Source organism: Microcaecilia unicolor, chromosome 2, assembly GCF_901765095.1.
Source record: "Microcaecilia unicolor chromosome 2, aMicUni1.1, whole genome shotgun sequence".
NCBI lineage: Eukaryota > Metazoa > Chordata > Amphibia > Gymnophiona > Siphonopidae > Microcaecilia > Microcaecilia unicolor.
This window is the reverse complement of record NC_044032.1, coordinates 258074745-258363102: the sequence shown is the minus strand read 5'-3', so window position 1 is coordinate 258363102 and position 288358 is coordinate 258074745. Positions and strand designations below refer to the sequence as shown.

The 288358-nt window shown below is 44.9% G+C and overlaps 2 protein-coding genes across 3 annotated transcripts; both read right to left on the bottom strand.

Annotated features, from left to right (window-relative positions):
- Nucleotides 1-96444: 96444 nt before the first annotated feature.
- Nucleotides 96445-230244, bottom strand: SLC35A2 (solute carrier family 35 member A2). Of its 2 annotated transcripts, none has more exons than XM_030194013.1 (5): nt 230128-230244; nt 188196-188378; nt 163362-163513; nt 131088-131734; nt 96445-96951 (listed from the first exon to the last, which is right to left on the bottom strand). In XM_030194013.1, the coding sequence occupies exons 1-5, from the start codon at nt 230228-230230 to the stop codon at nt 96840-96842; spliced, it is 1197 nt and encodes a 398-aa protein (XP_030049873.1). In that variant the 5' UTR covers nt 230231-230244; the 3' UTR covers nt 96445-96839. The 2 variants fall into 2 exon arrangements, with proteins under 2 accessions (XP_030049873.1, XP_030049874.1); XM_030194014.1 differs by lacking the exon at nt 96445-96951 and adding an exon at nt 101771-101896.
- Nucleotides 230245-268792: 38548 nt separating this feature from the next.
- PIM2 (Pim-2 proto-oncogene, serine/threonine kinase) lies at nt 268793-281107 on the bottom strand. The gene is made up of 6 exons (XM_030194012.1): nt 280698-281107; nt 279101-279207; nt 278303-278353; nt 277303-277675; nt 275503-275679; nt 268793-269009 (listed from the first exon to the last, which is right to left on the bottom strand). The coding sequence occupies exons 1-6, from the start codon at nt 280735-280737 to the stop codon at nt 268855-268857; spliced, it is 903 nt and encodes a 300-aa protein (XP_030049872.1). The 5' UTR covers nt 280738-281107; the 3' UTR covers nt 268793-268854.
- Nucleotides 281108-288358: the final 7251 nt, after the last annotated feature.

The window sequence follows — 288358 nt, the reverse complement described above, 5'->3', positions numbered from 1 at the left end:
AGTGTTGAGCAATCCTTTGCTTGATTTTACGTGTGGTCAATCCGATGTACCAGAGACCACACGGTCATACCACACCATAAACACAGTTCTCCGTGTTGCGGTCAGTGCTAGTCTGTAAACGGTAAGTTCTAGTCGAATGAGGAATACTAATTTCTTTCACCTCCAAAACATACTGACAGTAGACGCAATGATTACATTTGCGATGATCACAATCCAACCAATTGGTTCTGTTCTTTTTTCCTGACACCAGTTGTTCACCTAAATTCATACCTCTGGAAAATGCAAAACGAGGAGTATTTTTGAACACTGAATGGATTCCTAACAAAGGCCAATGACGCTGTATAATCTGAATAATTTTATCAGAAGACCACGTATACGGTAGCACACATGTCAAATACATCAATTAAGCGTTAAGGCATTTAGGAGATCAAACCTTCTATACAGTTTTGACACAGACCCTACTGTCCATTATCAGGATCAAGTATATCAGTTGTTACATACAGCTGTAGAGGAGGGAGTGATCTCCATACAAGAATTTCGTTATCTGTTTAGACAATATCCCAAGATACCAGTAATTTACTTTACCCCTAAAATTCATAAGGATCTGATTAATCCCCCCGGACGTCCCATCGTTTCGGGCTGTCAATCCCTGTTTGAAACCTTATCACAATATCTTGATTTTCATTTGCGTCCCTGCATGAAAACCATTGCATCTTATGTGAGAGACTCAGGTTATCTTCTTGAAATACTGGAACAGATTAGATTACCGGATAATCAACATATAGGTTTAGTGACTTTAGATGTCACAGCACTTTACACGAATATTCCACAAAATGAGGCAGTTGATTTGATTGACGGTTTATTAAATACATTGCCATTGTCGGTTTCTAAAATTCGATTGCTAGGGAATATGGCAAGGTTGATTATATACCATAATTATTTTAAGTTTCAAGACATTTTTTTTTCTCCAGATAAAGGGTGTAGCGATGGGGGCCACAGTTGCCCGCACCGTAGCATGCCTCTACATGGATCAGCTGGAAAAACAGTTTATTTACACATCCTGATATTTTGCGGGTGTGGTCAAATGGTTGAGGTACATCGATGATGTACTACTTATATGGAGTGGTACCGAAGCTGATTTATCAAAGTTTTTGAAAGATGTGAATTCATTTAGCCCCCATATTAAGTTTGTACATCAGATTGGGGTTCATGATGTTAATTTTTTAGACATCAATATTAAATGGGAATCTCATAAGTTTATTACTAAGATGTACCGTAAAACCACCGATAGAAATACCATCCTGCATTACCGCAGTCATCACCCCAGGGCGCTCAAGAATGGTATCCCTGTGATTCAGCTACTGTGGGCACGTAGGTTGTGTAGTTCATGTGAGGAGTTTTGTACTCAAGCGGACAGGATGGTTATGAGATTTAGTAAAAGAGGCTACCCCCGCAGAATATTGAAGAAAGCAACTAAAAGAGCTTATAATTACCATTTGGAATGGGAACAGAAGAGTAAAGAACAGAAAGAAACACCCCTGACGTGTGCTACGCGGTCTTCTGATAAAATTATTCAGATTATACGGCGTCATTGGCCGTTGTTGGGAATGCATTCAGTGTTCAAAAATACTCCTCATTTTGCGTTTTCCAGAGGTATGAATTTAGGTGAACAACTGGTGTCAGGAAAAAAGAACAGAACCAATTGGTTGGATTGTGGTCATCGCAAATGTAATCATTGCGTGTACTGTCAGTATGTTTTGGAGGTGAAAGAAATTAGTATTCCTCATTCGACTAGAACTTACTGTTTACAGACTAGCACTGACTGCAACACGGAGAACTGTGTTTACGGTGTGGTATGTCCGTGTGGTCTCTGGTACATTGGATTGACCACACGTAAAATCAAGCAAAGGATTGCTCAACACTTGAGTAATATTTGTACTGCTTGTTTGAGGCCCCTATAGTATCTCACTGGCTTGAATTGAAACATGGAGTGCAAGATCTTCGCTTTGTTGTTCTGGATACTGTAATATCAGAAAGAGGAAGTAATATTCCTTCATTATTATTAAGGAAGGAACAACGCCTTATATTTTATTGGAATATGGTGGCCCCTGGGGGTCTAAATAGAGAAATCGAGTGGCTGAATATGTAAACAAGTATTTAAGTTCCAGAAGCCAGTTATACGCATGAGTGAGTGTCCTTTTGGCCGTTTTTCACCTGCACATCACTGGAGTATTTAAACCCCTGGGATCCCATAGCTAGCTATGCGCATGAGTGAGCGTCCTAGCGACAGTTTCACTTAGGCATCGCTGGAGTTGAGTACCCAACCACCTGCAGGAGCTGGTAAGGTAGATTTGGATTAGTTTTTCAAATAATTTGAATGAATGTTGTGGGTAGGTTGTATGATATAATTCATTGTCATTTTGTTTAGAACAAAACCTCTGAAGATGCTGAGTTCAGCGAAACATGATCATGTCGGGTCCAGGTTCCATGGTGTGTCAACTTCTTGTTATGAGATAAAGCCATAAGGCAGAGCATTTTTTAGTAGTAGCAGACTGTATTACTAACCTGGAAGTGTTGAATCCAGTTATGTGTGGAGACAATCATCTATTAAAAGCTGATGATTTAAAGCACATTCAACTTCACCAACTTTAAAAGAGAATATCTGTGTTAACTCCCACAAGAACAGGAGAGTAGACAGATACGGATTAGATTTTTATTGTGGAAAAGATTTATATATTTGGATGAACAATCAATAGCCATGATAAGTATACAACAAGACCCTTGAAGACTGGTGAAGATTGGTGAAGTTGTAAAGGAATGGAAGCAATGATATAGACTTGTCCTAGTACATGGATCTTTTTCTCAATGAAAACTGATTTCATTTTCGAATTCAGCACCCATGACTTAGCTAAGAACACCATTCACATTCTTTGTAACAAAAATGCCGTTTACCAGTGTTACTTGTCCTAGTACATGGATCTTTTTCTCAATGAAAATCTAGTCCAAGTAATCAACGGTGGTGGAAGCCCGTTGTGAATCACTAGTCCTTGTTTAGTAACAGTCAGATCTTAATTGTATTAGGTAGCAAATGGTTGTAGTAAATGGTGTGTAGTTAAGTGTAGATGAGAGAGAATGATAGAGTATGGGTGTAAGTAGGAAATGTTAATGACTATGAGTTAAGATTTTTCTAAATAAAGATTAAAGTTTTTTGGCATTTTCAACGGTTGTTGTTATAAATATATACACTTTTTAAAATGGTATTAACTTTATGCATTAACTTTATGTAATCCAGAGGTGGCCGGTTCAAACCCCACTGCTGCTCCTTGTGACCTTGGGCAAGTCACTTAACCCTCCATTGCCTCAGGTACAAAGTTAGATTTTGAGCCCTCCTGGGACAGAAAAATATCCAATTTACCTGAATGTAACTCATCTTGAGCTACTACTGAAAAAGGTGTGAGCAAAATCTAAATAAATAAATAAAATAAAATAAATATTGTTTCTGTTCATATCCGCATTCCCTATTTTGGTTTCTTTGTCTTCATATTTTTAAGTATTCATATTAATACCTGTTAATCTTATACTGTATGTTAAATATTTTTGTTTTAGAAAGACCCCTGAAGAAGGCTCTCATGCCGAAACACGGCCCATGTTGGGTCTTTTTCTATGTATTGGATAGTGGATCTACTAACTGTGGGTGAATAAGTTTTGTGAGCACTGTCTTTTTTGGACTGTTTATGTTTATTTATGGTCTTGAACATTTATATTTTGGCCACTTCCACTTTTGTTTTGTGTGCTATTCTGTAAGAACATGCATGAGCAGCACAGTGTATAAATGCAAGGCTGGTATTCACATGGGTGAAGCATGGGCGGGACTCCCATTTATCCACATAACTTACACTGTAGGTTATGTGCATCCCTGACACCTTTACATGTCTGCAGTTATGCCAGCTCTATGGCTGGTGTGACTGGGGGCACATCTGTAAGACATGCCAGATACGGGGTTATGCTATTATTCTATAATGCAATCTGGGCAATAGATGCCAGTTATAGAAGAGGCTCTCATCACATGTCCTTGGCGTGCCTAAAATAAATGTGCCCAGTTCAGGAATTGTACTGTTCTACTTAACAGAGGACTTTTACATACTGGGGGCTTTGTCCACCTATCCTCAACAATCCTAGTTTAAAGCCCTTTTCAGTAGGTAGCCAGACTGATGCAGTGAGTACAAACTTAACCACTGAGTCTTATTCAAAATACACAATTCACAGTTCAGGAAATATTGGTGAAAACTGGGGCAAATGTTGCTGTCACTGAAGAGCTGAAAAACAGTTCTGTACCACACTCTGCAGACGCAGCGGTAAACAACTATATGCAGATCACTTGTTCTGGTTGCATTTATGAAACCTCTGCAGAGGCTAAACTTGTAATTGCCCTTGTGACACATGAATTTAGCAGTCCTTTTCATATTTACACAATAATTTCTCATTCTGTAAATGTTTGATGTAAAAAAGGGGAGATGCAGCATTGTGCTGGACACAAGGTGTCACTATAGATATCTCTGCTGGCTACTGTTGAGTTGAAAGACTTGGTAGTATGGAGAAGCAAAGAACCATTTTGTCTTCTGTGGTTTCAGTCGCCACATAACCTGTTATCAGTAAGTGTGTCTCCTGAATTGTCCTTGACAGTTATTACTCCATAGCCTTACACACAAAACAAGCAAAACATCACTTGCACATTGATTTTGTGCGGTATCTTTAGCCACAGTGCAATTCGTGCAAGAAGCAGGATTGATCCAATCGTTCTTCCTGCTAACCTCCCATATCCTAAGCGGTGGCAGACCTCAGACTGGCACTTGGAAGCCCCCCTGGCTCTCCCTAGTCACACCATTATTCTAAACCCTTTCTTTGATGACTTCCTGAGCTCTCCTCTGGGATCTGTAGAGATGCAAATCCCCATCTTCAACAACAAAAATAATGGACCTCCTTTCCTCTTAAGGGGGGAAAGGGAATGGGACTTATATACCACCTTTCTGTGGTTTTCCCAACTACATTCAAAGTGGTTTACATATTATATACAGGTACTTATTTGTACCTGGGACAATGGAGGGTTAAATGATTTGCCCAGAGTCACAAGGAGCTGCAGTGGGAACTGAACCCAGTTCCCCAGGCTCAGAGTCTGTTGCACTAACCACTAGGCTACTCCTCCACCCAAGGCCTCTTGGCCCTTGGTACCATCTTCTGGGCACCAGCACTTCCAAGGAAGTACAGAAAGGAAGGATCCAGTCACTACTTTGCAAAAGGCTTCATAGAAACACTCCTAGAAACATCTCCCTCAAGATGGTGTCATCAGAATATCCTCCAGCCACAGTCAGTCTCTGCTAGTAGAACATGTTAATCCTCTAAAGCCAATGCTAATAAAGGGAATTTATTACCTCTTATAAATATGCATGAGTTTATAATGGAGATAATGTATGTGAATGTAACTCATGAATATTCAGTGTGGATATCTAATAAAGTCAACTGGCTTGCAGGAATTGAGGATCAGAGTTACCACAAAATATTTGCAACTTGTAAGAAAACAGCTTTTAGGAGATAATTCAATTGCATAGAAGCTAATATTTACACATCCATTATACATATAAATGTTTGGAATAATGGCATAAGAGCATAAGAATAGCCATACTGGGTCAGACCAATGGTCTATCTAGCCCAGCATCCTGCTTCACAAGTACCTAGAAACCCAATTAGTAGCAACATTCCCTGCTATCAATCCCGGGGTAAGCAGTGGTTTCCCCCATGTCCATCTCAATAACAGTCTATGGACTTTTCCTCCAGGAACTTGTCTAAATCTTGTTTAAACCCACATATGCTAACCACAGTTACCACATCCTCCAGCAACGAGTTCCAAAGCTTAACCACTCTTTGTAGGAAAAAATATTTCCTCCTATTTGTTTTAAAAGTATTACCATGTAATTTCATTGAGTGTCCCCTGGTCTTTATATTTTTTGAAAGTGTGAAAAATCAATTCACTTTACCCTGTTCTGCACCACTCAGGATTTTGTAGACCTCAATCATATCATCATCATTTATCATTTATTTATTTTATATACCGTTTCTTATTGCTATTGCAAAACAGAGCGGTTTACATTAAAAAAAATATATATATATATATAACTCATACAAACAAACAAGCTGAAGAGCCCTAACCTCTTTAGCCTTTCCTCACACGGGAGAAGTTCCATCCCATTTACCATTTTGGTCGCTCTTCTTTGACCTTTTCTAATTCCGCTATATCTTTTTTGAGATACAGCGACCAGAAGTGAATGCAATACTCAAGGTGAGGTTGTTCCATGGAGCAATACAGAGGCATACAGACAGTAGGGTTAAATGGTCAGTATTCTCAATGAGGAAAGGTAGATAGTGGTGTTCCCTAGGGGTCTGTACTGGGACCTCTGCTTTTTAACATATTTATAAATGATCTAGAGATTGGAGTAACTAGTGAGGTAATTAAATTTGCTGACAACACAAAGTTATTCAAAGTTGTTAAATCGCAAGAGGATTGTGAAAAATTACAAGAGGATCTTACGAGACTGGGTGTCTAAATGGCAGATGACGTTTAATGTGAGCAAGTGCAGAGTGATGCATGTGGGAAAAGGAATCCGAATTATAGCTACATAATACAAGGTTCCACGTTAGGAGTCACTGACCAGGAAGGGGATCTAGGCGTCGTTGCTGATGATACGTTGAAACCCTCTGCTCAGTGTGCGGTGACGGCTAAGAAAGCAAATAGAATGTTAGATATTATTAGCAAAGGAATTGAAAACAAAAATGAGGACGTTATAATGCCTTTGTATTGCCCCATGGTGTGACCGCACCTCGAATATTGTGTTCAATTCTGGTCGCTACATCTCAAAAAAAAATATAGTGGAATTAGAAAAGGTACAGAGAAGGGCGATGAAAATAATAAAGGGGATGAGATGACTTCCCTATGAAGAATGGCTGAAGTGGCTAGGGCTCTTCAGCTTGGAGAAAAGACAGCTGAGGGGAGATATGATAGAGGTCTATAAAATAATGAGTGGAGTGGAATGGGTAGACGTGAATTGCTTGTTTACTCTTTCCAACGGTACTAGGACTAGGGGGCATGCAACGAAGCTGCAAAGTAGTAAATTTAAAACGAATTGGAGAAACATTTTCTTCACTCAATGTGTAATTAAACTCTGGAATTCGTTGCCAGAGAATGTAGTAAAAGCAGTTAGCTTAGCGGGGTTTAAAAAAGGTTTGGATTACTTCCTAAAGGAAAAGTCCATAGACCATTATTAAAATGGACTTGGGGAAAATCCATAGCTTATTTCTAGGATAAGCAGCATAAAATGTAGTGTACTTTTTGGGGATCTTGCCAGGTACTTGTGATATGAATTGGCCACTGTTGGAATCAGGATGCTGGGCTTGATGGACCTTTGGTCTGTCCCAGTATGGCAATACTCATGTAATAACTCCCAGCATACTATTTGCTTTTTTGGCCACCGCTGCACAATAGGCAGAAGAGTTCAGTGTATTGTCTACAATGATACCTAGATCCTCTTCTTGAGTGCTGACTCCGAAGGTGGACCCTACAGGTGGCTATGATTTGGATTATTCTTCCCAATGTGCATCACTTTGCATTTGTCCACATTAAATTTCATCTGCTATTTGGATGTCCAGTCTTCCAGATTCCTAAGGTCTTCCTGCAATTTTTCACAATCCACATATATTTTGACAACTTTGAATAGTTTTGTGTCATCTGCAAATTTAATCACTTCACTCATTATTATGATTTACAGATCATTTATAAATATGATAAATAGCACCAGTCCAGTACAGATCCCTGTGGCACTCCACTATTCACCCTCCTCAATTGAGGAAAATGTCCATTTAACCCTACCCTCTGTTTTCTGTCCAATAGCCAATTCCTAATCCACAGAAGGACATTGCCTCTTATCCCATGACTTTAATTTTCTCAGGAGTCTCTCATGAGGAACTTTGTCAAAAGCTTTCTTTAAATCTAGATACACTAGATCAACCGGCTTACCTTTATCCACATGTTTATTCATGCCTTCACAGAAATTAAGCAAGTTGTTGAGGCGAGACTTCCCTTGGCTGCTCATGCTGACTCTGTCCCATTAAACCATGTTTATCTATGTGTTCATTGATTTTACTCTTTCTAATAGTTTCCACTATTTTGCCCAGCAGTGAAATCAGGCTTACTGGTCTGTAATTTTCTGGATCACCTCTGAAATCTTTTTAAAAAATCAGTGTTACGTTGGCCACCCTCCAGTCTCCAGTTATTATGGATGATTGAAAGCAGATCACTAACAGCAGAACAGCAATTTCATGTTTGAGTTCTTTCATTACCCTGATGTGTATACCATCTGGTCCAGGTGATTTATCACTCTTTAACTTGTCGATTTGGCTCAGTATATCGTGCAGGTTCATATGTGATAACATAACAAAATTCAGCCTAAGTGCTATTCCATAAATATTCATTTAATATACATAGGGGCCAATGCACTAAGCAGTGCTAAAAAGTGGCCTCCGCTAGCCCCAGTGTGGGTCTTTCCCATGCGCTAGGGCAATTTTTAGCACTGCCGGTAAATAGCTGAATTTCCTATTTCTGCAATAATGGCCACGTGCTTATTTTTCCATTAGCACATGGCCATTTCTGCATGAGCACCTACCCATACCTATTTTGTAGGCAACAAGGACTCACGCACTATTCCTGCACTAATCGGTTAGCACGTGGCAATACCCATGCGCTAACCAATTAGCATAGCCATGTCTACTCTCTGCTCCCAAGCATGCCCCCAGCTGGGGTGGCATCTGTGGTTTCAATACATAAAGTCTTCCATGATCATCAGCCTAGGGAAACTCAAGGACACTTTTAAAATCAGAGTAAGGAGTTCTTGCACAGATGATGTATTGTTATAAGGTGATTGGTATACCTTGAGCAGCCAGATGAATTTCTGTTCTTCTAAATGGATTAATAGGCATCTCTGAGACCCGGTGGAAGGAGGATAACCAGTGGGACACTGCCATACCGGGGTATAAATTATATCGTAGTGATAGGGTGGACCTGATTGGGGGAGGAGTAGCACTGTATATTAACGAGATCCTTGAATCAAATAGATTGAAAATTCTGCAGGAAACAAAAGATCCCTTGGAATCATTGTACCTCGAAATTCCAAGTGTTAAGGGGAAAAGGACTGTAATAGGGGTGTACTACCGTCTGCCCGACCAGGATGAGCAGACGGACGCAGTCATGTTAAAGGAAATTAGTGATGCTAATAAAGTAGGCAACACAATAATAATGGGTGATTTTAAATACCACTAATATATGTTGACGGACTAGTAGAATATATATCAAAATATCCTAACCAATTCTACTAAATGAAACCCTGTATTGCAGGTGTGCATTCATATATAAATTATGAAAATATGTGGAGAAAAAAAGAAACCACGGAGATATCTCTTTAAAGGAACATCTTTCAAAGTTAAGAGAACTCCTCTTCAATCACTAGTCTTCACAAAAAAAACTCCACTCTTCTTATTCATAAAATACTTGTGCACACACCTTAAACAATACAATAAAGTAGAGGCTGATAATTACGCCACACTTGCGGAAAAATTCACTTTCAATTATTACTTAGGTTGAATCATCTTAATGTCGACAGTCCATGGTCGCTTCCTCAATGTCCAGTAATCATAAGCCCCTGATAAATGCACGCATCGCTGGAGGTCAGCGCTCGTCGGCATGTATTAGCTCTAGAATTACCACAGTTATCCAAGTAACAGATGGAGCGATCAAAGGAACCATAACTGATTTAATGAGCCATTCGCAGTTTCACTGTACCGGCCGTGCGTACTTACATGTGCATGGTTTAATCTTTGAGACAAGTATATGCTACTGGCAGGATCAACCAGATGATTTTAAATACCCCCATATAGACTGGGTTAATGTAACATCAAGGCACGCTAGGGAGGTAAACTTCCTTGATGAAATAAAGGACAGCTTTATGGAGCAGCTGGTACATGAGCCGATGAGAGAAGGAAAAATTCTAGACTTAGTCATTTGTGGAGCGCATGATCTGGTACAGGAGGTAATGGTCCGGGGGCCGCTTGACAACAGTGATCATAACATGATCGCCTTTGAAATTTGCTTTCAAAAAGGTAAACATAGGAAGTCAAATATGTTAGCGTTTAACTTTAAAAAAGGAAGCTATGATAAAATGAGAAGAACGGTAAAAAAAAAAACTTAGAGGAGCGACTGAGAGGGTTAGAAACCTACAATAGGCGTGGATGCTGTTCAAAAACACTGTCCTGGAGGCCCAGGTCAAACATATTGCACGTATCAGAAAAGGAGGACGGAAAACTAAACGACAGCCGGCATGGTTAAAAAATGAGGTAAATGAGGTAAAGGAGGCTATTGGAGCTAAAAAGGAATCCTTCAAAAAATGGAAGAAGGAACCGAATGAAGAAAATAAGAAGCAGCATAAGGAATGTCAAGTCAGATGCAAAGCGCTGATAAGAAAGGCAAAGAGGGATTTTGAAAGAAAGATAGTGTTAGAGGCAAAAACTGATAGTAAAAATTTTTTTAGATACATTAAAAGCAGAAAGCCGGCAAAAGAATCAGTTGGCCCACTGGATGACCAGGGTGTAAAAGGGGCGATCAAGGAAGACAAAGAAATAGCAGAAAAACTAAATGAGTTCTTTGCCTCGGTCTTCACTGAGGAAGATTTGGGAGGGATACCGGTGCCGGACAGGGTATTCGAGGCTGACGAGTCGGAAAAACTTAATGAAATATCTGTAAACCTGGAAGACGTAATGGAGCAGTTCTGCAAACTGAAGAGTAGCAAATCTCCTGGACCGGATGGTATTCATCCCAGGGTACTGATAGAACTAAAAAAATGAGCTGGCAGAGCTACTTTTAGTGATTTGTAATTTATCCTTAAAATCGAGCGTGGTACCGGAAGATTGGAGGGTGGCCAATGTAATGCCGATATTTAAAGAAGGTTCGAGAGGAGATCCAGGAAATTATAGATCGGTGAGTCTGACGTCAGTGCCGGGCAAAATGGTAGAGACTATTATCAAGAACAAAATTACAGAGCACATTCAAAAGCATGGACTAATGGGACAAAGTCAACATGGATTTAGTGAAGGGAAGTCTTGCCTCACCAATCTGCTCCATTTCTTTGAAGGGGTAAACAAGCATGTTGTGAGAAGGAAGAGGCTGTCCTACCCTGGTTAGGCCCCTAGAGGGCGCTGTTCCCCCTAAAATGTCCATGGAGAAGGGCTGGGTGAGTCACTAAAGGGAGCCAGTAAGGGGAGGTATAGCTGGAGGTCACTAGGACCGGGGAGAGTCCTGGAGGTGGAAACAGGTGCAGCAGGTTATGGGCTGGGTCCTGTTTGGCCCTTAACCACTTAAGACCCCACCTGAGTTGTGAGGGAGAGGGGAGAGCTAGCAGCAGAAGAAGAGGGCTGGTAACTGAAGCAGAGGGATCCCCATGAGAGGTACTGGCTGTGCCCTTTGGACTGGGGGTAGAACTGTGTGTTCCCAAGAAGGAAGCTGGCTGGGGTAAGAAGGCCCTGGAGTATCAAGAATAAGAACTATGTGTTCAAGGAGGGACTGTGTGTCCAGGGACTGAGTAAAAGACTGTGTGTCTAGAACAGTAAAGAGGTACTGGGTGTCCCAGCTGAAAAGACTGTGTGTCTAGGGCAGTGAAGAGGTACTGTGTGTCCCAGAGGAAAAGAGTGTGTGTCTAGAACAGTGAAGAGGGACTGTGTGTCCAAGATGAAGAGACTGTGTGTCTAGAGCTGTGTGCTACAAGGAGGGACTGTGTGTCCAGGGACTGAGTTAGTACTGAGCCCAAATGCCTGCGTGAGAGGGCTCAGGAGGAAGAAATCTATGGATATTGAACTGTGCAAGAAGAAATGTTTAAAATGGAAGATTGCACTGAGTAGGAAGAAATGAAATGGTTAAGCTGGAAGAACTGTTTAAGCTTGTGAAAGTGTTTTAAGCTAAAAGAAGTGTGCCCCAGAGGCTGGAATAAAGATGTGTATGAAAATAGCCTGATTGGTGAGACCTGACTGTTTGCCTTTTGAGAAGCAGGTCACCCTGAGCATAAAAGGGTAGTAGATTAATTTGCATAAAATCTGCATACTGAGAACCAGCTCACCCTGAGTGAAAGAGGGACCTGGGATCCTGAGGTGGGAGCTTCATCATCACAAGCAGTGTTGCCAGGTGGGCGGTTTTACCGCCCAATTGGGCGGTTTTCCGCGACCCGCCGCGGGAAATTTTTGCCCGCGGCGGGTTGCGGTTTTTTGGGCTGCTTTTGGGTCATTTGGGCGTTTTTTTGGGTGGCTTTTTGCCTTTTTTTCGGCCGTGGGGGGCGGGGTTAGTGATGTTTTGGGCGGGCCGATGACGTCGGAGGTGGGGCTGGAGGCGGGGTTGATGAAGCGGGGGTGGGGGTGTCAGGGGCGGGGTTTGTGTTTGGGCGGGTTTTGGGCTGGATTGGGCTGGAAAAAAAATTTCCACCTGGTAACCCTGATCACAAGCCTCCTCATCTTCACAATTGGTGGCAGTGGTGGGATCTGCACTGAACATCCACGTGGGAGCAGTTGGATTCCAGATCAGACCAGATGAGGGGTTGGCGTGAGATGGAGGTGCCCTTGGAGGTTCCAGAGGTCGTGGTTCCAGAAGCCCGTCGAGGGGGCCAACACTAGCAAAGGCGCTTTACTCGCCTACCCAGGTAAAGGGTACCTAGGGGGGAGGCGAGGGAGGATCCAGTAAGCTGAGAGAACAGCAGTTCATGTAAATGATAGGCTTGTTCTTGTGGAAATTCTGGTACGAGTTTAAGAAGTAGAGTAAGTGTAGGACCAGGGAAAAAGACAGTCCGCACTTGGATATCTCTCTTGTGTTGCAGGCTACATCCCAGCAGATGGTCGAGAAGGACGTCGGAGCCATGGGAGGGCGGAGACGGTTCAGACCGAAGAGAAGTCCAGAGGCCCGAGGAGCCGGAGCCCAAGTCACCAGCAGAAGGAATGGACATGGCAGAGTTGGACACCATGATCCAGGTTCTGGGACTTGGAGGGGGACTGTGTTCAGAGACTGTTGGGACATTGTTTAAGCCTGAAGGGGTGTCTGGGGAAGACAGGACCCTGAGAAAAAGAGAAGTGATTGAGCCAGAGTATGACCAATGTGGGGAAATGGGCCATGTTGGAGAGTGGTGTCTGGCAGTAGGCAGTTCAGAGGATGAACTGGGAGACTGGGAGGAAATAGGAAATCCTACAGTCAGTTGGTTGGGGTTAAGTGACATGGCAGGCAAGAGGAAGCCCAAAGGCCATGGGAGTTGGGAGGTAACCCATTCCTCAGGGGCAGACTGCATGGGTAGGCCGGGAACCCAAGGGGAAAGAGGTGTCTGCAGGGAAGAGGGTCACGAGGAACCCGCTGCAGGGAAAGCGCCCAATGTTCCAGGGAGAGGGGTGGCCACAAACCTGAAAAGTGCCAGGAGGGAGGATGGGTGCCTGGACAAGGAAGGAAAGCCCCAGGTGCAGGATAGTGAAAGTCCTGGTAAGAAGGGTAAACCCTCTAGGAAAGGGAAAGGGGGTGTAGGCCCAGGTGAGAACTTCCCAGGTGACAGGATAAAGAGTAGTCCTGATTGTGGAGGGGAAGTCAATGTACACTGTGAGCAGGGGAGTGAGACAGCTGAAGATAAAGTAGGCTGCCCATGCTACAGTGAGGACCGGGCAGTATTTCCATGGGGTGGGGAACCAGGGTGTGTTGCCCCAAGGAAGAAATACTGGGAGGCCCGGGAAAAGAATGAGAACCCGCTGTTAAAATCCCTTACAGAGAATGTCTGGCAGTTAGAAGGGGAATTACAGGCCCTAGGTAAACCGGGGGAAGTCAATAGGCACCCGGAGCAATGTCTGAGGGAGGTCCTGGAACTAAACAAAGGACTAATGGTAACTTTAGTGGGCCATATACAGCAGCAGCAGGAGGCGTCTCAGAAGGTGATGGAGAATAGTCTGAGGGAGAATGAACAGAGGTGGGTCCTATTCGAGTCAGCTTGTAAAGAAGAGTTGGCTGCTTCAAGGCATGCCTTAGAGGCCAAACTGGCAGAGTCCCTTAGGCAGAAGGAAGGTGGTGAGGCACTGCTAGCCACGGTTAGGGCTGAGCTGCGCACAGAAGTTAAGCTAAGGGAGGAAAGGGAAGCAGAAGTAGCCCAGCTTACAACTACCCTGAAAGAGACCCAAGCCTTGAGGGAGACCCAATTAGCTAAGCTGCAGTCCACACATGAACAGGAGATAAGGGACCTCACAGACAAATTGCAACAAGACCAGGAGCAGAAGTTATCCCTAATTAAAGCTGAGTTCCAGAATGCTCGCCAGGAGTGGCATAAAGAGCAGGAGGCCCTGAGGGAAACTATTAGGGAGATGGGTAAACTACAGCACACAGCTATAAGAGAGCTGAGGGGGAGTTTAACCCAGGTAAAGGCTTGGCTGGGAGAATTAAAGAGCCAACAGGAAAGCCAGCTGAGGGAAGTACAGCAGGGGTATGATAGAGCTGTGGTAGAGTTAATGGTGGCCTTGCAGCAGACCCAAGTTGAGTGGGCTGCAGAGAGACAGCAAGCCAAAGAGACCACAGAAAGGGCAGAAAGATACAGGGAGGCCATGGAAGAGAAGTGCAGAGTGCTGACCCTAGCAGTTGATGTGCTCTTCCAGGATGGGCAAGGGAGGTTAAGAGAGCTTCAGGAAGCCCACTCCTGCATTGTAGCCCTACAGGAAAAGCTCAAGGGGAAGGAGCGACCAGGAGGGGTCAGTCAACTCCTACCCATGAGTAAGGGTCAGGATAGGGAGAGTCAGAATGACCCAGGAGGTGTTAAATTAAGTAAACTCCTGTCCATGAGTAGGGGCCAGGATAGGGAGAGTCCGAAGGGCCCTGTTAAACCCACATGGAGGGGTGGGGTGAAATTTAAGGAGTGTGAGAAACCCCAGAAGGGCAAGCAGAAAAGGGAAGAGGCTGCCCAGGGGAGGGAAAGGTTCAGGTCCCAGAAGAAAGGGTTGATCCTAGGGCCCAGATACCGCACCATAGAGTTGGGGGATGAAAGAGCTCCTAGGCAGGGGACCCCGGCTCAGGAAGGGTGCCAGGAGGAGGCTACATCACCCAGAGGCTGGGGGGAGTCTTGTGCTAAAAATGGTTTTCCTAGTCCAAAAGGGAGGAATAGGAAACACTTAAGTCTCAGGGAAAAGGAGACTTGGAACCCTACACAAAACCCACAGAGGTCAGTCAGGGCCTAGGGGTCGACGAAGTACAGCCCAGGGTTGTAGAAAGGAAAAGGGTTTGATTAAAAGTTTCCCTGAAGTGCTAGGGGCACTAGGCCTGAGGAAAGTGCACCCAAAACCAAGAGTGAAGAAAGGGGTGTACTCATGGGCTAGGAAAGTAGGGGAAGAGATTAGACGCCGAGGCTTAGGAAGGCGGAGAAAGAAAAGATTAGGGATCTTTGAGTTTCTAGGGGTTACAGAGGAAGGTCCCCTAGAGCAAAGCAGAGCCTTTGTGGTAAGGCGGACCACTGGGTACAAAGCCTTCCTGAGGATCCCTCCTAAGTAACAGGGGAGAGAAGGAACCTGACCCCGAGATGAGTTAGGGGAGTCAGGAATTGCTGCTCCTCAAAGAAGAAATTTGAGGGAGCAGCAATATCTTAAGGGTGGGGGTATGTGAGAAGGAAGAGGCTGTCCTACCCTGGTTAGGCCCCTAGAGGGCGCTGTTCCCCCTAAAATGTCCATGGAGAAGGGCTGGGTGAGTCACTAAAGGGAGCCAGTAAGGGGAGGTATAGCTGGAGGTCACTAGGACCGGGGAGAGTCCTGGAGGTGGAAACAGGTGCAGCAGGTTATGGGCTGGGTCCTGTTTGGCCCTTAACCACTTAAGACCCCACCTGAGTTGTGAGGGAGAGGGGAGAGCTAGCAGCAGAAGAAGAGGGCTGGTAACTGAAGCAGAGGGATCCCCATGAGAGGTACTGGCTGTGCCCTTTGGACTGGGGGTAGAACTGTGTGTTCCCAAGAAGGAAGCTGGCTGGGGTAAGAAGGCCCTGGAGTATCAAGAATAAGAACTGTGTTCAAGGAGGGACTGTGTGTCCAGGGACTGAGTAAAAGACTGTGTGTCTAGAACAGTGAAGAGGTACTGTGTGTCCCAGCTGAAAAGACTGTGTGTCTAGGGCAGTGAAGAGGTACTGTGTGTCCCAGAGGAAAAGAGTGTGTGTCTAGAACAGTGAAGAGGGACTGTGTGTCCAAGATGAAGAGACTGTGTGTCTAGAGCTGTGTGCTACAAGCAGGGACTGTGTGTCCAGGGACTGAGTTAGTACTGAGCCCAAATGCCTGCTTGAGAGGGCTCAGGGGGAAGAAATCTATGGATATTGAACTGTGCAAGAAGAAATGTTTAAAATGGAAGATTGCACTGAGTAGGAAGAAATGAAATGGTTAAGCTGGAAGAACTGTTTAAGCTTGTGAAAGTGTTTTAAGCTAAAAGTGTGCCCCAGAGGCTGGAATAAAGATGTGTATGAAAATAGCCTGATTGGTGAGACCTGACTATGTTTGCCTTTTGAGAAGCAGGTCACCCTGAGTAGAAAAGGGTAGTAGATTAATTTGCATAAACTCTGCATACTGAGAACCAGCTCACCCTGAGTGAAAGAGGGACAAAGGTGAGCCAGTTGATATTGTGTATCTAGATTTTCAGAAGACGTTTGATAAAGTCCCTCATGAAAGCCTACAAAGGAAATTAGAGGGATATGGGATCGGAGGTAGTGTCTTACTGTGGATTAAAAACTGGTTGAAAGATAGGAAACAGAGAGTAGGGTTAAAAGGTCAATATTCGCAATGGAGAAGGGTAGTTAGGGGGGTCCCTCAGGGATCTGTGCTGGGACCTCTGCTTTTTAACATATTCATAAATGACCTGGAGATGGGGGTAACTAGTGATGTAATCAAATTTGCTGATGACACAAAGTTATCAAAGTTGTCAAATCGCGGGAAGATTGTGAAAAATTACAAGAGGACCTTATGAGACTGGGAGACTGGGCGTCTAAATGGCAAATGACGTTTAATGTGAACAAGTGCAAAGTGATGCATGTGGGAAAGAGGAACCCAAACTATAACTACGTCATGCAGGGTTCAGCATTAGGAGTCACAGACCAAGAAAGGGATCTAGGTGTCAATGTTGATGATAGAAACCTTCTGCTCAATGTGCTGCTGCGGCTAGGAAAGCAAATAGAATGTTGGGTATTATTAGGAAAGGGATGGAAAATAAAAATGAGGATATTATTCTGCCATTGTATCACTCCATGGTGCGACCGCACCTCGAGTATTGTGTGCAATTCTGATCGCCACACCTCAAAAAAGATATAGTGGAATTAGAAAAGGTGCAGAGAAGGGCATCAAAGATGATACAGGGGATGGGATAACTTCCCTAAGAGGAAAAGCTGAAGAGGCTGGGGCTCTTCAGCTTGGAGAAAAGGCAGCTGAGGGGAGACATAATAGAGGTTTATAAGATAATGAGTGGAATGGAATGGGTCGATGTGGAGCATCTGTTTACGCTTTCCAAAAATACTAGGACAAGGGGGCATGCGATGAAGCTGCAGTGTAGTAAATTTAAAATGAATTGGAGGAAATGTTTCTTCACTCAACGCGTAGTTAGACTCTGGAATTCGTTGCCGGAAAAAGTGGTTAAGGCGGATGACTTAGCAGACTTTAAAAAAGGGTTGGACGGCTTCCTGGAGGAAAAGGCCATAGAATGTTATTAAATGGATGTGGGGAAAATCCACTATTTCTGGGATGGGCGGGACAAATTATTTGTTCTTTTGGCCACTGTTGGAGACAGGGTGCTGGGCTCGATGGACCCTTGGTCTGTCCCAGCATGGCGATGCTTATGTACTTATGATAATAGGGATTCAGATTCAGTTAGGTGGAAGATGTCAGTTTTGCACAGTTTGAAGTGGCCCAAGTCAGGACTGCTACACCTCCACTTCATCACCATAGGTGTTGCCATTGGGGTGCAAATGTAACCCCCCCACACACAAATTTTTGTTGCACCCCCTTTGCACCTCCAGTGAAAGCCACAAGCGAAAGCCCCAAGTCCCCGAACAGTTCAAGTAGGTCCAGGGACTCAGGGCTTTCCCCAATTCGTGGAGGGGGCTTTTGTGTTGGTCAGGCAGCAGCGATCCCCCAATTGCTGCTTCCTGTGCCAGCTCTGCAGTTCTAAATGGTGGCTGCGAACTTTCACAAGACTACTGCAAGAGGTTGCAGCTGCCATTTTGATACTTGGAGCTGACATGGACAGCAGAGACTGGGGATCGCTGCTGCCCAAGGGAGAGAGGTGCTCCATCAGGGGCAAGGAGAAAGAGGTGCTATATGGTAGGAAGGGAGAAGGGAAAAGGCTGCACTTGGATAGGAGGGAAGGGAAAGAGGGAAAGACTGCATATGAAGGGAAGGGAGAGGAATAGAATGGAAGGGGTGGGGGGGAAATACTGCACTTGGAGAGGGGGAAAGGCTACATATGAATGGAAGGGAAAGAAGAGAAATGCACATGGATGGGAGGGAAGGGAAAGAAGGGGGGAAGGCTGGACATGAATGGAATGGAAGGGAGGGAGGGAGAAAGGCTGCATAGGAATGAAAGGGAAGGGAGGAGGAAAGGTTGAACATGAATGGAATGGAAGGAAGAGGAAGACAACACACATGGATGGAAGGCAAGGGAGAGGGGAAAATGCTGCACTTGGATAGGAGGCAGTGGCGTTCCTAGGGGGACTGACACCCGGGGCGGATCGCTGATGCGCCCCGCCCCCCGGGTGCAAGATCCCGGGTGCAAGACCCCCCCCCCCCCCGGAACAGCGCGATGTCTCCCCTGGCTGAAGAACCCCCGATACCCCTGGCGAAAGAACCCCCCCGGGTGCACGCCGCTGGGGGGGGGGGTGGTGCGCGCTGCTGGCTCTTCATTTTCATGCTCCCTCTGCCCCGGAACAGGAAGTAACCTGTTCCGGGGCAGAGGGAGCATGAAAACGAAGAGCTGACAGGCGCACGGCACCCCCCCAGCGGCGTGCACCCAGGGCGGACCGCCCCCACCGCCCCTCCCCTTGGTACTCCACTGATAGGAGGGAAGGGAGAGTGAGAAATGCTTCACATGAAGGGAAGGGAGGGGGATTAGGGAAATGCTGCACTTGGATAGGAGGGAAGGGAGGGGGGAAATGCTGCACTTGGATAGGAGGGCAGGAGAGGGGGATATGCACATGGAATGGACGGGAAGGGAGAGGATGAAAGGCTGCTTAAGATGGGAAGAGGGGAGACATGCTACATATGAAGGAAAGGGAAGAGGGAAGACAAGCTGCACATGAAGGGAATGGAAGAGGGAAAGCTAGATAGATTTGAGAAGGAGAGAGAAAAATTGAAGAAAGCTAAATGTGAAAGCCAAACAGAAAGAAGGCAGGAAGTGAAGAAGAAAGGAGGTGAGAAAAGAAATTACAAATGAAATGGAAAGGAGGCCCTGGAAACAGTTAAGAGCACAGACAGAGGAAAGCAGAACCAGAGACTGGGAACAAGATGATTAGAATAATAAAATCACCAGAAGCAAAGTAGGAAAAATTAATTTATTTTCAGTTTAGTGATTGAATTGTGTCAGTGTTGAGAGTTTACACTATTGGTTTTATTTTGCACTGTACAGGAGGACATGCATTTCTTCCTCCTTCTTGCACAGATTTATCTCATGCATTTTCATTGAAGAGTCACCATACAAACAAAAACCTATGTACTTTAAACAAATTACCTGGCACTAGAAGGAGCGTATGCTGTTCCTGAGTTGATTGTCATAATTTGAATAGGTTTTGTGTGGCCAGTTGTCATTTTGGTGAATATGAGTTTGTGATACAGAACTGGAGCTTCAAGGTTTATATTAAAATTCCCACCAATCCTGTAGAGAATCCAGACTTCACACACACAGAAGAATTTGTTGAATGATGCTATCAATCATATAATGATGATTTTACCAGGTAGTTTAAACAGGATGGGGGAGGGGGGGAGGGTTTCTTTTATGTACAGAAGATTGCTAATTTAAAAGTGAAGGGGGTTATGTATAGAAATGTCACTTTGACTCCCCCTGTTGCCACCCCAAATATTTATGTTTAGAGATATCACTGCCCATCTACTTTGTCTTGGTTGATGTTTTATTTTTTGTTACATTTGTACCCTGTGCTTTCCCACTCATGGCAGGCTCAATGCAGCTTACATGGGGCAATGGAGGGTTAAGTGACTTGCACAGAGTCACAAGGAGCTGCCTGTGCCGGGAATTGAACTCAGTTCCTCAGGATCAAAGTCCACCACCCTAACCACTAGGCCACTCCTCTTGGATGTTGAAACCTGTTGACATAGTTCAGAGAGTGGTAGTTCCCCAGTGTCATCTAGCCAGGTTTCAGTTATTCCTAAGATATCTAGATGCTGTTCACAGATGACACCATGGATCACTGGGGATATTTTTGTGGCTAATTTAACATTCAAAGAGTGATCAAGGTTAGCTTGGGTATGGTAGTGAGGTGTTCATTTGGGTACTGTTAGGCAGGTTTTTGCCCTTTAGTACTTTTAGTCTTTGGTTGCTGAGAATTATAATTTCTTTTTCCACACAACACTGGTATTCCTCAGGCCTCTTGGTTGGTCTACTGGGCCAAGACACATTCCTGATATTGTTTTCTTGGTATATGATGCTATTTAACCAAAATTCACTAGATGGCAATAGAGGCCTAAAACTTCTGTGGATCAGTAACCTTTCAGTGGGTTGGGTGCTGTTAAGCAAATTTTACCAGGTGGTACTACAGGACTAAAGACTCTATAGGTCCATAGATCTGAGAGAACAAAAAGACCTTTGTGTGTCTTATGTCAAACCCTGACTACAAAATTGAAGGCTTTCTGTACTGTAAATCAAGCGACTACTTTACACTCCTGTGTGAATTTCCTCTGGAAGTTTAATGCAATGGGGTTCAGGAATTCTCAGTTTCAGTAGTATATCAGAATTGTAAAGATACTGAGTAGTTAAAGATATAAAACTTCAACTCACACTTTGCAGTTTCTGCTGTCCATGGACCGGTCCGGTTGATACAGGTCATTGGAGGCTTTTTCTTTTGTTGTCTAGGAGGGAAGCTAGACATTGATTCAGGTTAGATCACAAGAGAAGAGAAGGTGCTGGCTTGTAATGCTGCCTTTTTCCAAATAAAAGAAATTAATAAAATTAAATGAAGGAAGGAAAATAAGACAGACTGAGCAGAACTATGTGAAAATTAGATCCATAAATAAAAACATACCGGCCGATATTCAAAGCAGTTTAAGTGGGCAGGAGCCTTTTCTGCCAGCTTATTCAGTGGCACTTAACCGAACAGTGTCGCTGATTATTACCACAGACCACCCAACAAAAAAGTGGGCAGATCAGAGGCGGCACTGAGGGCAGTGTTAGTGAAGAGCCAGGGATTATGCAGGTGCTAGCAATATTCAGTGCTGTGCCCCGACACTGAATATTGACTGGGAACCACATAACTATTTTTTAAATTGAACCACCCCATCCCCCTTCCCAGCCTCCCACATAGCCCCACTCCCTCCTACCCCTCCCCTCAGCCCGTGAGAATCGAAGGTTCTTCCTTCCCCCTGGAATGAGCCCCCATCAGCTCTAGGAAGGCCCCCCTCGATCCTACCTGATGTCTCTGGTGGTCCATTGGGGTCATTTGGGGCAAGAGCGAAGAGCACTCGCTCCTTCGCCTTGTAGCTTTTAAAAGAAAATGGCTGCCGTCACTTCTAGCGATAGGTACTACACAATGACCCTCATGGACCACCAGGGACATCAGGTAGGCCTAGGGTGCCTACCTAGAGCTTGGGGAGGTTGGGAGTAGTGGGGCTTATTCTGGGGGGAGGGTCTTTGATTCTAGCAGGCTGGAGGGGGGGGGGGGTTATGTAAAAAATAGTTATGATATTCAGCCGGTGCCACATAACTGTTTTATGTGGGATCTTGCTCAGACCCACATGGGCTCCAGCGGCCATCCCCACCAAATTTAGCCCCCAGTATTCTGTGCCAGTGCCCAGTCATGGCCCAGTACTGAATACTAGGGGCTAATCTAGCCAGTGACAGTAAGTATTTAAAAAAAATGCTGGCCACCACCAGCTGAATATCAGGGGGAATATTATTTAACCTAAGTTGTAGGATCCTGATAAGAACACAGCCTCTTCCTCTGCTGCTTTGCATTATCTATGAACCTGAAAGTTATACATTTATAATTCATTTCTTCCATGCCAAAGATAAAATTGTTTTAAATGCTTTAAACTATTATTGAAAGCATATTTAACAATTCATAAATGCATTGCTGCTAACCACTATGTCTTAAACTGCCTCCCAAGGTTTAAATCTAGTATACACATGAATATATTTTATTTATACTTTTATTATTAAAAAATTGCATTATTTTTTAAAGACTGCTAACATTTGTGTTTATGGGGATATAAAGTTATAAATCATACCAATTATTGTATCAAAGTCATAATCTGCCACTAGTGTAACTGTCTTGTATGCAGATCAGTGTGCTCATAGCTGTTCTATTAAGAATTCATATTACAAGAGAGGAGAGTCTCTTGCATATCATTTTTATGGGTGAGGGTTTTTGGCTAAGAGTAACCTGAATTAAAAGAAGTGGGTTAAATAAAATACACTGTTCTGACCCTGAGTTCTTGTGTTCTTTGACCTAAAAATGGAATGATGACTACATTTTCTTTAATGAACAGTACAGGGTGCCTTGTTTTGGAAACTGGAAAAGTAGTTTTTCGCAGTGATATGCTGGCCTAGATCAAAATAAACATATTGTGCAGGGTATACAGCTGTTAGAACGTAAATATCAAGTTGCAAAACGCAGCTATATTAGCTGCCCAACCCAGACCCTAAAAAAAAAAAAAACAGTGGTGGCTACCCAGTGTCACAAACCTGAAGTGTCAAGTGCGGAGCCAGACGCATGCGCCCACGACACTGTTGATCCCTTTCCTCCAGAGCACTTACAGTCAGGGTGTGTTTACACTCCGACCGCGTCTACAATCGGTGCGCTTACAGTCTGAATGTGTCTACAGTGACGTCAGACACCTTCAGCTTAAAACCAGGAACCTTGCACTACTTCTTTGCCTCGGCTACTACCTTATTGTTTGTACTGGTGCGTTCTCTCCTGTTGCTTATATAAATATAAAGGTTGCCTTTTTGCGGATGACACCAAGATTTCCAACAGAGTGGACACCCCGGAGGGTGTGGAAAACATGAAAAAAGATCTGAAGAAGCTAGAAGAATGGTCTAACGTTTGGCAATTAAAATTCAATGCGAAGAAATGCAAAGTGATGCACTTAGGGCAGTGATGGGCAACCTTTTGAGCTTGGTGTGTCAAAATTCGCCAAAAAACCGAGCATAACTCGGGTGGTGTGTCACTTCGAGAAAAAAACCATAATTTCGCGATATTTATAGTTTAAATAACAAAAATGTATAATTGTAATATAAAACTGTATTTAATAAACCAAAAACTAATTATTTAACTTACCTACTTAGTGACTTCTTTGTTCATCTGTCAGTCGGTTTCTTTTGTTGGTCTTGATATTATTTAACTTGTGTGGGGTGCCATGAACTAAGATAAGTGAGGGGGAGGGAGAATTCTTTAACTAATCTGCCTATTAGTGACTTTTTTGTTGCTGAATTTCATTGGCTAAATCTTCAATTGAAGGTTGGTATTTTGTACACTTCAAGCCCAAGCAAGCGCTACTAACTTCATCTGTCAATCTGTTTCTTTTGTTGGTTTTGATATTATTTAACGCTGAGAATAAGGTTTCACAAAAGTACGTAGAGGGAAAAATTGTGAGTAAAGCCATTGCTATATTTTTCAGGGTGCTAAAAGTGTCTGGTAATCGGATCCAGGCACTCCAAATTTCCTGGTAACTCAGATATTCTCTTAATAATTGCATCTTTATTCTGCATATCGTGAAATAGAACTGGTGCACATCTTAGGAGAGTTTCTTTAATAAATTCTCCCTCACTGAGTGCTTTTCCATGCTGAGCTATGGAGTGAGCAATGCTCAAACTTGCAGATGTTAAATTTGTAGAACCTTTTACAAATTTAAGGATGGACTTAGATTGGCTCTTATAAAAGTGTAGCTGCCTGGAAATGTATTCCTTCCGTTCATCCTCACTTTTTTTCAAGAGCTGGGAATGATTAGTTTCAAAATGTCTATTTATATTCCACGTTCTGCTTACTACCGTTTCAGTACATAGAACGCAAAATGGTTTGCCATTTTTTTCTATAATGCCATACATCTCGGTCCATGTCTCTTGAAAGGGTCGGCTACTGCTACTACCACTTCCTTTACTTAACCTTGGTTTTTTATTTTTTGAGTTCTCCATCAGGGGGGCAGAGACAGAAGATAGAATTATAGATAGCCTGTTAGCCCTGCAGGCAATTAAGGGTTAACTAGCCTAACTGACCACCTTATGTAAATTAAGATGGCTGCCGCTATTTCTAATGGCGGGAAACGGCACCCATAGCACATGCCCTCGCCTCTCCCAGCCTCCCCCTCACCTATCTCAGTAATGGTGGTCAATTACAAATCCACGACACCCCAGAACAGTAGATTGGATGATGGTTGCTGGTAATGGTGATCACAGGGCCCTCAGAGATGCGTCCCCCACGGCATTCCGCTGCTCTCTGCTCCGCCGGCCGGAAGTGAGGAGCCGGGGCAGAGGGAGCAGCAGGGAGGGAGCCAATAGGAGCGCACACGGCACACCCCCAGCGGGTAAACATGCACCGGGTGATTTCGCCGGGGGGGGGGAGGTCGCGCTGCACCGGGGGGGAGGGGGGGCGCATCGGCGATCCGCCCCGGGTGTCAGCAAGGAACTCCGCTGCTTCTCTGTATGCGGCCACATGCGGCCGCGTGTCACTGAAAATGGCTACGCGTGTCAGTACTGACACGCGTGTCATAGGTTCGCCATCAGGGACTTAGGGAGTAGAAATCCAAGGGAGATGTATGTGTTAGGCGGGGAGAGTCTGATAGGCACGGATGGGGAGAGGGATCTTGGGGTGATAGTATCTGAGGACCTGAAGGCGACGAAACAGTGCGACAAGGCGGTGGCAGTAGCTAGAAGATTGCTAGGCTGTATAGAGAGAGGAGTGACCAGCAGAAGAAAGGAGGTTTTATTGCCCCTGTATAAGACGTTGGTGAGGCCCCACCTGGAGTATTGTGTTCAGTTTTGGAGGCCGTATCTTGCGAAGGATGTTAAAAAAATGGAAGCGGTGCAAAGAAAAGCTACGAGGATGGTATGGGATTTACATTCCAAGACGTATGAAGAGAGGCTTGCTGACCTGAACATGTACACCCTGGAGGAAAGGAGGAACAGGGGTGATATGATACAGACGTTCAAATATTTGAAAGGTATTAATCCGCAAACGAATCTTTTCCGGAGATGGGAAGGCGGTAGAATGAGAGGACATGAAATGAGATTGAAGGGGGGCAGACTCAGGAAAGATATCAGGAAGTATTTTTTCACGGAGAGGGTGGTGGACGCTTGGAATGCCCTCCCGCGGGAGGTGGTGGAGATGAAAACGGTAACGGAGTTCAAACATGCGTGGGATATGCATAGAGGAATCCTGTGCAGAAGGAATGGATCCTCAGAAGCTTAGCTGAAATTGGGTGGCGGAGCAGTTGGGGGGAAGAGGGGGTGGTGGTTGGGAGGCGAGGATAGGGGAGGGCAGACTTATACGGTCTGTACCAGAGCCGGTGATGGGAGGCAGGACTGGTGGTTGGGAGGCAGGAAATACTGCTGGGCAGACTTATATGGTCTGTGCCCTGAAAACGACAGGTACAAATTCAAGGTAAGGTATACACATATGAGTTTGTCTTGGGCAGACTGGATGGATCATGCAGGTCTTTTTCTGCCGTCATCTACTATGTTACTATGTTACTATGTTCTGCCTGCCTAGATTTCTGCCTAGACCTGACCACCGCTGGAATCCCGCCTGCTCTGACTTCTGCCTGGACCTGACCACTTCTAGAAAGCCGCCTGCCCTGACTTCTGCCTAGGTCTGACCTCGCCTCCTCCTGTCTGATCCTGAGCCCTATTTCTCTTGCCCGATTTGTTAAGTCCTGTTGGTCGCCCAAACCCAGGGGCTCAACCGCTGGGGAATGGTGGTCGCTGCAGGTGAAGCGTTGGGTTTGCTGACCACTGGTCTTCAGACCAGCTCAAGGGCTCACTTACTTTTCCTGATATCTGTGACACCCAGGCAGTGTTAAATTCCCTTATCCATGAATGCACTCAAAAATGCTGTTCTATAGAAAATATAACTACCATCATTTTGGTAATCGGTCAGGTAAATGCTGGCACAGATTATCAAGGTATGGCAGGGTTCAAGATATGTTTCCCAACTGCAGACACCAGATGGACAGGTCCAGTGGCGTACCGAGGGGGGGGGGGGGCGGTCCGCCCCGGGTGCACGCCGCTGGGGGGGTGCCGCGGCACGCCTGTTGCCCTGTTTCAGTCCGATTTCGCAATTCGCATGTGTTCACTGCTCTCTCTGAGTCTGCCCCGGAACAGGCAGACTCAGATAAATGCCCCCATAAAAGCAAAAGAAATACAAAAGGCTTTATGGATGGGCTGTAATTGTTCTGCTCCTGGCCTGGATGGATATACTCCAGAGTTTTATAAAATCATGGCCCATCACTTATGTGGCCCACTGGAAGCTTATTATGCTGCCACTTTGGACCAAGGCTGTTTCCCTCCTAGGGCTAACGAAGCATTGATCACTTTACTTTCTAAACCTGGAAAGCTGGATCTCCACCCTGAATCATATAGAGCTATCTCTCTTCTCAATGTAGATATCAAAATATTCTCCTGCACATTGACAAACTGTCCTCCTGCCCAGGTTGATTGGGGATCATCACGTTGGTTTTGTGAAGGGCAGGCAGTTTAATCTGAACGTACGTAAAATTGTACTGGCTATGTCTTCTTGTCAACGGGCATACTAGTGGGGCTTGATGAGGCTAAAGCTTTTGGCCAGGTGGCCGTATCTCTTTTGTTTTGCAATATGTTGGAATATGAGGGTGGTTTTACCAGGCAGTGAAAGTCTTTTATAATAACCCCACTGCGCATTTGCTGGTCAATGGGGTTACGACAGAGACATTCCATGTTCAAAGGGGGACGCGCCACGGGTGCCACTTCTCCCTCCTTCTATTTCTTTGATACCTTGAGCCTTTTCTGCATACAATTATTAAAGATGATGACATTTATGGGGTTGGTGTGGGTAATGCTGAAGTTAAAGTGGTGGCTTATGTGGATGATCTGCTAGCCCTGATGCACCCTCAGGCATCCTTAACCAAGTTGCTGAGTATTGTTGATGAATTTGGGTATTATTTGAGATTAGCGTTGAATCTACAGAAGTCAGTGGCTTTGCCCTTACAGGACTCTATTGTATGAAATTGGATGGGTGCATGTCCGTTGACTTGGGCAGGGGAGTCTCTAAAACACTTGGGAGTTGTAATGCCCCAGGATCTTGCCACTCTTGATGCCTGTAATGTTACTACCCTGCTCAACTCAACTCTCAAAAATTTGCAGATGTGGTGGGGTTATTCACTGTCCCTGCTGGACAAAATTGCATTGTATAACAGGATGATTATTCTATCTTGGTTGTACGTTTTCCAAATGTTACCTCTTTTGTTAAAAACACAGCATAAAAGACACCTTGCCAGGGCAGAAACTTGCTTTCTATGGAATAGGAAAAAGGCATGCCTCCCTTATCTGCCTCAGGACAGGAGTGGATTGGGTATGTTAGACCTCCAGCTGTTTTCTTTGGCCTGCTAAATGGGGCACATAAATGATTGGTTTAGAGCTAGGGAACACCTTTCATTGGAAAGGAATCTCACACTGATATGGCATATTAGCTATTTGCTGTATGCCGGCTGTACAAAGTTAGAAGAAAAATTTGAGCATGTTCTGATTTACAAACTAATGTGTCACACATGGAGATGGCTGTGTAAGCGCTTGGGTTATCAACCTGGTCAAACCCCACCCCCCCTCACATACACACACACACACACACACACTGGCGCTCCAGGCTAATGGGGACTTTATACCTGGACTCTCTTCCAGCACCTTTTGGCGTTGGTTTTCTAAAAGTATGGTGTACATTTCGCAGACGCTCACAGAGGATGGTAAGCTGAAAACTTTGAACTCCTGCTCTGTGGATTTGTCTCTCATCCCTAAAGACATATTTGCATATCTTCAGTTACGTCATTATATTTCCACTGTACCAGCAGTCAATTTGGATAATTCGTGCCTGGAATTCTTCAAGCAGGACCTTAGCTTAGAGGTGCAAGTGCAGATCATCATATATCTTTGCTGGACCAGATTCCCCACTTGGATTACTTGCCTTGCATGCCATACTGGGTAACAGACTTACACACTTCCATCACGGAGGCACAATTCAAGCGAAGTTGTACACTATATAAAAAAACACCTTACAGTATCTTACGCTGAGAAACTCTATACAAATTTTTGATATGCATGCATATCTCCCCGTACAGAGCACATAGTATGACCCTCACTCCTGATGCTACCTGTTTGAAGTGTCGACACTCTGAAGCGACACTAGGGCATTTGTTTTGGTATTGTCCCTATGTACATAATTTTTATTTATTTATTTTATTTTATTTGTGACATTTATATCCCACATTATCCCAAACAAGTCTGAGTTCAATGTGGCTTACAATAAACAGTATAGGATCCATAACACAGAATCAGGAATAACGGAAGTAATTTGTTAATTGTTAAATAAGGCTCATCGTGGGAAAGTTTGCATTCAACATCAGAAGGAGCCTCTGCAAATAAAAACTGCCTTCTGGTCTTTCCAAACTGGGAGGAATGACTTGGCTTCTCCTTCAGGATATGTGTAGGATCCATAACAAAGAATAACACACCACTCCTCCACATATATTCAGAACTGCTCTACAATTTCTACTTGCTATATTACTAACATGTTTTATCATTACCATGTTACCCAAGATTCTTCTGTAACATTAATAGTCTAATTTCTAATGCTTATCCACCATTCTTGATATATTGTAAGCCATTATCATGTTACCCAAGATCCTCTGTAACACAAAATGTCTATCTTCTAATGTAATTCCACCATTCATGAAGTATTGTAAGCCACATTGAGCCTGCAAAGAGATGGGAAAATGTGGGATACAAATGCAATAAATAAATAAATAAATAAATAAGGAATAAGGAAGTAATTTGTTAATTGTTAAATAAGGCTCATCGTAGGAAAGTTTGCATTCAACATCAGAAGGAGCCTCTGCAAATAAAAACTGCCTTCTGGTCTTTCCAAACTGGGAGGAATGACTTGGCTTCTCCTTCAGGATATGTGTAGGATCCATAACAAAGAATAACACACCACTCCTCCACATATATTCAGAACTGCTCTACAATTTCTACTTGCTATATTACTAACATGTTTTATCATTACCATGTTACCCAAGATTCTTCTGTAACATTAATAGTCTAATTTCTAATGCTTATCCACCATTCTTGATATATTGTAAGCCATTATCATGTTACCCAAGATCCTCTGTAACACAAAATGTCTATCTTCTAATGTTATTCCATCATTCATGAAGTATTGTAAGCCACATTGAGCCTGCAAAGAGATGGGAAAATGTGGGATACAAATGCAATAAATAAATAAATAAGGAATAAGGAAGTAATTTGTTAATTGTTAAATAAGGCTCATCGTGGGAAAGTTTGCATTCAACATCAGAAGGAGCCTCTGCAAATAAAAACTGCCTTCTGGTCTTTCCAAACTGGGAGGAATGACTTGGCTTCTCCTTCAGGATATGTGTAACAACCCCAAAGGCTTTTTCACCTGGCCACTCCTTTTTTGGGTTGCTCTTTGTGCCAATGTCTTTGCATTATGGACTGTTCACTGGCTGCCCAAGCCTACGATCCTTTATGACTCTTATGTGGTGGCTGCACCGCTGCCAGTGAGCCTTAAAGCTTTCTTGTGCAGATCAGTATTATTTGGGGAAAAAAGTGTATTCTTTTAAGTTGGATGCTATCTACAGCACTATTGCTCGCTATGATAGAACAAGCAATGATGGAATGGTGTTATTTTGCAGATTTGGATTCCGCACCCGGGGAGAGGTTCCATTTGACATGGGAGCCGTTTTATAAGTCCCTCAAGCACGCGGCTGGCAGCAGACTGCTTAATATGTAATGTTTCTTCTATTATCCCATCTGTTATATTCACAGACCCGCATCATTTCCAACCAATTAAAAATGTTTTTGTCTTGTAAAATGGGAAGGGGGTATTATTTTGAAAAGGGGTCTCATCTTGGTTATGGACTTGTTCTTACAGCAATTGGTGTGGTTAGCTTGACTGCTTGTATATTATTGCATGTACTGTTGTTGTTTAACTGTTTATTGTATGCTAAGTTTGGGTATCTAATAAAGTTAATTTTAAAAAAATACGCTGAACTCTCACAAACATAGTAACATAGCAAATGACGGCAGATAAAGACCTGTATGGTCCATCCAGTCTGCCCAACAAGATAAACTCATTTTACATGGTATGTGACACTTTATATGTATACCTGAGTTTGATTTGTCTTTGCCTTTCTCAGGGCACAGACAATGGAAGTCTGCCCAGTACTGTTCTTATACTAAGTTCTGAAGCTAACATCGAAGCCCCTTAAAATTTACACTCCAGCCTATCCCTATCTATTCAGTCATAATCAATGGAGTGGAGGAAGTAGCTTAATGTTTAGAGCAGTGGGCTGAGAACTAGGGGAACCTGGATCAAATCCCACTGCAGCTCCATGTGATCTTGGGGAAATCACTTAATCCTCCATTGCCTCAGGTTCAAACTGAGGGATCCTTTTACAAAGCTGCAAGAAAGGCTGGCCTTAGCCTGCCCTTCTGTGGGTTTTTGCCATGCTAAGGCCATTTTTCCTGCAGCTGGAAAATGGCTGATTTTGCATTTTTCAAATGAACGGCCATGCACTAATGTTGCCATTAGCTCATATCCATTTCAAAGCATGTGAGCACTTTCCGCCACCATTTTATCTTAATAATACATTGCACCACTTGCTGGCTGATCCAGGTTAAGGCGTGGATGGATTCAGTTTTTGGACAATCTGGTGCAAATAGGTGCAGACATCAAGCCGACCTAGGATTTCACTTCCACACCTTCCCGGGGGTCTGCACCTTAATAGCAACAATTCTGAAATTCTTCTCCATTAATATGACTGCCATAATATTCCTGTACACCTTATCTGTTATATATACTCTGATTTTCTATTCCATCAATGTAATTGTAGTTGTATTATATTGTAAGCCACATTGAGCCTGCAAATAGGTGGGAAAATGTGGGATATAAATGCAGCAAAATAAATAAATAAATACATTTTTGTAGGCAGTGAGGGCTCATGTGCTAATCCTGTGCTAATCAGTTAGTGCGCAGCAATGTAAATGCGCTGACTAGCGCGGAAACACCCACTCTCTGCCCCCGACAGGCCCCCTCCGTGAAGAAAATAAAAGAATTATTTTGTGTGCGGTTTGCATGTGCTGATGCCCAAACATACGGCAGGAAGCGTAAGCACATCCTGCGGTGAACCCTTTTAAGGTGTGTTAGGCACAAGTTAACACCTAGAATGGCTTAGTAAAAGGGCCCTTAGACAGAGAAAATTGTTACTGTGACTGAATGTAACTTGCCTTGAGAAAAGACATGAGATAAATGTTCAATTAACCTTTGTCTTCCAAAAAGGCATATCCTACTGATCCAATTTAAATGCCCGATCTCAGCTACACAACAAAACTAAAGAACGTAATGGACGTGACACAACTCTTCCGGTGTGCGATTCCCTAATGTGGCTGTGCCACATGAACTTTATCTTACCACAACATCACTTTGTATTTGTTCACATGGGAGTCCACAAATGCCTCTCCGGTACTACTACTACTACTACTATTAGCATTTATATAGCGCTACCAGACGCACGCAGCGCTGAACAATTGACATAGAGAGACAGTCCCTGCTCAAAGAGCTTACAATCTAGGTAAAACAGACAGACAAGACATTAAGGGCAAGGGAATTACAGGGTAAAGAGGAACAGGGAGGAGGACAAATGGGTAGTGGCTAGGAGCCAAAGGCAGCAGTGAAAAGGTGAGCCTTCAGCATAGATTTAAAAACAGGCAGAGATGGAGCTAGACGTATGGGCTCGGGAAGGCGGTTCCAGGCATAAGGTGCAGCAAGATAAAAGGAGCGAAGTCTGGAGTTAGCGGTGGAGGAGAAGGGGGACGACAAGAGAGACTTGCTCAGAGAGCGGAGTTCAGGGGGAGGAATGTAGGGAGAAATGAGAGAGGAGAGGTAATGAGGGGTCATAGAGTGGATGCATTTAAAGGTCAGTAAGAGAAGTTTGAACTGTATACGGAAGCGGACAGGGAGCCAGTGAAGTGAACTGAGAAGTGGGCTAGTGTGGGCATAACGATTCTGACGGAAAATAAGTCTCCGGTACTATGTAAGCCACATTGAGCCTACAAATAGGTGGGAAAATGTGGGATACAAATGTAACAAATAAATAAATAAAAACTGCTTCATAACAAGCCATTGACTTCTACCTTCTAGTATCATCCATTATCCTTTCCTATAATGTTTTTGGTCTCATGCATTACGCCAGTGGTCTGTAATTGTACTCATACCTTATACTAACATTATCAGCTTTTGTCTCACCTAGAATGTAAATCGCACTGAACCCTGGAAAGTAGATATTAGCGGTATACAAGAATTGATTTGATTATAGGTCGTGACCCATTTCATAAAAATACTTTTAAATCCAGCTCTTCATTTAGTCCATATGTTCAAAGTGCTGTGTTCAAAAATACAAATTCTGTTCCATATGCAATAGTTTATTCTGAAAATCTCTTTCTCTCTGTGACATTTTTCCCACATGTTGTGCACAACATTTGAAATCTTCAAATATATGATCTTTTTCTTTAATACAGTGTTCTATTAATGGCTTGTCTTCAATTCCTCTCCTAAGACAGTTTTTGTGCTCCAAATCCCTGATTTTACATTTTTTTCTCATTTTCCCCACATAGCACTATAGCCATGTAAATTAATCTTTGTAAATGCATCAGCAGTATTACAGTCTGAGCATGCAGTTAAGCTGTAGTGCTACTGGGAAATGAATGCAGAAAGGACTGTAAAGGCAGTTCTAGAAACTGGAGCCTCCGTCCAGGTGCCGCAATGCCATGTGCTTGACGTTATAGAATACAAGCATCAGGTCAGCACTGGTGCACTCTCTTACCCCTTGTAATTGGCAGACGTAAGTTGGTGTGTCTAGATGCACCAAGTGATGCACTTAATTTGGCACACGGACAAAATAGCCCTTCTCAAAAACAAGAAGTATAGTAAAAATTTGTCTCCCTCTCTCTGGAGGGGTCCAGCATCTCTTTTCTCCCCTCTATCCCCCACTCCCTCATCTGAGCTCTCTCTTCCTTCAACTCCATCTCCAGTGCAGCATCTTTCTCTCCCCACTACCCCTTTACCTGCATTCTGGCATCTCTCTCTTTTCCTCCCCTTCCTTTATCTGGAAATGCATTTCTTACCCTTCCTTCCCATTCACCTCCTATCATGGTCCAGCATGTTTCCTTCTTTCTCCTGCATATCCTCCACGGTACGGTATCTGTCCCACCCTTCCCCTCCGGCAATCCAGTAGCATCAGCAAGGAAAACAAATGGCTTCGACTGGTCCCTGAAGCATTCTCTCCGTTGTGTCCTGCATGCGTGGACATAGGAAGTTGTGTCAGAAGCAGGGCCTCTGAGAGACTGAGCTGGCCCGGGGCGGGGCAGGGCTGCCCCCCCCCCCCCCGCTCGTCACCGCTGCTGCCCCTCCCCTACCTTGGCTGGTGGGGATCCTCAGGGCCATGCCGACATGGTAAGCCAGGTAAGCAACGCAGGGGGGCGCCGACCTCTAGAGGGCGCCACTCACTTGCAAAATCTTTTACCTGAAGTTGTGATTCTCCTCTCTCCCCTGCCCTGCCCGCATCAAGAAGTGAAGGTAGCCCAGCAGTGCTGAGACAGACATGCTGCTCTGCTAAAGCTGCTTCAAAGAGTACAACCAGCAGCTATTTATGGCTTTGGTGTGTGAACAACTTTCATTCAGGGTGAGCTGGAACAACATCTGGAACAACATTCAAATTAAAGAGAACAGGTTTGGAGGCAGGTGTGCAAGTGAGACTGGGGAGAAATAAAAAATAAATAGTGTAATTGTTATCTGTAAGTGGTTCAAAGTTTTTGTTTTTTGAGCATGTACACTGAGAGGAGGGCATGACTGCAATGATGTGTACATAATTATCATAGCTACAGCTAAAATCCATTTAATTGGCTGAGGTTCAAAGAGGAAGTTTAGCTGACGTATAGTGTAGAATAGCTGGTAAGTAAAAATCTGATTGCTTTTTTTGTGTGTTTGTTTTTATATAAAACATTCTGCTTGGATAGGGAGAGTTTGTGATATTTGAAAATACATTTTGCTTTAATGAAATTGCTAAACTTTAGAGTCAGAGACTTATCAATGAGGGATACATACAGTGGAAAGGAAGCCCTGGAAACAGAATTAAGAGGACAGATACCAGCAACAGAATCAGATACTGGGCCAGCATGATCAGAACAAGAAAGTCACCAGCCAACAAAGGTAGAAAAAATAGTTTTATTTTCATTTTAGTGTTTGGAATATGTCCACTTTGAGAATTTACATCTGCTATCTTATTTTGCAATGTATAGCAGTCTCCAAGAGACTGGGCTCCCAGTGAGCCAGGGAGGTCAGACTGTGTAAATGAGATGAAGAGACACCCCCCCCCCCCTACTGTAACAAAGACAGGAACATGCATAATCAAAGCTTAGGTCTCTGCAGTTACAAGGGCTGGCCATTCCTAATTATGCTAATAGTTTTTAATGGCTAAGTCCCATTGAAAAGCCTCTTTATAAAGGCAGTGCTTTCTCTGGAGAGCAGTGTTAAGAAACAGCAGGAATTGTGTTTATTTTTTTAAACTGCTTTCCTGTGTAAGCTAATTTACAGTTTTCTAGTATATGCTTGACATTGAAGGGTGTGGTAGACCCTTTTTTGTCAGGTCTGGCTGGGCCTGTAGTTTTCAGTCTCAAGGAAAGACAGGTAGCAATGGAGAAACATCTAATGAAGAAGCGAGATGGGGGGGGGGCACCAACTGATAGTCTGCAGGGGGGCTCCAGAGACCCTTGGCATGGCCCTGGGGATCCTGAGGCCCTGCCAGCAGAAGTCTTCCTCCAGTGCTGCAATTGCCTGCCCTGCTCTTGTGGCTGATTTTTCTCTCACGTCGCGCATGCTCGATTTCAAAAAAACAGAGCATGCATGGCCTGAGGGGAAAAGCAGTCGCTTGGCAGGTAATGTGGCAGAGTGAAGAGCAGTGCTGGAGGAAGACCTCTTCTGCTGGCAGGGCCTGGGGGGGACCCCTGAAATCCAAACCAGAGGCTCTGGCCCGAAGCCCTGCTATGTCCGCTCCTCCCCAGCATCCAAGGGGGGGGGGGGGGCCCAGCACTGGAGTTTTCTTCAGGAGCAGGAGAGATTCCCCTTGGAGGCCGGGCCTGGGAAATTTGGCCCCCCTACCCTCTCTTGGCGGCCCTGTTCAGAAGAGGCGGGACAAAATAGAAGGAACACTTCTGGAGCCAGCCAAAGCAGTTTGTTTTCCTTGCTGATGTTACTGGCAGCCCACAGGAATGCTGGGGGATAACTGGGGGGGGGGGGGATCAGGGAAGGTCAGAGATACCGGATCGTGCAGGCCGCAGGGCAGGCAGGAGGAAGAGGGAGACATTCCAGACAGTGAGCACTGAAACTGGGGTGGTAAAGGGGAGACATATCTTGGCTGAAAGCAGCAACAGCAGGACTCAGAAAGACACACAGTTGCAGGAGCAGAACAGTTAAAATACTCGGAGGTGGGCCCTTTTGTCAGGGGGCTCATTTGTCAGGGGCCAAATTGTGGGCAGGTCCTTTTGTCAGGGACTGATTTGTTGGGGGCTATTTTGTCGGGGACTTTTTTTTCTGTTTTTTTTTTTTTTTGGTCAGGGCTATTTTGTGTTTGGGCCATTTCGTTGGGGCTATTTTGACCAGGCAATGCATAGTTTATATATTCTATAAACCAAGTGCAAAACTGGGAGCCATGGCCATGCTCTGCCCATGCAGTTAGGCACTATAACACTCAGGGCTCTGTTTACTAAGCCACGTTATAGGCGCATTAACATTTTTAATGCACGTTAACCATGTATGCGCGTTAACTGTGTACAATATCCCTTTAGGTGCTTACACTATTAGTGCACACGCTAATTGTAGGTGTGTTAAAAATGCTAACGCGCCTTAGTAAACAGGACCCATAGGGACTACCTTGTAAAATAGTGCTTAGTAGAGGCGTAGCTAGAAATTTTTTTACAGGGGTTGCATCTCTTGCATGCCCCCCACATTCCTTAAAATCATCTTTGCTACAGTCCACCCGGGCAGTGGCACTCATAGACTGCCTGCAGCCTGCACCGGGACTTCCTCTCTGAAGCGCCCCAAGTTTTGGAAAGGAAGTCTTGGTGCAGGCCGCAGATAGCCTATGAGTGCCACTGCTGCTACCCGGGCAAAAACTGCAGCAGAGATGATTTTAAGGTACAGGGGTAGGGGGCAGGAGCTAGAGGGTCGGGTCTGACAGGGGGTGCATACGCAACACTTGCATCTTGTATAAATATGCCAATGGCACCTAGTGCATATAGGTGCCTACTTGTCAATTTAATGGTGCCTCTTGGTGCCACCTTTTATGTATTTTTATTTGTTACATTTGTATCCCAATGGTAAAACAAAATGAGCGAGTCCAAATTCTAGATGTATTGAACACCCCTCAAATCACAATGTGAAAGAAAAGAAAACAGGGGGGGGGGGGGGGGACCTCATAACTTGCTGCTGCAAGTCTAGAGCAATCCGACCATCTCGGTCATATATATGCAATTCTTAATCATTGGTCAAAAAACCTCCAACCAACCAAAGAGGTTGTCAGAATTACTCTGTTCTTTTTTTAATTTTATCGTTAAAAAAAATTTTTTTGTAAATTTTATCAATTGCAAAATGAGACAATGCAAAATTGCAACATCAATAACTATAGCGTTGTTGTCACTGCTAATAAATCAAGAAAAAGTGATAGTCCGAATTGACTTAACTTGCTGGCTTAACCGTAAGCATTTCTCCTGAACGGAGTCCGAGCCCTACGGACCCGTTTCACCCAAAAGGGCTTCCTCAGGGGATGCAGGATCACCAGTTCAGGCTCAGCACTCAGCAATATGGCTGGACAGATATGCAATGCAGTGATGCTGAAAAAACAAAAAGAAAAAAGAAATATCTAATATATGTGTATAAAACAACCAACGGACTCTCTAAGGTGTAACTAACACATCACAAAAAGGAAAACTAAAGAGCAACCGGAATGAACACTGACCTGCACAAATGCTTAATCCGTTAGAGCTTCTACGCTGGGCCGGCCACATTTTCCCACCTATTTGCAGTCTCAATGTGGCTTACATAGTACTGGAGAGGCATTTGCACACTCCGGTGTGAACAAATACACAGTGATGTTGTGGTAAGATAAAGTTCATGTGGCACAGCCACATTAGGGAATCGTATAGCGGAAGAGTTGTGTCATGTCCATTACGTTCTTTAGTTTGTTGTGTTGCGGAGATCAGGCCTTTAAGTTGGATCAGTAGAATATGCCTTTTTAAACAGGTTGGTTTTTAGTGTTTTACGGAAGTTTAGATGGTCGTACGTCATTTTCAAGGCTTTTGGTAATGTGTTCCACAGTTGTGTGCTTAAGTAGGAGAAACTGGATGCGTAAGTTGATTTGTATTTAAGACCTTTGCAGCTTGGGTAGTGCAGATTTAGGTAGGTTCGTGCTGATTCGGATGTGTTCCTAGTTGGTAAGTCGATCAAGTCTGTCATGCATCCCAGGGCTTCACCGTAGATAATTTTGTGAACCAGGGTGCAGATTTTGAAAGCAATGCGTTCTTTGACTGGGAGCCAGTGTAGTTTTTTGCGGAGGGGTTTTGCGCTTTCAAATCGCGTTTTTCCAAATATAAGCCTGGCTGCCGTGTTTTGAGCGGTCTGAAGTTTCTTTAAGGTTTGTTCTTTGCATCCCGCATAAATTCCATTGTAGTAGTCTACATGGCTTAGTACCATTGATTGTATCAGGTTAAAATCGCCTCCTTTGTTTGCATGGTCCACATTTAAAATAGCCAACCAATTTTGATTTACTTATTAATAGATGATAAAGCTGATAGATCCTTTAAGTTTCTTTCTTTTCTATATGCTACTATAAAATCTCTTACAAAGAAACAATCCAAACTTTGTACTATATACTAGTGATTTTTGTGAATTGTACTGGTGGCATTTGTTAAAAGGTATATACCTTTTTCTTTTTCTTTTTTTGTTTAGTAGCTCAAGATGAGCTACATTCAGGTACACTAGGAACTTAAAAAGTCGTATCCCCCCCCCCCCCCTTTCATATCCTCTCTCTCTTTCTCTTTTTTAACTGTCTTTATTGAACAAACTAGCGATAAAAGAAAATAAGCATAACAATGGGAGTTCAAAGACCACAAAATGACTCTGTATGTCATTTTGTGGTCTTTGAACTCCCATTGTTATGCTTATTTTCTTTTATGTTTGTTTCCAACAGTGGCATGCTCCACATGCCTGTATACATTTTTGACTTTGGTGTATATCTCTCTTTAAAATAAATAGGAGAAAATTTTCTTCACTCAACGTGTAATTAAACTCTGGAATTTGTTGCCAGAGAATGTGGTAAAGGCGGTTAGCTTAGCGGGGTTTAAAAAAGGTTTGGATGGCTTCCTAAAGGAAAATGGACGAGGAAAATCCACTGCTTATTTCTGGGATAAGCAGCATAAAATATATTGAGCTTTTTGGGGATCCTGCCAGGGATTTGTGACCTGGATTGGCCACTGTTGGAAACAAGCATAAAAGAAACAAATTCCAGAGTTTAATTACACATTGAGTGAAGAAAATTTTCTCCTAGTCATTTATAGAAATCAAACAAAATAAAACATGGAAAAGAAAATAAGATGATACCTTTTTTATTGGACATAACTTAATACATTTCTTGATGAGCTTTCAAAGGTTGCCCTTCTTCGTCAGATCGGAAATAAGCAAATGTGCTAGCTGACAGTGTATATAAGTGAAAACATTCAAGCATTACTATGACAGTCTGACAGGGTGGGAGGATGGGGGTAGGTAGGAGGTATGCATGGGGACATCAAAGCATATCATTGATATTCTAACAGGATAGGTGTGGATAGGTGAGGGGAGGGTGATCAACAGAGAAATACAGCTTTATGGTTTATAATGGGCTAGGAACCCCAGATCCTTGTTAAGTCCTTTCTGTTGGGTGTTAAAATATTCAATCATTCTGACTTCAAAGGTCTTACGTTCTTGTATGGTTTTAAAGTTACCTTTCAGGATTCTCACTGTGAAGTCACTGGTACAGTGTCCTGGTCCTGTAAAATGCTGACCAACAGGGGTGGGAGCCCTACTGGCACCAGTATTGTTCATGTGATGTCTATGTAAATTGAATCTTGTCTTAAGCATCTGGCCTGTTTCTCCAATATAGCTTCCTTCGTTACATTTTTTACACTGAATGATATATACCACATTGGAAGATGAGCAAGTGAAAGATTCCTTTATGTTGAATATCTTTCCTTTGTGGATGACTGTGGGGTCCTGTGAAATGTTTTGGCATAGTTTGCAACTGGATAACTTACAGGGAAGTGTGCCCTTCTGTTCCTTTTCAGTCTGTGATGGAAGTTTACTTCTGATTAGCTTGTGTTTTAAGTTGGGTGGCTGTCGGAAGGCCAGTACTGGTGGGGATGGGAATATCTCTTTCAGTAATTCATCCTCCTGGAGTATAGGTTGTAGATCTCTTATGATTTTCCTCAGTTTTTCCAGCTCTGGATTGTATGTCACTACAAGGGGGATTCTGTCTGTAGCTTTTTTCTCCTTGTACTGTAGCAGATTCTCCCTGGGTGTTTTGAGGGAGGAGGCAATATTCTTGGAGATTATTTTGGGGTTGTAGCCTTTCTGTTTGAAGGATGCAGTCAGGCTTTTAAGGTGTCTGTCTCTGTCCCCTGGGTCAGAGCAGATACGATGGTATCTTGTGGCTTGGCTGTAAATGATGGATCTTTTTGTATGTGAAGGATGGAAGTTGGAGTTGTGGAGGTAGCTGCATCTGTCTGTGGGTTTCTTGTATATAGATGTTTGTATACAGCCATCACTGATTGAGACCGTGGTGTCCAAAAAATTGACTTTTTCTGAGGAGTAGTCAATTTTGAATCTGATTGTAGGATGGTATGTATTGAAGGAAGAATAAAATTGTTTCAGAGTTTCTTCACCCTCCGTCCAAATCATAAAAATGTCATTGATGTACCGGTAGTATTTTAGAGGTTTGGTCTGGTGTGTATTCAGAAATGTTTCTTCCAGCTCAGCCATAAAAAGGTTAGCATATTGGGGTGCTGTCCTGGTGCCCATCACAGTGCCCATTATTTGTAGATAGATATCATTGTTAAAGCGGAAGTAGTTGTGAATTAAAATGAATTTGATTAATTTTGTAATAGTTTCTGGTGAGTATTGATGGTCCAGTGTGGATTTTTTTAGGAGTCTTCCACATGCAGCTATGCCATCCGCATGTGGAATGTTGCTGTATAGTGATTCTACATCCATCATGACCAGAAGGGTGTTAGGTGGTAGTTGCTTGATATTTTTCAATTTATTCAGAACGTCTGTGGTGTCTTGTATGAAGCTGTTATTTTTGTGTACGAGAGGTTTCAGAATTCCCTCTATGAATCCAGATATTTCTTCCGTGAGTGTGCCAATACCTGTTATGATTGGTCTGCCAGGGTTTCCCGGTTTGTGGATCTTGGGTAGCATGTAGAATGTGCCCACAGCAGGCTGGTTTGGTATGAGTTTCTTCAGGTGAGGTTGCGCTTGTGTAGAAAATGTTTTGATAAGGTCTTTCAGCTGTTTTGTGTAATCCTGTGTGGGGTCCTCAGTTAGTTTCCTGTAGTATTTATTGTCTGAGAGCTGTCTGTGCCCCTCTTCAATGTATTTTTGTATGTCCATAATTACCACTGCGCCTCCTTTGTCTGCGGGTTTGATGATAATGCGTTCGTTAGTTTGTAGGGTTCTTATGGCCGCTCTTTCTGGTGGGGTAAGATTGTACAGGATTCTCTTTTGTTTGTTGGAAAGTTGGGATTTCACCCTATGTCATTTTAAATTTACTACTTTGTAGCTTCATTGCATGCCCCCTTGTCCTAGTATTTTTGGAAAGAGTAAACAAATGATTCACATCTACCCGTTCTACTCCACTCATTATTTTATAGACCTCTATCATATCTCCCCTCAGCCATCTTTTCTCCAAGCTGAAGAGCCCTAGCTGCTTCAGCCTTTCCTTATAGGGAAGTCGTCCCATCCCCTTTATCAGTTCTCCTCTCCTTTGTTCCACAAACCACAGCACACTGATAAAGGGTCCTTGGTGAGTGCTAAGGCCATTGTTTCATTTACCTTTAGGTCTATACAGACCTCCAATGCACATAGGAAACCAGAACAGTTTGTATAAAAACACCCATTTATTGGGCATTCCCCAACGAAACAAAAAGATATATAATAGCAAACTAATAAAATGTGGAGCGGAGTATTAGAAAGGATGTCCAACATAGAATATGGCCAGTGGTATTCCTAGGGGGGCTGACACCCAGGGCGGATCGCTGATGCACCCCCCCCCCCCCCGGAACAGCGTGATGCCCCCCCCCCCCCGGTGAAATAACCCCCGATCCCCCGGTGAAAGAACCCCCCCGGGTGCACACTGCTGGGGGGGGGGGGTGCCGCGCGCCTGCCGGCTCTTAGTTTTCATGCTCCCTCTGCCCCGGAAGTAACCTGTTCTAGGGCAAAGGGAGCATGAAAACAAAGAGCCAACAGGCATGCGGCACCCCCCCAGCGGCGTGCACCTGGGGCGGACCGCCCCCACCGCCCCCCCTTGGTACGCCACTGAATATGGCTGTCTATTTCTCACGTATTTTAGAAAAGGATCTGCTGACATACAACCTGTTCTAAAATACATGAGAAAAGGACATCCAAGTGCTGGCTACATCCAACATGAACATCCATTTTACAAACTAAAATATATGAATGGGCAAAACAAGGGACACTGACAACTTTGTGGCAGCATAGGAACATCTGTATTATAAAATGACCAGGCAAACATCTATGTGGATGGGTAGATTAATGGTTAGAACAGCCAGTTAAGAGCCAGAGTAGAAATCTGACTATGGCTGATTGTAACTTTATTTTGAAAAATATATACTGTGATTTTCTTTACTCCATCCAGTGAAAAGCTGCTCAATCAAAATACCTTTCTGTCACCTAGATGTGCCAAGTACCAGATCTAAATATAGACGTCCATCTTTTTTTGACTTGGACATCCCTTCCCCTTCTGCAGTTGGAGTTCGATGTCCAATTTTAGCCCCTCCCTAGGCTCATCCAAAACACACTCAAAATACAGCAGTTTTAGATGTCCATATCCTGGCTTTATAAAATCGGGATTTGAACATCCACACCATATGGATGTCTAAATGCTGATTTTCAGACATCCGAAACATGAATAGAGCTTCTAAAATAACGGCCATTGTCCATCTTTCTTCTATGCTGCTCATGGGCGATTTCAGTTTGCTACCTTGGAGGAAGGAGGTCTCCTAGAAGGAGAGCATCACCCTGGTGAAGTAGGAAGTACTCCTGTAGCCAGGACCTGCCCACCAGGGGATGTACTATCCTTTCGCACCGAGGATATATCTCCAAATATTGCCCGGGAGGGAAAGGTTAGGACAGCTGTTGTACTTGGTGATTCGATCATTAGGCATATAGATAGCTGGGTGGCTGGTGGACGTGAGGATCGCCTGGTGACTTGCCTGCCTGGTGCGAAGGTGGCGGACCTCACGCGTCACCTAGATAGGATTTTATATAGTGCTGGGGAGGAGACGGCTGTCTTGGTACATGTGGGTACTAATGACATAGGAAAATGTGGGAGAGAGGTTCTGGAAGCAAAATTTAGGCTCTTAGGTAGAAAGCTGAAATCCAGATCCTCCAGGGTAGCATTTTCTGAAATGCTACCTGTGCCACGCGCAGGGCCCAAGAGACAGGCAGAGCTCCAGAGTCTCAATGCGTGGATGAGACGATGGTGCAGGGAGGAGGGCTTTAGATTTGTTAGGAACTGGGCAACATTCTGGGGAAGGGGGAGCCTATTCCGAAAGGATGGGCTCCATCTTAACCAGAGTGGGACCAGGCTGCTGGCATCGGCGTTTAAGAAGGAGATAGAGCAGCTTTTAAACTAGAAATGGGGGGAAGGCCGACAGTCGCTCAAAAGAGCATGGTTCGGGATAAGGTATCTTTCAAAGATATCACCATAACAGGGAAGATAGAGTATCCTGATAGTGAGGTTGCAAAAGAGATTGTAGTAGATCGGGTATCCTTAAATAACAATAAAAATCAGACAAAAGATTGCCAATTAATACTGTCAAGTACTAAGCATGATGTACTTAGGAACAACAAACATAGTTTGAAATGTCTATATGCGAATGCCAGGAGCCTAAGAAATAAGATGGGGGAGTTAGAATATATTGCACTAAATGAAAAATTAGATATAATAGGCATCTCTGAGACCTGGTGGAAGGAGGATAACCAGTGGGACACTGTCATACCGGGGTACAAATTATATCGTAGTGATAGGGTGAATCGGATTGGTGGAGGGGTAGCATTGTATATTAACGAGAGCCTTGAATCAAATAGATTGAAAATTCTGCAGGAAACAAAACACTCCTTGGAATCACTGTGGATTGAAATTCCATGTGCAAAGGGGAAAAGGATAGTGATAGGAGTGTACTACCGTCCGCCTGGCCAGGACGAACAGACGGATGCGGAAATGTTAAAGGAAATCAGGGACGCAAACAAACTGGGCAACACAATAATAATGGGGGATTTCAATTACCCGCATATAGACTGGGTTAATGTAACATCTGTACACGCAAGGGACATAAGATTTCTTGATGAAATCAAGGACAGCTTCATGGAACAGCTAGTTCAGGAGCCGACAAGAGAAGGAAAAATACTAGACTTAGTCCTTAGTGGCAGGGGGTAACGGTACGAGGGCCGCTTGATAATAGTGATCATAATATGATCGGTTTTGATATTGGCATTGAAGGAAGTGAAACTAGGAAATCAAGTACGCTAGCGTTTAACTATAGAAAAGGTGATTACGACAAAATGAGAAAAATGGTGAAAAAAAGACTGAAAGGAGCAGCTCGCAGAGTAAAAAACTTGCGTCAGGCGTGGATGCTGTTTAAAAACACCATCCTGGAGGTTCAGGACAAATATATTCCACGTATTAGAAAAAAGGGAAAAAAGACTAAACGTCAGCCGGCGTGGCTAAACAGTAAGATAAAGGAAGTCATTAGAGCCAAAAAACAATCCTTCAGAAAGTGGAGAAGAGAACCAACTGAAAGTAACAGGATAGATCATAAGGAATGCCAAGCCAAATGCAAAGCGGAGATAAGGAGGGCAAAAAAGGACTTTGAGAAGAAATTAGCGTTGGAAGCAAAAATACATAGTAAAATTTTTTTTAGATACATTAAAAGCAGGAAACCGGCCAAAGAGTCGGTTGGGCCGCTGGACGAAAATGGTGTTAAAGGGGCGATCAGGGAGGACAAAGCCATAGCGGAGAAATTAAATGAATTCTTTGCTTCGGTCTTCACCGAGGAGGATTTGGGGGGGACACCGGTGCCGGAAAGAATATTTGAAGCGGGGGAGTCGGAGAAACTAAACGAATTCTCTGTAACCTTGGAGGATGTAATGGGTCAGTTCAGCAAGCTGAAGAGTAGTAAATCACCGGGACCTGATGGTATTCATCCCAGAGTATTAATAGAACTAAAAAATGAACTTGCGGAGCTACTGTTAGAAATATGCAATCTGTCCCTAAAATCGAGTGTAGTACCGGAAGACTGGAGGGTAGCCAATGTTACTCCGATTTTTAAGAAGGGTTCCAGAGGAGATCCGGGAAATTATAGACCGGTGAGTCTGACGTCGGTGCCGGGCAAGATGGTGGAGGCTATTATTAAGAATAAAATTGCAGAGCATATACAAAAACATGGACTGATGAGACAAAGTCAGCACGGATTTAGTGAAGGGAAGTCTTGCCTCACCAATCTAATGCATTTTTTTGAGGGGGTAAGCAAACATGTGGACAATGGGGAGCCGGTTGATATTGTATATCTGGATTTTCAGAAGGCGTTTGACAAAGTGCCGCACGAAAGACTCCTGAAGAAATTGCAGAGTCATGGAATCGGAGGTAGCGTATTATTATGGATTAAGAACTGGTTGAAAGATAGGAAGCAGAGAGTAGGATTGCGTGGCCAGTATTCTCAGTGGAGGAGGGTAGTTAGTGGGGTCCCGCAGGGGTCTGTGCTGGGTCCGTTGCTTTTTAATGTATTTATAAATGACCTAGAGATGGGAATAACTAGTGAGGTAATTAAATTCGCCGATGACACAAAATTATTCAGGGTCGTCAAGTCGCAGGAGGAATGTGAACGATTACAGGAGGACCTTGCGAGACTGGGAGATTGGGCGTGCAAGTGGCAGATGAAGTTCAATGTTGACAAGTGCAAAGTGATGCATGTGGGTAAGAGGAACCCGAATTATAGCTACGTCTTGCAAGGTTCCGCGTTAGGAGTTACGGATCAAGAAAGGGATCTGGGTGTCGTCGTCGATGATACGCTGAAACCTTCTGCTCAGTGTGCTGCTGCGGCTAGGAAAGCGAATAGAATGTTGGGTGTTATTAGGAAGGGTATGGAGTCCAGGTGTGCGGATGTTATAATGCCGTTGTATCGCTCCATGGTGCGACCGCACCTGGAGTATTGTGTTCAGTACTGGTCTCCGTATCTCAAAAAAGATATAGTAGAATTGGAAAAGGTACAGCGAAGGGCGACGAAAATGATAGTGGGGATGGGACGACTTTCCTATGAAGAGAGGCTGAGAAGGCTAGGGCTTTTTAGCTTGGAGAAGAGACGGCTGAGGGGAGATATGATAGAAGTGTATAAAATAATGAGTGGAATGGATCAGGTGGATGTGAAGCGACTGTTCACGCTATCCAAAAATACTAGGACTAGAGGGCATGAGTTGAAGCTACAGTGTGGTAAATTTAAAACGAATCGGAGAAAATTTTTCTTCACCCAACGTGTAATTAGACTCTGGAATTCGTTGCCGGAGAACGTGGTACGGGCGGTTAGCTTGACGGAGTTTAAAAAGGGGTTAGATAGATTCCTAAAGGACAAGTCCATAGACCGCTATTAAATGGACTTGGAAAAATTCCGCATTTTTAGGTATAACTTGTCTGGAATGTTTTTACGTTTGGGGAGCGTGCCAGGTGCCCTTGACCTGGATTGGCCACTGTCGGTGACAGGATGCTGGGCTAGATGGACCTTTGGTCTTTCCCAGTATGGCACTACTTATGTACTTATGTACATTTTGATGATTTTGATTTGACAGATTAGCCCATGGTTTAATAACTGTATGACAATATTCGGTTTCATTCAATTGATAATCCACTCACATTAAAAGACACATTAATGGCCCTTTTTTCCCCAGAAAAATCAGAGTTGTTGAGTTGCAGCAACATTAATGACACTCTACTACCATGGAACATAGACTGACCATCATTTAATTTCATACGAATAAACTGTACCTTAGTGAGGGTGGATGCTGTTCCTAGACATACATACCAGTATGTGATCTTTGATATCAATGAATTCAAGTAAAATGTCCATATAAGACATCACTTCCCAATACTAGCATTTGGCTTGAGGAAACAAAAAATATATACTAAGGTTAATTATCTCATTGTGCTCCTTGGTCAGCTAAAGAAATTTGGATGTTGAAACAAGATTTATGCAGATCAGAAAAGAAATAGTAGAAAGATAAAGATGATGTTAAAAACCATATTTATCTGGAAAAAATGGTTAGAAGACCACTGTGAAACAAACAAAAAAAGATTTTGTTTTTCTAGCAGGATACATAAAACTATATCTAAGCAATCAAATGATTTAGTTATGTATTTATTTTAGATTTTGCTCACACCTTTTTCAGTAGTAGCTCAAGGTGAGTTACATTCAGGTACACTGGATATTTCTCTGTCCCAGGAAGGCTCACAATCTAAGTCTGTACCTGAGGCAATGGAGGGTTAAGTGACTTGCTCAAGATCACAAGGAGCAGCAGCAGGATTTGAACCAGTCATCTCTGGATTGCAAGAGTGGTGCTCTAACCACAAGGCCACTCCTCCACCATGTCTATTAAGTTAAAAACAAGTGTCAATGCTTCCTGTTTTCTGACTCCTTGCCTCTCTCAAATAAAAAATATTCACTACATTAATTGAATCAATGGTTAGACAATTAAGGGGCCCTTTTACTAAGCTGTGTAAGCGTCTACGCATGCCCAACGCATGCCAAAATGGAGTTACCGCTCGGCTACACGTGGCTCTTGAGGTAATTTCACGTTTGGCACGCGTCCGATATGCACATCTGGAAAGTAATTTTTCTTTTCGGCCGTGCACTGTGGCATTTGGCGTGCATAGGTCATTACAGCCTGGTTACCGCATAAGGCTTTACCGCTAGGTCAATGGCTGGCGGTAAGGTCTCAGACCCAAAATGGACACGTGTCAATTTTCATTTTGCCACACGTCCATTTTTGGCAAAAATTTTAAAAGGCATTTTTTTGTAGGTGCGCTGAAAAATGATTCTGCGCACACCCAAAACCCACATCTACACTATCACATGCCATTTTTCAGTGCACCTTTTTAAAAGGACCCCTAGATGATTTCTAGATGTGAATGGCAGTATGACTCATAAATCCCGTAGTTCTGAGACCTTAGTTTTTACTTTTCTGGACTTCCTAGTGTATGGTTTAGAGAAGAAATTTACTACATCCTTATATCTGTAGACTTAACAGCTGCATTTAATAGTCTGACCTCAAATGCTGCTGCAGCCATTAGTCAGCCTTAGAATAGGAGATACTGTACTTGAGTGGGTCGTGTCTTATTTGGCTGGTAGTCAACAAGTAAGAGTGAAGAATGAAGCATTGTAATGGTATGAGGTGAATTGAGAATACCACAAGGCTTGGCTCTATCTTCCTCTTTGTTTAATATATGCATGGTTTCACTTTGCCAGAAATTTTGAAGCTCGAACATCATGTTTCAATCATATGCTGACAATATTTTATTCTCTCCATTTTTCACAACACATATGCGGTCCTTGAAACTGGTTACTGATTTTTACCATATCATTGATTGATGCTTAGAAAATGGGTTTACCTGTTAATTAAAAAAAAAAAATGACTGAAGCATTGGTTATCTTTTTGGAAATACATATGTTCCTCCAATGAAAATTAATTTTGCTGGTTATGACATTTCAGTTCAAGATGAAATTTCTTACTTGGAAATGGAAATAGACTCTAGTCTGTCTTTTAAATCTCAGGCCTTAAGGAAGATTCGTAGTGTATTTTTCAAACTTTGCATGGTTCATAAAACCATGCTATATTCTCGATTTAAATGATTTTCATACTTTGCTCAACTTTTAGGCTGTTCTAATGGACTACTGCAATTTGATTTATATTGGGCTTCCTGAGCGAGCAGTAAAGCCCTACAATCAATTCAGAATGCTGCAGGTCTAAGGAGAAATAATTAGAAAAATTTTAAGTATTTGTTATCTTCCTATTAAATTCCAAACTCAGTTTACACTTTGGACTTAAGGATTCTTCATTCATGGAGGAATATGAAGCTTCAATTTGTGATTAAAATGTATGTCCCTACCAGAAGACTGTGTACTAGTCAACAAGGATTTTTATGTATTCCCCCTTTGGAAGTACAACAAGCAGTTCATAGAACTGTGAGCTGTTACATTTGCAGGATTTAAAAAATGTGGAATTCTTTCCCTCTGTCCCTACGTCCGATTATCTCTTGTTTCATAAGAGGTTGAAGATCTGCCTGTTTGTTAAAGCTTTGTACTGAACAACTGGAATGAAGATGGTTTAATTGGGTTTATATGTTACTTGCATTATTTTATTTAATGTAATTCTGACTAAGGGCCCTGTTTACTAAGGTGCGCTAGCGTTGTTTTAGCACGTGCACAAAATTAGTGGGCACTCATAGCACTAACACGCCTCGAGCGCAGCTTAGTATGTGCAAATTATTATTAATTCTGTATGTTCATTTTGTAAGCCACCCAGTAATAAGGTGGTAGGCAGGTTACAATCCCAATGAAATTAAATAACTTAGAAATTGAGAAAAATTGTCCTGCTTGCTCACACTTTGGGCGTTTTCACTCTGTTTCCCCTGCATATCTTGTCCGGCATATTCTTTGGTATACAGATCCCTCCTTGGGCACTATTCCTTGGACCAGTACTGGTACCTCTCAGAAGCTCCTCCTCAGTGCAGTTCAGTAGCTGGGGACCCCTGTCACCTCTCCTCCTCAGCACACAGGGAAATGCTCAGATCTGCCCAACATGAGCGGAGTACAAGTCTAATAAAAAAAAATGATCCTTTTCTTTCCCCATTAGGATACATTCACCTCTCAGACTAAGTCACACCAGGCTCTTTCTTGGGCAAGGCTAGTAGGATTTACCCAGGGCTCAACTTTCTACCTCTTTTTCTACACTGGGTCAGGCGTCTGGACTCTTCAGTTCCACCTCCACTCCTCACTGCACCTTACTCCTCTCTTCTTTCTGAGATCTCCCTACTGATCCCTGTTGTACTCTTGGGGTTTGGTTAAGCTGTAGCTGGTTTAGTTCATCTAACTCCTCAGTGTTTCTCTTGTAGGAGGAAAACCCCATTATGAGGTATCTTCCTTTCCTCTCTAACACTCCTGTAGAGGAGGCCACCAAGCCCCTCCGACCAGTCTATCACTTTTAAAATTTGCGCTCTGGTGCATAAAATCATCTATGGTGAAGCCCCTGCATACATGGACACCCTAATCAACTTGCCACCAAGGAACTCCCACAGATCCACACGAACGTACTTAAACCTCCATTACCCAGTATATAATGGACTTAAATACAAAAGCACCTACGCATCAACTTTCTCCTACACTAGCGCTCATCTCTGGAGTGATCTGCCTAAACTGGTGAAACTTACTACTGATCACCCTACTTTCAAAAAGCGCCTCAAGACCTTTCTATTTGGCAAAGCGTACGCACCACTCCCGCCAGGCATCTCTACCTTCTGATCTGTCTTTACCCCGGTGTCACATTACTCACCGCTGCTCTTTCTCTTTTACTTTACCTCGCTTTTGCCTTTTCCCATAGGCGTAGACTGGGGGGGCGAGGGGGGGCAATGCCCCCCCAAACGACGCGAGGCGCCGCTGCGCCATTAGTTTAAAAAAAAAAAAACCACATGCAGGCATGCGCTCCTCTCCATCCGCTTGGCTTCCCTGCCCTCTCTGTCTGCATCCCGCCTTCCTCTGATGTCAGAGGAAGGTGGGACGCAGACAGAGAGGGCAGGGAAGCCAAGCGGACGGAGAGGAGCTGTTGTCCGTCTACCCCTCTCTCTTCCTCCCTCCCTCCGCGGCACAGGCAGCAGTCTTTTCCAGCGTTCCTGGCAGCGGTAGCATTGTACATGCTGCCTTTGGCTCTGCCCCGAAGCCTTCTCTTCAAGTTCCTGTTCCCGCATAGGTGGGAACAGGAACTTGAAGAGAAGGCTTCCGGGGCAGACCGAAGGCAGCATGTACATCGCTACCGCTGCCAGGAACGCTGAAAAAGCTGAAGACTGTTGCCTGCACCGGAGGGAGGGAGGGAGGAAGAGAGGGGGTAAATGGAGTCACCATCTTGGACCTCGCGGGGGGGGGGGGGGAGCAGAGGGAAGATGGATGGGACTGGGAGGGGTGGGGAGCAGAGGGAAGGAGCAAGAGATGGTTGGGACTGGGAGGGGTGGGGAGCAGAGGGAAGGAGCAAGAGATGGATGGGACTGCGAGGGGTGGGGAGCAGAGGGATGGACCAGGAGATGGATGGGATTGGGAGAGGTCAGGCACAGCAGAAAGGAAGGAGCAGAAGATGGATGGGACGGAGGGATGGTGAGCAGAGGGAAGGAACAGAAGATGGATGGAACTGGGAGGGGTGGGGAGCAGAGGGAAGGAGCAAGAGATGGATGGGACTGGGAGGGTGGGGAGCAGAGGGAAGCCTACTGGAAAGAAGACACTGCATAAAACAGAAGACACTGGGATCAAAGCGAATAGAAAAACTAAATGATCAGACAACAAAGGTAAATAAAAGTATTTTATTCATAATTTATTAATTGAAATGTGTCAGCTTTTTGAAATGTGCATCTGTGATATTTTGCCTGTAAATTTCATTTCCTTCCTCCATATTAGCATATTCATTTGCATATGTATATATGCAAATGATATGCTAATAAGCTCCGCCCATTCTTTGCCCCCCCCAAATGAAACAGTCAAACTACACCTATGCCTTTTCCCCATTATACTTCTAGGACATTAATTGTTTGACCCCTGACATGCTGCGTTTTTATGTAGATTGTTGTAAGCCACATTGGGCCTGCCCATGGGTGGGAAACTGTGGGATATAAATGCTGTAAATAAATAAATATTTCCTTTAAAAAATAAGGAGCACCTACTGCCGTGGACTACCAGACTAGCTCACTCCCTAATTACATTTGAGTGGCACTACTCTAGAACAGAGACCCAGAATGTTCCTCCTGTATATCCAAGGAAGGTATATCTTGGCATTCTGCTACACTTTGATTCCGTCTTCTCGCTATACACTACCCAATACTTTCTTCTCTTCAGTGTCCAGTCCCTGCCCAGCCCACTAGTTCCCACTTATTCTCAGTGGCTGAAACACAGCTCCACTGCCGCTTCTACTTCCATCTGTATTCGGACATAGGATCTTGCTGCCAAGGCTTTTTTTTTTTAAGAGATTCCAATTTGTTCACATTTTCATCCGCTCTGAGAAGATTATATGCATCAATGGGACATTTATGTACAGGCGAATTAAAAATGTAATAAATGAAATCAGCTACTGATACATCAGCTTACACATTTATCATCATAGATCTTTCTGGATCAAAGTGAAAATGCTTACAGGCACCATATGCCACTTTTTGGTGTTTCTCCATATTGTCTCTCAGGCTGTCACTGGAGAGTCTGATAAGGGAAAATTTAGAAGCCAATTTAAATATTATAATTTCAGTCCCTGTTGTCAAGGCACCATTTTGCAACCTACAGTTCAATGAAAGGGACTAAGCTTACATTTCTCTGCTCCCTTGTCAGTATGAAGCAAATAAACAAACCTTTTTACAATAAGAAAAATGTAGAATGTGTTTGCTTGTTGAAAAGAAAGATGCTTGTCTCTTGTATATTTTATGAATTAGAATTTCTAAACAGAATGCATTGAGCCTGCCATGAGTGGGAAAGCGCGGGGTACAAATGTAACAAAAAAAATATACAAACTGCAATGATGAGAATTCCAGAAAAATTTCTCAAACACTATCTTCCTTCTCAAAGTACCTGATGTATAGTTCTCTTGACTTCCCTTCAAAATCTAATCTTTCCCCTCCTCCTCAAACCACTGCTAGCTTAGTTGTGCCTAAACTTCTGTTGTCCTCATCTGGAATGGAAATGGTTAAAAAAATGAATCCTCTGAGGTTTTTGTTACATCATAGGTACCTGCTCTCAGGTCTGGAAGAAAGCACCACCTCTTGGTAAACAATGAGCAGACACCACAGATTTGCACAGTACACATGCAATATTTCCCTTATTATTTATTTATTTATTGCATTTGTATCCCACATTTTCCCACCTATTTGCAGACTCAATGTGGCTTACAGAGTTTGTAGCACTATGAGGTGTAGGTAGCACAGGAGCCAACCTTTCAAAATGATTGGTACTCAGTCATCTGGACTATTGTAACTCACTCTACACCGGCTGCAAAGAGCAAATACTTAAAAACTCCAAACAGCCCAGAACACGGCAGCCAGACTAATATTGGGCAAATCAAAATACGAAAGCGCAAAACCCCTACGAGAAAAACTACACTGGCTCCCACTCAAAGAACGCATCACGTTCAAACTTTGTACCCTAGTCCATAAAATCATCCATGGCGAAGCCCCAGCCTACATGTCAGACCTAATAGAACTACCACCCAGAAATGCAAAAAAATCTTCTCGCACATTCCTCAATCTTCATCCCCCCAAGTGTAAAGGACTGAAATACAAATTAATGCACGCATCTACCTTTTCCTTTATGAGCATGCAGCTCTGGAACGCGCTGCCACGCAACCTGAAATCGGCCCATGAATCGACTAACTTCCGCAAACTATTGAAAACCTATCTCTTCGACAAGATATATCACAAAGATCAACATGTGTAACTGTACAATCTTTAACATATCCAGAAATGTTCTATAATGTCTTTTGCTCTAACACCATCATGTATTTCACTACCATGTAACCCAACACCCTCTGTAAAACCTAATGTATATTCTCTTCTATTTCCATCATCCATAATGAATTGTAAGCCACATTACGCCTGCAAAGAGGTGGGATACAAATGCAATAAATAATAATAATTGGGGGTGCTAAATCCAATAGAAATCGCTCCTCCGTGGACACAGTCAAAGAGTTTGCTCACTATTAGAGGTGCTCAAGCAACCATAGCACCCACAGAACAGGCTCTCTGAGACCTGGTGGAAGGAGGATAACCAGTGGGACACTGTCATACCGGGGTACAAATTATATCGTAGTGATAGGGTGAATCGGATTGGTGGAGGGGTAGCATTGTATATTAACGAGAGCCTTGAATCAAATAGATTGAAAATTCTGCAGGAAACAAAACACTCCTTGGAATCACTGTGGATTGAAATTCCATGTGCAAAGGGGAAAAGGATAGTGATAGGAGTGTACTACCGTCCGCCTGGCCAGGACGAACAGACGGATGCGGAAATGTTAAAGGAAATCAGGGACGCAAACAAACTGGGCAACACAATAATAATGGGGGATTTCAATTACCCGCATATAGACTGGGTTAATGTAACATCTGTACACGCAAGGGACATACGATTTCTTGATGAAATCAAGGACAGCTTCATGGAACAGCTAGTTCAGGAGCCGACAAGAGAAGGAAAAATACTAGACTTAGTCCTTAGTGGTGCTCATGATCTAGTGCAGGGGGTAACGATACGAGGGCCGCTTGATAACAGTGATCATAATATGATCGGTTTTGATATTGGCATTGAAGGAAGTGAAACTAGGAAATCAAGTACGCTAGCGTTTAACTATAGAAAAGGTGATTACGACAAAATGAGAAAAATGGTGAAAAAAAGACTGAAAGGAGCAGCTCGCAGAGTAAAAAACTTGCATCAGGCGTGTATGCTGTTTAAAAACACCATCCTGGAGGTTCAGGACAAATATATTCCACGTATTAGAAAAAAGGGAAAAAAGACTAAACGTCAGCCGGCGTGGCTAAACAGTAAGATAAAGGAAATCATTAGAGCCAAAAAACAATCCTTCAGAAAGTGGAGAAGAGAACCAACTGAAAGTAACAGGATAGATCATAAGGAATGCCAAGCCAAATGTAAAGCGGAGATAAGGAGGGCAAAAAAGGACTTTGAGAAGAAATTAGCGTTGGAAGCAAAAATACATAGTAAAAATTTTTTTAGATACATTAAAAGCAGGAAACCGGCCAAAGAGTCGGTTGGGCCGCTGGACGAAAATGGTGTTAAAGGGGCGATCAAGGAGGACAAAGCCGTAGCGGAGAAATTAAATGAATTCTTTGCTTCGGTCTTCACCGAGGAGGATTTGGGGGGGACACCGGTGCCGGAAAGAATATTTGAAGCGGGGGAGTCGGAGAAACTAAACAAATTCTCTGTAACCTTGGAGGATGTAATGGGTCAGTTCAGCAAGCTGAAGAGTAGTAAATCACCGGGACCTGATGGTATTCATCCCAGAGTATTAATAGAACTAAAAAATGAACTTGCGGAGCTACTGTTAGAAATATGCAATCTGTCCCTAAAATCGAGTGTAGTACCGGAAGACTGGAGGGTAGCCAATGTTACTCCGATTTTTAAGAAGGGTTCCAGAGGAGATCCGGGAAATTATAGACCGGTGAGTCTGACGTCGGTGCCGGGCAAGATGGTGGAGGCTATTATTAAGAATAAAATTGCAGAGCATATACAAAAACATGGACTGATGAGACAAAGTCAGCACGGATTTAGTGAAGGGAAGTCTTGCCTCACCAATCTAATGCATTTTTTTGAGGGGGTAAGCAAACATGTGGACAATGGGGAGCCGGTTGATATTGTATATCTGGATTTTCAGAAGGCGTTTGACAAAGTGCCGCACGAAAGACTCCTGAAGAAATTGCAGAGTCATGGAATCGGAGGTAGGGTATTATTATGGATTAAGAACTGGTTGAAAGATAGGAAGCAGAGAGTAGGATTGCGTGGCCAGTATTCTCAGTGGAGGAGGGTAGTTAGTGGGGTCCCGCAGGGGTCTGTGCTGGGTCCGTTGCTTTTTAATGTATTTATAAATGACCTAGAGATGGGAATAACTAGTGAGGTAATTAAATTCGCCGATGACACAAAATTATTCAGGGTCGTCAAGTCGCAGGAGGAATGTGAACGATTACAGGAGGACCTTGCGAGACTGGGAGAATGGGCGTGCAAGTGGCAGATGAAGTTCAATGTTGACAAGTGCAAAGTGATGCATGTGGGTAAGAGGAACCCGAATTATAGCTACGTCTTGCAAGGTTCCGCGTTAGGAGTTACGGATCAAGAAAGGGATCTGGGTGTCGTCGTCGATGATACGCTGAAACCTTCTGCTCAGTGTGCTGCTGCGGCTAGGAAAGCGAATAGAATGTTGGGTGTTATTAGGAAGGGTATGGAGTCCAGGTGTGCGGATGTTATAATGCCGTTGTATCGCTCCATGGTGCGACCGCACCTGGAGTATTGTGTTCAGTACTGGTCTCCGTATCTCAAAAAAGATATAGTAGAATTGGAAAAGGTACAGCGAAGGGCGACGAAAATGATAGTGGGGATGGGACGACTTTCCTATGAAGAGAGGCTGAGAAGGCTAGGGCTTTTCAGCTTGGAGAAGAGACGGCTGAGGGGAGATATGATAGAAGTGTATAAAATAATGAGTGGAATGGATCGGGTGGATGTGAAGCGACTGTTCACGCTATCCAAAAATACCAGGACTAGAGGGCATGAGTTGAAGCTACAGTGTGGTAAATTTAAAACGAATCGGAGAAAATTTTTCTTCACCCAACGTGTAATTAGACTCTGGAATTCGTTGCCGGAGAACGTGGTACGGGCGGTTAGCTTGACGGAGTTTAAAAAGGGGTTAGATAGATTCCTAAAGGACAAGTCCATAGTCCGCTATTAAATGGACTTGGAAAAATTCCGCATTTTTAGGTATAACTTGTCTGGATTGTTTTTACGTTTGGGGAGCGTGCCAGGTGCCCTTGACCTGGATTGGCCACTGTCGGTGACAGGATGCTGGGCTAGATGGACCTTTGGTCTTTCCCAGTATGGCACTACTTATGTACTTATGTACTTATGTAATCAGCACTTCCAGACACAAATGGTAGACGGCAAACTGAGTAAAAGTAGTAAAAATTGGTGAAATTCTTACTTTGGTACAAGTTAAACTAACAAATGTTTCCTGTACTTCTTTCACAAGTAAAAGTAACAAAAACCTTTTATTTAATTACAATAACTAGTTACATTTACATAGGGGCTCATTTCTGAAAGAGAAAAACATCCAAAAAGTGTCATAAAAGACCATTTGGACGGATTTCTTCTCAAAACGTCCAAATCGGTACTTTCAAAATCTGTTTTGCAGACAGACGTATCTATGCATTTCATCTGCAGTCATCTGAATCACAAGGGGGATGTCGGGGGAGTTTCAAAGGCGGGATTAGGGTGCGCCTAACATCAGTGGCGTTCCGAGGGGCGCTGACACCCGGGGTAGATCGCTGATGCGCCCTGCCCCCCCGGGTGCAGCGCGACCCCCCAAGGCGAAGGGACACCCCCCACCCGGTGAAAGAACCCCCCGTGTGCACGCCACTGGGGGGGTGCCACGCGCCAGTCAGCGTAGTTCGTTTCCATGCTCCTTCTGCCCCGGAAACGAACGACGCTGACCGGCTTGCGGCATGCACCCGGGGCGGACCGCCCCCACCACCACCCCCCCTCTGGTACGCCAGTGCCTAACACTTGGACATTTTACAGCTGTAACTTAACGAAACAAAAATGTCTAGGGCGAAAACGTCTAATGAATAAGATACAAAAAGGTGCCCTAAATGATCACTGGAGGGATTCAGGGATGACTCCCCCTTACTCCTCCAGTGGTCACCGTCCCACTCCCACCCCCAAAATGTGAATAAAATAGTACTCACCATCCTCTATGACAGCCTCAGATGTTATAGCCAGGTCCATTAGAGCAGCATGCAGAACCCTAGAGTAGTGTAGTGGTGGTGGCAGTGCACTGTAGACAGATGGACCCAGGCCCATACCTCCCCCTACCTGTTACACTTGTCCTCCAAAACTCACTAAAAATCCACTGTACACACATATAGGTGCCCCCTTCACCCTTAAAGGCTATTGTAGGGGTGTACAGTTGGGAGTAGTGGATTTTGGGTAGGTTTTGGAGGGCTCAGCAGCCAAGATAAAGGAGCAAGGGTGAAGTGTGTACCTGGGAGCATTTATATGAAGCCCACTGCAGTGCTCCCTAAGGTACCCCATTGCTGTCCTGGGATGTCTGGAGGACCAGTCTGCTAAAAATGCTGGCTCCTCCTACATCCCAATGGCTTGATTTTTGTGCATTTTTAACCATTGGTCTGACCCAGTGTGGCTACTCTGATGTTCTTCACTGGGTCAGGCCAATGGTCCATTTAGCCCAATATTCTGTTTCTAACAGTGGCCAAGTCACAAGTAGCTGGCAGAAACCCAAATCATGGTAACCATTATCATTATCTTGTTGCCCAAGATCTTTCTGTAACACTAACCTGCTTATAATCAAAAGAGAAAAACGCCTATATTTCGACCCAAATCGGGAGATGGGCGTCTTTCTCCCGTGGGCACCCAAATCGATATAATCGAAAGCCAATTTTGGGCGTTTCCAACTGCAATCTGTCGCGGAAACGGGTAAAGTTGATGGGGGCATGTCGGAGGCGTGATGAAGGCGGAACTGGGGCGTGGTTATCGGCCGAGGAGAGATGGGCATCTTTAGCTGATAATCGAACAAAAAAAGGCGTTTTTACCGCGATTTTGGGTCACTTTTTGTGGACCCTTTTTTTCACGAACAAGTCCCAAAAAAGTGCCCCAACTGACCAGATGACCACTGGAGGGAATTGGGGATGACCTCCACGGACTCCCCCAGTGGTCACTAACCCCCTCCCACCCAAAAAAACCCCACTTTAAAAACTTTTTTTCCAGCCTGTATGCCAGCCTCAAATGCCGTACCCACCTCCATGACAGCAGAATGTGTTCTATCCTGTGACAGCCTTTCCCTGGTTCTGATGTGGCTCTCTGGTGAGTGTGACACCTTTTCTGTTATGCGCACTGCAGAGTCACATCAGCAATGCATTGTGGTGGGCGTAGGGTATTGGGCTCCGTGATTCCACTAGCTTGTGGCAAATGCTCACGATGTTGGTAGTTGGTAGGCTCTACTCCCATGGTGCTTTTCCCCCTGCTTACTGGGTCAGAGTGTGCCCTGTTTTGTTTCCGGTAGTCCATGAGGTAGTGGCCATTTTTGTTCGCTAGTTTTAGATCCCTTTCACGTGTTAGCCACGTTACAGAACTTAGTTCTTACCTTGAATGTGGCTGAAAGAGAGCATTGTACACCATTCTGCCAGCTCTGACCTACTGCTAATCTCAGTACCAGGGAAACTCGTTGCCAGTGGGGCACAACCTCTGATCTGCAGTTAACTGTGAGTAAGCGTGCTTATTCCAATAAAGGACGTTTTCGGAGAGATTAGTCTTCAGGTGTCAACTGGTATGCCAATGTTATATAGCAGCAACAAGTCCTAGAGGCCTGCGTGTATGCAGGTCCCTGGAGCACTTTTAGTGGGTACCGCAGTGCACTTCAGCCAGGTGGACCCAGGCCCATCCCCCCCTACCTGTAACACTTGTGCTGGTAAATGGGAGGTCTCCAAAACCCATTGTACCCACATGTAGGTGCCCCCTTCACCCCTAAGAGCTATGGTAGTGTTGTACATTTGTGGGTGTTGGGTTTTGGGGGGGGGGGGGGTTGGGTGCTCAGCACCCGTGGTAAGGGAGTTATGCATGTGGGAGCGTTGTCTGAAGTCCACCGCACTGACCTCTAGGGTGCCCAGTTGGTGTCCTGGCATGTCAGGGGGGCGAGTGTACTACGAATCGTGGCCCCTCCCACGACCAAATGGCTCGGATTAGGACGTTTTTGAGCTGGGCATTTTTAGTTTCCATTATCGCTAAAAAAAAACAAATGCCCAGCTGAAAAATGTCCATTTTTTCAAAAATACGGTCTGTCCCACCTCTTCACGTACCCGTTTTCGGGACATAGACGCCCATGGAGATAGGCGTTCGCGTTCGATTATGCCCCTCCATGTGTCTATTGTCTTATATATTTCCATCACTCATGATGTATTGTAAGCCACATTGAGCCTGAAAAGAGGTGGGAAAATGTGGGATACAAATGCAATAAATAAATAAATAAACGCAACACTCAAGGTTCGGTCGTACCATGGGGAAATAGAGAAGCATTATAGTATTTTTGCTCTTACTCACCATCCATTTCTTAATAATTCCTAGCATCCTGTTTGGTGTTTTTGGCCACCGCCACAAACTAAGCACAAGATTTCAGTATATTATCTACAACGACACCAGGTAACTATGATTCAGATTATTCTTTCCAATGTGCAACACCTTGCATTCCTCCACATTAAATTTCATCTGGTTTACCGGTCTGTAATTTCCCAGATCACCCCTGGAACCCTTTTAAAAAATCGGAGTCACACTGGCCACCCTCCAATCTTCAGATACTACGGATAATTTTAACAACAGGTTACAAATTACTAACAGTAGATCAGTAATTTCATGCTTGAGTTCTTTGATTACCCTTGGATGTATGCCATCTGGTCCAGGTGATTTACTACTCTTTAACTTTTCAAATTGGCTCAGTACATTTTTTAGGTTCACCAAGATTTCTTTCAGTTCCTCCACATCATCACCCATGAAAACCATTTCCAGTACAGGCAGATCTCTTATGTCTTCTGTAAAGACTGAAGCAAGGAATTCATTCAGTTTCTCCACTATGGCTTTGTCCTCTCTGAGTGCCCCTTTTGCTCCTTCATGATCTAACGGTCCCATGGATTCCCTCACAGACTTTCTGCTTTTGATGTACTTGAAAAAGTTGTTAATGTGAGTTTTAGCCTCTGTGACATATTCATATTCTGTTTTAGCCTTCTTTATGAATGCTTTGCATCTGACTTGCCAGTGCTTATGTTGTTTCTTATTTTCTTCATTTGGGTCCTTTTTCCATTCTTTGAAGGACACTCTTTTGACTGTAATAGCCTCTTTTACTTCACCTTTTAACCATGCTGGCTGTCATTTTCTGTGCTTTTTTTTTTCTTTTTTTGAAAATGGGCTAAAAAGATAAACACACAAAGCATAAAACATTGTTTGAAAACGTATTTTTTTAAAAATAAAAAAGATGTCTTTCTTTTTTTGAAAATGGATATATTTCCTATTCGGATATGGTATGTTTAGCGCAAAGCATCCAAAGTCTGATTTAGATGCACTATCAAATATGCCCCTCTTACTTACTATACAACATTGCAGTTAGATAGGGCTACTACTGCTACTACAGTCGAATCAACAGTCATGCACCCCTGCCCTAGTCCACCCATAAGCTCCCATTCTCTTCCCTACCCCTCACTCCCCAGGTGTCCAGCATCTCCCCTACACTCTAAAATCTCTAGCACGTGTCTCTTTCCTCCCCCACTTCTAGTGCCTGTACCACCACCATCCTTCCTCCATAGGACACGATCTTGCAGGGAACAGAAAAATGCCACATGACAATGGGCATTTGAGCTGAGGACCTGCTGTGTCTCCTCTCTCCAATGTCCTTTTGGAGAGGGTGGGATTTGGCAGGCTTTGAGCACGCATGGGCCTGCTGCTAACAGAGGCCTTAAAGCGCTGCCAGTGTACACCGCTGACCTTAAAGGTTGCCATTTTAATCTGCCTAGTGGTAGGGCCAGCCCTGAAATTAGGGCAATCAGCAAGAAAACCTTTGTACAAGAAACAATCTATGTTCAGTGTCCAGACAATGAATGCTTAGATAGACTTATGGAGCCTAGACCTGTTGTATAATTTAAGATAAAAAGTCACCTCTATTAAGTTAACTCCGTTGGTGCTGCACACCCCCAATATTGAGCTAGCTCCACCAGTGTGTCCAGGGAGGGGTAAATTGGAATGTGTTTGGCACCCCAACTATTTTGAAATGGTCACAGCTAGGGTTGGCTTAACCATCGGACCAGGTGTGGTACTGTCTCAGGGTTCCAATGATTAAAGGTGCCAAATAAATACCCTGGATCTGACCTCACCTGGTCTAAAGGTTATGCCTTTTCTTCCCTCCCCTGTCCGGTCTCTTTCCTTCTCTTACCCCCCACCCCCTGTCTGGTCTCTCTGTCCCCCCTCTCCGTAGGTCTGGCACTGCTCTCTCTCCTCTCTCACTCTCCTGTGGTCCTGTAAAGTTTATGTCGGTTGCTAGCATTCGCAGCAATAGCATGACAAGCTGCCTTTGGCCAGCCCCTGTGTCTTCTCTCTGCCACAGTCCACCCACAGGAAATTGCATCAAAGGAGGCAGGACATGGCAGAGGGAAGACCCAGGGACAGGCTGAAGACAGCCTGTCATGCTGCTGCTGCCGGCAACCAACATAAACTTTATAGGACTGGGGGGGGAGTGAGAGAGGAGAAGGTGCAGGGAAGGGGGACAGAGGAGGGGGAAAGAGAGACTGCACCAGAGGGCGAGTGGGGAGAGACAGTGGCCCAAGGGAGAGGATAGATGCTGGATCTGCGGTGGGGGGCAGGGGGGAGGCACTAGAATTGATCCAATGTGGGCAGGTGATGTCAACGCAAGTTGGCTCGGGGTGCCACTATCCCTTTAGCCAGCCTTGTTGGCAGTTATGATAAAACTCATCAGCAGGGCTGACTACAGGGGATAATTTAATGCTGATTCATGCACTATTGCTCTAATTTTGGTTTCAGACTCAAATTGCTGGAAATATGTACAGCTAAAATAAATATAATTGATGGTCAGCATTTTTTAAAAATGCTAGACACCACAGGCTAATTGAGACCCTGATAGTCAGTGCCAGACCACAACTAGCTACTGTCACTGAAGATCCAGGTCTTGGGCAGCTGCTGAAGGATATCCAGATATGCGTACATCTAGTAGCGCTATAGAAATGATAAGTAGTAGTAGTAGATATAAGAGATAGTTATCCAGGCAGCTGGAAGTTATCCAGGTGTGGCTGAAGTTTTCCAGGTATGGCCAGACGTTATCCATAAGAATAGCCATACTGGGTCAGACCAGTGGTCCATTTAGCTCAGTATCCTGCTTCCAATAGTGGTCAATCCAGGTCACAAGTACCTGCAGAAACCCAAGTAGTAGCAACATTAAAAAGGGGGGGGGGGGTATGTGACAGGGTGTATGTCCCATCCCATCATGAGGTAGTGGGGACCCACAACCCAGAGGATGTACCAAAACTAGATTTTAAAGAAGGTTTGGGCTTCAGCCTATAAGTGAGCTCTGCAGCTTCCCCTAGACTACAGACTCCAGCAGACCAATGAAACGCAAAGTATTATGCTGGCTTTGATTCTCTAAATCGTCAACCTTGTCTTCTAAGACCTGGCACATTTTGGTAAGTCTCTGATTCTCCTAAGTCGAACAGCCACTAACAGTCTCCAAGGTGTCCAGGTGTTGTGCCACCAAATGAAAGTCCTGGGTAAGATTTTCTAGTCTGTAATCCATGCTTTCTAGTTTGTCCATAATCCATTGTAATTTACAATCAAGTGAGGCTTTCCCAATTGCAGTGATCTCCGCCATTATTTCAGCCATCCATGTAGTTCCGGCTTTGGGCGAAGGAAGGTCCCACTGGATCCACCATCCTGTGTTTGTCTCCACGAACATGGTACTTCTCCCTTCTCTGTGGTTTGGTAACCATCTAACAATTTTTTATGACTGAGCTCAACTGCTGACAGTAGTCCAACACTTCAGCTCAATTTTATAAAAAGCACCCTGGAGCCTATATGTCATTTGGGCTGGAGGGCTATGGAGCCAAGAGCACTAGCATCTGCTTATCACCATAGCATCCCCTCAGGATGTATTTAATAGATCCTTGAAGATAGGCTGTTTGGACCCTCCTCACAAAAGTAGTAACAGAGAAAAAGTGGAAAACTATGGGCTAGTAAGCCTTGCCTCAGTGGTGAGAAAACTAATGGAGATGCTGCTGAAGGAAAGGATAGTGAACTTTCTAGAATCAAATAGGTTACAAGAACCAATGTAGCATGGTTTATCCCAAAGGAAGATTGCGCCAAATGAATCTGATTGGTTTATTCGTCTGGGTGACCAGAGTAACTAGATTGAAGGCTTTTGCGAGATTATGGTTTACTTTGAATTCAGCAAAGCTTTTGATACTGTTCTTTGGCTTATGAATAAATTGAAAAGCCTGGGGATGAGGGCCAAGTAGATGAACTGGATCAGAATTTGACTGACAGAAGACAGAGGTTGATGGTAAATGGAATTCATTCAGAAAAAAGAAAGATGAGTAAGATGTCACTTCACTGGCTCCCTGTCCACTTCCGCATACGATTCAAACTTCTCTTACTGACCTTTAAATGCATCTATTCTGCAGCTCCCCATTACCTCTCCACTCTCATCTCTCCCTACATTCCTCCCTGTGAACTCCGCTCACTGGACAAATCTCTCTTGTCGTCCCCCTTCTCCTCCACTGCTAACTCCAGACTTCGTTCCTTTTCTCTCGTGGCATCTTATGCCTGGAATAGACTTCCTGAGCCTGTACATCTAGCTCCATCTCTACCTGTTTTCAAATCTATGCTGAAAACCCACCTTTTCACCACTGCTTTTGGCTCCTAGCTACTCATAGGCGGTCGGTGGCCCAACTGTTTGGGGAGGCTAAAGGGGCGGGGTTAGGGGTGGGGCCAGGGGTGGAGCTTAAATCCATAATTGTCTGATAACACACAGAAAAAATAAATAAAAATAAAGTCACAATTAATACCTTTTATTAAATTTAGATATTACATATGTATCATATGTCAAAGAATAAAGTGGTTGCTCAAAGCATATACTAACCACAATCGCTCAACTGCAGAACACTATGCACAACTTCTCATGTAGAGCTACAAAACACCCTAATTCATGTTTAATGTGGGATAAAATGCCATAAATATGTAAATAAATATAAACTTTTAATATTGAGCACCTGATTCTCAAAGTGGACATATGTCAAACACTATAATGAAAATAAAATGATCTTTTCTACCTTTGTTGTCTGGTGACTTTTTCTGATCATGCTGGCCCAGTATCCGTTCTGCTGCTATCTGTCCTCAGTGCAGGTCAGGAAGTCATCCTCATTGAATATCTCCCTGGCAACCCAGGACACCTCCAGCCAACCCCCCCCTGCTTTCCCAGCAGTAAGGTAAACAAACCATAAACCAATTTCTACAACTGCTAGAGGGCTTTCACTGCAGCTCCTGCTGTGAGGATGAAGGTAAATCAACAATTTAATCCCCTCAGAGCAGCTGGACTCCACAGCTGATCCATTCTGCTGCAACAGGGGGGAGGCTTAGCCTCTCCAAGCCTCTTATACTGGGCACCTATGTAGCTACTACTCATTTGCCTCCCCTTGTTCCTTCTCACCCAGTACTTCCCTCGCCCTTAATTGTCTTGTCTTAATTGACTTAATTCTCTTGTCTTAATAAACTTAATTGACATCGCCCTTAATTGTCTTGTCTGTATTACTTTTAGATTGTAAGCTCTATTGAGCAGGGACTGTCTCTCTATGTCAGGTGTTCAGCGCTGCGTGCGTCTGGTAGCGCTATACAAATGTTAATAATAATAATAATACGTGATGGCCAAAGCCATAAAAATGCTACGCTGCACAGAGAGGCATAATCAGCAGAGGGGACTTGGTCATAATGCCCCTGTACAAATCATTGGTGGGAAATAAAGACTTGAATTGGTTTAGAAAAAAGATGACAAAACTGATACGAGGTCTGTGCCAGAAGATGTATCAGAAGAGATTTGAAGACCTAAATATGTATACCCTAGAGGAGAGGAGAGGAGAGGAGGGACAGGGGAGATATGATCCAGATGGTTAAATACTTGAAAGGTATTAATGAGCAAACAAATCTTTTTCAAAGACAGGGAAGCTATAGAGCTAGAGAACATGAACTGAAGCTGCAAGGAGGTAAAATTAAAAGCAACATCATCAGAGCATAAGAGTAGCTATACTGGGTCAAACCAATGGTCCATCTAGCCCAGTATCCCCGTCTCATCTGCCCGCAACCTCGGAGTCATCTTCGACTCCTCCCTCTCCTTCTCCGCGCATATCCAGCAGATAGCCAAGACCTTCTTTCTCTACAACATCAGCAAAATTCGCCCTTTCCTCTCTGAGCACACCACCCGAACTCTCGTCCACTCTCTTATTACCTCTCGCCTTGACTATTGCAACCTACTGCTCACTGGCCTCCCACTTAGCCACCTATCCCCCCCTTCAATCCGTTCAGAACTCTGCTGCACGTCTTATCTTCCGTCTGGACCGATATGCTCATATCACCCCTCTCCTCAAGTCACTTCACTGGCTTCCAATCAGGTACCGCATACAGTTCAAACTTCTCCTACTACCCTACAAATGCACTCAATCTGCAGCCCCTCACTACCTCTCTACCCTTATCTCCCCATACGCTCCTACCCGAAACCTCCGCTCACAGGACAAATCCCTCCTCTCTGCTCCCTTCTCCACCATCGCCAACTCCAGGCTCCGCCCTTTCTGCCTTGTCTCTCCCTATGCTTGGAACAAACTCTCTGAGCCCATACGGAGCCCTGCCCATCTTCAAATCCTTACTCAAAGCCCATCTCTTCAATGTCACCTTCGGCACCTAATCATTTTACCTCTATCCAGAAAATCTAGACTGCCCCAATTGACTGTCTGCACATGTTGTCCATTAGATTGTAAGCTGACTGCACATGTTGTCCTTTAGATTGTAAGCTCCTTTGAGCAGGGACTGTCCTTCTTTGTTAAACTGTACAGCACTGCGTAACCCTAGTAGCGCTTTAGAAATGTTAAGTAGTAGTAGTAGTACCTGTTTTCCAAACAGTGGCCAACCCAGGTCATAAGTACCTGGCCGAAACGCAAATCATGGCAACACTCCATACTACAATTCCCAGGGCAAGCAGTTGCTTCCCATGTCTGTCTTAATAGCAGTCTGTGGACTTTTCCTCCAGGAATTTGCCCAAACCTTTTTTTTAAACCCAGATACGCTAACCACTGTTACCATATCCTCCAGCAAAGAGTTCCAGAGCATAACTAATTGTTGAGTGAAAAAATATTTCCTCCTATTTGTTTTAAATTATTTCCATGGAACTGCCTTGAATGTTTTGTTCTTTTATTATTTGTAATATATGGTTTTATTTTTGTAATACGTGGAGAGGCATTTTCGACCCGACTTTGAAATCTAAATAAGGAAGAAGGTCATTTTTGAAAAAGAAAAACGAGCATTTTTTTTCGAAAATACTGTGGACGTTTTGTTTTTTGGACTTTTTTTTTTTTTGTTCCATTTTTGAAAAAATAAACGTCCAAGTGCAAAACGCACAAAATCAAGCCATTGGGATGTAGGAGGAGCCAGCATTTTAGTAGACTGGTCCCCCAGACATCCCAGGAAAGCAGTAGGGCACCCTAGGGGGCACTGCAGTGCACTTCAATTTATGAAATTGCTCCCAGGTACACATCTCACCATTGCTCCCTTACCTTGTGTGCTGAGCCCCCCAAAACCCACTACCCCCAACTGTACACCACTACCATAGCCCTTACGGGTGAAGGCAGCACCTATATATGGATACAGTTGGTTTCTGGTGAGTTTTGGAGGGCTCACAGTTTCCTTCAAAAGTGTAATAGATAGGGGGAGGTAGGAACTTGGATACACCTGACTGCAGTGTACTGCACCCAACACTAGACTACTCCAGGGACCTGCATTTTGTTCTAATGGACCTGAGTATCATCTGAGGCTGGCATAGAGATTGGTAAGTAATGTTTTTCATCACATTTTGGGGTGGGGGGGGGGGGTTGGAGGGGGTTAGTGACCACGGGGGGAATAAGGGAAGGTCATTCCTGATTCCCTCCAGTGGTCATCTGGCTATTTAGGACACCTTCTTATTCGTAATAAAAATAGATCTAGCTCAAAACGTCTAAGTTTTAGTGCTGGACATTTTTGTTTTGTTCCATTATGGCTGAAAAATGTCTAAGTCTTAAGAACACCCAAGTTCCGCCCTGAACACACCCCTGGCACTCCCCCTTGAGATTTGGATGCACTTCTGACGGACTTCAGAGAAAAACGTCTAAAAATAGGTTTTGAAAATACTGATTTGGACTTTTTTTGTGAGAAAAATGTCCATATGCAGGCTTATGCTACTTTTTGGACATTTTTCTCTTTTGAAAATGAGCCCAATAGATTTATATTGTTTGGATTGCATATTATTTATTATTGTTTATTAATGTTTATGTATTTGATTATTTATGTTCAAAAGGACTCCTGATTAAGTCTTAGGCCGAAACATGGACCTAGTATATCTTCAAGAAAATGTGTTTAAGCAGGTGATTACATATACGCATATTAAAGATTTGTACTTTTAACCTGGGTTTTCACTTGTAGAAGAACTTTCTTTGAATTGGAACCTGAAAATGATGAATTGGAAGAAAGTTGAAAAGTAGACTTGGTGCCTGCTTTAGCCATTAGCTCCCCAGACTCAAATCTTTTTGACTAACATTGCAGCTCATAGAAGGAGACATCCAGCTTCATCAGGCAAGAAGTCACTGACCAAACACCTTTCCATCTAGGAGAAGCTGTGAATTAACAATGCCGTCCCTAAGATCTTCTTCACCTGGAACATTTTGGAAGGTCCTTCTATTCCCAAGCCTTTAATATAAGGCTGGGTTCTGCTTTTAGGATGTCTGTCAACAGCAACAATGTTTCTGGAAAGGATCTGCTACCTGACCAAAATAAATATCTACATCAACGGTAGATTTTTTTTTTTTTTAACATTTCACTACCTCTGCTAGTTGGACTGCCAAAAGAGCATTGCTAACAGAGTGGAACTGCATGGTACTCTCATATGGAATTCTATGAACTTGGGGAAAGCTGTCTAGCAGGGTTTTAGCAGCTCTTTTTTGGGATATTTTGCTAACCAGGGTGCCATCTGTTCCTTCTTAATTGTGGATGGGCTTTTCTGGGAGAACTGCTAGCTATTTGGCATATGCTGTTATCTGTTGACTATTTGGGACACCAGATGGCAGGTGGAAAGTCTCTGCATACTGAGCAGGCATGCCTGAATTTTCTGTCTGGTACATTTATTGATTTTTGACAAACTTTAACTGCCAATCCAGCAGAGCTCAAGGTAGTGTACATAACATATATAAAGATTCCCTAAGGTTCTGCTTTAGAGACCTCTAGTGGTTCTACTAAAGTACTGGGCTGCTGACTTCTTTCCTACTGAGGCAGCACTGGGGCAGTTATGGCAGCGGATCACATCAGCTGGCGAGGATTGGGCATCCCCTCTGTCCAGTCAAAGGGCACTCCAGTTATGGAAGGGGCCTGAGCCAAAAGTGTGGCTATGCCTGATTTCGAGCCCTGTTTTGATCTTTCTTGACCAACATCTCTCTGCCCCTCTCCCCACCATTTCAACTCCACATTTTATTCTTCTGTTCATCTGATCTTTGTGTTTTGAAAAGAGTTTGGAACTCCTTCCCAGATCTAAGAGAAGCTACTCAGGAGTGCTGACTTCTTGGTTTATCATTACTTGCACAGCTAGGCTGCTAGAGGCATTTGCTTTTAGATGAGTAGTCAGGAGTGGAGAAATAAATTGTTAGAGCTGTCCTTGCAATGTCAAATGCCCACACTTGACCTAGTCTATCGGACATGAAGTTAGATCCCTGAACGGTTAGCAAAATAACTTGATCAACTTGGATGCTATCACAGGGTCGCCCAAATTGGCATAATCAAAAGCCGATTTTGGGCGTCCCCAACTGCTTTCCATCGCGAGAACGACCAAAGTTCATGGGGCGTGTCGGAGGCATAGTGAAGGCGGGACTTGGGTGTGCCTAACACATGGGCGTCCTCGACCTATAATGGAAAAAAAAGGGCGTCCCTGAAGAGCACTTGGATGACTTTACCTGGTCCTGTTTTTCTTATGACCAAGCCACAAAAAGGTACCCGAACTGACCAGATGACCACCGGAGAGAATCGGGGATCACTCCCCTTACTCCCCCAGTAATCACTAACCCCTTCCCACCTTCAAAAACCATCTTTAAAAATATTTTGTGCCAGCCTCTAATGTCATACTCAGGTCTATCACAGCAGTATGCAGGTCCTTGGAGCAGTTTTAGTGGGTGCAGTGTACTTCAGGCAGGCGGACCCAGGCCCATCCCCCCCTACCCATTACACTTGTGGTGGTAAATGTGAGCCCTCCAAAACCCACCATAAACCCTCTGTACCCACATCTAGGTGTGTCCCCCTTCACCCGTAAGGGCTATGGTAGTGGTGTACATTTGTGTGTAGTGGGTTTTTTGGGGGGGGGGGTTGGGGGGGGGCTCAGCACACAAAGTAAGGGAGCTATGTACCTGGGAGCAATTTATGAAGTCCACTGCAGTGCCCTCTAGGGCGCCCAGTTGGTGTCCTGACATGTCAGGGGGACCAGTGCACTAAGAGTGCTGGCTCCTCCCACAACCAAAGGGCTTGCATTTGGTTGTTTCTGAGATGGGCGTCCTTGGTTTCCATTATCGCTGAAAATCAGAAACGACCAAGTCTAGGGACGACCATCTCTAAGGATGACCTAAATGTCAAGATTTGGGCATCCCCGACCATATTATCGAAATGAAAGATGGACGTCCATCTTGTTTCGATAATACGGGTTTCCCCGCCCCTCCACTGGGACGTTTTATGAGGACGTCCTCAGCAAAACTTGGGTGTCCCTTTTGATTATACCCCTCTGTGTGTCTGTATGACAATGTTGTCCATGTTGTATGACTATGTATGTCTGTTTGTCTAAGTTTTATAATAGCTAAGTGTGTACTTAAACGTGTCTGTGTGACTGTTCTAGAATGCCTTTTTGCATGTCTGTGTGTATCAATATAAGCTCTAGAATGCCTGTTTGCATTTGTCTCTATGTTCTAGAATACTTGTATTTGTTTATCTGTGTAACTGGATTCAAGAACACCTGTGTGCGTATCCCTGTGATTCCTAGAATAGCTGTGTGTATCTACATCAGATCTAGAATTCCAGTCTGCCTAAGCTCTATACCTTTATTTGTGCCTAAGTTCTAGAACACATGTGTCTGAGTGGCTGGAATCTAAAATGTCTGTGTGTGCCTCTGACAGTTGTAACATTTCTGTTGGTCTAAGTTTTATAATAGTTATGTGTTTGCCTAAATGTGTCTGATTGAATTCTAGAGTGCATCAGTCTGTGTGACTGAGTTTTTCAATACAGGTGTGTGTCTGTGGGACTGAGATCTTTAACACCTTTTCTTTTTAATTGAGTTCTAAAATACATGTGTTTAAATAAGTTCTAGAATTCCTTAATTTCTGTGTGTGTCTATATGTGCTCTAGAATGTGTATGCCTAACTGCCTGTATGACTGAGTTCTAGGATGTATTTGTGTAAATCTTTGTGACTGCATTTTAGAATGCCTGTGTGTGCGTGGCTGGGTTCTGTAAAGCCTTGTCTATGAATTATAGAATTCTTGTGTTTGCCTAAGTTCTAGAAAGCCTTTATGTCTGTGTTTATAAGAGCTCTAGAATGCCTGTGTGTCAGTGTTTGCATTCTAGAATGCTTGCATTTGTTTATGTGACCATTCTAGAATTCCTGTGTGTCTGTGTGGCTGAGTTCTATGAAACCTGCGTTTGTCTCATGACTGAGTTCTAGAATTCCTGTTTGAGTGACTGAGTTCTAAATGGCTTATGTGTGTCTGTGTGTGATTGATATCTAATGCCTGATTCTGTGTGTGTGTCTGAGTGACTGAGGTCTAGATTGCTGTGATTGAGTTCTACATTGCCTCTGCTTGTGTTAGTGTATTTCAGTTCTAGAATGCCTTTGTGATTACAAGTGTCTATATAATCTCAAGAATGCCTATGAATCTTTTTTTTATAACTGAGTTCTAAAATGCTTTTGTATATCTGTGTGACTGAGTTCTAGAATGCCTGTGCATGTCTCTATGAGTTCTATAATTGAAGTTTGACTATGTTCTACAGTACCTAGCTATATTTGTATCTAAGTTCTAGAATACCTCTGTGACTGAGTTCTAGGAGCATTTGTCTGTGTGTACCTTTTTGACTGAGGTTTACCATGCCTGTTTGCATCTGTTTGACTGAGTTCTATAATGCCTTGTTTCTATGATTGAGTTCAAGAATTCTTCAGTGTCTGTCTGTGACTGAGCTGTAGAATACCTTTGTGTCTCTGTGACTGAGTTGTAGAATACCTGTGTTTGACTAAGTTCTAGGATGCCTTTATGTGTGTGTGTGATTGTGTGTATATCTGAGCTCTAGAATGCCTGTTGAACTGTGTTTGAGTTCTAGAATGATTGTATTGATCTGATTGTTTATGTGACAATTCTAGAATTCCCATGTGTATGTGTGACTGGGTTCTTGAATATCCATGTGTCTCTGAGACAGAGTTCTAGAATACCTGTGTTTGACTAAATTCTAGAATTCCTATATTAGCTCTAGATTGCCTTTGTATCTGTGGTTGTCTGTTTGAGATCTAAAATTAGTCTGTGCAACTTGGTTCTAGAATGTTCTATGTGTTTCTGTGTGTGATTGAGTTCAAGAATACCTGTGTGTGTTTCTGTAACTCAGTTCTAGAATACCTGTGTTTCACTACATTTTAGATAGCCTTTAGGTCTATTTGTGTCTATATGAGTTTTTGAATGCCTGTGTATCTGTTTGTCTGAGTTTTAGAATGCTTGAATTTCTCTTTTTGTCTGAGTTCTAGAATGCCTTTATGTCAGTGTGTATGAATATATGCTCTAGATTGCCTCTGTTATCTGTGTTTTGTGTTCTAGAATACGTGTATTTTTCTGTGTGACTGGATTCTAGTACATCTGTTTGTGTCTCGGTGATTACTAAAATAGCTGTGTGTGCCAGGTGGAGTAGCATTAGGCTGGTGGAAGAGAGAATTTCTTATGTTTCTCCCATGAATCTTTCTGCAAAATCTGGTTTTGGTTGCTTTCGGAAGCAGAGGAAACCCATACAAGCCCTTAAGTGCTGGTCATGAGAAGCAGCAGACCCAAGCAAAAGCACACATTGGCATCTGTTTCCTGCATCTAAATTTAAAGCATCCAAGAATAAAAAAAAAATTAACAATGCTTATATTTAGGCCGCAGAAAACAGACGCCAATGTGTGTTTCACCTTCGGGTTTTACGAGACACATGCGCATAGGAGCCGAGCATACTGTGCAACTCTTCTGTCCGTGCTGGGACGTCAGACTCCAAACTGGATTGAACAGCTATCAACTACAGCACAGCCACGGAGGCTGAAGAAGAACTTTAAAGACGTCGGGTCGGCTGGCGGGGGTTGGGGTCCCCCGCCAGCTGAAGAAATATCTTTAAAGGCGGCAAGCGGACCTCGGATGGCAGGGGGTGGGGTCCCCCGCCAGCAAAGATAAGCAACGGCAGCGGGGGAGGGTTGGCGGCGGGGGGGAGGGTGGAGAGTCGTTGGTGGGGGGGATCTGGCAATGGCGGCAGCAGGAGGGGTCGTTGGGGGGTGGGGAAATGTGCCCCCTCCCTCTGGCTCTGGCCCCCCCTACCGCCGGAGTCCAGATACGCCCCTGTCCGCAAGTGATCCCTGAGGTGACTATGTGGTGAGAGAAGGGGGTTAAAGAGTGTGAGAGGGAGAGAGCCTTGAAATGAGTGTGATAAAGTCCTAATGAGAGAATGAAGGGGCTTATACAGCATGAGAGGGAGGCAGCCTTCAAATGAGTGTGACACAAAGGTGGTAGAACTAGAGGACATGAATTTGGATTGCAGGGGTGCTGACTCAGGAATAACATCAGGAAGTACTATTTCACAGAGTGGGTGATAGATGCCTCGAATACCCTCCCACGGGAGGTGATGGAGATGAAAACAGTAACGGAATTCAAAAATGCATGGGATAAACATAAAGGAATCATGTACGGAAGGCATGGAACCAGTGGTGTGTTGGAGCAGGCTCTCACAGAGTGGGTGATAGATGCCTCGAATACCCTCCCGCGGGAGGTGATGGAGATGAAAACAGTAACGGAATTCAAAAATGCATGGGATAAACATAAAGGAATCATGTACGGAAGGCATGGAACCAGTGGTGTGCTGGAGCAGGCTCTCAAAGGCTCTCAAGTTTTTAAGAATTTTGGGAGCCGGTTCTCCATGGCTACTTTAACAAACGGATCCCAAAATGTGGGCTTGGGACCCTCCTGAATTCTCTTTTACTTTGCTGGTGAGAGAGAGCCCCCTGTTAACAATTTACCAGCACACCCCTGCATGGAACCAAACAAACCTAGTGGTGATCAGGTGGCAACACCAGTAATTGAGAAGCAAAGCCAGTCCTGGGCAGACTTCTACGGGCTGTGCCCTGATCATGGCTGGACAGATTCAGCTTCAGTAGCTGGGGAACAAGGCCAATGCCAGGCAGACTGCCATGGTCTGTGGCCTGAAAATGGCTTTTAATCTGTTAATAAAAACTGTTTTTTTACAAGGTCTGCCTTGTTGTTTTATCTTCTATATTGAATTTGGCGGATTGCCTGCCTTGCTGCTTTTTGACTCCTGAAAATGGCAAGGACAAATCAAGATCAAGTATGCATATGTAGTATCACATCACACTTCTAATGAGTGACACTTGGCATCTCAAATCACAGTATAAATACTCTTGGTTGCTTCTGTAGTGAAAATGAAGGATTTCATATCTGCTTTGCTTGCTGGGCCATACCATGTATCAAGAAGCACACAGACGCTTCCTTCTCAGCAGTGGCGTAGCTACATGGGGCCATGGGGGCCTGGGCCCCCCAAATTTCCTGTGGGTCCTTAGTTTTGCTGGCGGGGGTCCCCAACCCCGCCAGCTGAAGCCTTGTCCAGCGCCAGTCTCCAGCCATGTTGCCTGCCCCGTCTGTCTTTTCCCCACATCCTGCATTCTCCTCTTAGTGAAACTGGGCATGCTCAATTTCACTAAAAGGAGCGTGCAGGACATGAGAGGAAGACAAAACAGGGCAAGCAATGTGGCGGCACCGCAGACCGGCGCTGAACAACGCTTCAGCTAGCGAAGGTTGGAGACCCCCACCAGCCAAGTTATTCACTGCGGCAGTGGGTGGGGAGCAGCAGGACGGCAGCGAAGGGGGGCTGCGGTGGGGCAGCAGACCAAAATGTGCCCCCCACCTCGGGCTCTGGCCCCCTCCCACCACGAGGTCTGGCTGCACCCCTGCTTCTCAGTATTCAGCTTAGTGATAATTCTGTACCTGAACAAATGTTGCCTCCAGTCTGGCCAAGTTTCCAATCTACAGACATCAGAGGCTGGTGGAACTTTTCTGTGCTGTCCCCATTTAAATTTCAGCATGTTATGTTGTATATGCTGTAACCCAGTTGTACTGTGAACTATACGACTGATGTAATTTCTTGTAAGTAGCAGTTCTGTTGCTATTGGTCCCCCTTGAGCACACGTTCCCTGCTTGCAGTGACATATGGGTCTTTACTATATGATGCACGCAACTCCCAAACGTTATGAAAACAATGCACGACCAAACAAATTTCCGGAAATCGTTAAAAACCTTCCTGTTCATAAAGGCATACCAGAACGATCCAACCTAAACACCTGTAACCCTGCAACGCAATCGAAACTCCTACTCTCTCTTGAATGCACACATTGAGCCTGCAAAGAGGTGGGATAATGTGGGATACAAATGCAATAAATAAAATAAATAAATAAATACATACATACATATACTTTATCAACTTATGAACATTAACACTAGACCACTCTGTATTTCGCTCACAGGAATTGGCGATCGCCATCACAGTACTATGTAAGCCACATTGAGCCTGCAAATAGGTGGGAAAATGTGGGATACAAATGCAACAAATAAATAAATAAATACTATTGGCTCAGACTCAGGCTTCATGTCTTCTAGGTAACTCCTGCCCCCTCTCCCACCCCTCAGCAAAGTATTTTCTCTTTACCTGCTTGTACTTCAAATCTCCAATTCAGTTCCAGCACCCACTATAGCAGCAGCACCTCAGTTTGATTTATCTGTCCTACACCCAGGTATTTTTTTGAGGGGGTACTTGGGGGTACTGAGTACCAGCACCTTTTTCGTTGTCTGCTAAAATTGACCCATGGACCCCAAGTTTTAATGAAAGAGCTAAGGCTCTACACACCAATTCTGCCTTGTCATACATTCTATGACCGGTTGCAGGGGGCTTGGCTATTGTGGGATGGGTCCCTCAGTGATTACCCCACCCCTGAAGAGTGGCCTAGCATTTGAGTACCGGCACCTTATTTACTAGGACAAATGCACTGCCTACACACCCCCCCCCCCCCCCCAAAAAAAAAAAAAGACTGCATTCAGTAAATGCCTTTGAATTTTCCCTCTTGCAATAAAACTTTTGGAATTGTAGGAGTATCTTCATAAGAGATGGGTGCCAGATTTAGCTGAATGGTTACCAGTGCATGGGTGCTATTTGCTGCACTAGTATCATTCCCTAAACAGCAACTGTTATGATACCTTTATTTGTTTGCTCATTTCAAAATCTCATTGTTAGTGTTTTTTCTTCATACTTGTAAAAATATATTGTATGCATTTCTAGTCTTAATTATTGTAAGCCACATAGAACTGAATAATGAACATTCAGATTATGTGGGCTATAAGCACCAATAAATACATAATTTAGGAGCCTCTCACCTAAGGAACTTCTGCACTCCTGGCATCATGTGTTCAAATTGAATGGTGATACACAGGGACTTTTATTATTTGGAACAGAACATAAATGGGCTACAGCCTGTGCTTCGTAAGGGTGACAGTTGGGCAGACTGAAAGGACCGTTCAGGTTTTTATCTGCCATCACTTACTATGTTTGCAAAATATATATTCTTGGCATCAATTTGTAAGCACCACTTAGATCCCTAACCATGAGTATGGAATAGCTGAATACAGCTATACATCTTTTATGTAAGGCTTGGAAATGTGATCATGTTACAATATCATTGGTTTCCTATTCAATATAGAGAGATAGGTAACTTTAGAACAATACAGGAATGTAAGACCTTTGAAGTCAGAATGATTAAATATTTTGATACCCACTAGACAGGACTTAACCAAGATCTGGATTTTCTAGCCCATTATCTTATATAATAATACTCACTATGAACATGGCTGCCTGTGTCCATAACTTTGGGCTCCAAAGCCTCAGCTGACGTCACTGGACATGATCAAGTTGGAATCTGTTTGTGTGTGTGTGTTAAACATCAGACGCATGAACACAAACTGATTCCAACTTTATCATTCCTCCACGACTCCACGCTGCTTGGCCGAGAACAGGACCGGCTGGCGGGGGTTGGGGTCCCCCGCCAGCACAGGTACGCGACGGTGGCGGGGGAGGTTTGGCGGCGGGAAGGGGGGCTCGAGAGGGTCGTGACAGGGGGGTCCAGGGATCAGGAACTCCGAGGGGGGGTTCTGCTAATCGGAAGGAGGAAGGCGGGGAGGTGGGATCTGCAAATCGGAGGCAGGGAGGCAGGGAGGTGGGGTCTGGAACTCAGACAGCGGGAGGGAGGGGTCTGGAACTCGGAGGGGGGTCTGGAATTCGGATGGAGGGAGGGGGGTCTGGAACTGGGAGGGGGTCTGGAATTCGGAGGGGGGGATTGAACCACCTGTACAAAAACTAAAAAAAAAAAAAAAAAAGAGGGGAAGACCCTGGAACTTAGAGGGGGGGGGGGACGGACGACGACGACGACCCTGGAACACGGAGGAAGAGGGGGACGACCCTGGAACACAGAGGAAGGGGGGACACTGGAACTGGGTGGGAGAGAGGGACCCCAGGCACACACACTCTCTCTCACAGACACACACTCGCACAGTCTCACTCACTCTGTCACACACACACACTCGCAAATTCACTCTCTCTCTCTCACACAGTCACTCTCACACACACTCTCTCAAACATACACACTCCAAGGAAAACCTTGCTAGCGCCCGTTTCATTTGTGCCTGAAACGGGCCTTTTCTACTAGTAAACCATAATATTGTTTTATCACCCTCTTATCACCATGTATATCTCCCTGTCCCTCATCCACCCAGCCCCCCTGTCTCTCACCTAACCCACCCCACCCTCATCCTGTTAGACTGTCACTGAAATGCTTTGATGTTTCACTTATATATACTGTTATTTATCAACTTCTGCTTATTTCTGATCTGACGAAGAAGGGCTACCTTTGAAAGCTAATCACAAAGTGTATTAAGTTAGTCCAATAAAAAAAGGTATCATCTTCTTTTCTTTTCTATGTTTTATTTTATTCTATTTCTATTGATTACCTATTCAATATAGAATCCAGTACAAATATTACTATAGGAGGGCCATCATATTTAGCTACTTCCACCATTCCATATTGTCCTACACGATCATTGCACTCTATGACTGATCATCGATTGGTCCTTCCTGGTCCAGTAACTCCCAGGTTTCAATCTACTTGCCCTTGTGCATTCTGTTTTGTAGCACCAGGCCAAGGGGAGTCATCTTCCCTATTCAGTTAGGGCCGAGTTATCTTTTCATCGCTTTAAACCATTATTAAAGACTTTTCTTTTAAGCAAGGCTTTGGGGAATCTAGTGGGTGAGATGCTGTTCTGGCTGTTCTTATGCCAGTGTAATCCGTTGGGTTGGTCGTGAGCCCTTGGGCCCTGGCCGAGGCCAGCAGGGCGCCGACCCAGGCCAAGGGGAGACCGACCCACCACCGCACACCCCAGCTACACAATACCCCCTAAGCTACCCCTCCCCACAGTCCCTCAGGAAGAAGGGAAATAGGCATACAGGCGGGCCTCACGGCCGAACCGGAACCCACGCAGACAGAGCCACTCGTGCGAGCCTCACGGCTGAACTGGAACCCAATCACACACAGGGAGGGGTGAAAGAACCCAGAGGGCCCCAAGAGGCCAGACACGCGCTGAAAACTAGCAATAGGGCAGAGGGGGAAACAAAGGACCAGAGCAGCAAAAGCCCACGCAGGGGACTAGCGCAGGACAGGGAAACTAACACAGCAACCCCCCCCCCACCAGGGTAGGAACCCCAGGCAGAAACCAGAGGAACCAAACACAAAAGGAAGGCAGAAAGCCTTTGCCTCAACCCCACTGTAGACAGAGGCACCCAGAACACAAAGGGTTAAGCTTGTAGAGCCAGCAGAGAGAGAGTGCCATAAATCAACAAACAATCAGAGGGAGTGAGGCCCATCCAAACAAACACATAGGCAGAGGCAGGAATACAATACACACAGTACACAAAGGGTTAAACTCACTGAGCCAGCAGGCCGGGACACTGGGAAGAGAAATCTTTAAAACAAACAAACAAAGGAGAAGCTCTCACTCAGCCCAGAGTCCTGGAGGCTGAGCAATGCCCAGCCCCCACTAAACAAACGAGCAGCTGACCCTGATTACAGAGCTACGCACACACACACAAACCCAGCAGCAGCTAACCCAGAGGGAAGGAAAAGAATACTCTAAATCAACACAGATCCCTGTCAGAACCTAGAGCACGTTCTGAGAGAAACCTATCAGGCTTTCCTGTTACCACCAAATAAGTAACGCAAAAGCAGAGAAACTCTTCAGCTGCAGGCTAAAGTACTATCCCCTGACGTCAGCACAACTCCTGGCAGCCAATCAGAAAAGACGTCCCCCCTCCCCCTCAGCCAAACCGGCAGAATCATAACATCACCCCCCCCCTTCAAGGGCCCCCCCTACCCCGTCCACGAGGTTTAGGTTTGTGAGGGAAAAGGCGATGGAACCGTCTGACTAGGACTGGCGCGTGGACATGAGTAGCGTCCTCCCAGGAGTTGTCTGCCGGTCCATATCCCTTCCATGCAATGAGATACTGAAGATGTCCCCGGAAGCGCCTTGCATCCAAGACATCCCGGACTTCGTATTCCCCCTGGGAGGCTGAGATGGCTGGACTAGCAGGCAACGCGGGCAAAGCCCCTTTTCTCAGAATCACAGGCTTCAGCAAGGACACATGAAAGGTGTTATGTACCCGTAATGTAGGTGGTAACTTTAGCTGATAACAGACCCGATTCACTTGCCTCACAATGGGATACGGGCCCACAAATCGAGGTGCAAAGCGGGAGGAGGGAATCTTCAGACGAAGATTACTCGTGGACAACCACACCAAGTCGCCAGGCTGGAAGTGCGGTTCCACTCTGCGAGACCGATCCGCTTGGCGTTTCATACGAGCGGAGGTCACTCGCAGCGCTTTCTGAACTGATGACCAAATTGCTTGGAGCGAGGTCACCGCATCGGCCGCTGCCGGGACATCCAAGTTGGTTTTCAAGGGGGCTGGTATCCGCGGGTGTCGTCCATATACGATGTAAAAGGGCGAAGCGCCCGTGGCCGAGCTCACTCGGTTGTTATGAGCGAATTCTGCCCAAGGCAGCAGCTGACTCCAGTTGTTGTGGTGCTCATTGACATACATCCGTAGGAACTGCTTCAAGCATTGGTTCACGCGTTCAGTTTGGCCATTGGATTGTGGGTGATATCCCGACGAAAAGTTCAGCTTTACTTCAAGGGCCCGATTCAGGGCTCTCCAGAACTTTGAGACAAACTGTACTCCTCGATCAGAGGTAATAGATTCTGGCAGACCATGGAGACGAAAAATAGAGCTGATGAAATACTGTGCCAGCTTCACCGCCGAAGGAAGGGTAGGCATGGGTATGAAGTGGGCCATTTTAGAAAACCGGTCCACCACTACCAAGACAACTGTGTGCCCTTCAGAGTTAGGCAGATCCGTAACAAAGTCCATGGCAATGTGGGTCCACGGTCTCTCAGGTACCGGTAAAGGCATCAGCAACCCCTGGGGTCTCCGACGGTCAGCCTTATGCTGGGCGCACTCAGGACACGCAGCCACAAACTCCTGCACATCCCGATCAAGTGAAGGCCACCAATACTGCTGGGAGATGAACCGCTTGGTTCCCAGGATCCCGGGATGTCCTGCCATTCGAGAGGCATGCCCCCATTGGAGTGTCTTTTCTCTCAGCCGGGGTGGCACAAAGGTCATACCTGCAGGTACTGCTAGCGTCATCGCGGGCACAATGACATCAGGTTTAATTACATACTGCAGGGGTTCTTCCTGCAGGTCAGCCTCCATGGACCTGGAGAGGGCATCTGCCTTGATGTTCTTCTCCGCTGGACGATAGGTCAGAATGAAATCAAAGCGGGAGAAGAATAGTGCCCACCGGGCCTGGCGAGGATTCAGCCTTCTCGCTTCTCGTAAATAAGTCAGGTTTTTATGGTCCGTGAACACCGTGAAGGGCTCCTGCGCCCCTTCCAACAGATGACGCCATTCTTCCAGGGCCAATTTAATGGCTAATAGCTCCTGATCCCCGATGGCATAATTCTTCTCGGCAGGGGTATACTTTTTAGAGAAGAATGCACATGGGAGAAGTTTCCCACTGGGGTGGGCCTGGGACAGCACTGCTCCTACGCCAACCGATGATGCATCCACTTCCACGAAAAATTTATTTGTCGGGTTGGGATGGCGCAACACTGGAGCTCCAACAAATGCCTGTTTCAGATTCTCAAAGGCCTGACACGCCTCAGGCGACCAGTTGCGAGCGTCAGCGTTCTTCTTAGTCAAGGCAGTAAGAGGGGCAGTCAGGGACGAGTAATTCCAAATAAACTGCCTATAGTAGTTTGCAAAACCTAAGAAGCGCTGTAGAGCCTTACGCCCCGTAGGTTGCTGCCAGTGCAGGATGGCTGTCAGCTTACTGGGGTCCATACGCAGCCCGTGGTTAGAAATGATGTACCCCAGGAAGAGCAGTTCAGAGCGATGGAATTCACATTTTTCCAATTTCACATAGAGGTGGTTCTCCCTCAACCGCTGCAATACGGTCTTCAGGTGCTCCTGGTGCTCTTCCTCAGCCCTTGAAAAAATCAAAATATCGTCCAAGTAGACCATCACAAACTTATACAGGAGATCCCTGAAGATGTCATTCATGAAGGCTTGGAAGACGGCTGGAGCATTAGCAAGTCCAAAGGGCATTACCAGATATTCATAATGCCCGTCGCGGGTGTTAAACGCCGTCTTCCACTCATCCCCCTCCTTGATCCGCACAAGGTTGTAGGCCCCCCTGAGATCGAGCTTGGAGAAGATCTGGGCCCCCTGGAGGCGGTCAAACATCTCAGAAATCAAGGGAAGGGGGTATTTGTCCTTCCGCGTGATGGCATTGAGTCCCCTGTAGTCAATACAGGGGCGCAACCCCCCATCCTTCTTCTCCACGAAGAAGAATCCAGCCCCCGCGGGTGATTTAGAGGGCCGGATGAAGCCTCGAGCTAGGTTCTCTCGAATATACTGGGACATGGCTTCCGTCTCTGGCCGGGATAGGGGGTATACGCGGCCACGGGGAGGTTCAGTGCCAGGTAGTAGCTCTATGGCACAGTCATAGGAGCGATGAGGAGGCAGAATCTCCGCTTGCTGTTTGGAAAAAACATCTCCAAAGGATCTGTAGGGCCCCGGTAACATAACATTGGCTCGATCCAAAGGAAGCGTCACTGGGGCTGGCGAGACCTTATCCAAACAGACCTTCTGGCAGCCCGGGCCCCACGCCGTCAATTCACCCCGGGCCCAATCAATGCAAGGGTTATGCAGGCGAAGCCAGGGTAATCCCAGGATTATGGCCTCAGTGGCCGACGGAAGGACGTAGAAGGAGATAACTTCTTTGTGTAAGACTCCTACCCGTATGGTCATAGGCACGGTTCTGGAGCGGACAACTCCCCGAACCAGTCCCCAAGCCGCTGAGACAGTGATGGACTGAGGTAATTCCATGGTAGGAATTTGATGAACCCGCACCAGGTCCGCGCTGATAAAGTTGCCTCCCGCCCCCGAGTCAACTAGCGCCTCAAAACAAGGGGTATCCTTAATCGCCAGTAGAACTGGCACCAAAACCTGCATCCAAGGGGAGAAGGACTTTGGCCCTGACCCGGTCTCCCTAGCCGGTATCAGGGCTGCTGGTTTCCCGACTTCTTTCTCTTCGGGCACTCACGGACAAAGTGCCCCTTCACTCCACAATGCAGGCACAGCCCCTTAGAGCGTCTCCGCTGTCTCTCCTGGGCCGCCCGGTCAACCTGCATAGGTTCCGACCCATCGGGCACACCCAGCGACGGGGAAGCAGGGCTCTTGTGCGAGCTCCTCGAGTTAGCCCCTGCAACCTGCTGACCAGCGCGACGTTCACAGGCCCGCTCCCTGAACCGGATGTCCACCTGGATGCAGAGACGGATGAGGTCATTCAGATCTGAGGGCAGCTCCCGGCCTGTGAGTTCGTCCTTAATGTTGGCCGAGACCCCATGCCAAAATACCGCAGTCAGGCTTGGGTTATCCCAACCTAGCTCCGCGGCCAAGGTCCGAAACTGGATGGCGTACTCACCCAGAGAGAGTCGCCCCTGATGTAGGTTCAACAGCTGAGTTGCCGCCGAGGAGGGCTTCCCGGGTTCCTCAAAGATGAGCCGAAATTGTTTCAAGAACTCTGCCAAATTATCCAGGAGGGGATCCTTCTTCTCCCATAAGGGCGAGGCCCAGGCCAGAGCGGGGCCTGCCAGTATAGAGATAATATAAGCCACCTTCGCCCGATCTGAAGGAAAATCCCGGGCCTGCAACTCGAAGACAATTTGGCATTGATTGAGGAACCCCCGGCAGGTCTTACCGTCGCCCTCGTACCTCGGGGGCGTAGCCACCCGAATCCCTCGGCCGCATGCGTGGGAACTTGGCGGAGTAGCTGCTGGCGGGACCTCCGCAGCCCCCGTGACAGTCAGCGTGTCTACCCGTTGAGACAGTGCGTTCACGACTCCCGATACCTGTTGTAGCTGAGCATGCAATTGCTGGAGCAGTTGCATGGGGGATGGATCGGTCGAGCTCATGGCTTTTGCGTTCTGTAATCCGTTGGGTTGGTCGTGAGCCCTTGGGCCCTGGCCGAGGCCAGCAGGGCGCCGACCCAGGCCAAGGGGAGACCGACCCACCACCGCACACCCCAGCTACACAATACTCCCTAAGCTACCCCTCCCCACAGTCCCTCAGGAAGAAGGGAAATAGGCATACAGGCGGGCCTCGCGGCCGAACCGGAACCCACGCAGACAGAGCCACTCGTGCGAGCCTCACGGCTGAACTGGAACCCAATCACACACAGGGAGGGGTGAAAGAACCCAGAGGGCCCCAAGAGGCCAGACACGCGCTGAAAACTAGCAATAGGGCAGAGGGGGAAACAAAGGACCAGAGCGGGCCACGCCCACGCAGGGGACTAGCGCAGGACAGGGAAACTAACACAGCAACCCCCCCCCCCCCCACCAGGGTAGGAACCCCAGGCAGAAACCAGAGGAACCAAACACAAAAGGAAGGCAGAAAGCCTTTGCCTCAACCCCACTGTAGACAGAGGCACCCAGAACACAAAGGGTTAAGCTTGTAGAGCCAGCAGAGAGAGAGTGCCATAAATCAACAAACAATCAGAGGGAGTGAGGCCCATCCAAACAAACACATAGGCAGAGGCAGGAATACAATACACACAGTACACAAAGGGTTAAACTCACTGAGCCAGCAGGCCCGGGACACTGGGAAGAGAAATCTTTAAAACAAACAAACAAAGGAGAAGCTCTCACTCAGCCCAGAGCCCTGGAGGCTGAGCAATGCCCAGCCCCCACTAAACAAACGAGCAGCTGACCCTGATTACAGAGCTACCCACACACACACAAACCCAGCAGCAGCTAACCCAGAGGGAAGGAAAAGAATACTCTAAATCAACACAGATCCCTGTCAGAACCTAGAGCACGTTCTGAGAGAAACCTATCAGGCTTTCCTGTTACCACCAAATAAGTAACGCAAAAGCAGAGAAACTCTTCAGCTGCAGGCTAAAGTACTATCCCCTGACGTCAGCACAACTCCTGGCAGCCAATCAGAAAAGACGTCCCCCCTCCCCCTCAGCCAAACCGGCAGAATCATAACAGCCAGTTGTTTGAGATGTATGTGGTTTCATTGGGATATTTTTATTATGCTTTTGAGCTGTACTTTGGGATGGTTGTGATATCTTTGTATAACTAGTCTGATTTCTTTTATGATGTGATGTGTGAGATGTTGATCCTGTCCTATTTTATTTATGGAGTTAGTATGCACACCGCGGTGTCCTGTTCTAGAAGTAAAGACAGTATAGTAAAATGTAATCAAACATATAAATGGCAAGTGACTGACTCACCTGCAAATGCGCAGTAGAGACTTCCCTCTCTGTCCCGCCCTCGCGTCAAGACATCAGAGGGCGGTACAGAGAGGGAAATGGAGTCGGACTGTCAGACACTGCCGCTGGAGCCTGGAAACGAACATCGTGCGCACCAACCTCCACCCTCCCCTCCCATCCCCACCGCCACTCCCGCACCCCTCCATATTGAGCCCCCTGCACTGACCTGACAGCGCCTCTCACCTCCGTGTGGAAGCGCTGCAGGCAGCAGAGCGATCTGCTGCTGCCTGCAGCTCTTTCACGCGGAGGTGAGAGGCGCTGTCAGGTCAGTGCAGGGGGCCCGGCACGGAGGGGGGAGGGAGCGGCGGCGAGGAGGGTAGCTGGAAATCTCGCCCGTTTTAATGAGCTTAACGGCTAGTAAACTATAAACAACACCGAAACCTTTGGTTCACCCTGCTTATGATCCCTATACATAGACACAAATAAAAGCACTCTTGCGCCACCTAGTGAATACATTCATACTGCATTTATCTTTCTTAAAAAGGGAAATGCAAGACAGGCCAGGCAGTTAAATGAAGAGAAGAAGTGGAAGAGGAGACTGGGAGCTGGAAGGGTTGACAGCTGAGCTTCTGTCCTAATGGAGATGAATACGTGTGATAGTTTGGTTGCCAAAACTGGCCCAAAATTTGGATTCAGCCATGTTTCAGCTTTGGGCAAAAATGCCAGTGCATTTTTGGTTGAAATTAAGTAGAGAGGTGTGGTAGCCGTGTTAGTCCACTCTTAAAGGTTATCAATAGAAATCAAACAAAATAAAACATGGAAAAGAAAATAAGATGATACCTTTTTTATTGGACATAACTTAATACATTTCTTGATTAGCTTTCGAAGGTTGCCCTTCTTCGTCAGATCGGAAATAAGCAAATGTGTTAGTTGATAGTATATATAAGTGAAGCTTCAAAGCATTTCAATGACAGTCTAGGAAGGTGGGGGTGGGTAGGAGGTATGCCTGGGTACATTAAAGCATTTCATTTCATTGATAGTCTAACAGGATGGGTGTGGGTAGTTGAGAGGAGAGTGATAAACAGAGAAATACAACTTTATGGTTTATAATGGGCTAGAAAACCCAGATCCTTGTTAAGTCCTGTCTGTTGGGTGTCAAAATATTCAATCATTCTGATTGGTTGAAATTGAAGCTTCCCCCGACCAAAAGTAGCAACTACTCTGCCCCTGCTCCAACCCCAACCAAAAGCAACACTCTCCCACCACCCTTAGGCCCTCCCCAGGCCTATTTTATAAGTCCTGGGGGTCTAGTGGCACAGTTGGGGCAGGAGCAATATCCAGTCACTCCTGCCCATGCCAGCTAAGCATTCAAAATGGTTGCTGCTGGAGGTCTTGACAGCCATTTTGAGATTAGTGCCAACATGAACAGGAGCAACTGGGGATTGCTTCTGCCCTGACTAGGCCACTAGACCACTAGAGTTCCTAAGGAAGGCCCAGGGAGAGCCTACAGGTGGTGGGAGGGCAGCGCTTTTGGTTGGGGGGGGGGGGGGGGAAGCAGCTTTGTATTGGAGGAACCAGGGTGTGTGGGACCCACATTTGGTCTGGGGGGGGGGGGGGATGCTGCTTTCAGCTTTCGGTTTGGTCAAAACTGTGCAGTAAATTTTGGCCACTGTTTCAGTTTCAGTCACTTTCTATATGATGGGGTCCAGGAGAGTAAAAGCCTAAGTTAAATCTGATGGGGAGATCTGTAATCTTTTTAAAACTTATTATGAACAATTATGCTCATGGCCTCCAGAGCTTGGTTTTGTGGGTGATAGTTATTTGGCTAGTGTGGATGTCCTGTGGCATTCTCCTGCTGAGGGTGGTCAGTTGAATGCTCCTATTCGGTTGGAGGAAGTCGAGTGGGCGATTCAACAGAGTGTGCTTTGTAAAGCACCCAGCCCTGATGGGTTACGAGCGGAGTTCTATATAATATTGCAAAATAGAATCTCCTCCACTTTAGTTAATGTTTTTAGCCATAGCATTGACCATTGAGTGCTGCCCCCTGCCTTAGTTGATGCCCAAATCAGAGTCCTCCCAAAAGGAGGACTATTAATCCTCTTTTTATGGAATCTTATAGGCCTATTTCCCTTTTATGTGTTGAAATTAAACTGTTGGTGAAAATTCTGGCAAACTAATTGGTGTGTCTTACCTTCCTTCTCTAGTGTTGGAGGCCCAGGTTGGCTTTGTAAGGGACTGTTATATGGTAGTGTCAGGCTTCTTCCCTGGAAGCACTGGGTTTGTGAGCCCTTGGACCACTACCGTGGAGCGGCAGTGGCAGGCAAGGTCACCTTCAAAGCAGAGACGAGGCAAGGCTGGACCCTGGACTGAAGTTCTGCACTGGAATACACAGGACTGGAACGCACCGGATGGGTGTGCACTGGACTGGAACCCACTAGACTGGTACACACTGGAGTGGAGCCCACTGGACTGGAACACACGGGACCGGAACCCGCTGAACAGGAACACACTGGACCTAGGCTTCACCTATGCTTAGCCACCGTTCCCCGAGGGTTGAACCCTCGGGTTCGGGCAGCCAGCAGGGCTTACAGGAAAACTGGAACTGGAACTAGCAAGCAGGAACAACAGGAATCAGGATACAGAAGTGCCCCCAGGCACCTAGGCGAAAGCAAGGCAGACAGGCAGGGAATGTCCAGGTTCCGGCAATAGTCAGGTCTGGCCACAGGCAGAGAATATCTGAGCTCAGGCAGTAGTCGGGTCAGGCAGCAGGCAGCAAGTAGAGAATATCTGGGTACAGGCAGTAGTCAGCTCAGACAGCAGGCAGAGAGTAGTCAGATTCAGGCAAAGGTCAGGTCAAGAAGCAAGACTATGGCTGGAGCTCCAGTAGCAAGGAGTACTGGCAGCGGACAGGACTAGGGCTGAAGCTCCAGAAGCAAAGGAAAACACACACGGGAAAACCAGAAAGCTAAACACAAGAAAACTAGTAAAGCTGTACACAAGCTAACAAGAAAGCTATGCCCAAGCTAACTAGTCACACGCTAGGAACTCACACAACACAACACACAGGAGAGCTAGTAAAGCTGTACACAAGCCAACAAGAAAAGCTATGCCCAAGCTACTAGTAACAAGCTAGAAACTCACACTGAACTGGACAAGGTAGCAGTGCACAGGGATACCAGGGACCTTAGACGATGCAAAGGCTGCAGTCTCTAAGTGATTAATAAAGCCCTTCAACACCTGAGGAGCAGCTGCAGCCATCAGTAAGCAACTACAGAGGCTGTCCAGGCACAAACAAGAGAGACAAGTCCGGCAGCCTGGAAGAACTGGACCGGACTGACCTAAAGTCTGGAACGGGTAGGAACAGCAAGACAAACTATGGCAGCCACTGGCTCTGGCCACCAGCGGGTGAGAGGAGCACAAACCAAGGAGCAGGCAGAGCGCACACAGAGCATAGAGAGACTTAGAATACCTAGGTGCAGCACAGAGGAGCAAACAGAGCCAGGCTGGAGACAGAGGTAGAGCTAACTCAGACAGCACCCCCAGGTGCAGTAGAGTGGAGTAATTAGAGCCATGCTGGAAGCAGCTAGCACACAGAAGGAAAACTACTCCAGAAAGGATAGGCAGAAGCCAGCTTAGAAGCTGACCCCCAGAAATAAGGTAAGTCTGAGGGTGGTCATGGCCACAGACGTGACAGGTAGTGAATATTCAGAAATTTTTGGCTTCTATTGAGAAAGTGCATCAGGAAAATCAGACATCACTTTTGGTCAGCTTTGATGCGGTAAAAGCATTTGACCAGGTCAGGTGGGATTTCATGTTCTTGATCATTATGGAATCAGGAGGTGCTTTTGTCACCCCATACAAACTTTGTATTCAAGACCTCAGACTACAATACTTGTTAATAGGCAAGTTTCTGAGGACTTCCCCATCTTCTGAAGCACTAGGCAGGGTTGCCCTCTGTCCTCTCAGTTATTTGTCTTGACGTTGGATCCATTTTTATGGGAACTGCAGGGGAACCCTGGTATTATGAGGATTCAGTTTGGGTCTCAACAATTTAAAATTGTAGCATTTGTCGATGATTTACAGAGGTTCGTGAATCCCTGGCTACCTTGTTGGACACCTTTACTGAATATGGGAACTTTTCAGGCTTCAAACTTAACTACCAAATGTCAGAGGCGTTGGCTTTAGGGGATGGATCGTGAGTTAGGGGATGCGTTTTCTTTTTGTTGGGCTTTGGGGTCTTTTCAATACCTGGGGATCCAGTTGCCTTCAGATTTTCATCACTTATACTCTTTAAATTTCCAGCGTTTGTTTACAGAGACAAAGACCCATTTGTCAGCATGGATTTGGCTGCCCCTTTCTTTGAGTGGTCATATTAGTTTATATCAGATGACAATTTTTCCCAAATGGTTGTAAATTTTGCAGGTTCTCCCCATCAGACTACTCAAGAGGAATGTGAGGAAATTGCATGGTCTTGTTAGAACATTTTGTTGTGTGTGTGTGGGGGGGGGGGGGGGGGGGGCAAAAGTCTAAAATTCAGTTGTCTTTTCTTTTTGGAACTGGAAAATGGAGGGTTTGGGTCTACCAGATTTGAGGAGATATAATCAGGCCTATCTAGCTTGACATCTGATAGACTGGTTGTTGGGTACTAGGGCCATAGAATCCTCTTTATTTCAGCCCTGGCATTTAAATTATCTCCTTCATGTTCCATATAGACTCCTACCTAGGGAGGTTAGACATAGTTGCTTCTTGAGACCCCACAAGGACCTTTGGAAAGATTTTATTAAGGGGTGGGGAGGCAGTGCTACATGTACTTCTTTATTGCCTGAATGTGGTAATGGTAAATTTTGTAAACGTTGAGCATTTTTTGGCTCCGGAAAAGGGCTTACTATCTTTTGATGCCCTTCCTCCTCGATTGAAGGCTTCTTGGTGGAGGTTTTTTTGCACACTGTCACTTGTCTCACTATGTCTGTTCTTTAGATTTGTTACTCGTCACTGTGCAGTTTGGTGATACGTTTAATGCTTTTTTTTTTCAGGAGTTTCTGAGGACCGGGTGACTATTTCTGGACTGCACAAGGCCTTTCAGTCCCTAGACCCTGTTAGAGATTATGGTCTTCTACAACAGGCGTGGGAGAGAATGGGGGCCTGCACTTTGGACCGCTGAATTTTCCTAAGCTGGTGAAAAATATTCCTCTGATTGCTCATAGTGCTGGCTATCATGAGTACCAATTTCAGGTCATCTACCAAGCCTATTTTCCCCCTCAGTGGGCCTTTAAAGCTTGTAGCCACCCCAGCTTGTATAGGTGCAATTCAGAGGATGGCACCTTGTTTCATGTCTTTTGGGCTTGTCTTCAAACAGCATCCTTTTAGGAAGGAATATCTGCTTATCTTAGTAGTTTATTGAATTCTTGTCTCACCCTTTCTTTTGTGACTTAGATTTTGCATTGTGAGGGTGATATGGGTGTTCGGAGTCAGGGTTATAAATTGTTTCTGTGCAAAGCGGCTTTGGTGGGAAAGAAATGTATCCTGCAACAGTGCGTTGCCTCCGAGAGTCTCTTTCACTGGCAATGGCGAAACCAGTTGCATACCCTTATGCTTTGGGAGGCTGTAAACATTTTCTGGAGATCTGGTCTGCTTATGTCCAATCTCTTAGTCCAAGAGTTTGGAGCCTAGTTTTGAACAAACTACACAGTGCTCCTTCATAATGATCTCATTTGGTCTGTGGTCATAGTCCTCTGTGATTCCTGGGGGGTGGGGCTTAGGATGGGGAATGAGGGAGGAGGTTGAGGGTAAGTGGGATTCAGAGGTACTATGGTATGGGGTGAGAGTGGGAGGGGAGGCTATAGGAATCCAAGCCTCCCTCCCTTTCTGGGAGGGGGGGATTTATACTGTTAAATTTGCTGCAATTCATTTGACTACAAGGATGCTACTTCTATTTGCTCTGTTGTTTGCATCGTACTTGTGGATAGTTCTCTGTGGGGTTTTTCCTCTTCTAATGATTATTTGGCTTGAATTTTGTATCCTTGCCATTTTTGAGTCAATGTTTCTAATAAAATATATTTAAATTAAATTAATTAAATTCCTAAGAATATAAAACTTGAAAAAGATTAGTTACAATTTAGGGACTGGGTAAGACCTGGCCTTTCAGACTGTCTTCAAGCTATCCTTACTTTTGTTTTATTTTAATACGTTTGTAGATTTGAAAGTATTATTTTATTTGTATTTTTATATATTTTATGTATTAGCCATGTAGGCTTTAGTTTTGTGATTATGTTTTATTATTGTATGTGTTTTGTATTGTCTTGCATTTTTTGATTATTGCTGCACATTGCTCTTTATTTTTTTGAAGATAGCAGGATTGCTAAGTCCAAGATAATAATTACAGACAGTCTTACTAACACGGACACAAGGCCAGAAATAAGAAAGATATCAATTTCCCCTTTGATTTTATTTTTATTCCTATATCTTTTGATATGTGCATTTACCAATAACACAGAGGTGTCATTGGTAGATGCACATATCAAAGGACCAAGGACACTAAAATGAATGAGATCCAAAACCTCAAGCTGAGGCATGCTTCACCAAAAGAGGAAGACCTTAAATTCCTATGCTCCAATAATAAACTGAAAGTAACAGCAGATAAGCAAAAGAAGAGTCCATAACAATTTCACAGGGAACTGGGAAAAAAAGTTAGTGCAGTTAAAATACCACTAACCATAGCTGAAAACCTTATATGAGGATCCTATACAGCACAACAGAGAAAAAGAATGACTACCAAACATACAGAAGAAAATAGAAAAAGTAAAATGTTGGAAACTGGGTTAAGAACAGGCCCAAGCTTGAAGAACCTTGGTCCTGATGGAATACTCAACTTTTGCTCAAGGATTTAATGTCTCTCCACCAAACCACTGGTGTAACCACAAGTGAGACATGGTCTCCCACCCTTGTGCAGTCAGGCCCACCTAGTCGGTGGCAGGAATACAGGCCAATGAGAGTAGACCTAGAGGCAGTGTCAATATCTACACTGTTTTCCACCAACAAGCAGGATTGAATCTGATACACAAATGGTGACGTCACTATGTGTTGCTAAAATGGAATAGCTCTCCCAGAGCCCTTCTCAAACACAGCAGTCTCCTCAGTTTTGTTTTCTCCACTCAACTAGATAGACTCTAAACAAAGTTCTCCTGATAATTATTTCTTCAGATTACATTTTTGTTTGTTACTGATGCTGAATTTTTGTCAAGCTTCTATTATTTGGTCAATTTTGTTTTATTTTTTCTCTTTTCATAGTCAAGGCCTATCTGCAAGGAGGTAGAAAAATCTAGAACTTTCACACACACACACACACACACACACACACTTAGTGTTTAATGTGCTTGGGTGTGGACTAGAACCAAAGAGAAACAAAAGCATTGTGCTTGTATGTCTTCTTGAGCCTGCAAGACCATCTGAATCATCTTCTCAACACTGCAAAGCTGAGAAAAAAACTGTTTCAGGTTCAGATCAGAGAGTTTCCTCTCTGTAGCAGTTAATTGATTCTGAGCATTTGAGTCGAGGATTCATCCCAAGAACTACCCTCAACCTCTCGGTGCAGTGGTTTCAAAAAAGTCTGTTCACTCAAGAAGACCACCAGACAATACCTAAACTGGTAAACGGATCGTTGGAGGTTTATAGGTCCAAAGCCCAGTTGCCTTCTGAATGCTACCATAGGTCTGGACCCCTTCCAAAGCATTTAAAAACAAAAGCATAGCAGCACGGAGAACCTCAATGAAATTCCTCTGTGCAAATTACTTCCTCCAAGTAGCTTCTTCACAACGTTTTCAGCACAGATCTAGTGGATTGGAGTGCTGATACAGCACAGGGGCTCTTCTATGCAAACAACACCACCCCAGTCTTTGTCATCAACTCCTGTGCTAGTGATGGCTGCTGACAAGTTCTCACTGTCTGTTTCATGATCCCTTGTGGAGAAACTGCATTTGTTCCTGCAAAAGATGTTTAATGAGTTTGCAGAAAGGTACTGCAAAGACTTGCCAAATGTATAATACCAACAACCTAGGATCAAGCCATCTCATTCAACAGGCATGACTCCAGCACAGAGAGACATATTTTCATCTCAAGACCCTGTAGTATTACTTGTCTACTTTGGAGTCAGAGCTGGAACCAGCATATTCATTGCCACTCTCCTTTCTTGAATCCAATATTTCACATAGTAGCCTAGAGGAGTTCTTACAGAAATAATGTTTGGGTCTAAGATCTCCCATGGCAGTGGTGTAGCTAAGGGTGGGCCTGGGTGGGTATAGGTCCACCCATTCTTGCCTCAGGCCCACCTAGTCAACAGCTTATGAGGCCCCCAAAACTCTTCAGTGGTGGTGCCTCACTACTCTCTCTCCCTCTTCTCCACTCATGGCCTGGCATCTGCCTGTTTCTCTCTGGAACCCCCCTTCCCGGTCTACCTCAGAGCTACTGCCAGTGGCAATTGCTGTAGGCATCCTGAACCAGCCCTGCAGGCTTCTCTATATCATGTCCTGCCCTCAGTGATGTCACTTCTTGTTTCTTTTGTGGGAACGTGGTAGAGAGAAGCTTGCAGGGCCAGCACAGGTTGCCTATAGGAATTGCGATGGGCAACGGCTCTGAGGTAGGACCGGGGGAGAGGGTTCAGAGAGAAATGGGCAGACATTGAGTCATTAAAAAAAACCAAACCACTATATTGTATGTATTTACAGGGGTTGGGGTGGGGGTGGGAAGGGCCCACCCAGGTTAACTCTGGGCCCACCCAAAATAGCAAGTCTGTCTACGCCCCACATAGAATCCTTCCAAACCCTTCTCTTCTGCCAGAAAGACACAAATATCCTTTTGAGGACATCTCTTACTATCACGGTAGTGCCCATGTTTCGTGCTCTCCTTCCTCGCCACCTGGTGGGCAGACCTGGTGGCTGCAATGGACTGTCTGGTTACTGTCACCCGTTCCAGATTTCAGGCGAGTCCAGTCCGGATCTTTCAGACTGCCAGACTTGCTCTTTTTGTTTGAACTTGCACAGCACCCGTAGTTGCCTGGTGATTGCTGCAGCTTGAGCCTCAGCTGCTGCTGGGCTTATTAGCCATTTTGAAACTCTCTGCTCTGCCTTTGCATCGCCTAAGGCCCTGAGGTTTGTCGGTGTGCTGTGTGCACATCTGCCTGATCTGGCTTTACTGTATTGACTCTTGTTTGATTTCTATTTAGTCTGTGTGTAGTTTAGTTTAGGGCTATTGTTTGTTTCTTAGTCTTGTTCCTGGTTTGCAGTTCTTTGTGTAGTTCTTAGGTTCTGTGTTGTCTGTCTTCTGTGGCTGCTTGCAGCTTCTAGTTCTGGCCCTTGTCTGTCCGTACTTGTTTCCTGTGTTAGTGGCTGCTTGCAGCTTTCAGTCTCTGTCCCCTAGCTTGTTCACTCCCTGCCTTGTGTTGTATTGTCTGTCTGTGAGTCCTAGCCCAGTTTCCTGCCTTTTGCCCTTGTTCATTCCTTTCCCCTCTGACCCTCAGTCCCTGTGCTGCCTAGCTGATATCCAGTCCCGGCCCTGTCCAGTAAGTCCTGCCGGCCGCCTAGAGCCAGGCGCTCAACTCCTGGGGAAGGGCGGCTAAGTGCAGGTGAAGTCTCACTGTTTGTCAGAGTTCTGCCTTGCATCTGGTGTGGGGTGGTTTTGCCTGCTGCTGCCGCTCCTCAGCAGTGGTCTAAGGGCTCAAAAACCTAGTTCCAGCTTGGAAAACATGACACTTACCACAGATATATCCAGTATACAGCAAGAGAAGTATCCTTTCCACTACAGCAAGAAACAGAACACCCTGCAGTTCTTTTTTTGTGTTCTGAAGTATCTAGAAGCCCCAAAAGCTACTGCTGTAGTATCTCTTCATGGCCTCCTACAAGATCAACAATTCTATATGTGGCAAACTCCACTTACCATAAAGCCTGTCTCCAAGATATTGGATGTGAAATATAAGGTTCAATTGCCCTCAGATTTCAGTAAGGTTTAACTCTCACACCCCTCTGTTGTACTCTAAGCAGCCATGAAGATAGGCAAAATGTGCGGGGAGTTGTCCAGTAGACATTCTAGTAAAGATCTTCAACTCTTAGGCTACTTTACAAGAGAGTATTTCAAGATGCCATGCTTTCCACCTGCATAGCAGCTTGTCAGCTTTATGTGGTCCAATATATGTATCTCAAAATTCAATAGCACTATTCTTGTCACTTAATTTCATCCAAATTGTTCAATTAGCACAAGAAAAAAATTATACAACACTGTTTTAATATATACTATCATTATCATTTCTAAAACACAGGAGGAAAAGACTTCAGATGCTCAGTCACTTGTCAGCTGTATATATGCACGAACCTTGGTCCTAGTTCTGAGCTCCCTCATCATTAGTCAGAAAAACCTCCTCATTTAAATAATCTTTTTTCTTTTTTGATCTTTATATGCAAAAAAACTTTTTACTTGCAGTTTTTTCTTATCTTCTTTAAATATTAAATTTAAATACTGAAAAATGGCAACTTAAATTTCACATGCTGTCACTCAACAGAGTGCTTTTGTTTCACAACCTGCTTCATCAGGAGCTTAATAGCTTGTTTCCCTTTGCCAAACCTTCAAAGAAGAAAGTATAACACAAGCAGGTTGTCTCTTCAATGATTCCCTCCCAGGAGAATCTCCCCTGGGAACACTCAAAAATGTTTCAACAATTTTTTTAACCTTTCAGCTCAAGGGTTTTCCAGCATAAACACTAATGATGACTATCCAAAATGGCGCCTGCTATTTATAAAAGACGTCGTCATCCTGTTAACCAATCAACTTCCTCGATGGAGGTGTACTGAAGCATGATAGGCATCCTGCTCATTCATTCAAAATGTAAAGAAAGGCTTTAGGGGTTCTTTTACTAAGCAGCGGCAGGGCTAACATGTGGGTAGCGCGTGCCACATCAGCACTACTGCAGGGGTTGCATGGGTGCCCTGCGGTACTCTAAATTTGGAGCATGCTGTTTCCCATGGTAGAAAATATTTTTCTATTTTCTACCACAGGGGCGTTCCCGGCGGTACTCAGCAGCACGGACACATTGGTGTACACTGCCTGATTACCGCACAAGTAGCACGTGAGCCTTACCGCTAGGTGAATGGGTGGTGGTTAGGGCTCAGGCAGTAAACAGACGCATGCTACTTTTGATTTTACCACATGGCCATTTACTACCCCCATTTAAAAAAAGCCCTTTTTCCCAGCTGTGGTAAACAAATGGCCCAACATAGGCCAATTTTATGCATCCACACTACTGCAGGTCGCTTTTTACTGCAGCTTAGTAAAAGGACCCCTTAGCTTCTAAAGCTTGTAATTTATAAATCCAATATATGAATACCTTCTTCCAAAATTTACAAGCATTCTCACCCTGCCTTTCACCCCTGACTCAGACTTAGCCAGCAGTCATTTTATCAGAAACTGAGTGCGGCATGACTCTTACTGTATACATGTATTACTCCATTACTCACAAATTGCCATCAAGGATAGCAATGGCCATATAACCAGACATAACCATACTATAGAGCATTATGCTTTTCAACTACATATATTTAAATGTTTATATCAAAGTTCTTCCAGTTAGTGGCCAAATATTAGCCAAAAATGCGCCCAGAACAGTCTAGGAGCTCATGTCAAACCAACATTCCGCTCAATATAGTAAAGACTATATCCTCAAGCAGCTGTAACGTATGATGTATGACACACATATTTATGTTTTTATGACACTATTGTGACCCCTGAGGAGGCAGGCATTTGATTACGCCAAAACATGGACCATGTCGGGTCCCTCTTTTAAGCACCACCTCCTGTGTTGAATTGTCCGTTGGCCAGCCTCTACTCTTCTTTGATTGTATTGTCTATGTAGAGGTCTTTCCTGCTTGCTGTGCCTGATATGCAAAAGAAATCCACCTGGAGAAGATACCCCATGATTTGAGGATCGCTTCTTTCTCCATACTCTGGTGATTAGACCTAAGACACAAAGAGAAAAAAATTATTTCTCAAGGTCACACAAAGTTGGTGATGTAGCCAAGAGTGGAGCCGAGACATGGGAATTAAGCAAGATGGGGCTCATCTAGCATTAGCCTACAATGAGAGCTCCATGGACTTCTAGCTATTTTTATCTTATCTTAGTTTGCGTACCCTCTAACAGTGTGAAAAGGAAAAAAAAACCTTCCCCTCCAAACCTCTGATCCTCATTCACGATCCTATGGATGTTTTTGTAAACATTTCTGTTGCCAATAATGCTGCTTGAAGGTGGCCTTCCACTCACATTCAAGTGTATAGTATAGCGTCTGGAGACACACAATGCAGAGCGGAGCAGTAGCTGAGAAATCAAGTAGATAATTGTAACATCATTCTTTCAACTTCGTGCTGTCTGCAAATTGAAGGGTATGATTTTACCTTGTGATCTTAGAACAATTGTACAGAGCCTAATAATATCTAAGCTAGATTATTGTAGTTCTTTATATCTTAGCATGTCAGTAGCTAGGATACAAGTTGTTCAAAATGTGGCAGCATGTCTACCAAATTAAAAAAAATTGGAACATATCACAGCAACCTTGAAGAGCCTTCACTGGCTACCAATAAAATTTTTAATATTATTCAAAACTGAGGTATTGATTCATCAATGAATATATGATGTTGTACTTCAATATTTCAGTGAAAATCTGATTATATATCAACCGAATCAAGCATGTCGATCTGAAGGAGCAAAATGATTATATATTAATACTTGCCATTACACTGAAACACATAAGCTGTCTTTTTCCATTGAAGGCAGATTTGTGGAATCATCTCCCTAGTTATTTGTGGTTGTGTTCTGGGAAATTACAATTTAAGAAACTTTAAAAAACTTTTTACTTTGTGAAGGCTTTTATGGAGGATTGATCTTTGATTTGTCCTACAGGTCTTCCAGCAGTACTTAGTATACAGTATTGATTTAGACTGTATACAAGTTTTGTATCATCTTATGCTTTAATGAATGTTTTTATCTTTTAACCCGCTTTGTTATTAAAGCGGGATATAAATCCAAGAAATAATAAATAAATCAGTGAAGCCAAGGTTCAAATGCTGCTTCTCCCACCAACATTCCTTACAACTTTGGACAAGCCCTTCACCCTTCATTGCTTCAGATATAATAGCGTGAATCACCTTGCGGCCAGATCGGAAAAGGCAAGTAATTCATTCTAAAATCCAAATCCACAGGGGAATAAAATGATCACCATGAGGTTATACATACACACCTACTAAACTGTAGAGGAAAAGACTGAAACAAGAATAAAATCAGTACACTTTATCAAGCTTTAAGCAGTATTTTTATGAACAGAGAGGAGGGTTGAGAGAGCAACTGGTGGTGTTCAAAGTTTACCTCATTACTCAAGTTCACAAATGCTTGAAAAAAACAAAAAAAAAATACAGTTAACATTTAATTTTAAAAAAAGGAATATAGCATATAGTAATAAATAGTCATAAATACTGCATATTTATAAAGGTGGTATATCAAATTTTAAATATCCAGGAAAATACATCTGCACCTTCATAATAATGAATCACACAGATAGAGGGATGAGCAGCTCTGCTTAATTCTGATCATATACCCGGTAGGTTTGGCGATTTAAGCTTCAGGAAAATAAGTACGCAGTATCCAAGAAATAGTATGGCTCAATCACATAAACAATTTAGCCTACATTGTGGAGGAGAAAAAAAAAAGTAAAAGATCCCCAATCAAACCTTCTTCATTTCTTATTCCTATCTACCCCTCCCATGCCAAATCAACTGAGACAAATCTCATACTTACTGATAGTATCTAAACGTTATGCTGTTTATCTTGAAGAAATTGCAGTTTTGAACTTTAACACATGACAGAGCCTGAAAATATTTTAAAAGTTTGATGGCTTTGGGCCCAAGTGCAGGTGATAATATTGCTGAAACACCTTTGTGTCAGGCATCTTTGTTACATAAATAATGGGTAAGTTCTTTTGAACACTGATTTCATTTAAATCACCAACCTATCAGCTATATGATTAGAACAGAGCAAAGCCAGCCATTGTTTTTTTTTGTGCCAAGAAGTATTTCCTGTGTTTATTCTTTTTATGATATCTTGCTATGGGTAGCTACCACTTATCCCTCTAGGTGTGCTATATATAAAAGTCTTTATATCTGTGCTGTACACCTTTCAGTTTTGTTCAGTGATTCTTCATGTGTAATGGCAAAATACTATGCACACTGGTTCATATTCATTCAGAATCAAAATGTCTCTGCAACATATCCTGCCTCAACACAGCAGGAACTGTATAGAAGGGCTAAGGCCAAGATGCACTAAAGTCGTCGTTAGAGCCGTTCCCTATCGAATTCCATAGCGAATCGGTAGGGAACGGCTATGCATCAAGGAAAGGGAATGCAAATGAGCTACTCGTTGTAGCTCACTTGCATTCTCTATTCCTTCTTAAAACAGTCAGAGAATCGGCCGGTCAAGCATACGCAGAGCAGCAAACCGTTATGCTGGCTGCTCTGCGCATGCCAAATATGCCTCCCTGTGCCGCCCGAAGATGCCGCGCCACTCACCCCCCCCCCCCCCGCCACAATAAGAAAAACAAAAGTGCAGTTGAGGCCGGCCACAGAGAAAAGGCGTCCGTTTTCGCCATCATTCACCTCCGCAATAATAAAGAACGTCTTTTTTGGCCGTGCTTCACTCAGCTGACAGACCTTGAAGTCTCTGAGCCAATTACAGCCCATTTAGCTCGGCTAAAGGCCCTGTGATTGGCTCAGAGACTTCCTGGTCTCTCAGCTGTGAAGCACTACCAAAAAAAACATTTTTATTATTGCAAGGGGGAAATGACTGTCAAAATGGACATTGTTTTTGGATGGATGGCCATTCTGGCTGTCATTCCCCCCTTTTTAATAATAAAAACGTCTTTTTTGGCAGTGCTTCACAGCTAAGCGACCAGGAAGTCTCTGAGCCAATCACAGCGCCTTTAGTCGAGCTAAACGTGCTGTGATTGGCTCAGAGACATTCAGGTCTCTCAGCTGAATGAAGCACAGCCAAAAAAGACATTCTTTATTATTGCGGAGGTGAATGACGGTGAAAACGGACGCCTTTTCACGGTGGCCGGCCTCAACTGCACTTTTTTTTAATATTGCGGCAGGGGGCGGAATGACGGCGAAAACGGATGCCTTTTTCCAATGGCCAGCCTCAACTGCACTTTTTTTTTACTATTGCGGCGGGGTGTGGAATGATTTTTATAGCGTTTTTTCATCAGTTTTCGATCCCGCGCAGCCCCAACGAGAGGTACAGACCTCTCGTTAGAGTTTCCGGCATTAAGGCAATCGGAAAAGCTTAGTGCATCTCATTACAATAGGGTTTCTACACAATTTTCTCATCTGCATTCCATTTTTGTTAGCTGCTACCGTCGTCGTAAAATGGCTTTTAGTGCATGCCAGGGTTTACTACTTGTTCGTTAATGGCTCGTTAGGTTTAGTGCATCTGGCCCTAAGTGTCCTTGTAATATTTTTTCCTTGACACGGCAAATACCTAAAAGCCCCATTTCTATGCGTTCCCTGATGTCTACCTCTGTTTTTCCTGTTGCGAAATGATACTCCAGAAATGGCTGAGGACAGAAGTTAAAAAAGCCAAGCTTAGGCAACGGGAAGGTCTTAATAGTCACTAAATTATCAGCTTTTGAGCTTAAAAAAAAATAGGGCACAGGAAAATACTGTGTGCTCTGTCTTATTTCTGGCCTAGAAAAGAAATAACCATGAAGGATGTCCATTTACCAAGCAAACAGATGCTCTGTTAATCTTCAAAATCAATGTTGCTATGAGCTTTTGAGGTATTTCTGGTATGCTAGAAGGCACTGGCACATTAGTACAGGAGGTAAATGTCATCACTTTCTGTTGGAGTGTATTCATATATAGATGGCTGTGTGCATATAGTTCATAGGCTGAACTATTTTCCCCAAATGGACTATCCTTGGTTATGGTTTTCTTTTTTTCTACTAAGCTTTTCCCATTTATTTAAAATCCCAAAAGATGATCGCAGGTACCTCTATGTCATCCAGCCGTCAAAGGTCTCACCTTAAAAATTGTTTGCTACCTTTCCTTTTTAAACAATGCAAGCATGGGAGCCCTTCCAGGGCTCTTGTGCTGTCAAGAATGATCAAAGAACCAAATTCTGAACACATCCACATTCCCCTTTATCCTGGGCTGTGAGTTACACAGCTCATTCCAGTTATAATGAACAGGATACACCATTCCCTGGATTCTATAACTGCACGCCCAAATTTGTACATGCAAATTGAAAAACAAGGTGCTAACAACCAATTATTGAAGTTAATTGGCACTCATGAAAATTTGCACACACATCTGGCTGCACATTATTTTATAAGGCATAGCGCTAACTCAAAGGGGGCAAGGCCATTGGTGTGTCAGGGACGCTCTTAAAAAAAATGTGCATGGAATTATAAAATATGGCCTCAGTGTGCCTAATTTGGGCACCAGCATTTATACCAGGTTTCAGCAGGTATAAGACTGGCGCCTAAAGCTAGGCGAAGGAATTGCCGCTATGTGTGATTCGATCAAGGGTGCATATCCTTTATAGAACCACGTTTGGTGCTGATTTTGTTCGGCGCCGAATTTTGAGCAAATTTTACTGAATCCAGCCCCATGTACTCTCCTCATACTGCAATAGGGTACACGGCACACTTTTTTAAAAAAACAGTTCCAATACTTCATCCCCTTACAAAGGGAAATTGGTTATAAAGCAGTCTCCTTTGTACAGAGAGAGAATGGAGAATGGCCTCTTCTGGCACAAGGAGAACAGTAGTCCGTGTATCGCTGACAGAAGCACCCCAGCAAAGGCTTGCTCTTCTCCAACGCATCCTGCTGCTCTTATGAGCCTTTCTCTTTGGAGATTTGCCTGTAAGAGACAGCAGGTGACAGAGAGAGAGAGAGAAGGAAAGAAAACAGAAAGTGGATCAGCTGAGAGCCCCTCATCACACTGGCTAGAACATCAAATTTGGACATCAGAGGATGCAAGGGCATGGACAGTGAATATACCTGCTATTTCATATGAATGCTGCAAGACCCCAGCATCCTTCCAACTAGATTGTCCCATTTCTAATGGACTTATAGAAATGACCCTAACCCATGTTGTTAAAATTTTATTTCAACTATAAAAGGAAACATTTTAATTTATGTGTACAGGGTCCCCTCCCCCCCAGCTCCATCTAGTTTTGCCAGTTTCACTGTAATAAATCTAAGTTGGGGGGGGGGGGGGGGGAAGAGTGCTGCTATACAGATCACTTAAAAACCTGCCTGTCTAAACTGTTGGTTTCTACAACATTCAGAACTACAAAAAGATTAAAAGAACCACCATGTGGGCATCACTGCAACATACATAAACACAGTCCCACCTGACAGAGAGATAGATGATTAGAGCTCCATCTTTATTTTGTAACTACAGAGGCAAACTGTAATTTATTAGACAACTAGTAAAAAAGGCCTGTTTCTGACACAAATGAAATCGGTGCTAGCAAGGTTTTCCACGGAGTGTGTATGTTTGAGAGTGTGTGTGTGAGAGTGACTGTGTGAGAGAGAGTGAATGTGTGACAGAGAGTGAGACAAGGTGCGAGTGTGTCTGTGAGAGTGTGTGAGCGAGCATGAGTGCGTGTGCCAGGGCCCCCCTCCCTCCCAGTTCCAGGGTCCCCCCTCCCTCCCTCCCTCCGAGTTCCAGGGTTGTTGTCCCCCTCCCTCCCTCCGAGTTCCAGGGTCGTCCCCTCCCTGCCTCTGAGTTCCAGGGTCATCCACTCCCTGCCTCCCTCTGAGTTTCAGGGTCCCCTCCCTCCCCTGCATTATGCCCTCTCCCCTGCATTCATCCATATGCAGGCAACGTCCTCTGTGCCCTGCCCCCTCCATCCATCCATGTGCAGCATCTCTCCCCTGCCCCCTCCACCTCCCTCCGAGTTCCAGGCCCCCCTCCCCCCTCCGAGTTCCAGTGTCCCCCTCCCTCCCTCCCATTTCCAGGGTCCCCCCTCCTTCTGTCCCTCCCTCCCAGTTCCAGGGTCCCATGGAACTGGGAGGGAGGGGGGACGGAGAACATTGGAGGAGTGACGTCAGCAGGTGGTTACAATCCCAGTGACACACATTGGAACGTTGGAGGAGAACGTTGGAAGAGTGATGTCAGCAGGTGGTTACGATCCCAGTGAGACACATTGGAATGTTGGAGGAGCAAATTATTATATTAGATTATGACAGTATGAGCAAATGCAGAGTAAATGGTGCATGTCTTCAATTTTGTTAAAGAACACAAATATATTGGAAACAAAAGCCAAGAGAAGCAAAGCAGGAGTGAAAAGAATATGACTTTAAAGAGTTTACATGAAAGAGATGAAACCAGTGCTTCGAGAAACCTGCTGCTTTTAGTCAAGTGGCAGTTCTGGAGACATTTCCAGCTGTGTGTTAATTAACTAGGTTCTAGATAGGATTTCTAAATGATTGTATAGATCATGAATATGGCTCCTTATTTTACATAGTAACATAATAAGTGACAGCAGAAAAAGACCTGTACGGTCCATCCAGTCTGCCCAACAAGATAAACTCATATGTGCTACTTTATATGTACACCTGACCTTGATTTGTATCTGCCATTTTCAGGGCATAGACTGTAGAAGTCTGCCCAGCACTAGCCACGCCTCCCAACCACTAGCCCCACCTCCTAACCACCTGTGCTGCCACCCAATCTCTGCTAAGCTTCTGAGGATCCATTTCTTCTGAACAGGATTCCTTTATGTTTATCCCACGCTTTTTTGAATTCCATTACCGTTTTCATCTCCACCACCTCCCTCGGGAGGGCATTCCAAGTATCCACCACTCTCAATATTTTCACAAATATTATTGCTACATTATATAGTATACATTATAGTATACTACATATACTATAATGCTGCTTTCTATCTATCAGTAGATGAATTTTTAAAAAGACTGAAGAAACAAAGTTGCTCATCTGTAATCGGTGTTCTCTGAGGACAGGTCAGCTATCCTAGTAAGGAGGTGACATCATTTGACGGAGCTCAAGGTTGGAGCCCTGTGGGGGTAGGGAAGCATTGCAAATTGGGGGAGGGGGCAGAAATACTGGACAGTAGGAGGGAAGGAAGAATGAAGGGGGAGTGATATTGGACCTGATGACAGAGGGGAAAAAGAGAGATGCTGGAGAATGGGGAGAGGGAAGAGGAGATGTTGGACCTATGGGGGGGAGCAAGCTAGACATGGGAGGGAGGGAAGTTGGACCTGGGCCCAGGTGAGAGGTAAAGAGATGCTAAACAACAGGAAGGAGGGAGGGAAGAGAGTAGAAGTGATGCTGGACCTTAGTGGGGAGCAGGAGGGAAGAGAAATGGGACAGAGAAATGGAGGTAGAAAGATAGGGGGCATGAGGAAGCAGAAAAAGAAGAGGGAGAAGAGGGGAACATATAAAAAGAGGACATCATGATTAGAAGGGGATCAAGAATTGGGATCCCTTCACAGAGTTCTGGTCCCCTCAGTTACTCCCCCCCCCCACCCACCCACACTCACACACACACACCTACTCTGATCCCCTCAGTAATCTCTCCACAGCCCCTCTGGTCCCCTCCCCACATTCCATGTTTCTGATCACATTTACTCTCTAGTCATCTCACAATCCCTGATTCCCTCTCTCTTTCCACATCCTACACCTCACTAACAGTCTGTATCCCCTCTATTCCCCTCACTTATACCCCCATGTCACCTCCAATCTCCTCAGACTTTCACTCAACCTTGCCACACCCCCTTTTAAATTCTTCATTTTCTCCTCTTATTTCACCCCTTGTAATCCAGGAGCCTGCAAGACCTCCTCACCCATCTGACATCCTCATTTTCTTGTTCTTCACCACATTCTTGCTTCCATCTGATATTGGTCATTCAATCACAAGATTAACTGTAATTTAAAAACCGTTAACCGAATGATTGTGATTAAAACTTTTAATCAAAATGTAGCCCTACTACTTACTAATAATTGGGATTAACAGTAAAATATGTTCTAACAGTAGCCCAAATTGATAACTTCCCCTCTAGACTGGTTAAATTCAACACCATTTTTGGGACAAACTTAGTTAGTACTTACAGAGCCACTTTATTATGGCAAACTTTTAGGCAGTGTGGATAAGTCATTCAGGTCATTACACAGACTGCATGATGTGGCCACTACCAAAAATAAGACCTTCCAGATCAGGAACTTTCGCTAAAAGAAGTTCAATGGTTCAATGGGAGCTTTCATCAGTTGGGTTAATAGTACACTGAGGTCCCAGACACAGCAGGTGGCTTGAAGGGAGGCTTCAGTAGGGGCCAGGATCACATTTGTATAGAGAGAGGCTTACCTTCCACATCATGGTGATGAGTGCCAATTACATAGATGTGATTCCTAACTTAGGGATCCTTTTATTAAGCTGTGGCAAAAAAATGGCCTTAGTGCACCCATTTGCAGCTCTTTCTGGCCTGCTAAGGCCATTTTTACTGCAGCCATAAAAAATGTCTTTTTTCTATTTTTACATTAAATGGCCATGTGCTAATATTGCCATTAGTGTGTGGCCAATTTTTAAATGACCATGTCAGCACTTACTGTCATCCATTTTGTAGGCGATAAGGACTCATATATTATCCATGCATGCACTAACCAGTTACCTTTTCAAAAAAATGTTTTTGAAATTTGTGTATATAGTTTTCAGAGTTGCTATAGGACACCTGAACTCACCCCACAGGACTCCATTTTGTGCTGCATTAGCATTAACTCAGCTTAGTAAAAGGACCCCTTAGTTTTTTGACCTGAATCTGATAGTTCTAGAAAGTATTTCAACAGTTTTTGTCTGGGGTAGGAGAAAGGATCCAAGACCTTTCCCTCACATCAGCTGGCAACACTCTTCCATTTAAAGCCATGATCTTCTAGTGGAATCTTATTTAGAAACCAGAACACAAGACACATTATCAGACAGATTCAGGAAACTGAATGGGCAGACTTGATAGGCCATTTGGTCTTTATCTGCTGTCATTTTCTCTGTTTCTATAAATATTACTCCTTCATTATCCAGGCTGTAAAGGTTAGGAACCTGATGTTGGGCTATAATAGAGCTCCCTAATTCTGCATGATGCAAGCTGGGAAAATCAAACTGTTTCCCAAATCTGTCTCGGCCAATAAAAGTTAAGATCAGAGTCCCCAAATCTCTTCTGAGTTTTAACAAAGTCTTTGGAACTAGAGGAATCAGAAGATACTCATACAGAAGACTCTTTTTTTCAATCTCAAAAGAAGACATCTGAACTTAATTTGCTGGAAGTATCTATCCTTAAACTGAATTGAGGGATCTTTCTATTTTATCAGGAGTCCCCACTTCTACATTTTATTAGCTACCTATGTGTCCTGGAATCATATTCGAGTATGAAGGTGTCAACTCAAATCTATGAATATGTTCTTCCCTGCCAAGTATGCGACTCATTCATTCCATAAAAACCACCCAGTTCCAAATACAGGCGGTATGATCATGTTCCTTCCTGCTTGTTCACGCAAAACACAGATACCTGTCTACCTGAATTGGATATGTTTGTTGGACAACCAATCCATGAAAACATTTAAAGCACTCAAAATCATCCTTAGATCAATGAAATGTATCTAATGAAACTTTTCATGAGCAGAACACAGATCCAGAGTGTGAAGCCTCTTTACATGTTCCACTCCTCTCCCAAGCTGGACATGTCTGTGGCTAAGATAGCTTGAGTTGGAGTAATTTGGTAGATTTAATTGGTTAGAATGAATAAGCCACTAGAACAGAGTTCCTGAGTTGACTTTGATGGTGACATGCAAGTTATGATAGTACCTACCAACCACAGAACATGAGGTCCATTGGGGTTAATGTTAAAGACATACCTGGCACGAAGTGTACTGATGATGTCATAAGGCGCAACATGTTCCATGTTTATGTCTGCTGACTTATTTTATGAGGAATACTAAACTTTCTCGGTTATTCTGTAATTAAAGTTGGGTAGTGGATGGTTTGATTCAGTATTGTGGGTCATTTTATTTTATGCAGTAATGATATATGGTATTTTATTTTAATTGTATTCAACTTCAAGACTACATTGCATAGGAATAAGCAGATTATCAAACTGAATAATAAACTAAAGGCTTTCAGCTAACTTATATCAAGCTGAGATGATGGGCTTAAGTGGAATTTGGAGTCCTTTACTATGAACCTTAATAATTCTAGTGCCCAGATAGTTGTGCTCCTTGATTCTCTGGCATCTTTCTAAAATGTGTCAATCACCCAGACAGAGAAACACATGCAACCCTAATCTGCATAGGTTCACCATCATCAGCTAGACATTTCATGAACACCTGTCATGCTGAGACTAGGCTAATAGGTAATACACAAGACTACAGGTGGTGTTTTCCTACTAAAAATCTAAGATGCTTCTTGTAAGCTGGTTGTATTGCCATGTGAGTATAAGTATCCTTTACATGCAGGGAGTATAAATCTGGCTCCCTTTCTGTAAAAAGGGGGATTAAGGAGCTTAAAGAAACCATCCTAAACTCAAACACCTTTTGGTCCAGAATTGGTCAGAAAGCTCCTGTTTCCTTTGTGATAAAATTCTCACCCTTGCTCTCCTGATATAATGGGTTGGATGCACTGGTTTCCAAAATGGAAGAGAATTCTTTGAACTGTTCATCCTGATGCTGAGACACTGACCATGAACATTTCTTTGAGCAAGCTGGTGGGGTTTCCAGAAGACAGTTCTTAGCATAATACGAAACAGATACAGACTTTATGTGTTTGAGATTTAAACTGTGTTACCGGTTTACTTCAGCCTATCCCCCATAGGAAAGTGCTCTAGAATGGATATGTTTAAGCTAGAATTTGCTTAATTGCCTTTGCACCAATAAAAAGGAAGGGAATAAATAGGTAAACAGACTGGTGGTGGTAATCAACCCAGACCCATATCAAGGAGAGGGTCCTTCTCTACTTGGCTTTCTTGAAAGTGGATTTGACTATTACCAAGGTGATAGTTGCTGCTTCTTGAATCCAGAAACTGAACTCAGTATATGGAATCTGCTTTCATATTTACAAATAGTACAAAAAGGAGAGTCTGCCACATTCTTATCTGTGCTTCCTTAAAGATACCATGGACAAGCACTGTCATGACTTCCGTAGGGATACTGCGAAACTGAAGGGTGTCCTTCATATGTGACCTGGCCTCAAATTTTCTCCAAAAGGAATGAAATGGCTTGTCTTTTCTTTGACAAAATTAGTAAAGGAGACATCCTCCACATGAGGCTCTCTCTTTTCCTGTGAAGCAGAGAGGTCCAATGGGAAACCTGTAGACTCTTCCTAATCTGAACAGTTTTCAGATCCAGTCATAAATTCAGGTTCCCTCAGCCTCCATATCAGATTAGTCTATTACTTGCAGATATGTCTGAGCAAAAACCTTGCTAGCAGCCAATGCTTCAGCAAGGGTTTCCTTTGACTGCTGGGATCCAGACTCCGATGGAGACTAATGCTGCAGTGAAGCTTTTTTCCTGTGCACTACAGAACAACAACAGAACCGCCAGTACTAATACTGATGCCCTTCCAGATAACATCAGTGACATGTCTTCAAGTAGCATCAGTCTCCAGGATCAGTTGATCTCTTTTTACAGCAATATCAGTGGTGGTGCTGTACCAGTGTTTACAAAATAACAAATCAACATTACCTGGATCCTTGTATCCAGCTCCTCTTCAAATACTGCTGCTCCTAAAAGCACATGGGGATACAGGAGGATAAGTGACATCTTCCTAAGGAATCTGAAGTGTATCATGGTTGAAACTTGGATACTCAAAGGCTAGTATGTTCACCCTCATCTGTTTCAGATTGAATGTCCCTCCCTATGGGGTTGCTTTGGAGAAAGTAGAGCTGGTGCCAAATCTCTGCATAAGCATCATGGATAGGGCCTGATGATGTTTCTTTGCCTTCCCTTGGTACCCCACACCAGTGTCTTCAAATGGTAAAACCAATGCAACAGAGTGCATCATTAAGATGATGCTTTGTCTTTAAGGCTCCTACCAGTGCTCAACTTCAACCCAGTGCAGCTTCAGGACCGATGGAGGTCAATATAACCGATGTGGATGGGCCTTGATTGGACTTAAGAGCACCTAACAGTCTTCCTCTTATCAATGAAATCCCCTACACATTATATTTTTCTGGGTGGCATAGCTAGAGTTGTGTCTAGGTTGCACACATAGAAAATAGATTTAATGTGTGTTAGTATCACTGTGGCCACATTGGATTCCCTTCCTGAAGCTGTTGGCCTCCTTCATTTTATGGATCATCTTTGATATTTTTCATTTCATATGTTAGTTCCTGTTCTCAAGCATCAAAGCGGTCAACAAAATTTAGAAAAAAAAAAGAAAGCAACTCCATTGTAAAAATTACCAGATACCACTCAGTGCACTGGCATCAGTGCAAAAAAAACAAACAAACCCGAAAATCTAACAGGAAACAAGTTGAATCAGGGTGGCAATCCATGGAAAAGAATTAGCACAACAAAAAAACTCACTGTTGGGCTCCATGAAAAACAGCAAAACTCAGGAAGCCCAACACCACAATACTGATGCAATATCTCCCACACATTCTCAGTAGCACTCTTTAGAAATCCCTACAAGTTTTTGCCATATATTCTCAAATATAAACCAATAAATTCATTCCTAAAAATAATATTAAACATCAGGTGTCAGTTTATAGTCGAGCCAGAGCACAATTTTGGGACTTAAAACTGTCAATTATACCTACCTGGGTATGTCCCAAACCTTGCTTCTGCTTTCTTATTGTTTAACATACCATGATTGGATGTGCTCTGGTGAAGCATGCTTGACAAAAGCCAGAAATCTGATGAAACCAGATATTAAACCAATTGCAAGGCAAGTCAGAGATGCATGGGAGGACATGCTAGAAGACATGGTTCGACATGCTTTCAAAAAATGTGGTATAAGCAACACCATGGATGGCAGCGAAGAAGTGCTGTACAAGAGCAACAGCAGCAGCAATGATGATGATGGCATCAAATAATGACAATGTTTATGCTGATAGTATCACAGAAGCTGGTGTTTGCTGTCAACTTGGAAATATTGGCAATAAAGAATCCTTTGAAGACTACTGGTGCATTGATGACTACAAGCTACAAAGTGAATAGATTTTTAAAACATATGGTAACGATGTCTGTACAAATTTTAATTTCTCAGCAGTTGCAATGAGTATTGTTTTGAAAGCAGCAGCTGTGTTAGCCATATAGTCTTTAGTTAGCATAGCATACAACCATGTAGTCTGTAGGCTCCTCATCTTCACATGAATTTCTATCCTGTTGAAGTGCCCCTCCCTTGTTTTTAAGGGAAAAATAGATGTTTATATTTGCATAGGTTTATTTTCAAGTATGTACAGTAAACACTGTGCTGAACTCAGGCTTCGTTGGATGGCATCACCCATATGTGAAGATTGTTATCCAGAGAAAGCAGTTAACAAGACTCCTGCGTGTTTAAAGTAACAAGTTTTATCAGCAGTGAGACATGCAAAAAGAAGAGAAGAAAGTTCTCACGAGGATCAGCACATCACCACCTTCTGAAATTCATTACTGTGAAAACTTTCAACTTTTTAAAGTCAGATATCTCCTAAAGATATCAAAACTAAAATACAAAGAATTTTCTTAGCTTATGGTTCCCCCAGCACTTTTGATTATTCAGCTCAATCACAAGCCACCTCATCTGAGTTACAGAGCCAAGACTATTCAATTACTTTCCTATTTTACATCCTTCCCAACTTGTTTAGTCCAGTTATTGAAGAAACATTCCTCATCTGGAAGCCAGAAGAAAGGGCTACTTATATAACCTTGAAACATGAGTTTACATCTGGCCACTAGGTATCACCCAGTGATGTAGTTAGGACTGAATGAGCTACAGGTGGAAAAACTGGGGTGGGCCCCCTGTAACACCATCTCTCTCAAGGTGGTGGTCGGGACTGACAGGGGGGGGGGGGGGGGGAGAGTGGGTGTGGAGACACTCTTTCAGAGCTCCAGTAAACAAACCCTGCAAAAATCAAATCTGTTACAGTAATAGAAATGTAAATGCAATTTCCCCAAAGCTGACATAACTAAGAACTTCACAAACAAAAATTTTCTACCTTTTGTTGTCTGTCATGCCAAATTTGGTCTGTCTCCTATTTTTCTCTGTTTTTTAAAAACTTTTTCCAGGGTCTCCTGTCCCTTTGACATTTTTCTCAGGTCTATTATCCATCTTTCCTCTGCATCCCTATCTTCCCTGTCCCTATCTTCCCCCCATGTTCAGTGTCTCTTCTCTGGGGGCAGATCATACTGTGTTCAGCATCGCCCCTCTGTGACCCTGTCTCTGTGTTCCTTCCATGTCCAGTATCTGTTTCTCTGTCCCTCCCCATGTCTACTCTCTTTTCTTCCTCCTGCAACCCCCCCCCCCCCCACCCCATGGGCTGGCATCTTTCTCTCTCCCTCCCCCTTCCTCGGTCCAGTGTTGTGTGTCTCTCCCCCCTCCCTCCTTGTTCAATGTGTGTGTCTCTCTCTATTCCCCCCCCCCCCCAATCCAGCATGTCTCTTCTTCCTACTCTCCTTTGGTTCTTGTCACTCTCGCTTTCCTCTGCTATGTCCTGCCCACAGGAAGTTGCATTAGAAAGGCAGGACATGACAGAGGAAAGGCTCCATTGGCTAAAGAGGCAGCTTTCAGTGTTATCTCTGCAGTGACTCGGTGCAGCACTTGGTGGCGTCGTGGGCAGTTGAGAAGCTGGAGAGATGCCAGTCCTGGGCACAAGTAGAGGAAAGGAGGGTTTCACTGCAGGCAGCCCCTATCATTGGGCAGTGTCGGGCATTTTGCCAGGCTCACTCAATGATAGTGACGCCCCTGGTTTCACCATCATACATGACCTTCTCCCTCACCAGAGTCTGTAAGTGTTGCCTCCTTAGCATTCCCTGGCTGACCCAAGGAGCAGAATACCTGTACTAGAAACTAATTCCAGCTTGTTCCTCCACATGGCAGTTTACAGTACAGCTACTGCACAACCAGGCTGGCCTACAAAAATAGAATATTTATTTTATTTATCTTTGACTATCATAGACACCTACTATCTGGGTCTTTCTGATTAGTTTGAATAGCTGATGAATTTTTACTCTTTCCTTCCTCAGTCTGGTTCTCCTCATGTCCTCTATTTCTCATTATAGGCACCTGGCCCTTTTCCCTATATAGAGATCAGTTGGTACCTATTAAAATCCATCTTTTTGCAGCTAGATAAATGGCAGGTGCCACATGCTGCTATGTATAGAACCTGGCTTTAATTCCTAGAACAGACCTCTATCTCCTGGGCCAGTTGAGGCTGTTGCAGAGATAGCATTCCGAGCTGGGGAAGAGGGAGCTATAACCACCTCTCAGTGGTGACACCAAGTGGATGGATTTGGGAATCAGGTTGCAAGGAAACTTAAGCATCTATGGCCAAGGACTGCTGCTGCTGTGATTTGGAAGAGATTTATTTATAGTAATTTATAATTTCAATAATTTTTTTATTGATGAAATGCCAACAATAACAGTAAATAAACAGCAGTCTCAACATTTCTCCCATTAAACATTAGTCCATTATGGTGTTAGAGAACTCAACATTTCTTCCATCTATTATTTTACCTTTTTCCCCCCCCCCCCCCCCGCCCCCCCCTCTCCCTCCCTCCCACCCCATCCAAGAGCTTCTGTAATACCTTGAAGAAACAAACTTGCTATATTGCAATTCTCTGAAAGCTAGCCATTGCAATACATACTATTGTCTGGTTAGTGTCTAGGATACTTAAAATACTACTACCCCTTACTTAGTGCGGTTTGCTCTTCAGTTATCTCTTCACCTCTCCCCCCTTTTCCCCAGTCCTTCTACAAAAACTGGTTGGTGCAGACTGCTTCCAATCTTAATCCATGGAGGGTATAGTTCTGTTATTGCTTCCAGCCTTTAAGCTTATGAAGAATTTGACACCTTGACGTTGGATGTAATGTGTTCCAATATTTCCCCCAGATCTTTCTAAAAGTTCCTGGGTCTTTCTCCTGGTTTATTAAGGGAACCGTGCCACAAAGTTCCAGATGCAACTGTTCAGTCATCTTAGATTTCCACATATCTCTGGTCGGGGCTTGCTCCTCTCTCCATTTTAGAAGAATCATTTTCTTCCTCATCAGGGTCGCTCTTTGCAGGAACCCAGTAAGTCCCGATGGCACAGGTTGCTCCATACTGAAAATGTCAAACAACACCAGAGCATTAGCCGTTATTTTCCGTCTCCAGTATTGTCCGGATTCCGCCAATATTTGTGCCCAGAACTGATGGATCTCCGGACACAACCAAAACATGTGGCCCAGGGTCACTTGTGCTTCTCCACATTTGGGGCATTCACCTGTACCAAAACCAGCTTTCAGCGCTCTGACTGGCGCTATATAGACTCGCATGATGAATTTGTATTGCTGCTCCCACTGTCGTATGAAAGTAGACCTGCGTAAATTACCCTGCAGAAAGTTCTGAATCATATCCGCCGTTATTGCGGTTTCAAGATCTCTCGACCAACTTTCTGCTAGTTTGGCATAGTCAATGTCTTCGGTAGTGTCCAATAAATTTCTATGATGGAAACGCAAGGGGACCATGTTTTGAGCTCCCAATGTCAAGGCTGTTGTGATTACATCCTGCACATCTTCACTTAAATTAAATGCTCCTAGTGATCGAGCATAATGTTGCACTTGTGCGTGTGCGTAAAAGTCATTGGCAGGGATATCATAATCTCTTGTTAGTTCTTCCAGGGTTTTGACTTGCCCCTCTGCGTTTATTACTTGATATAGATATTGAATCCCTTTTTTCCGCCAATGCGCAAAGGTCCGTTCTAATGTCCCTGCCGGGAAATCAGGGTTCCACTTCAGAGAAACAAAAGGCGTCGCTGCTGCAGAGAAGCTGTGTCGCTTGCACAGCCACCGCCACATTGCTCTTGCTGAGCGCACAAACCAGTTCATAGGGGACCTCACCCCTGAGTTCTTTCCAGATGTGTGTAGTAAACAACTCAGATGCGCTTTGGGCTCCAATGAGGCCTCTAGTAATGTGTTTGTGAAGTGTTGGCTGCCTGCTAGCCAGTCTCTAACATGTCTCATTGTGCAAGAAATGGTAAGGTACCTTATGTTAAGCAACCCCATTCCTCCATGTTCTTTGGGTTTATATAATACCTCTAGCGGGAGTCTGGGTCGTTTATTGCTCCACAGAAACTTCCTTAGTATCTTTTTTAGCTCTTTCTCCTCCCTCCCCTGTAGATGTAAAGGTAACACTTGGAATTTATACAGCCATTTGGGCACTATCATCATATTAAACAAGGCTATACGTCCCGTCAACGTGAGGGGGCAGGACTCCCACATTCCCAATAATCGTCTCGTTTCTGTTAATAAAGGTCTCACATTTATCTTATAGAGTGTCGATAGCTGTACCGGCACTTCCACTCCCAGATATTTCAACCGGTCTGTGGCCCATTGAAATGGAAAGGGACCCACCCACTCTCTTTGAGCCTCCTCCGCGAGTGCCAGAGCCAAGGACTTAGCCAAATTTAATTTAAACCCTGATAGACTGCCATAATATTCTATCTCCTGTAGCAGGTTTCGCACTGATATTTGAGGGTCATCTATCATCAACAAAAGATCATCTGCGTATGCCAGAAGTTTAAGTACTGTCTCCCCCACTAACATGCCTTTAATATCTGGGTTATTTCTAATGCGGCACAAAAGTGGTTCTAGCACTAATATAAAAAGCAGGGGAGACAGTGGGCAGCCCTGTCTTGTCCCTCTGCCTATCATTATTTCATTCGTTCGAACTCCATTCACCCGCAGTCTAGCTCTCGGGTCCGCATAGAGTGCTTTTACTGCCCCTGCAAGCCAGCCCCCCACTCCAATCCATCTCAAAGTCTCATGCATGAAAGGCCATGCAACTCTATCAAAGGCGCGTTCCGCGTCTAGGCTGATCACTAACCCCTTAGTAACTCCCTCTGATGCCACCGTCATCACGGCAATCAGCTTCCTAACATTGATGACAGAGTGCCTGCCCTTTACAAACCCTACTTGTTCCTCTCTGATTATCGAGGGCATCACCTGTGCTAGACGCTCAGCGATGATCCGCGAAAGGATCTTTATGTCAACGTTTATGAGCGAGATGGGTCTATACGCGGCAGGGTCTTCCATGTTTCGCCCCGGTTTTGGAATTAAGCTTATTAACGCTTCATTTGCATGCATTGGGAACTGCTCTGTCTCTGTCACCTCTTCATACAGACTCATCAGAGGCCCCGCTACTTGGGTCCGGAGCATTTTATAAAATTCGCTCGAGAATCCATCTGGACCTGGGGCAGAATGGAGTTTTAATGCCTGTACCGCTCTCAGCACCTCTTTTGCTCCCAATGGGGAGTCCAAGGTGCCTTTCTGATCTTCTGTTAATTGTGGCAGCATTGACTGTTCTAAGTATGCCCTAATCGCCTCTCGCTGTTCTGTCCCTACTCTCTCTCCGGCGTATAGCTGGGAGAAATGCCTGTGGAAGGCCCCTGCTATCCGTTCTGGATCTGATGTCAGGTTACCTGCCGGGGTTCTTATCTGTGCAATCATATGTGGCCTACAAGAGCCTTTTATCAAACGCGCCAGCATTCCGCCCGGTCTATCTCCAAATCTTTGAAGATTGTACTTGCGCATGAGCATAGCCTTATTATACCTATCTTGTAGTAAGGAGTTAAGCTCCACACGTATGGAGATCAAAGAGTTCAGTAGCGCTCTATTAGGGGTTTCAGTATATCTTCTCTTGGCTGTTCTAACCCTACGTTCCAGTTCTATTATTTTCTGCGCTATTTTCCTATTTCTCCTGGAAACGTAGGCTATTACTTCTCCCCGGAGCACTGCCTTAGCGGTTTGTACCAAAAAGGCCTGGTGTGCTAATATGTTCTTTATTGTTCTGTACAAATTCTTCCCACTTCTCTTTCAAGAATTCTACGAACTCTGGGGAAGTGTATAAGTACGAGGGGAATCTCCACCCCCCCAGCCCACGATAATATGATTGTGGTTCCACGTCTACCCAAATCATGGCGTGGTCTGAAAGCTCTTCCGGGCCCACCTCCGCTCCCCTAATTCGTGAGAATATTTTAGATGCCACCAAGATATAATCAATTCTGGATTGTGTTCCATGTGATCTCGAGGTATGCGTGTAGTCACGCTCTTCCTCGTGCATTAATCTCCAGGGGTCTACCAGCCCCAAACCATCACAGAAGGTCTCTAGCACTCCCAGACCCGGACCCTTTCTTTGCATATGTCCCGTTTTGTCCAGACCTGGGTCTAAAACCTGGTTCATGTCCCCTGCCACTATTATTGGCTCTGATCCCTGTCTCTGGCACCTCGCGAACAGGTCCGCAAAGAATGCTCTCCCTCCCGTCTGTGGGGCATATACCGCTAACAATATGTATTCTTGGCCTTGTAGGTTCAATTTAATCCCCACATACCGTCCCTCCTCATCTGTGAAGAGGAGTTGGGCCTTTGCCATTACTGCTTTGTGTATTAATATTGCTACCCCCCCTCGTCTGCCTACTGCCGGGGAACCAAAAACCTCTCCCACCCAATTCCGTTGTAATTTCTTAAGTTCTGTTACCGATAGTCTAGTTTCCTGAATGCATGCTATTCCCACTTTATGTCGTTTAAGCGCACTTAGAATCTTTGTCCTTTTAATCGGAGAAGTTATCCCACATACATTCCATGATATTATCCGTGTGAGCCCATCAGTTTGCTTGGCCATTACTTCTTACTACCATTGAATGAATCATCGTGTTTTCTATCTTTTGACCCAGGGAGCCCAGCCTCCCCCCAGGGTTCCATATTGTGCTCTCCATGTCCAGCCTCTCTGTTTCATTTTCTCTTCTTCTACTTTGTTCTCTACCCACCATGGTGTTGTGCTGTCTACGTGTCCAACCATTCCCTGTGTGACTCGTGTTCTTTTTGCTCTTTTCCTTCTCTTTTCCCCCCCCTTCCCCAATCCCCTTGTGTATCCCTTTCTCTTCCCCTTTTCCAATTCCCTGCATCCCATTCTATGTTGTGGGATGTTGGGGTTTCCCGCGTCCTCCCAGTCTTCCCCCCTCCTGATATGTTAGTTTAAATCTAGCACTGATTCCCTGTGTAACAGGTCTCTGAATTCGGCCTCATTGGATAACCCTTTTGATTGTACCTTTTATGAAGCTGTCCTCAGCCTTTGCTACTTCTCTTCTGCCTGCTCCATGCTCCTTCTCGGTACCACTAGTGCCTGTACTTGCTTTTGCGCTTCCTTAATGTCTGCAAATTGTTTCCATCGTCCTTCAACCTTTAGTTTCAATATTGCAGGGTAAATTAACATGAACGGCACTTGTGCTTCGTGCAGCTGCTGACACAATGGCGTAAACCGCCGGCGTTTCTCTTGTAGGGCTATGGAATAGTCCTGGAAAATTCGCAATTGGTGTCCATCATATCTCAGTTCATTCCTTTTGAGTCGGGAGCCCCGCAAAATTTCATCCTTATGTACATAATTATGTATTTTAATGATCACTGTTCTTGGAGTCTGTTTCCCTTCTTGTTTTTTGCCAACTCGGTGTGCTCTCTCTAAGCACAATTTCCCCGAGTGATCTGAGAGTGCAAATTCCTCCGTCAACCATTTTTCCAGAGCCGTCGGAAGTAAGTTATCTGGCACTGTTTCGGGGAGCCCCACAATACGCAGATTTCCACGACGCGACCTGTTTTCTAAGTCGTCTACTTTGGCCTGCAAGGTTACCAATGCGGCGGCCATTTTGTCCGTTTTCTGCGCTTCAGGTCCCGCCACATCTTCTGCCTCCGAAACCCGGCGTTCAAGCTCCCCCAGTCTTTTTTTCCGCATCCGCCGCTTGTGTCTCTAAATTAGATACTTGTGAGTATAGTTTTTTCTAATTTTTGGTCCAACGCGACACTCACAGCTTCTGTTAATTGTCTCAATTGCTCCTCCTGTGAACGAACCGCTGCTGCCTGCTTTCTGGCCGTCTTCCACGCTGCTTGCCGCCTTCGACTTTCTCTGTCTTTTTTCACGGACCTGCTCGTCATGGCTGGTTGTGGCGAATTTAAATATCTTTCCATATGCCTACCCTCTGCTGTTGCGCTCTCTAGGTTCTTTTGTTCGTTTTTTCAGTGCTTAATTATAATTAATGAAGTCGGGGCCTAAGAGGACGCGGGAACACGTCTTTCTCTCCCTAGAGCATCACGTGACCCCCTTTATAGTATTTATAACCCATCCAATCACCAAGGTGGGAGAGAGATGTAAAATAGGAGAATATCATTCCTGGATTGATGACAACACATAGGCTTATGGCATCAGAGTGCAACAGAGGCCAGCTCTCAATGAGCTGAAAGAGGAAGTCGATGCATAATTATCTTAATTCATTTCTGTGAAGTGATCTTAAAAAGCATTAACTGCTGTTGATAAGCACAACAAAGCTTCGACAAACTGATCTGATTTGGTATGAGAACCCGAAAAGAGGGAGCGCTATTACAGGACCTTCAACTATCAGAAAGACAATGTGTATCTTAAAAACATCTACTTGTTTAAACTGCTGTCTACAAGGTGATTACTGTTCATTTTCTAAAGCATTCACTTTCCGACAAGGCAGCCAAGATGGACAGTTTGGAGAATAAGGGAATATATATGTGAGGATCTGACCATCTTTCAGTCTTACAGGACAATTCAGAGAATAGAACAAGTTTATAGCAACTAAACATTAAGGAGAAGGGTCAAAGAAAAGAGGACACTATTCTTTCTGAAAGGACTGTTTCAAAAATTATGTATAAAAAACTAAAATTTCTTTATTTGACATTTACATTCAAACACTATTCATTTCTCAGTACGGTTTCAGAGTCAACAGCAAAACCAACCCGAGGAAAATAAAGAAAGAAAACGGATCATCAGCAGCAATATGTAAAGTTTGGTCTAGGATGGTGGCTGGGTGAAGAGAGCTGGTTTCTTTACATTTTATAGTTTGAATCAGCAACAGCAGCATCACCCACTAGAACTAAAAGCAAATTAATAAAACTGATTCCCCTGAGAGACGAAGAGCATCTTCTGCTTCTTTATGCCAGGGCCGGGGACCAGTTTACAGTTCAGTTAGTAGTTCCTAACCCAATAACCACTTCTCCAACAGTTTGCTTTAAAAACATATCTACCTCCAATCCCCATGTACTAAAAGTTTCTCTACCACCACACAATCACATCCACCAATTGATATTTCCGATATTTAAATTTCCCTAAAAAAACTCCCTAAGAGTTTGTAACCTGAATGCTGCTCTGATCTAAGCATGAAGTATCATGGGGGTTTTTTTTTTTTTTTTAGTCTCTCACTTATAAAATGCTCGCATTCTGAATAGCCATGAAAAGTGAATGAAAGGAGAGTAGTCAAACAATGAATCCTTCACTGTTGACTCTTCTACTCCCAAGTTTTAAACTTAGCTGATTCAGCCCCTTTCTGGACCTGGTTTTCAGGTAACCCAAAATTCCCATTTTGCTTTTACTTAGAGCTCATTTACCCATAACGAGGACAAAGAAATTGTTTAGGGCCTTCAGTAGCTCAAGAAGATCTTCAGTACTAATAAAGGGAAAGGGGATGGGATTTGATATACTGCCTTTCTGTATACAATCAAAGCAGTTTACATTTTAGATACAGGTACTTATTTTGTATCTGGGGCAATGGAGAACTTGCCCAGAGTCAGAACAAGTAGCAGTGGGAATCAAACCCGGTTCCCCTGGTTCTCAGGGCACTGTACTACCCATTAAGCTATTTTCCACAAAGGCTTCTGCTCCTTCCTCACTCCTCTTGCCTTCTCATCTTGCTTTATGCTCAATTTCTCTTACATTTTTAGTCTTCCACATTTCGTTGGATACAAATGAGGTTGCTTGTCCTACAGGGCCAAGACTAGCACACTTTAAAGAGATGTGTTCTAGTCCCATAAAGGGAACTACATCAATCAGTTTCCCACTAGATGATACTTCCAGACCTTTATTAAAGTGAAAAAATTAAATGAAAGAGTCTCCAACAATATCCTGTAAAATATATCATTCTACATAGTGATGGATTTTGTCTACAGTGATATGGATAATTAATATAACAGGAATTGTCACAGGCAAGCCCAAAACTCTTATGTTCCCTATGCTAGGGTGGGCAAATCAAAACTGTACCTCCATGGGCTGAATAATGCATCCTGCATTAGTTTCTTAAAAGCTGCAGAAAATGATTGTAACATTCCAGCAGTGCTTAAAGAACAGATGCAAACATATTAACATAGATAAAGACCTGCATGGTCCATCCACTCTGTCCACAAGATAAACGCCTACCCTCTGATATTCAGCTGGTGGCGGTCAGTGGTTTTTTTAAATGCTTACTGTTGCCAGCTACATTACTATCTAACTTTAACCCCCCCATCCCATTCCCAGCCTTCAAAATAGCACCCCTCCCTCCTACTTCTAACCTGCAGGAATTAAAGGCCCTGATCTTCCCTCCCCTCTAGAACGAGCCCCCTATCCCCAAGCCCCAGACTCTAGGTGGCCCAGATGTTCCATGGGGGTCATTGCGGGCAGAACCAAAGCCCACTTGCTCCTGCCCCTTATGTGTGCCCTTTGCAAATGGGTGCCTTGAACTCTCATGGCAGCTCACAGTACAGAGATTGCCTGCAGCCATCTGGCAAAGGCCAGCTGAAAGAGGCAGGAGTGGGCTTCGCTCCGATCCCAACATACATCATGAACCACCAGGGACACAGGTAACTGGGGGTTGGGCCTACCTAGAGCTCAGGATGTGAGGGAGGCCATTCGGGGGGAGGGGCACTATTTGGAGGGCGGATCCCGGCCAATATTCATTGATGGGGCCAGCATAGCTAAGCAGATTCATTTAGGATACTTTTTCAGTTGTCCTAAAATTAACCCACTGAGCTATGCTGGTGCTAAAGATGCTGGCATTTGCATACCCCCAGCTCCTCCCTAATGCTGCTCCAGTGCGCCCCCTCATCTGCCCACTTTTTTAAATCGCTTTTGAATATCGGCTAGACAGAGAGAGAGAGAGTGTGTATTTTATATATGTGAACAGTCCCTGCCATGTTCAGGCACAGACTGTAGAAGTCTGCCTGACAGTGGACCTGATCCAGTATCTTCTAGTTTCTGTGCTGCTTGAACCATTAGGCTATATCTCCACATCAAAAGAGCACCAGATTTGTACCACAGAGACTCTCTCACCTCTACAAAACCACCCAGCTCAAAGGGCCCCAACCATCTTTAGGTGATGTCTTCTTTATAATTTAGTAAGCTTCAGCTAGGGGAAAGAAGCCAGCAGATCATATCACAACAAAAGATTTTATTGAAGATACCGTGTATGAACAAATCGCCCGACCACAGGCCGTGTTTCGCCCACCTAGGGCTGCGTCAGGGGCTAATCTGAAACCTTCGTAAAGGGGCAAATATGGTGCATAAAAGTCAAGAAAAAAACCAGTTCAAACAGGAATCCTGTAGTCTCTAGCGTACACAAATGGACACCACCATTATTGAAGCTTCTACCTGTTCTACACCACTCATTCATATCCCCACCCCCCAGCCGTCTTTTCCAAGCTGAAGAGCCTAGTTTTGCCTGAGTTTCAGAAAAGTCTTCTCTATGAGAGCTATGGGAGATATGCAAACAGGAGTCCTTGTTCCCAATGCAGGAGAAAGGCATCTAGCACTAGTCTGCCGTGTGACACGAGCAGAACCGAGGGACTCTGTTGTTCAGATGAGCAGCAAAAGATCCACTAAGGGGGTGGCCTCACTCTTAGATCATCTTCTGGGCTGAAGCCCATGTTGAGAGGACCACTCGTGCGGCTGCAATATACTGCTCAGTTTGTCCACCAGTGGCACATAGGTCCATACTGTGAAGCACAGCCCAATGCCACATGCCGACCGCTTTCTGACACAAGGGATAAGAGCCAATACCCGCCCCCCCCCCCCCCCCCCCACACACACACGCTTGTTGACACAGAACATCGCAAACTGGTTGTCTGTCTGAATGAGAACAATATGGTTTTGGAGTTGATCCCTGAAAGCCTATAGAGCATTCAAATGGCCCAGAGCTCGAGACTGATGTGGAACCGAACCTCCTGAATGGACCACTGGCCTTCAGTGTAAAGCCCATCTACATGAACTCTTCAACCTAGGTTGGATGCATCCATTGTCAACGCCATTCAAGGCAATGGAATTGGAATGGAAGTTCCAGGGTAAAATTGGACTGGATTGTCCACCAGAAAAGGGTGTGAGCCAGCTCCGGGAGAATGTGGATGACATCAGTTAGGTTCCCTGTTATCTGAGACCACTGGAAAGCTAAGGTCCATTGGGCCACTCTCAAGTGGAGATGTGCCATGGGAGAGACATGCATTGTTGAGGCCAGGTGGCTCATCAATCAAACCTGCTGGCTGCTGCAGACCTGTGAGGCAAGCGTTACTAAGTTATCTGCTCTTGCCTGAGGAAGCCAGGCCTGAGCCTGCACAGGGGCGAGCAGGGCTCCAATGTATTCCAATCAGTGAACTGGAAGTAAGTGGGACTTGGGGTAGTTGATGACAAACCCTAGCAGCTCCAGCACCTGAATAGTTAGGCTCATGGATTCCACAGCTCCTTCCCAAGTTGTGTTCTTGACCAGCCAATTGTCTAGGTAGGGAAAGATATACACTGAAACTACCACCAGACACTAGTGCCAGGCCAAATGGCAGAACGCGAAACTGGAAGGGGCTTTTCCCCACATGAAATTATCGAAATGTGTATATAGATGTCCTTTAAGTCCAGAGAGCATAGCCAATCATTTCCCTGAATTAGAGGAAGAAGGGTGCCCAAGGACATCATCCTGAGCTTTTTCTTAACCAAAAATTTGTTCATGGCCCTTAGGTGAAGGATAGGCTGCAATCCTCCCAATTCTTTTGAGCACAAGGATGTACCTGGAATAGAATCCCTTCCCTTCTTCCCCTGGTGGCATGGTTCAACCACTCAGGCCTCTAGAAGGGCGGAGCGAATTCCTCTACAAGTACCTGCTTGTGCTAAAAGCTGATGAAAGACGCTCTCGGGCAATTTGGAGGTCTCCAATGCCAATTCAGTACATTCCTGAGATGGACTACTTGAGGAACCCACCGGTTGGAGGTTACAAAGGGCCATCTGTGTTGGTAAAAAGTGAACCTCTGTCCGACTGATAAGCCATCCGGGACAGATACTTTGAACTGCTTTGCTCTGCTGGAGCCAGTCAAAAGCCCATGCCTGCTTTGACTGGGAAGCCGGGCTGGGGCTTGTGAGGGCAGGGTTGGCAAGGCTTGGATGCTGGGCTCGAGTGTCTGAGCAAAGCGAGTGGGAGATGGGAACCTATGCCTTTGAGAGTAGTAGGGTTGCCTCCTAGGCCCACTAGGAAATCTTCTTGTTGATGTCGATTGTAGGATGCCAAGAGAGTATGGATGATGTCCTTATGTTTCTTAATGAGGTCTGTGACCTCTTCCACTTTCTCTCCAAAAAAGTTCTCCCTTCGGCATGGCATGTCCACCAATCTTTCTTGAATTGCTGGTTCAAGATCAGAGACCACAACCAGGAGAGTCTGTCCATCCCTACACCCATGCCAGAGAGTTTGGCCAGGTAATGCCTACACTCCCATCTGCTTGTTAACTAGCTGGCAAAGCTCTGCAGCCTGCTCGAAGGAAGAGAGTCCACCCAAACTCAATACACTTGCTTACTAAAGACTCCAAAGTAAAGGCTCATGCAGAGCTGGTAGGACTGGATGCGGGCAATGAGCATTGAGGCCTGACAACTCTTTCACATAAACAAATCCAAGGTTCTGGCCTCTCATCCTGGGGGCACTGAGGCATGAGACTAAGAACTCTGGCCTGTTTAAAAGTACATTCGACCACCATGGAGTGTGAGGAAGCTGTGCTCTCTCAAATTGAGAAGCCTTTTATTTTTATTTTATTTTTGTTACATTTGTACCCCGCGCTTTCCCACTCATGGCAGGCTCAATGCGGCTTACATGGGGCAATGGAAGGTTAAGTGACTTGCCCAGAGTCACAAGGAGCTGCCTGTGCCTGAAGTTGGAATCAAACTCAGTTCCTCAGTTCCCCAGGACCAAAGTCCATCACCCTAACACTAGGCCACTCCTCCACTATTGGATATTATACTGCGTATCCACCTTCTTGGGTGCGACCTACACTGTGAGGGGAGACTCCCAGTTCTTCAACAGTGCATTCTTAAGGATAGGGTTCAATGGCGCAGTGACCCCTTCCTTAGGAGGAGTCTTACAGCCTAGGAAAGACAACATTTCCGCCCTAGGCTCCTCTTCCATTTCCAACTTAAATGGGACGGCCGCAGCCATCTCCATCACAAAACTAGTGAAAGAGAGTGCCTCTGGTGGAGAGTTTTGTCTCTCTTGAGGAGGAGTAGGATCAGATGGTATACCACAGAACAACTTCTCCAAGTAGTAATGTGTATCCTCATCTGACTCCAAAGAGCGGTTCCAATCAGACTCTTCTGCATACTCAGAGGCAGCCGAATGAGTCTGCACCGACCTTAGCCTGGTGGAGCAAGGTCCACGATCCAAACAGCCTCGAGGTACAGCCTTACTCTCAGACTCCAGGGACGCTTCCTCCCCCGATGTTGAGAGTGGTACTGCATGTCCAGATGTCGACACACTGTGAGGCACCAGCGTCGAAGACCTGGGCACCAGGCACTGATGGAGCCTCGGAGAGAGCCTGGGGCTGTTCCACTGGTGGCGCAAGCACCCTTGATGCCTGAGTGGAAGGCCTCTGCAATAACTGTGCCAGCCACATGTTCCGGAACCGCTTATCAAAATTGGACATCAGCAAAGGCATCTGAGCCAAGGAAGAGACTGTCTGAGAAGATGGTGCTGAACTGGTGGTGGGGGCCGGGCCGCTCGATGACTTGCTCACTGGCACCGCTAAGGAGATGGAGTGCTCCTCCCGGCACCAGCATTTATCGGGCACTGGAGGATCCGATGTCCCAGTGCTCCTGGCACCAGGTGTCGAGGAAGATCAGTGCTTATGCTTCTTGGGCTTCACCTGATGCATACAGCCTCGATCCCCCGGTGCCAACGAGGATGACACCGCACCCATGCATGTCCTCTGTGTCGAGTCTGATGCTGACTGGTCCCAGGGCCTATCAGTGCCCAGTGTCAAAAGAGATGGAGATCCACTCAATGCCAGTGCACTCCCAGTGGATGCCGAATTTGAGCAGCCATGGAGGCCAATGGCACTGGTGCCGAAGTCGATGTTTTGGCCATCGAGGAGCCAAAAACTTGCTCTCTTTGAGCTAGTTATACCTGCTGAGTTCTCACCTGCACTTTTAAAACAGAGATCACAATCAGAAGGGACATGATCTGGCCCAAGGAACCCAATACACCAATTGTTCAAATTTGTGGCAGAAATTCACCCATCTACATTAGGGGCACCTCTTAAAGCCACTGGGAGCCTTCTGTGACATCAAAAAAAGAATCTTGGACAAATTAAACTCCTCAATCTTGAACTCCCAAAAAAGGGGTGCGTTCAAATTGAGGGCCAAAAAATCTCTTTAAAAAAAAAAAAAGGACAAGGGATAGGGAAAAATGAAAATGAGAACTATGACTAAAAAAGCAATAAAAGAAGACCACACTGGAAGGCACATAGCAAAAAGAAGCACAGGATGAGGAGAGGACATGCAAACATGTCCTCTTAGCTCCGCGGAAAAAACCAAGACTGGAGGACCCACACTCAAGTGTCCCATCCAAAATTCCCTACTTCCAAAAGCATGCCAACCCTGAAAAAGATCAAATGGTTTCCACCATGCTGGGGGGCTTTTTACCAGCACCAGCTCTCCCAGTTGCTGTGTATCTGCTACCTTTTTTACAATGCTATGACGACAGATTACTGTAATGTAACAACAGAAACACCATATGCCACTGGTTTCCAAATCTAATCCCTGAGGCACCCCAACCAGTCAGGTTTTCAGGATATCCACAATGAATATTAATGAGAGAGATTTGCACGCACTGCCTCCACTGCATGCAAATCTCTCTCGTGAATATTCATTGTGGATATCCTGAAAACCTGACTGGCTGGGGTGCCTCAGGGATTAGATTTGGAAACCACTGCCAAATGTATTGGAGAGATCCCTGCGTATCTTAAACATTAAAATGCCTCTGCACTAACACAGCCAATTATAATTAAAATACCACCGATATGCTTACAACACACTTCCGGTGCAAAGTTCCAACAGGTTCAATCACATCAAACTCAGTACATAGTTGCAGAGAATTATCAGGGAAATGTTTGAGCTTCAGGGAACAAGACGATTCGCCTAAGAGCCTGTGGAGAGCACAGGGAAAATTCATTTGAACCCTGTGAGACCAACAGTAATGAAAGGGCAACTGGTAATGGGCTCCCAAGCTTAGTAGGAGCTTCAACTCTTGAGACTTTATAGCTATCTGCCCTAAAAGTATCAACATTATCCCTCATGTTCATGTTGGTGTGGCATTGTAATTTAACAAATCTTAAAGATCTTGTCAATACTCATTGTGGATATTTCAAAAACCTTGTCCTGTTTTAGGGCTGTTCCTAACAGCTAAAGTTGAAAAACACTTTTGCACATCATACAGTCTGATTTTATGTATGTTCAGTAGAGATAATACTGAAACAGAGATGTATGTCCTTAATAAAAGTCTACCAGCTAGCACTAAGCATTTTAAACACAATATATGACTGCTCAAATATTACATCAGTATTTAGTACAAAGGTGAATAAATTACATTTCTCTCAAGCTGCTGCAGTAGAGGTATATCTAGCCACCATATGCTCATTCGTTCATTTCTCTTCACCATCTCTTTCTTTTCTATATAAAATGTTTGGTATAGAAGACCTGCATTAAACTTTTAAGGACAACAATTATATGAGACTAGTAAAAAAGGCCCGTTTCTGACACAAATGAAACGGGCGCTAGCAAGGTTTTCCTTGGAGTGTGTATGTTTGGGAGAGTGTATGTGAGAGTGACTGTTTGAGAGTCAGAGTGAAAGTGTGAGTGTGTGAGAGAGAGAGTGTGTGAGAATGAGAGTGTGTGCAAGTGTGTATGTGAGACACAGTGTGAGAGAGAGTGTGTGTGTGTGGGCAAGAGAGAGAGTGTGTGTGAGACACAGATTCTCTGTGAGAGTGAGTGTATGACACCAAGCGAGTGTGTGAGTGACTGTGTGGCACATAGAGAGTGAATGTGATACAGTGTGAGACAGAGTGTGTGAGAGTGAGAGTCAGAAAGACATTGTATATGAGAGAGAGAGTGTGAGCCGTGCCCTCCCAATCCATGGCCAAACTGTCCCCTGCCCCCTCCATTCATCCTTTTCCAGCAATTCCCCTCTGTCCCTGAGCCCTGCCCTCCCAATCCATGGCCATCCATGTTTGTCTGTCACCTGCCCCCTCCATTCATCCCTATCCAGCATTTCCCCTCTCTGCCTGAGGCCTGCCCTGCAATCCATATCCATCCATGCCCATCTGTCCCCTCCATTCATCCCTATGCAGCAATTCCCCTCTCCCTGAGTCCTGCCTTCCAATCCATGCTCCTCTGTCACCTGGCCCCTCCATTTTTCCCTATCCAGCATTTCCCCTCTGCCTGAGGCCTGCTCTGCAATCCATATCCATCCATGCCCATCTGTCCCCTCCATTCATCCCTATCCAGCAATTCCCCTCTCCCTGACTCCTGCCCTTCCAATCCATGCCCATCCATGCTCATCTGTCACCTGGGCCCTCCATTTTTCCCTATCTAGCATTTCCCCTCTCTCCCTGAGGCCTGCTCTGCAATCCATATCCATCCATGCCCATCTGTCCCCTCCATTCATCCCTATGCAGCAATTCCCCTCTCCCTGAGTCCTGCCCTTCCAATCCATGCCCATCCATGCTCCTCTGTCACCTGGCCCCTCCATTTTTCCCTATCCAGCATTTCCCCTCTCTGCCTGAGGCCTGCTCTGCAATCCATATCCATCCATGCCCATCTGTCCCCTCCATTCATCCCTATCCAGCAATTCCCCTCTCCCTGAGTCCTGCCCTTCCAATCCATGCCCATCCATGCTCCTCTGTCACCTGGCCCCTCCATTTTTCCCTATCCAGCATTTCCCCTCTCTGCCTGAGGCCTGCTCTGCAATCCATATCCATCCATGCCATCTGTCCCCTCCATTCATCCCTATCCAGCAATTCCCCTCTCCCTGAGTCCTGCCCTTCCAATCCATGCTCATCTGTCACCTGGCCCCTCCATTTTTCCCTATCCAGCAATTTCCCTCTCTCCCTGAGTCCTGCCCTCCCAATCCATGCCCATCCATGCTCCTCTGTCCCCTGCCCCCTCCATTCATCCATTTCCAGTAATTCCCCTCTCTCCCTGTGCCCTGTCCTCCTAATCCATACCCATCCATGCTCCTCTGTCCCCTGCCGCCTCCATTCATCCTTTTCCAGCAAGTCCCCTCTCGCCCTTCCATGACCCCCCCCCCCCTCGCATCCATGCTACTCTCTCTCCCATGTCCCAGCCTGGCCCGCCCTCTTCTCCCCCCCCCCCCTTCGCATCCATGCCTCGCATCCATGCATCCCTTTTTTTTTTTATTATTCTTTTTAACTTTACCTCCGTGGCGGTTCGTGCAGCGAAGCGTCAGGGAAGGAGGCGGCGCTCCCGTCTAGCTTTCCCTTCGCTGTGTTCCGCCTTATTTTGAAGGCGGAACACAGCGAAGGGAAGGCTAGACGTCGGGAGCGCCGCCTCCTTCCCTGACGTTTCGCTTCCCGATTTGTTTGTTTTTTTCGCGAGGGCGGGGCAGAGACGGCTGGCTGGCTTGAAGGCTTCACACCACGAATCCACGAACCCTACAGCTTCAGTGACGTCAGATGGCTTCAGGGCTTCACAGAACGTTGTCCTCATTAGAACGTTCACGGTGCGTTTTATTATATTAGATTAGATGTTATCAGGAAATTCCCTGGGGCAGGACAGCCCCCCCCCCCCCCCCCGATTACATGAATACATATCTTAGGGCTGTCAGTGGCATACCCCGAGCTCAGGAAGGTGTAACATCACCCTTTGCTACTGTGTACAGTACCCTGTGGTGTATCTTCTTGTTACAATAGGGTTTGAATCTAACAGCTGCCCAAAAGGACGAACTAACCCTCTCCTAATTCATCATGGTTCTCACTCTCCCCTCTCCAACAGTGAGCAAGCAAATTTCACCCTCTTAAAACAAAGCACCAGTGCACTGTAGAGAGACTCCCACTTTAGATGATTAGAGATCAGGAAGACTCCACTTGTGATTGATATTTTCAGCACGTCACCGGAGGAGCTTTAACACTCTTCCTCCATCTATAACCTATGAATGGATGACCCTGGAAAAAAAGTATCTTATCCCTATACATACATACACACATGTATGTATATATAAATGAGATGTGTGTATCCTATATGTGGCTTCTAAATGATACCAACATTACAGTAATAGAATGGAACTTGGGCCTCTTCTGTCACCACAAGAATTCCACTTATGCTCATGGTGATGCCGAAGGCAAACCTGTTAAAAAAAATCATTAAAAAGGGAGGAAAGAGGCTGCAAAGTCCATTTATAGACCTATTCCTTACAAATAAATCTGCAGCAGTCACTTGTTTTTGTAAACTGTATAACAAAAATCTGGGAGTAAAATCCCGAGCTTACAGCGACTACACAATTTTAATGTTTTAATGCTAAAAGCCAATCTCCTTACAGCCTTACAGTGTATGTCAAATCTGCAAGTCAAAGATGTAGGATGCTTTGCTATGCGGGAGGGGGACAGCCCAGATACCTATATGATTACATTTCCTGAGTTTTGGGCAGCAGTCTGGACTTTCAGCTGCTCCAAACCTTGAGTTCCATCACAATATCACCACCAGAGTCTTGGCGTTCCTTTACCAGAAAGATGTAGAACACCCACCAGCGAAGGGGGGAGGGGTGGAATATGAGAGTGATTCTTGTATGCAATAGGAGAAAAGGGCAAATGGCCTAATCTTTTCTTGTTCACTACCCCCCCCCCCCCCCCCAAAAAAAAAAAAAAAAAAAAGTTATGGGGGTTGAATCTGAAGTGTGCAAATGGAGTTAACTTTAATAGTTAAGCTTTTAGCTCCTTGACCTGCTGCTTTACACACCAAAATATGATGTATTTATAAAAACATTATCTGTACTTTCTAATACTTTATCTAAGGGCTCCTTGAATGCTCTGCAAGATCTTTGTATCTGTAGGCTGAAATAAAACACAAGTCATACAAAAAACAAAGCCAAAAGGAGACAACAGAATTCTAGAAAACAAATGTCCCAGTACAACAAATCATAGGATATTGTTTGGTTAGTCAGGAGGCCCCATCTGCTGGACACTACGTTATTCTCAATGGAAGTGCCAGCACTTTGTTTTAATTTATTGAACTTTCAGAAGGTAATTTCTATGATGTGCATATAAGTGGGGATCAAAAGCCTGATTCTATCCCATACCCCTATATTTAGCACTAAACACCAGTGCCCCACTGTCTCCACACACCCCTCCCCCATTTCAGTTCTGTTGGCACAAGACATTACCCTGGGAATACAAAATTCAAACCATTGCCTGGCTACTGAACCATGGTGGTAGGCAGCACAGGGAGGTGAAAAAAGGCAGCCAGGGGTTTTAACACAGTAGAGAACGCAAGCATTTAGAGTACGAGACAGAAGGTCAGGGCACATATTTCCAGCTGTACCTAGCAGAGGGACATGGACCACCTCTGCTCTGTAATTCATAGCAGCACAACAGCGCTGAGCAGACTGTGTGCAGGAATCACCCTGTCTGCTGGCCCCTACAGTCAGGCAGACTTTTCCCACCAAAAAAATAGAGAAAGGATGAGAGTGAGTCTGTAAGTTTTGCAGGGGATAACAAGGTGAAAGGTTAGTGAATGTTAAGAACCAACAGGGACTGGTGAGAGGTAGGGTAGAGAAGTCTCACTTCACCAGCACTGACTTTGGTAGGAAGGCTTCCTTTTCATCAACGAGCCTGGCAGGGGTGGGTGCCCGTGGCAGGCTGTACATGTACACTGCTCCGATGACCAGTAACGCCCCAACAGTGAAGAGTAGATCCAAGTGAAAGCCAAACAAGTAGATTGAGGCCACAGTGGAGACCACAATTGAGAAAGATGTGGCGAAGCCCTTGAGGATGTTGTCGGCATACTTCACCACTACAGCCACCAGGAGGCCACCAAAAGCCTGGTTCAGGATCACTGTCCACACCATTGGTGTGTAGCCAAAGAAGAAGCCCTGCTCAGCCACAGCAGGGCCGTCATTGTACCACAAACCAAGCAGTCCCAGAACTGTACCAAAGAGACCCAGTTGCACATTGCGCAGCCAGACAGAGGCTGCACTGCCCTTCAGAATCTTCTCAAAGTAGACCCCAGCAAAACCAGAAGAGAGGCAAGAGAGGATCACAGCTGCCAACCCTACTATGTAGTTCTGGTCCCCAGCTGTTTGCTTGCCACCAGCCTGTTCCACCTGCACAAGAGCGACACCAGTGAAAAGCAGTAGTAGTGAGATCCACTGTAGGCGTGAGAGGCTTTTCTTCAGCATCAGCACTGAGAAGACTGCTGTGGTGAGGATTTTCAGCTGGTATGTGACCTATGTGAAGGGAATAGGAGAACTCATTTAGCACCTCTGTTAACAGAAGGAACACACTTGTCTTAATTTTGGTACAAGACACATGTTGGTAGTATTTAGAGATACTGAATGGGCTTCAACTCTGGTTACTGCCCTGGTTCCCACATCCAGTTCATACAAATAAGACCTATCAGGCCAGATGGAGATTGCTATAGCTGAGTTTCTCTGATTTAAGCTTGGGGGTCTAGTTTGAGGAAGTTGGGCTACATGTAGGAGAAAAAAAAAAGGGATGAGCAGAGTAGATGAAAACCAAGCACAATATGGAAGAAAAAGTTACAACAATACGATGTTCAAATAATCCATGAGTCTGATGTCATCCCCACAGGGAGGGAAGCAAGTGTGACAGTTCCATCTTTGAAGGCCGATCTGTGGTGTAGCAATAAGACAGTGCACTGGTTTCATTGGTGAGCTTGGCTTCTGTGCCTTACCAGGCTGGCCAGGGCTTGGGATGTTGTGAAGATAGCAGGAACTTCTAACCAGAGCTGTGAAGGATATCACACACCACCACATGCTACATGTACAATCTGATTGACCTTCCTACCAGGAATTGCTCTAGATCTTCTCGAACTTATCTAAACTTACACCTTCCCAACTGTAAAGGAATCAAATACAAAACATATTATGCATCCAATTTCTCCGTTATAGGCAGCAAGCTCTGGAACATCCTACCAAGATCGATTTGTATAGTCAATAACCATCTACCCTTCCGGAAGCTACTTAAAACTCACCTTTTCAAGCAAGCCTACACATATGACTTGACTTAAATTAGAAATCCATCTGCGATACCTGGATCTGACTACTTGGCAGAACTTAAATATGCTGTTTCCTTTTTGAATTCATCCCTCTCTGAACCATTATTATACATTCTTTCTTATTCACAATACTTTACCCAACTTACACCCTCTTCCGTTCCCTACCTCTTCCACCTTCCTCCCTCTTCCGTTCCCTACCTCTTCCACCTTCCTCCCTTATCCTTTCTTAGTCCACCTCTTTATATACTATATTTAAATATTTTATCCATTTTGTGCTATCTTGTAAATTTTGTTTTATTGTAAGCCGCATTGAGCCTGCTAACAAGTAGGAAAGCACGGGTTATAAATGTTACAATACAATACAATACATAGTGATCATAAACAGGGTGCAGTTGCATACAAGCTCTGGAGACCCACAGTCTCTAGGTATCTGACCAAGACCTTGATAACCTAGATGGGGTGGGGGTGCTAAAATGGAAGTAACAATGTAGGCTCAAAGCAACAGAACTTTGGTAGAGGCTGGTTCTGATTTATCTAGAAGCCCAAAGAATTTATATTCTCTCTCTTCCCCCCAAAAAAACTGACACTTGGTACATGTAATCTGGAGTGGCATATGTTAGAAACAGGTTACTGGGTTAGTTGTGCCCTAGGTCTGACCCAGTAGGGCAACTATTACATTCTTGTGCGTTTGTGAATCAAGTGTGCAGACTAAATACTACACAGAAATGAGTGAATGAAAGAGTATCAAGAGCACAAGCCTAGGAAATGATGATGCCACTTTTAAATTTCAAAGATGCATTGCTTCAATAACTTCTGTATAAGTCTTGTAAATTATTTGTTAAAATAATGAGCAAATGAGTTCTCTCTCACCCCACTACACCCCATCCATCAAAAGGCTCTTATCAACCCGGATTACGCAATCTCAAAATGCTTGCTAGAAATGGCACTGCCACAATCCCTAAAGGCACCCCTATCCCTGTGCCAGCCATATATGTAAATGCCAGATTGGTCAGGAATAAAGTCTTAATTCTAAGAGACCTCCTGGAATCAACTGATATAGGTTTCCTGTCCATCTCCGAGACATGGCTTACTGAGGTTGACAGCCCAATCTCACCACACTTATGCCCATCAGGATATGACTTACTTCAACACACAGAAAGAAGGGGAAGACTAGCCATACTTACTAAAAACTTTTTCCAAGCCTCCATCGTGAGTTCGTGGATGCTACCGGAATTAGAATATATGCTAAGTACATTTACGGACGATTCCATAGGACCCAATCAGATAGGCCAACTCAAGTACCACCCCCCTGGACCATGGGCTACAGCAGAGACCATACTATTAGAAACTATTGAATCCACCTTATCACAATTCTCCAGAATAATCATCTTAGGAGACTTAAACCTACACTTAGACAACGACAATGATGGTAATGTTCACAACTTCAAATCATACATGAAAGCCAGTGAACTAACTCTCTACCAAAATGGCAGTACCCATGAACATGGTCCTACCTTAGACTTTCTTACCGCATACCCCTCAAACATGATTAGCTCATTTCAATTTATTTATTTGTAGCATTTGTATCCCACATTTTCCCACCAATTTGCAGGCTCAATGTGGCTTACATTTGCCGTAATGGTGGTTGCCATTTCCGGGTAACAGAATTACAAATGGTAATGCGTTAAGTTGCATACATACATGGTAAAATACATGGAACAGATCATGGTATAGATATATATTGTGTTCATATACATGGTAAGGAAGAATAACTTATGGTAATGCATGAAGGTTCCTGAGTAATAAATTGGGTTGTAACATAATTTAGGTCATCGACTATGGCGAGACCATATTCGACATAAAGATTGAAGTGGTAGTGCTTATTTATTAATGATCAGATCATTTCCAACTAGATTTTACCACTGACCTATACCCATCAAAACTGGCAAAACACAACCATTCAAAACTAATACAGACCAGGGGCAAAATTGATATTACCACTTTCTGGAATACGTTACAAGCCTCCCTGGAAGACTGGCCCCAAACAGCGAAACATTCAAATCCTTCTGGGACACCAAAGTAACTGCTATCCTGGACAATGTTGCTCCTATCATTACCAAAAAGATCAAGACAGTAAAGAGATCCCCATTGAAACAATGGAGAAGCAAAGAAACAGACAACAGAACTAAATGGAAACACACCTTCCAACACTACAAACACAAATCAGAATTGAAACGCAAATACTACAGCAGCTTACTAGGCCAAGGTGCGCAAGACACCAAAAAACTATTCTCGTTAATCAAGAAACTCACATCCATTGTGACACCAACAAACTCACAAAACACCTGCCCCACTGCACAAGAACTCGAAGACTTCTTCAATAACAAGGTAACCACAATCCACTCAGACACAGCCAAACAAATTCCAATATCCCCGAACCTCTCCACTGTTAAACAGGTCTATAAGCCTGATTTGCTAGATGACCCAATCACATACAAATGCAGAGGCATTAAGACAGACCCTTACACTCAACGAGGCAAAACTGTTACTTCAGAAATGCTCTCACACTCACTGTATACTTGACCACTGCCCAAAATACCTACTAACTTCCACTCCTCAAGAAATAATACAATGGATAAAACTCAGACTCAACAAACTGCTAAAATCAGGCACCCTCCTGAAAGACAAGTGTAGAATCATTCTCACTCCACTACTGAAAGGAGCAAGATTAGACACTGTCGACAGCCAACTACCGCCCAGTGGCTACTCTTTACTAAAATGCTGGAGACCTATGTAAGCAAGCACCTCTCCATCTACTTAGAAAAACATTCGACACTACATTACATACAATTCGGCTTCAGACCCTCCCACAGCACAGAGACCTTATTACTGGCATTAACCACATATGTCAAACAACACCTGGGCAAAGGGGAACAGGTGATACTACTCCAATTTGACATATCAGCAGCCTTCGATGCAGTGGACCACGATCTACTACTAGAACAATTGAGCCATACAGGAATTTCCGGATCCGTCCAAAAATGGTTCAATGAATTTCTAACCAAAAGGAGCTATGCAGTAAAACAAGACAAAATAACCTCTCAAATTTCTGGGTCCAAAACTGCAGCATCCCCCAGTATCCACTTTCCACAATTCTACTTAACTTCTTCATGTCTTCCACGGGTTCTGTACAACTCGGCCTAGGTGAATCTTACTCTCCTATGCCGACGACATTCTACTATTTTTACCTGTTCCTCTAACATCCAACGATCCAGTTGCCTCTGTTACATCAGGAATGAACACAATATAAAACTGGGTATCAACGAACATGTTAAAGCTAAATACACAGAAAACAAAGATCCTGTGGTTTAGGAACAAAGGATTAGATGTTCTATCTACTCTAACGCTAACTGCCTGATTAACAAAATATTCACGATCGAATCCGAATCAAAGTACTGGGCGTCACCATTGATTCATCACAACTTCGAAACCCACATCAACAAGATATGGAAAAACTCCCTCTTCAAACGAGACAACTATGGTTGGTGAGCTCATACTTTGACATGAACACCTTGCATTACTAGTCTAAACACCAATCATGACACACCTAGATTACTGCAATGCTATATTTCTAGGCTCACTGAAAAAACATCTAAACTGCAACTCATTCAGAACATGCCTGCCAGACTGATCTTCAGACTAAACAAATACAACAGTGTATCCGGATACCTTGCAAAGCTGCACTGGCTCCCAATATCCAAACGAATCAAATACAAAGCTGCTTGCCTATTCTTCCAAATCCTCTATGGGACCACGTCCTAACTACAGATCGTCCAATCAGACCGACTTCAACAACACCTCACCTTGTCCACACCCTCATTCAAAGAGTTTTGGTTCCAGAAAACATTCAACTTACTATTCTCAGTACTAGAAACCTCCCTATGGAACTCTCTACCAACAGTCCTAAGATTGGAACACAGCTACCAACAATTCAGGAAATGGTTGAAAACTTTCTTCTTCCCAAGACCCTGACACAAAACACCAGCTGCACAATTCTAATGAACACTCCCACAACATCCAGGGTAACACCCAATCCCAATTGTTACTATGTCTCCTGTAAAAATATCCACTGTAAAAATGCCCATTGCAAAACACTGCTCTCTGTTTATTGCCTATTTCAAATGAGCAAGTCTGAGAACCTACCGCAAGCCACTTCTCAAAATAAAATATACTACTTTAAACATGCTAAGTACTGCAAAATGCACTGAACCCGCTATGGGGATATTAGCAATATATAAGAATAAAACTTGACTTTTCTTGGCAATAAGCTGGCATTCATGAACAGCAGACAGAAGTTATACATGGATATTCAAAAACTCATCTATGTAGAGTCTCGCATGTCAAACCCAAAGAAACACACTTGTCTTAGAATTAACACCATGTGACAGCAAACAACCAAAATATTGTATTAGATGGAAGGAATAATTGGGGCTGGACAAAACAAAAAAAAACAAACTTACAGCTCCAGAAAATTTAGCAAAGAAGGTATCTTTGATCTGCATTATAAGTATGAATACAATATGACCAGAGTAGAGAATGGCACAGGGACAAAGCATGTTCCGATCCCCACCCTGTTCCCACAAACTAAAACTCCACTGAAATAGTTCCATCATTTTGATAAGACAATCTCTTGCTTTTTGTACGAATGAGATGATGCAAACTGTCTCTTGGCCAGAGTCAGAAAAAATAAGGAATGACAAGGACAACATACTAAAAAAAAAAAAAAAGCTCTGAAACCTGTGGGTTTCTAAACACAAGTGATCAGGTGCCCAACATACCTTTTGGAAATTATGGATACCCCCTAAAACCATAGGTCAGTCACTTTGGGGTATTGCTGGATTTGTTTTTTTTTACACTAATCCTACAAGTTCAGACAACTTAAAAAAAAAAACCTACTACTACTAAAAACTGTTTTATATCACTTGCAGCAACTACAATATCTCAATACATTGAGAAGGCAAATGTGATCAGAGGGCTCTGCACCACAATAACATCAGGGTCAGAGTACTAAAGGGCCCTCTAGGGTTCAAATCACAAACAACTTGTATCAGTTCAAATTAATTCAGAATGCAGTACAACTGTGAGCGACATGACCACATCACACTCTTCCTGCAAAGGCTGAACTTGGCTGCCAGAACCCTAAAGGCAACAATTTACAACCCTCTCTCTAATCCTGAAGATGCTCAGTGAAGATCACATCATAGTACTGAAAGAATGAGTTTCCCTCTATACATAGGTCTCTAAGTTGCTTTTAAGAAGCATCCCTAACTGTAGCCTCAAAGGGAATCATGTGATGCAATACCTGTCAGCGAGTCTTCTCAGGAGATCCCATTATTCTAGACAGTACTATTAACACAAAAACCCCCCAAAAAGAAGGACTGATCTTAGGATAGACAACTTGTAAGGATAGACAAAGTCAAAAGGTTAGCCATAGAAATGTGAGGAGGTGCACTGGACTTCACACATTGAGTAACAAATGACCTGGCAAATCAATAAAATTCTGAAAAAATTCAGAAATTGCAAAGAGCTATTGGATAGAGTCAAATCTGTACAGCAGGAACTATCATTATAATCATGGTTGAAACGACAGGTGCAGGGAAAATGGTTCTTCACTCAGTCTTCGGGATACATCCAGCCAGTCAGATTTTCAGGATATCCACAATTAATATGCATAACACTAATCTCCATGCACCATTGCCAACGTATGCAAAACTCTCATACCTGTTTGTTGTGGAGATCCTAAAAACCTGAGATTGGCTGGGTGTGTTCTCAGGACGGGGTTGAGAACAAATAATGATTTGCATCTGTCCACAAAAGCTATGGGTCTCATCAGTCATTTCTTAAATATGACTTAAACAAAAAGGAGATACAAATTGCTGTCCTGTCTCCCAGTAAGCAAAAAACAGTTAAAGCAAGCCTTGCATAGATAAAAAGGCCAACATAAATCAGTGAATAAACATGAGACAGCAATAAAAAGTAGGGAAGAGAGAGCTGCTTCTGTAGATAACAGAAAAATAAAGAGAGAATAAAAAGGTAATAAAGAAAGGGATCAATGAAGCATCAATTCGGAGAGTCGGGCAAAAACACTCTCAAAGTCTTAACACATTCACAGGTCTGATGGCCATCACATCAGAGGCAGACCTGGATATGGTTGTGCTAAGTATTGTTATAATGGAAACCAGGCCTGAGATGTGTCCCCGATTATGTTTTCATCAGAAGATACAGAACAGAGAAGAGTGGGAGAAAGAATAGCTTTTTATACTTTGAACAAAAGAGCAGCTACTGCTTTAAAAGAAAGAAGCAGAATTATTGTGGGTTACCCTGGAAAAGTATTATAAAAATTCTTACATGGGCATACTCTACAGATGACCAACACAGGGTAAAAGAAGTATTCAGACTTGAAGGATCACCAGAATGGCATGGGAAGGGAAGGGAAGGTCGGGCTTGCAGGTGACCAGTCTACTGGAGATGGACTGGAGCCCATCAGCTTTCAGCACCTATTAGGGTGGAGGAGTGGCCTAGTGGTTAGGGTGGTGGACTTTGGTCCTGGGGAACTGAGGAACTGAGTTCGATTCCCACCTCAGGCACAGGCAGCTCCTTGTGACTCTAGGCAAGTCACTTAACCCTCATTGCCCTATGTAAGCCGCATTGAGCCTGCCATGAGTGAGAAAGTGCGGGGTACAAATGTAACAAAAAATAAATTAGTTGTGAAATCCTGGATGCTCCACAAGGAGCACTGTTCAGGCAACTGGTGGAAGAGTCCTCTCAAGATGAGGTCATGCTGGGTCTAGTACTGACAAAATGAAGTGGAAAAGGAAACTATAAGATCTAGTGACTGCTATACTGGGAGGGTTAATCAATATTACATTCTGTCCCAAAATGAACCGCAAACTAGGACCTAGATTTCAGGAGGGTCAACTTGAAGAGGAGAAGTGTAAATGTTGAGGAGGCCCTATCAAGAATCTGAGAGCTGATCATTAATAAAAGGGAACACTAAAAAGGCAACACATCTGTGTAATGCTGGTTAACAAAGAGAAGGGGGAAAAGAAATTAATATGGTTCTCTAAGGAGGCAGTCAAATGGTAAAAGCAAAGAAGTTAGTACTCAAAACTATCCAAAACAAGAAAACCCCCCCAGAGAACATGGAGAATTTTCAGGAAAAACTAAGGAAGGCTGGGAGAAGAGACGGCTCAGGGAGATATGATAAGAGGTCAACAAAATACTAAGTGGAGTGGAAAGGGTAGACGTGAATCACTTGTTTATTCTTTCCAAAAATATAAGGACTAGAGGGCATACAATGAAGCTACTAAATAGTAAATTTAAAAACAAATCAAAGAAAATATTTCTTCACTCAATGTGTAATCAAACTACGGAGTTTGTTGCCAGAGAATGTGGAAAAAGCACTTAGCTTAGCAGGGTTTAAAAAAAAAGTTTGGCTAATTTCATAAAAGAAAAGCCCATAAGCCATTACTAAGTCAGCCTTGGCAAGATCCCAAAAAAGTAAAACAGATTTTATGCTGCTTATCCTAGAAATAAGCCATGGATTTTCTCAGGTACTTGCGACCTGGATTGGCTACTGTTGGAAACAGGATACTGGGCTTGATATACCTTCAATCTGTCCCAGTATGGCAACGCTTATGTTCTTATCTGGAATTATATCTGTTTTCCTACTCCTATCATGACCCATCTCAAAGGTTGGGTAGAAAGGAGGCTGATGGGGAGAAGACCCTTACTAGGGATGGAGAAACTATTTGACAGGCTGTAGAGAACCTGGAAGAGAGCTGGAGTGGAAAAAGCCTCATCCTGGAAGGAAAAAGGAGGTTCTCCACTACCGAATTTCTGGTTTGTAGTTCTTATATGTGGAGGACTTCCATCCCTGTAAAATACATCAGGTAGCAGCTGCAGAGGAGCAGCAGGGCAGGAGTTGCAGGGGAGAGGAGTTCTGAAGTAGAGGCTGTTTACAGGATAGCAAGTCAGAATCTTCCTGGCTTGCAACTCCAGAACCAACTGCATCCTGATTAACTGCAGTTGTAGCATTAGAAAAAGGGAGCAAAAATCCCACAGGATTAAGGTATCTGCCACACAGAACGACTCCCACTGCCTTTCACCTCTGACACCATCCCAGCTCCAACAAGGAAAAGTGGAGAAATATCAGAAAGCAGTAAGTAGGGCCTGCACCCAAGTACAAAAACTCAACCACAGAGGGAGTAACACCTGTAAAGTAGACCAGGAGCTCCTAGGAAGGAAGGAAGATTGGCAATCAATTACTACTAAGAATTCTACAACCTTAGCCAGCTCTGCTCTATGGAAACAGAGATCCAACCGAGAGAACCATATTGAACATTTGCATATTTTCTTGACTCTGAGACACACATGTATTCTCTGAAGCTGTGAGTTGTGAAACCCCCTGTTTCTAAACACCTGTTAGAATTTCATCTTAGAGTACTTTCAAGGAGGCACCTGGACCTACAACTGCAAGGTGACAAAGACAGAGGAATTGTGAAATGAAAAGGTAATTTGAAACAAAGGCATAGTTGCCATTCTCTTGCCTTTTTCAGGGGGGGGGGGGGGGAATAATTATACTGAAAGCCTTTCATCACTTGTAGCCAGTCTATAAACTCTGTTGTAAATGTTCCACAGTCTGTTATAAGGAAATTGTAGTCTAAAGAGAATTGGAGTACTGGAGAGGGAACCGCAATTGGTGAGGGCAGCCAGTGAATGCGTTGGTTTGTCTATACCTCAGAAACGCTACCTCAAAGAGCAGATAGCTGGCAACACACAGTAAAACTAAGCAGCATCTCTGGCTCACCAACCAAACAGCCCCTTGTACTGAAAACAACAGCAGCAAGCTTTTCATTCAAGGAGACCCAACTTCATTTACAACAGTCAGACACTACTGTGAAAATTACCTTCAAAACTCCAGGCCTTACCCGTTCAGTGCTTCTCACTCCAGAGTCCAGACTCCAAGCTTTACTAAAGAAAAGCTCTGTGCAGCAGTGTCAGAAGCCAATTCCTGAGAATAACCAAGTCGTGGCTCAGCTATTGCTGAGAGCCAAGTAGCTGATTAGAGAAATGCCAAAAAACAAGATCTCCATGGCTGATACTTTTGCATTTCAGCTTGCAATGAAAACAAGGTGGAAAATTCACCACTGTGCCTGAATCTCCAGTACCTCAGTTTGACACAGCACCTGAGACTGTACCTGAATTTGGTGGGGAATGAGCTAAAACAGGTGCCGATGCTATGCTAAAAGGAGGAAAGGTCAGAGGAGAGAGAGACCATCGTAGAACTCCATTTATAGCTTTATTTATGACATTTATATCCCACATCATCCCAAACAAGTTTGAGTTCAATGTGGCTTACAATAAACAGTATAGGATCCATAACAAAGAATAAAGAAATCATTTGTTAATTGTTAAATAAGGCTCATCGTGGGAAAATCTGCATTCAATATCAGAAGGAGCCTCTGCAAATAAAAACTGCTTTCTGGTCTTTCCAAACTGGGAGGAACGACTTGGCTTCTCCTTCAGGATATGTGTAACAACCCCAAAGGCTTTTTCACCTGGCTCACAGTCAGCTTGCCTGCATGGTTACAAGGTATAATCAAATGAAGTCAGGCCTTATGAACACCATCACGACAGACAGCTGCCCCACACAAGTAAGAAACAAGTACATATACTTATGATTACTGAAGGTATGTGGTGGTGGTGGTGAGGGAAAGAGACTCATACTTCTCCAAGTACTCCCCGCAGGAGCTGAAATCTCCTCAGCTGTAGACATTCCAGAACTGTAAATGAGGAGCTTTTCCTCCCCCTCCCCCCATGCTCAACTGGAACAAAAATCTATCAAATCCAGGAGCTAGCCTAACGCTCACACTTCTCCATTCTTCAGATGCACCTGAACCTCAAGAGAAACCTTTCCTGGGGAACAAAGGAGAATCAGAGGAAAGGTACTTGGACTCCTCCAAATATTACCTAAGTCTCTCTCTATAAAGTTGAAAAAAAAGTTGAGTTCAATATAACCAACATGAAAACTGCTTAAGGAACATATGTCGCTTATCCAGTCCAGCGCCTGGATGGTGTACTGTCACCATCTACTGTAAACAGAGAAATTCTGAGTTCCTGTGCCTACATGGTGCCCTTATAGGGCAAATCACACAGAACTGCTTTGTTTTTCTGTCTCCATCCACTGGTTGATGGACATAACCCACAGGTTCTGGACTGGTCTGGTACGGATGTTAAGGAAGATAAATTAGCAAGTTATCTACTCTGTGTGTGTGTGGTATTTTTTTGGGAGGGGGGGAGGCACATCATGGGGAGAGAAGGAACCCTGCCCCAAGAGGTATTACACCCAGACCTTAGCGGGTAACCAACTGGATTTGAAGTTAGTCCCCACGACCCACTCATACAGTCAGGGTAGACCTGGGACCACTGTGTGAGAGGAAGTAGCTTAGCAGGGAAGACTACGTGGGAGGTGACGGGGGTGGGGGGAGGATAATTCCCTGAGCGCTGAAAGCTTAAGGCACGCATTCAGTGATTGAAGTAAAGGCTCATTAACATAGGATTTACATAGGCAAGTAAAGGTGTGGACATTCCTTGCTAAAGGGGTGGTAGGAGGGAGAGGCCCCTGTTAAACCTCAAGGGCGGTGGGAAATGTTTTCTCCATCAGACTTGCGGGACCAGTCAGGGTGGACTGCAGGGCGGTCACTAATTCAGCATAACCAAAAGGGGAGAGTCAATTCAAAATCCCATGGCTGGTGAACTTAAAGGTGTTGGGAGATGATTCTCTCCCCTTGCTGAAGATAAAAAGACCTGGTTTCAGGAAGGAATTGTTGATGGCCTGTTGGTGGATTTTGGCAAAATGATCGCAGACTTCTCTTTGCTTTGGACTATTATCTCTGCTGTGGATTATTACTAAGAGACTAACCTTGGTTTGGACTATTACCAAGGGACTACAAAGGGATTGTGGTCTGATCTTTAGCCTTGCATTACTACACTTTGTTTTGGAACTTTTGCAGTTGCTTTGAACGTTGATAAAAGGATCAGAGACCAGCCACTTTTGCTGGGTGATCCAACTAGGAAGGAGAGAGATCTACATGGTTACTCGGCCCACGCTATTGGGTGGGTGGCAGCGTGATATCTATGTATAGCAAAATTTTGTGTTCAGCCCTCTGTAACTGAACCCGGAGAGAGCTGGAAATTGTCACATGACCTGAGTGATTCAATGGCAAGATCATACAAAACAGGAGGATAACGGACAACCATGCCTTGTTCTTTGCCTCATGGGAAAGAAAAGTAATGATGCCCATTAGACCAATCTGCAGGGAAGAATAGAGCCTGAATCCAATATATAAAGGATCTGGGAACTTACATCTTGAGAACCCTGACTAGGAGAAGGCATTAAAGCCTATCACAGACCTTATCTGCACTGTGATATAAGCAGCCACAACAAAGCTGTAGTTGGTCACTACTACTACTACTATTTAGCATTTCTATAGCGCTACAAGGCGTATGCAGCGCTGCACAAACACAGAAGAAATACAGTCCCTGCTCAAAGAGCTTACAATCTAGTAGACAAAAAATAAAGCAAACAAATCAATTAATGTGTACAGGAAGGAGGAGAGGAGGGTAGGTGGAGGCGAGTGGTTACAAGTGGTTACGAGTCAAAAGCAATGTTAAAGAGGTGGGCTTTCAGTCTAGATTTAAAGGTGGCCAAGGATGGGGCAAGACGTAGGGGCTCAGGAAGTTTATTCCAGGCGTAGAGTGCAGCGAGACAGAAGGCGCGAAGTCTGGAGTTGGCAGTAGTGGAGAAGGGAACAGATAAGAAGGATTTATCCATGGAGCGGAGGGAACGGGTGTAGGGAAGGACGAGTGTGGAGAGATACTGGGGAGCAGCAGAGTGAATACATTTATAGGTTAGTAGAAGAAGTTTGAACAGGATGCGAAAACAGATATGGAGCCAGTGAAGCGACTTGAGGAGAGGGGTAGTACGAGTAAAGTGACCCTGGCAGAAGACAAGACGGGCAGCAGAGTTTTGAAGCGATTGGAGAGGGGAGAGGTGACTAAGTGGGAGGCCAGCAAGAAGCAGATTGCAGTAGTCTAAACGAGAGGTGACAAGGGTGTGGATGAGGGTTTTGGTAGAGTGCTCGGAAAGAAAGGGGCGGATTTTACGGATGTTGTAAAGAAATAAACGACAGGTCTTGGCGATCTGCTGGATATGAGCAGAGAAGGAGAGAGAAGAGTCAAAGATGACCCCAAGGTTTCGAGCTGAGGAGACAGGGAGAATGAGAGAGCCATCAACAGAAATAGAAAACGGGGGGAGGGGGGAGGTGGGTTTGGGGGGGAAAATGAGAAGCTCGGTTTTGGTCATGTTTAATTTCAGGTGGCGTTGAGACATCCAGACAGCAATGTCAGACAAGCACGCTGAAACTTTGGTTTGGATGCAAGGTGAGATATCAGGGGTAGAAAGGTAGATTTGGGAGTCATCAGCATAGAGATGGTAGGAAAAGCCATGGGATGAGATTAATGAACCAAGGGAAGAAGTGTAGATAGAAAAGAGGAGGGGACCAAGAACAGAACCCTGAGGTACGCCGACAGGCAGAGGGATAGAAGTAGAAGAGGATCCACCAGAGTGAACACTGAAGGTGCGGAGGGAGAGGTAGGAAGAGAACCAGGAAAGGACAGAGCCCTGGAATCCAAGTGAGGACAGGGTATCGAGGAGTATGCTGTGATCGACAGTGTCAAAAGCAGCGGAAAGATCAAGAAGAATGAGGATGGAATAGAGACCTCTGGATTTAGCCAGTAATAGGTCATTGGAGACTTTAGTAAGCGCAGTTTCGGTTGAGTGGAGAGGGCGAAAACCAGATTGTAGTGGGTCAAGAATAGCATGTGAGGAGAGAAAATCAAGGCAGCGGCGGTGAACAGCACGCTCAAGTAATTTGGAGAGAACAGGGAGGAGGGAGATGGGTCGGTAATTAGAGGGACAAGTAGGGTCGAGTGATGGCTTCTTAAGGAGAGGTGTGACCACAGCATGTTTAAAGGCAGTAGGGACAGTTGCAGTGGAAAGTGAAAGGTTGAGAATGTGACAGATAAAAGGAATAAGAGCAGGTGAGATGGCATTAAGAAGGTGGGTGGGAATGGGATCAGAGGAACAGGTGGTACATTTTGAGGAAGAAAGGAGAAGTGTAGTTTCCTCTAAAGTAACTTCAGGAAAGGAGGAAAAGGAATGAGGGGAAGGAGAGAGAGGGGAACGGACTAGTGGAGGGAGAGGTGGCGAGGTAGAGAATTCAAGGTTTATCTTTTGAACCTTGTTGTGAAAGAATTCAGCAAGGGTCTGAGGAGATAATGAAGGGGGAGTTGGGGGAGGGGGCACCTTGAGGAGAGAGTTCAATGTGGTGAAGAGAAGTCGAGGGTTAGAGCCAAGAGAGTTGGTCAGTTGGATATAATAATCCTGTTTGGCGCGTAATAGATAGATAATATTAAAAAGGAGAATTATGTATGCAGGAAGACCTCTTAAAGCCTGACTAATCAGAGTGAAGCAACTCTGACAACAGTGTTATCGACTGACACTGCAGTACCTTTGCCAGAATTTTTTTCATCAATGTTAAGGAAATAGGATGATATGCAGTCCATCACATATCAGGGCAACAGTAGTATATAAATGCTACCCTGGGTTCATCTGAGCTATACTGAGGGAGCTGAAAACATCTAGCGGCATCTGACCCAAATTTATTTGTATTTAGCTCATGCCTTTTCAGTAGCAGCTCTAGGTGACTAAGGTGAGTTACATTCAGGTACTCTAGATGTTTCCCTGTCTCCAGAGGATTTATAATCTAAATTGTACCCGAGACAACAAAGTTAAGTGACTTGCCCAAAATCACAAGGAACAGCAGTGAAATTTGAATCTGAATACCTTGGTTGTCAGCCTGGTGCTCTAACTACTAGGCTACTCCTCCACTTCAATTTTTAAAAATTTGAAATAGGTTACCCATCAGGACCTGCTCATTTTCCATAGCTTTATAGCTTCAACTGCTTCCTGCATCTCCCTTAATGAAATGGGATCTTGCAGCACCTGAGAATGTGCTCCTGTGTACCTACATCCTCTTCTAGTCTATCCCATCTCCCTTATATTATTATTATTATTACTACTAATTATTTCTATAGCACTACTGATGTACACAGTTCTGTACATAAAACACATATGAAATGGCCTTTGCTCAATGGCTTACAGTTTATTTGAGATGGACAAATAAAGGGTTATTTATTTATTGTGGAAATGATTAAAACAGACATGGTTACTGAACAGGTGAATAGGAGTTAGGCGTTAAAAGCAACCTCAAAAATGTGGGCTTTTAGCATAGAGTTGAATACAGCAATAGACAGAGCTTGATGTACTGACAAAGGAAGTCTATTCCAGGCATATGATGCAGCAAGATAAAAGGAATGGAGTCCTGAACTGGCAGTGGAGGGGGAGGATACAGGTAAGAGTATGTCTCAGCAAAGTGATTCTTAAAAGTTTCACTGATAATTCAGGATCCCAGATGATATCTCCAGATGTGCCCTTAACCTTATTCCTAACCAACCTGGCTACTAGAGCACCTACCTTATTGCTCACAAAATCGCAAAATGCTAATTATTCAGCCCTTTCTGTTTTGTCTCTTCCAGAGTTCTTCCCCTGGCCAAAAGATGTCATCTGTAGACAGCTTTGGAACAGGGTTGTTGTTTTTTTTTTTTTGTTTGCCTTAAGGATCCTGCATCTTAAGAAGCAAACCTTTTGCCAAATTAATATTGCTTTATTAAGCACAAATCTTGCCTCTGTTCAGAACAGGATCAACCCTTTGGCGAGCCCTAGGCAATCAATAAATCTCACTGCCACCACGGCACCCCATCAAAACAAATACATTTTAAAGCTCCCACAAAATGGGTCATACGTGACTTACGGCAGAGGAAAGCCAGCAGAAGTGGGAGCTGCAGATAAGAAGCGCTGTTTAATGACTTCCTGACAACAGAAAAACAATGCATATTAGTGAGGGGAAAGAACAGATCTATGGACAGTGGAGGCTCTAGTTCTCTCTTGTCCCCCACCTTCTGCAATATGCTGACATGCCAGGGTGAAAATCTGCCTTTGGAGCCATTGAATTACATATTTCAGAGGGTCCATCCTATAAATTCGGGCCCTAGGCATGTGCCTAGTTTGCCTATGCCTTAATCCTGGCCTATCATGAACCAGCTTGATAAAGTCATCTTGACACAACAGTTAACAGTATAATTTTTCAAACTAATCATCATAGTAACATAGTAGATGATGGCAGATGAAGACCTGTACAGTCCATCCAGTCTGCCCAATAAGATAAACTCATAGTATAAGGTATGATGTGATACTACATACGTATACAGTGCACTCCATTTAAATGCACATCGGATACGCGCATGCTCTAACTGCATCCCGTACTTCAGTCCCATTTTTGGCACCATCAATTTCTATGGGGACAAACTTCGGTTTAGCGCACCACTGATAAGTGCAAGATTCACTTATATGTATGGTTCAAGACCGCTCCTCTGCATAAACGCGCGCATGGAATATGGAAGCCGATTGGCACATGACAACCAATGAGATTTCAAATTTATCGCCTCTAACTCCCACAGGCAGAATAAGCAAAAGAATGTTGTTAGAGCATACACCTGGGGGTCGTCATTGTCGCGGCGGAACTGTAAGACTTTAACACTGACTGAACGAATAGAAGTTCTTAAAAAAATAGAAAAAGTCAAGCATCTATTGCTAAAAAATATGGTGTCAATCCCAGTCAAATTTCACGTGTCTTGAAGCAGAAAGACCAGCTTCTGGAAGACTGGTAAAACAATACAAATCCACAACGGAAACGAAAACGGGCGGGAAAAGCTGAGGAGGTAGAAGATGCTCTTCTTCGGTGGTTTTCTCGAGTCAGGAGCAGGCAGTTTCATGTCAGTGGTCCACTGCTTTTGGAGAAAGCTAACCAGCTAGCTGAAAGTCTTGGACTAACTGAATTCAAAGCCACTGTTGGATGGTTGGAAAGATGGAAGGAGAGGAACAGCATAAAATTCAAGAAACAGCATGGTAAGAAGCAAGACGCTGATGACTTTGGTGCTGAAAATTGGGTTGTTTCAGTTCTTCCTACCATCTTGAATGAGTTTGCACCTCGTGACATTTTCAATTCTGACAAAAACAGTCTCTACTGGCGAGCGATTCCTGATGGAACACTTGATTCAAACATGCTGAAACTACTGGAGGTAAAACGTCGAAGGACCGACTGATGATCCTCCTTTGCTGCAATATGGATGGGAATGAGAAGTTGGAACTCCTCGTCACTGGAAAGAGCAAACAGCCCTGTTGCTTCAAGAAAGTTAAGCGACTTCCTGTGCCACACGAGGCTAACGCAAATTCATGGATGACTGGGGAAATTTGGAAGCAGTGGCTAAAGAAGATAGACACTAGAATGCGGGCACAAAAGCATCATATTTTGCTGCTTTGTGATAATTGTGCTGCACACAGGGATGATGTCAGGCTGTCTAACGTCAAGGTGGTCTTTCTGCCACCAAACACTACCTCTCTGATCCAACCTATGGATCAGGGTATAATAGCCAATTTCAAACAACATTATCGGGCCCTTGTGCTACGTCGTCTGATGAGCGTTATGGATGACCAGACTGGCAAGGATAAACGTGCCGTTGAACTGGCTCGTAATCTATCACTGTGGGATTCCCTACATATGCAGAAAGAAGCCTGGAATCATGTTACACAGTCCAACCATTGTGAACTGCTACAAATGGGCAAGATTTGTTAAGGATGTGGAGAGGGACGAAACAGATGCAGCTGTTGCAAACGTGTCAGATGAACAGGTTATTGACATCCCAGCCAGTGTTACTGAAGAGGAGTTTCATCGCTACGTAGCTGTTGATTACAAACAGCTGACGACAGCACTGATGTCGAGATATGCGCCTACACGCAGGCCACAAAAGGTGATGATGAAACAGAGGATGAAATAAGCAGCGAGGCACATGCTGACGAAATTCAACAACCTCCTCCTGTCACTTTTGCAAGAGTGCTGGAGAGTCCCAACACCATGCGGGCCTATCTGGAGGGCACTGGATGTCAGTGCTATGACAGTTTTTACCGTCTGGCAGACGTAGTCTATGGAACTCACAGACCCAATAGTGTACAGAGGACTATAACTGATTACTTCAAGTAAGCCTAATGCCAGTTAAGGAGACTGTATACTGTATGTATAATAAATGGTACAGTACATATGTTTATCAGATGTCAAGCTTCTTTGGGTCACAACGGTTAAGTGAACGCTCCGGTTAACTGCATGCATTTCTTTGGTCCCAAACCCTTGCACTTAAGCGGATTGCACTGTACTTGATCTTGATTTGTCCTTGCCATTTTCAGAGCACAGACCACAGAAGTCTGTCAAGCACTGGCTTCCTTCCCAATTACTGGTGTTGCCATCTAATCACCGCTAAGCTTGTTTGGTTCCATGCCTTCGAAACAGAATTCCTGTGTGTTTATCCGACACATTTTTGAAATTCGTTACTGTTCATCTCCATGTGGGAGGGCATTATCTACCACCCTCTCCATGAAAAAATACTTCCCGATATTATTCCCAAGTCTCCCCCTCCCCCTCTCAATTCATGTCCTCTAGTCCTACCACCTTCCTGTCTCAATATTTGAATGTCTGTATCATATTACCCCTGTCCCTCCTTTTCTCCGGGGTATACATGCTCAGGTCCTCAAGTCTCTCCTCATATGTCTTGTGATGCAAACCCCATACCATTTTTGTCGCTTTTCTCTGAACTGCTTTCATTCTTTAAGTCTTTTTGCAAGATACAGCCTCCAAACTGAGCACAATACTCCAAGTGGGGCCTCACTGACAACTTGTACAGGGGCATCATATCCCTTTCTATGCAGTCTAGCATCCTTCTGGCTGTAGCACCACCTTGTTGCATTGTTTTGTCACCTTGAGATCCTCAGACACCATCACCTCAAGATCCCTCTCCTGAACTATGCTTATCAATCTCTCTTCTCCTATCTGGTACATGTCCTTTGGATTTCTGCACCCCAAGCGCATCATTCTACACTTCTTGGCATTAAAAGTTTAACTGCCAGACCTTTGACCATTCTTCCAACATTTGAAGATCCCTTCTCATGGTTTCTACTCCCTCCAGGGCATCCACTCTATTAGCTATCTTTGTGCCAGCTGCAAAAAGGCAAACTTTTCCTTCCAATCCTTCAGCAATATCTCTCACAAATATATTAAACAGGATCGGCCCTGGTAGCGACTCCCGAGGCACTCCACTCCACTTTCCTTTCCTCCAAATGGATTCCATTTACCACCATCCTCTGCCACCTGTTGGTCAACCAGTTTCTAATCCAGTTCACCACTTTAGGTCCTAAGTTCAGCCCTCTCAGCTTATTCAGGAGTCTTCTGTGAGGAACTGTATCAAAGACTTTGCTGAAATCCAAATAGATTACACCTAGTGAAAGTCCTTCATTCAGTTCTTTGGTCACCCAGTCAAAGAATCCTCCTCTACTTCTATCCCACTGTCAGTTGGTGTACCTCAGGGATCCGTCCTGGGACCTCTTCTTTTCTCCATCTATACTTCTTCCCTTGGTACTCTGATCTCATCCCATGGTTTTCAGTATCATCTTTACGCTGATGACTCCCAGATCTCTCTCTCCACACCAGAAATCTCAGCCGAAATCCAGGCCAAAGTATCAGCCTGCCTGTCTGACATTGCTGCCTGAATGTCTTAGCGCCATATGAAACTAAACATGACCAAGACTGAGCTTCTCATCTTTCCCCCTAAACCAACCTCTCCTCCTCCCCCATTCTCTATTTCTGTGGATAAAACTCTCATCCTTCCTGTGTCATCAGCTCGTAACCTTGGGGTCATCTTCAACTCCTCCTTCTCTGCACATATTCAGCAGACTGCTAAAAACTGTCATTTCTTTCTCTATAATATCAGCAAAATTTGCCCTTTCCTTTCTGAGCACACTACCAGAACCCTCATTCACACTTATCACGCTTAGACTATTGCAACTTGCTTCTCACTGGTCTCCCACTTAGCCATCTCTCTCCTCTTCAATCTGTTCAAAATTATGCTGCATGACTAATATTCTGCCAGTGGGTCATTCCATGTCAAGTGGTCTGGTGGTCCCTGCGCGACCATCATGGATTTTGATGAAACTTTCTGTGAACATTCATACATGTCCCCAGTGAACATTGGTAAAGTTTACGTTCGCCGATGCAATACTTGCTAAGATATAGTAATCTGTTGACCCCATACTGCAGCCTTCTATGGTATGACTCCAAGATTTTGGCAACTTTGAGACACTGTATTTCTGGCAATATTTTGTGAGAGAACCAAACGTGGCCATCTTGTACAACTTTTTGCGCTCTATTAAACAAAATAATAAAAAAATCTCATGAGCGATTTCCATGAAGAAAACTTGGAGCAAACTTGGTCTGAAAAAATTTGCAGCACGAAAAAATTGTAAAGTTTGGCTTTTTATATCTCTGGAATTAAAGGTGTGATAAAACATGAAACTTTGCACACAACAACTTATCAACACAAGGTTTTCAAATATAAAATTTCATTCTTCTAATATTTCCATTAGTTCATAAATTGAGTGAAAGTTGATAATTTTTGCAAAAACGCCAAAAATAGGGTATTTTAGCCCACTTTTACAAAAAAAGACCTTCTAGAAACTCTTTTTAATCATTTCATTAGAAAGAGCATGTTTCAAACCCCTTAAAAAAGAAGGGTTGGTTTTTCATCGCTGGCATATAAGGCCCTAGAAACAGGGACAAAGTTGAGGACGTTGCTATTGCAACATCATATACTTCAACATGCATTTTTCTATATTGTGTCGTTTTCTTTCCATTTCTGCTGAAGTTTAAAGTGTATAATTCATTTTTTGTATGTTATATGAATCTGTTAGTCTACTAGTGGTGCTTCTACACTAATGACATTGGTTAAATATTCTGTAAGTACCTTACTGATGCCGCGCATTAGCATGTTTCGGCTATAGGGTTCTGTACTGTGCAGGTGTAGTTGTATGTTTCTGTCATAACATAAGAATCTTTATAACTTCTCTTTTTCAGATTTGCATTAATTTAATACACTTACTTCATATTATTAATTATTGCGATTTTGCTTAATATGCGAAAAATGAATGTCAAAGAGGTTAACTGGACAATTCCCAATTTGCTCATTGTGTTGTTGGAAAAAATTGTCGTCAACTTGCCACCATGGTTCATTTTATTCTAAGGAAATTGGGCTGCATTATGTGCACAGCTTGTCCGCAAATGAAAAAATGCTCATTACTCGGCGATCGGCGGTTGAGTTCACAGACGACGACTAAATCTGCCTGCATCACAAAGCGATGTATTTGGAAAAGTACAAAATGAAGCAAAGGTTGTGCTGCAACCCATTCGACAAACAAAATCACATAGTTAAACATGGACTGTTGAAAGTCTATCTAGCCATGTCCGATGATTTGAAAAAAATTGAAAACAAATGTGAAGTTGGGCCAAAAAATGTGTTCCAAGTGTAAAGCCAAATATGTTTCTATGGGCGAAAGCAAGGCAGAGTCATCGTCATCAGAAAATTACGAAATGGACATTTCAGACACTCTTGATCAAAGTTTGACTGATTTGGGGACTTCTCCATTAAAATTCGGAGGTTGGCCAGTAGGGATAAAACTGGATATGTGAAATGAAAAATTGAACGCGTGCAGAAGGTGGTAGCAGAAAAAATAATGGTAGCTGCTGCAGTATCAGCCGAAGATATTGGACAAACTAGCAAGTCGGCTGCTAAGGAATGCCTGTCATGCCAAGATTACACTGACCTAATCGAAGATGTGAAAACGAAAATTAAAATATCCAATAGATCCATAAAAATTCAATTATTGACTTTGGCCCCAAAGTGTTGGTCATACCAGTGACAGCAAAAATGTTTAGCGTTTTAGAACGTATGGTTAAAACAGCGCAAAAATTAAAGCAAGAGAGGCATTTGTGCACTACCGGATGCAAAAGTTGGCAAACTGCTACCAAAGGAAATCGCCGACAAAGTTCGAGATTTCTATGAGGATGATGGAATTTTGCAGGATGTGCCCTGGTAAAAAAGATTTTGTTTCTGTTCGGCTTGATGGCATCAAGGTTCAAAAACAAAGCAGTTGCTACTGTGCAATCTGAAAGAACTGTATGTAGCATATCGAAACAAATATGGTGCTGAAATTGGTTTTCCCAAATTCGGTGAGCTCAGACCAAAGTGGTGTTACTGTCGGTGCCTCAGGCACACATTCTGTCTGTGTCTGCATCATCCATCAGAATGTTAAGCTTATGCTACGAGGTGCCAACATTAAAGAAGACTACAAGATGCTCATGTGATGGAGTCGGTGGCACGACTAAACGTTTGGCTGCTCGAGCCAGCCTCCAGCGACCATTAACCGACCAAGTACTGACGCCAATAGATCTGTTTAACTTTTATGACAAAAACATTCATGGAATTAAATATATGTATGTTCCGACTGAAGAAATCCAAGAAAACAGGATGCTGCAAGAAGAAAGATGGAAAGCTAGCTGCACAATAGCTGGCACAAGAGATCATCACCAGTTTCTGCCAGTTGATTCGAATTCGATTTCTGTCAGCAAAGTTTCAAATGACACGATTAACTTTGTGGCCAAAATTTCCGATATCGTCGATCCTAATTTAAAATTGGCCAAACTATTGCCTGGTTGTTATGTTGCCTGCATTTATGACAATAAGTGGTGGGTAGGCAACGTTGTAGAAATTTCCATCGAACAAAATGATGCATTGGTAACATTTATGCATCCACCAGGCCCGGCTCATTCATTTTATTGGCCTGAAAGAAAAGATGTTTGTTGGGTTCCAGCACAACATCTTATTTGTGTGCTTCCAGTGCCATCAGTTACGTCGTCAGGCCGCCAGTATCAATTCCCAGAAGTGACACTAAAGAAAGTGGCTCGTAAATTCAATAATAAATAAGCAATCGTTGGAATTTGGCAGTTCATACAAACATTAAGGACTTTGGCTTGGGAACAATTTAAGATACCCACTTTAGGTTTAGGAACCTAGGATAAGCTGCCCAATCGTCGGCTTGGGAACTGGACAGATACCCACACAAGGCTTTGGAATCTGATGAAGAAACCAAACTAGAGGCTTGGATCCTCATCCAGAAAACCCACCCGTGGCTGGTATTGCACAGCTATCGGGCGTGCCCCCTATGGCGATGGGTTACTGGTTCAAGTTCCTGAACTGGTAGGACAATGTCACCATGGACCAACGCAATTTAGGTACTAATAATGTCTGTATAAAACAAAAATAATAGAATGCATGTGATGATGCGATAGCAGTGTGCGATAGCAACGTCCTCAACTTTGTCCCTATTTCTAGGGCCTTATATGCCAGCGATGAAAAACCAACCCTACTTTTTTAAGGGGTTTGAAACATGCTCTTTCTAATGAAAATGATTTAAAAAGAGTTTCCAGAAGGTCTTTTTTTGTAAAAGTGGGCTAAAAATACCCTATTTTTGGCGTTTTTGCAAAAATTATCAACTTTACATTCAATTTGTGAACTAATGGAAATATGAGAATGAAATTTTATATTCGAAAACCTTGTGTTGATAAGTTGTTGTGTGCAAAGTTTCACGTTTTAATCACACCTCTAATTCCAGAGATATAAAAAGCCAAACCTTACAATTTTTTCGTGCTGCAAATTTTTCGGTACCAAGTTTGCTCCAAGTTTTCTTCATGGAAATCGCTCATGAAGATTTTTTTATTATTTTGTTTAATAGAGTGCAAAAAGTTGTACAAGATGGCCACGTTTTGTTTCTCTCAACAAATATGCCAGACATACAGTGTCTCAAAGTTGCCAAAATCTCGGAGTCATACCATAGAAGTCAAACAGATTACTATACCTCAGCAAGTATTGCATCGGCGAACGTAAAACTTTACCAATGTTCATTGGGGACATGTATGAATGTTCACAGAAAGTTTCATCAAATCCGTGATGGTCGAGCAGGGCACTTCTCTGAAATCAGACCACTTGACATGGAATGACCACAGTGTCGTTATGCTCATATTAGCCCTCTCCTCAAATCACTTCACTGGCTTCCTATCCATTTCCGCATACAGTTCAAACTCCTCTTATTGACCAATAAGGCATTCACTCTGTAGCTCCTCAGTACCTCTCCACTCTCATCTCTCCCTACATTCCTCCCCAGGAACTCCGTTCACTGGGTAAATCTCTCTTATCTGCACCCTTCTCCACTGCTAACTCCAGACTCTGTTCCTTTTATCTTGCTACACCATATGCCTGGAATAGACTTCCTGAGCCAGTACGTCAACCTCCATCTCTGGCCGTCTTCAAATCTAAGCTAAAAGCCCACCTTTTTGATGCAGCTTTTAACTCCTAACCCTTATTCACTTGTTCAGAATCCTTATTTTATAATCCTCACTTTAATATTCCCTTATCTCTTGTTTGTCCTGTTTCTCTGTCCTAATTAGATGTAAGCTCTGTCGAGCAGGGACTGCCTCTTCATGTTCAAGTGTACAGCGCTGCGTACGTCTAGTAGAGCTTTAGAAATGACAAGAAATAGTAAGTAGTAGTAGTTTGAACAGTATCTCAAGACTGACATAAAAAAAAAAGAAAAAAAGTAAAGCCCTATGACACAGCTTCCTAAACTGTGGATCAGGGGTATGCTCTCCATAAGTGCCCTTCCAGAGGGGTTACAGAAATTTTATTTGGTTCTGGTCATGGGGTCACGGCCAGATAAGCACTGCCCTATGCATTAATATACAAACCCCTGCTTTTTGAGTTGTGCAAGGCAGATCTGGCCAGCTGGATAGCTTATTGTGCTCAGGATTCATCAGGCACAGTCCTGTAGGAGGTAAATTTTGGCTTACTGTTGTTTTAGAGATTGTCAGGCCCACTTCTGTTTAATGGGCGAAGAGAGACCGCACAAACTTAGAGCACACAGAAGACATTAGTTGCCACTGATGCTTGACAAAAAATAAATAAACCCAAAACATAAGTACAATGCTTTCCTGAAGTGGAACAGAGTCTAAGCAGTCAAATGATCACCAGCACCAGTCAGCACCACACTGTCCAGAACAAGAAATTTTGACCAAACTATTACCCAATCAAACAAGCTGAGGTAAATCTTATGTTCTACACCTTCCATTACCCCAGGCACAAAATACATAGCTGCATATAATATATAAACTGCTTTGATTGTAACCACAGAAAGGTGGTATATCAAATCTCATTCTTTTTTCCTTTTTAAACTCACCCACCTAATAATCCAAACCAACCCCCAACAAAGCAAGATCACACGCTCGACATGATTCACACTACATAGGCAAAATCTGAACACCCCTGGAGTAATCCCCTGAGCAGGAATTCAATCAGAGCCTGGCAATACTACCAGAACACACTCCCCCAATTACCCCCCTACCCCTACCTAATCCAGAACTCTTATAACCTCAACTCAACTCCAATGCCTGCTCTCTCACGCTCACCCTTTCCCTTACACATACAAATGGAAAAAAACAAAACAAAAACAAAGCCCCATGTGAGAATGGGCCAGGGCCAGGAATCAGAGCTTTGTCCTGGCACCAGAACAGTTCCTCAATGAGCTATCCTAGCAGCCCAGCATTTGTCCAGTTACCAGCAGAACCTAGAAAAACAAAAAAACAAAGAATATTCAACAATTTAAAAAAAAAAAAAAGTGTCCCATCCAATCCATGGTCACTGCTCACAAGCCACTCCCACCACTGAGTACAAATCTTGGCAGTATGCCTCAGGCCAAAGGATTCCTGACATCTGAAGTTGATTGCTTCACCACTGGTCGCAGACTGCTGAGATTCTGAAACCGTATCAAAAATCAAAGCCTTTACATTGTACCACACTCACAAGCATGTAGGGTACAGATAGAATACTGCATCTCCAACTTTCTAAGAATCTTCTTCACCACCTGGAAACACTAACTTTCTCTAAAGATCCACGTCCTGAAAGAAGTGTATCTTCTCCCTTTGAATCAGGATTTCACCCACAGCCCCTAGACACATCTAGTGTCCACTGCTTATATGAAGGCACGTGATGGTGCTGACATAGATTCTTAAAATAGCACTAGGTTTAGGATCAGGGAAGGATGAGAATCCATTTTGAAAAGAATAGTACTGGCTCTCTCTCTTCAAGTTTTTTCAGGCAAACCTAACATGGGATAAGAGGATTAGGAATTGGTTACTGGACAGAAAATGGGTAGGGTTAAATGGCCATTTTCTCAGTGGAGGAGGGTGAATAGTTGAGTGCTGCAGGGACCTGTATTGGGCCCAATGCTATTTAACATATTTATAAATAATCTGGACAAACGGAACGGCAAGTGAGGTGATTAAATTTTAATTTTATTCTTTGGCTCCAGCTTTGTGGAATCTTGACAAAGCATATGCGTCCTGAACACCCTACAATATGTTTTGCGCTATCTAAGACTTCTCTGTTTGACACAGCTTCTACAGCTTCTTAATTTGATCTAGAATGGGAGGGCAAAGCGGGCACCCAGTAGTGAGACTACAATTCCAGGCCAAGGGCACCTGGCAAGCTTCCCAAACGTACAAACATTCTATACGTTATTCCTGGGAATTGTGATTTTTCCCCAAGTCCATTTAGTAGTGGTTTATGGACTTGTCCTTTAGGAAACCGTCTACCCCTTTTTAAACTCTGCCAAGCTAAACGCCTTCACCACGTTCTCTGGCAACGCATTCCAGAGTTTAATTATGCGTTGGGTGAAGAAAAATTTTCTCTTGATTTGTTTTAAATTTACTACACTGTAGTTTCATCGCATGCCCCCTAGTCCTACTATTTTTGGAAAGCGTGAACAGACGCTTCACATCCACCTGTTCCACTCCACTCATTATTTTATCTATACCTCTATCATGTCTCCCCTCAGCCGTCTCTTCTCCAAGCTGAAAGACCCAGCCTCTTAGTCTTTCTTCATAGGGAAGTCGTGCCCATCCCCCGCTATCATTTTAGTCGCCCTTCGCTGCACCTTTTCCATTCTACTATATCTTTCTTGGATAGCTGCGACCAGAACTGAACACAATACTCAAGGTGCGGTTGCACCATGGAGCGATACAACAGCATTATAACATCCTCACACCTGTTTTCCATACCTTTCCTAATAATACCCAACATTCTATTTGCTTTCCTAGCCGCAGCAGCACACTGAGCAGAAGGTTTCAGTGTATTATGACGACCGACACCCAGATCCCTTTCTTGGTCCGTAACTCCTAACGTGGAACCTCGCATGACGTACCTTTAATTCGGGTTACTTTTTTCCCCCCACATGCATCACCTTGCACTTGCTCACATTAAACATTATCTGCCATTTAGCGCCTAGCCGCCCAGTCTCCCAATCTCGTAAGGTCTTCTGTAATTTTTCACATCCTGTCGCGAAATTAACGACTTTGATTAACTTTGTGTTTCATCAGCAATTTAATTATCTCGCTAGTTACTCCTATCTCTAAATCATTTATAAATATATTAAAAAGGAGCAGTCCTAGCACAGACCCCTGAGGAACCCCACTAACTACCCTTCTCCATTGTGAAGGGCAGGCATTTTTGATTCATAAACAGCTCTGTTTGGCCAGCAGATGGTGCATGTTTATGCTTAAAGCTGTTACAGAGGACCTGACTTTCTCTTCTTTATTTGGCACACAGATAATAGAAGTGCCTTGCAGCGATTTGTTAACCAGGTTTTATTTGAAACTTGATTGTTCTGGGCTCAAATTGCCTGGAGTTTTTTCAAATTACTCAGCAGATGCGGGCTGTGGCTTCAGTTTCAGCCTGGGAGAACTGATCTCTTTTGATGAAGCTCAGATACATGTCCTGATCTCCACAGGTACTTTCTAAAAAGTATGCAAGTGTTTAGTGTTATGATGATCCTTATTTCAGTTACCTATTGTACTATCTTGTTCCACTGTTCAATATTTTTTGAGAGAATGAACATAATTTTTTGTTCGCCCTGTTTGTCTGGACTGATAAACAATCCTGGTGGTGTGTGTGTTGGGTCTGTAAGTGCTTTCTGGGAACTGTGGGACCACTGGGAGTGTGGATTCAGTAACCTAGAAATCACTGGAGATAATTGGAGAGCAGAAGACTTGCCCTGAGGCGGTTGTGACCCAGTTGGTGGGAGGACAGTGCTAGTGTAGAGCACGAGTGGCAGGTGCAGGAGGACCTGAGCTGTGCTGGGGATAGGCTCTCTAAGTAGCTGTGGGGTAACCCCAGGCGAGTGGTTAGGCATTTTGTGACACAATGTAAATCTGCAAAATCAAATTTTGCAGCATGTGGCTGTGAGCCTTCTTGCTGGTGCACCTTGCCAAGGACATATCTTGCTGGTTCTCAAAATAATTTGCTAACAACCTAGTTTAGAATCTGTTTAAATCTTTAACTAATGGAATTTTACGTTATGATTGCATTTAGTGATCATGTACGTTATATTTGCTATGCGCTTAGAAGTGTGACAGCAGACAGGCTCTAAATATATTAAAATGAACTGAAGTGAAAACTTTAGTGTTCAAATCCCTTCAGAATCAGAGACCATCCTACTTTCAGAGTAAACACTGGAATCTTCTGATGAGGATCAAACAGGATTCCATCACCAAATCAGGCTAAACTTGCAAGAACAAGACCTTTTCTTGCACACCACCTCCTCTGAGGAACTCTATTTGTTCTATAGTGAAAATTAAAGATCTAGCTCTTTGAGCATCCACGGACCATGTCCGATTAGATTTTTAAAATATCGTCGACTCGCTCTTTGAAAGTAATCTAAATGATTAAGTTGAAATGGTTGGATGCTATTATAAGATACTTTGCTCTAACAGTCGTACCAGAAACAGTCTGGTTTTTATTATTTTTGGCTTACTCACGACATAAGAGTTTCTGTAACTTTGACTATCTTACCTTGTATTTATGATCCAAGTTTATTAGAGATTTGCTATCTTGCTCATGAACAAGGTACTGAGTGGCTTACAAATCTAATTATAGAGCAGAAATAGGGAGACCGGACAGGACAGAGTGGGGGAGGGTTGGGGTTTAGGACTACACTATTTGATAGGATAGTAAAGGGTCAACACATGAGGGTGGGGGCTGTGCAATCTAGGCCAACCCCTAGCAGTCTTAAAAATAAAGAAATCTGTCTCAAGCATAATGTTGTAGTGTAGAAGGCGTGGAACCAAACAAGCTTAGCGGTGATTAGGTGGTAACAAAGGCAGTGCTGGGCAGACTTCCTTGGTCTGTGTCCTGAAAATGCCAAGGGCAAATTGAGATCAGATGTACGTATGTAGTATCACATCATACTTTATACTATTATCTCGTTGGGCAGACAGAATGGACCATTTAGGTCTTTATCTGTCGTCATCTATTGTGTGTGTAGTGATGACTCTAATGCAAGTTGCTGTGGTAGCGTGTTCCAGTGCTCAAGGCCCTGGACTGAGAAAATGGAGCAGCAATTATGATCATGAACAATTTCCTGAACGAAGGTACTAAGCAAGTGTTTCTGCTGTGATGATCTGAGCATCTAGATGGAGCCAATGGGGGGGTGGGGGGGGTGTTGGTGGGTTTTACAGAAACGGGAAAGATAAAGAGATCCGCAAGGATGTTGGATCTTGAACATCAGATAGCAGAGTCTTATAAGAGATAAGGTGAGATACTGGCAAACTAATGTGTCTGCTGTGTTAGGAGGGGGTTACGTGCTCAAATTTTCCTAGCGCCTACGATCAGTTTGATAGCAGTGTTCTAAATCAATTGTAGTCTTCAGAGGTTCTTTACTCTGAGTCATTGTAAAGGCGCATTACAATACTCTAATGGCTAATGATTAGGGATAATGAACTAGGTATGCTCAGTGCGGGGGGACACAGAAGGGATCTAATGGAGTAGACCAATTGGAGCTAAAGGAATAGGATCTTTTTACCACTGCGGGAGCCTTGTGGCGTAAAGGTGAGAGCGTTGTCAAGATAACGCCAAAAACATTTTGTACTCAATTCTAGTGGAAAAGGGCATGGAGCACTAGAAGGATGGGTACAACGAGTACTTTGTATTTCATCAGTGAAGGAGACACTCTTAACTTCTTAGAGTTTGGAACAGGTTTGTTCTTTATTAGTCAGTCAGTTATCTCTTTCATTTATTGTATGTATAGACATTTTGATCTTATCATCTGTGTTATAAAATTTATGTAAATTAAAATAAAAAGTCCAAACACCAGTCTAAGCAGCTTTTTTTTTGGCACATTTCACTTAAGCAATAGCACCTGCTGGGGAAGGATCATCCATCTATCCACCCACCCACATCTGTTTCTGCATGCACAAATAAACAGATGCATACAGCCTCACATTGGAGCCAGTGGGGGGAAAGAATTAAAGAAGTTGCAGGTTGCAGAGAGGCAAGGCCCCAACCACCCGAAGAAACTAAGTGCTGGCAAGGGACCAACTGAAAGAGCTACAGACAGAAGGTAGGCCAGGCCCTACTACCCAATGAAAGAAAGAGCCAGTGGGGAAGAAGAGTTGCAGATGGCAAAGAGAGCAAGTCCCATCTCCCAACAGGAGGAGGAGCACTAATTCTAAGCCCCCATCATGCCCTCAATTTTTAAAAGGGGACCCAACGGGCACAAATAAAGGAGCTCCACTGCAGTAAGGAGGAAGAAAAAAAGATGAGCTGAGGTGAGTGAAAGGAAGGGGAAAGGGATGGGTGGCAGTGGAGAGAATTGACAGAATGTAGGGAAGGGAGGAAGAGAATGCAAGAAGGAAAGGAGGAAAGAGTGAATGCAAGGGTGGGTAGGACAGGACAGGACGTGAATGAGAAGTGTAAGGTGAAAAGAATACACACCTTCACCCACGTATCCTAAAATACCCTCACACATACTCGACCCCCCAATCACCCTACTCCATCTTATGATATCCCCACTCTCACATAAACAGCTAAACTCCCCCCATAGAGATAAATATGCATATTGAACCACATGGTTGCTTCAACCAAATCCACCACACAGACATGCTGAACAGAAGAAAGGGGAAACCTGCCATTATGTCACATTGTAAGTGTGCACGTTTCAACTTTTTTTTTTTTTTTTACTAGAAAGTATAATAAGAATAAAAGTTATTTGTACCTGAGGCACTGGGGAGTGAAAGACTGGTTCTCAGCCTGTTGCTCTAACCACTAAGCTGTTCCTGTACTCACTCACATTGCCCATTGAGATACTACCTTGAGTACATGTTTCAGTTCTGGGAGTTGTAGCCTCATAAGACCATTGAAAAGGATGGAACCAGTTCACAGAACCTCTACAAAAATAAGGACTTGCAACACAAATCCCAAAGAGAAACGTGAATGTATCGGCTGGAGAAAAGAAGAAAAAGGAGAGATATAAGAGAAATATGCAAATATAAGAAAAACTTTAATAAATCACAGGAAGGAGAAACTTTCCACAGAAAGGGAATTCCAAACGACAAGATAGGATATGCAGTTAGAGGCAGAGTCTAACCCAACCCTCCAGGTCATCTTTCTGACTCCTAGATGAGAAAGCACTGCAACATCTAGGAGTTGGCCTTCTTTGAAACTGATCCTACAAACTCATTCCTATGTCAGCTGAGGTCGAAGGGACGCCCCATACCATCCCTGTGACCACGTCTCCTCTCCACTGCTCCCCAAACCCTTGGCCAGTCACTGACCTGGAAAGTGGCAGCGGGAAGGTTGGATATGGCGATGTACTGCAGATTGTTCTGGAGCGTGTAGATGAGTGAGGGCACCGCTAGCTTGAGTGTGTCCATATACTGCTGCACAATGGAATCGTACAGAAAGAGCACAAAATGTTTCATATTACCTGCAGGGAAGAGAGAAGAACACGAACGAGTGGAAGAGGGTAACAAAAATAGGTTGACAAATCCAGTTCTACACCCTTACGCACACATCAATACAGTTACCACAAGACAGCTCCTTCTGAGAGGCCAGAATACTGCATTCAGGCTTTGCAAATAAAAACCAAATGCACTAGCTGATAGTGCTATGGCATCGTCTCCCTACAGTTGGGAACCCCCCTCCCAAACAGGCAACAAACTTCAAAATGTCATTGGGGAAAGGGAGTAGAATAAAAACAATCCTCCTTGCAGTGATGAGTGAGTGAACCAGTTATATCACTCAACCCCCAAAATGGTTGACATACAGAGTTGATCTTTGAGGGGAATGCAATAAAAACCTTCTGCTAAACTGTTAAGTCAATACCTCAAATCAAAGCCAGATGTTAGCAAACCTAAAACAGAACGAGGTCAGTGAAACTTACAGCAGCCACTGTTCTGGCTCAATACCATTGACTGTGCTGTACTATCAATGGTATTGAGCCAGAACAGCACAAAGTTCTCTAGAGAAGAAATATAACTACAGCTACAAAGACTTACACAACACAAGGGGCAACTGCTGTTGCTGTCCTTTTCAGACACCACACAAAATCTTTACCACCCTGCTGTCTGTACAGGAAACATAAACTGGCATCTGGATATCATATGCCATCTTCTTTTATTTGATAACTTACTAGTAAAGAGAATTTCCTGCCCTAGCAGATTTGTAAATTAAAAGCATTAAGGCTTTACCTGCTCATTTTTGGAGGTCTTTTACTTGAGAAATGTTATCTGCCACAGGACCCGTTTTATTCCTATTGGCCCTGCTGCAGATAACATGCGCTAATATTTATTAAAAGACCCCCTTTATCCAATGCTGCTTGGCAATACTATAGAATGTCTACCTCTGCATTTGTTGGTATGGTTTACACTTCCTATTTCTTCTGTTTCCGATTCCTTTTTATTTTGAGGGTGTCTGTTGCTGTGTGCTTTTCCAAATGTGTTATGAAATGATTAAAACAAGTGAGCTTTTTTTAGCTAATATTTACAGTTAATAAATGACAATTCTTACCTCAACTTATTCTACATTCTATTTAATACCTTTCTATATGACAACAGTTATCTCCTTGTGATATTTTCTGGGACAATAAGAGTCTTAAAGAACTCTTGTGTTGTTTGTCTGCAAAAGGACTAAAAACTTTATTGTATTCTGCCCTGTGGAATTATGTTGCTTTAATAAAAAAGGTAATATAAATTTACAATTGCATGTAGTGAGATAAAAGAATGCTAATGCAGCAAAGAAAATGGCCTCTAAATTACAAATCCAGTGAATCTGTGATTAAGCAAAGATACTTACTTGTAGCTGGTGTTCTCAGAGGACAGCAGGCTGATTATTCGCACATCTCAGTGATGTCATCCGACACAGCCTGGGGCAGACGCCGACTAGCGAGTGAAGTAGAAAACTCTAGCCGCGTCCCACCACACATGCACTGATGCCTTCCCGCCCGACATGAGAGCACGGGTCCTCCAGTCAGGTGAAAAAGCAAAAAGCAGATGGTCTATAACTAGAGTAAATTCCTAGGGGAGGTGGGAGGGTATGTGAGAATAAAAATCGGCCTGCTGTCCTCTGAGAACACTGACTACAGGTAAGTATCTTTGCTTTCTCCGAGGACAAGCAGGCCTTCGTATTCTCACATCTGGGGATCCCTAGATACCAAGCTCACCAAAAACAAGAAAACTAGTATAACTGAGTCTCAAAACGTCAAGACTAAAGCTTCAATCAACCTAAAACTATGTACATACCAGCTGTGTAGGTGCAGCCTGGAACAGAATAAAACAGGGCCTAGGAGGGTGGAGTTGGATTCTAGACACCGAACAAATTCTGCAGACCTGCCTGTCCAAACCGACTGTTGTGTCGGGTATCCTGATCCAGACAGTAGTGGGATGTGAATATGTGGACTGAAGACCATGTTCCAGCCTTGGAAATCTCCTCTATAGAGGCAGATCTCAAGTGGGCACCGACGCAGCCATGGCTCCAATATTGTGAGACAGCCTAGCCTGGGCTTAAGCAAAGGAGATGCAATCTGCTAACCAATCTGAAAGTGTGCATTTGCCGATGGTCACCCCCTATCTGTTGGGATCAAAAGAAATGAAAAGAATCTCAGCCAAATTAAAATCCTCAATTTTGAACTCTCAAAAAGGGGCATAGTCAAATTAAGGTCAGGGCTGCGGCCTAAACTGGGCAGCCACACTCAAAAAGAAACTTATAAAGGGCTGAAAAATCCCCCCCAAAATACAAGGGATGGGGAAAATGAAAAGTGAGAAAAACTATCACTAAAAAAGAAATAAAAGAAATCCACATGGGAAGGCACTTGGCAAGAAAGAAGCACAGCATGAGGACAGCACACACAAATGCATCCTCTCAGCTCTGTGGAAAAAACAAGAGTGGAGGACTCGCGTTCAGGCAGAACGGCACCAGCGAATGTGCGGTGGGACCACTGCTAGAATTTTCTACTTTACTCGCTAGTCAGTGTCCGCACCAGGCTCCATCAGATGACATCACCCAGATGCGAGAATAAGGCCTGCTTGTTCCCAGAGAATATCACTAGCCTCCAATGAACTCTGGGAATGGAATGTGGTCAAAACTGATATTTCATTTATTCATTGTATCTGTTTTTTTCCAGAGCACCCAAAAGAGGTACAATGTGACATGAACACCACAATAGAGCAGCAGCAGTAATTATTAAACAAAAATGTATAAAAACCCATACGACATTAAAATAAACCTACAACTCTTCAAAAGAATGATGCCATATGTGTATACATCACATAATTCTTCATCCCAACCTAACTCAATTTTATTTGATAGCAGCTGGTCATAGCTTATAGCAAATTTTCATACAGGACTTACCCTACTGCAACATCTATGCTTGTGTAAAACGTGCAACCAATGACCCATTCCCGGAAGTGACATCACACACTCACTCCGGCTTTGCCGACTGCCTTCCAGTCTCTCAAGCTTTCAGTGCCTGTAATCCTGCCCATTCCCAGAAGAGACATCACACTCACCACAGGGGAACCAGCTTATCTTTCTCGTCATCTAATACACTAATGCCCATCCCAAGCTCTCAGATCTCTTAAAATAGCTTGATTGTCCCCACTAACAAAGACATCATTCATGAACATACTAGAGATTCCATAATGTGCAGGGCCCTCAATTATCCCAAAATAGACAGGAAAAGTTCTCTACGATGACGAATCACAGAAGGCAAAGTAGGAGACTAATAGACGATTCACCACTGGAGACGCGAGTCCAACAGTCTTATTATATCAGAGATAACGACCACGACACGAAGAGTCCTACTGTATATGTGTTGTCAACTCACTGATCACGTAGCACCAACAGATATGCTCGATACAAACTATCAGAGCTCTGATAGTTTGTATCCAGCATATTCTGTTTGGTGCTACGTACATCAGTGAGTTGACAACACATATACAAGTAGGACTCTTCGTTTGCATTCATTACTTGGTGTATTATTGACCCCTGATGGCAGACGCTTTTTAGCGTCGAAAAACGGCCGTGTCGGTCGTTATCTCTGATATAATAAAGACTGTTGGACTCACGTCTCCAGTGGTGAATCGTCTATTAGTCTCTACTTTTGCCTTCTGTGGGCCCTCAATTATGGAATCTATTCCCTCAGCACTTACAACGGCAGACATCATCTGGGCCAATTCAAAATTGATATCAAGACAATCCTTTTACTGATGCTTTCTCCTGACTACCAATTTGGCATTTGAGACCTACCAAGAGATCCTGGAAGACACTAGCACCTACCCTCTTCTTTGTTCCCAACCTATCTGTCCTATTCTTATTGTACTTCTGTCCCCCTTCCCCCACTGTCGATCTTATGTCTGTCACAACTCCTTTTACTTTACCTTTTTCTATTAGTATGTAAGGGTAGGAAGTGTTAATAAAACTTGGAAACTTGGTTAGTGCCTTTATTTTTCATTTCCAAGTGGTGAAGTATTTTTACATAAGTACACAAGTACATAACCATTGCCATACTGGGAAATACCAAAGGTCCATCGAGTCCAGCATCCTGTTTCCAACAGTGGCCAATCCAGGTCACAAATACCTGGCAAGATCCCAAAAATGCACAAAACATTTTATACTGCTTATCCCAGAAATAGTGGATTTTCTCCAAGTTCATTTAATAACGATCTATGGACTTTTCCTTTAGGAAGCCGTCCAAACCTTTTTAAAACTCCGCTAAGCTAACTGCCTTTACCACATTCTCTGGCAACGAATTCCAGAGTTTAATTACACGTTGAGTGAAGAAAAATTTCTCCGATTCGTTTTAAATTTACTACATTGTAGCTTCATCGCAGGCCCCCTAATCCTAGTATTTTTGGAAAGCGTGAACAGAAGCTTCACATCTACCCGTTCAACTCCACTCATTATTTTATAGACCTCTATCATGTCTCCCCTCAGCCGCCTTTTTCTCCAAGCTGAAGAGCCCTAGACGCTTTAGCCTGTTTGCTGATACCCCTCTGCTTCTGTGTATTTTTCAGGATCGTTCCAGTTTTGCTGTCTTCTAGTTCCTAAACCTTCAGTGCCTGTAATCCCGCCCATTCCCAGAAGTGAAATCACATATCAGTGCCTTTAGTTTTCACTTCCAAGCAGCGCGCACCACGTGACAAAGAAGCACACACAAAGAGCAATCCTGTTCTTTTGTGCACAATCTTTTTTCGGCTCCATCCCTGTTTTTTTCTGTTTCATTTCTTTCTTATCTATATAAATAATTCTCACCTCCAACATTCTGAAGCTCACTCTGTGGCAGGGAAACACTGAAGCCCTGCAGTGTTGGTAGGCTAGGCTGTCAGCACCACTCACTCTCACTCATGCACCATTCACTGTCACTCACAGACCCGCCCTATCCGCACATAATTCACAACCCCAACGTTCTAATGAAGCCGCAAACTGCAAAGTCTGCAACTTCAGTGGTGGTGTAGATCAGAATTTTTCCCCATCAGTGTCTGCCCCGCCCTCGCGTCAAAACGTCATGACGTCGAGGGCGGGTAATGATACAAGAAAATACAAAAGGAGTTCGTTGCCTCCGCAATGCCGCCGCAAGCCCCACTACAAACATTTACAGCACAAGGTACGGACCACACGTCACCCTCTTATTCTCTCTGAAACGATGTCGCCCGGATGCTGCGAATTTACTTCCCGCTTCCTACCACTTCAATTGTGTCGCGGGTTGCACAGCAAGGATGCGAAACAACTGTTTGCTAAATGGTAGGGAAGCCGTGTGGGGAAAGGGGTTTTCTCTTGCTCGCTTTCTTCTTCCTGCCTTTCACTCCATCTCCCGCGCTACGAGAGCAAGTACACTGCGAGTGGTGGTCATACTTTCCTAAGCTGCCACATCAGTTGACTTTCTCTGTTTAGCAATGGGGAAAATCTGACGTCTATTACAATATATTTTTCATGCTGGCGGCAGGTCTTACTACATCTCTCTGAAGCTGCTTCAGGGTTCCTCCCCCCCCCCCCCCCCCCACACACACACACCTGGTGATGGTGCTGCAGAAACAGGCAGTAACTGGGAGGGAGGGAGGGGGAGGGAAAACACTGCAACTGGGACGCAAACCAGTACAACTGGGAGGGGGAAATGGGAGGGACGGAGGGGGGTTTAGGACCCTAGAACTGGGAGGGAGGGGGTGGGAGTGGGAAAACCCTAGAACTGGGAGGGGGGGGGTTCAACAACACTGCAACTGGTAGGACATGGAGGGAGGGAGGAAGGGAGGGGGTGGAAAAACACTGGAACTGGGAGGGGAGGGAGGGGGTGGGAATACTCTGGAACTGGGAGAGGAAGGGGGGGGCCTGCCACTGTCATTCTCACACACACACTGTCGCGCCCAGTCTCATTCTCTCTGTCACACACACTCACACATTCACTCTCTCTCTCTATCACACACTCACTCTCACACACACTCTGTAAAACACACACACTTTGAGGAAAACCTTGCGTTTCATTGGTTTCAGAAACGGGCCTTTTTTTACTAGTTTTCTTATAAACTCTTATACTTGCTACTATGTGCTTCACTCAGACCATCCCTGTTTTCTGGGGCCATCAGCGTCCCTCATCCCACTCAGTCCCATCTGAGACAGGCAAGACACCTTACTGCCGATCCTCCAGCTCTCCCTCCCTCCCACCCTTTTAAAACTACTTCCTGCAACCTCTCAGCAGGAATGCTTAACTGTCGCTCTGTACACAAGTACTTTCTTCTTCATGATCTCATCCTCTCTAATGACCTCAATTTTCTTTGTTCGAGACCTAGCTGTCCGACACAGAGGCCTCGTACCTAAATCAAGCAGTACCATCTGGTTATCACTACCATGTCTGCAATAGCATAGGCAGTAGAAGAGGAGGTGTAGACATTATCTATTCTAAATTGAACTTGTCTGATTTGTCTAATTTCTCTGTATTTGTACATCCACTTCTGGAATCACTTAAATTTCACTTCAACAGCACACCTCCCTCGGACTCTTTTTAGTTTACGCCCACTCCTCCATCAGTTGCATCCTGGCAACTTTTACAAACCCTATTAATTTCCACTGGCCTCAGTTCCCCACAACCAATTATATTAGGTGGTTTCAACATCCATTTGATGAATCTGCCTCTAAGTCTACTCAGGATTTTTTAAGCTTCACTTTGGACCTTAATTTGACACAATATGCAACTGAAAGCCACACATCAAGGGGGACCCATACTTTAAACCTCATCTTCTCTATTCCAGTCTCTTCGCATTCATTGCACATTTCTTCGTTGCATTCATTGCCCTGACTGACCACCCACTTATTCCTGTCTCCTAAGCACTCTGCGACATCACTCTCTCACCATTAATCAGGAATGTTCCTCATAGAGACCAGGTAAAATTACCCCTTCACCTCTTCTATCTTATTCAAAACTGGATTTCAATTTTACCACTTCCTAAGAGATCAAACTCAGATGTGGAATACTCACCTCAGTGAAGCTTATGATTCCATTACTCCACTAGAATACCATCAGATGTCACAATACTGTCAGCCACAAAAGCCCGTGGTACACCAAAGAGCTATGACTACATAAGAGACAGGTGGAGCAGAAATGACTGTGGTACCCTTCACCTACTCTTCTCTTTATTTATAAAAGTACTGCACATTCATATAAAGCAACTCTTACCACAACTAAAAAGTCATACTATACAGCGAAGATCATCACTGCTGTCCTTTATAGAAAGTTAAGATCCCTCACCACTTTCCATTTTGCCCCCAACCCCTCCAGACACTAGTGTCTCATTCGGAGAGCACAATAAATCACCTTGAGAAATAGTCTGCAATCTATAACCATCTCCCAGGTGTCTACGCCGTCTTCAATGAACAATGCTATACCTTGTAGCACTTTAATCTACCAACCGTTTCAGAGTTAGGCAAAATCATCAAAAGTATGAGAACAACTGCTGCGCCAAATGATCTAACACCAGCTATCCTTGTCAAACACTCCCATGATTCCTTGCTTCCTTTCACCCACTTCATGGTTACCCTCAGTTTATCAGCAGGACTTGTTCCTGATAACTGGAAATCAGCCACCATCTGCCCAAAGATCACGGACGCCTCTCCCAACTGCTGATCTCAATAACTACCATCTCATTGCTAATCTTTCTTTCATTGCTAAGATTGTTGAATCTATGGTTTAATCTTAGTTAGTTGACTATATTACAAAGACCCATGTACTCCATCCTAATCAGACTGCATGCTGACATCACAGTACAGAAACTACTCTATTAGGTATTGCCACGTTGATTTACTGCTGTCTCGATCAGGCTAAATCTGTTCTCCTGCTGTCTTTATATCTCTCCGCTGCTTTCAATCTGGTTGACCATACCACTCTCCTCCACTGTCTACAGAACATTGGTCTCACTGGATCTGTGCTGGACTGGTTCCTTTCATACTTGGAAAATCGTTAGTATAGAGTTTTGTCCCATAACTCATCTGCCAGCCCATTTAGGCCTGGCTCTGGAGTACTGCACGGCACTTCCACTACATTATTTAATACTAGTATAAAAGGCCTGTTTCGGTAGGCAATGAAACGGGCACAAGCAAGGTAATCCCCCCTCCCTCCCTCCCTTCCGAGTTCCAGACCTCCCCTCCCTCCCTCCCTCCCTCTCGAGTTCCAGACCCCCCTTCCCCAGACCCCTCCCTCCCTTCCTTCACTTCCGTCTGAGTTCCAGACCCCCCTGCCTCTCTCCCTTCTGAGTTCCAGACCCTCCCTCCCAGTTCAAGACCCCCTCACGCTCCTCCCACCGAGTTCCAAACTCCCCCCTCCCTCCGATTTCAACATCCCCCGCGTTACTGATCCCTGGATCCCCATGCCACGACCCTCTCGACCTCCCCCTTCCCGCAGAAAACCCTCCCCCGCAGCTGTTGCGTACCTGTGCTGAAGACAGCCAAGGTTCTCTTCTCGTCTGCGCCGGCGACGCTTGTTGAATGATCATCTGTTCAAGTTTCTGTGCGTGCGTCTGATATCAGACGCACGCACAGAAACTTGAACAGATGATCATTCATCAAGCAACGCCCCGGCGCAGCTGAGAAGAAAAGTTTGGTTGTAGTCTGCACAGGAATGCGACGGGGGTGGGGAAGGGTTTTCGGCGGAAAGGGGGGGGGGTCGAGAGGGTCACAGCAGAGGGGGTCCAGGGGTCATTTACGCGGAGGGGGGTGTTGAAATCGGAGGGAGGGGGAGTCTTGAACTCGGTGGGAGGGGCGTGAGGCAGCCTTGAATGGGATGGGAGGGAGGGAGTGACGTGTGTGTATGTGTGTGTGGGGGTGTTGATGTTCTTCGGGTTTGGGGGGGTGCTTTGGTGATGCGCCGGGGGGGGGGGGGGTCTGTGTTGCCCCAACTCCCTGTCACTTGCTCAGAAGTGGCAGGGAGCAGTGCACTGATAGCTGATTCCCAGGCAGGGGGAAGATAGGGAAACTACTCCTCCCTTGCCTTGGAATCAGCTATCAGTGTGTTCTAAGCTGCCTAGCAGACCACCTCCAAGGGATCCACAGTCCCAGGCAGGTTAGAACGTTGGCGGTGAGTATTATTATATAGGATTTTTCTTGCCCCTCTGCTGACTTTGGCTCAAACTCGACTTCACCATGTATGTCTATGTAGATGATATTCATGTCCTCTGCACTTTAAACTCTTCTAACTCCCATGAGATTTCCACTGTAAATAACAAATTAATTCAGATTACAAACTGGCTTTACAGACACAACCTTGCACTAAATCCCACAAAAATCAATGCCAATTCTTTTCACTGAGAGGGACGGGGAAGTTTTATCTATACCTGTGCTTTTCTGCAATACCTCAGTCCCCCAAGATGAGACTGTGTGCATCCTGGGAGTAATTTGACTCAAAGCTCACCATTGAGCCGAGCCTCAAATCTCTCTAGTTATCTGGCACCCTTTCCATAAAGTTCGATTGCATACAATCTATGATACATCCCCCAGTGCTTAACTGATTCACTCTTTGGTCATCAACCCATTAGATTACTGCAACTCCCTTTACAAAAGGCTCAGGGTTAAAGAACATAGTTTACAGGTCATTCAGAACACTGTAATTGGGCTTGTTAAATGATCATGTGAATCCTCATTTAAAGATGCTCACTGCCTACCACTTGCTCATTACTTACAAGGTACTATTTCTGGTTTTCAAAGTTTTGTCCTCAGGTGAACCTCTATCTTTCATGACATCCAATTACTTACAGTACATCAAGAGCACTTAGAAAAGCACATAAAAATCGAGTGGTAGCTCCTAGTTACAGAGAGACAGCACACGAACATACCTGACACTTAATCTCTGTTCAAGGACCAGAGCTTTAGAACTCACTCACAGCTCCACTTCGCTTACAGACTTTTTAAGACAGAACTTAAAACTTTCCTATTTAAAGATGTTTTTTTCAGTAGGTCCCAGATATTTTCATCCTATTTGCAAACCATTTGGCTTGAGCACTGGCTCTGTCTGTCTTATCAGATGCTGTAGTTAGGACTGCCGAGAGGTAGGGGCAGGAGAGGCAAAATTCCCTAGGCCCGGGGACTCCAAGGAGAGCCCGGCACCAGGGTCTCTCGCCCTCTCCTGCTCCCAGGCCGCTGGCGCCGCAGTCCCCAGTCTCCACATGCCTAACCTCAGCTCCCTTCCATCTGCCACCCTGTCTCCTGCATTAAAAAAAAAAAAATCTCGAAATCGGCAACACAGAGACTTCTGTGTGAACGTGGCAGATCGCCTTGGGTGGGCTTTCCCTCACTGTGTCCCACCCTCCTCTGATGTAACTTCCTATTTCCACGAGTGCGGGACACAGTGAGGGAAGGCCCGCCCGAGGCGATCTGCCGCTTTCACACAGAAGGTGCTGTGCTGCCGATTGAGATTTTTTTTTTTTTTTATGGAGGTTGGATGGCAGACAGAAGGAAGATGAGGCTAGGTAGGTGGAGACTGCAGCGCCGGCGGCTTGGGAGCAGGAGAGGGAGGCGACAGCAGTAGCGATTGGGGGGAGGCGGGGCAGCGGCAATCCTTGTGGGGGGGGGGGGGGGGGGGCGCTTGCCCTAGGCCCAGCTCAGTCTCTCGGTGGCTCTGGTTGTAGTTCTTCCTGCCTTATCCTTTTTATCATGTCTATGTGGTATGACACTATACACTTTTACTTTATGTTGTTAGAACATAAGCCACTTAGGAGGTTTTCCATAGGGGAGGATAGCAAATGTTAACTAAATTTGGAAACATGGATCTATTGGCAACTGATTCCGCAGCCAGCAAACTGTGGCAGATTGCTTTGGTATTGAGGCCCTCTTGATATATCTCGTAGAAAACACGCAAGGCGGCTGAAGCTGAAGGAGTCAGCTGGGAACATCTCTCTTTAAATTTGATATTTAGATATTAAGTGCTAGCCTATGTAATGTTTTGAAAGATAAAGGAAACAACTTCAAAGTTAGGGTCCTTGGCATGGTAAAGTTTAACACTTACTGTGTACAAAGTGCCCAGATCAAAGCAGGATGTGCAAAGCCTGTGCAGTAACTATTTAAGAGGTGGTAAATGTATCCATGCTTCTACAATAGTGACAGAGTGGTAAGTTACTGTGCGCCCATTTCCCACCTCTTAACAGGGTAAAAAGTCACAGTGGAGTAGACTTCGTAATATGAGTGACCTCTCTTGTCTGACAAAAAAGTAGTGGAATTTTGTACTACCAGCTTTCTCTCAAATATTATTCTCTTAAAACTAACCAATAACTGAGGAAGGTCAGCAGGTTCTTGGCTGCTAACTCAACTGAAGGAGATAAACCAAGTTGGGACAGTGCCCTACCTTGTGCTCTCCCTCTTCTGGCATCAGGGAACCCAAGCATGGCAGCCATGTCAGAGCACTAGCCTTTAGTTTAATGCTGAACTGTGATTTCTATCCAGTCTGCATTCTGGCACACCAACAGCAGCCTTTGTGGCATTGGCATAGCTGGATACTTCAAATTTGGGGCTCATACCTATGGATTGCCCTTCCCATCTTGAGAGTTTGATGTTTACACTCAGTAAGTATCACCTTCCTATCCCACCATAAGACTGACATATTCTGGCATAGCGAGATTCATTCCAGTCATAGCAAGATTCATTCCTGTTACAGAATACACAAAACTAGTCTATTTGGAGACATTTCACCACGAGAAAGCCCCTGCAAAAACACAACAGGACACTGGCATCACCATCTCTATTGGTGTAAAAAAAATGCGAAAAGAACATAAGTGAAGAGATGCTGTATTTCCAAAACAGTAGGCTTTATTCAAACCAGCATAACATGAGTGCAAGACCCAACACACCTGTGTTTTGGCAACAACAATGCCTGTATCAAACAAAAGCTCTAGAATATTATAAAATACACAAAAAGTATGGAAAACAGTACTGAAACACACAAACAATACAATAAATAAATATTACACTAAGATATATAAAGACCTAAAAACAGCAAAAGCAATTAATTCATCAAAACAAATACTTAATAAAAACTTAAACACTCTGCTGTAATGGACACAACAAAATATAAATATCAAATCATAACTACGATAATCCATTTAAAATACTAGCAAGGATCATCAATAAATAATATGTAAATGAATATATGCAAATTAATAAAAAATGCAAATAGGCAAGAGAATGGAGACATCTGTTCTTTCCTGGTTTTCTTCTTATCTCTCCCAGCGTACCTTTAGTGTATACTCTAGTGGATCCTCCTCTACTTCTATCCCACTGTCAGTTGGTGTACCTCTGGGATCTGTCCTGGGACCTCTTCATTTCTCCATCTATACTTCTTCCCTTGGTACTCTGATCTCATCCCATGGTTTTCAGTATCATCTTTATGCTGATGACTCCCAGATCTACCTCTTCACTCCAGAAACCTCAGTCAAAATCCAGGCCAACGTTTCAGCCTGCCTGTCTGACATTCAGCGCCATCTGAAACTAAACATGACCAAGACTGAGCTTCTCATCTTTCCCCCTAAACCAACCTCTCCTCCTCCCCCATTCTCTATTTCTGTGGATAACATTCTCATCCTTCCTGTCTCATCAGCTCGTAACCTTGGGGTCATCTTTGACTCCTCCCTCTCCTTCTCTGCACATATTCAGCAGACTGCTAAAACATGTCGTTTCTTTCTCTATAATATCAGCAAAATTCGCCCTTTCCTTTCTGAGCACACTACCAGAACCCTCATTCACATTCTTATCACCTCTCGCTTAGACTATTGCAACTTGCTTCTCACAGGTCTCCCACTTAGCCATCTCTCTCCTCTTCAATCTGTTCAAAATTATGCTGCACGACTAATATTCCGCCAGTGTCGTTATGCTCATATTAGCCCTCTCTCCTCAAGTCACTTCACTGGCTTCCTACCCGTTTCTGCATACAGTTCAAACTCCTCTTATTGACCTATAAGTGCATTCACTCTGCAGCTCCTCAGTACCTCTCCACACTCATCCTACCTACATTCCTCCCTGGGAACTCCGTTCACTGGGTAAATCTTTCTTATCTGCACCCTTCACCACTGCTAACTCCAGACTCCATTCCTTTTATCTTGCTGCACCATATGCCTGGAATAGACTTCCTGAGGCAGTACGTCAAGCTCCATCTCTGGCCATCTTCAAATAAAGGCTAAAAGCCCACCTTTTTGATGCTGCTTTTAACTCCTAACCCTTATTCACTTCTTCAGAACCCTTATTTCATCATTCTCACTTTAAAATTCCCTTATCTCTTGTTTGTCCTGTTTGTCTGTCCTGATTGTAAGCTCTGTCGAGCAGGGACTGTCTCTTCATGTTCAAGTGTACAGCGCTGCGTACGTCTAGTAGCGCTTTAGAAATGATAAGTAGTAGTAGTAGTAGACATACAAAAATTTATGTTTCAACGTTTTTATTCATGATTCTACAAAGTAACCATCCAACAAGCTCCATATTACATACATTAACGTCAAAACATCCAATTAAGAGCTAATTGTATTCTGTTTTTATATTATAACATTTTTCTTTCATCCTACCCCATCCCCAACCTCCCCCTCCTTTCCTTTCCAGTAGTATATTCTAACCTTTTATTGATGACATTTAACATGACTGTGACTCACACCTAATTCTTCACAATTTCCATAAGTTACATATGACCAAAGGTGGATAGATATACATTTCACCCAATGAATTAACCATTTCCCCCCTCCTCCCCACTCCCCCGACATACAAAAATTTAAAAGCACATGTGCATCTTCTATAAATACACGAATCTTCTCTGCAAATGTCTTAAAATTATTAAAAGACAGTTTATTTGGTAAAACCACCAACAGATGATAAATATATCATAACATATCTCAACAAGAATCACTGGGGTATGGGACAAAACTAACCAGTCTCAAGCTTCCAAACAGCAAACTGTAACGCGGAGGAGGAGAGAAAGTCAAATAAATCCTAACTCGGAGATAGCTCAAAACAAAACAAAGGAGAAATAATACTGTGCCATTGAAGAAACAAAAATAAGTGCTTAAAAACAACAGAAAAAAAGGTTGGTGGTTTTAAATTTTTGTATGTGTGTTTAAATTTTGTTGTTTCCATTACAGCAGAGTATATGAGTTTTTAATAAGTATTTGTTAGTTTTGATGTATTAATTGCTTTTGCTGTTTTTATTTCTTTATATTTTTATATCTTAGTGTACTATTTATTTATTGTATTTTTGGGTGTTTGGGTGCTGCTTTCCATTGTATTGGTACTTTTTGTGCATTTTATAATACTCTAGAGCTTTGATGATTCCTGACGCAGGCATCACTGTTGCTGAAAAACAGCTGTGGCGGGTCTTGCACTCAAGTTATGTTATACTGGTCTGAATAAAGCCTACTGGTTTGGAAATCGCCTCACTTCCTGTGGTTTTTGGGTTTTGTTTTGTTTTTTTACTATACAGAATATTCATTCCCTAAAGAGTAAAAAAAAAAAAAATTAGGTCTTTAAATCTCATCCCACAAAAATGTTGGCACAGACTGCATCATCTTAATAGCCCTTTTTCTAAGTTTCTCTAGCTTTAGCTAATCACCTTTTCATACCTATATTAACATGAGCTTATCAGAAAATTAATCACTCCGGGATCTCTCTCCTGCAAATTCATATCACTATCCCTCCCGGTCACACGCTGCCCTCTTGGATTTTTGCATGCCGCATAAAGGAAATAAAATGTCACCACTAACCTCTCTGCCATCTCTCCCCCCTTCTTGGGTGATGCAGTAGGAAAGGCCGTCACTCCTCCTGTGCTGGATGGAGTTTATTTTCAACTGGCTAGCCTGGCTTGGTATGCTTGGTAACTGGCCCTCTCTCTCTTTGCTCCTTCCCTATGCCCAGCAGCGGCATGATCAGTGATGAATCTTTATTTGAACTCTGGCAATGGGGTCACCTGAACTGTGAGCCATGGCTTTATCTTTAATTGCTTCCAGCTCCACCCATACAGAACTGATGACAGAAGGAGTGAGAAGAGATCTGTGTCCAAGACTCAGACCATTAACACACTGGAATCAAGGTCAGGTATACACATAAAGTAGCACATATGAGTTTAAATTGTTGGGCAGACTAGATGGACTGTGCAGGTCTTTTTCTGCCGTTATCTACTATGTTACTATGTTACTATGTCCGAGTGGGTGCCCACCTGGGCAGCAGTGACCATCAAACGGTTTGGTTTGATATGATGGCAGAAGAGGAGGGTGGCCACTCAAAACTCAAAGTCCTGGATTTCAAACATGCTGACTTTAGTAAAATGGGGAAATACCTGAGGAAGGAGCTGATGGTATGGGAGGAATACAAGAAATGGAAGGACAGTGGCCCAGGCTGAAAGAAGCTATAAATAGGGCCACGAACCTTTATGTAAGGAAAGTAAATAAAAGCAAGAGAAAAAGGAAACCGATAAGGTTCTCCAAGCAAGTGGCTGAGAAAATAAAGGCTAAAGAGTTGGTGTACCAGAAATACAAAAAAACTCAAGAAAAGGGACACGAGGAGGAATACCGGATGAAACTGAAAGAAGCCAAGAGAGAGATATGTCTGGCGAAAGCGCAAACGGAAGAACAAATGGCTAGAAATGTAAGGAGGGGTGGCAAAATTTTCTTCAGGTATATTAGTGAAAGGAGAATGACTAAAAAGGGAATTGTGAGACTATAAGATACTGCGAACCAATATGTGGATAATGATGAAGAAAAAGCAAATTTGCTAAATAGATACTTCTGTTCTGTTTTCACAGAAGAAAATCCTGGAGAAGGACCGCGATGGACTGCAAAAAGTACAAATGAGATTGAAGTGGATAGAGCACCGTTCACGGAAGAGAGTATATGTATGAACAACTTGAAAAGCTAAAGGTGGACAAAGCCATGGGACCGGATGGGATCCACCCTAGGATATTGAGGGAGCTCAGAGAGGTTCTGGCAGGTCCTCTTAAAGATTTGTTTAATAAATCCTTGGAGACGGGAGAGGCTCCGAGGGATTGGAGATCGGCGGATGTGGTCCCTCTTCACAAAAGTGGTGATAGGGAAGAAGCTGGAAACTACAGGCCGGTAAGCCTCACTTCGGTTATTGGAAAAGTAATGGAAGCGATGCTGAAGGAAAGCATAGTGAATTTCCTGGAAGCCAATAAGTTGCAAGATCCGAGACAACATGGTTTTACCAAAGGGAAATCGTGCCAAACGAACCTCATTGAATTCTTTGATTGGGTGACAGGAGAAATGAATCAGGGACGAGCTATGGACGTAATCTACTTAGATTTCAGCAAAGCTTTTGACACGGTTCCCCACAGGAGGCTCTTAAATAAACTGGATGGGCTGAAGATAGGACACGAAGTGGTGAACTGGTTGACAGACAGATGCCAGAGGGTGGTGGTGAATGGAATTCGCTCGGAGGAGCAAAAGGTAAGTAGTGGAGTGCCTCAAGGATTGGTGTGGGGGCCGATTCTGTTCAATATATTTGTGAGTGACATTGCCGAAGGGTTAGAAGGTAAAGTTTGCCTATTTGCGGATGATACTAAGATCTGTAACAGAGTGGACACCCCAGAGGGAGTGGAAAATATGAAAAACGACCTACGGAAGCTAGAAGAATGGTCTAAGGTTTGGCAATTAAAATTCAATGCGAAGAAATGCAAAGTGATGCACTTAGGAAGTAGAAATCCACGGGAGACGTGTTAGGCGAGGAGAGTCTGATAGGTACGGGCGGAGAGAGGGATCTTGGGGTGATAGTATCTGAGGATTTGAAGGCGACGAAACAGTGTGACAAGGCAGTGGCCGTAGCTAGAAGGTTGTTAGGCTGTATAGAGAGAGGTGTGACCAGCAGAAGAAAGGGGGTGTTGATGCCCCTGTATAAGTCGTTGGTGAGGCCCCACCTGGAGTATTGTGTTCAGTTTTGGAGGCCGTATCTTGTTAAGGATGTAAAAAGAATTGAAGCGGTGCAAAGAAAAGCTACGAGAATGGTTTGGGATTTGCGTTACAAGACGTATGAGGAGAGACTTGCTGAACTAAACATGTAAACTCTGGAGGAAAGGAGAAACAGGGGTGATACGATACAGACGTTCAAATATTTGAAAGGTATTAATCCGCAAACGAACCTTTTCCGGAGATGGGAAGGAGGTAGAACGAGAGGACATGAAATGAGATTGAAGGGGGGCAGACTCAAGAAAAATGTCAGGAAGTATTTTTTCACGGAGAGAGTAGTGGATGCTTGGAATGCCCTCCCGCGGGAGGTGGTGGAAATGAAAACGGTAACGGAATTCAAACATGCGTGGGATAAGCATAAAGGAATCCTGTGCCGAACAAATGGATCCTCAGGAGCTTAGTCAAGATCGGGAGGCGGGACTGGTGGTTGGGAGGCGGGGATAGGGCAGGGCAGACTTATACGGTCTGTGCCAGAGCCGGTGGTGGGCAGCGGGACTGGTGGTTGGGAGGCAGGGATAGTGCTGGACAGACTTGTACGGTCTGTGCCAGAGCCGGTGGTTGGGAGGCAGGGCTGGTGGTTGGGAGGTGAGGATAGTGCTGGGCAGACTTATACGATCTGTGCCAGAGCCGGTGGTTGGGAGGAGGGGCTGGTGGTTGGGAGGCGGGGATAGTGCTGGGCAGACTTATATGGTCTGTGCCCTGAAGAGCACAGGTACAAATCAAAGTAGGGTATACACAAAAAGCAGCAAATATGAGTTATCTTGTTGGGAGACTGGATGGACCGTGCAGGTCTTTTTCTGCCGTCATCTACTATGTAACTATGTAACTATGAGCTCAAAAGGAGGGAATGAACACATCCTCCTGGAGGGAATAAACTCGTCCTCCTCTTTGTATTGATGGAGGGAATACACACATCCTCCTGGAGGGAATGAACTCAACCTCCTATAAGAGAACAAGAATCCTGAAGACTGTTTTCCAACTTTCTCCCAAGGAAGGATTAGAACTTCAAGAAACAAGAACAGAACCTGAAACAGATTCACATCATACAGACAATCATACAGGGAGGGCTCATGGCTTCATCTGCTATGACTAAAGGAAAGAGAATTACCAAGGTAAGAACCTAATTTTCCCTTCCTTGTCATCAAGCAGATGAAGCCATTACATATGGGATTAACAAAGCAATCCCTATATAGGGTGGGAACAAGTCACACCACGCATTAGCACTTGTGCTCCAAAACGCGCATCCCTCCTAGCAGCCACATCCAGCCTGTATGTCAGGCAAATGAGAGCTTCGAAGCCTATGTTGCTGCACTGCAAATCTCCTGAAGAGAGAGTGCTCCAGTTTCAGCCCAAGAGGAAGAAATCACTCTTGTAGAATGTGCCTTAAAGGCTACAGGCGGAGGACGGCCGGCAAGCAGATAAGCTGAAAAGATAGCTTCTTTGAGCCAGCGGGCAATAGTGGCTTTAGATGCTGGAGACCCTCTGCGAGAACCTGATAGTAAAACAAACACATGATCAGAGGTCATGAAAGAATTAGTAACTCGCAGATACTGCAAAAGAGTCCTGCGCACACCCAACAGGTACAACTGCCCAAAGGATTCTGGAAACTCCTCAACAAAAGAGGGTAGAAAAATAGGCTGGTTTAGGTGAAACGCTGAAACCACCTTAGGCATGAAGGAAGGCACGGTACGAACCGTGACCCCGGACTCTGAAAATTGCAGAAAAGGGTCTCGACAGGACAGCGCCTGGAGTTCTGGCACCTGTCTCGCCGAAGTAATGGCCACAAGAAAAACAACCTTTAGTGTCAAATCTTTATCTGAAGCTCGCCGTAGCGGCTCAAAAGGAGAATCCTGCAGAGCCTTCAAAACTAGCCCCAGGTTCCAAGCTGGACAAGGTGCCCGCATGGGAGGACGGAGGCGAAGCACCCCTCTAAGAAACCGTGCCACATCTGGATGAGCAGCTAAAGACACGCCTGCAACCTTACCACGAAGGAGGCCAATGCTGCCACTTGCACCCGCAGGGAATTATAGGCCAAGCCTTTTTGTACACCATCCTGCAAAAAGTCCAGAATCGGCGAGACAGAAGCCCGCATGGTTGTGATCGCTTTGAAACACACCAAGCCTCAAACTGGCGCCAGATCCTGGCATAAGAAACAGAAGTGGACCGCTTGCGGGCCTGCAGGAGAGTGGAAATAACATTATTTAAATAGCCTTTGCCTCTCAATTGCGCCCTCTCAATAGCCATGCCGTAAGACCAAAACGGCAGGCGTCCTCCATGGCCACCGCTCCCTGTGACAACAGGTTCGGTACCAGAGGTAAAGGAAGGGGAGCCTCCACTAGCATCTGTCGGAGGTCCGCATACCAAGGCCCCCTGGGCCAATTCGGGGCGATGAGAACCACTTCTCCTCGGTGAAGCCGAATCCGCAGGAGCACACGCCCTATCAAGGGCCATGGAAGGAACAAATACCAGAGGCCAGGCTTGAGCCAAGGCATCCAACCCGGCTGAGCGAGGATCTCTCCGTCTGCTGAAAAGCATGGGACTTTGGCATTTGAGCTTGTCGCCATAAGATCCATTACGGGCTTGCCCATTTGGCACATATCTGCAGGAATACTTCGTAAACCAGTTCCCATTCTGCTGGATCGATTTGATGCCTGCTTAGATAATCGGCTTGCACGTTGCTCTGACCTGCAATGTGAGCTGCCGACAGAAACTGTAGATGCAGCTCGGCCCAGTGGCAAATCTGTTCGGCCTGCGCGGCCAGCGCTCTGCACTGAGTGCCGCCTTGTCGGTTTATGTAGGCCACTGTTGTCGTGTTGTCCGACATCACTCTGACAGCCAATCCTTCCAGGGTCACTTGAAAGGCCAGAAGCGCCTGAAACACCGTCTTCAACTCTAGGCGATTGATGGACCACTCCGACTCGTCGGGTGTCCAAATACCCTGGGCATGCTTCCCCTTGCAATGTAACCCCAGCCCTTCAGGCTGGCATCTGTCACCACTAGGCACCAATCGGGGAGCGCCAGCGGCATTCCTCGCCGCAGCATGCTGTCTGAGAGCCACCACTCCATGTTGAGTCGGGCCGCAGGGAGCCAAGAGAGTCTGCATTGATAATCCTGAGATACTGGAGACCATCGTTGAAGCAGGGAATACTGCAGAGATCTCAGGTGCGCTCTCGCCCAGGGCACCAAATCCAAGGTGGCCATCATCGATCCCAACAGCTGGACAATGTGAATCAAGCCTTGTAAGGTCTCCTATACCGCCGCCCGTTTGGCGGCAGAACCGCATCGGGACTCCACAAACACATCTCTTATCGGGGCATCGAATTCTATTCAGTATCCTTCTCTGATCAGGTCCAAGACCCACTGATCTGAGGTAATCTTGGCCCACTCCTCGAGAAAGAGGGAAAGACGTCCTCCTATAACAGGAATCGAGGAGGGGGCCGGCGCACCCTCATTGAGAGGGTCGCCCCTGAACTCCAGGTCTTGAGCCTGCTGCTGCGGAACGTTTGTCCGAGCGAAAGGAGTTCCTCTGCTGAAAACCGGCCACGAGAAGTGGACCCAGCAGAATGCCCCGGGCGGTACCTTCTAGCTTCACGGAAGCGAGGTCTATAAGAGGAGTGAACCACCTGACCCTTGGAGGGAGGCCGCGGCCTATCCTCGGGTAAGCGCTGGGGTTTAGCATCTCCCAGGCCTTTCACAATTTTCTCCAACTCCTCACCCAACAGGAGAAGGCCTTGAAAGGGCAACTTCACCAACCTTTGCTTAGAGGCCATGTCCGCCGCCCAATGCCGTAGCCACAGAAGACGGCGAGCCGCCACTGCTACAGCCATCTGTTTAGCCGAAGCTCTGACAATATCATAAAGGGCGTCAGCCAAAAAGGACAAGGCCGACTCCATTCACGGAGCCACTTCAGACAAGGGCTCCGCTCCATCACCGGGCTGTTTCACTGCCTGTTGCAACCATGCCAGGCAGGCTCCAGCAACATAACAACTGCATGCAGACGCCCGAATAGTAAGACCAGCAATTTCAAAGGACCGTTTAAGTGCTGATTCCAGTCTACGGTCTTGCATGTCTTTCAGGGTAACACCTCCTTCAACCGGGAGGGTAGTTCTCTTTGTCACAGCTGTGACTAGGGCATCCACCTTAGGCATTGCAAAGCGAGCCAAATGCTCCTCACTCAGAGGGTATAATTGCCCCATAGCCCTGGAAACTTTCAAAGGTCCTTCGGGGTCAGCCCATTGAGCTGAAATAAGCTCTTGGATGGAGTCATGCAAAGGAAAGGCTCGAGCAGGCTTTTTGGTACTTGCCATCCTCGGATTTCCAGAGGAAGCCACGCCACTCCCAGGATCTTCAATAGAGAGGACCTGTAAGACAATCTGAAATAAGCGCTGGCAGCTCCTCGCGGTGGAAAATCCTCACCGTGGACAGATCATCTGGATCCAGTGGCCCTTCTGCACCTTCCTCTGGTTCCTCTGGCCACGAGGGCCTACCAGACCCCTCAGAGTCACCACATCCTGACCACGGGGGGGGGAAAAGGGGGGTGCGCCACTCTCTGAAGGGGAATTTACCCTTCTGCGCTTCTCTTGCGGCCAGCTATCGGGGAAAAACGCCTCAGAGGGCAATCCCAGGCCTGCATCCACCGGAGGGGCAGTAAGGGGGGCCGTAGAAAACCCCTGTGGCTGAGCTCTTTTAAGCATATATGCATTATGAAGCGATAATACAAAGTCAGGGGAGAAAAACTCGCCCTGGGCACCCGGTTCCAGTCCGGGGCTAGTAGCTCTTTGGCCAGCCTCAATTCGAGGGCCCCCTCCGGTCTCCAGGGTCGCGCCATGTGGTGCTTTCAAAATGGCGCCCGCTGCCAGCTCCACCGAGCGGGAAGAATCATCGCTCGCCATGCTTGGGCCGGCTCTTATGCCTGAACAGCACGTTTTACAGAGCCCCGCTGCTGATCTGCGCTTGCCACACTTGGAACAGCGCTTAACACTCTCTGCAGCCATCACCGAAAAACAGCAGAAAATTCAAAATGGCGGCTTCGCGCCAAAAATGTCCCGATCGCGGGCCCTCCCCGGAGGAGTCAGAAAACACTCTTACCTCACTGGACCAAGTATACAAGCTCCGGTCACGCTGTAGAAACTGAAGAAAACCTCTTGCTTTTTTTTTTTTAACACTGTGAGGAAAGCAGAGAAAACAGCAAAAGAGGCAATCAAATCAACTCCGGAGGTACAGAACAGTGGGAAAGGCATGGAAAGGCGAACCAATGTGCTTGCATCCACCAAGTATAGAGTGGAAAGAGCAGGGAAAAGTGAAACTAATGTGCTTACATCCACTGGGGGGATGGGTAAGGCAGGGAAAGGGCTAACCTATGTGCCTTTAAAGTGAAGCTGCTATAGCCTCTAACACCCTGGCTAACAACTAGCAAGCCAGGAGCCACCCCCAGGCAGATTTTTTAAGGAGCTTGATCAAGCTGCAACCACCCTGCTTGGGGAGATAGAGAATACTGAAGAGGCAGTGGAGCTAGCTGACCATGTGGCACTGTGAAATTTGAGTGCTCTCTATCTCCCCCTGCTGGTTGTTGGACACAATGGCTTCATCTGCATGATGACAAGGAAACTGCCTTTCTGTGGTTTTTGCAACTACATTCAAAGCAGTTTGCATAGTATATAAAGGTACTTATTTTGTACCTGCGGCAATGGGGGGTTAAGTGACTTGCCCAGAGTCACAAGAAGCTGCAGTGGGAATTGAACCCAGTTCTCCAGGATCAAAGTGCGCTGCACTAACCACTAGGCTACTCCCTCCACTAGCAACATTCTGTGTAGAAGCCTGCCCTTGCAGATCACCAACGCAGCCGCGCAGGCTTCTGTTTCTGTGAGTCTGACGTCCTGCACAGAAACAGAAGCCTGCGTGGCCACGTTGCTGATCTGCAAGGGCAGGCTTCTACATGGAATGTTGCTAGTGAAATAGCAACATTCCATGTAGAATCTCCAATAGTAGCAACATTCCACCTAGAATCTCTAATAGTAGCAACATTCCATGTAGCATCTCAAATAGGGAAAAGGAAATGGGACTTGATATACCGCCTTTCTGAGGTTTTTGCAACTACATTCAAAGCGGTTTACATATATTCAGGTACTTATTTTGTACCAGGGGCAATGGAGGGTTAAGTGACTTGCCCAGAGTCACAAGCTGCTGCAGTGGGAATCGAACCCAGTTCTCCAGGATCAAAGTCCACTGCACTAACCACTAGGCTACTCCTCCACTCCCAACAAAAGGCTTTTTTAAAATGGGGCAGTAAATGGTCGTGCGCTAAAATTAAAACTAGCGTGTGTCTATTTACTGCCTGAGCCCTTACTACCACCTGTTTACTTGGCAGTAAGAGCTCACGCCTTACTCGTGGGTAATCAGGCAGCGAGCGGCAATGTGGCCGCGCTGCCAATTATCACTGGGAACACCCCCGCCCCGCAGTAGAAAATTATTTCTACTGCGGGAAACAGTCCGCACCAACTTCAGAATTACCACCAGGCGCCTGCACTAACCCAGCTGTAGGGTCGATTTGGCGCAAACGACCCACGCATTAGCCCCACTACAACTTGAGAAAAAGGGCTCCATAACTTGCTCTGTGACTTCTTAAACCAAGTTTACTCCAAAAAACCCCACGAAGCAGTCATAGCAATGACTCTACTGGTTTAACAAAATGTTTAGATATGGACACTGATAAACACTGGACAAAAATTTCAGAGAAAAAATAAAACAGATATGCTGATACAAAGCTGAGAGAGGCTTAACTACACCAAACTATTGAAAGTGTGTGGTATCAGTTTGAAAACTTTTTTTCTTTTATTTATAGTGGAGAAAAAGACCTCAGTAGTCACTGCGTGGCGACAGAACAATAAATGCACTCAATGCCCGCATTTCATTGACTACGTTATCATCACTGGTCATAAAAAAACTCCACTTGTGTGTAAATATGGGCTAAAACTGAAATGAAATATAACCCATCAGAAATAGTCAGTCAGAATCGTGATGCTTAACAATTGCTGAATAAATGATGTTACTTAGCAATATAGCTTCCTCAGGGGGCCGTAACCCATGGCAAATCACGATGCCTTAAGCAATGGAGTACTCTGCTCAAATGGCACCGGCAGTGAAAGCCCCCTGAGGGAGCTATATTGCAGAGTGAAACGGAGAGCCCCATTGGGCAAAATTGCAAAAGCTAAGTAACATCATTTATTCATCAATTGTTAAGCATCACGATTCTGACTGACTATTTCTGATGGGTTATATTTCATTTCAGTTTTAGCCCATATTTACACACAAGTGGAGTTTTTTTTATGACCAGTGATAATAACGTAGTCAATGAAATGCGGGCATTGAGTGCATTTATTGTTCCACTGCCACGCAGTGACTACTGAGGTCTTTTTCTCCACTATAAATAAAAGAAAAAAAGTTTTCAAACTGATACCATACACTTTCAATAGTTTGGGGTAGTTAAGCCTCTTTCAGCTTTGTATCAGTAGATATGGACACTGTCAGATTGCAAGAATTACATCATAAAGTGATCTTCTCTATTCAGTTACCTCTTCTGATTTCATATTTTTGTTTTTCATCACGGGCTATTGTGGCAGTCCCCAAGGACAGACACATCCTCATTCACTTTCTCTCCTGTATTGCTTCTGCCTTTCCCATCACCCAACTCACCTCGTTTCTGCAGGAAGATGAGCAGCAGGCAGGTGGCACCCTTCAAGATCTCTGCCATGACCACTGCAGAGGTGGCGAAGAAGCGGTCTCCGGGTAGGGTGCGTACATGGCGAATGCTCAGAATCAGGGAAGCGTTCTGTACGACCAGCACTGCTAGACTGATATACTTCAGTTTCTGGTTAGCTGCAGCAGTGGCAAATGGGGGGGGGGGGGGGGGGGGGGGAAGAAAGAACAGTAAACAAATATGGACCAGCTCCAAGCTCTGGCTGTAGTGCTGTGACATAAGCATCTGGATTCTAGCAGTGTCTGCCAAGCCTGGGCATGCTGTACCTATGTAGGGGAGCTAGAGGGGAAACAGCTTTTGGTCTTCACACTGCTCTTAGTCAGACTGATCTATAAAGCTGCATTCAGCTACAAAAGTAAGTAAGACATGGAGAATAATGACACGAAACAGAATGTTCTCCTGTGGAACCAAGATCTGATATCCTCACAGTAGGAAAAGGTCTATTTACATACAGCAGAACCCTGATTTTTACCAACAGTCTGCAAAGGGTGTATATTTCACTAAACAATATGATTCCTGGTCATTTCTGGCATATTGGCTGCACCTGCTCATTAGTACAGCTGTGTGCAAAAGTTTAGGCAACCCCCTATCTAACTGTATGTTTGAATGAATCCCTAACTGAACAGAAGTCAACAAAGCCTCTATATGGTACAAAGCTATGCTTTAACATTTACAGAAAGATGTCATGCTTAATTACCATTTGCTAACAACTGAAAATATTAAAAATGTTAATGTGGCAGGTGCTAAACTTGGACACCTTTCTGATTCAGTACTTTTTTAAGTTAAGACCTAGAAATTATAGGTGGCAATTTTGCAACTGGGTACCTCCATTTAGATGCCTTGAGGATGCAGAGTAGAAGCCTATTCTATAATGTCATCTGGACACGAGGTTCTATTATAAAATGCTAGTGTAACCCGGTATCTGCACACCTAATATTTATGTGCCCAAAGTTACACCAGCCATAGATCTGGTGTATCTGGGGGTGCCTAAATGAGACAGGGATGCAAGTAACTTGCAGTATTCTGTAAGTTGTGTGTGTAATTGGGAGTCCGGTCCATATCCTACTCATGCTCCACTAATGCGTACATTCCCTTGCATTTATGACTGCTTTTACAGAATAGTGCTTAGGTGCCCAGCTGGCACATTCGCAGGTAAATGCACACTTGCATCCATAACTGCTAGTATTCTATACAGTTAGGCGCACGAGGGGTGCATAAGTGTGGGCATCTAGATTATAGAATTATCCTTTTAATTATCTCTTAAGATTTCAGCTCATCACGTGATGACAAAAATATGAATATAGCCTTCTAACCTCATTAGTGATTATTGTTCTGTTTACTTTCAACAACTATGGGCTTCTCTAAGCATTTGAAAATGAATATAATTAACTTATACAACAGGGAAAAACTATATAGGAAATTTTAAAAAGCCCTCCAAAACTCTTCCATCTAACAATTTTAACAGTCAGAAACAAGAACTGTTGAACTTAAGTCAAGATCTGGAAGACCAAGAAAAATCTCTGCTAGAACTGCCCAAAATCTAGTCAGATCTACTGAAATATTTTGCTGATATTGGAGTACAGGTCAACAGCAGCCTTGCATAAACCATAATGATCTGCATGGGAACGCTATCACAAGGAAACCTTTTCTACAACCTCATCACAAAAGTATGCAAAAGAAAACCTTCATAAGCCTGAAAATTTTTGGAACAAGTGGGGTAATTCTTTAACATGTACAACTACATTTAAAAGACAAATATGTACATATATATCAATATGCTGCCTAAGCACTATTTTGTAAACAGATACATATCTCTGATACCACGTAGCATGTAGGTGGACATATACATGGGCATCTGTTATACATGTAACTTACAGAATTCTATAATTTATGTGTGTATCTCCAGAATATAAGCACACATACACCAGTTCAATGGCTGTGATAAGCGCTCATGCTTAAGCACATACATGTGTATATACCAGATTAAGAACATAAGAACAGCCATACTGGGTGAGATCAATGGTCCATCCAGCCCAGTATCCTGCTTCCTACAGTGGCCAATCCAGGTCACAAGTACCTAGCAGAAACCCAACTAGTAGCAAAAAACAAAAATACTTTGGTTTGGTGATTATGCAAATGTGTCAAGGAAAAAGCTTATGTTATCCTCTGATGAGACCTTAAAAACTGAGGATAGCTCAAAAGTCCTTGCTGTTATTGTAGATTCCAGGCTATCTTTGAGAGAAAAATTAACGCCTTGACTATTTTTTTTTTATTAAGACAACTTTGAGCTATATGATCCTAAAAGCACAAAGCTCAAGCACTATAACTCAAACCATTTTACTTCTGCAATTAGATTATTGCAATTCATTATATTGTAATATTATGATTAAACTTCATAAGACTTCAGTTGCTGCAAAATACTGCAGCCAGCTTGATCTTCAGAGCAGGTAAATTTGAGAGAGACTCCAATTCTTGCACATCTTCACTGGTTACCTATAAACAAACGTATCCAATTTAAAAATTAGCCCTGACTGGTTTTTAAATCACTTCAGGCTAAGAACTCTGAAGAAGTGATAAAAGTACTTGATATTCCTAACTACAGATAAAATGCTTGTTTTTTGCAAACTTTACAAGTAGGTTATCCATATTTAAGAAATATTCATTTAAAATTTTTATAGCAACACTGTCATATCAGGGTGCAACACCTTACCCCGAGAATTAAGACTGATTCAATCTTATTTTATTTTTAGGAAGGCTTTGAAAACTTACCTTTTTACTGTGATGAATTAATTATGTGAGGTTTTGAACTACAGACAGTTGTATATCCCTCAGATATCGAGGTACTCTTGAATGTAATCCGCTACGAATCCTAATCGGAATGTAAGCGGAATATAAAACATGGATAGAATAGAATAAGCCCCTTTCTTTCTTGACATCTTTCACAGGCTGTTGAGCATACTGTACTGATTACGCCAGTACTCTATAAAGGAAAGAAGATGTCTAATTTCCTTTATAGAATATGTGATAATCAGGTGTCTTCTGTGCACCTACATATTTTTATTTATTTTATTTTAGTTATATTTGTACCCCGCGCTTTCCCACTCATGGCAGCATCAATGCGGCTTACATATACAGGTACTTATTTGTACCTGGGGCAATGGAGGGTTAAGTGACTTGCCCAGAGTCACAAGGAGCTGTGCCTGAGGTGGGACTCGAACTCAGTTCCTCAGTTCCCCAGGACCAGAGTCCACCACCCCAACCACTAGGCCACTCCTCCACTCCACATAGTTACATAATTACCCCAAGGTGCTTTGGACTGACGAGATGAAAATTTGAACTGCTCACAGAAACACAGAAAATGATTGCAGATAAAGACTACATGGGCCATCAAATCTCCCTATCCATACCATCTACTATCCCTTCCTCTACCTCTTAAGGATCCTATGTGCTTGTCCCATACTTTCTTGAATTCAGATAGTCTGCATCTCCACCATCTCCACCAGGAAGCCAATTCCACACATCTACCACCCTTTCTGTCAAGTATTTCATTAGATTACTCCTGAGTTCTTTCACTTTTATCCTATGCCCCCTCATTCCAGAGCTTCCTTTCAAATGCCACAGAGATATTCAAATGTCTCTATCATATCTCCTCTCTCCCGCCTTTCTTCTAAAGAATACATATTTCTTCTAAAGATCCAACTTAAATGCCTGATCTCTGCAACACAACAAAACTAAAGTACGTAATGGACATAACACAACCTTTCCGCTGTACGATTCCTTAATGTGGCTGTGCCACATGAACTTTATCTTACCACAACATCACTTTGTATTTGTTCACACCGGAGTCTGCTAACGCCTGTCCGGTACTATGTAAGCCACATTGAGCCTACAAATAGGTGGGAAAATGTGGGATACAAATGTAACAAATAAATAAATAAAATAAAGTATACAACCTAATAGATCTAACAATCCAAAATGCAACTAAGTCAACGAGACCTTACCCTCCACTTCCCTAGATGGAAAGGCCTTAAATACAAATATGCTTCCAGCTTATTCTCTTATAGCTTTTTTTTTAATCAATGATTTGCCTCTATCTTGCCAGTGCTTATATTGCTTTTTATTTTCTTCTTTTGGCTCTAATAGCCTCTTTCACTCCACCTTTTAACCATGCTGGCTGTCATTCGCTCTTCTTTCCACCTTTGCAAATATGTGGAATACATCTGGTCTGGGCTTCCAAGATTGTATTTTTAAACAACGTCCATGCCCGATTTAGGGGTCCTTTTACTAAGACGCGTAAGCATCTACGTGTGCCCAACGCATGCCAAAAGCTAAAAACACAATCCAGGAAACTCGAACGAGCATGGAGAAAAACAAAAGATGAACACACACTCAACACATGGAAACAATTACAAAGAAAATACAAATACACAATAAGACAGACCAAAAGATCATACTATAAAAATAAAATAGGGACAGATTACAAAGACACAAAGAAATTATACCAACTCGTGAACAAATTCTTAGACACCAACTTGGTCACTACATCGAATACAGACATCCCATCTGCAGACAAACTTGCTTTCAATGAAAAATTGCAAACCTACGCACCACGCTACCTCAGGACAACACAGACATCGAAATCTTCCTTAATGAGTTGGACCCAACCACTACTACTACTTAACATTTCTAGAGCGCTACTAGGGTTACGCAGTGCTGTACAGTTTAACAAAGAAGGACAGTCCCTGCTCGAAGGAGCTTACAATCTAAAGGACGAAATGTCAAATTGGGGCAGTCAAGATTTCCTGAATAGAGGTGTAGTGGTTAGGTGCCGAAGGCGACATTGAAGAGGTGGGCTTTGAGCAAGGATTTGAAGATGGGCAGGGAGGGGGCCTGGCGTATGGGCTCAGGGAGTTTATTCCAAGCATGGGGTGAGGCGAGGCAGAAAGGGCGGAGCCTGGACTTGGCGGTGGTGGAGAAGAGTACTGAGAGGAGGGATTTGTCTTGAGAGCGGAGGTTACGGGTAGGAACATAAGGGGAGGTGAGGGTAGAGAGGTAAGAGGGGCTGCAGATCGAGTAGGAGAAGCTTGAACTGTATGCTGTACCTGATTGGAAGTCAGTGAAGTGACTTGAGGAGAGAGGTGATATGAGTATATCGGTCCAGGCGGAAGATAAGACGTGTAGCCGAGTTCTAAATGGACTGAAGGGGGGATAGATGGCTAAGTGGGAGACCAGTGAGGAGTAGGTTGCAGTAGTCAAGGCGAGAGGTAATGAGTGGATGAGCGGATGAGTGGAGAATACCCGGCTGACCGAACCTGGTTAAAATTCACCCTCCTTACCGTCGATGCAGTTGCACAGGCGATCAGTAAATTCTCCAGCACTCACTGTAAACTAGATACCTGTCCCAACTACCTAATGAAATACACCCCTGACCGCTTCATAGCAGACCTCACATCCCACCTAAACTACATGCTTCAGCAAGGTCCCTTCCCTAAGGAAAATGGCAATATCCTACTCACTCTGATACCAAAAGACACCAAGAAAAAAAACAAATGAAACCACTAACTACCGTCCAGTAGCATCCATTCCGTTGTCAGTCAAACTGATGGAAAGCATGGTAGCCAAACAACTTACAGATTATATAAACAAATTCTCAATATTACACGAATCACAGTCAGGTTTCGCCCCCTCCACAGTACAGAAACAGTACTACTCACTCTCCTAGCCAAATTCAAGCAGGAAATAGCAATAGGAATAAACATCCTCCTCCTCCAATTCGACATGTCTAGTGCATTCGACATGGTAAACCATAATATATTAATAAGATTACTAGATAGGTTTGGGATTGGTGGAAACATACTTAGCTGGATCAAGGGTTTCCTAACCACAAGAACATATCAAGTAAAATCAAACTCAAACATATCACCACCGTGGAAAGCAGACTGTGGAGTACCACAAGGATCACCACTCCTCTTCAACCTAATGATGACCCCACTAGCCAAGTCCTTATACAACCAAGGCCTTAACCCTTTCATCTATGCAGACGATGTCACAATATTCATTCCTTACAAATCTAAACTGACAGAAATCACCAACGAAATCAAGATCAGCTTGAACATCATGGACTCTTGGGCAAATGCATTTCAACTAAAACTAAACAAAGAAAAAACACACTTGTCTCATCCTCTCATCCCTATACAGCGCAGATAACCGCACAATTATCAACACCCCAGATTACTCCCTCCCTATCTCAGGCAGCCTGAAAATCCTCGGCATTACAATGGATCGCAACTTAACACTAGAGAGCCAAGTGACATCCATAAAAAAGAAAATGTTCCACTCAATGTGGAAACTCAAATGCGTGAAACAATTCTTCCCGAGGGGAACATTTCGCAACCTGATACAATCAATGATACTAAGCCATGTAGACTACTGCAATGGAATTTATGCAGGATGCAAGGAACAAACCTTAAAGAAACTTCAGACTGCTCAAAACACGGCAGCTAGGCTTATCTTTGGAAAAACGCGATTTGAAAGTGCAAAACCCCTTCGTAAAAAACTACACTGGCTCCCTATCAAAGAACGCATTGCTTTCAAAATCTGCACTCTGGTTCACAAAATTATCTACGGTGAAGCTCCGGGATACATGACAGACTTGATCGGCCTACCAACTAGAAACATATCCGAATCAACACAAACGTACCTAAATCTGCACTACCTAAGATGCAAAGGACTCAAATACAAATCAACTTGCGCATCCAGTTTTTCCTACATAAGCACACAACTGTGGAACGCATTACCAAAAAGCCTTGAAAACTACGAACTACCACCTAAACTTTCGGAAAACACTAAAAACTAACCTGTTTAAAAAGGCATACCCTACCGATCCAACATAAATGCCTGATCTCGGCAACACAACAAAACTAAAAAACGTAATAACACAACTCTTCCGTTGTATGATTCCCTAGTATGGCTGTGCCACATGAACTTTATCTTACCACAACATCACTTTGTATTTGTTTACACCGGAGTCTGTAACGCCTCTCCGGTACTATGTAAGCCACATTGAGCCTACAAATAGGTGGGAAAATGTGGGATATAAATGTAATAAATAAATAAAATGGAGTTACCGCCCAGCTACCATGTGGCTCTTGCGGTAATATAATTTTTGACGCACGTCCGATATGCGCGTCTGAAAAATATTTTTTTTTGGCCGCATGCCAAGTGGCATTTGACATGCATAGATCATTACCGCCCAGTTACCGCACAAGTCTTTACCACTAGGTCAATGGCTGGCAGTAAGGTCTCAGACCCAAAATGGACACACGGCAATTTTCATTTTGCCGCACATCCATTTTTGGCAAAAATGTTTTTTAAAAAAAGGTCTTTTTTACAGGAATACTAAAACATGGATCGGCGTGAGCCCAAAACCCGCGCCTACACTACTGCAAGCCATTTTTCAACACACCTTTGTAAAAGGACCCCTTAAAGTCCTAAACTTTGCAGGCGATCCTTCAAGCTTCTTTTTAACCATTTTCCTTATTTTATCACAGTCACCCTTTTGAAAATTAAATGCTGCAACAGTAGATTTCCTTTCTAAATTCACTCCAGACAGCTCAAATTTGATCATGTTATGATCACCGTTTCCCAGCAGACCCAACACCATTACCTCTCCTACTATGCCCTGCATTCCACTAAGGACTAGATCTAAAATAGCTTCCCTTCTTATCAGTTCTTAGACCAGTTGCTCCAAGAATCAGTCATTTATAACATCTAGGAATTTTACCTCTCTAGCGCTCCCTATTGTTAATAACATTTATCCAGTCAATACTGGACACATTATTAGGCTGTTGTCCAATTTTCCAGCTTTACTAATTTCTGTTAACATTTCTTCAATTGTCCGCTCATTCTGTCCTGGCAGACGGTAGTACAGCTGTACCAGTATACTCCCTTCCCTTCACACATAGAATTTGTATCCATAAGTATTCCACACTGCTATCTGTTTCATGTAGAACCTTTATTTTGTTTGCATCAATTCCCTCTAACTTAAGAGTGGATCAAATTGGAAAGGAGGGGTTGCATATATCATTGCAATATAATTTGTACCTTGTTAATGGACAAAAGAGGGATCACAGAAGCAAAGATCATAACTGCAATTTGACATAAGTAGCAAGGGGGGGAGAAGGAGAGAGGATAAGACAAAATGGAAATTAAATGGCGACAGAGAAGAATGTTATAGAAAGTATGGTTATGTAAAGTGTTATATTGAAGGCATATGATTGCAATAATGCTATGTTCGTCAATAAAAATGATTGAAATATAATTTGTACCTTGTTAACGTGGAGGGGCATAATCGAAAGGGACGTCCAAGTTTTGATGAGGACGTCCTCGCAAAACGTCCCCATCCAGGGGCAGGGAAACCCGTATTTTCGAACAAGATGGACGTCCATCTTTCGTTTCGATAATACGGTTAGGGACGCCCAAATCCTGAAATTTGGTCGTCCTTACAGATGGTCATCCCTAGACTTGGTTGTTTCTGATTTTCGGCAATTTTCGAAACCAAGGACGTCCATCTCAGAAACGACCAAATGCAAGCCATTTGGTTGTAGGAGGAGCCAGCATTTGTAGTGCACTAGTCCCCTCACATGCCAGGACATCAACCAGGCACCCCAGGGAGCACTGCAGTGGACTTCATAAATTGCTCCAAGGTACAAAGCTCCCTTACCTTGTGTGCTGAGCCCCCCCCCCCCCAAACCCCCCCCCCCCAAAACCCACTACCCAAACCTGTACACCATTACCATAGCCCTTATGGGTGAAGGGGGGCACCTAGATGTGGGTATAGTGGGTTTCTGGTGGGTTTTGGAGGGCTCGCTGTTTCCTCCACAAACGTTAACAGGTAGGAGGGGATGGGCCTGGGTCCACCTGCCTGAAGTGCACTGCACCCACTAAACCTGCTCCAGGTACCAGCATACTGCTGTGATGGACCTGAGTATTACATCTGAGGCTGGCATACAGGCTGGCAATCAATCTTTTTAAAGATGTTTTTCGAGGGTGGGACGGGGTTAGTGACCACTGGGGGAGTAAGGGGAGGTCATCCCCGATTCTCTCTGGTGGTCATCTGGTCAGTTCGGGCACTTTTGTGCCTTGGTCGTAAGAAAAACACAACCAGGTAAAGTCATCCAAGTGTTCGTCAGGGACGTCCTGGTTTCTTTCGATTATGGGTCGAGGATGTCCTAGTGTTAGGCACGCCCAAGTCCCGCCTTCACTACGCCTCCGATACGCCCCCTTGAACTTTGGCCGTCCCTGCGACGGAGTGCAGTTGGGGATGTCCAAAATCGGCTTTCGATTATACCGATTTGGACGATCCTGTGAGGACACCCATCTTCTGATTTATGTCGAAAGATGGGCATCCTTCTCTTTCAAAAATGAGCCCAACAATATCCCATTGATTGTCCTTCTACCAGGTCTCTGAGATGCCTATTATATCTACCTCTGCATTTAGTGCTATAAACGCCAACTCTCCCATCTTTTTTTTTTTTTTTTTTTTTTAGAGACTTTTAGCCTTTGTATACAGACACTTCAAATTGTGTTTTTTCTTTTCACCTACAAGCTACTTAGAAGTCGATGGGAATGATCTGCATCCTTTACTCTGCTCTCTCCTTAAACACTCTTTTCTTTCACCATTGATGCAACCTCTCTATTGGGATTCCCTAAATGTCCAGTTTCAATAGTATCCTTCAAGGATACTCCACATCGAAGCATGCACTCCTCGGTGACTGTCGGCTCCCCTGCTCCCCCATTTTAGCTTAAAAGCAGGTCTATCTCCTTTTTAAAATGTTGGTGCCAGAAGCCTGGAGTCCATCCTTTCAGAATAGGTTCACCTTTCCCAGAATGTTGTACTCAATGTTTTACTTATCTGGGGGCTCTGTTCACCCATTCCAAACTACTCTAGTTTAAAACCCTCTTCAGTAGATTTGCCAGTTTGCTGCAGAAGACACTTTGTCCCTTCTTTGATAGATGGACACCATCTCTGCTCAGTAGCCCTTGGAGAATCATCCCATGGCCCAGGAACCCAAAATGCTCCAGATGACACCTTAGCAGCAGGACTTCTACTCTTAGGTGTTTATTTGAGGGTACAAAAACTCAGTTTATTAGCATTTTCATGCCACAAGTATAATTATTGGTTACCTTTTTCAGAGGAATCAAATATATATGCTTGTGTCACTTGAGTTGCCAGCACAGAAAAGGCACAAAACCAGTGGAGGATACAAGACAAGCCAGGGAGGGGAGAGAATACAAAGGAAAGTTGTATTTTTTCAGGTATTTATCCAATAAAACACTTTATCTATATCAGAAGTGTTTTATCAGTGTTTACTAGTTAAGATCTAAACTCAGAAATCCCACATATATTTTGAGCCAAAAGAGTGAAGTATCTAAAGAAAACCACCAAATGCCAAGTTATGCACGGGGCTGGATCCTTGAGGTTATGTGGCAACCACTGGCACAGATATAGTGTGAGGGTGGAAGAAAGGATGCAACTATATAATCAACATATCCTAAAAGCTATGCTCTGTATTCAGCTTCAATTTCTTCACAGAGAAGAGGCTGGATATTTCAACAAGATAATGATTAAAAAAAAAAAATACATACTTCAAAATCAACCATGAAATAGAACACAGCTTTCCAAACTATGGGTTGGGATTCCAAACAGGGTCACAACCTAGGCGGATACCTCAAACAACATCATTGTCCTGCACACTTTCTGCAGCTGTATCATTTGAGGTTGTGGCTGCAGAAAGAGTGGCAAGCGATGAAGCAGAGCAAAGATGAAGGTTTTGCAATGACCTCCACAGTCCTCAGACTTGAATAATATTTGAAAAATATATTGGAAGATCTCCAACATGCAGTGAATGTAAGACAACCAAAGAATGGAAAAATTAGGTTCTTAACATAATTTTCTTACCTTTAGTAATAGCAGATGAAGCCATTACGTATGGGTTGTGTCCATCAACCAGCAGGGGGAGATAGAGAGCACTCAACTTTTCACAGTGCCTCATGGCCAGCTAGCTCCACTGCCTCTTCAGTATTTGAAGCTTCCAAAGCAGTATAGCAAACCGCAATGGGAATAACATGAACTTTCCTCAGAGCGAACGATGGCCTCTTAACAAGGGCATAAACTCAAAAAAGGAGGGAATGAACTCATCCTCCTGGAGGGAATAAACTCGTCCTCCACTTTGTATAAACGGAGGGAATACTTGCATCCTCCTGGAGGGAATAAACTCCTCCTCCCAAAACATGAACTGGAGTGAATGAACTCATCCTCCTATACAGTGGTGGAAATAAGTATTTGATCCCTTGCTGATTTTGTAAGTTTGCCCACTGACAAAGACATGAGCAGCCCATAATTGAAGGGTAGGTTATTGGTAACAGTGAGAGATAGCACATCACAAATTAAATCCGGAAAATCACATTGTGGAAAGTATATGAATTTATTTGCATTCTGCAGAGGGAAATAAGTATTTAATCCCTCTGGCAAACAAGACCTAATACTTGGTGGCAAAACCCTTGTTGGCAAGCACAGCGGTCAGACGTCTTCTGTAGTTGATGATGAGGTTTGCACACATGTCAGGAGGAATTTTGGTCCACTCCTCTTTGCAGATCATCTCTAAATCATTAAGAGTTCTGGGCTGTCGCTTGGCAACTCGCAGCTTCAGCTCCCTCCATAAGTTTTCAATGGGATTAAGGTCTGGTGACTGGCTAGGCCACTCCATGACCCTAATGTGCTTCTTCCTGAGCCACTCCTTTGTTGCCTTGGCTGTATGTTTTGGGTCATTGTCGTGCTGGAAGACCCAGCCACGACCCATTTTTAAGGCCCTGGCGGAGGGAAGGAGGTTGTCACTCAGAATTGTACGGTACATGGCCCCATCCATTCTCCCATTGATGCGGTGAAGTAGTCCTGTGCCCTTAGCAGAGAAACACCCCCAAAACATAACATTTCCACCTCCATGCTTGACAGTGGGGACGGTGTTCTTTGGGTCATAGGCAGCATTTCTCTTCCTCCAAACACGGCGAGTTGAGTTCATGCCAAAGAGCTCAATTTTTGTCTCATCTGACCACAGCACCTTCTCCCAATCACTCTCGGCATCATCCAGGTGTTCACTGGCAAACTTCAGACGGGCCGTCACATGTGCCTTCCGGAGCAGGGGGACCTTGCGGGCACTGCAGGATTGCAATCCGTTATGTCGTAATGTGTTACCAATGGTTTTCGTGGTGACAGTGGTCCCAGCTGCCTTGAGATCATTGACAAGTTCCCCCCTTGTAGTTATAGGCTGATTTCTAACCTTCCTCATGATCAAGGATACCCCACGAGGTGAGATTTTGCGTGGAGCCCCAGATCTTTGTCGATTGACAGTCATTTTGTACTTCTTCCATTTTCTTACTATGGCACCAACAGTTGTCTCCTTCTCGCCCAGCGTCTTACTGATGGTTTTGTAGCCCATTCCAGCCTTGTGCAGGTGTATGATCTTGTCCCTGACATCCTTAGACAGCTCCTTGCTCTTGGCCATTTTGTAGAGGTTAGAGTCTGACTGATTCACTGAGTCTGTGGACAGGTGTCTTTCATACAGGTGACCATTGCCGACAGCTGTCTGTCATGCAGGTAACGAGTTGATTTGGAGCATCTACCTGGTCTGTAGGGGCCAGATCTCTTACTGGTTGGTGGGGGATCAAATACTTATTTCCCTCTGCAGAATGCAAATAAATTCATATACTTTCCACAATGTGATTTTCCGGATTTAATTTGTGATGTGCTATCTCTCACTGTTACCAATAACCTACCCTTCAATTATGGGCTGCTCATGTCTTTGTCAGTGGGCAAACTTACAAAATCAGCAAGGGATCAAATACTTATTTCCACCACTGTAACTGTAACAAGAATCCTGAAGACTGTTTTCCGACTCCCCAAGGAAGGAATATAACTTTAGGAAACAAGAACAGCACCTAAAATCAGAATCACTGCAATACAGACAATCATACAGGGAGGACTCATGGCTTCATCTGCTATGACTAAAGGAAAGAAAATTATCATGGTAAGAACCTAATTTTCCCTTCCTTGTCATCAAGCAGATGATGCCATTACGTATGGGATGTAACAAAGCAATCCCTAAATAGGGTGGGAACAAGCCACACCACGCGCTAGCACCTGTGCTCCAAAACGCGCATCCCTCCTGGCAGCCACATCCAGCCTGTAATGTCGGGCGAAAGAGAGCTTAGAAGCCCATGTTGCAGCACTGCAAATCTCATGAAGAGATAGTGCTCCAGTTTCCGCCCAGGAAGAGGAAATCACTCTTGTGGAATGTGCCTTAAAGGCTTCCTGCGGAGCCCAGCCAGACAGCAGATATGCTGAAAAGATAGCTTCTTTGAGCCAACGGGCAATAGTGGCTTTAGACGCTGAAGACCCTCTGCGAGGACCTGCAAACAGCACCAAAAGATGATCAGAGGTCCAGAAAGAATTTGTAATTCGCAGATACTGCAACAGAGTCCTGCGCACATCCAAAAGGGGCAACTGCCCAAATGAATCTGGAAACTCCTCCTCAACAAAGGAGGGAAGAAAAACAGGCTGGTTTAGGTGAAACGCTGAAACCACCTTAGGCATGAAGGAAGGCACGGTCCGAACCGTGACCCCTGACTCTGAGAATTGCAGAAAAGGGTCTCTACAGGACAGCGCCTGGAGCTCTGACACCCATCTCGCCGAGGTAATGGCCACTAAAAAGACGGCCTTCAGTGTCAAATCTTTCTCTGAAGCACGCCGAAGCGGTTCAAAGGGAGCCCCCTGAAGAGCCTTCAATACTAACCCCAGGTTCCAAGCTGGACAAGGTGCCCGCACGGGAGGACGGAGCCGAAGCACCCCTCTAAGAAACCGTGCCACATCTGGATGAGCAGCTAAGGACACGCCTTCAACCTTGCCACGCAGGGAGGCCAATGCTGCCACTTGCACCCGCAGGGAATTATAGGCCAAGCCTTTGTGTACACCATCCTGCAAAAAGTCCAGAATCCTTGTCATCAAGCAGATGCAGCCATTACAGATGGGATGTATCAAAGCAATCCCTAGATAGGGTGGGAACAAGCCACACCACGCGCCAGCACTTGCGCTCCAAAATGTGCGTCCCTCCTGGCAGCCACATCCAGCCTGTAATGTCGGGCAAAAGAGAGCTTAGAAGCCTATGTTGCTGCACTACAAATCTCTTGAAGAGAGATTGCTCCAGTTTCTGCCCAAGAAGAGGAAATTCCTCTAGTGGAATGCGCCTTAAAGGCATCAGGCGGAGGCCGGCCGGCAAGCAAATAAGCTGAAAAGATAGATTCTTTAAGCCAGCGGGCAATATTGGCTTTACACGCTGGAGACCCTCTGCAAGGACCTGATAGCAAAACAGACAGATGATCAGAGGTCCTGAAAGAGTTAGTAACTCGCAGATACTGCAGCAGAGTCCTGCGCACGTCCAACAGGAGCAATTGCCGAAAAGATTCTGGAAACTCCTCCTCGACAAAGGAGGGCAAGAAAATAGGTTGGTTTAGGTGAAACGCTGAAACCACCTTAGGCAAGAAGGAAGGCACGGTCCGAACCGTGACCCCGGACTCTGAAAACTGCAGAAAAGGGTCTCTACAGGACAGCGCCTGGAGCTCTGACACCCGTCTCGCCGAAGTAATGGCCACTAACAAGACGGCCTTCAGTGTCAAATCTTTCTCTGAAGTACGCCGAAGCGGTTCAAAGGGAGCACCCTGAAGGGCCTTCAGCACTAGCCCCAGGTTCCAAGCTGGACAAGGTGCCCACACGAGAGGACGGAGTAGAAGCACCCCTCTAAGAAACCGTGCCACATCCGGATGAGCAGCTAAAGACACGCCTTCAACCTTGCCACGCAGGGAGGCCAACGCTGCCACTTGCACCAGCAGGGAATTATAGGCCAAGCCTTTTTGTACACCATCCTGCAAAAAGTCCAGAATCGGCGAGATAGGAGCCCGCAGGGGTGTGATCTCTCTAGAAGCACACCAGACTTCAAACTGGCGCCAAATCCTGGCATAAGCCACGGAAGTGGAACGCTTGCAGGCTTGCAGGAGAGTGGTAATTACTTTATTGGAATAGCCTCTGCCTCTCAATTGCGCCCTCTCAATCGCGAGGCCATAAGACCAAATCGGCCGGCTTCCTCCATGGTCACCGGACCCTGTGACAACAGGTTGGGAACCAGAGGTAACTGAAGGGGATCCTCTACGAGCATCTGTCGGAGGTCCGCATACCAAGGCCTCCTGGGCCAATCCGGGGCGACGAGAACCACTTCTCCTGGATGCAGCCGAATCCGCAGGAGCACTCGCCCTATCAAGGGCCACGGAGGGAACACATACAGTAGGCCCGGAGGCCAGGGTTGAGCCAAGGCATCCAACCCCGCCACGCGAGGATCTCTCCGTCTGCTGAAGAAGCACGGGACTTTGGCATTGGTGCTTGTCGCCATTAGATCCATCACGGGCTTGCCCCACTTGGCACATATCTGCAGGAACACTTCGTCTGCAAGTTCCCACTCCGCTGGATCGATCTGATGCCTGCTTAGATAATCGGCTTGCACGTTGCTCTGACCTGCAATGTGAGCTGCCGACAGAAACTGTAGATGCAGCTCGGCCCAGTGGCAAAATAGTTCGACCTGCACGGCTAGAGCTCTGCACTGAGTGCCGCCTTGTCGATTTATGTAGGCCACTGCTGTCATCTTGTCCGACATCACTCTGACAGCCAATCCTTCCAGGATCACTTGAAAGGCCAGAAGCGCCTGAAACACCGCTCCTCGGGTGTCCATAGACCCTGGGCATGCTTCCCCTTGCAATGTGCGCCCCAGCCTTACAGACTGCCATCTGTCACCACTAGGCACCAATCGAGGAGCGCCAGCGGCATTCCTCGCTGCAGCATGCTGTCTGAGAGCCACCACTCCATGCTGAGTCGGGCCGCAGGGAGCTAAGAACGTCTGCATTGGTAATCCTGAGATACTGGAGACCATCTTTGGAGTACAGCATACTGTAGAGGTCTAGGTGCGCTCTCGCCTAGGGCACCAGTTCCATGGTGGCTGTCATCGATCCAAGCAGCTGGACAATGTCCCAAGCTCGCGGGCGGGGCATCCTCAGGAGCAGACAGACCTGATTCTGATGCTCGGGTAGGTACACATACCCCGAGGCTGTGTCAAACCTGGACCCAAATATTCTAGAGACTGCGAGGGGGTCAGGTGACTTTTGGCCAAATTGACGACCCCGCCCAGAGATTGAAGTACTGAGACCACTCTGGCTGTTACATGCTGACTCTCTGCAGCAGAGTTTGCTCGAATGAGCCAGTCGTCCAGGTACGGGCGAACCCGAATACCCTCTCGCCTTAGAAAGGCAACTACTACCACCATAACCTTCAAAAAGGTGCGGTGAGCCGTGGCGAGGCCAAAAGGCAAGGCCCGGAACTGGAAATGCTTTCCCATCACCGCAAACCTCAGAAACCTCTGGTGCGGGGGCCAAATTGGAATGTGCAAGTAAGCTTCTTTCAGGTCCAGAGACGTGAGAAACTCTCCTGGCTGTACCGCCGCAATGACGGAGCGCAGAGTTTCCATGTGAAAATGCCGCACTCTCAGGGACTTGTTTAATTCTTTTAAGTCCAGAATAGGGCGAAAAGACCCTCCTTTTTGCGGCACCACAAAGTAAATGGAGTAGCGGCCACAGCCATGTTCGGCGGGAGGTACCAGGGACACGGCCCCTATCTGAATCAGACCTTGTAAAGTCTCCTCTACCGCCGCCTGTTTGGCGGCAAAACCGCATCGGGACTCCACAAACACGTCTCTTACAGGGGCGTCAAATTCTATTCTGTAACCGTCTCTGATCAGGTCCAAGACCCACTGATCTGAGGAAATGTTGGCCCACTCCTCGGCAAAGAGGGAAAGACGTCCTCCGATGACAGGACTTGAGGAGAGGGCCGGCGCACCATCATTGAGAGGGTCGCCCCTGAACTCCAGGCCTCGAGCCAGTGGCTGTGGAACATTTGTCCGAGCGAAAGGAGTTCCTCTGCTGAAAACGGGCACGAGAAGTGAACCCAGCAGAACGCCCCGGGCGGTACCTTCGAGCTTCATGGAAGCGAGGTCTGTAAGAGGAGTGGACCGCCGCACCCTTAGAGGAAGGCCGAGGCCTATCTTCGGGCAAGCGCTGGGGTTTAGCCTCACCCAGGCCTTTCACAATTTTCTCCAACTCCTCACCAAACAGGAGAAGGCCTTGAAAGGGCAACTTCACCAACCTTTGCTTAGAGGCCATGTCCGCCGCCCAATGCCGTAGCCAAAGAAGACGGCGAGCCACCACTGCTACTGCCATGTGTTTAGCCGAAGCTCTGACAATATCATAAAGGGCGTCAGCAAGAAAGGACAAGGCCGACTCCATCCACGGAGCCACATCTGAAAAGGGCTCCGCTCCATCACCGGGCTGTTCCACTGCCTGTTGCAACCAAGCCAGGCAGGCTCTAGAAGCATAACAACTGCATGCAGATGCCCGAATAGTGAGACCTGCAATTTCAAATGACCGTTTAAGTGCTGATTCCAGTCTACGGTCTTGAATATCCTTCAGGGCAACACCTCCTTCAACAGGGAGGGTAGTTCTCTTTGTCACAGCTGTGACTAGGGCATCCACTTTAGGCATAGCAAAGCGAGCCATATGCTCCTCACTCAGAGGGTATAATTGCCCCATAGCCCTGGAAACTTTCAAAGGTCCTTCGGGGTCAGCCCATTGAGCTGAAATAAGCTCTTGGATGGAGTCATGCAAAGGAAAGGCTCGAACAGGCTTTTTGGTACTAGCCATCCTAGGATTCACAGAGGAGGCTGTGCCACTGGCAGGGTCCTCAATAGAGAGAGCCTGCAGGGCATCAGAAATAAGCGCTGGCAGCTCATCACGGTGGAAAATCCTCACCGCGGAGGGATCGTCCAGATCCTGAGTCACTTCTGCACCAGACTCTGGCTCCTTAGACCATGAAGGCCTGCCAGAGTCCTCCGAATCCTCGCAGCCCGACCACAGGGGGGGGGGGGAATGGAGGTGCAGCACTCTCTGAAGGGGAATGAGCCCTTCTGCGCTTCATATTCTGCCAATTATCAGGGAATAACGCCTCAGAGGGCATACCCAGGCTAGAATCCACCGGGGGGGGGGGGGGGGGGGGGGCATTAGAAGAGGCCCATGCCGGGCTTTGTGGGAGAGCTCTTTTAAGCATGTATGCTTTATGCATTAATAAGACAAAATCAGGGGAGAAAAACTCACCCTGGGCACCCGGATCTCTGCCGGGGCTAGTAGCTCCCATATCAGGCTCACTTTGAGGTTCCCCCCCCCCCCCGGTCTCAGCGGAGGTCGCGCCATGTGGTAAATTCAAAATGGCGCCCGCTGCCAGCTCAGAGAACGAAGAATCATCACTCGCCATGTTCGGGCCGGCTCTAACATCTGTACAGCACGATTTACAGAGCCACGCTGCTGATCTGCACTTGCCACACTTGGAACAGCGCTTTACTGTCTCCGCAGCCATCGCCGAAAACGGCAGTAAAATTCAAAATGGCGGTTCGTGCCAAAATCGCCCCGATCACGGGCCCACCCCGGAGGAGTCAGAAAACACTCTTACTTCACTGGACCGAGTATCACAGCTCCGGTCCCACAGAAAAAGGCAAGGAAAAACCTCTGTTCCAGCGTCTAAGCGCGACACAACTTTTTTTTTTTTTAACGCTGTGAGGAAAGCAGAGGTAAATAGAACTCCGGAGGCTCCGGTGAGTGGGAAAGGCAGGGAAAGGGCGAACCTATGTGCCTGCATCCACTGTTGGTGGGGAAGGACAGGGAAAGCTAAGCAATGTGTCCACATCCACAGAGGTATGGGTAAGGCAGAGAAAGGGCGAACCTATGTGCCTTTAAAGTGAAGCTGCTATAGCCTCCAACACCCCTGCTAACAACTGGCAAAAGCACAGGAGCAACCTCCAGGCAGATTTTAGATGGAGCTCGAAGAAGTTTCAGCCACTCTGCTAGGGGAGATAGAGAATACTGAAGAGAGGCAGTGGAGCAAGCTGATATGAGGCACTGAAAAAAGTGTGCTCTCTATCTCCCTCTGCTGGTTGATGGACACAACCCATCTGTAATGGCTGCATCTGCTTGATGACAAGGAAGCCTATTTTTAGGTGTTGAGGGAACATAACATTAACACAACATTAGATGTTTGAGCCAAGGCCTACAGGCGTAGAGTCCCAAAGACAGCAGGGTTATGGTCCTAGCAATAGTGCAACTGTGTATAATATAAAACAGAGGGTTAAATCCTTGGCTAGCAAAGACGAAAGCTCATATGAATAGATCCCAGATCGGTTCCAACTCAGCTTTAATCTTTTCTTTACTTTACACTTGATGCCATGCGTCACCACATAAGCCTAAGGCAAGTAACAATTAACCTAATAATTCATACATGCAGTACAAATGCTAATTATTTCTCATTCTGAACAATTCTTTTTACCCAACATTTATTCTTACTCCCAAATGTCTTGGCATAAAGCCATTCTCTGAAATGCTTTTTAAACTTTCCAAACACACTGCATATGTCTTAATTACAAAGGAAGGCTATTCCGTTATCTAAGCCACAAAATTCCAATAATCGCGTACAAGTAGACTGCTATTTAAATCTGCTAGGTACAACCAGAAGGCCTTGTTGAGAGAAGTATAACTCTTGCAGGTTTATAAGAGGGAGAAAACTACCACAGGAATTTAAAAAAATAAACATTTTTTTAAAGAGGCCCTGCATGTCATAGCACACACCAGTTTTCTGTGACCTTTGACAAGCAGCACACTAGAATCCAGAACCTTATCAATGAAGGATCAAAATGCTTTCATTCCTGCTGTCAGTTATCCACCTTATCTGGCGGAGTTTGGGGGGTCCTTTTACTAAGGTGCGCTGAAAAATGGCTTGCGGTAGTGTAGGCGCGGGTTTTGCCGTGCATCCATTTTGGGTCTGCGACCTTACCGCCAGCCACTGACCTAGCGGTAAAGTATCATGCGGTAACTGGGCAGTAATGACCTGCGCACGTCCGAAACTAAAAATTATATTTTGGCCGCACGTATCAGATGCACTAAAAATGAAATTACCACAAGAGCCACGTGGTAGTGGGGCGGTAACTCCATTTTGGCGTGCTTACGCGTCTTAGTAAAAGGGCCCCTGGGGTTTTTATTTGTTTTATGTTTTTATTTCTTTGCACGATGCTGAACATGACAATTCCTGCATGAAAAAGAAGCAAGCATATTTAACGGATTTAGGGGGAAATTCTATAGATCCGCCCCGAAATCCAAGCATATTCTATAACACACTTATAGGCTTAACAAGCTAATCAGTGTTGCTAACAGCTCTTAACATGCAATAATGGGCACTAATTATAGAATTTAGATGGACAACTCACTACGGGCATTTGTAACACAATGCACCTAACTTCTAACACGTGCAGGTAAAAAGGGGCATGGTTATGGGCAGAGAAATGGGCGATTCATGGGCGTTCTGAAATTTGCATGCATAGTTACAGAATATGGCCCGGTGCACCTAAATCTATGCGCTGGAATTTACGCCAGGTTTTCGTTGGTGTAAATGGAGGCGCGTAGCTTTAGGTAAATGTAAGCCACATTAAGCCTGCAAATCGGTGGGAAAATGTGGGATACAAATGCTACAAATAAATAAATAAATAAATAAAAGCACTGCTTATAGAATACACTTACTCAGCATTGATATCTGCACTGATTTTTTTAGGCTCCATATATAGAATCTCCCCCATATTACTCAACTACTTCAACTCCCAAAGGCTTGAATTTTAGGTAAAAAGACTTAAGAAAAAAAAAAAACACAGAGCCTTTCAGGGATTATTTGTGAATGGGTTAATGAGTCATTTTTATCATTTTGGAGTTTACTGTCTGCATATAGGTTTAATTCTTATTATGTATGCATTATTATAAACTGCTGAGAGACAGCTTACTTGTTTGAGCAGTACATTAAACTCATAAATAGATGAGGATTATCAGGAGGGAAAGGAAACTCCATCAGCAATCAAGGGAATATGACAGGTTTAAATCAGAAGTAGTTATCCTGAATCATGGGAAGAAGGGTACCCAGGGAAACCATCCTGAACTTTTCTCAAACCAGATAATTGTTCAGGCCCCTTAGGTCTAGGATGGGACGCATGCCCCCTGTTTTCTTTTGAACAAGGAAGTACCTGGAATAGAATCCTAGCCCTTCTTCCCCTGGTGGAACGGGTTCTACTGGACTAGCCTTTAGAAGGGCGGAGAGTTCCTCTGCAAGTACCTGCTTGTGCTGGGAACTGTAAGAATAAGCTCCTGGTGGGCAATTTGGAGGTTTGGATTCCAGATTGAGGGTGTATCCAAACCGGACTAATTGAAGAACCAACCAGTCGGAGGTTATGAGAGGCCACCTTTGGTGAAAAAACATCAACCTCCCCCCTACCAGCAAGTCGTCCAGTACAGACACTTTTACTGAGGCTATGCTGAACTGGAGCCAGTCAAAAGCCCGTCCCTTGCTTTTGCTGGGGAGCAGAGTGGGCCTTAGTCGCACGCTGTTGACGAGAATGAGCGCGCTGGAGCTGAGCCTGAGCAGGCTGCCGAGAAGTAGGAGTGTACCTACGTCTAGAGTAGGAATAGGGAGCACTTCTCTTCCCTCCAAAAAACCTCCTAGATGAGGAGGCTGTAGCAGAAGGCTCCCGGTGGGAAAGATAATCCATAGCATAATTATGCTTCTTAATCTGATTAACGAGATCCTCTACTTTCTCTCCAAAAAGATTGTCCCCCCCGGCAAGGAACATCCACCATCCACTGCTGGACTGAATGAACCAGGTCAGAGACACGCAGCCATGAGAGTCTGCACATCACTATACATTGAGCAGCGATCCTGGATGTCATGTCAAAGTACCCCTGGCCAGGAACTTGCGACACGCCTTCTGCTGCCTGACTACCTGGCGAAAAGGTTCGGCCAACTCCGTAGGGAGCACCTCAACCAATTTGGACAGTTGACTTATCGAGTCCCGCAAGTGTACGCTCGTGAAGAGCTGGTATGACTGGATCTTGGCAGCGAGCATAGCGGTCTGATACGTCTTTCTCCCAAAAGTCAAGAGTCCTAGCTTCTCTACCTGGGGGCTCCGAAGCATAGTCTCTAGTACCCTTAGCTCTCTTGAGAGCGGAATCCACCACCATGGAATTGTGGGATAATTGGAACCTCATCAATCCAGGTTCACCGTGGATCCGGTATTGGGACTCAGCTTTCTTGGGAACCACAGGGCCAGACAGAGGGGTGGACCAGTTTCTCATAAGAACTTCCTTCATTACCTTATGCAGAGGGACTGTCACAGCCTCTTTAGATGGAGAACAATAATCCAGGACTTCCAGCATGTCAGACCTGGGCTCATCCTCAACCTCCACAGGGCAGGAAGGGAATAGCGGTAGCCATTTCCCGGAGAAAAGAGGAAAAAGACAGACTCTCTGGTGGAGACAGTCTTCATTCCAGTGGAGGAGAAGGATCAGAGGGAATCCCAAAGGACTCATCAGAAGAGAAGTACCTGGGATCTTCCTCTGATTCCCACGAGCGCTCCTGCTCAGTGTCAGACACAACCTGTGTCAAGGTACTCCGACACTGGACCTGCCTCGATGCCGAGGAACGATGTTCTCTGTGGCGATATCGAGAAGTCAACGCCCGATCCGACTGCGGCGAAGCTCCCTCCACCGACATCGAAGGGGAGTCAACCTGGGTGGCAGCTGACGCCGATGCCACAGTCGGCACTGCAGTCGGAGACCTCACCACAGGAGAAGGGGCCAGACACCGCTACAGCAGATGGCATAGAAGGCGCAAGCACCCCCGATACCGAAGCCAATTGTCGCAGTAAGCCTTCCTGAAGTTCTGCAAACAAGGCCCGGATACGCTCGTCAAGAGCCGCCATCGGAGAAGGCTGCAGGGCCGGTGTCAGAATCCGTGGAGGTTCGGGAGTAGGTAGCAGGCTGCCAAGAGATCGACGCATCGACACCTCCTGTACTGAGGGGGAGCAGACTCTCTCAATGACCTGGAGCTCCCGGTACCATACGTCGAAGGAGAACGATGACGATGCTTCTTAGCCTTCGCTCTAAGCCATTCATCGAGACTCCTCGGTACCGAGGAAGACGTAGAATCCTCTCGTCTCCTCGGGGCCGACGAAGGTCGGTCCCGGAGGACCTGCATAACAGGAGGCCTCGAGACAGGTGGAGACCCACTCGAGGCCTCACTGCTCCCAGCGTGAGTTGGTCTCTCAGCAGCCATTATCTCTCTCCTCGACGTTGATGCTCCTGTCGACGATGACGACCTCGATACCAATGTCGATGTCGAAGGTCCGGACTGAGCCCCAAAAAGCTTTTCCCGTTGGGCTGCTCGAGACGCTTGGGTCCGTTTCTTCATACGAAGACACAGACTACAAGCGGCTGGGCTATGGTCGGGCCCAAGGCACTGGATACACCAGGCGTGGGTATCTGTACCTGAGATGGTCCGGTTGCACCGAGTACAACGTATGAAGCCACTGGGTATCTTCGATGACATGGAAGAAAAAACGGCTTCAGCAAAATCAAACGATGCGATTGTGCCAAAAAAGAAAAAGCACAAAAAAGGCCGGCCGCATCAAAAAAGGAAACTTTAACAGGGAAAAAAGTAAAAGAAGTACGGGAAAACTACTTGTAACTACTTTTTAAACAAAAAACAAAAACAAGAAGCGATTCTCACAGAGAAGTTCTTCCTGGGCCTGAGAGAGGAGCAACACATAAAACGAACCACACCTCACACCGCGGAGAAAAAAGAACTAAAGAGGCACACTCACGCAATGGAACTCTCTGGAAAGACTATTTTGCTTGCAAATTTTTTCCCGATTCCTGGGCCACCGCGGACGTCGACCCACATGTGAGAACAAGCAGCCTGCTTGGCCTCGGAGAACCATGCTTACCTGCAGGTTCTATACAAGTGCAGGTTATTTAAGAGAGAATACGATAGTTAAGCGCATCAGCCTGAGAACCAGGGAAGCCAGGGTTCAAATTCTGCTCCTCCCACTTGAGCCTGGGCAATTCACTTCAACCTATAATGCACCTAAGGACAGCCCACCCAGGTCACAACCTCACTCAGGTTCTGTGACCCCATCTGGGGTCCTAACCCACAGTTTGGGAAGCTCTGACTTAGAAGCAAGTAATCAAATTCAAAAACCTTCTCGAATTGCTAATGATTTCTGTGCTATATCATGCAACACACTAAACACTCACATCATCAAACCAGCTTTTAAATGGAGCTATTTTCTATACAGGGTTTGGTAGATACCAAGAGAACCTAAATTTCTTAGCATCTGATGTGGTACACTGACAGCAAACAAGCCTCAGAATTAGAGCAATCATGGCATTTAAAGCAACTTAATGTTGTATCCAAGTGTCCAGTTTCCCAGATCACACATGGCGGCAAACTACCATAAACTAAGTGCCTGTGGGCTAGAACCAGTAGCAAGAATAACTGCTGCATGGTTTATGCGCCCACATCTGTGACCCCTGAAGAAGTCCCATCAGGACTTATCTTATAAGTACAGGCTTTAAAGGTTGTAATGTGCAGGATACTGTAATGTAAAAAAGGTTAGAATATTTTTAAAAAGAGTGTTTTCAAAAAAGATGTGTGTGAAGCTAAAGTTAAGCATTAAGGTAAAATAGAGGTTTGTTTTTTTTAGGGGGGGGGGGGAAATCGATGAACTATAATTGGAACCTATAAATGCAAAAACGAATTTGAATGAAATCACTCTGTCGGGTTTCTAAGATCCTTTTCCTCCAGAGAAGTTGGCTGTAAGAAAAGACCTTTGGTTGTTGAAATGTGATGTAGCCAAAGACCTCACATGAATTGCCAACACACCTTAGCCAAGGGATCCAATCAGAAACAGCATGTGTAGTCAGAGCTAACAACGAGCTGAGCTATACATATAACTGCTCAAAGACATGTTTTAGAAATTTAATATTTGATGGTGGGTTTCAGTCTTCTGGCACAAAGCACACAGGGATAAGCTGCAGTTCCAATCATCTCACACTTTTAGACTGTGCATGAGAGACAAGAAAATGTGTGTAAACTGCAGTGAAGGAAAACGAGGGAAAAATGGTTCATGGAACAAAAAGGGCATTCTCCTGCTGAACAAGGGGACTTTTCACCAACCCAAGGCAGAATGTAGGAGGAGACAACACAGGCTGGTTTTAATCCTCTCTGTACTAATGTGTACACCTGGCCAGCAAGGCTCACTGAAATGTGTATGTTTTCAATGTTTTAATTACTTCTTTTGAAATTACATTTCACAACTCTTCATAGTGTGAGAGGGTAGGTAAAAGGGGATCCGGGAAGGCACGCAGAAGGGGGGTGCAGGCAGCCGGGGATCCCCAACAGGGCAGACTTCATGTGCACAACACCCACATTCAGAAAGCTGCGCTACCGGAGGCAGAGAGGTTGGCCGGGTTAAGGAAGAAGAGGAGAACTACCAGTCCCAGAATCCCTCTTTTCCCCACCCGGCTGTGCAAGAATTAGGGGAGGAGATAGAAGATTGGGAAACGGTCTCTGAGGGAGGTGATGAGGGCCAGCTGGAGAGGTTGGGGGCGGGGGAAGTTGAAGATAAAATGGAGGTTACTGAAGGACTAGGGGAGGAACAGATGGAGATTGGAGCTCTGGCTCAAACCCGAAAAGCTGCTGTAAGAGGGTGGCTAGCTGTGCCTTGGAGAGTGGTGGAAGACCAGAGGAGAGAGACTGAGGCGCTGGGGGAGATCTCTATTAAAGAGGAAACAGGTGCAGCCCCTGGGGGAGAAAGAGGGCTGGGCACAATTGAAACCCCAGTCTGAACCAGTTGGGACCAAAGCTGTGTAGCTGTGCTGTAAGAAAGACTGTGTAAACTGTTTCATACTGGAAAGGTCTGGGCCTGCAACCTACCAAGCTATTGTGTTTTCTTTCTGATAATGTACTGTTCCCTAAAAGAAGTAATTTTGGCTAAAGTGAAGTTGTATGGACTGTTTAAACCCTGAATGAGACTTTGGCAGCAAACTTTAACAACCTGGGCGTAAGGTGTTTTCCTTTTGTGTCTATGCTGAATGGAAGCAAGAAAATAAAGGTTTTTTTTATAAACGTTTTGCCTTGATTGAGCCTCTGTGGAAACAATAGAGAAGAAGTCCTACAAGCTCTCAGGGGGTCTGGCGCTGAGTTCCCAGAACAGGCCAAGGTGGTGTGGAGTGAGGCAACAGTCAGGTGAAGAAGGAAGCTAAGCAGGGTTGAGCCCGGCTGGGTCCTGGAAGGGGGACCCAGCTACAATAGCCCAAGAAAAACACCCTGCCTGAAGCTACTGTGTGTCTTCTCTGTAACCACCAACTGTCATTGGACTTAGGCCCAGATGCATCAACCAAATGTAAAAAAATCTAAAAGGTAAAAGTCCTTAACGAATGTGAAAAAACGAAGAATGCACCAAAAAAACAAGTCGCACATGTTCGGTGCGGTATTGTAAAGTACAATGCATTAAAGATTCGTTAAACTGGTGTAATCCCCGTCGGTAATCGGCCCCTAAAGCATGCGCAGAGCAGCCAAGCGTTATGCTGGCTGCTCTGCGCATGCCACAAACGTCAAAACAACAAAAAAAAAACCCCAACACAAACACGTGGCTCCCCGCTTCCCCCTGCGTCAAAACAAAAATCAAAGAAGGATCGGGAGGGAGCAAAGGCGCTCGTCAGGAGCATCCTGTATGGACGGCCTTGCCACCCCCTGCCAGAGGTCCCCGCTGCTCCCCGCTTCCCCCCTGCATTAAAACATCAAACTTTTAGCAGCCCCAACCCCCCTCCCTTCCTTTCTCCACAGCTCTGCCACCCGCCATCCTCCGCCCCCGAGGTCATCGCCGCCGCCACTCCCCCCTCCACCTTACCGGGCCCGTGCAGCGCCTCTCACCTCTGCGTGAAGGCGCTGCACGGGGAAGAACAACTGATCGCCGCCAAGTCTTCAGGACGTCTCTCCTTTCCTGACCTGGGCCCGCCATCGTCTGACGTAAGTAACTACGTAGGTTACTTACGTCAGACGAGGGCAGGCCCAGGTCAAGAGAGACGTCCTGAAGACTCGGCGGTAATCAGATGTTCTTCTTGCCCGTGCAGCGCCTTCACACAGAGGTGAGAGGCGCTGCGCGGGCCCGGTAAGGCAAAGGGGGGGCCCAGTGGGGTGGGGGGGAGCGGCGGCAACGACCTCAGAGGGGTGGGGCAAGGCTGTCCATACAGGACACTCCTGATGAGCGCCTTTGCCCCCTTCCGATCCTTTTTTGATTTTTGTTTTCATTTTCTATTTTATGCAGGGGGAAGCAGGGAACCACATGTTTCACTATTTTCTAACATGCCAGCTTGGATTTTTATGCTGCAGGGGGAAGCAGCGTGTCTGTTTGACAGCTCAGGCCTTAACGACAGCTCTGACTTCACATTAAATATATCGCGGTAAATGATTCGGTGCAATCGTCGGTATGGTTAGTGCATCCCGAATTGTCCACACTGCAATGGTAGTTACTCGTTTGCATTCCGTTTTCGTTAGCTGCTAGCGTCGTCGGAAAATGGCCTTTAATGCATGCTACGGTTGAAAATTTCTTCGTTAAAGGGTCGTTAAAGTTTAGTGCATCTGGGCCTTAGTGTCCTGCTTACAGGTTACACATCAATTTTCTACTCTGTTACTGCTGACAAATGGAGAAGGATGAAGAAACTTGGAATGTTTTGTGTACTGGTATTACCTCCTTCGAATGATAAAAGCTCCTGTGTAATGCCTTTGGTGATTGCTTGTAACTGCACAGCTGGTCTGTAACACCCACCCCACATAATACAACACATTTGCCAACCACATGATGAGAGTGACATACAGAATGTGTCTCCCAGCAGCAATGATTGCATGCCAGTCTGATTCTATCAGCCACAGCAAGAAACACAGCTTGTGCCTACAGTGACATTTTTACAATGCAGTAATCCCACAGATGACTAACTCAATACACTTACAGGTGTGTATGTGCCTCTGTTTTCTCACTCTCACTTCATATCGTAGAAATTTTCACAGATCCAAATAAATTTTACAAGACCTTAAATAACGTTTCAAGTGAGGTTCTTATTTAAATCAGCAATCTCTACAGTGTTGACATAACAGCCTTTCCTGACTTTGCTCTTGACCCTGACTCCTTGGTCTCACCCAGACGTTTTTCCTCCCAGTCAGATTTTCAGGATATCTAAAATGAATATGCATGAGATTGGCATGCAAATCTCTCATGCATATTCATTTAAATACTAACCTTACCCTGAGTTATCTGGATTTCACTCTGATTACACCTATTACATTAATTTCACTGTAATCACTATAATTTTATTCCAATTTTTATTAATATCACAACTTCAATTCAATACAATTTTAATACTTGGTACAATATATTTTTCCTTACTCTCAATCATACCCACACTCACTCACAAGCTATGTATGTTGACCGTACATTTTCTTGAACCTTTTTTTTGAATAGTAAGTCTATAAATATTCAACAATGTTTGTAAACCACTTTCTGATGTTAAAGTTCCTATTTGAGTATATTCAAAACCGTCTATGAAGCTAATTAATTCCAGTCCATAAGATGTCTTCTTGAAATTCCTACTGATGGCTTTCCTTGTGCTTTTATTTTATATTATGTTCCAAACAGTTCCTGGATCTGATTAATCCCAATCTATCGAGTCTCCTCTTACTACTGCTTCATTAGCTCTTTTGTTTTTTTAACTCCCTTTGGTTATAGTCTCTCCTTTATTACTCAATCTTATGTTTCGCTGTACCATCAATTCCAAAGCTTGTCTTGAAACACAACCTTAGTATTGTCTAATTTCTGTGGTTGTATCTTTCATAAGTACATAAGTAGTGCCATACTGGGAAAGACCAAAGGTCCATCTAGCCCAGCATCCTGTCACCGACAGTGGCCAATCCAGGTCAAGGGCACCTGGCACGCTCCCCAAACGTAAAAACATTCCAGACAAGTTATACCTAAAAATGCGGAATTTTTCCAAGTCCATTTAATAGCGGTCTATGGACTTGTCCTTTAGGAATCTATCTAACCCCTTTTTAAACTCCGTCAAGCTAACCGCCCGTACCACGTTCTCCGGCAACGAATTCCAGAGTCTAATTACACGTTGGGTGAAGAAAAATTTTCTCCGATTCGTTTTAAATTTACCACACTGTAGCTTCAACTCATGCCCTCTAGTCCTAGTATTTTTGGATAGCGTGAACAGTCGCTTCACATCCACCCGATCCATTCCACTCATTATTTTATACACTTCTATCATATCTCCCCTCAGCCGTCTCTTCTCCAAGCTGAAAAGCCCTAGCCTTCTCAGCCTCTCTTCATAGGAAAGTCGTCCCATCCCCACTATCATTTTCGTCGCCCTTCGCTGTACCTTTTCCAATTCTACTATATCTTTTTTGAGATACGGAGACCAGTACTGAACACAATACTCCAGGTGCGGTCGCACCATGGAGCGATACAACGGCATTATAACATCCGCACACCTGGACTCCATACCCTTTCTAATAACACCCAACATTCTATTCGCTTTCCTAGCCGCAGCAGCACACTGAGCAGAAGGTTTCAGCGTATCATCGACGACGACACCCAGATCCCTTTCTTGATCCGTAACTCCTAACGCGGAACCTTGCAAGACGTAGCTATAATTCGGGTTCCTCTTACCCACATGCATCACTTTGCACTTGTCAACATTGAACTTCATCTGCCACTTGCACGCCCATTCTCCCAGTCTCGCAAGGTCCTCCTGTAATCGTTCACATTCCTCCTGCGACTTGACGACCCTGAATAATTTTGTGTCATCGGCGAATTTAATTACCTCACTAGTTATTCCCATCTCTAGGTCATTTATAAATACATTAAAAGCAACGGACCCAGCACAGACCCCTGCGGGACCCCACTAACTACCCTCCTCCACTGAGAATACTGGCCACGCAATCCTACTCTCTGCTTCCTATCTTTCAACCAGTTCTTAATCCATAATAATACCCTACCTCCGATTCCATGACTCTGCAATTTCTTCAGGAGTCTTTCGTGCGGCACTTTGTCAAACGCCTTCTGAAAATCCAGATATACAATATCAACCGGCTCCCCATTGTCCACATGTTTGCTTACCCCCTCAAAAAATGCATTAGATTGGTGAGGCAAGACTTCCCTTCACTAAATCCGTGCTGACTTTGTCTCATCAGTCCATGTTTTTGTATATGCTCTGCAATTTTATTCTTAATAATAGCCTCCACCATCTTGCCCGGCACCGACGTCAGACTCACCGGTCTATAATTTCCCGGATCTCCTCTGGAACCCTTCTTAAAAATCGGAGAGTAACATTGGCTACCCTCCAGTCTTCCGGTACTACACTCGATTTTAGGGACAGATTGCATATTTCTAACAGTAGCTCCGCAAGTTCATTTTTTAGTTCTATTAATACTCTGGGATGAATACCATCAGGTCCCGGTGATTTACTACTCTTCAGCTTGCTGAACTGACCCATTACATCCTCCAAGGTTACAGAGAATTTGTTTAGTTTCTCCGACTCCCCCGCTTCAAATATTCTTTCCGGCACCGGTGTCCCCCCCCAAATCCTCCTCGGTGAAGACTGAAGCAAAGAATTCATTTAATTTCTCCGCTACGGCTTTGTCCTCCTTGATCGCCCCTTTAACACCATTTTCGTCCAGCGGCCCAACCGACTCAATCTCTATGTCCCAATTCTTCAATCCTCTTACATGCCTGTTTCGTTTCTATTTTCGCCTCCCTTTGGAGGTCAAACGAGGCATTCAGTTGTATTCCCTCTTTACTGCACCCAACTTCAAACCAATTTATTAATCTTTCTTACTTTATATATCACTAGGAAAAAAGGCCCGTTTCCGAGCGCAATGAAAAGGGCGCTAGCAAGGTTCTATAATGGTAGGGGCCTACTCCCTCCGTCCCTCCGAGCTGCTTGCCTGCCTCCGTGTGACCGTCGGACGTTGTTCGTGGTTCGCTCTATGTGAGGGGTTTTTTTTTTTTGCTGCGCCTCCGTGCCTGTGCCGTTTCCATTTCGGCCCGCGAGTGTCATTGCTCTGCCCGCGATGTCATCACGTTTTGACGCGAGGGTGGTGCAGACACTCATGGGCACACCGGATATCTCGGGCGCCTCAACTTCCGTGGAGGCTTCATTAGAACATTGGGGTTGCCTTTTATATATAGAGATGTTTCTCTTTATCTTACAGGCTTGCCTCGGGAGGATTTCTCTTCTGGGATCAGGAGACAAAATGGCGCTGAGACATTCTACAGCGTCCTGCCTTATCGCTACCTGAATTTCTATTTAAGTGTTTTAGTGGATATGCGTCATTCAATAAGTCCCGTCCATTCTACTTCTTTATTTAATCCCTTTGGAGCCACTGTACTCCATTCAAATACTAATCTTTGTTCTAACTTCATCATTTTACGTAATGTGTCCCCTTTCTGATTATTGGCAAATTCTGCCAAGACCACAAATTTTAAATCTTGCATGGAATGATTTGTTTTTACCCAATGGTCCACCAGTGGGGCTTCAATTCTTTTCAATTTTATATTGCTCAAGTGCTGTGCCAATCGATGTTTTATCTCTTTAATTGTCTGACCTATATATATTAAGTTGCAGAGACACCTAATAGCATATATTACTGCACTAGAATTACAATTAGTTCAGGTATTCAAATAAAACTGTCGGGGTTTATTTTGATTAGGTATCTGTATCCATGCTGTCTCTATCGCGTGTGGGCAATATCTACACCCACTATAGCATGAACGTCCTGGTAATTCTGATTCTTGTTGAATTTTCGTTTTAACCAATTTCTCCCCTACGTTTTGCCCCCTTCTAAATGCAAATCTCGGATGACTCTCTAACCCTGCGTGTATCTGTAATATGGGCCAGTGTTTGATAATAATTTGTTGCACCTTTTCCGAATTTGGAACATAAGGCAGTACATATGTAAGTATAGGTTCTGTCTTTTTCTCTTTTTTGCACAGTAACCAGGGACGATGGGCGTTCAAGGCTCTTTTATGAGCCCTATGGATAATTCTATTTGAATATCCTTGCTGTTGAAACCTTTGTTTCAGGTGTTGAGCTTGATTCATATATTCCTATGTACTCGAACATATTCGTCTTATACGTAGGAACTGGCCTACCGGGATGCCTTTCTTTAACAGAATGGGATGATGACTATGGTAGAAACTATTATTAAGAACAAAATTACAGAGCATATTCAAAAGCATGGATTAATGAGACAAAGCCAACATGGATTTAGTGAAGGAAAATCTTGCCTCACCAATCAATTACATTTCTTTGAAGGGGTGAACAAACATGTGGATAAAGGTGAGACGGTTGATATTGTGTATCTGGATTATCAGAAGGCATTTGACAAAGTACCTCATGAAAGACTCCAGAGGAAATTGGAGAGTCATGGGATAGGAGGTAGTGTTCTATTGTGGATTAAAAACTGGTTAAAAGATAGAAAACAGAGAGTAGGGTTAAATGGTCAGTATTCTCAATGGAGAAGAGTAGTTAGTGAGGTTCCCCAGGGGTCTGTGCTGGGTCCGCTGCTTTTTAACATATTTATAAATGACCTAGAGATGGGAGTAACTAGTGAGGTAATTGAATAACTTTGTGTCATCAGCAAATTTAAAGTCGTTAAATCAAGATTGTGAAAAATTACAAGAGGACCTTACGAGACTGGGCGTCTAAATGGCAGATGATGTTTAATGTGAGCAAGTGCAAAGTGATACATGTGGGAAAGAGGAACCTGAATTATAGCTACGTCATGCAAGGTTCCACGTTAGGAGTCACTGACCAAGAAAGGGATCTAGGTGTCGTCGTTGATGATACATTGAAACCTTCTGCTCAGTGTGCTGCTGCGGCTAAGAAAGCAAATAGAATGTTAGGTATTATTAGGAAAGGAATGGAAAACAAAACTGAGGATGTTATAATGCCTTTGTGTTGCACCATGGTGCGATTGCACCTCGAATATTGTGTTCAATTCCGGTCGCCGCATCTCAAAAAAGATATAGTGGAATTAGAAAAGGTGCAGAGAAGGGCGACGAAAAAAATAAAGGGGATGGGACGACTTCCCTATGAGGAAAGGCTAAAGCGGCTAGGGCTCTTCAGCTTGGAGAAAAGACGGCTGAGGGGGAGATATGATAGAGGTCTATAAAATAATGAGAGGAGTTGAACGGGTGGATGTGAAGCATCTGTTTACGCTTTCCAAAAATATTAGGACTAGGGGGCATGCGATGAAGCTACAATGTAGTAAATTTAAAACGAATCCGATAAAATTTTTCTTCACTCAACATGTAATTAAACTCTGGAATTCGTTGCCAGAGAATGTGGTAAAGGCAGTTAGCTTAGTGGAGTTTAAAAAAGATTTGGACGGCTTCTTAAAGGAAAAGTCCATAGACCATTATTAAATGGACTGGGGAAAATCCACTATTTCTGGGACAATCAGTATAAAATGTTTTGTACATTTTTGGGATCTTGCCAGGTATTTGTGACCTGTATTGGCCACTGTTGGAAACAGGATGCTGGGCTCGATGGACATTTGATCTTTCCCAGTATGGCAATACTTATGTACTTATGACTAGTAAAATGCAATAATGTATTTCTGTTTTCTTTCTAAACACTGTTGTGCTAAATTCACCATCCCTATATTGTATCCTGGTATCCAGGAAATCAATGCTATGTCCTCCAACATTTATTTATTTATAGTACATTTCTACCCCACATTTTCCCACGCATGCAGGCACAATGTGGCTAACATAGGATAAGCAAAAATGACAATACAATAAGAGAAATGGTAAGACACAAAAATTAGGCAAGGAAGGGGAAGGGGGCATAACAGTTTCAGGGTTAAGTAAGTGGGACTATTGAGCGGTAAGGGTGTGAGGGGAGTAGACCAATCCAAATAGATGGGTTTTCAGCAGCCTCTTGAACATTTGGTGATCCATTTGCAGTTTTAAGTATTCCGGCAAAACATTCCAATTCTTGGCACAGGAGTATTGGAAAGACGAAGTGCAGATCTTCTTGTATTTGACGTCTCTGCAATTTGGGAAGTACAGGTTGAGATACGACCTCGAGGTGGCTACTGCGTTTCTGGGTGGGAGGTCGATAAGGCGAAGCATATATTCCGGAGCTTGCCCGTAAATGATTTTATGAGTTAGGGAGCAAATTTTGAAAGAGATACGTTCCCTCACGGGCAACCAGTGGAGAAGGAAACGCAGAGGTTGAGCATGCTCAAAACATGACTTTCCCAGGATTAGTCTTGCCGCTGTGTTTTGTGCAGTCTGGAATTTTTTCAGAAGATATCCATGGCAACCTGCGTAAATCCCACTGCAGTAATCTAGATGAGATAGCACCAACCAATATTTTCATCCACTCGATGTATGTAAATCAAAAATTCCTCTAATTGTTCACTATTACCTCCCCATATTAGCAAGACTTCGTCTATATACCTTTTCCACTGCAGTATGAAAGTTGCGTATCTGCTGGTATAAACATATCTTTCTTCATATTCTGCCATGTAAAGGCAGGCTACCGTGGGGGCTACAGTAGCCCCCATGGAGACCCCCTTAATCTGTAAATAATACTGATTTTCAAATCGGAATAAACTTTTCTTTATCATTAGATTTGCTAGTTGTTTTAAAATTTCCACTTGGTCCAGTCTCATCATCTGCTGTTCCAATCTTCTATATACCATCTCCAATGCTGCCTCTTGAGGAATGTTCATATATAACGCGGTTATGTCTAACGTGACCATTTGAATGTCCTGCCCTCTCTCTATATGTATTGTTTGTAATACATTCAACAAAACTGTGGTATCTTGGATATAGGACGTGATTTTAGGTACTTCAGTGCTTAAATGAAAATCTAAATACTGGGATAGGGGTTCTAAACTGGATCCTTTACCATTTACTATGGGTCGTCCTGGGGGCTAATGAGGCTTTTGTGGATTTGGGGGACAAAATAAATCTCTGGAACAGCTGGATCCGCTAGCCATAAGTATCTAAATTCTTTTGATATGATACCTTTTTGATTAGCTGTAATTAATACCTCCTTAATTATTTTTATGATATCTTTTGTGGGATCTTCTACCAATGATTTATAAAACTGAGAATCCTTTAGCTGTTGCTCTGCTTCTAAATTATAATCTATTTTGTTCTGCACCACCTCAGCTCCTCCCTTATCTGCCCAGGAAATTACTATTGTATTATCCTCCTGTAATTCCTTCAAAGCCCCTCTCAACTGTTTTGATAAATTGCTGTATGCAAATTGTCTATTTTCTTCCATCTTCTCCAAATCCTTCAGGATCCATTGTTGAAATATATCTAGAACTGTGTCTATGGGTCCCGCTGGGATCCATGTGGATGGTAGGTGATATTGATCCGAAAACGTCTGTTGTACTGTATCTGACTCTACTGTGACCTCTTCCCTTTCTGAAAAAAATATTTTTAACCTTAGTTGTCTGAAAAACCTGTACAGGTGTTGACGCATTGTGAATCAGTCAAACATCTGTGTAGGTACAAATGTTAATCCCTTTTCCAATAATGCCACCTGCTGGCAAGTTAATAATTTAGATGATATTTTAACTACATTTAATGCTGTTTCCTCACTTGCCACTTCGGCCGTGCTCCCTGTTCTGAAGGCTTGATTTGCCTGTCCAGTGGTATTCGTGTTTCTGCTAAAAAAGCCATTTGAACTGGTGCACTACTGTTTTCCGTGGATGGATAGAGCTCATAAATCAAGGAGGAAAAAAGCAAAAAAAGTAACGTTCATAAATACATCAAGTGAGTCATCAGAAGGGGAACAAGAACAAATAAAAGCAGTGGGGGGAAACAGTGGTTCCAAAGGGATTAAATAAAGAAGTAGAATGGGCGGGACTTATTGAATGACGCATATCCACTAAAACACTTAAATAGAAATTCAGGTAGCGATAAGGCAGGACGCTGTAGAATGTCTCAGCGCCATTTTGTCTCCTGATCCCAGAAGAGAAATCCTCCCGAGGCAAGCCTGTAAGATAAAGAGAAACATGATATATAAAGTAAGAAAGATTAATAAATTGGTTTGAAGTTGGGTGCAGTAAAGATGGAATACAACTGAATGCCTTGCTTGACCTCCGAAGGGAGGCGAAAATAGAAACGAAGCAGGCATGTAAGAGGATTGAAGAATTGGGACATAGAGATTAAATATATTGAAAGATACAACCACAGAAATTAGACAATACTAAGTTTGTGTTTCAAGACAAGCTTTGGAATTGACGGTACAGCAAAACATAAGATTGAATAATAAAGGAGAGACTATAACCAAAGGGAGTTAAAAAAACAAAAGAGCTAATGAAGCAGTAGTAAGAGGAGACTTGATAGATTGGGATTAACCAGATCCAGGAACTGTTTGGAACATAATCTACTATAATAAAACTCACCCTCAACGTTCTGAGGACACTGACGTCAGTGAAGCCAAGCCACTGACAACAGTTCCTTCAGGTTCAAAGGTTCGTGGTGGTGAAGCCACCAGGCCCCGCCCTCGCGTCAAACATCATGACATCGAGGGCGGAGCAAACGTTGAGGGTGAGTTTTATTATAGTAGATAAGATGCACCGATGCAACAAGCAGCAGCAGCTCTCTGCCACCATTTGCTAGGAAGTACACGTTTACCTGCTGCTTCACATACCCAGGCTGAAACATCCCAAGCCCGCCCGCTCGCACCGCAGCAAACCGACCACTGGCACTCTGAGGCACCCGAGCTCTCCCGCTGCCACTCACAAACACCGCAAAACCACCCCCAGCCAACGAAACGAAACCACAGTTGGCTGATCGCTCAAACTTGCAGCGCGGAAAAATCCAAAGCCCGCACCAAAGCAAAGCAACCACTGGCACTCTGAGACACACGAGACGTCCCGCTGCCACTCACAAAAGCGAACCCGCCCGCAGCCAAGGAAACAGAAAACCCGCTATCTTGCTATGCACACAGGAGAAAAAAAAACAACAGGTAACAGGAAAGTCTTCCCCCTCACTCCTATGGACTGACCCTTCCCCCGCACCACGCTCCAAGTAAAAAAAAAAACCCACTTCCACTTTCTGACACACAGACACGAGCAGACAGAAACACATACAAGGGCAGCTATACTACCACTCAGACTTGCAAAAACCAAACCCACCCCCCCACGTCACACACAGACACAATTTCAGTATAACAGAGACACACTCACACACCTGCACCCACCTCACCCCCTTTCCCCACCAAAAAAAAAAAAAACACACACATTTATTGACATTAACACTTCCACATTCCCAGCCTGAACGATGGTGTGAGGGAGCCTGCCTGACCGTGGGAGTGGGAGGGAGGGAGGGAGAGAACCAACCTGAACAAGAGAGGGAGGGAGGAAGGAAGGAAGGAAGGGGGCCCACAACCATGACAGGCGGAGGTAGGGGAGGCCACGACCCTGAAGCTGGGAGGGGGGAGCGGAGGAAAAACTGGAGGGGAACGGGAAAGGGGGAAGGAAGACAGGGGGGAGGCGGAAGGAGGCCAGGAGATGGAGGGGGGCCCCTGCCACACACTCTCAGTCTCTCTCACACACACACTCTCATTCTCACACACACACAGTCACACACTCGCACATTCAATCTCACTCTCTCTCTCTCACTCTCTCTCTCACATACTCTCAATCACAGTCAATGTCTTTCTCTCTCTCACTCTCACACAGTCTCTCACACTGTATCACATTCACTATGTGTCACACAGTCACTCACACACTCTCTTGGTCTCATACACTCAGTCTCACAGAGAGTCTGTGTCTCACACACACTCTCTCGCACACACTGTATCTGTGTGAAACACACTCTCACACTGTCTCACATACGCACTTGCCACGCTCTCATTCTCACACACACACACTCTCTCTCACAGACACTCGCACCCAGACTCACTCTCTCACACACACACTCGCACATTCACTCTCTCTCTCTCACACACACACAGTCACTCTCTCAAACATACACACTCCGTGGAAAACCTTGCTGGCGCCCGTTTCATTTGTGTCAGAAACGGGCCTTTTTTACTAGTATAAAATAAAAGCACAAGGAAAGCCATCAGTAGGAATTTCAAGAAGACATCTTATGGACTGGAATTAATTAGCTTCATAGATAGTTGTGAATATACTCAAATAGGAACTTTAACATCAGAAAGTGGTTTACAAACATTGTTGAATATGTATAGACTTACTATTCAAAAAAAAGGTTCAAGAAAATGTATAGTCAACATACATAGCTTGTGAGTGAATGTGGGTATGATTGAGAGTAAGGAAAAATATATTGTACCAAGTATTAAAATTGTATTGAAGTTGTGATATTAATAAACATTGGAATAAAATTATAGTGATTACAGTAAAATTAATGCATATTCATTATGGATATCCTGAAAACTGGACTGGCCAGGTAATCTCTGAGGGCTGCGTTGAAAACCACTGCTCTAGGGAGTTTTTTTCACAAATGCTTGCTTAAAATCTGGCTCCAGGAAACATACAACAGTTAAAAATGACAAAAACATGAAAACAAAAGGACAAAACAATAAAATACTCAAATATAAAAAATAAACCCAACCTTAAAATCATATTTAAAATGATACATAAAATTGTGCAACCAAATAAAAAAATGTAAGCGTAATCAAAAAGCACTGTTTAGAAAGTAAGCGACAAAGAAAGACTACCTCCAGATGTCTATGACATCACTGATGCACTTTAATGGTCAAAATTATCAGCAGATTGCCTTATCCGTTGTTTTTCCTTGCTAACAAGAAATTGGAAAAAGAAACATAGGGAAGATGCTTGTACGCCTTCCCTAACCTTACCAACATATGAGGAAAGTGGCTAGGATTCTTCGGCCTGGATAAGAGACAGTTGCGAGGAGATATGATGAAGGTCTACAAAATCCTGAATAGGCCAGCTAACCATGAATCAATTGTTTACTCTTTCAAAAAGTACTACTACTACTTATTTCTATAGCGCTACTAGACTACGCAGCAAAAAGTACCAAGATTAGGAGACAAGCCATGATCTTTCATTACACAATAACCTTTCAGTGAGTACATAAGCTTTTGAACTGGTTGTTGATTTGTTTTATAACATTCTCCAACTTGTTAATAGCCCTGGATGTATGTAGCATAATATTTTGCTGCTTCATGGGATTCTGCCAGGTACTTGTTACCTGGCTTGGCTACTGTTGGAAACAGGATCAGAAGGAAGGTACAACTCTTACATGCATGCTCTTAACATTCGTTAATACAGCAGTGAGTCCTAGACTCAGCAACTCAGCTCCCTTCTATTTATTTAAGATTTATTTACTAATAATAGGTAAACAAGTCTTTGTTTAGGACAATTTGCTTAATTGTTATTTCCTCTGTACTAATTACTTAAAGGCTGTATTACACTTTTGCAGTATGATAATTTCTGTAATAAGTATATAAAAATTAATAAAAATTATGAAACATAGGTAAACAAATACACAAGCAAGCAAAATAGATTTTGGATTAGCTCCTTTCTATGATCCGATTTCTATCCTGTTCTGTGACATGAACCCATATACAAGCTAGCCCTTCAAAAACTACACCAACATTTTGATAGCAAATGAGAAAATAAAATAAAAAAGTGAATCTGCTTCACTAGTGTTAGGAAAATAAACAATCTTTAAAAGTTGCAACATCTATCACTAGACCCCTACCAAAACTAAATACATCCATAAATAAATGATGAAACCAAGGAACAATGGACAGGAAGGTATATTTTCCCTCTTCAGAAGAAAATAAATAACACAAGGGCAAAACCGAGTCTTTGCTTCGGTCTTTCCCCAAGAGTGAGCGTGTATGGATATTATCTGCTATACTATAAGTATACAGAGACTAGGCATGCGGAAAATGTGACAGTAGACAGCCACCTCTCCCTCGACAATCACACCACATCCACCACAAAGAAAATGTTCACAATGATGTGGATACTGAAACGCGTAAAACCATATCTATCCCAGAAAAAAAAAACATTCCAGAATTTAGTGCAATCCATGGTACTTACCCATGCTGATTACTGCAACAGTATTTTCTTAGACTGCAAAGCCTATATCCTAAAAAAAACTTCAGACCTCCCAAAATACAGCAGCAAGACTCATCTTTGGCAGATCACGTTTTGAAAGTGCAACTCCTCCCCATCCAAGACTGTACTGGCTCCCAATCAAAGAACGTATCAATTTCAATACCCAGACTTTAATCCACAATATAATACACGGAGAATCTCCAAACTATATGATAAATCTGGTTGACCTTCCAGCAAGAAACATGTCTGAACCCTCATGAAAGTACCTCAACCTGCACTACCCCAGCTGTAAAGGTCTCAAGTACAAAACTTATTATGGATCCAATTTCTCCTTCCTGGGCAGCCATATATGGAACGCTCTCCCTAGACCTATCCGAGCAATCCATGACCACCTACCATTCAGAAAAGCACTAAAAACCCATCTATTCAAACAAGCCTACCCAAAAGACCCAGATTAATCTCATGAACCCATCTACCTTACATATACTGAAGAGAAAACGACATTGACCCAGAATCTATCTCCCACCTTACCCTCCTACATAGTAACATAGTAGATGACGGCAGAAAAAGACCTGCATGGTCCATCTAGTCTGCCCAAGATAAACTCATATCTTGAATTTGTACCTGTCTTTTTCAGGGCACAGACTGTATAAGTCTGCCCAGCAGTATTTCCCGCCTCCCAACCACCAGTCCAGTCTCCCATCACCGGCTCTGGTACAGACCGTATAAGTCTGCCCTCCCCTATCCTAGCCTCCCAACCACCAACCCCTCTTCCCCCCACCTGCTCCGCCACCCAATTTCAGCTAAGCTTCTGAGGATCCATTCCTGCTGCACAGGATTCCTTTATGCATATCCCACGCATGTTTGAATTCCGTTACCATTTTCATCTCCACCACCTCCCGCGGGAGGGCATTCCAAGCATCCACCACCCTCTCCGTGAAAAAATACTTCCTGACATCTTTTTTGAGTCTGCCCCCCTTCAATCTCATTTCATGTCCTCTCGTTCTACCGCCTTCCCATCTTCCCATCATCTCCTCTCTATCACCTGTCTCTACCTACCTACCTAGTGGTTAGGGTGGTGGCCTTTGGTCGTGGGGAACTGAGGAACTGAGTTCAATTCCCACTTCAGGCACAGGCAGCTCCTTGTGACTCTGGGCAAGTCACTTAACCCTCCATTGCCCCATGTAAGCCGCATTGAGCCTGCCATGAGTGGGAAAGCGCGGGGTACAAATGTAACAAAAATAAAAATAAATAAAAAAATTTACTACCCATCCTTATATTATGTTATACTTAATTTCCTACTTTACATAACAAAATTCTGTGTTACCTATTACTATGTAAGCCGCATTGAGCCTGCTTTTAGTGGGAAAGTGCGGGATACAAATATAATACATAAATAATACACGGTGGGGGTGTACAGATACACAACTGTAGTTGGCCACTGAGCCAGCCAGCTAGGATTAATGGTGAGCAGAGAAACTGGGACGAGAGAAGACCCCAAAGACACTGCCCCAATTATTTAGTGGCCCAGCAACCGCGATTAGGAGGAGGAAGGGGTGTGTGACAGTGCCTGGGAGCAAGAGGGACAGAGGGTATTACTTTTAGGAGATTGGGGGTGGGGGGATGTTGGAGGGGCCAGGCTCGTGCCTCACCGTCGGTGCTGCTGCGTATCTCCGTCCTCCCGATTCCTCCTGCACCTCTTTGGAGCTCGCCTTCTCTATCCCCAGCTGCACCGAAGCCTCCTTCCGCCGCCATGCTGCCGACTGTGCAGAGCCACAGCCTAAGGGGGGGGGAGGGGTTGTACGCTCAAGGAGGAGGGTAGATAAAAGAGGCAAAGTGACGTCAAAACGTTGAAGGCAATTAGATTACTCTCTATGTCCCTTTCCCCGCGCAGCCGTCATCTCCGTACTCTCAAAACAAAGCAAACAGATCCATGAGGGGCTGGCATCCACGTTGTCGTTTTTTGTTTTTTTTATTATTACTGGTAGCATTTTTATGTGATCCCACTCATATTTTCAAACATGCCAGCTTGTGAAGTATACGGATGTGCAAGAGGAAGTATAATAATGGAATAACTTTTCATAGGTAGAATAGTCATTTGATATAAACCGTAGTCAGTGTGTCATTTGGCAAGGCTGGTTATAGGGACACACACACACAGCAGGGATTAGGAAGGGAAGGCTCCTCCAAGAAACCGGGGAAGACGTATATTGTAAATCAAACCTTTATTCCAAGTTACATAGTGAGTCGAGTTTTTCACTGTGTAACTTGGAATAAAGGTTTAATTTACAATATACGTCTTCCCCGGTTTCTTAGAGGAGCCTTCCCTTCCTACTCCCTGCTGTGTGCGTTTTCTTGTGTAGGATCCTAGCGTACCTCCACCTTCTTGGTGGCATTTTCCTCTTGGTTTTAGGGACACCCTAGCATGTGTTATATTCTTGCAAAGATTTTTTTTCTTCTGATAAAGGGTCACTAAAACAGACATCATATTATGAGAATCAGGTGCTCAACATTCAGAGTTTCTATCTATTTATTTATTTACTTATTTATGACATGTATATCCAGTGCTTTTTTTTTTTTTGTGCCGGTACGCACCGGTATGGCATACCAGCACCTTTTTTGTGAGGTCCGGCTCACCCATAGGCGCCAACTCCGGTAGTTCACTCCCTCCCTCCCTCCGAGTTCCAGGGACCTCCTCCCCTCCCTCCTTCCGATGACCCTGGAACTCGGAGGGAGGGAGGGGGGACCCTGGAACTTGGAGGGAGAATTACTGGACATGGATGGGAGGGGAGAGCAGGGAAGAGAGAATTGCTGGACATGGATGGGAGGAGAGGGCAGGGGAGAGAAGAGAATCGCAGGACATGGATGGGAGGGCAGGAGAGAGAGGAGAATCACTGGACATGGATGGCAGGGGAGGACAGGGGGCAGAGAAGAATCACTGGACATGGAGGGGAGGGCAGGGGAGAGAGGAGACATGCTGGACATGGATAGAGGGGAGGGAAGAGGAAGGAGATGCACATGGAGGGGAGGGCAGGGAAGAGAGGAGAAATGCTGGAAATGGCTGAAGAGGAGAGCAGGAGATAGAGGAGAATTGCTGGACATGGATGGATGGAGGGGTTGGCAGGGAGAGAGGAGAAATGCTGGACTTAGATGGAGAAGAGGGGAGAGAGAATTATTGCTTTATATGGATACAGGGAAGGGAAGAGAGAAGAGAAATGCTGAACATGGATGGAGGAGAGAGGAGAAGTGCTGGACATGGATGGATGGAAGGAAAGAAAAAAGAAGAAGATGCACATGGATGGAGATGAGGGAAAGGGAAGAGAGGAGAAAAACTGCACATGGATGGAGAAAATAGGCAAAAGTTGGAGCCACATTATACCTCCTCCAGTCAATTCCATGGAGGAGGACCCAGCTTTTACTTATGGATGTAGGGCAAGAAATGAAGAAGAAAGGAGGAAAGTAAAGAAATAAATGGAAAGGAAGCCCTGGAAATGGAGTTCAGAGAACAGATAGAGAGCAGCAAAATAAGAGACTAGGACCAATATGGATAGAAAAACAAAGTCACCAGACAACAAAGGTAGAAAAAATCATTTTATTTTCTTTTAAGTGTTTGGAATATGTCCAATTTGAGAATTTACATCTGCTGTCTTATTTTGCACTGGGTATACTGGAGCTGCAACAGCTTATAGAAATTATTTATAATGAAAAAAAATCATGTTATTTTTTTCTCCTATACTAGTATAATATTCTCAATGATATCTGTTTATATGCGCCATGGCTGGCATAAGGGGTGGGGCTAACATGGGTGTGGCTATAATAGGGGTGGGGTCATATGTGGTGACCCCGCCCATAATGAGTACCGGCACCTTTTTTTCTACAAAAAAAGCACTGTGTATATCCCACATCAAATATAAATTAAGTTGAAACTTGGGAGCATGTGGGAACTTGCTCCTTTTGTTTTGTGGATTGCAGTGATACATTATAAAAATGCACTTGCTATTTTTTATTACTCTTATTTAAAAGGCAGTATTGAATAATGAGGTCAGAGCTACCTTTAAGCAAAAGTCCAAAGTCAGTCTAAATGTGCCAACATTGTCCAGTTCAGCACACTATTAGCCACCAAGGTCATACAAAGTTAATTATGTTCAATGAAAAATAAATCTGTTGGCTGAGGATACTATGTGAATATTCCATCACTGTTTCATTATTGCTACCAAGTATTACATATTAAGGGCATTTCCTTTAAACCACAGGAAGACTGGCTGGCTGGCTGGGTTCACATCGGGCTCTGCAACTTAGATTAGATAAATACATTTTCTGCTTATTTACAACCCAAACTTTGCTAACTTCTGCTCAGTCTGTGTTGAGGCACCAGTCCTCAATTTTACTCGGAACTTCTTTCATTTATTTTTGGTTGGAGAAAGGAAATTTTATCTCCCCTAAATAACTCTCCTCATGCACTGAGACTGGCGCTGGATCCTTATTTACATCTATCCTTCTTTTGGGACAATAAAGAAAAGCCTACAGTAACCTGCATCAATTGGACCATCCAGGGATATGAGAACCAGAAACTCTAAAGTTCAAACCTGCAATCCATGAGTTAAGAAACTTATTTTAACTACTTAATCTAATTCTATAATTCTGAATCTTTTAGATTCCTTAAAACTAAAGGAAACCTATGCACTGTCTCCAAGAATTTCACATAGAAGTGCTAAGTGCAGCCATTTGTTTCTCTATTTGATGGAAGACTTTGCTAACTGATCTGCATTCAAGTTAACTTGTAGCTAAGAAAAGCAATGTTTAGGACTGTTTAACTGCATTTATCAGAAAAGTTAAACTTATTAAAAAGCAGAAGATTTGTGGAAGTTTTAAAACCAGAATCTTTGAGATACTGTGCCAGCACTGACCACATTCCTAAGAGCATTCAAATCAAGTACCTTCCTTTTGTCTTTCAAGCACCTTTCCCTGCTCAAGACTGGAGCAACCCCTCCCCTCTGGGTTGTCAGCAATCAAAGCCAGAGAAGTCCTAACTGTTTTGTATTGGCATACATTTTTAAGCAAGCATAAGAAGGATAAAGAAATGAAATTAGCTTAAAGTGACTGTTGCAGAATTGACCAGAAACTTTGAAGCAGGATATCAGAGTGAGACAGAATCTTTCAACTTGAGTTCTTTGTGTTGCATCTGTCACACCTCTGTGCTAATTACATTGAAGGTGCTCTGAAGTTCCCCTCCCTTCTTCCTCCAGCCAAAGCCAGAAATCTGAGCCCTGAAGATCCTCTGAGCAAGTAGGGTGGGAAGCAATTAGTTGCTATGAGACTGATTGAGGGAGGACCCTGACTCAGAGCTACTCTCCCCCCTCCCATCTCCTCTGCTCATTATCTTATCACTGAAACCTGATCTAGTACTGATCTCAACAGCTTGAAAGGCAGACCCTCTTCCTAAGTCAGTGAAGAGAGGGAAGCAACGATCAGTAGCCCACAGCGAAAAGAAACCAAAATGAATACCTTCAAACTACTCCTAATAATCTACTCCTTAACACTGATCCACTTACACTAACCACCCCTCTTACTGAAAGTAACATTATGCGCATACTATACAATCATCAATGATTGATCAGATACACCACACCTCAAGAAACTGACAACAACTTAAACAAAGGAAGACCACCAACATGTGGACAACCACCACAGAATGCAAAGAAGGGTCCAAACAAACTCACCTCAACAAAGAAACAACAATTAATAAAAGTCCACACAATACCAAACTTAGAAGACCCATTCCAAACAATCCAAGTGCGCTACATCAACGCCAGATCCGCAGTAAACAAAACAGCAATACTAACAGACTGGATCATGGCAGAAGACCTTGACCTACTCTTCATCAATGAAACCTGGATCCATGACCAAAAGGACCCCATAATCCTAGACCTATGCCCTCCAGGATACAAAATCACACAGTGGACCAGAAAGGAAAAGAGAGGCGGAGGCATAGCACTAATCTATCGATCCCACTTTACCACCGAAACCACTGCCGAGTCCATGACACCTCAACTTGAAATGGCCTCAATCAGAATCCACAACAAAACCCTTCGCGATCATTTGAATTGTGTCCTGTTTTACAGACCTCCAGGCAATTGGAACGAAGGCCAGACTAACTTCATGGACTTCATTTCAAACACATGTGTAACCAATTCCAATGTACTAATAATAAGAGGCATCAACCTTCACTTAGAAGACCCAAACTCAATCAACGCACAAGAATGTAAGGAATTCCTCCAATTATGGGATCTCAAATGGCCACAAATGCAAGCAACCCACGTCAAAGTGATTCAATTTTGTCCCTATCCAGTAAATACAAAGCAGCATATAAAATTAAGCTAGCAAACAGACTTTCTCCAAACTGCTGCAGCCTCTCACACAGGCTGCTCACATATGCCAACATTGAATCACGCCTGCTGGTTTATGTTAATCCCCTGACACAGACCCTGATAGGGCGAAACTTGGCCATATTGGGTGGTTAGAGTAAGAATGTGTTTTATCTGCGTTGAATAAATTTAGTTTTATTGCATTATGTGGGTCTGCTCCTTTTTTTTTGTGCTATTCTGGATCTTGCAGACTGCATGCCTGTGTGTGTTTTTGGGACCCCATGCATCAGGGCAGTAATCCAGAGGTGGATAATACTGTCCTGCACAAGTTACCAGCTAGACTGTAACACTAGTAGCAGTGTTAAAACTGTTTGCAGATTGGTTCATTCCAGAGACAAATCCAGTTTCTAAGAGGCACCAGTTTTGGCCTATAAATTCACCTGGACATGGCTAGCTCTGCTTCTTCTTTCAGGGGTTTGTCTCTGTGATATCACCATTCCCCAACCCTCTTTCCAAGAATGGCAGTTGCATTATTCTGCATTAGAACAAATTCCACCTTTTGTTGTTTGCCTATCGTTGAGCAATGACATAACTTTCAGGGCGGATTCTCATTCTTCTGAAAGCTACAATCATTGTTTCTGCAGGCCTCATCTTGCCTTCTACAGCCAGCTTAAAGATAAGGTGTTGGTTTGTGCCTCATTGTATAACTGGAAATGTCTGGGTGTGTCGTCAACACTTAAGTTTGCATATCAGGATTCTTCCTGGTCCTTTCTGCTGGTTTCTGCACTGTTTCTCCAGCAAAGAAGTACACTCTGATACCTTGTGCTCTTTTCTGCTTTGCAACAGTAGACTTTTGCAAACTGATACACTGCACCATCCCCCTAATTCTATAAAAGTTGCCAAAAATTGTATTCGCAGATTTAGGCGGGTCCACGATTTGTACACAATTTAATAGAATAATGAGCCAATTATTGCCAGTGACATAGCCAGAAGGCAATTTTTGGGTGGGCCAACAGGTTGGATGGATGGGCACTAGAGAAACACCTGCTACCTGATATGCCCTGTCCACACCCCCTACTCCTACCGCACACCTACCCCACTCCCAATAACTTCAATGGGAATAGCAGTGCTGGCCTCTGTGGCTGCAGGCCACATTGAGAGCTAGGGGAAATATAAGAGGGTGTACTCTTCATCCTCCACTGAGCCACGGTCCACCAACACACATAGGCTTCCCTTAAATATGCCCTAAATATTACAGTGGGGCCCTAAAATATCAATACATCTATCAAGAAAACTGAAGAAGCCAAAGTACTATAGAATACTACATAGAAAATTGATGCTCACAGAATACTTTGGTCACACACACAGAACACAAATGCCAAATACAGAATAAGTGACCACAAACCATAAACAAATTAAATCAAAATCCCAAGAGGCCAGACCTTGCATTTAGCAAAGCACAGAGAAATACAAAGAGATGAATTTTCTCCTATACTGTGCAAAATCACATGCAAGAGACAGTGTTAGGGGAGGTACAACTAGGGCAACTGCGTTTGGTCCCCTAGCCAGAGAGAACCCCAGGCCAGCTGGAAGCTGAAAAAGGTGCGTCCTATTAGTGAACTTTGGGGTCCCCTCCTAAATATCTGCCTTGGGCCCCAGCCATATTCTAACACCAGCTCTGGCAGGATGTACATTTCAAATCTGACATATTCTAGTCACAAAATAGAAAAATAAAATTCATTTTTCTACTTTTTGTTGTCTGCTCATTTTATTTTTCCAAGTCATGTTGGTCCAAGGCTCTGGTTTCTACATCCTTCTGTCTTCTCTTAACTCACTCACCAAGGTCTCATGTCCATTTGATATTTCTACTCTCTCTCCATATTCACTATCCATCTTCTTCCATCTCTGTACCTCTATCTTCCTCCATGTTTATCTCCCTTTCTCTGTGTCCCTATATTTCTCTGTCCAGCTTCTCCCTTCTCTTTGTCCCCAGTGCCATTATATCTCTACCCTCTCTGACCCTAACCCATCCAGCTTCTCTCCCTCTCACTCCCTCCCCTTTCCAGCATCTAGTTTGGTTGCTTGATTCCCTGCCTGGCCATCCACCCACCCCGCCCTCCCTTCCTTCCTTCCTCCCTCCCTCACACTGTAGGTTTAGTATTTGTTCCCTTTTCCTTCATCTCCTTGGTCTGGTATCTCTGTTTCCCTTCCATCCCTCCTTGCTGTACCAGCAGTTCTCTCCCTTCCCTCCAGTTCTCCTCCCCCTCTTCCTCCCACGTCCAGCAGCTCTTTCTCTCCAGCCCCCTCCTCCTCCCACATCCAGCAGCTCTCTCCCTTCCACCCAGATCTCCTCCTCCTCTTCCTCCAGCAGCTCTCCCTTCCATCCAGATCCCCTCCTACTCTTTCTCCCACATCCAGCAACTCTTTCTCTCCAGCCCCCTTGTCCTCCCACATCCAGCAGCTCTCTCCCTTCCACCCAGATCCCCTCCTCCTCTTCCTCCAGCAGCTCTCTTCCTTCCATCCAGTCCTCTGCTCCTCTTCCTCCCATGTCAAGCAGCTCTCTCCCCTCCAGTCCCTTCTTCCTCTTCCTCACTTGTCCAGCAGCTCTCCAGCCCCTTCCTCCTCTCCCTCCCATGTCCAGCAGCGTTCTCCCTTCCCTCCAGTCCCTTCTTCCTCTCCCTCCCATGTCCAGCAGCTCTCTCCCTTCCATCCAGATCCCCTCCTCCTCTTTCTCCCACATCCAGCAGCTCTTTCTCTCCAGCCCCCCTCCTCCTCCCACATCCAGCAGCTCTCTCCCTTCCACCCAGATCTCCTCCTCCTCCTCCTCTTCCTCCAGCAGCTCTCTCCCTTCCATCCAGATCCCCTCCTACTCTTTCTCCCACATCCAGCAACTCTTTCTCTCCAGCCCCCTTGTCCTCCCACATCCAGCAGCTCTCTCCCTTCCACCAGCAGCTCTCTTCCTTCCATCCAGTCCCCTGCTCCTCTTCCTCCCATGTCAAGCAGCTCTCTCCCCTCCAGTCCCTTCTTCCTCTTCCTCACTTGTCCAGCAGCTCTCCAGCCCCTTCCTCCCCTCCCTCCCATGTCCAGCAGCGTTCTCCCTTCCCTCCAGTCCCTTCTTCCTCTCCCTCCCATGTAAAGCAGCTCTCTCCCTTCCATCCAGATCCCCTCCTCCTTTTACTTCCACCTCCAGCAACTCTCTCCCTTCCATTCAGATCCCCTCCCTCCTCTTCCTCCCACATCCAGTAGCTCTCTCTCTTCCCTCCAATCCCCTTCCTCCCACGTCCGACTCCAGCAAAACTATCCCTTCCCTCCATCCCCCCCATCCTCCCCCCATAGGTCCAGCATTTACTTTAGTTCTGCCCTCCAGGCCCACTCATCCAACATCCTTCGCTCGCTATTGCTGCCTGCCCTGAAATTCTTCTTTGCCCCAGGCTCTGTTGCCTCGATCCCTACATTCTCTTTTTTGCCCGTCGCACAGCACTGCCATTCACACAGGCAGCTCCGCTCCCCTTTGCCGCGTCCATCTGGCCCTCTCTGATGCACTTCTTGTTTACATAGGGCCAGATGGACATGGCAGGGGGGAGCGGAGCTGCCTGTGTGAATGGCAGCACTGAGCGACGGGTGAAAAAGAGAATGCAGGGACCGAGGCAGTGGAGCCTGGGGAGAAGAATTATTTCAGGGAAGGCAGGCACGCAGGCAACGCTGAACGCTGCCTCCCGGACGGCTATACCTGGAGCCGCAGGAGAAAAGGCAGCAACAGTGAGCAAAGGATGTTGGATGGGTGGGCCTGGAGGGAAAGTGCTGGGCCTGGGCCCGTCCAGGTCCGCCCGTGGCTACGCCCCTGATTATTGCCAATAATTGGCTTTTTAACAAGCAATTATTGGCAGTAGATTTAATTGAAACTTACGTGTGTAAAATTTACAGGCGGCCCCTGAAAAAGGGGGCAGAGCAATGGGAGGCTCATGGGCATTTCAGGGTGAATTGAGGGTGTGGTTTTCAGTTACGCGCGTAAATATAGAATGTGGGTGCTCTGCACAGGTGCAGGCATTTGTACTACATTTTTATTGGTGCAAATGATGGAGCCTAAATTTACGTGAGACCTCTCCGCTTAAGTGTTATTCTATAAACTGCACCAAACTTCAGGCATGACTTACAGAGCACCACATAAGCGGGATTTTTTTGGCGCTGATTTTTAGGCATCATTTACGGAATTCACCCCCATATGCAGGACACATTAGGCCAATTCTAGAAATGGGCGGCCAAATTTACACGCACCTTGCACATATTAATGTACACAATCTATGAAGGTACCAGCAGGGCACCTATGCGCAGTTCTGTAAGGGTGCACTTAAGTGGCACAGGAAAAATTGGCACAAAACACGATTCTATAAAGGGCACACACCCTTTATAGAATCACACTTGGCGCCAATTCCCACAATTAACTTTAGGCGCCAGACTTACGCCTGGTGAAACTTGGTGTAAATCTTGGCACCCAAGTTAGGCACGCTGAGGCAGTATTCTGTAACTACACACTCAACTTTTCAGAATGTCTATGGCCATGCCCCCTTTTGAGTTACGTACTGGTAGAGTTAGGCACTAGGCCTTATAGAATAGTGCACAGCCAGATGCATACGTACATTTTAGTGGGTGCCAATTATCTTTAATAACTGGTTGTTAGCACCTAATAATTGATGTTAATTTGTGCGTTCATGTCAGGGGCATGCAAATCTAGTTACCATTTATAGAATCTGGAGGATAGTGGGTAATGCAAAGGGCAGAAGCCCCACTTTCCCACATTCCCCTGGATTATGTATAAAGTGTGACAAGTTGCGTGCATTAAATTGATAACAACCATTTATCAGAATTAATTGGAATTTACATTTGCTTCTTTTTAGGCGTATTCTAAAAAGATGAGCATGTAAATTGTAACGCGCATAGTTGAAAAGAGGGCGTGGCCATGGGAGGAGTGTGAGCGTATCGGGGACGTTCCTCTAATTTATGCATGTGTTTTGTGGAATTCAGGGGAATGTGCCTACATTTAGGCGCTGGTTTTGCACCAGGTTTTCAGTGGTGTAAATGGCTGCACCTAAGTGTAGGCATGTTCCCCAGCTCGTAAGCGGTTTATAGAATAGCGCTAAGTACTATTTTTGGGTGTGCCTATTTTTTAGACGCCATTTACAGAACCTGGCCCATAGCTTACAGAATACTGTAAGTTTTACATGTCCCTGCTTCATATGTGTGTCCATAGGTACGCCAGGTCCATGGCTGATATAACTGTAGGTGTATAAATGGATACTGGGTTACATTAGTATACAGAATCTGGGTGTCCAGGCACCGTTACAGAATTGGCTTTCACTGCCCAGCATCGGGCTTCTAATGGAGATGCCCATTTATAGAACTGCCCCCATTTAGGGGTTAATGTTTTGTTTTAGATCTTTTTATTAATTTTATCATAATTACATAAAGATGATAGTACATCAAAATGTATGGGAAATTCACAATATCAGATAATCTATAATACAGTAAAAGAGAAAAAAAAAAAAGAATTATTATAATTTGTCCACAATTGGGGGATCCAAAACTAGGAAATAAGTCAAGGTATCGAGATACACTTCAGAAAATAAAACATATTGTTAATTCACATTGTCCGGAAGAGGAGTTAAGCACCAAATCAGTTTGAAGCCTGAAGGAAAGTCATGTGTCAAAAGTAACTCCTAAGATTTTTATTGATTCTTGATGCTGTAAGGAGTGGCCATTAATTACTGCAAGGGAAAGAACACAAGGGCTCACTACCGCAGTATTGCAGTCATCATAACAGTTTATGCAAGACACGTGGAGCCTTCAAATGGTGTCCTAAAACCAGATTCAAATCCTTCACAAAGTATCTGGGCATATTACAGGTTGGGATACCTGTGTAACCTAATATCTGTTGACCATGACAGGGGTGGGGCTCTTTGTAGGCAAGAGTCACTATTTTATCTGTAGACACTGTTTATTAGGCTTGGGTTTTTTTGTGTACTGGGAAGTGGTGAGCGTATCTGCCTGTATCTGCAGTCACAAAAGATGCAAACTGTTTTATTACAGTCAGACACAGATGTCAGGGATGGGGCCTCCCATTTACTGCAATTACCTGTGGATTAAAATAAAGGTGCCACTGCGGGCTTGTTCCAGACTTTGCTGACATTTTTAAAACCCATAAACAAAGGTTTTAAACATCTGTTCTCTGTTCCACCTAGGACAAGCTCTGTTAAAAAAACAATGTATTTAAAGATCAAATAAACTTTTTTTTTTTTTTTAAAGAAACCCAACCTTACATGCAGCTGTACACTGCTTTTCTCAGTGACGCAAGGATCCGGGTTGAAACCTCCAGCTTCCTGGCTGCCAACTTCTTATTAACAAAGGAGCATTTGTCTGAGTAATAAATTCTTTTGTCTTCCTTCTATGGTTAATGTATTTTAGAGGTTTGTTTTGTTTTAAATCTTCTGGATCAAAAACAACAAGTAAATATATGAAAGGCCTGGAAATGAATTATTGACAAAGCACCCATAGGAAACAATTTAACAGAGAAAAGGGATGGCAAGAACACGCACACCCAGACATCCACATCTGCCTCCATTACTGTTTCCTCACCACCTTCTTGGTAATTTACTGCAGAGTAGAAATGGATAAAGAAACTCAGATTGTGTTGTGCACTGGTAGTAGTCTGTCTTTGGGGTCCTGTTACTAAAAACTGGCCTTAGTGTGTCTTACATGGGCTTTTCCCATGCACTAAGGCCATGTTTACTACAGCAGTAAAATGACCAATTTTCTATTTTTCCTATTAATGGTCATGTGCTAAAGTTGCCATTAGCATGTGATAATTAAAAAGAATTACCATGTGAGCACTTACCGACACCTATTTTGTAGGTGGTAATCCTATGCTAACTGATTAGCACAGGAAACCTACTCTCTGCCCCAGACATGCCCCTGGCAACCAAAAATTAAAAATACTTTTTTGTGCATGGTTAACACCATGGAGGTTGTATGACAGGAGATGGCCTGATGTCAAAAGGGTGTAGCTGCCATATTGTCGTTGTTTGTTGATATCTTATCTCAGTTATAGTTAGAAACATACCAGCTTGTACAGCAGTGGCGTACCAAGGGGAGAGGGCGGTGGGGGCAGTCCGCCCCGGGTGCACGCCGCTGGGGGGTGCTGCGGCGCGTGCCTGTGGGCTCCGACTTCACTAACTTCGCTCGTTCGCTGCAGCTCCCTCTGCCCCGGAACAGGTTACTTCCTGTTCCGGGGCAGAGGGAGCTGCAGTGAACGAGGGAAGTTAGCAAACTCGGAGCCCACAGGCGCGCACCGCGGCACCCCCCCCCCAGCGGCGTGCACCCGGGGGGGAGGGAAGGTGTAATTTCGTAGGCGGGGGCACGCTGCACCCGGGGGGGGGGGGGGGCGCATTGGCGATCCGCCCCGGGTGCAATCCAAGCTAGGAATGCCACTGTTGTACAGCATACAGATGTACACAGAGGAAGTATCATAAAGGAATAACCTTTTATCGGTTAGAGAGAAGTAATTAATTCTAAATCATAATCAGTTTCGAGGGGCTGGTAATAGGGACACCCTAACACATGTTTTATTAGTGCTGAGATTTTTTCACCTAGTAAAGGACAACCAAAACAGACATCATGTTCTGAGAAGCTGTCACGTCTGTGGCAGTGACCACCCTCAGACTTACCCTGTTTCTGGGAGTCAGTGGCTGTGCTGGCTTCTGCTTGTCTCTGTGTCTGTGTCTGTCTTAGTTTCTCTCTGGCTCTGTGTGCTGATTGCCCTACTGAATCTCACCTGTGTGGGCTATGCCTCTTCCAAGATGGCTTCCGCCTCCTCCTCTATGCCAGTATCCAAGATGGCTCCCGCTGTTCCTTCCCTGACTTCTCTGTGTGTCAAGCCTCTGTTTGGATGCAAGGTGATTGCTGCAGTGTGCCTCTGGTGTTGAGGGGCTTTATTAATCACTTAGAGACTACAGCCTTTGCCTTTGCATTTCGTCTAAGGGCCCTGGTATGTGGAGTGCTCTGTTCACTGCTACATTGTTTGCTCTGTGTATGTTTCCAGTGTATGACTTGTTAGCTTGGGCACAGCTTTGTTTGTTAGCTGGTGTATAGCTTCACTAAGTCTCCTGAGTTTGCTCTGTGTATGTTTCCAGTGTATGACTTGTTAGCTTGGGCACAGCTTTGGTTGTTAGCTGGTGTATAGCTTTACTAAGTCTCCTGAGTTTGCTCTGTGTATGTTTCCAGTGTATGACTGGTTTGCTTGGGCATAGCTTTCCTACTAGCTTATGTACAGTTGACTAGTCTTCTTGTGTTTAGCCTGCTGGTTTTCCGTGTGTGTTTCTTTTGCTTCTGGAGCTTCAGCCCTTGTTCAGTCTGTTGCCAGTACTCCGTGATACTGAAGCTCCAGCCTTAGTCTTGTTCCTTGACCTGACCATTGCTTTAAACCTGCCTACTGCCGGAACCCGGACATTCCCAGCCTGTCTGCCTTGCCTTCGCCTAGGTGCCAGGGGGCACTCCTGGATCCTCATTCCTGCTGTTCCTGCTTGCAAGTTCCAGTTCCAGTTTTTCCTGTAAGGCCTGCCGGCCGCCCGAACCTAAGGGCTCAACCCTCGGGGAAAGGTGGTTAAGCGTAGGTGAAGCCTAGGTCCAGTGTGTTCCAGTCCAGCGGGTTCCGGTCCCGTGGGTTCCACTCCAGTGTGTTCCAGTCCAGCGGGTTTCACTCCTGTATGTTCCAGTCCAGTGGGGCCACTCCAGTGTGTTCCAGTCCAGCGGGCTCCACTCCAGTGCACACCCGTCCGGTGCATTCCAGTTCCGTGTATTCCTGTGTAGAACTCCAGTCCGGGGTTCCGGTCCAGTCTTGTCTCATCTCTACCTTGAAGGTGATCTTGCCTGCCACTGCCGCTCCACGGTAGTGGCCCAAGGACTCACGAACCCAGTGCTCCCGGGGAAGAAGCCTGACAGTATGCCAAGGTCCTCGAGCACGCAACAGAAGCAGATGCTTACAGTGGGGGAAATAAGTATTTGATCCCTTGCTGATTTTGTAAGTTTGCCCACTGACAAAGACATGAGCAGCCCATAATTGAAGGGTAGGTTATTGGTAACAGTGAGAGATAGCACATCACAAATTAAATCCGGAAAATCACATTGTGGAAAGTATATGAATTTATTTGCATTCTGCAGAGGGAAATAAGTATTTGATCCCCCACCAACCAGTAAGAGATCTGGCCCCTACAGACCAGGTAGATGCTCCAAATCAACTCGTTACCTGCATGACAGACAGCTGTCGGCAATGGTCACCTGTATGAAAGACACCTGTCCACAGACTCAGTGAATCAGTCAGACTCTAACCTCTACAAAATGGCCAAGAGCAAGGAGCTGTCTAAGGATGTCAGGGACAAGATCATACACCTGCACAAGGCTGGAATGGGCTACAAAACCATCAGTAAGACGCTGGGCGAGAAGGAGACAACTGTTGGTGCCATAGTAAGAAAATGGAAGAAGTACAAAATGACTGTCAATCGACAAAGATCTGGGGCTCCACGCAAAATCTCACCTCGTGGGGTATCCTTGATCATGAGGAAGGTTAGAAATCAGCCTACAACTACAAGGGGGGAACTTGTCAATGATCTCAAGGCAGCTGGGACCACTGTCACCACGAAAACCATTGGTAACACATTACGACATAACGGATTGCAATCCTGCAGTGCCCGCAAGGTCCCCCTGCTCCGGAAGGCACATGTGACGGCCCGTCTGAAGTTTGCCAGTGAACACCTGGATGATGCCGAGAGTGATTGGGAGAAGGTGCTGTGGTCAGATGAGACAAAAATTGAGCTCTTTGGCATGAACTCAACTCGCCGTGTTTGGAGGAAGAGAAATGCTGCCTATGACCCAAAGAACACCGTCCCCACTGTCAAGCATGGAGGTGGAAATGTTATGTTTTGGGGGTGTTTCTCTGCTAAGGGCACAGGACTACTTCACCGCATCAATGGGAGAATGGATGGGGCCATGTACCGTACAATTCTGAGTGACAACCTCCTTCCCTCCGCCAGGGCCTTAAAAATGGGTCGTGGCTGGGTCTTCCAGCACGACAATGACCCAAAACATACAGCCAAGGCAACAAAGGAGTGGCTCAGGAAGAAGCACATTAGGGTCATGGAGTGGCCTAGCCAGTCACCAGACCTTAATCCCATTGAAAACTTATGGAGGGAGCTGAAGCTGCGAGTTGCCAAGCGACAGCCCAGAACTCTTAATGATTTAGAGATGATCTGCAAAGAGGAGTGGACCAAAATTCCTCCTGACATGTGTGCAAACCTCATCATCAACTACAGAAGACGTCTGACCGCTCTGCTTGCCAACAAGGGTTTTGCCACCAAGTATTAGGTCTTGTTTGCCAGAGGGATTAAATACTTATTTCCCTCTGCAGAATGCAAATAAATTCATATACTTTCCACAATGTGATTTTCCGGATTTAATTTGTGATGTGCTATCTCTCACTGTTACCAATAACCTACCCTTCAATTATGGGCTGCTCATGTCTTTGTCAGTGGGCAAACTTACAAAATCAGCAAGGGATCAAATACTTATTTCCCCCACTGTATCATTCAGAGTTTTTTTTTTTTTAACACAAAGGTTTTTTAAAACCTTAATTAGGTTGAAACCTGGGAGCATTTAAAATCTTTTTTCCCTGGACCTAGATCAAAAGATAAAGATGTATGTGAGAACATGTTCCTTTTGTTTGTGGAATGCAGTGATATATTATAAAAATGCACTTCATATTTTGTATTACTACTATTTAAATGAGCGGTATTGAATAATGAGGGAAGCACTACCTTCATGTCGAAGTCCAGAGTCAGTCTAAATGTGCCAGTTCTGTTGTATATACTTATTTCTCCTTAGGTCTGTTTAGATGTAAATGCAAGCAGCACACTATTGGTGTCACGTTTTCAAAGCTGGAACTAGGTTTGTGAGCCCTTGGGCCACTGCCGAGGAGCAGCAGTGGCAGGCAAAACCACCCCACACCGGAGACTAGGCAGAACAGGACTGGAACCCCGGACTGGAGTTGCAGCAGAGGCAAACAAGCAGGAATAAGCAGAGCAGGCACACTAAAACTTCATCTGCGCTTGGCAGCTTTTCACCAGGAGTTGAGCCCCTGGCTGCAGGTGGCTGGCAAGACTTACTGGGCAAGGCAGGACTGGATACCCACTAGGCTGAACCAGGACTGAGAGTCAGAGGGGAAAGGAACAAACAGGGGCAGCAGGGCAAGGAAGGGAAAGCTAAAGGGCAGGACTTAAAGCTGCAAGCAGCCACTAAAACAGGGAACAAAACACTGATAACAAGACACAAAACTGAAAGCTGCAGAGCAGCCACAAAGACACAAACAGACAAAGACTAAACACAAAACTAAACCTAGAGACAGGACTAGCAAACAAACAACAACCTAATCTAGACTACACACAGCCTAACTAGAAACAAACAAGAATCTCAGGCAAGAACTTAAACAGCAGAGCAACAAGCACCAACATACCAGGGCCTAAGGCAATGCAAAGGCAGAGAATTTCCAACTGACTAATATTCCCCGCAGCAGCTGAGGCTCAGCGGCAGCAATCACCAGGCAACTATGGGTGCTGTGTCGGTTCAATCAAAGCAAGCAAGTCTGGCAGCCCGGAAGATCCGGACCGGACTTGGCTGAAATCTGGAACTGGTGACAATAACCAGACAGTCCATTGCAGCCACCAAGTCTGGCCACCAGGTGGCGAGAGGAAGGAGAGCACGAAACATGGGCACAACCGTGACAATTGGCCCCAAGGTTCATATAAAGCTAATTATTTTCAGTGGAAAATAAATCTGTTGGCTGCCTCTTATGTGAATATTGTATCACTGTTTCATTAGTTCTACTAAATATTACATATTTGGGGCATTTGCTTAAAACTTTGTTGGTTTTAATTACTTTATCCAGACCTTACATGCATATGGTATTGCTTTTTAAACCCAAAGGTGAAACCTAAGTGTGGTTGAACAATTAGGTATTGTGATGAAATAGTAAATTTTCCAGCATATGAATTATAAAATAACTAGTAAAAAAGGCCCGTTTCTGGCTGAAATGAAATGGGCGCTAGCAAGGTTGTGCGCGGAGTGTGTTTGTTTGAGAGAGTGTCTGTGAGAGTGACTGTGTGAGAGTGAGAGAGAGAATGTGCAAGTGTGTGTATGTGACAGAGTGAGAGTGGGTGTGAGTGTGTCTGTGAGAGAGCGTGTGTGTATGTGAGAATGAGTGTGTGTGAGTGCGTATGTGAGAGAGTGAGTGTCCTCCCGTCTCCCCCTTGTCAGGTGTCAGGACCCCCTCCCCTGTGGTCTGAGGATCCCTCTTCCCCCCTGTCTGTGGTCTTAGGGACCCCCCTCAGTGATCTGAAGGCCCCCCCCTCTCCATATTGTACATAATGAACTTTGTATGAACTTGGTTGCTAATAGTGTGTTGAAGTGGAGAATGCTGGCACATTTAGACTGACTGTGGAAGGCTTCAGGTGCAATACAATGAAAAGAAAGCAAGCAAACGTATGAGCCGCTGCAAGAAGGAAGGCGTCATCAGGGGGGGTGGAGCGGCGACTCTGGAGGGGGGAGGGAGAGAGTAGCGGGTGCAGTGGCGAGTGGGAGGGAGTGGAGAGAGCGGTCCATTGGGCATTTCGTGGAGGAGGGTAGGTGAGGGGGGCGAGCGGTGACTCGGGAGGGGGAAGGGAGAGAAGAGCAGTGGGTCCAGTGGCGACCGGGAAGCCACCTTGGGCTCTGATCCCTCCCACCGCAAGGTCTGGCTCCCGAGGCAGATTACAACAACAGTTAAGATGAACCCATCAGGAAACATGATATCCTCACTGAGATTTGGCCATGTATTACTGTATTGTATAGAACAGTGTAGAAAACTGAGCACAAAATGCTGAGAGTTATTTACTGCTGATTCTCCCAACTACAATAATTTTTAATGCCGTTTTAGTGATTTCTAATTTTATTTAATAATATATATCTACGTATGGGAAGCTTTCAAATAAAAACACACACACATAGGCAGTCATAAGCATTGCCTAATGTTTTTGCATAGACGTATCTTTATTGTCATCAGAAACAAACATAAAAGGCACATTTTGAATATAATCCTTCCCCCTTCACAGACCCCTTGAAAATGCCCCAACCCCACTCCTCTTATACCCCTCTATCCCCTCATAACAGAAAGAATGCAAAACCTAGGAAGTTTAATAAAACAATAAATCTCACAAGTTTGCTATTGTTTTCAATAGTGATTGCTATTGCTTTGTTTTGACCAATATGGTGGCAAGCTCCATCCACTGTCTTCAGCCCAGATAATGGGCCAGATAGGATCATGCTGTCTCCTGTCATTAAACCTCCTCGGTTAGCACACACCGATTTGAAACTTACTGCAGGATGCCTGAGTGTGTCCGCCGCGCAAGCACGGAGTAGCACTTACCACTGCTAATTAAAATGGCCCCTTTGATGGTATCAGTCCTGATCAGTGTCAACTTTGTGGGATGCTCGCATGCATCTCTCTGCTTTGTGACTCCCCTGCTTAGTAGATCTGTTTACTAGCTTAAAAAATGTAACCACTTTTTATATTATTAATACAACACATCAACATTTGTATGTGTAATAGTTTCCCACATCTCAGTAAAAGTAGTTCCCCACCTCTTTAACATTGCTTTTGACTCGTAACCACTTGTAACCACTCACCTCCACCTACCCTCCTCTCCTCCTTCCTGTACACATTAATTGATTTGATTACTTTATTTTTTGTCTATTAGATTGTAAGCTCTTTGAGCAGGGACTTTCTTTCTTCTATGTTTGTGCAGCACTGCGTATGCCTTGTAGCGCTATAGAAATGCTAAATAGTAGTAGTAGCTATACACTGGATTCCTTATGTCATATCCTCTCTTCCATGTAACAAAAGAGAGGGAACAAAGTACAAACTAAAGTCCAAACAAAAAAAACAGCACCATGGGCCTTTAAAAATGGAACACAGTTCTTTAATGAATGAGCCTTGACAAAAAGACCCGACACGGGCCGTGTTTCGGTGACTAGCACCTGCGTCAGGGGTCTACATAGAATACAAAACATAGAAATAATATATTTTTAAAAATTTTTTAAAATATAATGAGTAAAACCAAAGATTAATATTTAGACTCATCAAGCATACATATTTAAGCCTATATAAACACCTAAAGCATTTAATATTTTAACATTGCATTTAATATTTTAACATTCTCATATATTATTATATAGTAATTTAAAAATAAATGGATAATTAATCAAAACAAAAATGGTAACTCACCACAGTGATGACGTGGAAAACTTGGGGAATAACTCGAATATATTCCTCTACAATATATTATTCCTTACTTTTGGACAAAAAATTTTTCATATATTAATATTATATGTTTAAAACGCTTATTTTAATTATTTATAATATATTTTATAAAAAGGTCATATTATATAATACTGGCTATAACTAAATTTCATATTCATAAAAGCTTAAACTAACAGGTCAAAAATAATTTTTTAAAACATTTTAAAATATACAATAAATTTCAAACATTACACTGATAATATCATAAACCTTCAAAAACATTCAAATCAGCACAGAAATGAATAAATATATACATCTTCAAATATAAAAAAGCCAAAACTATAATATCTAGTGGCATTACTTGATCTTAATTTTAAAAAGACAACATTTTGTCACTATATGTGTATGTGTACATATACATATATATACACATACACACATACATATATACACATACACACATACACATATATATATATACACATGCATGTGTGTGCATGCATACACACATATACACATATATTATAGCATTAACAGGGCTTCTATTATCTTTTGGAGCTCTGGGTATATTTGTTTCGTTATCTGCCAATTACAATTAATTATGTAAATTTTATTTGTAACTGCTAATGGTATTTTAGCTAGTGACAAAATACCTTTAAAATTTGCATTTATTTTGTTATCTGCCAATCACAATTAATTATACAAATGGCATCTTAAATAGTGACAAAGGGTTAACAGGGCTTTTGTTCACATACATATGTTTCTCACATCAGCATTCATTTAATAAAATGTCTTCAATATTTCTTTTAGAACATAGCAAAAATGATTTTCATAAGCAATAAAATACTGACTTTCATTTTAACTCAAGTGTCAAAAGAAAAAAAATCTGTATACCTCAGACTGTATTGCCAAACAGAAAGGTTTCAATAAGTATAACAAACCATAATGCCACAGACATTACCAAGAGGATTGTGCAATTGATAAAAGTTGTCAAATCATGAGGCAGCAAATACTATAGTGCCTAACTTAGAAACTTCCTACAATTTATTGTCATGACAAAAACTTACCCCCACGTCTCATGTAGTAAAAGCTACAAAGCACCAAGGCACTTTCACTTTCTGTATCAAAATGGATGAAAAGCTGTGCTCTCAAAAGGCTCTGCTTTTAATACCACGTCACACAGGGTGGAAACATTTTTTAATTAACTTAAGTGAAAACACCTGATCTTCACAAAGCATTAACCTTTATCCTTGTAGCGCTATAGAAATGCTAAATAGTAGTAGTAGTAGTAGCTATACACTGGATTCCTTATGTCATATCCTCTCTTCCACCCATCAAACAATACCAATTAATTTGGGGTTTACTTAATGAGTTTAGTCTTATATATGATCTGTAGGTTTTAATTTCCTGTCAGTGGGGCTCAGAAAGGCTACTTGTCAAGGCCTTAAGATGGAGAAATACCCTGTGTCAGCTCTGGAGAGATCTCTACATACGTGCATAAGTGTTACCATAATGGGACAGACCGGAGGTCCATCAAGCCCAGTACCCTGTTTCCAACAGTGGCCAATCCAGATCACAAATACCTGACAAGATCCCAAAACAGTACAGTACATTTTATGCTGCTTATCACAGAAATTAGCAGTGGATTTTCCCAAGTCCATTTTAATAGTGGTTTATGGACTTTTCTTTTAGGAAGCTATCCGAACCTTTTTTAAACCCCACTAAGCTAATTGCTTTTACCACATTCTCTGGCAACGAATTCCAGAATTTAATTACACGTTGAGTGAAGAAATATTTTCTCTGATTCGTTTTAAATTTACTACTTTGTAGCTTCATTGCCACCTAGTCCTAGTATTTTCGGAAAGAGTAAACAAGCGATTCACATCTACCCATTCCACTCCACTCTGTATTTTATATACCTTTATCATATCTCCCCTCAGCTTTCTTTTCTCCAAGCTGAAGAGCCCAAGCTGTTTCAGCCTTTCCTCATAGGGAAGTTGTCCCATCCCCTTTATCATTTATCATTTTTGTCGCCCTTCTCTCTACCTTTTCTAATTCCACTGTATCTTTTTTTGAGATGCAGCAACCAGAATTGCACACAATATTCAAGGTGCGGTCGCACCATGGAGCGATACAAAGGCATTGCAACTTCCTTGTTTATATTTTCTACTTCTTTCCTAATAATACCTAACATTCTATTTGCTTTCTTTGCTGCCACAGCACACTGAGCAGAGGGTTTCCCTAGATCCTTTTCCTGGTTGGTGACTCCTAACATGGAACCTTGCATCACGTAGCTATACTTCTCCGGTTCCTCTTTCCTACATGCATCACTTTGCACTTGTTCACATTAAACATCATCTGCCATTTGGATGCCCAGTCTCTCAGTCTCATAAAGTCATCTTGCAATTTTTCACAATCTTCTTGTGATGTAACAACTTTGAATAACTTTGTGTCATTGGCAAATTTAATTACCTCCCTAGTTATTCCCATATCTAGATAATTTATGTTTAAATGATTTTTATTGAGTTTTTCATAAGACATATACATATCAACATTATGCAACATACTCACAACATTGCAAGTCTCTGCAACTAACAACTGATCATCCAACCCTTTAACCTTCCCTACCTCCCATCCCCCCCCCCCCCCCCCCCCACGGTTGATCTACTACCCACCCTAGAGATAACTCAGTCTCAACCTATTAACCAAGTCCGTGCTTTCCTTTTCACATATTCAACAGGTGGCCTTGTGCTCTGGGGGTCAATGTGTCCAAAAAGGGGCCCCACCTGCAGTAGAATCGTTTCTCTCTGGCGGGAGGTTGTTGTGTTGCTTCCAACCTTTCAAATCTCATAAGCTGTATCATCTCCCCTCTCCAAGACTGAAGCGAGGGGGCTTTCATGGACAACCATGCTTTTAAAATGTTTAACTTGGCCACAATTATGGCTCAGAGCGAAAATCCTCGCATGCCCTGCGGGATTGGTCCAAGTATTTGCAGCTTTCCAAACAGCATCTCCAGATTGAGTTGCCAGCCAGCATGCCAAACATGTGAGATCCATTTCAAAAGTCTGTCCCAGAAGGTACATATTTGCGGGCAGACCCAAAACATGTGTCCAAAAGTGGCTCCTGCAGCCCCGCATTTTGGGCATGCCCCATCTGGGGATAACCCCATATGACAGGCCCGCCTTGGCGGTATATGTGATCTGAGCGCTGCCTTGTACTGCATCTCCCAATGTTTTGAGAATTGGGTTATTTGCCTCAATCCCAAAATGTGTTCCTTTAATGTTGCAGCTTTTATAGTTACACCCAGCTCCGCACTCCATGCCTCTGCCACCTTTCCGGTGTCAAGTTCTGTATTTGCATCTTTAATGTGTCTATGATGGAACTTCAATGGTACCTTCTGCTGGGATCTGATGGTGTATGCCTCCGCCAACTCCTCCCGGACATCCTCAGTCAAGTCGTTCCAGGGTAATCCGGTGATGTAGTGTTTCAATTGATAATAATAAAAAATGTCCAGCGGTGGTAACTGATAACTTTTTTGTAACTCACCAAAGGGTTGAATCTTCCCTTCCGCTGTCAGCACTTGTGCTAGAAAAATCAGACCTTGTTGTTTCCACCTCCGGTAAGCGCTATGTAGCTGCCCTGGTGGAAAGTCCAAATTCCCACATATGGGCATCTACATAATTTATAAATATGTTAAAAAGCAGTGGTCCCAACACAGACCCCATGCGGAACCCCACTATCTACCCTTTTCCATTGAGAATACTGACCATTTAACCCTACTCTCTGTTTTATATCCTTTAACCAATTTTTAATCCACAATAGAACACTACCCCCTATTACATGACTTTCCAATTTCCTCTGGAGTCGTTCATGAGGTACTTTGTCAAATGCCTTTTGAAAATCCAGATACACAATATCAACTGGAGGAGTAGCCTAGTGGTTAGTGCAGTGGACTTCGATCCTGGGAAACTGAGTTCAATTCCCACTGCAGCTCCTTGTGACTCTGGGCAAGTCACTTAACCCTCCATTGCCCCTGGTACAAAATAAGTACCTGAATATAGGTAAACCACTTTGAATGTAGTTGCAAAAACCTCAGAAAGGCAGTATATCAAGTCCCGTTTCCCTTTATTCACATGTTTGTTCACCCCTTCAAAGAAATGTAATAGATTGGTGAGATAGACTAGAATAGTTTCTTGATGAAATGGATATGGCAAAATTGTCAGAGCAGGATTTCTGTGTCTGGTGCTTGAGGCTTGTTTTTCAAATTGGCAGAAGGTTTGGATTGGGTAATAAGTCAACATAGGAGAGCAAGCTTTTCCTCTGCTGTAGAAGTTCCTGGTGTAGAAACAGCCAAAATAAACAAACTAGGGGTTCCCATCTTAATAGCACACCTGTGCAGCATTGTGCCAGCACCTCCATACTGCATCAGCCTATGGTGAAATGCCTTTGTAAAGTATTTTTTCACTGTTTACCAAAAGAGTGACACACTATCCTGAACAGAAGAGGATCAATTTAAACTGAGCCATCAGATGGCTCAGAAAACACCCTTGTGACTGTGGAAATATAAGCACAACAGCACACTCAGCTGACACTAACCTCAACACGGCCAGGGCCAGATTTAAAATGATGGAGCAATCAGGACTCCAGTTTGTGGTTGCTTTCGGGATTTGGTGCCTAGGCACAAGCTTAAGTTGCTTAGACCTAAATCTATCCATGAAATATTGCAAGCCCTTAATCCCTCCTACCATAAATATCTTACAATTTAACAATATTGTGGGGTTCATAGCATGCTGTAAAGATGATGCTTACTTTTAGTTTGCCATTGAGACAGACATGGGGGAAGCCATTGCTGTCCCCAGGATTGGTAACATGGAATCTTGCTACTATTTGAGATTCTGCCAGGTATTTGTGATCTGGATTAGCCACTGTTTGGAAGCAGGATACTGGACTAGATCCACCATCGGTCTGACCCAGTGTGGCTATTGTTCTCACCTCTCACTGGGTGCGATTGGCATGCATCTTAAACCAGAGTATAGAACATCACTATGAAAAGACTCAGAACTCTTGAACCAAAATCTTCTTTTAATGCAGTACAAGGAAGAATAACTTACAATTCAGATGTGCTGGACAAGAGTTTTTGCCTTGCAAACTAGGAGTCTGTCCTCCACTAGCTCATCTCTCCATGCAAGAGAGAAGCTGGGAGTAATTCAACATGCTGAGTAATGATGCTGTTCATACTTTTACACTAGTAAAATCTTGATAGCAGCACAGTAGCTTGAAGGGGGACATAGAGTACAATACAGTTTAGGCAGTTTTAGTTCACAGAGGAGATATGCTGCAGACTAACTCTACAGACCCAATGGAGAAGGGGGGTGGGGGCTACTAATTCAGCATGCACAGAGAACAAGGCAAACCAATAGGAAGAGTCCCAAAAGTCACAGGGAGCTGGACATGTGCTCTGAAAGAGCCTGTCACAGGAAACTACAGGATTACAGGGATATGTAGTTCAAGGGTATGACCCAATTCCCTGCCTCCATGTAAATGGGGGACAGAAGAACCATTCTTATGTCCTTGAGAAGCTGACTGGTCCCTTCTAGGTGAAAAATATGCGGAGTCTCTAAGGTTTTGCTATCACACCAGGCATCCCACTTTCTAATTGGGCCATGCATTCTTTCTGGAAGAGGAGTTCTAGATATCCTACTTAGCATTTGAGTGTCGAGTGTGCCCTCACTGCCTTGCTGGTATTCATGTTTGCCACCTGCACCACTTATACACTCTCTATAACCCACATCTATTTCACCGACCCCCCCCCCCCCCCTGAACTTTAGCTCATCCCACCAACTCTGCAATGATTCCCCCATCTTTCCTCTGTGCTTATCTTGCAACAGAGAATGAATACTGTGTTTGTGGAGAGAAGGAGGCACATTATTAGGTGTAGGGGGATTATAACCTAACCCCCAAACCTATTATTATACTCTTCTGCCCCACGACAAACTGAGTTGGGGGGGGGGGGAGGTTCAGTATGGTGACACAGAGAGGGATTAGATTGAATGAATATTTGGACTGAATGAGGTACATTAATGAGGTGTTATAACACTATCTCTGGCTTGGGCTCCTCAGCCGGACTAGAGCGCCTCTACATTTTTAGAATTAAATAAACAGTACTGAAGTTAATACAATTTTCTACTGTTTAAACACAACTAGTTCATGTAAAAGTGCACAGAGAGCATAATATTCAATTGTGGTCAGAATTTTTAAACTAAATACCAGCCACTGAATTTGAATTTAGATCCAGCAACATTGCCTATACACTTTAGCTACTGCCACCGCCCATTCAGCAGGAATACGCAGATAAGTTGTCTGTATAGCTGCTAAGTATTGTTATGTTGCAGACTTCGTCGATCCCACTCTTACCATACCACATAACTCCATGGAAGAGTGCCAGGGCAGCTAGCAGAGTTATCCATTAACCAGCCACTAGTAAATGTTTTGGAAGATTGACTCCATTATCTTCTATTAGTATTTATTGCAGTGGCATTTACTCACATGTTTAAAAGCTCATGTTCAGCAACATACAGTGGTGGAAATAAGTATTTGATCCCTTGCTGATTTTGTAAGTTTGCCCACTGACAAAGACATGAGCAGCCCATAATTGAAGGGTAGGTTATTGGTAACAGTGAGAGATAGCACATCACAAATTAAATCCGGAAAATCACATTGTGGAAAGTATATGAATTTATTTGCATTCTGCAGAGGGAAATAAGTATTTAATCCCTCTGGCAAACAAGACCTAATACTTGGTGGCAAAACCCTTGTTGGCAAGCACAGCGGTCAGACGTCTTCTGTAGTTGATGATGAGGTTTGCACACAGGTCAGGAGGAATTTTGGTCCACTCCTCTTTGCAGATCATCTCTAAATCATTAAGAGTTCTGGGCTGTCGCTTGGCAACTCGCAGCTTCAGCTCCCTCCATAAGTTTTCAATGGGATTAAGGTCTGGTGACTGGCTAGGCCACTCCATGACCCTAATGTGCTTCTTCCTGAGCCACTCCTTTGTTGCCTTGGCTGTATGTTTTGGGTCATTGTCGTGCTGGAAGACCCAGCCACGACCCATTTTTAAGGCCCTGGCGGAGGGAAGGAGGTTGTCACTCAGAATTGTACGGTACATGGCCCCATCCATTCTCCCATTGATGCGGTGAAGTAGTCCTGTGCCCTTAGCAGAGAAACACCCCCAAAACATAACATTTCCACCTCCATGCTTGATAGTGGGGACGGTGTTCTTTGGGTCATAGGCAGCATTTCTCTTCCTCCAAACACGGCGAGTTGAGTTCATGCCAAAGAGCTCAATTTTTGTCTCATCTGACCACAGCACCTTCTCCCAATCACTCTCGGCATCATCCAGGTGTTCACTGGCAAACTTCAGACGGGCCGTCACATGTGCCTTCCGGAGCAGGGGGACCTTGCGGGCACTGCAGGATTGCAATCCGTTATGTCGTAATGTGTTACCAATGGTTTTCGTGGTGACAGTGGTCCCAGCTGCCTTGAGATCATTGACAAGTTCCCCCCTTGTAGTTGTAGGCTGATTTCTAACCTTCCTCATGATCAAGGATACCCCACGAGGTGAGATTTTGCATGGAGCCCCAGATCTTTGTCGATTGACAGTCATTTTGTACTTCTTCCATTTTCTTACTATGGCACCAACAGTTGTCTCCTTCTCGCCCAGCGTCTTACTGATGGTTTTGTAGCCCATTCCAGCCTTGTGCAGGTGTATGATCTTGTCCCTGACATCCTTAGACAGCTCCTTGCTCTTGGCCATTTTGTAGAGGTTAGAGTCTGACTGATTCACTGAGTCTGTGGACAGGTGTCTTTCATACAGGTGACCATTGCCGACAGCTGTCTGTCATGCAGGTAACGAGTTGATTTGGAGCATCTACCTGGTCTGTAGGGGCCAGATCTCTTACTGGTTGGTGGGGGATCAAATACTTATTTCCCTCTGCAGAATGCAAATAAATTCATATACTTTCCACAATGTGATTTTCCGGATTTAATTTGTGATGTGCTATCTCTCACTGTTACCAATAACCTACCCTTCAATTATGGGCTGCTCATGTCTTTGTCAGTGGGCAAACTTACAAAATCAGCAAGGGATCAAATACTTATTTCCACCACTGTAAGCACTAGTTTTTAAGCATACATTTAACTGGTTTTATTACCTGGTCCCACTGCTCCTCCTTCACTGCTGGGCTGGCAGGTTCTGAATCAAGAACGTTTGATGCTGGGTGCATCTCCTTGGTGGTTGTTCTGCTGTTAGCAGTAAAGACTTTTCAACCCCTACTTTCTTTTGCTTGGATATGCAGGAGAGATTAGATGGATCTTTATGGTTATAAATATTTTACTACTGTCTGACTCGCTATTGTGTAAGGCACAGTTTAGGTGGCCATAGCATGTAGTGACTAGTGACCACTTCAGCTGGCCATCTGCAAGGCTAAGTTATAAAAGTCTCATCCATCACCGCAGGAAAGTGACATGCAAGCTCATTTTCAAAGCACTTAGCCTCCCAAAGTTCCATAGAAACCTATGGAACTTAGCCTCCCAAAGTGCTTTGAAAATATGCCTCTTAATGCACCTGTACGTTTGCGCCATTTGTGGTCAGAGGAACTTCCTGGCGTACCTTCTCCTTTAACCTGTCTGTAGCACAAGGGTTCTCAACCTACGCCATGGGACACATCCAGCCACCTGGCTTTTTCAGGATATCCATGGTGAATATGCATGCACAGCTCATGCATGTCATTGTGGAGATCTTAAAAACCCAACTGGCTAGGTGGTCAGAGGACTGGATTGAGAACCAGTGCTATAGTGCAGTGTAGGATTAAACATGACCAAAACCGAGCTTCTCATTTTCCTCCCCAAACCCACCTCCCCACTCCCTCCATTTTCTATTTCTGTTGATGGCTCTCTCATTCTCCCTGTCATCTTTGACTCTTCTCTCTCCTTCTCTGCCCATATCCAGAAGACCTGTCGTTTCTTTCTTTACAACATCCGTAAAATCCGCCCCTTTCTTTCTGAGCACTCTACCAAAACCCTCATCACCTCTCGTTTAGACTACTGCAATCTGCTTCTTGCTGGCCTCCCACTTAGTCACCTCTCCCCTCTCCAATCGGTTCAAAACTCTGCTACCCGTCTCGTCTTCCGCCAGGGTCACTTTACTCATACTACCCCTCTCCTCAAGTCGCTTCACTGGCTCCCTATCCATTTTAGCATCCTGTTCAAACTTCTTCTACTAACCTATAAATGTACTCACTCTGCTGCTCCCCAGTATCTCTCTACACTCATCCTTCCCTACACCCCTTCCCGTGCACTCCACTCCATGGATAAATCCTTCTTATCTGTTCCCTTCTCCACTACTGCCAACTCCAGACTTTGCACCTTCTGTCTCGCTGCACCCTATGCCTGGGATAAACTTCCTGAGCCCCTATGTCTTGCCCCATCCTTGGCCACCTTTAAATCTAGACTGAAAGCCCACCTCTTTAACATTGCTTTTGACTCGTAACCACTCGCCTCCACCTACCCTCCTCCTTCCTGTACACATTAATTGATTTGATAACTTTATTTTTTGTCTATTAGATTGTAAGCTCTTTGAGCAGGGACTTTCTTCTATGTTTGTGCAGCGCTGCGTACGCCTTGTAGCGCTATAGAAATGCTAAATAGTAGTAGGATAATGAAGGCTAAACCTGTTTGCAAGTGGATCAAGCTTTTCTATGACTTTTTCAGCTTTTGAGTTTGAGATCTTGCCAGGTATTTGTGACCTGGATTGGCCAGTGTTGGAAACAGGATGATGGGCCTGATGGACCTTTGGTCTGTCCCAGTGTGGCAATTTATTATAATTCTTTATATTTGGGTTATGTCATCGTTTAGGATTCAGGCTCTGCAGGTTGTACAAAATGCAGCAGCACATTTGATTACTGGAGTGTCTAGATCAGAACATATTACTCCAGTATTTAAAAAAATTGCACTGGCTACCTGTTAAGAACCTTAACAATTTTGAACTTATGTTATTACACCAGCATGGGATTGTTCCCACTTATTTTAACAACATTTTAAAAATGTATTGACCAGGTCGATCATTACAATCTAGAAAACTCACACAACCGTGTGGGGTGCCACTATGTTGATACAAAGCTGCAAGCTCTGCTAATCTTTCCTTCTGGAATGCTTTGCTTGGACATTTAAGGTTGTTTAAACAGCATACTATCACACCAGGGGCGTAGCTACGGGTGGGCCTGGGCGGGCCCAGGCCCGCCCAATCTCAGCACAGGCCCACCCAGTCTCTCTGACCGGCCAATCGGTGCCTGTCTTTTTACGAGTCAGCAGCTCACTCTCAGCTTCCTTGTCCGGCTCTTTGGTTCATTATTTGCTTTCTCTCAGGGTGTTTTTTTTCTCTCTAAATCACGTCTCCTCCAGAGCTTTTATCTCCTTTAACATTCAGGTAAGGCCAAGGGTGCTTCTTCCCGTGCAGTATTTGGCTCTGCTTTTCTTTTTTTTTTTCCTTCTCCTTTTGTCCAACCCCAAGAGTTGTTCTTCTCTTGCAGTCACAGCTTCATATGTTTGTTTATTCCACATATACCACCTTTGTCCTTCTCACGCTTCCTGTCCTCCAATTGTATTTTGAAGCGGGGCCATCCCGGGAGGCCTGTTCTGGTATGCGGCTGTAATCTGCTGTCATCAAGGCTGCTCCTACAGGCTGATAGCTCTATCCTTCCCCACTCTCACATAAAGTCTGCTCCCTGCAGCTCAGTCACACAGAGCCTGCCCCTCCTCCACAGCCGGTGCACACACAGCCTGCCCGTGCACACCGATCTTCCAGGGCTCAGGATTCCCTTTACCAGGCAGAGTGTGAGCACTGAGCAGTGAACTCCTAGAAAGTGAATGATACATACCTGTAGCAGGTGTTCTCCGAGGACAGCACGCTGATTGTTCTCACGACTGGGGTGACGCCCGCGGCAGCCCCCACCAACCAGAAGAAGCTTCGCGGGCAGTCCACACGCAGGGCACGCCCACCGCGCATGCGCGGCCGTCTTCCCGCCTGTGCGCAACCGTTCCCGCCAGTTGAATGACAAGCAAAAGATGAAAATGCAACTCCAAAGGGGAGGAGGGAAGGTAGGTGAGAACAATCAGCCTGCTGTCCTCGGAGAACACCTGCTACAGGTATGTATCATTCACTTTCTCCGAGGACAAGCAGGCTGCTTGTTCTCATGACTGGGGTATCCCTAGCTCTCAGGCTCACTCAAAACAAGAACCCAGGTCAATTGAACCTCGCAACGGCAAGGATACAACAGAAAATTGACCTACGAAGAACAACTAACTGAGAGTGCAGCCTGACCAGAATAAATGCGGGTCCTGGAGGGTGGAGTTGGATTTACACCCCAAACAGATTCTGCAGCACCAACTGCCCGAACCGACTGTCGCGTGGGGTATCCTGCTGGAGGCAGTAATATGATGTGAATGTGTGGCCTTGCAAATCTCTTCACTAGTGGCTGACTTCAAGTGGGCCACTGACGCTGCCATGGCTCTAACACTATGAGCCGTGACATGACCCTCAAGAGCCAGCCCAGCCTGGGCGTAAGTGAAGGAAATGCAATCTGCTAGCCAATTGGAGATGGTGCGTTTCCCGACAGCGACCCCTAGCCTGTTAGGGTCGAAAGAAACAAACAATTGGGCGGACTGTCTGTGGGGCTGTGTCCGCTCCAAATAGAAGGCCAATGCTCTCTTGCAGTCCAATGTGTGCAACTGACGTTCAGCAGGGCGGGTATGCGGCCTGGGAAAGAATGTTGGCAAGACAATTGACTGGTTAAGATGGAACTCCGACACCACCTTCGGCAGGAACTTCGGGTGGGTGCGGAGCACTACTCTGTTGTGATGAAATTTGGTATATGGAGCATGAGCTACCAGGGCTTGAAGCTCACTGACCCTACGAGCTGAAGTAACTGCCACCAAGAAAATGACCTTCCAGGTCAAGTACTTCAGATGGCAGGTATTCAGTGGCTCAAAAGGAGGTTTCATCAGCTGGGTGAGGACGACGTTGAGATCCCATGACACTGCAGGAGGCTTGATAGGGGGCTTTGACAAAAGCAAGCCTCTCATGAATCGAACGACTAAAGGCTCTCCAGAGATGGCTTTACCTTCCACACGATAATGGTAAGCACTAATCGCACTAAGGTGATTCCTTACTGAGTTGGTCTTGAGGCCAGACTCTGAAAATGCAGAAGGTATTCAAGCAGGTTCTGTGCAGGGCAAGAACGCGGTTCTAGGGCCTTGCTCTCACACCAAACGACAAACCTCCTCCACTTGAAAAAGTAACTCCTTTTAGTGGAATCCTTCCTAGAGGCAAGCAAGACCCGGGAGACACCCTCAGACAGGCCCAACGCAGTGAAGTCTACGCCCTCAACATCCAGGCCATGAGAGCCAGAGCCTGAAGGTTGGGGTGCAGCAACGCTCCGTCATTCTGCGAAATGAGAGTCTGAAAACACTCCAATCTCCACGGTTCTTCTGAGGACAACTCCAGAAGAAGAGGGAACCAGATCTGACGTGGCCAAAAGGGCACTATCAGAATCATGGTGCCGCGGTCTTGCTTGAGCTTCAGTAAGGTCTTCCCCACCAAAGGTATGGGAGGATAAGCATACAGGAGGCCGGTCCCCCAATGAAGGAGAAAGGCATCCGACGCTAGTCTGCCGTGTGCCTGAAGTCTGGAACAGAACAGAGGCAGCTTGTGGTTGGTCCGAGAGGCGAAAAGGTCCACCGAGGGGGTGCCCCACTCTCGGAAGACCTTGCGTACCACTCTGGCATGAAGCGACCACTCCTGCGGTTGCATAACTCTGCTCAGTCTGTCGGCCAGACTGTTGTTTACACCTGCCAGGTATGTGGCTTGGAGAAGCATGCCAAACTGGCAAGCCCAACGCCACATCCCGACGGCTTCCTGACACAGGGGGCGAGATCCGGTGCCCCCCGCTTGTTGGTGTAATACATTGCAACCTGATTGTCTGTCCGAATTTGGATAATTTGGCAGGACAGCCGATCTCTGAAAGCCTTCAGTGCATTCCAGATCGCTCGGAGCTCCAGGAGGTTGATCTGCAAATCCTTTTCCTGGAGGGACCACAGACCCTGGGTGTGAAGCCCATCGACATGAGCTCCCCACCCCAGGCGAGATGCATCCGTCGTCAGCACTTTCGTGGGCTGAGGAATTTGGAATGGACGTCCCAGGGTCAAATTGGTCCGAATGGTCCACCAGAGCAGTGAAGTGCGGCAACTGGTGGAGAGGCGGATGACATCTTCTAGATTCCCGGTGGCCTGGAACCACTGGGAAGCTAGGGTCCATTGAGCAGATCTCATGTAAAGACGAGCCATGGGAGTCACATGAACTGTGGAGGCCATATGACCCAGAAGTCTCAACATCTGCCGAGCTGTGACCTGCTGAGACGCTCTGGTCTGCGAAGCCAGGGACAGGAGGTTGTTGGCCCTCGCTTCGGGAAGGAAGGCCTGAGCCGTCTGGGTATTCAGCAGAGCTCCTATGAATTCCAGAGACTGGGTTGGCTGGAGATAGGACTTTGGGTAATTTATCACAAACCCCAGCAGCTCCTGGAGTTGAATAGTGCACTGCATGGACCGGAGGGCTCCTGCCTCCGAGGTGTTCTTGATCAGCCAATCGTCGAGATATGGGAACACATGCACTCCCAGCTTGCGTAGATACGCCGCTACCACCACAAGGCACTTTGTAAACACTCGTGGGGCAGAGGCGAGCCCAAAGGGCAGCACACAATACTGAAAGTGCAGTGCGCCCAGGCGGAATCTGAGATACTGTCTGTGAGCTGGCAGTATCGGGATGTGAGTGTATGCGTCCTTTAAATCCAGGGAACATAGCCAATCGTTTTTCTGAATCATTGGCAGAAGGGTGCCCAAGGAAAGCATCCTGAACTTTTCTTTGACCTGGAATTTGTTCAGGCCTCTCAGGTCTAGGATGGGACGCATCCCCCCTGTTTTCTTTTCCACAAGGAAGTACCTGGAATAGAATCCCTGCCCTTCCTGCCTGGGTGGTACGGGCTCGACCGCATTGGCGCTGAGAAGGGCGGAGAGTTCCTCTGCAAATACCTGCTTGTAATGGGAGCTGAAGGATTGAGCTCCCGGAGGACAATTTGGTGGCAGGGAGGCCAAATTCAGGGCGTATCCGCACCGCACTATTTGGAGAACCCACTGGTCGGAGGTTATGAGAGGCCACCTTTGGTGAAAAAACTTTAACCTCTCTCCGACCGGCAGATCGTCCGGTACGGACACTTTGAGGGCGGCTATGTTCCCGTGGATCCAGTCAAAAGCCCGTCCCCAGCTTTTGCTGTGGAGGCGCAGGGGGCTGCTTAGGCACACGCTGTTGCCGAGAACGAGCGCGCTGGGGCTGTCCCTGTGCCTGACGAGGCCTTCGGGCCGGCTGGGTGTACCTACGCTTTGCAAAAGAATAGGGCACAGCCTGCCGGGCCCGGGAAAAATGTCCACCTGCTGAGGTGGATGCTGAAGGCGCCCGGTGGGAGAGCTTGTCGAGGGCAGTTTCCCGCTGATGCAATTGGTCCACCAGCTCCTCTACCTTCTCACCAAAAATATTATCCCCCGGCAAGGGACGTCGGCCAGTCTCTTCTGGGTGCGGTTGTCCAGGTCAGAGGCACGCAGCCATGAGAGCCTGCGCATCACTATACCTTGGGCCGCAGCACGAGATGCCACGTCACAGGTGTCAGATACCCCTGGACAGGAACTTTCTGCATGCCTTCAGGTGCCTGACCACCTCCTGAAAAGGCCTGGACTGCTCCGGTGGGAGCTTATCAACCAGGTCCGCCAGTTGCTTCACATTGTTCCGCATGTGGATGCTCGTGTAGAGCTGGTAAGATTGAATGCGGGTCACGAGCATGGAAGATTGGGAGGCCTTCCTCCCAAACGAGTCCGGAGTGCGAGACTCCCGCCCCGGGGGCGCCGAGGCGGTATCCCTCGAACTCCGTGCCCTCTTGAGAGCAGAATCCACGACCGCCGAGTCATGAGGCAATTGGGGCCGCATTAACTCTGGGTCCGAGTGAATTCTGTACTGGGACTCTGCTTTCTTGGGGATGGTGGGATTAGATAGTGGTCGCATCCAGTTCCGAAGCAGTGTCTCCTTAAGGACATTGTGCAACGGCACCGTGGAGGACTCTCTAGGTGGTGATGGATAGTCGAGGACCTTGAGCATCTCAGCCCTCGGCTCATCCACAGAGACCACAGGGAAGGGAATGCATATAGACATATCCCTGACGAAGGAGGCAAAGGAGAGGCTCTCAGGAGGCGAGAGCTTCCTCTCTGGTGAAGGCGTGGGGTCAGAGGGAAGGCCCACAGACTCCTCTGAGGAGAAATATCTGGGGTCCTCCTCTTACCCCCACAAGGCCTCTTCCTCGGTATCGGACATAAGCTCATGCAGCTGAGTCCTCAACCGGGCCCGGCTCGATGTCGAGGCACCGAGGCCTCGGTGTCGTCGAGCGGTGGACTCCTGCGCCGGCGGGGACGAAGCTCCCTCCATCGATGTCGACGGGGACCCCACCTGCGTGGCGGTCGAGACCGGCACCGCAAGCGGCGGCGGTGTCGACGGCCTCGGCACCGGGCTAGAGCTCGCCGGCGCCACAGTCAACGGCGCCGAGGGCGCAAGCACCCCCGGTGCCGGCACAGCCTGGCGCATCAGCCCTTCCAGTATCCCCGGAAGGATGGCTCGGAGGCACTCGTCCAGGCCCGCTGTCAGGAAAGACGGGGGGGCCGGTAGAGGCGTCGGTGCCGGAAGCTGCTCGGGTCCAGGAGACTGCACCGAAGTGCTGGGACCCTGACGTGCCGGTACCTCCACTACCGAGGGGGACCTTTCCTCTCAACGCAGACGCTTCGGCGTCGACTCTTCTCCGGCGCCGGAGGCCGGGTGCATCGAAGGCGACCGATGACGGTGCTTCTTCTGTTTTTTGCGATGCCCGTCATCGGCGCCAGGTGGAACGGAGGAGGAGGAGGTCGATCGCCCTCGGTCTCGAGGGGCCGGGTCGGACAGGGTTCGGTCCCGAGGGCCATGAGCAGAGGGAGTGACCGGGGCCGATTGGCCACGTGGCCTCTCACCCCTACCGTCACCGGAGGGCCGACGGGACCTGTACTCCTGGGGTCGATGCCATCGGTGCCGATTTCGCAGACACCGGTACCGAAGAACCGGCCGTCGATACCGATGCCGTCGACGTCGAGGGGCCAGCGCAAGTTCCAAAAAGACGGTCCCGAAGAACTTGCCTCGCAACCTGAGTCCGTTTCCGGAGACCAAGACACAAAGAACACGACTTGATATTGTGCTCCGGCCCGAGGCACTGGAGGCACCAAGCGTGGGTGTCGGTCTGTGAGATAGGCCGGCCGCACCGACCACACTTCTTAAATCCACTCGGGACCTTCGAGGACATAGACGGAAAAATCTCGTCGGCGAAGTTAAAGTCGTCGATGGTGGCGGTAAATCACACCTCGAAAAATAAATCGACCGCGCGGCCACAAGGCCGCAACGCGACGTCCCCGCTAGAAAACGAGGGAAAAATACAAGCGCGTTCTCTTTTTTTTTTTTTTTTTTTTTAAAGAAAAAAAGAAAGGTCCGGAACGCGCGGCAACCAGAAACAAAAAGAAAAAAATAAGTTCGCGAAGAACGCGACGGTTTTCCGGGGCTGACTCAGAGAGAGCGGCGACGCACGACTCTCCCCAGCGCGGAAAAGAAAAGACTGGCGGGAACGGTCGCGCACGGGCAGGAAGACGGCCGCACATGCGCGGTGGGCGTGCCCTACGTGCGGACCGCCCGCAAAGCTTCTTCCGGTTGGTGGGGGCTGCCGCGGACGTCACCCCAGTCGTGAGAACAAGCAGCCTGCTTGTCCTCGGAGAACCCGGAATCCCATGTGCACATTCATTAGGACCTCATTGGGGGCAATAGATGTCTATAGGAAGCTAGACGAGGTAACAAAAATGTTTTAATTTGTGTAATACCAGGTTTAAACAAAAATGTTGTGTATTTAATGTTGGTAGGTTTCTGGGTGGGGGTGGGCTCTGTAGTGCCAAGGACTTTAAAAAAATGTTCATCTATAAAACTTTTTTTTTTAAAACTTGGGCACTGCAGAGACCACCCCCTACCGAGAAACCCATCAACATTAAATATAAATGTTGGTGGGTTTTATATTTAATGCTGGTGTGCATCAGATATATGGGGGGGGGGGGGGGGGGGGGGGGGGGAGATTGGGAAGGGTAGGGGGAAGGTAGGGCTGATGCTGAGCTACAGGCCAAATTCAAATTTTTGGTCCTCTAGTCTCAATTGATGAGGGTTAATCTGTGTTCTGTATGTGATCCAGGTGAGAGATTCTGCTGGCATATGGTTTGTATGGGATCTGTATCAGTCTGACTTGTCTGTTTTTTTTCCAATGGAACACATATTGCTGTTATGTATGCTCACTGCTGCCTTTTTAAAGGTGCTGTTGGCATTTGTGTGTTCAGAACTGGTGGTGTTAAGGTTTGCAACATAGGTTCCAAGTATGAATGTGGTTTATGTTGATGCAGCACAACTGTTGGGCAGACTATTAAAAATCTGTCATCAAGTGCACTCTAAGGCATTATTTAGGAGTGTCCCAAGAAACACTACTCACACCCATATACATAGTGCCCACCCAAAATGTTAGGTCTGGCTACGCCACTGTATCACACAGTTTTTGAAAACTCATTTTGTGGAGACTTTTGGAACGAGGTGTACTACTATAAACATACATCTTACCTGGACCAAAAGTTAAATTGTTGAATCCTGCATTTGTTTTTAATTTTTTTTAATGTTCAATGAATTGTATGTACGTTTATTACCAACTTTGGGTAAAGGCAGGATACAAATAAAATAAAACACTTTGCAGGGAAGGATAAAAAGGCTCTACCTCTTGTGCTCGCTGTGGGAATCCCAGGAAGATGACAGGTTGCAGGACGCTAAAAGGGAGCTCAGCAAAATCTGGGTAGCCTTCTTACTAGCCAGCTAACTCATAATTGCAAAAAGCATTATCCATAAGCAGGCTAGACTTAACCACAGTTAACACAAAAAAAAGAGAGACTGAAAAGAGCCAGGGAGGTCTGGGCAGAAGGAGCAGCTGAGTGGCTTTTCCACAGCAAGGTAAGGTGGGATGTATGTTGTTGATCCCAAAGATCCAGATTCTAAGTGCAAGCGACCAGGTACCTAAGCAAAGGAGTGTTAAGATTTTCCCCAAAGTTTAGAGTTAGGGAGGAAATAGTTATATAAAAATCCCAAAACTCCTCCTGCATTATAAATTATTCAGTGCACAATACATTGACTACACTTGCTTGAAGTACTTCTGTGGGTGAAGTGTGGTTTTGTTGCAAAAACTGAAGCCTGAGGAGCCCAGCTTAGGAACCACAGAAGAAATGTTAGAGGAACTACCTATTCCTTGGACATTGGGGGAGGGGGAATCTTTCATATTGCACACATTTGAGATCCCCTAAAAACTGTTCTTTTGTTTAAAGATAAAGGTGCATAGACAAGAAGTATTTTTATTCAGGTCAGCTTAGGCCTTGACGTTTTGCCTCCCCTGAGACAGTAGGACCTTTTATTTTGTGGGACCTTTACTTCCCCCTCCCCCCAGCAGCCCACTACCCTCTTCTGTTATGTAATGCCACGGAGTCTGGGACGACCCTCTTTTGTGATTTAAAAAGTCAATTTCTCATTAAAGTACTATTGTGAAAGTACAAAGGAAGAAAACTACAAAATGTTAAACGTTTATTAAATATGTTAATATATTACATTTTACATCTTTACACAATCTCAGGCATAGCGAGACCAAAGCACACTTTCCAAAGATAAATAGTGATAAAAATGTGCCAACTGACATGCCCCCTCCTTTCCAGAGTCCTCCTGCAGGAAGTCTCTTTACCATTTCTCTCCCACTAACAGGAAAGGGGATAGGAGGCAAACAGCTTTTTGCACAACAGCCTATAGAATACACAAGTATTTACCAGTTGTGGTGTTCCAATGTAATCCCAGCTCCTGGGCTAGAATTTTAAGAAAAAGAATTTTGCAAGTGGAATGAGGGGCAAAGCAGAAAGAAAGAGCTGAGTCTATCCAAAAAGAGGCACAACTGGAACCAGAGAAATTCCTGATCTCGCAGCTGTGGGAACAGTCTTTAGCTCAGAGAATAAGTGAGCTGCACTATACAGCTATCTGTTCCACAGTCAGCCTGTGACCCCTTGTGGTGGGAGAGGGGAGGAAAGGATTTCACTTAGCTAGCTCACTGCTGGTTCTCATGCTATACTGTTTCTATATTACCCCAATATGAGTTACTTTTGCTTGCCCCTCTCTCCATGCGTTTTGTGCAAGTCCTCTATATGCATCCCATAGAAACATTGATCACGAGAGTCCCTGCAGATTTTTCCCTGAGACCTGTAAAACCAGGTCCCATCTTATTTCCATTAACACCCCTCCCCCCCCCCCCCCCCCCCCCCCCCATCTACTTCATAGAAAGGTCTTAGGGATTTTTTAAAAACTCCTTATGTGGAAGGATCACCGATTTCCTCCAGCTCTTCTCCATCCCTCACCACCTCAGTTAACAGGCAAGATCTCCCGAGGATCTGGAGAGGTATCCGTCCTTTAGCTGCCATACGGCTCCTATCTTGGTCCAAGGGTGCTGCAGAATCTGTTCCAGAGTAGGACGTTCTGAAGCTTTTGGGGACAGGCACCAGCGGATCAGGTTCTCACAGTCTGAAGATGGAAAGGAAGTGTCAAGTTTCCTGATATGTGCTACTAGCGCCAGACACCAATGCCATACCCTACAGAGACTACTCCAGGGGCGTAGCCACGGGTGGGCCTGGACGGGCCCAGGCCCATCCATTTTGCCTCCAGGCCCGCCCATCCGCATTGCTGTCTCTATCCCTTTTGTCCCACGGAGGCAGCGCTTCCTTCCTGCCCTGTCTTCTCCCGAAGCTCCGCTGCATCGGTCCCTCCCTGCAAGTAGAATCCTCCTTCGCCAGTCGCGCAGCGCTGCCATGCAATTGCACACGCAGCTACGCTCCTCCCCCTGCCGCGTCTATCTGGCCCTCTGTGATGCACTTCCTGTTTAGGGCCAGATGAATGTGGCAGGGGGAGGAGCGAAGCTGCGTGTGCATGGAACGTGGCAGGGGGAGGAGCGAAGCTGCGTGTGCATGGCAGCGCAGCGCGACCGGCGGAGGATTCCACTTGCAGGGAGGGACCGATGCAGCGGAGCTTGGGGAGAAAACAGGGCAGGAAGGAAGCGCTGCCTCCATGGGACAAAAGGGATAGACAGCGCGCGAAGGATGCGGATGGGCGGACCTGGAGGAAAAATGGCTGAGCTGCTGGGACATGGGAAGGAGAGGAGGAAGGGGCTGGAGGGAAGGGAGAGAGCCGCTGGACATGGGAGGATAGGGATTTACAGATTAACTGGCTGTGCTGCAGCTCTGTCTGTACATTTTAGACTTAGCAGCTCTGTCTCTGAATCTCCCCCACAAATTCAAACTTAGTGGGTGTGACCTGATTCTCTGTTAGAGGGGCAGCCTTCTATACCAGTTTTTCTTGAGAAATCCACCTTTTTTTTACAGATTAACTGGCTGTGCTGCAGCTCTGTCTGTACATTTTAGACTTAGCAGCTCTGTCTCTGAATCTCCCCCACAAATTCAAACTTAGTGGGTGTGACCTGATTCTCTGTTAGAGGGGCAGCCTTCTATACCAGTTTTTCTTGAGAAATCCACCTTTTTTTTACAGATTAACTGGCTGTGCTGCAGCTCTGTCTGTACATTTTAGACTTAGATCCCTCCCACCCACCCCTCTACCCACCCACCCCTAGGGTAATAGTTCTTATATACCCTCCCAAGCAACCTAATCTGCCTGCAGATAACTGCTCTGTCTCTGTGTTCAGGCTCTTCACCTCCTTTCCTCCCACAATTTTCAAACATAGTGGGTGTGACTTGTTCTTACTGGGCAGTGCCTACCTGCCTGCTGCCTACCATTCCAGTTTTAAGCCTCTAATCCAGCTCTGCCGTTCTATCTATCGCTTAACACCTCAGTCACTACATATATACCCATAACACCTCAGTTACTACTTATGGCCCCTTTACACATTCTCTTCCTTGCCCTGTCCCTTCCTAATCTTTTTCCCCTCCCCCTACCGCTGTCTACCACTGGAACTCACTGCCCACCCATGTCCTCTCCCATCTTGCTCACTACTGCAATACCCTACTCACCCCCGTCCCTCACTACCTCACCATTTCTCCTGTCCCCCTCCTCCTTCCTAGCTCTCAACCTTCAACACTTCCTTCCTGCCATTAACCCATCCCCATTCCTCCTAAGTGCATCCCGTCTTCGTCGCCTTCGTCGCCCTACCTCCCCCACCCTCCTCCGCACTCTCTTGCTCCTCCTCCTGCTATCCGCAGGAGACATCAATCCCAATCCAGGTCCCCCACACCTGTCCTCGTCCTATCCTTGCAAACGTTTCCGGGATGTCTCCAATCTCATATCTATTCCCCTCCTCCCCCCCTCTTCCCTCCCCTTCTCATGTGCACTGTGGAATGCCCACTCGGTCTGCAACAAACTTCCCTTCACCCACGATCTCTTCATCTCTCATTCCCTTCACCTGCTTGCCCTAACTGAAACCTGGCTCTCCCCTGACGACTCTGCCTCAGTTGCGGCTCTATGCCATGGAGGCTCTCTCTTCTCCCATACTCCCCGCCTAGTTTGCCGTGGAGGAGGCGTCGGGTTACTATTCTCGCCCTCCTGTAGCTTCCAACCCCTCCTCCTACTACAGTCTCACTGCTTCTCATCCTTTGAAGTCCACTCCATCCGTCTATTCTACCCGTTGCCACTCAGAGTGGCAGTCATTTACCGCCCCCCTGATAAATCCCTCCCTTCCTTCCTCACCGACTTCGATGCCTGGCTTTCTGTTTTTCTTGAACCCTCATCTCCATCCCTCATTCTCGGAGACTTCAACATACACGTTGATGACCTGTCCAACTCTCACGCTTCTCAGTTCCTCACTCTAACATCCTCCTTCAACCTCCAGCTATGTTCCACCACCCCTACTCACCATGATGGCCATTGCCTTGACCTCGTCCTCTCCTCTTCCGGCTCACCCTCCAATTTCCACACCTCAGCTCTTCCTGTCTCTGATCATCACCTGATCACCTTCACACTTCTTCACCCTCCCCCTCAGCCCCGCCCAACATTAACCACTACTTCCAGGAATCTCCAGACTATTGACCCTCCCACCTTATCATCTAGTATTTCTAATCTCCTCCCCTCCATCATGTCCTCCGAGTCTGTTGACGAGGCTGTCTCCGCTTACAATGCCACTCTCTCCTCTGCTCTGGACACTCTTGCACCATCCACCTCCCGTCCCACAAGGCGTACTAATCCCCAGCCCTGGCTGACCCCTTGCATCCGTTACCTTCGCTCCTGCGCCCGATCTGCTGAACGCCTCTGGAGGAAATCTCGCACCCATTCAGATTTCCTTCACTACAAATTCATGCTATCCTCCTTCCAGTCCTCACTATTCCTTGCCAAACAGGACTATTACACCCAATTGACTAATTCTCTCAGCTCTAACCCTCGTCGTCTCTTCGCCACCCTTAACTCCCTCCTCAAAGTGCCCTCCGCTCCCACCCCCCCGTCACTCTCTCCTCAATCACTGGCTGACTACTTCCGCGACGAGGTGCAAAAGATCAACCTTGAGTTCACTACCAAGCCACCTCCTCCTCTTCACCCTTCAACCCTCTCCCTCAACCAACCAACCCAGACTTCCTTCTCCTCCTTTCCTGATATCTCCGAGGAGGAAACCGCCCGCCTTCTTTCCTCCTCAAAATGCACCACTTGTTCCTCTGATCCCATCCCCACCAACTTACTTAACACCATCTCTCCTACTATCACCCCCTCCATCTGTCATATCCTCAACCTCTCTCTCTCCACTGCAACTGTCCCCGACACCTTCAAGCATGCTGTAGTCACGCCACTCCTCAAAAAATCATCACTAGACCCTACCTGTCCCTCCAACTACCGCCCCATCTCCCTCCTACCCTTCCTCTCCAAGACACTTGAGCGCGCAGTCCACAGCCGCTGCCTTGATTTTCTCTCCTCTCATGCCATCCTTGATCCGCTTCAATCCGGTTTTCGCCCTCTTCACTCGACAGAAACAGCACTTTCTAAAGTCTGTAATGACCTGTTCCTTGCCAAATCCAGAGGCCACTACTCCATCCTCATCCTCCTGGATCTATCCGCCGCTTTTGACACTGTCAATCATGACTTACTTCTTGCCACACTGTCCTCATTTGGGTTCCAGGGCTCTGTCCTCTCCTGGTTCTCCTCCTATCTCTCCCACCGCACCTTCAAAGTTCACTCTCATGGATCTTCCTCCACCCCCATCCCCTTATCTGTTGGTGTTCCCCAGGGATCGGTCCTTGGACCCCTTCTCTTCTCAATCTACACCTCTTCCCTGGGCTCCCTGATCTCATCTCATGGTTTCCAGTATCATCTCTATGCTGATGACACCCAACTGTATCTCTCCACACCAGACATCACCGCAGAGACCCAGGCAAAGGTATCGGCCTGCTTATCCGACATTGCTGCCTGGATGTCCAACCGCCACCTGAAACTGAACATGTCCAAGACCGAGCTTATCGTCTTTCCACCAAAACCCACTTCTCCTCTTCCTCCACTTTCTATCTCAGTTGATAACACCCTCATCCTCCACGTCTCATCTGCCCGCAACCTCGGAGTCATCTTTGACTCCTCTCTCTCCTTCTCTGCGCATATCCAGCAGATAGCCAAGACCTGTCGCTTCTTCCTCTTTAACATCAGCAAAATTCGCCCTTTCCTCTCTGAACACACCACCCGAACTCTCGTCCACGCTCTCATTACTTCTCGCCTGGACTACTGCAACTTACTCCTCACCGGCCTCCCACTTAGCCATCTATCCCCCCTTCAGTCTGTTCAGAACTCTGCTGCACGTCTCATATTCCGCCAGAACCGATATACTCATATCACCCCTCTCCTCAGGTCACTTCACTGGCTTCCGATCAGATACCGCATTCAATTCAAGCTTCTCCTTCTTACCTACAAATGCACTCAGTCTGCTGCCCCTCACTACCTCTCTACCCTCATCTCCCCTTACGTTCCCGCCCGTAACCTCCGTTCACAGGATAAATCCCTCCTCTCAGTACCCTTCTCCACCACCGCCAACTCCAGGCTCCGCTCATTCTGCCTCACCTCACCCTATGCTTGGAACAACCTTCCTGAACCCTTACGCCAAGCCCCCTCCCTGCCCGTCTTCAAGTCTTTGCTTAAAGCCCACCTCTTCAATGCTGCGTTCGGCACCTAACCCTTACCGTTCAGTGAATCCAGACTGCCCCAATTTGACTGCCCCTATCGGACCGACCGTTCACTTGTCTATTAGATTGTAAGCTCTTTGAGCAGGGACTGTCTCTCTTTGTTAAATTGTACAGCGCTGCGTAACCCTAGTAGCGCTCTAGAAATGTTAAGTAGTAGTAGTAGGATGGAAGGATGCAGAAAGGGGAGAGACTGGAAGGATGTGGAGAGAGAGAGGGGAGACTGAACAGAAAAGGGTAGAGAGATAGAGACACTAGATGGAAGGATCAGGAGAGAGGGTAGATGGGTGGAAGGATGAGGAGAGAAAAAGAGGGAAGACACTGGATGGAAGGGTAGGGAGAAAAAGGAGACGCTGGATGCAAAAGAAAGAGGGAGAGGACAGAGTAGGGAAAGACTGGAGAATAAGAGGGGCATGTGGAGAACAAGGGTGAGGAAAAGATGAAAAGCCATAGGTGGTGAATGGACAGGAAACCCTGGCAAGAGAAAGACGAAGGAAAGCAGAATCTAGAGACTGGGAGCAACACAATGAGAAAAAGTAAATGGCCATACAACAAAGGTAAAGAAAATAATGTTATTTTAATGTAGGATAAAGTAATATGGTACCTGTGTTAAAAGTTTCAGAGACCAATACTTCCTTCCTTAGGTCAGGAGAGGATACCATAACAGCGTTATGCTGGCCTGAGGCAGGAGGTTTTAGCCTCTGAAAGCTCATTGAAAAGGGTGTTAGGCTTTTAAATACATTTTCTGAAACCTGATGCACTGAAAAGCAGCACTTTACCCCTATGGTGACAAATGCAACTGATTAGTGTGACTAAATTTTGCTGGGGAAGGGGGAGAGAGAGAAAATTTTGTGCCCACCCACTTTAGGTTCAGGCCCATCCAAAATTGGCAGTCTGGCTACGCCACTGGGCTACTCACCTATAAACAGCACCAGACTGTCATAATACTGCTTCCCCACCTCCTCCATTCACTCATCCACAAAAGGAAGAATTACATTATTCATTTTAGTTTAGGGGCACCAACCAAATGTTCTTGGTTTTAGGACTAGCTGATATGGCCCTGGTTTTGCTCATTGCCTTAAATTCCAAATTTCCCTAATAGCAGCAGAGCCCCAGCTGATGCATGTATGGAGAAGATAGGAAAGCGAGACTGGCTCAGCCCTGTCCTGAGAACATGGATGTACTTGGAGATACTATTTATTCTTATCTTTGGTCATTCTGATACTATGCTGTTAAAAAGTTGTAAGTTGTTAAACTGCTGTACACTGCCTTGGAATACAAAAAAGGGCCCCAGAACTGGAACAATGGTACAATCTTTAATGGACTGTACCTGACACGGGACATGTTTCAGCACCTAACAGTGCCTGCCTCAGGGGTCAAAGCCAATTTCCTAAAGGTTAAAAAGAACCAAATTGTCCTTGTATTAAAATTGCCCGGTTTTCTAGCAGATTGCACCAAACGCTTCAAACCGCTGTGGAAGGGAACTGCAGCGCCAGCGGCCTGACCTCAGTGCCGGGCCCCCCCGCTGGAGGCCCGAGGAATTTTGTCCCCCCCTGCCCCCCCTCTCAGTGGCCCTGTGGCTACATGGTGTCCGGGGGGGGAGGGGGGGGGGGTAGCAGCAGCGGTCCTGCCCTGGGTCTGGCTCGGTCTCTCAGCAGCCCTGACACCAGGATGCATTTTGGGAGTTCTGGCACGGCAAATCATGCCGGTGTGACTTAAGCTGAACAAGGCCCATCTGCTTGGAAGATTAAAAAAAAAAAAAAAACCCCACCCAGAACTAGAGTCTTAAATCAATGCCTAATAGATCAGCTGAGAACTCCATGTGAGATGATGCAACCTATCGTTGCTGTGCCAATCCCACCTACCTGTTGAGACCGGGGTCCGGAAGCAGAGTTGTGCCTGCTGGATCTCCTCATCCTGCTCAAAGGGGATATCCCCACACACCATGTCATATAGAAGAATCCCCAGGGACCAGACAGCAGCTGTGCGCGCATGGTAACGGCGGAACGTGATCCACTCTGGGGGGCTGTACACACGTGTGCCTGCAATGGGGAGAGAAAAGACAAAAGAGGAAGCAGGGAGTTGAGAGACCAACAGCTACAATTCAGTTATTAGCCAGAAACTGACCAGGACAGACAAGCACCTCAAGATCATAGTTCTGTTGCTCCCATCCTCTTGTTTTATACAAGACTCATTTTCTGTTCTCTTTATGAATTCAGAACTAATCAGTTCTCCTTAAACTGGAGCCACCTGGCCACCTCTATGCAGACAAAGGGAGGCAGCAAAAGGGCTCAGGGCCGCCGAGGGGGGGGGGGGGGGGGGGGGAGAATTCCCCAGGCCTGGCATCTCTCTCTTGACGGGACCCAGGTGATCGTGTCCCGACAGGAGCAGGGGAGAGAAAACTCTGGCGCCGGGCCCCCGTCCAGCGCTGCTCTTTGCTCTACCTCTATCGCTGTGCTGAGTGGCTGCTTTTCTCCTCAGGCGCATGCGTGACGAGAGAGAGAGAGAGAGAAAAAAAAAAAAAAAAACAGCCGCAGGGGCAGGACAGGCATGGAGTGAAGAGCAGAGCTGGATTCTTCCGCTGACAGGGCCTCAGGATCCCCGCCAGCCCCAAGATATTTGAATTGTGGCAGCAATCCTGAGGGGGGGGGGGGGGGGACTGAGACCCTGCCCCGGCTCCTCAGTGGCCCTGGAGGGGCTGTTACATTAGTTATAGCAGCTGACATAATGCCAAGTTCCAATGCATTAGGGATGTGTCACACTCACCTGAAGGCTCTGTCTCCGTGAGCAGCATGAGAATCAAGCTGAAGAGCAAAGCCAAATGGCCCAAACAGTAGGAAAAAAAAAACTGAACACACCTTCCTGTGTGCTGCCTCCCCTGCACCTACATGTGCTGTAAAACCTATGCATACACTTAACCACCAAGCAAATTCCTTCCAAAATTGGTCTATTGCCTCCTCTGTTTATCTCTAAAGACACGGAAAAGATAAAAGTATATTTTATACTGCTTTTGCTTTCTCATTTACAAGAGCCATACTAATTTATCAACCGATACTTAAAAAAAACTAAATGTTTGAAAATTCTCACTCTTTGGATGGTTTACTCTTGGCATCTCTATCTTCCTGGTTATCAGCAACAAGGAAAGGGAAGTACTGGCCCAGGGTGAATTCCCAACAGTGTTCAGTTCCTGGTTTTCGTGCCCAAGGGGAAGCACAGAAAGCCAGGGTGGCCAGAACATTTTAGTTCTCAAATTCTCTGCATACCTGCTTCCTATCTTCCTTATTTCTCTGCTCCTGACTCTCAAGAAACCACCCACTGGTTGTGATCTCCAGGTTCTACCACCCCAGGCACAGACAATGTTACAAAAATACTAAGTTATGTTATGCTGGGAGAAGGGCTGAAGTAGCACTGCCACAGATAACAGAAAGAGTCAGTACTGGCTGCGGTGTGCTTTGCTGGTGGATAATGCTGGTAGCTGCAACAGGTCCCTCTTGTGGCCCACAGCATGAGTCACAGCCACTTTGAAGAAGCTATTGTTTTATGCAATGTGCCATTTGGTCACTAGATGTCACCATCAGGCCATCACTTGCTTCTCTCATCAAGTTTACAGGAGGCTGCTGAAATCCTTTATGCCAAAAATGCCACAACCCCTCACCCATCCTTACCCTCAAACTCTGTGTATATACCCTCCTTAAGGGTAGCACCAGAGCCAAAGTCGATGAGCTTCAAGTCACCAGTACTCAGATTCAGCAGCAGGTTCTCATCCTTGATGTCACGATGCACCACTCCCCGTGAGTGGCAGTGCCGTACCGCCTCCAGCACCTGCAGCAAGAAGCCCCGGGCCAGCTCTTCTGGCAGTGGGCCCCGCTCCGTGATGAAATCAAAGAGATCCTGGGCTGATTCTGGCCTCTCCAGGACCAGGAAAAAGCCATCGGAGGTCTCATGCCAGTCCAGGAGGCAAATCACCCCTTTGTGTCCCCCGCCTGCACACACCTTCTTCATCAGTGCAATCTCCAGAGGCACTCGAGAGCCACCAGGCTGCGTAGAGAGGAGAAAAGGCTCAGCTACTAATACCTGGAGGTGGGTGTAAAGATTCACCTGTTGATCATAAACACTAAATATTTTATAGATCAGATATTTCCTCCTCAAAGCTTAGTATGACTAAGCCAGACTACATGTGAGAAAATTTTCTTCACTATAAGGGCCTTTAATTCAGGATGATTTTATGGCACCTGTAATATGAAGAGGATACAGAAGAGCCATCAGTAAGCAGAGCCTCCTGAACAACCCACTGGGCTATGTGGGGGGGTGGGGGGGGGGTCAATATTTTACAAGGTAACTGATCTCATAGTAAGAAGCACGGTAATAAAGGTGTCTGGAAATGGATATTGAGGACACTCAGAGCAAGTGTGGAGCCAACTCAGGGGAGATGAGGCGGCAGGTTTATGGACCCCATACTTCTCCATATTTACATTTTAATTTTAAGCTGCTGCTAACATCCAAATTAATGCACAGAAAGCAATAACTGAAATGCATGACTTGAAACCAAAAGGAGAAAGGTGTCCATGCTCACTCCAGTCACATGTCATGAGATGGTGATAAGACATACATAACAGCTCTTACTAGTCTGTGCTTACTAATACAAAAACATACATACACACTCACCAGCTGTGCCCAATCTACCACACGGCTCCTACAAACATGTTTTATGGCCACCTGAAAAAAAACACACACACACCATGTAAAACAAAACTTGCCAGACAAATGCCCTGTTCCTAAAGCTCAACATATAGCTGCATGCTTAAATCTTGCTCAGATAACAGCTGCTGCAGTTCCAGAAGTGTTACCCTGGGCAGTGGCATAGTGAGGGGGGCTGCCACCCGGGGCAGGGCGGTTCGCCGTTGCACCCCCCCCCCCCGGGTGCAGCACGATGACATACCCCCCCTCGACCCAGTGCCCACCCTCTTCCGTCCAACCAGCTCCCTACCTTTAAAAAAATATCGGAATCCGAAGCGATGCGCAGCGCCTCATGCCTGCACGTAAAAGAAATGTGCACCGTCTCATCGGGCCTTCCCTCGCTCTGTCTGTCCCGCCCGCCGCTGACGCAACTTCTTATTTCCGCAAGGGCGGGACAGAGTGAGAGAAGGCCCAATGAGACGCTGCACATTTTTCTTTTACGTGCAGGCACAAGGCGCTGCGCCTCGCTTCGGATTCTGATATTTTTTTAAAGGTAGGGGGAGCTGGTTGGACGGAGGAGGGTGGGCACGGGGGGGGGGGGGGGTGTCGATGCGCCGAGGGGGGGGGGAGCTGGCAGGGATAACACCCCCCCCCCCGAGCTGACACCCGGGGCGGACCGCCCCTCCCTTGCTACGCCACTGACCCTGGGGATATCTTTCAGTGTATTTCTATTTAAAATAAGTTTGGAGACTGGTCTGTTCACCTTGTCCTGTGCCAGTATCTCACCTGTAGTCCATCTGTCACCCTGTGCCCTGTATACACGGTGCCAAAGCCCCCTCTGCCCAGCACAGAACCCAGCTGATACAGCTTCTCAAAGGCTTCTTTATCCTTTCCTGGGAAAAGAGTCATTCACAAGAGCACAGGGTTACACAACAAACTCATAAGTCACGTCTCAAGTATTAACACACACAGGGAAGTACATTACATACCCTATGGATGCTGTGGAAGCAAAAACTAGATCCAGGTTCATTGTGAAATTAGATTGGGAAACAGGCCAGTCACAGGCTTTATACCTTGATGGTTAACAAACAGGCATGATGAACAAGAGACTCTTCCCTGTTTTTCTCAACTTGCTTCAATACCATCAGAGACACAGAAACATCTAGTGCTAAGGGAGCAGTGTAACTCCTGGATTCTGGGTGGGCCAGTATACCCTTTTCTGAACTAACATTTGAATTGTCAGAATTAATGCATACATGGGCTTTTGAGATTAGTCTATAAGAATAGCTACCCAACTGAAAAATCATATAAACAGGGTAGCAGAACATCTTTTGTAGTTTTAAATGTTATTTAAAACTTCTTATAAACCATCCACAAGCCCCAAAGCTATCAGTGTACAATCAAGTGCAATATCCAGTCTTGTCGCCCACCCCCATCTCTAGGTGCAGATGCTTTGTTGAGAAAAACATTGGTGGAATCATGGCCCTTGTATATCATAAAACCTTTTGCACAATAGTACATTATTTTGAAAAAATGGGGGATTTATAAACATGATTTTCTTAAAATCTACCCACATATCAGTAGACAAAGAAAATCTTGTATACCACAGGCAACAGAATGGGGTGGGCCACATCAAAGATTCCGAAGAGTTCCCAAAACAAACAGCCAAAAATAAAAGGCAAGAAAGTCATCACACACAAATCTATAGTCAACCTCCAGAGGCTGATGAGTGGCAGGAAGAGAAACAAGCCTTTCCATCAAGCTGGGAAGCTCTGTACTTCATCATAAGTCATCTAAGCTTGTACTACAGCTCGCCGTCCAAACAGTAGATAGAAACTTGCACAAAACTTTTTTTTTTTTTTTTAGCATAGCCAGCAGTATTATAAATCGTTCAAGAGATCGAAGTATTCGTTTAAGTATTAAGAGGAGCGGGGAAGGAGGAACTGCAACATTCGGGTACTTGTGTGTGTGTGTGTGTGTGTGTGTGTGTGTGGGGGGGGGGGGGGGGATAAGCATTAAAGCTTTTCTCCCTAACGCCAGGTATTTGTTGGTGTTCACACACCGGTTTACAGTTTACACAGAACCCTGACTTGTAAGAGAAAAAGAATCCATCATGCACACATACGAGCCCGACTTCAACATGTACAGCCCGTAATTAACTCAGCAAGAAATGAGAAAAGTAAATGCCAGGCCATTATGTACACACATATGGGTCTCTTCAATTTATTTCGGAAGCACCCATCGCATTTAGAACCATAAAAAAGAGGCATGAGATTAAAAGCAGCAGACTAAACAGCATAGACAATGCACTATCAATAGAATAAATACAACTCAACCGACGTCAGCAAATAAACACACGCCTTGTTGCTAAACATCTCGTTACCTGGAGATGAGCAGAAAGCCTCAATGGTCTTGGTTAACATATCCACTTATCCAGGCAGCAAGTGAAGCGTTGTAGATCCAGTAAAGCCTAGGAAAGAGGATTATGTGGATTCTGTTACCCACCTTGGATAAAGGTGGGATATAAATGTAGTAAATAAATAAATAAATACAGACAGACTCCCCTCTTCTTACAGCAGCTTTAGCTTGTCATTGCCAAAACACTTCCCGGAACGCAAACTGCACGTTTGAAAAAGAAAGGAAAAAAAACAGCGCATACATAATAACCGAACAAGAAGCAGGAAGGTTTGTTGCTGTTAAATATTAAGAACGTAGCTCAGTAGCCACTATTCCTATACAACCTCCAATTAACACGCGTCGCACACAAATCTACAACTACAGCTCGAGACAGACTTAAGAATGAAGCAGCCCCACCCATAGAGTTTACACCGCGACCAATGAGGACGCGGCTCCAGCCTTCCATCCGTTCCCCTGGCCCTCCCCTAGCTACAACCTGTGCACAATAACAACAAGCCTGCGCTGGCTTTGGTAGGCAAACAAGGCATTCTCCTTCATAGCCAATGGTGGCGCTGCTATGCAAATCGCTCTCGTCTGGGGCTCCTTCAGAATCGATTCAAATTTCTTGGGCAGAAGTAACTCTGGGTCTAATTTGACACTGATCTTTCCACCCTTGTTGTCCTTTGTAAACCATTCTGTACTCTATTTGGGGATATTACGGTATATAAAACCCAGATTAGATTAGTTCCAAACTCCCCACACCCACAGAGCATTTTCCCGGGAACCTGAGCTCTAATTCCTCAGAACAGAAATACTGTTGTAGTGTATTTTTTCGGCTTCTTTTATCTTACAATTATTTAATTCAATCCTATATTTAATCAATTGTCAACCTAGAGTTCTTGCATTGATTACTGCAATACAGATTACTGTGGTATTATCTATATAAATAATTCTCACCTGCAACATTCTGAAGCTCACTCTGTGGGAGGGAAACACTGAAGCCCTGCACTGTCAGCAACACTCACTCTCACTCATGCACCACTCACTCTCACTCATAGACCCGCCCTCAGTCATGCCCCATCCGCACATAATTCACAACCCCAGTGTTCTAAATGAAGCCTCAACCGGAAGTGAGGCATCGAGATATCCTTTTTGCCCATGACTGTGTGCCCCGCCCTCGTGTCATAACGTGATGATGACGAGGGCGGAGCACTGACACTCCACGAAACGCGATCTCCCCCTGCCCCTCGGTGGCCATTTTTCGTACGGAACCCGCATCACGGAGCGGACAGGTGCGTGGAGGGGGGTTGGGGGACAGCTGGGTCGCTGACGATGGGTAGCTGCAGGGGGGCCCGGGGGACAGGAGGCTCGCTGGACACCGGAATCAGTGGGGCCGACGCAGCTCCGAGTGACATGCACTCGGGGCGGATCGGCCCTCCCGCAGGTAAGAATGCGGTCCGGGGGGGGTTTGCTCTGGAGGTGGGGTGCGCCGCAGAGGGGGGGGGTCACGCCGTGCTGCACCCGGGGGGGGGGGGGGTGCACAGCGGCGACCCGCCCCGGGTGTCACATATATATATATATATATATAAAAGATGCAGCTGCAAAGACTTTACTTCCCCCCTTCCCTCTGGAAAACTACTGAGAACATAAACTAGCTGGGTGGATACCTAAGGCCATCAACACCTCTCCAAAGACAGCAGCACCTAACAAAAGACTATACCTCCACCTATTCTCAGACAAAGACTAAGCCCATCTAAGCTCAATCACCCTCAGACAATGGACCAGCAGATGTCCCTTTCCAAAGACAGCTATCCTAGAGACTGCAGTAACAAAAGACTACACCTCCACCTATTTTCAGACAAAGACTAAGCCCATCTAAGCTCAATCACTCTCAGACAATGGACCAGCAGATGTCCAGGCAGAAAGTCTTATGATGTCATTGAACATGTGACCTGTTACCATGCTCCATCTCAAAACTAGATGAAACCAGATTTCAGCTATCCCTGAGGTTTCATTGGATCAAGCACACCCCATCTGACCTCAGCCTATATAAAAAGCCAGTTACTAAAAATAGATGAGACCATTTTTACTGGAAAAGGAGCTGCTGTGAACCTGCTGCTGGAACTAGCTTTCTCTTCCTCTGGACACTGGGCTCATGGATTCCTGACTGATCGCTCTCTCTTTGGACCTGCCTCCTGACTCTCTGCTGGACATTACCCGCATCCTGACAAGACTTCTCTCCAAGCTCCAGCAACCAACTTTGCAGCAAAGACTTCTACAGCAGAGAAGATTTCCCCAGCAACTTCTATCAAGTGAGTCACTATATCCAGCATAATTTGTAAATCAGACTTGATATCTTGAAGCACATTTCCGCTTGTGATAAGTTTCTTAAAAACTACCTCTCTCTTGTAACATTATTACATTACTTGTATTGTAAATAAACCTTTTTAAAGTTGAATATATGGTCTTTTATGTTCCGAGCACATGTCCTTAAACCTTACAGTGCAGGTTAATGTAATTTAACAAATATAATATTTAATTCCCCTTTTTCTTTCATATGCTTATCTTATTACCTTATAGGTAATTGGTGGAGAATAGAATCAAAATATATATTATTTCTTACAGAGGGGGCGGAGAAATGGGCGGGTATAGAATGATTGACAGCATGACACAAGCAGCGCGCACCACTGTGCACTGTGGGTCTTACCACAGATGATTTTAAAGCAGAGGCTTGTTTGTAGCAGACCTGATTACCCAGAAAACCGCAATGGTAAATGTCAGTAATGTCATGGTAAAGGATGGCAGTAACGGAATTTTTGGCCATATGAATGGGACAGGAAACAGCGCATAGGTGAGTGAGCACACGCCAATGCCGGGAGGTTTTGTGCTAGAGCTCAAGGCCCAATTGCACATATCTTTCAGCCAATAAAAGGTCTCTGTTACCTTATGCTTAGAAGGATAACATGGTTGGTTTGTATTGCCCTGTGTGTGGGGACATTGCAGAGAGTGAACATAAGAACATAAGAGTAGCCATACTGTGTCAGACCAATGGCCCATCTAGCCCAGTATCCTGTTTTCCAAACAGTGACCAAGCCAGGTTACAAGTACCTGGCAGAAACCCAATTAGCAGCAACATTACCTGCTACCAATCCTGGGGCAAGCGGTTGCTTCCCCATGTCTGCCTCAATAGCAGACTATGGAGTTTTCCTCCAGGAATTTGTCCAAACCTTTTTTAAACCCCGATACGCTAACCGCTACATCCTCTGGCAAAGAGTTTCAGAGCTTAACTATTTGTTGAGTGAAAAAATATTTCCTCCTCTTTGTTTTAAAAGTATTTCCATGTAACTTCCTCGAGTGTCCCCTAGTCTTTGTACTTTTGGAACAAGTAAAAAATCGACTTCTACTGCACTCAGGATTTTGTAGACCAGTCATATCTCCCCTCATCCGTCTCTTTTTCAAGCTGAAGAGCCCTAACCTCTTTAGCCTTTCCTCATACAAGAGAAGTTCTATGCCCTTTATCATTTTGGTTGCTCTTCTTCGAAACTTTTCTAACTCCGCTATATCTTTTTGAGATATGGCAACTAGATCTGAACGCAATACTCAAGGTATGGTCACACCATGGAGCGATACAAAGGCATTATAGTATTTTTGGTCTTATTCATCATCTCTTTCCTAATAATTCCTGACATCCTACTTGCCTTTTTGACTGCCACTGCACACTGGGCAGAAGATTCAGACTATTATTTATAATGACACCTAGATCTTTTTCTTGAGTGCTGACCCCCAAAGTGGACCCTAGCATCAGGTAACTATGATTCGGGTTATTCTTTCTAATGTGCATCAACTTCCATTTATCCACATTAAATTTCATCTGCCACTTGGATGCCCAGTCTTCCAGTTTCCTAAGGTCTTCCTGCAATATTTCACAGTCCACAAGTGTTTTAACAACCTTGAATAGCTTTGTATCATCTGCAAATTTAACCACCTCACTGGTCGTTCTGATTTCCATATCATTTATAAATATGTTAAATAGCATCAATCCCAGTACAGATCCCTGTGGCACTTCACTGTTCACTCTCCTCCATTGAGAAAAATGACCATTTAACCCTACCCTCTGTTTTCTGTCCAATAACCAATTCCTAATCCACACCAGACCATTGCCTCCTATCCCATGACTCTTTAATTTTCTCAGGAGTCTGTCATGAGGAACTTTATCAAAAGCTTTCTGAAAATCTAGATACAGTACATCAACTGGCTCACCTTTATCCACATGTTTATTCACGCCTTCAAAGAAATGAAGCAAATTGATGAGGCAAGACTTCCCTTGACTGAATCCATGCTGACTGTCCCATTAAACCATGTTTGTCTATGTGTTCTTAATTTTATTCTTTATAATAGTTTCCACTATTTTGCCCGGCACTGATGTCAGGCTTACTGGTCTGTAATTTCCCGGATCACCCCTAGAACCCTTTTTAAAAATCGGTGTCACATTCACCACCCTCCAATCTTCAGGTACTATAGATGATTTTAATGGTAGGTTACATAATACTAACAGTAGATCAATTTCATGCTTGAGTTCTTTGAGTACCCTTGACCGTATACCATCCGGTCCAGGTGATTTACTACTCTTTGTCAATTTGGCTCAGTACATCTTCCAGGTTCACTGAGATTTCTTTCAGTTCCTCCACATCATCATCCTTGAAAACCATTTCTGGTACAGGCAGATCTCTTACATCTCCTTCTGTAAAGACTGGAACAAAGAATTCATTCAGTTTCTCTGCTCTGGCCTTGTCCTCCCTAAGTGCCCCTTTTGCTCCTTCATTATTCCCTCACAGGCTTTCTGCTTCTGATGTACCTGAAAAAGTTGTTAATGTGAGTTTTAGTCTCTGCAGCAAGTTCCCCTTCATATTCTCTTTTAGCCATCTTTATAAATGCTTTGCATCTGACTTGGCAGTGCTTATGTTGCTTCTTATTTTTTTCATTTGGGTCCTTTTTCCATTCTCTGAAGGACAGTCTTTTGACTGTAATAGTCTCTTATACTTCTCCTTTTAACCATGCTGTCGTTTTCTCTTCTTTCCACCTTTGCAAATATATGGAATGCATCTGGACTGGGCTTCCAAGATGGTATTTTTGAATATCATCCCACCTGATTTAGTGTCCTAACCTTAGCAGCCAATCCTTTTAGTTTCTTTTTAACTATTTTCCTCATTTTATTATAGTCACCCTTTCGAAAATTAAATGCAGATACAGTAGATTTCCTTTGCGGGTTCATTCCAGGTAGAAGCTCAAGCTTGATCATGTTATGATCACTGTTTCCCAGGGAACCCAACACCATCACCTCTTGCTCTATGCCCTGCATGCCACCAAGAAGGACTAGATCCAAAATGGCTCCCCCTCTCATCAGTTTCTGGACCAGTTCCTCCAAGAAGCAGTCGTTTATTACATCTAGAAATTTTATCTCCCTGGCATTCCCTGATGTAACACTTATCCAATCAATATTGGGGTAATTGAAATCACCACAATTCTGAAGATTCTACAATGACTCAAGTGTTCAAGGGTAAATATAGACTCCCAATTATGAAAGTTGGAGGAGAAAAAAGACCTCAGTGAAACCGGACACTCCTCTTTTTAAAGGACACGCCTTTTAGTTAGAGAGGGGACCTCCTTAATCATCAGTCTCAAAAAAACTCCACATAAACTCCTTTCATACTGTGTATGCCATAGCACCCTTTCAAACACTCATATCTGAAGACAATACAACATAACGAAAAAAAAAGTTACTTAGTTTGGATGGTGAAATGAACTTAATCTTCTTCCACGTATCCGTGCATAATCTTGCTTAATCCTTTTTTACACTCTCATCGATTCCCAACAGGGAAGCCCAGTTTTGCCACGAAATGGCTGGTCAGGGGAAAGTATTTCAAAAGCACCTCCAAGTAACTAACATGCCTTCAATGCGTCCTCTGGCATCCAACATGAAATTTCATGTTGGATGCCAGAGGACGCATTGAAGGTGTTAGGAAATGCTGTGCAATTCCAAACCCAACACAGACTGGATGGATCATGTAGGTCTTTATGTGCCAACATTTATTTGTTTATTTATTTTAAAACATTTATTCAGCACTATCCACTGTTCTAGGCGGATTACAAGTTTACATACATAAAATTATACACTACACATAGATTAAAACACAATCCACTATGGGGCACTTTTACTAAGCCACGTAAGGCTCTATGCATGCCCAACGCATGCCAAAATGCAGTTACCGCCCGGCTACCGCGTGGCTCTTGCAGTAATTTCATTTTTGATGTGCATCCGATATGTGCGGCCAAAAATAATTTTTATTTTCGGATGCGTGTATCGGACATGCGTCAAGTGGCACTTGGTGCATGTAGGTCATTACCGTCTGGTTACTGCGTGAGACTTTACTGCTAGATCAATGGCTGACGGTAAGGTTGCAGGCCCAAAATGGATGTGCAGCAGTTTTGATTTTGTTGCACGCCCATTTTCGGCAAAAATTTTAAAAAGGCATTTTTTTCAAGTGCGCCCAAAACCCGCGTCTGCACTACCTTAGTAAAAGGACCTCTATGTGATGTATCTTTCACCTATTATACAGACATCACTGCAGATATTTTTTCATATGAACAAGCTGGAATGACCCATATTCTTCAACAAATAACAACGTCTAAAGTTCTATCTTAAAATCTCTCAAAACCTTAATATCTCTGCTTTGTTTTGGGATTTTATTCCATAGCATTGGACCCACAACATGGAAGATTCTTCTTCTATGCTCCTCCAATTTAATCATGTGATAAGATGTTACTTCAATCAAGCATTGTTCATCAGATCTTAATGGCCGTTTAAACTGGTACAAAGACATTTTTAATGCCAGTAGAAGGGGCACAAGTTTATGCAAAACCGTGACCATCAGACATAAAGATTTAAATTTAATTCTTTTTGCAATTGGTAACCAGTGTAACTCTTGTAAAACGAGAATAATATGTTCAAATCTAGAGTTTTCCTACCAACACCCTTGCAAACGCATTTTGTGTCACTTGTAAGGCTTGCAACTTAGTCTTTTATAGACCGATCATTAAACCATTGCAGTAATCGAAATGTGGGGTAAATTATCTTGTTTTAGAAAAGTTTTCAGTCTTCTCAATATTCGTAATTTCCATAAAACATCTCTAACCGCTCTCTGTACATGCCATTTCAAGTTCAAAGCAGAGTCTACAATTACTCCCAAATTTCAAATCTTCCTCAAAATCTTACAAATTCTGATGATATATCACTGCTCTCTTTGCCAGATAACAAATGTTACTATGACAACAGCTGTTCTTTGCTGCTCCCCTCTAACTGCTCAGTCTACCAAATTGTTGAGCTAGCACTCACTGCAGACCACCATGATCAAAATGGTTATTAAAAAAAAGTTTTCTATACACTGCAGATTTTTCAAATAAAGCAAAGCTAGCAGCAGGACAGGGCTAGTTGCAGTCTCCACCTTCCACCCAGGTTGCAGTGGGATACAGGCTGCAAGTTGCTACAGTTGATAAAGAGGGGCATAATCGAACGCGGACGCCCATCTCCATGGGCGACTATCTCCGAGGACGGGTCCGCGAAGGGGCGGGACAGACCGTATTTTCGAA

Bases quoted from the DNA above. Each gene is read 5' to 3' on its own strand.
- SLC35A2 (XM_030194013.1), bottom strand. From the start codon at position 230,230: ATGGCGGCGGAAGGAGGCTTCGGTGCAGCTGGGGATAGAGAAGGCGAG. The intron at 131,735-163,361 runs GTCAGTGACTGG...CCCTTCACATAG, and splicing joins TTCCCGCTGCCACTTTCCAG to GTCACATACCAGCTGAAAAT. The intron at 96,952-131,087 runs GTCAGTGCTGGT...TTTGTGTCTTAG, and splicing joins AAGGAAGCCTTCCTACCAAA to GTCTAATCACCAGAGTATGG.
- PIM2 (XM_030194012.1), bottom strand. From the start codon at position 280,737: ATGTTAACCAAGACCATTGAGGCTTTCTGCTCATCTCCAG. The intron at 277,676-278,302 runs GTGAGTGTGTAT...CTCTCTACGCAG, and splicing joins TGGTAGATTGGGCACAGCTG to CCTGGTGGCTCTCGAGTGCC. The intron at 269,010-275,502 runs GTAGGTGGGATT...TTCCATCTTCAG, and splicing joins CCGGACCCCGGTCTCAACAG to ACTGTGAGAACCTGATCCGC.